General features: G+C 44.6%; 4 protein-coding genes and 1 long non-coding RNA gene across 19 annotated transcripts; 4 read left to right on the forward strand and 1 right to left on the reverse strand.

The window, feature by feature from the left end:
- The first annotated feature begins 2,244 nt into the window (after positions 1 to 2,244).
- pawr (PRKC, apoptosis, WT1, regulator) lies at positions 2,245 to 46,296 on the forward strand. 6 transcript variants are annotated; one of them, XM_054800700.1, is made up of 9 exons: positions 2,245 to 2,370; positions 2,546 to 3,001; positions 33,972 to 34,100; positions 37,629 to 37,663; positions 39,386 to 39,485; positions 40,733 to 40,837; positions 40,975 to 41,057; positions 42,811 to 42,893; positions 44,531 to 46,275. In XM_054800700.1, exons 2-8 carry the CDS (start codon positions 2,648 to 2,650, stop codon positions 42,845 to 42,847), a joined length of 843 nt encoding a protein of 280 aa, XP_054656675.1. In that variant the 5' UTR covers positions 2,245 to 2,370; positions 2,546 to 2,647; the 3' UTR covers positions 42,848 to 42,893; positions 44,531 to 46,275. The 6 variants fall into 6 exon arrangements, with proteins under 6 accessions (XP_054656675.1, XP_054656674.1, XP_054656679.1 ...); XM_054800699.1 differs by having other exon boundaries at positions 42,811 to 46,287; XM_054800702.1 differs by having other exon boundaries at positions 2,299 to 2,356; positions 42,811 to 46,288.
- A 9,017-nt stretch (positions 46,297 to 55,313) lies between these two features.
- syt1a (synaptotagmin Ia) lies at positions 55,314 to 208,260 on the forward strand. 6 transcript variants are annotated; one of them, XM_054800775.1, is made up of 11 exons: positions 55,314 to 55,545; positions 98,050 to 98,102; positions 121,246 to 121,323; positions 171,314 to 171,508; positions 185,095 to 185,267; positions 186,915 to 187,031; positions 192,778 to 192,945; positions 194,274 to 194,441; positions 195,356 to 195,473; positions 204,155 to 204,288; positions 205,959 to 208,260. In XM_054800775.1, exons 4-11 carry the CDS (start codon positions 171,325 to 171,327, stop codon positions 206,163 to 206,165), a joined length of 1,269 nt encoding a protein of 422 aa, XP_054656750.1. In that variant the 5' UTR covers positions 55,314 to 55,545; positions 98,050 to 98,102; positions 121,246 to 121,323; positions 171,314 to 171,324; the 3' UTR covers positions 206,166 to 208,260. The 6 variants fall into 6 exon arrangements, with proteins under 6 accessions (XP_054656750.1, XP_054656749.1, XP_054656744.1 ...); XM_054800769.1 differs by having other exon boundaries at positions 55,318 to 55,545; positions 186,906 to 187,031; XM_054800771.1 differs by lacking the exon at positions 55,314 to 55,545 and adding an exon at positions 66,535 to 66,553 and having other exon boundaries at positions 186,906 to 187,031.
- LOC129195065 (uncharacterized) lies at positions 198,138 to 204,173 on the reverse strand. 2 transcript variants are annotated; one of them, XR_008573851.1, is made up of 5 exons: positions 204,133 to 204,173; positions 202,972 to 203,827; positions 202,548 to 202,770; positions 200,621 to 200,982; positions 198,138 to 198,540 (listed from the first exon to the last, which is right to left on the reverse strand). It is a non-coding gene; the product is annotated as an uncharacterized LOC129195065 (long non-coding RNA). The 2 variants fall into 2 exon arrangements; XR_008573850.1 differs by lacking the exon at positions 198,138 to 198,540 and having other exon boundaries at positions 200,336 to 200,982.
- Positions 208,261 to 208,987: 727 nt separating the features above from the next.
- On the forward strand, positions 208,988 to 224,671 carry LOC129195064 (NADH-cytochrome b5 reductase 3). Of its 4 annotated transcripts, none has more exons than XM_054800777.1 (9): positions 208,988 to 209,142; positions 209,418 to 209,543; positions 209,640 to 209,712; positions 209,787 to 209,893; positions 209,957 to 210,086; positions 223,603 to 223,686; positions 223,771 to 223,856; positions 223,947 to 224,046; positions 224,124 to 224,671. In XM_054800777.1, exons 1-9 carry the CDS (start codon positions 209,122 to 209,124, stop codon positions 224,294 to 224,296), a joined length of 900 nt encoding a protein of 299 aa, XP_054656752.1. In that variant the 5' UTR covers positions 208,988 to 209,121; the 3' UTR covers positions 224,297 to 224,671. The 4 variants fall into 4 exon arrangements, with proteins under 4 accessions (XP_054656752.1, XP_054656753.1, XP_054656751.1 ...); XM_054800778.1 differs by having other exon boundaries at positions 209,792 to 209,893; XM_054800776.1 differs by having other exon boundaries at positions 209,006 to 209,163.
- A 59,654-nt stretch (positions 224,672 to 284,325) lies between these two features.
- Positions 284,326 to 285,607, forward strand: LOC129168481 (uncharacterized). The gene is made up of 2 exons (XM_054753800.1): positions 284,326 to 285,393; positions 285,468 to 285,607. The coding sequence occupies exons 1-2, from the start codon at positions 284,326 to 284,328 to the stop codon at positions 285,585 to 285,587; spliced, it is 1,188 nt and encodes a 395-aa protein (XP_054609775.1). The 3' UTR covers positions 285,588 to 285,607.
- The last annotated feature ends 2,751 nt before the right edge of the window (positions 285,608 to 288,358 follow it).

Raw genomic sequence — 288,358 nt, forward strand, 5'->3', positions numbered from 1 at the left:
CAGCTTTGTAGCGATACAAGAAGCACACTTCTTAGAGATAAAATGACGTCGCCATAGCAGACATTAAAGTACGATAAGCGAGCTTTTTCGAGTGGATTTGGGCTATTTTGGGTGTGCTCTGTCCTGTGAGAGCTTTCTAATTTGTCCTTTGTCGCCCTACTGTGGTGATGTTTTGAATTTGTTCAGCTATATTTAATGGTCACAAGGGGGCAGCATACGCTATGGCTTTAGATTCAAATCGGGCTCAATTTGACCTAAATGGGAGATAAATGAGGGCCGCACGGTGGTCTAGTGGTTAGCACTTGGACAATACAGGAACAGCCTGGAGATGGGAAGACCTGGGTTGGATTCTCCCCTGAGCATTTCTGTGTGGAGTTTGCATGTTCTCCCCGTGTGTGTGTGGGTTTTCTCCGGGTACTCCGGCTTCCTCACACATTCCAAAAACATGCAGGTGAGGTTAATTGGCGACTCTAAATTGTCCATAGGTATGAATGTGAGTGTGAATGGTTGTTTGTCTATATGTGCCCTGCCATTGGCTGGCGACCAGTCCAGGGTGTACCCCGCCTGTCGCCCGAAGTCAGCTGGGATAGGCTCCAGCATGCCCCCGCGACCCTAATGAGGATGAAGCGGTATGGAAAATGGATGGGATGGATGGGAGATAAATGACAGAATAATCAGTTTTGGTGTAGCCTAGTGCTGTTTTAGTAACATAACATAACATAAGTATTTTCAGTCCAGTAGCTCTCTTGTTCTTGTTGATGTTTGATTCCAGTGTGAACAATTTGCTTAGCATACATTTTCAGAAATAATGTATATAATATTGATGTGCATGATGAATGAGTCGGAGTGCTACCATGAGAGTGTATTCGTGTTAAAGAGACTCCCAATAGAGGCTGCAAATGTCCGCTTATTTCATCACAATTCTCACACAAAGACGGCTGTTCTACAGCTAACAGGTTAGCTTAGTAGGCTTGCATTCCCACCGGGAAACAAGTTAGTGGTGGAACGCTGAGTGGAATTTCTTTCAAGTGAAGTGTTTGGATTAGCCAGGGAGGAAATGCCCACAGATGACCCTTAACCCCCCCTTGTTTTTCTTCCTTAACAGCAGAGAGAAATATGCAAAACATGCGAGTGAGTACAAAGATGTAGCTTTATTTTTAGGGAGCAGGGAGAGGCGCCTCACTCGCTAAAGTCGCCCATTATCCGGAATACGGGGGCTGAGATTATGGAGGAATGTTTGCCTGCCGGGTTTAATGGAGCATAACGCCGTCTTGTAGGACACTTCATTAGGTACACTTGCACCATCTAAAGCAGGGCGTTTTCCAGCGAGTGAAGCATGAAAGGATGCAACTTTGCCACGTTCCTATTTGGTAAAGATATGCTAGGAAGTGATACATTACATATTTCCACGCATCTCAGCTTTGTCATACAGCAACAAAGCACATTATTCATCTCATCTTCACTCTTTGGTCCCCCCCCCCCATTTTTGTTGTTCCTATTTTCCAAATATTTCAGCTTTCTTTATTAATCTCTGTACATTTTATTTTTGTAATCTGGTGACTTTATCCTGATAGTATTTTAACTTTATTCCATTAACATTATGACTTTTTACCCAACCTCATTTTACAACTATGACAACTTTATTTTGTTTTCTGTCTTTCTTTCATAATATTAACGACTGTTAAAGAAACGACGCATTTTCTAAAACATATTTCAACTCTATGCTACTAAAACGACATTACTTTTCCTCATATTAACGATGAGTTTCTGCTGCTAAAAGTGTGACTTTATTTCTCATTACAATGGGACTCATTTCTCTTAATATTTGGACTTTTTTGTTTTTTTTCTGCCACTTTTTTAAACTTTCTTGTAATTGTGACTTTATTCCCATAATATTTTGACTTTATTCTTATCACATTAAACCTTTTCCCTCAATCCAACTTTCACAAAAAGTGTTGTTTTGTTTGTTTTTCATAATATTTATAACTTTCTCATTAGATTCAAACTTTTTCCTCTTAATATTTTGACTTTATTCTTGTAAAATTGCTACTTGTCTTTCCATTTTTGCTGTTTTTTTTTTTGCTAAATTCTATTTGTAGAACTTTGGACGGCCCTGGCATTTATAAAAAGTAAAGTCTAAACTGAAAAAGAACATTTGCATCAAAACATTCTTTGTGCGTTTATATAAATGTCCTAAATACAACGAGAGTTCCACTCGGAAGTCTTCGGCTATTTCCGTGCTCCCCCACGGCTCGGGAAGGGCGGGCTGCGCTGAGCGCGGAGGCGAGACGCCATTCAAGCCAGCAGACGTCGCGCACACCTGGTGGGAACCTCCGCGACCTTTCAGCGAATAAAAGTAAGCTTTTACAGGTGAGTCCAGATCGCGTCCCGCACTAGAAGCCACTCTTTTGTTCACTTTGAGTAGTTTTCGCTGCACAAAAGTTGACTTGGGCTCACTTTTTGATGAGTTTACGCCACAAACCACACGAGCGGCGGAGGAGCCATTCGTGATTTCTTTTTCATTTGACTTCCTTCTTCCTGTCAGCTGCCGGCGTGAGGAATGTGGCGTGATTAAGAAGGAGTGAAAGTGTTGAAAGTTGGACTAGTTGACCACCTTGGCACCAGCTAGCTAGGCCAGTGTAGCTTCATGGCAACCGGCGGCTTCAAGTCGAACGCCACCACGGACTTCCTGGAGGAGTGGAAGGCCAAGAGGGAGAAAATGAGAGCCAAGATGTTGGGTGACATCGCCGCCGCCAGCAACAGCAGCCTGCCGGCGGAGGAGCCGCAGCACCCGGCGGCCAATCTGAAGAAGGCTTCGCCTCAGACTGACGGCAGCGCCGCGGCGTGCCCGGACAGCCCGGACATGCCGGACAGAACGTCTCCCTGCAAGGAGAAGAAAAGCTGCGGTCCGAGCGCCAGGAAGGGCAAAGGTCAGATCGAGAAGAGGAAGCTGAGGGAGAAGAGGAGGTCCACAGGTGTTGTCAGCATGCCGTCCAATGAGGTGAGTCCTTCGTCTTACAATATGTGACGTCACGCTGCCGTTTGCCTGGTTTGATGTACGCTTTACTCTCCATTTTGCTGCACGTGGTGCAGGCTTAGCCCCCAAAATCTAGTCTTCCATCAGTCATGTGACAGGAAACGGTGTCTTCAATGACCCTGTGCTACCTCCTGCTAACTTGCATCCAAAATGACACAACATTGACCTTCCGACACACGTTAGCATGCCAGACAAGGACGTAAACAGAAGAATGTGTTGCTTGCCTGACGTTGGCTTTATGGGGGCAGCACGTAAAACTCATGAATATGCAAATGAGGGCGGTCACGGTGAGGACAACACCAGTGGACGGGGGAAGGTGGGAAGCACAGACGTTTAACTACACTTTTTCACGTCGCTCGTGCTTCCTACCGTAATGTCTCGTATAGCTGCGCCTATGAATAATAGCATACAGAGCATAGATGTTGATCTTGTTTGCTTAACTAGTGTTGTTCGGCGATAGCTAATAGTCGGCTACCGTAATGCCTGATGTAGATGCTCCCCTGCTTTAATGAATTTATGTTGTCATGTCAAACGCAAATAGTTACCGTAATGTCTGGTATAGATGCTCCAGTGGATAATGAATGAGTGATGATTATGATGATAGGTAATAGAAGACTACCGTAATGCCTGGTATAGATGCTCCTGTGGACAATGAATAAGTGATGATGATGATAATGATAGGTAATAGAAGACTACCGTAATGCCTGGTATAGATGCTCCTGTGGACAATGAATAAGTGATGATGATGATGATGATGATGATGATAATGATAGGTAATAGAAGACTACCGTAATGCCTGGTATAGATGCTCCTGTGGACAATGAATAAGTGATGATGATGATGATGATAATGATAGGTAATAGAAGACTACCGTAATGCCTGGTATAGATGCTCCTGTGGACAATGAGTGATGATGATGATGGGTGGGGTGTGTGTGTTTGTGTAAAAGGTGATGGTGAAGACGTGTAAAGCGTGACGAGGGAATTCCCACAGGAGGCAGGAAGTCGGATCAGGAAAGGCCTCCTTTGGGAATGTCTCGGTGCATGTGAGGAAGTCACCTGACCAGGTGAAAGCGGTCACCAGGAATCACATGACAGCATGAAGGAGCATGAATAACATTCATCTTTTAGTCTTATGAGTCATTTCCACTAAAAGTCATGTATGTTTTCATGTTTGAGTGCGGCGTGTGTGGTGGTCCAGGTCACCACTTGAAAAGTAAACAGAGAAAGAGGATCAGGATGAATGGTGGGTGGATGGAAGGAAGCGACCAGAACTGGTCGGACCCGGTTTTCCATGTCAGGTAAACATGAAAGCAGCTTGACTACTTCCTGTTCCCACTGCACCACATGACACACCTGTAGGCTTTGTTGTCTGATGAGCGTATTAATGACATCATGGATTGGGGGTGTGGTGTGTGATGGAAGAAGGTGTGGCCTTGTGAGCGGGGTCTAATCAGGCGTTTCGTTTCAGTCTGCCATCAAAAGAATGCATCTCCACATTTCACCTTTTCTACTTTTAGCTAATGCCAGCTAATGTTTCTATCTTCCCCAAAATATAGCTTGCAGGAAAAAAAACACAATCAGAGTAAACGTTTTAGCAAAAAAGAGGGGAAATGAAGGGTTTGATGATGCATGCGTTCTACTGGATAGTCCTGATTAGCATGTAGCTTTACTTTTCTTAGTTAAGGTAAGCGGTGGGTGTCCCGAAAAAATTCCGACATGTTTTGCACTTATCCATGTTTGGAGGCACATGCCTGCTTTGGGATAGGCCTGATTAGCATGATTTGCATCACAGCATATTGAAAGTAATGCTAGCAGCTAATCTGTGAAAGGAAGCGGTAGCACATTGTACACCATGCTAAGGAAGTTAGCATTTCCTCTTCCTGTGCTGCCACATGTCATACACGCTGGTGTAGGCTGCCCCCTCCTGGATGGGAGTGTGGAATAGGACTCAAGGTTTAGTTTTTAGCCAAGAAAGGTGTTTTGTTTCTGTAAAGGTGAAGTGTGTGGCTGACATGAAGAGAAGAACTATTGGGAGAATTCCTTTGAAAAGACGCTTTGTGCTTTGAGCTGTCATCTTGGATGCGGCCTCGTTGCTTGTCATCAGTTCCTGGCTGGCGGCTGTGAGGGAACCCAATCAGGCTGAGTTTGTCTGAATGGATGAACACCAACAGAACCATTCTGTCTGCACGGACGCTGCTTTCACGCACTGCCTCCGTATGCGTTATGTCACCATGCAGCTCTTTTTCATCCCTACACGGCACCGACCGCCCTTCAAATTCATCGCCGTTGCTCCCATTTGCACCCAAATACCCCCCCCCCCCCCCACCACCCACCGTGGCTGCATTTGCACATCAGAGACTCCACTTCATCTTCTTTAACACACACTCCATCCATCCTGCACAACGTCCTCTCTTCCGCAAGGAACTCCTAAAAACTCACATCCTCCATACCAGCCTCTCAGCAGTCATACACACTCACTAATCTCATTTTTGTTATTATTAGTAGTATTAGTAGTAGTAGTACAGTAATCCCTCACCACGTCACACTTCAAATGTTATGGCTTTACTTGGTCAGTCATACTGTTTTGTGGTTGAATATGGCCTATTATTATAGTCCCAAAATATTTGACATTCTTTTGCTGAAATGAAGCAATTTCAAGCAAAAAATGAAGCATCTAAATGAAGTCAAACAGGAATATAAGTCACTCAGAAGCCGTTGTGGTGTTATGTAGTATTGTACACTGGTCACTAGGTGTCAGTAATGTTACTGTAATGTTCAGTGAGACACACAAGCACCAGACTTGATGGCTTTTATTGCAGCTAGACATGAGAGACAAGAAAAACAAGAAATAGAATAAGAATAAATAAACAAATAAATATGGAAGAGATCACGTGCAGTGCAATAATACATCATAATAATTATACAGCATACTCTAATCTTAAAAAGCATATTTAGAAGGTGGTAAAGGTGGTTCTCTTATGTCTACGATACACTAAGTCCCCAACTAACGAACACAATTGGTTCCAGACAACCGTTCTTATGTCGAATCGTTCTTAAGTAGGGTAAAAGGTAGTATTACCAATGATATAGGTACTACATGTACGTGTATACATATACAGTATATGTGTATGTATGTAAATACATACTGTACAAATGTATAGGATAATTAATGAAAAAAAACAATAATAAAAGTGATATAATAATCCGTAATGATAAATGTTATTTACCTTTGAAGAGGAGTGGTCCAGCATACGTCGTTGTGGAGGAGGAGGAGGAGTTATTGAAAAAGGACAAATGGTGGTGGTGGTTAGACTCTTCTAAAAGAGGTAGTGTTCTGTGGGTGGTGTAGAATTAAGCAGGCCGATTAACTCTTCATCAACTTTAATCACACGCTCTGTCTGGGTTGTATCATAAAGCTACAACTTAGCTTTCTCTGTCCAGCGTCTAACTCTTCCTCTGTTGGTGCCATTAGCAGTGTCACAGTGCCCTCTACTGGTCAAGCATGTACAGTAGCAGTAGAAATACTGATTCCTAAGCACTACAAGGCAAAATAAAATAGTCGGCTTGTGTTCGTATCCGTGAATGTTCCCTAGTCGGATGTTCGTAAGTCGGGGACCTAGTGTATTGGGTGATATGAGTGTAAATGTGACTATAGGGGTGTTGCTTCATCACCTTTGCCCTCCATGTAAACCACATGATTAATGAATGTCTTCCTTGGACGACAAACATTTGTCTAAATGTGTGCTTAGTTCATGTATTTTTCCAATGTTTGTCGTTTTAAGATGTACTCTATTACCAGGTCCGCACCTGCTCAGGTCTAATGTTGTTTGGTGGATGTTGCGACAAATGTGCTGACGGCTGGAATTGGATGTTTTTATGGGACATGTGAGGCTGCTAGTAAGGACATGTGAGTCAATGTTTATCAGGTGTAGATGGAGGTCAAAGGTGAGCCACTGGGACCTTTTGACCCACCTTTTCTCCTCTATGGGTGTTCACCTTGTGCCTGAGGCGCCCAAGATTCACAGCTGATGACAGATTCTTTTCTGCTTTCATTCCATGTGACTTGCTGATGAATATGTAGCTTTTTCTCTTGGAATGAAAAGAAAAGCTACAGTATCTCCTCAGCACATCAGTCATCTGTGTGGATCTCATGAGTAAACATGAGCGCATGCTCCTCTCCTTCCCCGTCTGGGAGGTCAAAGGCAGACCTGTCCAAGCAGGATGAATGGGCCGATGCCAGCCACTCCGTCTGTCCTCGCAGGCTGGATTTATCTCTGCACCGTCGACTCCAAAGGTCACGCAGTCAAGTGCAAACACAGGCCTCGGCCACTGTTACTGTCTGCCCACAGTCTTCCACACGGCCTCTCCCTCTAAGTTTTCACTCTAATGAGGGAAAGGCTTCTTGAGACGTCATCTGTACTTCTGTGAAGAAGGTGTCAGATGTTTCGCTCCTCATCCGAAGAGCTTCGTCAGCGAACTAACAAGTGCTGCTAGCCTAGGCCTTAAATACAGTGAGAGTGGGCGGAATTGGTGTGCCAATGCTGCCCTCCTATTGGCTCCTTACACTAAGACTGGGCGGAGTTGTGGTATAATCCTCTCCTTCCATTAGCACCTCCGATCAAAGGGAAGTGTCGCTCCCTGTAGTTTTCACTCTAATTTTGTTTTCTGGTGCAAGAACGATTTGAAAGTAGTTTAAGGCTTGTTTTCTGTTGCAATAACGGTTAGAAATGAGCTCAAGTGGATATGCAGTGGATGTAGAATATTAAAAAGCCTGCATACTGGATTCCAGTCAGGAAGCAGGCTTGGTGGTGTTTTAAGTTCTCTAGGGGCTTCAGACTTCATTTAGTGTGACTCACGGTCTGCTTTTGGTGCGGACAATGGCGTGTGTACACAGTGGACGCGGCTGGAATGCCAGACGGTCTCCAAGAGCTGACCACTCGGTATTGTTTGATAAGGTACACTGGCCACACCCCCTCCTGGTGCCGCTTAGGACAACTGTGGTGATGGTGAAGTATGCTACCATGCCATCCATCATGCCGTCTTGGAAAGAGACACACCATTTGTACTAAAGATCTCCCACAGACACGCTTCCTGCAGCTGTCCCGATACTTATGCATGGCTGTCCACCGGGATCCATGCTCAAAAAAAGTAGGTCATAAAGTTACAGCAAGCGCTTCAAGAAATGTCACAGAAAAAACCCACATTGTCATCATCTTGCCATGCACAATTAACAAAACATTTCTCATGAATTTCATTGGTTTTAAAAAAAAATAAAAAAATAAAATCAAAAAACGATAAAATAAAAATATACATGAAAATGATAAAGCAATAATTAAAATAATAAAAAATAAATAATAATAAAATAACCAAATCAAATGAAATCCTAATAAAATAAAATAAATGACAATGAAAATAATGAAATAATAATGATAAATGTAAGAGTGTTATTGTGGGTCAGTAAGGTGTGTCACATGATGAGGACTCCCAAACACAGTGCGGGCGTGCTGATGACTCTCCGTGTAGAAGTCAAACTGTCGTTCACAATCACGCACGGCGAAAGAAAGGGAGGCGGCCCATTAGGATAGCTCTGACAGCAGCGATTGGATGGAGTAGCAGGAAGTGTTTATCTTCCTGACGGGAATGTGAGGAAGCAGCAGTGGATTAGATTTTACACCTGCACAGGATTCTCATACGGATTATTTCACCCCCCCGCTGATTGAGTGTTGGCTTGGGAGCGAGACGGCTTCCATTAATCTGCGTCCGGCCTTCCTCATTTGCATGCAAAGCCTCCCCCTCCTCAGCAATGCTTCAAAAAAACAGATAAAAAGCTTTTCGCCTGGAAAAATGAGGAGGGCGTCGTCAGCCTCCCGCGCTTAGATGGGATGTGACAGGCGTGGCCGGCGAGCAGGAGGACACTGCCGTTCACTTTGTCAAACTGAGTGTTGCGAATAAAGTTTTAGGTGCGAGTCAAAGCTAACATGGCACAATAAAGTGGAGATCCAGCAAGTGGCTTTCACACAGAACCCAGCCACATGGAATGCTGCCCTTTCTAGTTCTTCATCAGGGGTGTGTCACGTGCAGTTCTCTGATGAAACACCAGGGGCGCTGTTGTCTATTTAGCTCCCTAGATTACTCCCTTCCACCAGCAAACAATGGCAATTAAAGAGAGGATGGGTGTGTTATTGCTGTTAGCTGGAACTCTCAACACTCACTTTTATTGCGAATGTTGATCTGAAATGTACACCCTCTCAACGAGCTCTAGGCAATGATGTAAGACAAGCTGACCAATCACAGCCTTTACAGTCCGTGTTGCTGTGACGCAAGCTTACATTTTGATGGAGCTGCATGTCATGCTATGCTGGAGGGTTTGGGGGGGGAGGAGCCAGCCAGAATAGCTTGAGCCAGCTTAGTGTAGCGTGATCCGGCGTAGCGTCAACTAGTCTAGTGTGACGTAACGTGATGTGGCGTAGCGTCAACTAGTCTAGTGTGACCCGGCGTAGAGTCAACTAGTCTAGTGTGATGTGACGTGATGTGGCGTAGCGTCAACTAGTCTAGTGTGACCCGGCGTAGAGTCAACTAGTCTAGTGTGACGTGACGTGATGTGGCGTAGCGTACGCTGGCGCCTGAAGGCAGAATCAAAAAGCAGGCTTTATGGTTTGGAGGGTGAGGAGCAAGCCGGCGTAGCGTGAGCTAAATAAAACATATTTGAGGTTTTGTGTATTTGCCCACACACTTAGGCTAATGGTACTGTGCTGTGGTCCTGTAATGGGATTGCTTCTTCATGATAATCCACACATCTCATAATAGAAATACCTGTAAATGCAAACAGTCCAAATAATGCAAAAGTCAAAAGGCAGGGCACACCGACTGCGTTCAGGCTTCTGTTGCCTTGCTATTTGGAAGATTGCTGGCAGAGATGAGACACTAGTAGTCTTGAGTCTAGTAGTCTGTGGAGTAGTCTACTCCACACTTCAAGTTTGTCTTCTTAGTCTCACTTGTTTTCGTCTGCGCTGCCGCCTGATTGCACATTTTGTGTCTGGGTGCCCTTTGTCTTCATTCCTTTGTCCTCCTGCACGGCCTGATGGGTGCTTGGGCGTCTTCCAAGGATGTCCTCTGCTCCAAAACCAAACTCCAAACTCTAAATCTAAGCCCTCATGCTGAACGTGGACGTCGTCTCCAGGGGAGAATTTTGGCTGTGCCGTTTTTCCGAGCGTCTGGAATGAGCCTTATTTTAGGAAAACAATGCTGATGACTGCTTCTCTGAACCTATCCTCGGGCTCATCACTTTTTTGATTCTTATTTTTCCTATAAATATAAAATATATGTCAAAATTGTGTCCTGTCTCGCATCATTCTCTTCAGCAATAATGGGCATATTTCACACATAGTGGCACAGTGGTGATTCATCTTGATGAATTCATTTGAAACTTTCTTCTCTCACTTCTTTTTGATGTCACAAGCAAGACAGAGCCGCCTGTTAGTGCTTTTAGATTGGGGGGGGCAGGACCTGCTGCTGGTTGAGAGGAGTGATACCTGCCTTCATGTTGGTCTCCAATAAGACCAGGAAAGGTTGCTACATTTGTCGCTCGAGGCTTGTTTGAAAAGCACAATGTAGACGGGTCTGAATATTTGCTGGCAACACTCATCCCTCCTGCTCCATCTTCTTATTCCCTGGCAGACCAGGTGCACATGACAAGCATTCACTGACTCCCCCGTTATAATGTGGCCAACAGCTAGCGACAAATCTATATGTGGCCGTCCAAATTTCAATTCATTAAAAATGGCTGTAAATATAAATACCCAAATCATTCAAATATAGAATAATATATATATATCTCAAAATAAATACAATGATTGAAATATAACTAATAAAACAAATATGTATAAAATGTAGGGGAAACACTGCTCTGCACAGCTACAGACCTCCACCAAGGCAGTTAGCAGCTCTTGCATATGCCTGAATGTTGAGACAAGTTTATTTCTAGAGCACTGTTCCTACACAAGGTCATTCAACGTGCTCTGCAGAAAAGAAGGGTAATAAAATCATTCCATAAAACATCAAATCTTTCTAAAAGTCCTTCCATAAAACAAACAAACAAAAAGTGAAGCGTGCACATGAAATAGTTTGAGTTGTGAAATGCATAGTTGAATAGAAGTGTTTTCAGCCTGGATTTGAACATTGCCAAAGCTGAGGATTGTCGCACATGTTGAGAATGAAACTGAATGCAGTCTCGCTGTGTTTAGTCCTGACTCTGGGCACCCGCAGTCTGATGACCCGGCGTCAGATGTACTTTGGCCATCTACAACCTGAAAAGACACACGCAGAGCTGTTTTAAAGTCTATTCTCTGAGCGACAGGAAGCCAATGAGGAGACCTGAATACTGGACTAATATGCTCATATTGTCTGCCTCTAGTCAGGACTCGAGCAGCAGCATTCTTGATGTAGTTATGGAGGATGAGGAAGATTTTGCTACGAATTGATGGAATATTTCACAGCGACATGTTCTTGTTTTGCTTGCTAATCCTTGCCAAGGAGGCTTTAAGGAGCCTTCTCTAATCCAACATGCCCTCATCTTCTAGGGAAGAGGAAGGCAGCATCTAACCATCCACTTCCTGTCTGCTGTTTGTGTGTAAACATGAGCATGTAGCAGAGCACTGAGTCAGCAGGCCAGGGATCCTGCTAACTGACTGTGTGTGCATGTGTGAACATTCACAGCCGTCAGGGTTAATCCAGGGGTAGCTGGATGGTGTCATTTCCTTCATGTTTTGTGTGGTGGGGAAGTTGTGTCCCAGCAGAACAATAGGTCACATTCTCCAGCGGCCTCGTCCCCAATCTTGTAAAACATGTTTGATGCTCGCATGTGTCAAGCAATAACGTTCCATTGGAGGCGGCGGTGTAAATGTGTTTTTACGACACTATAAAGTCCGCAGTTTAGCGCGGCTAAGAAAAAGTGGTCAGCATGGGATCTGCATGCCTGGCATTGTAGGGAGATTTATTCCTGCTTGCCCTGCAGGAAGCACGCTGCAGCTTTGATGACTTGTAAGCTAACCACACGCATGCTGGAGCAATAAACCTTGCAGTTATTTGGAAATGGCTTCAAGCTTACTTGGCTTACTTTCTTTCCTTCTGGAGTCCACAGGGAAGGAAGAACACCGGCTTCATTCTTAGTGGTCAAGCGTACGTGTATGCAGTGTTTCCCGCAGGACTGCGGCCTATTTGTGTTTCGACGTAATGGGGTCATTGTGTCGTTTGCATAATTAGACATGATGCGGCTCAGTTTTATGGATGCTGCAGGAGACGAAACGTGAGTAAGAACGTGAAAAGCACAAGAAATATGTTTGCAACTTGCATCTGTTTAATGTCACAAACAAGACGGAGCCGCCTGTGAGTGCTGGGAGATGAGGGAGGGGCCCACAGCAGGACACGCTGCTCATTGAGACGAGCAATTTGTGCTTTTACGTCCCACAATTTGAACACGTTTATGTCTTTGTTTCATTGATAATGTTCTTGGTCAAGCATTAACATTTTGCACTTTTGTTCGGCAGTCCTTGAACACACCACAGTTATGTGCATAACGTTCTAGCTTCATAAATCCACCAAATAGAAGAGAAACTATCATATTCTTGAACGTGAACATGCGCATCCAAACTACAGTTTTACTATCATGTCAGTACCTTTTTAAAAGCCCCCCTCCCCATTAGTCTCTTCACTAGATTTGTTGCTAGTCACCTTTTCTGGGAGAAAAAAAGGGATCTTGAGGGGTCTGATTACAGTGATCCCTCATTTATGGCAGTTAATTGATTCCAGACCCGACCGTGATCAGTCAATTTCAACCAAGTAGGATTCCTTATTTATAAATGGAATATTTTGGAAGTTAGAGCAGAATAAACCTGCTTACCACCTTGTAAATACACTTAGAGCTCTCTAGACATAACAGCCCTATAGTCACCTCTACACTCCTATTACCCAATATAGTAGACATAATTAGAGAAAATAAGAAATAAAAGAACTAAATAAGACTGTGTTGCTATAAATGTGTTCTGGTGCAAGGGGAGCTGTGTGGGGGGGTCGGACAGTAAGTGGCATTGGGGGTTCAGAGTTGAGTTTTACCTTGGCGTGGGTTACGTGTTGGGGATTTTTGTGTTGTTGTGAGGTAATTCAAAGATGCAATAAAATCCGCCCATCAAGTCTGGTGCTTGTGTGTCTCAGCCAACATTACAGTAACATTACTGACACCTAGTGACCAGTGTACAATACTACATATCACAACATCCTCAATGCCTTATACTTGTATTTCTATTTTACTTCAAATATTTCCTTCAGGATAAAAAATTACGCAACATTTGCTTCTATATGCATTTTTTGGACTAATAATGATTAGTAATGTGCGGCATTCAACCATGAAACACAATGATTCAGGAATTTATATATTTTTGAAAAGCTGTGATAGTGAATCCATGATATTTGAAGTGCAAGGTGGTGATGGATTAGTGTACTTACTAGTGTCTTCTTATTCTCTGGCAGTATGAGGGGAACAGTCCCATTAGCATGTGCATGTGACCCATAGAAAACAGGTAGTGCTAAATCTATTTGTGGAGCCAGCCAGTAACCAGCCAGTAACCAGCCACAAATCAGCCACCAACCAGCCAGTAACCAGCCACCAACCAGCCAGTAACCAGCCAGTAACCGGACACCAACCAGCCAGTAACCAGCCAGCGCCTTTTGACAGCGTCAGTCTTCATTGATTGCGTTGTTGTGGATGATGGAACACACACAGAAAAAAGGCTGTACTTGTATTCAATTAGGCTGCAACGAGGCTAATTACGTTGTTTGAAATCGCAGAAGACTTAGGCGGCTCATCGCTCGCTTTAACCAGCAGTTTAATTCCCGGGCACCAAATCAAAGCACTTATTTGAAATTTGGGCTAATGTGAGTTAATTGTTTGTTAGCACTCGAGTAACACACACACACACACACACACACACACACACACACACACACACACACACACACACACACACAGGAAATGAAATGAAGCAGCTGAAGAGGAGCAGGAAGGACACAGCAGCCATGAATGGTGTCACCTGGTATCTGCTGGACACCCCCATGGAAAGGAAGGTTCATTGTGTTGTATTGGAAGGGAATCTGGTGTCTGTGGCAGGAAGTACTTGTAAGCACGCAAACCCCCCCACTTTTGGAAACAAGCCACCTCGTTAGTGTGCTGAAAGACAGGAACATTAGAAAGTACCGCCATCGCAAATTTATCAGAAGTTACACCAAGCGTGGTTCGTACGAACGCACCTTCAAAAGTGTCTGGGGGGGTAGGGGGTTTGGGTGGGGTGGGGTTTAGCATGGATATGGATGGCACAGCTCCGCCTCCATTTCCTATTTCTTCACGTTGTCGCCTTCCATAGAGACATAAGAGACATAATAGTGTCACGTACTGCTGGTGGGTCAGTACCAGCACCAGCACTAGCACCAAAGCACAAACAAAGGGCGACTGCTAGCGGCTCCCACGCTTTTCTTCTTGTTTTTGGATACAGGAAGAAGAAGCGGATGGACGTGCATTGCGTCATGACGTTTTCTGTGCGTCAAGTTGTAGTTAGTTTTTTTGTCACATGACTCATGTAAGCAGCTGATTACGAATGTTTCAGAAAGCGCAATATTGACCTTAACCCAATATTGACTGCATGTAAACATAGTGTATGAGTCGTGGTTGATCATGTCTCCTCTGCAGGCCCCACAGGCGCCATCACCACGTCTTATTAGCAAGTAGGACACGCCCCCCACCCCCTCACTGCTCCTGCAGGAAGGAATGTGGTGAAAGGCGCCAAAATAAACCCACTGATTGTCCTACTGCCGGGATCATTGGAATTCCTCTCATATTGGAATAAGGATTACCTTTCCACCCTCCCTGAAAAACCTCACTCTGCTGTGCTTCTTATTCTACCGCCTTATATGGAGCACCTACATCACAATCCCAATATTAGAAACACTTCTCATCTCTCCATCATGCCAGGCTAGGAAACTACAACACATGAACATGCAGCTTTTATAGCACAAAACTACAGCAGCAGCAATAGCAGGCAGGACGTCCTATACCGTATCTCCTTGTGGCAATCTAATCCAGTAAATATAATGAATATACACACTCCTGATCCAAATCCTAAGAGCAGTTGAAAACTTGCTAGAATGATCATGTTGCACATTTGGATCTTAATGAGGTTTTAAGTAGAGCTACAATATGCAAAAACAAGAAGGGGGGGTGAGACAAAAAGCACTTTGAAAAAGTCATTTATTGAAAACAACAATTGAATTGAAATAGGCTGTTTATCAGCTGATCAAAAGTTTAAGACCATCGTTCAAAAATAACCAAAAAGTCTCCAAACTACAACCAAAAATGTTGTCAGTAGGACTCGGTAATGAGGAGCTCCACCGTTCTTGTTCATCACTTCCAAGATGGCTTTGGGCATGCTTGATGCCAGTGCTTCCAGGAGGCTAGTGGGAACATTGCTCCAAGTGGTGAAGATGGCTTCACCAAGGGCATCAACTGTCTGGAACTGATTTATTGTCATCAGAGAATAAAACTTTGTTCCACCTTTCAATGTCCCATGTTTGATGCTCCCTGGCAAAGTCTAAACGGGCACTTTTGTGGCCTTGAAGGAGACGAGGTCTTTGAATTCCTTTTTTGTTTTTTAAAGCCTTTTCCCTCCGTTGGCGTCTGATGGTTATTGCGCTGCAGTCGGCACCAGTTTTGTTGTTGTTGTTGTTTAAATGACAAGTTCCAAATGTTTTTTGTCTCACTCCCCCTTCTTGTTTTTGCATATTGTAGCTCTACTTAAAACCTCATTACGATCCAAATGTGCAACATGCTAATAACAGCCATTTTTCAACTGGTCTTAAGATTTTGATCAGGAGTGTATCTTCTTCAATCTCGTAAATGTGTAAATATAATCGAATAAATATGTTCTTGTGTAAATATCATGTTGGTAGCAGGAGGAAGAAGGTATTTGCAGATTCTCGAGAAGAGAAGGTAAGCAGCTGAACAGGTTGTGTTGATTGGATGTGCACGTTCGGAGCGTCTGAATGGCGTATGTTCCAGGCAGGTACACCTTGCCAGGAGCGCAGCTATGAAACATTCCAGACCTTTCCGCCCACGTCCACACCCGCCGTTTCCACACAGTTTAGTGTGTGGTTGTGTGTTTGATGAAAGGAGGGCGTGCAAGGGTGTGATGTATTTGATGAAAAGGATATCTCTTTGTCCCACAGCAATTCATCCCATAATGGAGAGTAAGCCCAAGCTAACAATACAAGAGAAGAGGACTATTTCTTTTCAATCAGGCCTAATCCCTTTTACTCCATTTGATTTCTGAGAGGCTGGCAAGATGCTGGCTCGGAAATAATTGAATGAGGTCCTGCCGGGAACGCCAGTGCTATTTGTTTAGCTCCTCCAAGACATTATCTTCTTCATTAGGCTGAGATGAATTCCACTCTCTCTTTAAAAGAAGTAAACAATCTTTGCCGTTCTTCACTAATGACGGGACCACGGCCTCCAGCCAAGCACACAAATGCCCGAGTGCTCTGGCATCTTTGATGGCACCACACTTTTTTTTTATTGTGTGTGCTCTTTGATGAACAACGAAGGAGATTAGCTTCCCATCTGGCGTCCATGTTCACCGCAGCCATCCTTTAAATGGACGCCAGGCCTTTCCTGTATGGAAGTCTGCATTTAAAGACAAGTAGTGTTGTTGTTGAACTGCGATGGAGGAAATCGATGCTCTTGGATAGCCTTCATCAGGGCTCTTCAACTGGTGGTTTGCGGGCCAAATGTGACATGTGACATCAGATCCACCCCTGACCTCAAAACAACTCACCTTTTTGCCTTCCTGTTGTCTCAGGCCACGTCCACACTAACAAAAACAAAGTAGAAAAGCACTCGGACAGCGCAGACCTCCGCCAAGCACCATAGTTCCCCCCCATATTGTCATTTACAGCATAAATATTAGTCCTACATTTATCTTATCTACATATGTAGATTGTTCATGTTAGCATCCTAACACTTAGCATAATAGTGGTGTCTACCTATGAAAATGGCAAAAAAATGTACGATGCTAATGTTGGCATCCTAGCAATGCTAACTTGCTAACATTAGTATACTAACATGTAGCATGATAGTGCTAAGTGTTTATATATGTGTCTAGCTATGAAAATGGAAAAAAATGTACTATGCTAATGTTGGCATCCTAGCAATGCTAACATTAGAATGCTAACATGTAGCATAATAGTGCTAAGTGTTTATATATGTGTCTGACTATGAAAATGGTAAAAAAAAAAAAATGCTACTATGCTAATGTTAGCATGCTAAAAATACTAGCGTGCTAACACCCAACATGATAGCACAATGTACCAGGAAGGCTAAATGTCTCGAATGAGTAGAGAATTTCGACTTTGGAACGGTCTGAATGGGTTGAGAAATGGGGAAGTATGCCACAACTCCTTTTAGATCAAAGGCATTTTGCGTTTCGGAAGAAAAAAATCGGATAAGATATGCCGTTATTAGTCCCACAAGGGGAAATGTTGGAATTTTTGCGCTGTGGCTAATAGCATGAATGAGCCGATGTTGGAAAGGCTTGAATCGGTAGAGGAACGTGGCAGTAGTAGCAGGTAATTACAGTCAAACCTGTAAGCGGCCACCTGTATAGAACGGCCACCTGCCTATAACAGCCACTGAAAAATCCTCCCCAGCAAATTTACATGTTATACACCCTGTGTATAACAGTCACCTGACCAACGCGGCCAGCGGCCACCCATTTTGTCTCCCTTGGTCAATATCTGACCGCATATAGCGGCCAAATTACCAACTCAAGTAGAAGCTTCATGCACAAAAAAGTTTGGTTTTTCAATCAATGAAGGCGTCGTGTGTAGACTTTAATTACTGAGTCCTAGCTCAGTCACAATCATTCACAAGATCCACACAAACTGTCAGTTGTTCCTCATAAAAAAGCCGTCTTCTTTTGAGCTTGCTATTTCCTGGTCAAACATGTAACTTTAAGAGCATTTGCACCAAAACATTACCGCAAAGTATGCTGGGAACAGGACGTGCTCCCAGCGACGCTACAATAAAAAAAAACATACACTAGCATGCATGCGGCAGCGGGAGCAAAACTGAGTTGGGTTGTACTTAATTGACGTATTTTAGAATGTACTCACGTTATTTTTCATCAATCCTCATCCACAAATCCATCAAAGTCCTCATCTTCTGTATGCGACACAAACAAAGCCGTCTTCTTTTCCGTTCGCTACTAGTCTGTTAACTTGTCAGTGTTATTCAGCTCCGAAGCAAAGAAGGAAACTTCTCCTGTTGCTTCTGCCAACTTTATTTATTGAACGCGGCCACCAGACAGCAGCTCAGAACACACACACATCTCTCAGCATCGTCTCTCCTTCCTGCTTGCCCACAAGGCAAAGGTTAAACAAGCCCCACTACATAGCTGTCCAGCCAATGCCTGTAAGAAATGACACCGTTTATTTCCTGGTGTGCACTGGTCAATACTGTAATGCCGCTTGTTGTGGGGAAGGAGAGACTCACGTCGCCGATGCACTTTAATGGCTTTATTAACAGCGGAGAACACTGCAGGACTTTACATCCACGCCAACATAAACACACTTCCCAACTCTCTCCAAACTCACAGCTAGCACTGAGCCTAGCTCTCCTGCTCGGGACGCCCACCGTCACTTCCCGTCACTTCCTGATGAACTAAAGCTGTAATGACACTCTGCCGTATAAAAAGTAAAATATAAAAACAAGCGTAAGACATTACAAGCACAGCTTTGTTCTGTGGGTGGTGGATATATTCTATCAGTTATTATTAAGCCTCTAGCTTCCTTTTAGTAAGTAAAAACCTTGGCTATGATTGCACTACATTGTCATGTAGACTTACAAAGTACACTTGGAAGAACAAGAGGTGAATAAATGTATTGCAACTGATGTGAAACTGATGAGGGGTAGGATTAAATAAGCTTTGCTTCTTCCTACTCCTTTTTGGACATGCAAAATTGTGAATTGTACTATGTGATGTGCTACTGTTTGACTCATATGCATGTTCAGGATGAATTAAAACCATGAACCATGATAATAACAAGCCTAGTAGTGCTGTACAACTTTTATCCGCAGTCCGCAGTGCCCTCTACTGGTCAACATTATTATTATTATTATTTTCCCCTTTTTTTTTTTCTTTTTTTTTCCTCTACTGGTCAACATTCAAACTGGACGCCAGCCTGTCTATAGAGGCCACTTGTCTATAGCGGCCACTTTTGCAGACTCCCTCTAGTGGCCGCTATAGACAAGTTTGACTGTAGTTATAATTAGTGTTAGGGGTGAACATTTTGGAAACATTTTGGATCACCCCCAAAATTTAATCAGTTCTTTGATATCCCATTTCTGACAATTCCTGAAAATTTCATCCAACTCCGTTCTGACTTTTGAAGTTATTTTGAGCCTCAGCGGGGAGCTGAGTCCCAAAGGAGACTGTACTTCCTGAGAAGACTGAGGAAATTTGGCATGTCCACCACAATCCTGAGTTGCTTCTACAGATGCACTATGGAAAGTGTCCTTACCGCCTCCATCACTGTTTGGTACGGTAACTGTACAACACGTGATAGGAAGGCACTCCAGCGGGTGATCAAGACCTCACAGAACATTGTTGGGGCAGCCCTCCCCTCACTGCAAGACATTTATAAATCTAGAGTCCTACGCAGAACACACAACCTCATCAAGGACAGCACACATCCACAACACTCATTATTCACACTCCTACCGTCAGGCAGACGCTACAGGAGTTTGAAGTCCAGGACCACAAGGCTGGCAAACAGCTTTTACCCACAGGCCATCAGGCTTCTCAACGAAGCACTCACACACGCCGCACGCAACACACGCACACACTCATAGCACTTTATTTATTTATTTGTTTATTTATTTGTATTAATGTCTCTTCTGTTGTTGTTGCTTAATTTATTGGTATTTACAGTATGTTTCTTATGTTCTTATTCTTTCTTATTCAGCTCACCAGAGTATAACTGCCTGTTTTACAATGCATATGACAATAAAACTCTTGAATCTTGAATATTTCACATCAAACAAAGTACATGATTTCCAAGCATTTTTCATCACAGGAAAGGAGAAAAGACGCTTTGTATTGGTGTCACCCAATATTGTTTTTTATTGCTTTCGGACCATCTTTACATATTGCATGATGTCAGTCAAAGATTCCAAACCAAAATGCCGTCTGCTGGGTTGAATACTTGTGATATTCTGCTGTATTTACCAGCTTGGATTTCACCAACTGCTTCTAAAATATCCATTTGAATGGTCCCTGACATGATATGTTCTATATTGTTTGTGATTATGTTTCACGTTATTCCATATTTGAAGGTGAACGGTAAATTTGATGGCGGCATGCCGCCATGACGAGCTAGCTCTCACAGCTCAGCCTCATTTCTAGCAGTGAGACCGTCAGGGTGCTATCACTCAGGCCAACAATCATGGCGGTGTACGGGACGGAGGATGTTGATTATAGTCAAGGTTTGAGACATGTATCAATAGTTTTTGAGGAGAAAAACATTTTGGAGATGAAATGGAGAACTTTTAGATCATGGACTAAAGCCTTAAGACATGGAGATGAAGATTGGTCACCTTCAAAACACAGAATGATGGTAAGTGTAAATTACTCTGGAGTTACACACCGTTTAATTATTCTTTTAAATCGGCTTCTCAACGTGTGGAAAGGCTTTTTATTTCTTGAATATTTCATCGCTATTGTAGCCACCACCAGAGATACTTAGATATCCCTCCTGTCAAAATGTGATGACGCCATATAAATTTTATCATTAAAAATAATCGACAGAAACTGTCAAAATATGATTGACTTGACACATCTGATGACATCATTTTGGAGGGGCGTGGTGAGAGGGTGGGGGAAAGGGAAGAGGCGTGACTTTGTTATTTACAATAGAATGTGGCTATTATTCTAGAGATTCAAGAGAGTTTTATTGTCATGTGCACAGTAAAACAGCAGTTATACTATGCAATGAAAATCTTATTCTGTTCATTCTCCCAAGAAAAGAAAGAAAACACAAGAAAGAATAAGAACATAAGAAACATAAATACCAATAAATTAAGCAACAACAACAGAAGAGATATTAATACAGATAATACAAATAAATAAATAAATAAAATGCTATGAGTGTGTGCGTGTGTTGCGTGCGCCGTGTGTGAGTGCTTCGTTGAGAAGCCTGATGGCCTGTGGGTAAAAGCTGTTTGCCAGCCTTGTGGTCCTGGACTTCAAACTCCTGTAGCGTCTGCCTGACGGTAGGAGTGTGAATAATGAGTGTTGTGGATGTGTGCTGTCCTTGATGAGGTTGTGTGTTCTTCGTAGGACTCTAGTTTTATAAATGTCTTCCAGTGAGGGGAGGGCTGCCCCAACAATGTTCTGTGAGGTCTTGATCACCCGCTGCAGTGCCTTCCTATCACGTGTTGTACAGTTACCGTACCAAACAGTGATGGAGGCGGTAAGGACACTTTCCATAGTGCATCTGTAGAAGCAACTCAGGATTGTGGTGGACATGCCAAATTTCCTCAGTCTTCTCAGGAAGTACAGTCTCCTTTGGGACTTCTTCAGAATTTGTTGGGTGTTGTGAGACCAGGTGAGGTCCTCGCTGATGTGTGTGCCAAGGAACTTGAAGGTTTTCACCCTCTCCACCTCAGTCTCATCAATAAACAGGGGTCTATGCGGCTCCTTTTCCCTTGTTCTTGGGTCAATGATCATCTCTTTAGTCTTATCTGTATTGAGAAGGAGATTGTTATCACGACACCAAGCTATGAGGTCCGCCACCTCTCTTCTGTATGATGTTTCAACACCACCAGTGATCAGGCCGATGACTGTAGTGTCATCCGCAAATTTAATGATGCTGGTGTTGTTCTGGGAGGCCACGCAATCGTAGGTGAAGAGCGTGTAGAGGAGCGGACTCAGCACACACCCCTGGGGTGTCCCAGTGCTTACAATTCTTGAGCTGGATGTGCGATTGTGGACTCTGACTGACTGGGGCCTGCCTGTTAGAAAGTTAAACACCCAGTTACAGAGGGAGGGTGACAGGCCAAGTGTGAGGAGCCTATTTGTGAGTTTGTGGGGGCTGACTGTGTTAAAGGCAGAGCTATAGTCTATAAATAGCATTGTGACATGTGTCCTGGCCCTGTAGGTGAGAAAGGGCTGTGTGGATGGCAGTGTTGACTGCATCATCCGTGGACCGATTTCCTGTAATACTTGGTGGTGGTAACAGTCTCTATGTATGTGCTAATGTAGCCAGTAACAGCAGAAGCATATTCATCCAAATCAACAGTACAATCTTCCCTCCCCGCTGCAGTTTTAAACACATCCCAGTTTGTGCAGCCAAAGCAGTCCTGAAGTACTTGATCAGTTTCTTCATTCCACACTTTAACTGCTGTACTTACAGGGGGAGCTTGTTTAAGAAGTTGTCTGTATGTTGGATAAAGGAATATGGAGATGTGGTCGGCCTTTCCAAAGTGGGGTCTTGGAACAGCCTTCAAAGCACCTTTCATGTTGCTGTAGACTTGGTCCAGGATGTTATTTTCCCTTGTGGGAAAGCTCACATGCTGGTAATATTTGGGGAGAACAGTCCTGAGGTTACAGTGGTTGAAATCGCCAGATATAATGAATACAGCGTCTGGGTGTTTGGTCTCGTGTTTATCAATGATGTCATGCAGGAGGCCTAGTGCGTTAGCGGTGTTAGCTCGTGGTGGGGTGTAAACAGCAGTTAAATACACAGCGCTAAACTCACGAGGTAAATAAAAAGGTCTGCATTTCACCATCAGCAGCTCAATGTCCTGCGAGCAGTGCTTTTCCATCGTCTGTACGTCTGTGCACCACCGTTTGTTTACGTAAACACAGACGCCGCCACCTCTGTGTTTACCAGACGCTAAAGTCCGATCTCCCCGGTAAGCAGCAAGTGTTTCCAACTGGATCGCCGAGTCCGGTATATCCTCCGTCAGCCAGGTTTCTGTGAAGGTGAGGACACAGCATTCCCTGATCTCACGTTGAGCTGTAATCCTTGCTCTTAGTTCGTCCATCTTGTTTTCAAGAGAGCGGACGTTGGCTAGCAGCAGGCGGTGGTAGCGGTGGCCTAGTCGTTCTAGCTTTTAGCCTAGCATGCAGGCCGGCCCGCTTGCCTCGTTTCCGCCTTGGATGCTTTGCTCGCCGGGTATTCAGCTCACCAGGCCAGCAGGCTGCTGCGTTCTCCCGGCACAGAAGAAAGGCAAAGTCTGAGCGGCTAAATGAAAGTTCATGGTGAACCCTGCCGATGTTCAAGAGTGTCTCTCTGTTGTAATGTACTGCGTGAGTGTGTTGAATGTCCCAAATGAACAATAAAATAGCAAAAAATAGAAAAAAACGGGAGAGTGTCACAGAGACGTCTGCCACGTAGGGCGCCATTGACTTCGACTTTATTGATTACCACACATGATTAGTGAATACACGGTTTGTGATTACAATACATGTGTAGTGATTACAATACATGTTTCATATTAAATCAAAAAAACTAAAAATCTTTTTTTTTCTTCAAAAATGAAGCATGTAAAGCATGTAATACATTTAGCAACTGATCAACATCAACTAGATCTCCATTCTTCAGTTTACACACCGCTACATCGACTACATAGGTATACAAGACGTGCATAAAACTAGAGTTGAGACTACCCACAGAAATTTCCCGATAATGCCTTGTAATGTTGCTTCAAAACCATCGCTGTTTAAGTCTGACCCGAGATACACCAGATTCTCCCAGTTGTCTAAAGGACCCTTATCCCTCACAATGGCCATCACTCTTTCAAAACACTCCAAGTCTTTTGTATCGACATCCCCGCTTGTCAGATATAACGATGCATCATTGATCCGATTAGCAATTGCATGTTTTAAAAGAAAACTGTCAACTGGTTTAGGGGATGTTTAAAATAATAATTTCCCATTTTAATGAATTAAGGATTCCAGAAACCGAAGAAACGCTCCAGCATATCTTCCCTATCCATGTCATCTTCTATGTAGGCGCGCCTGATCTCTGCAACTTTCTCCAGAATGTTTTCTTCAGGCTTCAGATCGTAAAGAAAAGCCTCCACTGCTCCTTCCAGTCTAGCATCCAGTATGTCTAACCCAAGTAATTCCAGTGTATACTTGAGAGCTGGAAGAAATTCCCATGTCAGTTTAAAGTTAGTGTTGAAATATCCAGGTTCTGGAGGATAGAGACAGGGATGGTGACGTTGAGAAGGGTGATCGACTTCACAGCCGTAACAGTCTTTTTTTATCTGCTTCTACACCACCACTTGTATGGCGCTAGCCACACACGCCTTTACAGTGTCTAGAAATCCGCCACTCACCGCTATCGGAGACTGAGGCGCGGGTGAGTCTGGAGGCGTCAGGACCACGTTGTGTGCTCCTATGGTGTAGACTGGAGCAGGCGCTGGCTCTTCCCCGCTGTCATAATCCCCCCAGTATGGGCAGTAGGATGGAGGTCCGCATGGTAGCTCGCCATGGCTCTGTCCATTGTCGAGGGATTGGGAAAACAACCGACTGTATACATCGGTGAGCCTTCTGCCACCTCTCGTTCAGTCACCTTGTGTGGAGAACCGGGGCTGGCTATGGGTCCTCCAGTGACCCAACCAGGGTTGAGTGCTATGTCCCCCTTCACCACGCACGAGTAGGGATCGGTCTGGTACTCTTGCGCTTCACATGTCGTGACAAGGGTCGAAACATTCTCCTGATAGCCATGGAAAAGTGGCCTATACATCTCAGCATGTCCTGAAGATGTCTGAGAAATGTTTGACAGCCAGTTGAGAAGCTCTTCATCCCGGATTTCATAGCTGCTGCAGCTGGTGCTGCTGCTGCTGACGTTGTTTCCAGCAAGAGAGACCAGAGCGTTGTCTGAGGAAAAATCAGCCATGATGAAGTAAAGTACTTTCTCTATTCCCACTTCTTCTGTATTTATATTTTAAAACTAGTGGGTGTGTCTGGTAGGCGGGTCTGAGAGGCGTGTCTTGTAGATGGAGGGCCTAGTGGGAGGCGGGTCTGGTAGGAGGGTTCTGGTGGAAGGGGTCTGAGAGGCGGGACTGGGAGGTCTTTGTAGACGGCGGAGACCCGCATTCGTGATAGAATTACGCAGAATCAGTCTCTAATTCAGAAAAATACCCTCTCCCGGCCAGTCCATCAACCTCCAGTTCTCTGTCAAAAACGGGGTTCAGATTTATCAGCCTTTTAACAGTAGTCATCCTCTGTCTTCCAACAGCGCCTTCAGCTCGAGTGGTTAACCTCTTCTCCAGCAGGTCATGCCTCCGCTTCACACTATCTTGAGTGAAAAACAAACTCATTTCTTTCAAGAGATCACCCAGCTTTGGGAAGTCTTCCACCTTGAACGCCAGGTGAATTGGGAAATTCCGCTCTTTCTCCATAACAGTTCTTGGTCTGACACTATTAGCATCAGAGGAGCCATATCTCACCAGCAGCCAGATGTGTTATCTCGAACAATTGACGAAAAAAGATCCCTCCCCTTCACGCAGTAGCGAATCCGTTCTCACCGCTACACTTGGCGGCATTCTTGTAAGTCCTACTTCCACTTCATCGTGCACATGCTTCATGTAATCGATGAAATCTTGAATGGAGCTCTTCAGTTTTTCAAATTCAGTAGAATAAATTCTTAGCTGCGTAACCTCTGGTTCCATATATTCATGACTGTATAGATCCACAAAGGGAACTACTCCCATACCTCTAAACTCACTAACCACCAGGCATCCCCCGTCAAGATGCAGACTCTTTTTCCTGAACACCGCCATTTTTTTTTCTCCAGCAGTCCCTCATAGTCTGACTCAAACACTCCTCGTTATATAAGACATCTCATATATTTCCACACCCCCTCACCACCTTAACCATGCCCATCAACCCCCCTCTAGAATAATAGCCACATTCTAATGTAAATAACAAAGTCACGCCTCTTCCCTTTCCCCCACCCCCTCACCACGCCCCTCCAAAATGTCATCAGATGTGTCAAGTCATCAATCATATTTTGACAGTTGGTTTCTGTCGATTATTTTTTATGATTAAATTTATATGACGCCATCACATTTTGACAGGAGGGATATCTAAGTATCTCTACTACCACCCCTGCCTCCCACAGTAAACAATCCTCCATCCATTTTCTATGCTGCTTGTCCTCTCTAGGGTCACGGGGGTATGCTGGAGCCTATCCCAGCTGACTTTGGGCAAAGGATGGCACATTAAACCCATGGCTGTGAAAAGATGTCAATGTAACAAGTATAATGCTTTGCAGCCTTGTCGCTATCATGTAATAGTGTTTAGAAGACGTTATGCAAACGAGACATGACTTACTCTGTTCTGTGGTAACTTTGACATCGTTCTTTTTTTTCCTGTGTACCGGTGGAATAGCATCTTTGTTCAAAATGTGTTTATAGCGTACTTCAAGCCAAATGTTTCTTGTCAGGGTGGGCCTTCATAACAGTCATCAGTGACATCCATCCATCCATCCATTTTCTATACCGCTTCTTCCTCATCAGGGTCGCGGGGGCATGCTGGAGCCTATCCCAGCTGACTTCGGGCGACAGGCGGGGTACACCCTGGACTGGTTGCCAGCCAATAGTACAATAGCACATATAGACAACAACCATTCACGCTCACATTCATACCTATGGACAATTTAGAGTCGTCAATTAACCTCACCTTTTGGAATGTGGGAGGAAAACCCACATGCACACGGGGAGGACATGCAAACTCCACACAGAAATGCCCAGGGGAGAATCGAACCCAGATCTTCCCGATCTCCAAGCTGTTCCTGTGTTGGCCAACATGCTAACCACTAGACCACCGTGCGGCCCGTCAGTGACATGATCACTGCAAAGAACAGAATTCAAGGTGGGCGTCCATCTGTCTCTCGGTCTCTGCACTTGCTTTGTCCATTGTCTAAAAGCTTCCTGTTACACTATCACTGGGGGACTATGAACATCCAGCAGCAACACAACATTTTTGGCATGACTACTATTTGGATGAAAAATATACTGGACCGAGTCCACCATCTACCTCAACAAGGGTTTGTTTATTGTGCTTTAGCTGAGAGGGGTCACCCCGATGACGTCGCTACCGGAAATGAGGCTGAGCTGTGAGAGCTAGTTCATCACGGCGGGCGCCATCAACTATAAATTTACCGTTCACTTTCAAAAATGGAAGAATGTGGAACATAATTCCAAACAACGTATAACATATTGAAGCAAAGTTGATGAATCATGTCAGGGAGCCTTTAAAGATCGGCATTTACAGTGCATTTTCTCTCGTGTTTGCTCTGTGCTGTCATCTTTTTTTTTTTTTTTTTACCCCCTGTCCTGTCCAGCCTTTAAAGCAGATAGAATTGTAGATCTAAATGCCGTCAAGTGCTCAACAGGTTTACTCTGCCAGGGAGAAGTGTGATATACACTTCCCCTGTTATACAGAATTTATTTGACTTTGATGCTTGTTATTGATGTTATTTGATGCTTGTTAATGTGGGGAAGTACGTATGTACTGTGAGTGTGCATATGTACGTGTGTACAGGTATCTCTGTAAGTGAGGAAGACTTCATATATATAAAGGTGCAAGAATGTGTGGGTGTGTAATTGTCACTGAGAATGCATGAAAGGAAAGGGGCCACCTTCCACCTCCCAGAGAGCCCCGCCCCTAATAGCCAGGCCGAGCCCCCGCCGCCAGAAGGCCACCAGGCCCACAGGGGCGCCAAGGACAGGGCACCGGCGGGCCGGAGGACTGGCAACCCCTGAGACCAGCGAGAGATCACACCCCACAAAGGCAGACGAGTAACGGGGGCCACAAACTGACAGGCCCAGAGACACCCCCACAACCGGAAAGAAGCCCGCCCACGCCGGAAGCGCCACCCCCGACAAGCCCGCAGACAGACCGGGGGAGGCGAGGACACAGACAGCAGCCCAGCAGAGCACAAAGCGCAACGGCGACAAACGCCCAAGCGCCCGGCAGAGGACAACCCCCCCCAGTGGACCCAGCCCCAGGGCACCCGCCACCCAGGCCCACAGTACCCGCAAGCATGACCAAGCCCCAACCCACCAGCCGGCCCGGCGCCCCAGCAGCCGCCGCAGCGCAGCAACCACAAGCCCCCGCGGCGGCACACGGGCCACCCGCAGCACCACGCACCCCCCACACCGAGCCCAAACCGCACATCCGCGACCCCCACCTCCGCGTCCCCAGTCACCTGGGGGACAGCCACAGGTGCCGGAGGACAACAAACAGCTCCCACCTGTCACACATACACCACACACATAAATCGGTAAAATAAAATAAAATAATAGCGCCCCCACCAGGGGGAGAGGCCGGCCCCCACACCCCACACCGGACGACCCCACACGGCATCCGAGCAGGAGGGCCCAGGGCAGACCCCGTCCCACCGCCAGAGGCAAAAGAGGCGAGGGAGAGCCAGCGCCACCAGCCGCACACGGGGCCCCCCCCCAGCAGCAGTAGGCGCCCGGCACCCGCAGGATGCAGCACCCCGCCCACCCACCACCCCGGAGGTCAACCTACGCTGCCCCCTGGACGGCCCCCCCGCCCCCGCCCCATCACCCGACCCGGACCCCTCCCCACCCACCAGCCCCCCCAGGCAGGCAGCCCAGCAAAGAAGACCCGGGACACCAAGCCCGCCCCCGCCCGCCCCCGAGGTACCAGGGCCACCCAGTGACCAGGACCACACCCCATGCCAGATGAATGAGACCCCCAGGGGCAGAGACAGACGCCCTCACCCCTCCGAGAGTCAGGTCAGGGAATTAATTATCGGTGCCCATATAGACTGAAATTCTGACATTTGTTCCTTAGATTCAGCAGACATTCTCTCCATAGCTATATGATCTAACAAAAGATTTTTGTAAAGAGCTATGTTCAGTTTCTTCCTTGATTTCCAATTGATGAGAATGGTTTTCTTGGCGATGCTTAATGCAGTGATGAGAAGCTGTGTTTGATTTGTTTCTACATCAATTGTGGAGAGATCGCCCAGCAGGCATAGTAAAGGAGAGGTAGGAATGGAGAACCCAAGTGCCAAAGATAGGTACTCACACACTCCGCGCCAAAAATTGTTAATGGGAGCACAGGTCCACATGGAGTGTAAGTAGTCATCTATTCTATGGTCTGAGCAGTGTGTACAGATGTTAGAGTCAGTTAAGCCCATTCTAAACATTCTATGTCCTGTGTAGTGTACTCTATGAAGGATTTTAAACTGAATCAGATGTAGGTTGGGATTATTGATTAACCGGGAAGCATTAAGACATATTTGCTTCCAGAATTCAGGGTCACAGCTTGTAGATAAATCTGAGCTCCATTTGGAGATTGGTACTCCGATTGTGTTGTCATTTTTTGAAAGTAGAACATATCATTTAGATAATGTTTTAGGGGCAGATATTTTTAAAAATTGGTCAATAGTGGAATTACTTTCCCATGATATAGTCCTGAAACTTGCTTTAATTATAGATTTAATTTGTATGTATTCAAGAAATTTGTTATGATTTATTCCATACTGTGTAACAAGGTCGTTAAATGAGATAAAGTTGTTTCCTATAATTATATTTTTCATACAATTTATTCCTTTTTCGTGCCATGTTGGGAAATGTAATGGTTTCTTTTTAAGCAAGATGTCAGGATTATTCCAGACGGGAGTGTATTGGCAAGGAGTGAGCGAGAATTTTGTTATTTTTAGAAATTCCCACCAAGCTGTCAGAGTGGTGCTTATATTTATACTTTCAAAACAATTATTTTTCCGGGAGGATTTGGCTAATGGACAGGTTACAAATTGGGATTTCATGGCTAAGTGATTGTTCTATGTCTAGCCATAAATAATCCAATGGGTTAGGTTTGATCCATTTTAAGATATACTGTAACCTGTTTGCAAGGAAGTAGTTGGGGAAGTTTGGGAGTTCTAAGCTCCCATATTCTTTAGATTTTTGTAACGTTTTGAGACTTATTCGTGCTGGCTTATTTTTCCAAAGAAATTTATTTATATATGAATCTAATGACTTGAACCAAATTATAGATGGTTTGGTGGGGATCATGGAAAATAGATAATTAACCTTTGGTAAAATCATCATTTTCACGGTGGATACTCTGCCTGTAAGTGAGATGGGCAAGGTTCTCCAACGTGCAAGATCATCCTCTATTGACTTCTTATAGTGGAGTATAATTCAAGCGGATCAGGTCTGACAGGTTGGAGGAAATGTTAATACCCAAATACTTAATGTTCCCTGAACACAGTGGTATAGAGGGGGTGCTCTGGAAACCAGAGCACCCACTCTGTGCTGTCATCTTAACGCTGGCCCGTGTCTTTGATCCGTGTAGCGTTCACATTGGAGCTGGGAGCGCAGTGCACCAGATTGCAAACACCAAATGTTGGCATCTCTGGCAAAGCTAGATGTGAAAAGAAGCAGGTGAAGCTATTATTACCACAAGAAGACACCTTGATTCCAAACTAGTGTAGATGTAGCGAGTCGGTAGAAATTGCGTGTGAATTCTGAAATGTAGAAAGAATGGTGAAATATCCTAGAAAGGTCCATGCTTGTCAGCACGCACACAAAAGGCCAGGACTGCATTCAAATTGCATGAAAGAAGTGGAACACGAGACAAAGTTGGACTTGAGAGAGCGGCGGGATATTTGCCACTTTTATCGTCTTGTTCAACTCCTTCCTCGCCCACCATGATGCTGAGAGGTTGCGTGAAAAAGCCTGAGGGTAAATAAGCACTTGTGTGCCACCTGGTGCGGAAAACATGGTGACAGGAAGGAAGGAGTGCACATGACGGTGAAAAGAAGATTAGAGGTTAGACAAAACACACTTTCCAGGAAATCTTCCATCCTGGGACGTGGAGGGATGAGGGAATGTGCTAGCAGGCTTCAGGGGTCCATCCTGGTCTGTGGTTGACACGCAGATGTTAAAACCATCTTGACCATGGAGGAGCCAAGGCTGACCACTGTAGCCACTGCTGCTGCAAGGAGACTGGATGAAGCTGTGGCCAAGACAAGCCCGCTGCCATGAGAACCTTCAGCTATACAAGTGTTGCGTAACACAAAAGCTGCAACAGATTATTGAAAGCGGATGTGGTTCTTACTTGATAAGAGCGCTGGTGGGAAGTCTTCAAATAGTTCTTGCTTTGGGACTCTTGCGTGTTGGTTCTGGGACACCTCCCCCTGGATGAGCTCAACAACAACATGACCTGCAGAAGAATCCAACTTAAAAGATGCCCTTATGCCCCCCTTATGCCAGCGTGACTTTTAATGCTCTTCTACACAACACCATCATCCAGCCATCATCCTCCCTACAACACCCGTGTGCAAACTCTTCCACAGAGTGCGTCATACTGAATAATCAAAGGATGGGGGGGACACTGATATTTTTATGGATTTCAACATTTTGTAGAAAGGCCAAAAAAAGCTTTACCTGTATATTTAAAGACAAAGCTTAGTGTTGTCATTCGTATCAACATTCCATCTTCTCTTTACATTTTGCCTTTTTGTACAATTTTTCTTTTTTTGGGGTTTAATTGTATTTGTACAATGTGCCACAGGCCACAAATGGCCCACGAGCCGCACTTTTGACACGCCTGCCCTTGAATCTGTTTAGGAAAACCCTTCAGCAGGTTTCGCTACACATCGTAAAATAAAGCTCTGCCAACTGTCCATCAGTCAGCTGCAGATGGAGGGGTTGTGAGAGCGATGGTGGGCTGACCTAGCGTGGCGTTACTGTTGAAATGTGAGTGTGAGGTTAGCGCTGTAGCATCAGATAGCTATACTGGTGTTGCTAACGTTTGTGTCCTCCTGTCCAACTATGTCTGTGATGTGTGGCCTCTTTTACGTTGGACCAGTGCAGCATTGTATACGTAGGCCTGTCACGATGATCAATAAATTGATGAATCAAACAATAACAAAAAACAGCTCGATAATGAGCTTGCCTGGGTAAATGGACATGTGCGCGTACGCGTGTGTGTAACCGTGCGTGTCATCTGCTCGTCTCTCTGTGCCACACAGGCTTGATGACAAGAGGCTTCACTGTGCATGTCTCTGTGCATGTTGCTTCTACAGTGGAATGAACGGAGCATGCAGGTGCCTCGGGCAGCGGAGCCTTTGTCCCAACAGTCAACACTCACTGAGGTGTTTGGTCTGCAAAGTAAATGTAAACAAAACGGTGCAAAATGTCGCACGCTCAGTGTCACTCGGGACATTGCAAAAGAAATGCAACCATTCAATACAGTTATATGGTATACATTTTAAACACCGAACATACTGGCAGTCTTTGTCAAGCTAACAGGTACACTACACCTGAGTACCCTCTAGTGGTTCAAATGTGAATTACACCTCATGACAATAATGAAGAAAATGGTCTCAAAATGTTGCAGGTAATATTGATTATCGACAATAACTTGTAGCAGTTAATTATCCACCACCAGCAAAATTGGTTATCGTGACAGGGCTAGTTATAAATGTCAAACATGGATACGCACGGACAAACACAGCTCATTAGCTTTAAAGCTACAGACACACAAAACAGCTCGGATGTCTAGTCTGGATGTTTTCTATGGGTTTTCTCTCTTACCGCCATTATTTGTAGTTCTGTGCTTTTATTTTGTTCTGCCTGTTTTCTCTTGGGACTGAATGCTTCACCTTGACTCTGGTTTGATCACTGCTTCTCTAATAGTGGGGCGGGGGGGTTGGCAGACTGAGGACTTTTAGTTTTACTGCAGACCTGCCAACATGTATGAATTTGTGGTACTCTGCATGCAGTTTGACTCTTGAATGCGCTTGCCATTTTGTTTCATTTCGCTGGTTTCAGTTTTGAGTTCAGTCTGCACAGTACATATAAATAAATAGATATTAGCAGTTTCTCAATAGTATTTCAAATCGGGGGGCGTGAAAACATCTGTCCCCCAGTGGGGTATGACAGAAAATAATTGAGAACCACTGGCTCAGAAGGAGCTGGGGGGCACACCCGTGCATGCTTTGTAATGAGGGTTTATTTAGTTGCTATGGTGATACGGTATGTGTGTTTGATGCGTTGCATTGCATCTCTGTCAGCTGTTTCCTGTTTGCTGGTGTTTTTCCACGTCCTTGCTGCAATAAAGTCCAGTTAAAGGGCCTACTCAAACTACATTCCAGCATCAAGACCAGGTTTTGGACTGTTGTGGGAGCTCTGAGACTTTGTTGAAAACCACTCGAGTGAGGCTGTGACACTTGGTCCTTTTGTAAACAGGAAGCGCTTTTTAGCTCTAAAGTCGAGGATCATTAGGAAAAAAGACTTCTTGTGTAACTTCATACACAGAAGCAGCACTCAATCATCCTGCTAGCAAAAAGCACAGGGATGACATCATTAGCAAAAACATCCCTTATATGGTTCCACTTCTTTCCCATTTGGGTTGACTTTATGGAAGCTGAGTGGTTAGTGGCTGTGCAAACAGCTCTGGTATCTCTGCTGCAGAAAGCATGGAGGAGGTTGAAGTTTCAGAGGCTGTGAGAGAGAAGGAGCAGGCGTCCTCCCTGAGGACCATTGATGAAGCCTTTGGCAGGAAAGCCCTTGCAAAATGAGCATCCTTTATGCAGAACCAAACCACAATCCACATTGGTACCTTTCAAGGGACGTCCAGGTGGTCAGAATGTCCTTCCAAAAGGTATCTCCTCAGGGTCTTAGAAGCATTGCAGATGTCCATCTATATCGTTGCTCCGTACAATCATCTCCAGGCTGTTTAGGTGCACCAGCCACCCACTTCCTGTTTGCGTTGCATCATCATCATCATCATCATCATCATCATCATCATCTCTCCTCTTTTATCTCCTGCCAGAGCCTGGATGAACTGGATGATGATGATGGCAGGGAGAAGGACGGGCGGGAGGAGGAGGAGCAGCTGGTCCTGGCCAACACCTTCCAGAATGAGGCCATGACGGCTGATCCGGCTACAGGCCTCGTCACGGTAGGACGGGACGGGACCACTAGATGAGGTCCACAACGCTCTAAAGCAGCTTGTAGCAGGAATTATACCAAAGCCAAGTAGTAGTAGTAGTAGTAGTAGTAGTAGTAGTAGTAGTAGTAGTAGTAGTAGTAGTAGTAGTACTTTATTAATCCCACAGCAGGGAAATTCACCTGTTACAGCAGCAAGCAAGATACACAAAGAATGCATAGTGACATAGTGAATACAAAATGGTTCAGGTGTTGTAGAGTAAGGGATGGGTTACAAGTTTGGAATCACGATGGAAGCTGCTTATTATGAAATCAATAAGATGGTACTGATGACGATGAAGCCTGCACTCCAAAGGGGTTTTGCTCTGCGTCTGTCCAAGCGCCTCATCAAGACCAGGCGTTTTTATCAAGTCTTTAGATTTCACACTTTGTTTGGTGGTCCTTGAATGCACCATAGTTCTGTGCTGTGGGACTCATTAGTTTGTTTGGCTATGTTAGCATTATAGCATTAGCATTAGAAGTATTATAGTATTATTATAAGAAGTAATATAAGATGGAATGACAGCTAGCCTGGCGACCAGGCTAAAGGCTGCACCGTGACTCCCATTTGCATTGATTAGCGGTGAGCAGCTATACATTTTATTCTGGAAATGCGTTACACTCGTTTAATCGCAGCCATTTTTCAAACGAAAGTCCCTTCGGTAGCGGCCGTTTTAGATGATTTGGACTGATCTTTCAAGACACACAGAACATTGTGTTGTATGGTATATAAACATGGAACCTACCAAAAGAAAGATTACACTCCCCTCTTTCATCAGAAAAAATAGGTTGTTTCTACCTTTTTGCATTCTTTAGTAATGAGCAGTAGAACATAGGTAAGTTTCAGGGAAATATCAGTTCCTGACTAAAAAAGGGAGAAAAGAAGCTTTTAGTGAAAAGATTTGCCTCTTGCGCAAAAAAACGCCAAAGATCTTTGGGCTCGGCATTGGGGTTTATAAACGCGTCTAAATACAGTATGTCTTTGGTACTGAATGAGGTAGTAAGTGGGTGAGGCATATTTAGGGATCAAACCTGGGTTGTGTCCAGATAGACGGGGAACGTTCTGCAACCGAATCTAATCTAATAACAACAGTCACTTTTATTGCAAATGTTGATCCAAAACAAGAGGAGCTAGCAGGAGAGTTTCGGGGGTGTTGCCATTTGCTGGTGGCCCTGGAATGGCACAATAGATCTACTGTGTGGTCTTCTATTCTTTTCTTTTATTGGGGTGCTGTATTAGACACGTACAACATCAGTGAAAAGTGAGTCTAAAACTTGAAAGAAATTCCAAAGCTGCATGCTGCGTGCACGAGTACAGCCGTATAAATATTGCTGTGGTAAGCCGTGCTTTCATGCCATGTGTTCTGCAAAGGACCGTGCTGTACCTTTCAAAAGCAAGCTCCAAAAGGCGCTGCCTTCAAAGTCTTTCTGCTTTATTGAGGAGCCATGATGCTCCTCTCCCTCCAGTCTGCCGCTCGGCCGTCCATCTTGTCCTACTAGAGACCGCTGTCCTTGGTCCGACTCCACAAGAGGCCTAACACGGAGCTCCTCTCAGTACAGTACTACTGTAGCTTACTGAATGCGTGTACTCTGTCCGTCCATGCGTGGACTCGCGGCGTGGAGAAGGACGGCAGGTGGGTCGTGATGGATGGTGCTCGTGCAGGCATCTGGTCTTGGTTATCGTCTTGCTGTCCTCTGGTATGCGGCTCAGTACGTTTCACGGAACATTCCAGGGGATCATCTTCTTTTCATGTGGCGCCAGCCCACCTTCTGTTTGATGGCCTGGTAGCAGCTAAAGGTGTCAGATGGTTCCCTGGGTCCCTGTTGGGCTGATGGGGTGGGAGTGGACCCTTATTGACGTAGAACATGGCAGCAGTGAGGACTAAAGAACGCGAGCACACCTCATCCATCACTGGAGGCCATAAAAGGTGGAGTGTGTGATATCTGCAGCGCTGGGAAGCTAAACCACGTCGGCAGCACATCACCAAGTCATCGGCGGTGCTTTAAGACCTATTGCTGATATTTGTCTGAGTTTTTACATGGAGGCGGAGCTTATTGGAGCTGTCAGTGCCAGCATGACGGATAAAGTGTGCACTGATGAGGTCCTGCTAGTCTCGTTGCTGCTCAGCGTTTCATTCTTTCTGAAAATGAGCTGACCCCGTGACCTTGCCTCATATTGTTGTTTGCACTCTCAGTTCAACCTCAAAAGAATCAATGTAGCACACTCCCTCGTGTCAGGAGCTTATACTGGATATACAGTAGAGCTGCTCTGCACAATATCACTATCACTATCAATATATATTGAAATGAAAGCAGCATCCAATCTAAACAGCTGTGATATCAAACTCAGTGGTTTTCCTGTATGGCCTTAAAACAGCCCAGTGTTCTTGTCATATACACAATCTTTGACTAGCAAAGTCAGAATTCTGGGTTGTTGATGGTTCACTGGTACATACATACATACTGTATACACATACAGTACTTCTCTATACATAAGTACTCCTATTTACATATACATTCATATTTCTATATACTGTACATACATACACACTTCTACATACATAGTACAGTAGACGCCCCTACAACGTAAATAATCCGTTCGGAGAAGCTTTATGTTATAGTGTTTCTATGTTATACGAAGCGTAAAATACATGTAAATAGCCCAGTCCGTTCCAAGATCTTCCCAAACTCACCCCTTTTGCACTTCAAAATATTAAAAGTCCACCAAATATGGTGGGAAACTATAAGAAAACATTAGCATAAACATAGTAGAGTAACATTCCAATATAAAATAAGGTAATAAATAAGATTACTGTAAATGAATAAAACTGAAAAACAAAAACAATCCTACCGTTCACGAGATGTCTTGATCAGGAGCGCAAGTGGAGGCAGGAAGGAGGAGGAGGACGAGCCTTAAAGAGTCTAAGAGTCAGCTGGTCTCACAAACGCACACGCACTACACGATAATGCTGTGTGCAAAATTTTAATTTGTAACTTAACTTAATTGTTTAAGTTAGTTTCAGGGGGACTACGAAGACGAAGGAGGTTGAAGGGAGAAGCCTGTCTATCACACACAAACACAGAAGCGCTGGTTACGTCAGCCAATGAGATGGGAGCGTAGATGCGAGCGTCTTTCTTATGGTGGAGTCATGAACACTGACCTTAACTGAGGCAAGTGAGGCCTGCAGTTCTTTGGATGTTTTTGTGGGGTCTTTTGTGACCTCTCGGATGGGTCATGGCTGCACTCTTGGGGTCATTTTGGTTGGTCGACCACTCCTGGGAAGGTTCACTACTGTTCCATTTGTGGATAATGGCTCTCACTGTGGTTGGCTGGAGTCCCAAAGCTTTAGAAATGGCTTTATGATAGATCTCAATTCATCTCAGTTAAGTTATGTTTTAACAGGGGGCCAATCACTTTTTCACACAGGGCCATGCGTGCGTGTGCATGTGCATGCAGCATTCAGGCTAACATCAGATTGTGTGTTTTATTTTGTCGTTCCAGGACACCCCAAGGCCAGGAAGTGGGCGCCCCAAGAGGTGAGACATCTGCAGTTGATTTCCTTCTTTTCCTGCATTTGTGGTGGGAGGAGCTTGTGATGGCATCTTTGAACAGGACTCGACTGGGTGCCATCCTGACCCCGCTCGCTGGCTTCTGCCCTCCTCGGTATCGCTGGCAGGGAGCGCCCCGAGCAATCTGTGCACTTGGAAAGGTTGGGGTCGGGAATCGTGATAGCTTTGGCATTTGATAAGATGTTTTTCTTCCTCCATGCTGGCATCTCCTGCTCACTAAGCTAAACGTCATCCAACGTGTCAGTCTGCTTAGCAGGCTTGGAAATGGACTGGATGGTTAGCAACTCAACTCTACAGTTCCACATAAACTTTCAGACCAGATGCTTTTTATGCACACATGGACGTCTCACTCAGACCACTTTTTGTGTGTCTGCAGGATGCTTCAATCACACGCTTTGTTCTCTCTTGGTGTGTCTCACACTTATTTCACTCAGAAGTTCCAAGTATGCCTCTGGAAATACAGCCTTCACTCACAACACCGTGCGTCACCTTTCGTGGACTCGCTGTTTTGTGGAAATATTTTTTACAGCGTATGAACATGTATTGTGTTCTGCATCCAGATTGGCTAAGGGACTGTAGACCGTTGTCAGTCGTTGTCAGTTGTCAGTCCTCCGTGCCTTCCTGTGTAGCACAGAATGCGTTGGGTTGACATAAATGTCACATGACGACAGGAGCAACATGCTTTAACAAGGATACAACAGCGCTACGGTACAACCAAACGGTGTGGGGACGAGGCACGGTCAGATGAGTGAAATACTCACGAGTCACAAACGTGTATAAGGTGTATGGTGAGGTGTTTTTACAACCTTAAAACATTTAGAACCATTGCAAACAAAGTTGGCTACTTGGTGGATTTGATTTATTGTGGGCTATTTTGGGAACCTATCCCCCGCCATACACGAGGGAATACTCTATACACATTTTTTGGAAAAAAATAAATGTTTTGGTGAAAGTGTACAACTATTTTTCTTGAAAAATAGTTTTGTGAACTGTATAACAATTTTTTTTTCAAATATATACACATTTTTTGGGACAAAAATATTACGAGATTCCTTCTTTCCTCCTTAAAATATCCAACTTGTTTTCTTGAAAAATTATTTCCCAGAAATACAACTTATTTTCTGAATGTACAACTTTATCACCAAAAATATATTTTTTTTTCTGAAAGAATGTGCAACTTTTGCTTTTCAAAAGTATAATTGTTCCTCTCAAACGTCCAACTTATTTTACTCAAATACACAACTTTATTCTTTTTTTCTGAAGAATATAAAGTCCTCAATTAAAAAAAAATAATCGGAGAAACCAGCCTGAATTTGACTCAGTATTTTTTCCTGGTACTTTTTTCCTGAAAAATGAGCTCAATGTTGAATGTTATGATTTGTTTGTGGCGGGATAACTGATATCATCTTCAATGAATATTTGTACATCCAAGCAGCCGCAGCAACGGGAAATCGGCTTCAATTTGTGCTCTTGCTCCACAAACGATGACGCATGCGCTGCCATTACGGCACCCACCTGAGGAGTCCTTGTGTGTAAATATCTTTTTGCGTGAAAGGGTTGCTGCTTATAGTTCTTTTCAGTGTGTGAGGTTAGTGTTTCATTCATGCTTGCTGTCAACGGACCCACTTTCAAGCAGCAGGTGTACTCATGCTGTGTGTGTGTGCGTGTGCGTGTGCGTGTGTGGTGCAGCGAGGAGGAACTGGGCGCTAACAGTCGGCATCACCACAACCGCCACATCCGGGACGTGGCGCCAGGGAGTCTGGAGAAGAGGTTGGAAGAGCTGGAGAAGGTAGAGCAAGTTTTCCATCCACACCTGAAAAAACACCTTGATAGCATCCATCCATCCCCCCCCTTCTTCCCTGTTTGTGTCACCCTGGGGAAGAAGGTATGCATGCTTTCTCCATGTTCCACTTCTCATAAAGAACTGTTAATGCAGACATTTGAATGTGAATACAAATCATGAGTTTTGTCTAGTCAGCAACTACATGTGCTTTCTTCAGTCGTCTAAACATAAAACCATCATCATCATACGGCAGATATAGACAAACACATTTTATTTATTTTCTTATTCTTCATTTTTTTTTCATCTCATTTTGTGTTAAAAAATCAAGATATTTGAGAACATTGGAATGTTTTTATCAGAGCTTTTCTTATGAAAATCCTTATGCGGCCCAGCCACACCCAGACTCCAGCGACCCCCCAGGTCAATTGAGTTTGAGACCCCTGCTGTAGGGTGAGTCCAGCCACCCTACGGAGGAAACTCCTTTCAGCCATTGTCTCTGTTCTTTTGGTCATGACCCAAAGCTCATGCCCATAGGTGAGGGTGGGAACTTAGATGGGGGGGTAAACTGAAAGGTTTGCCTTCCAGCTCAGCTCTCTCTTCACTGCGACGGTCCGATACAGCCACCGCATTACTGCAGACGCTGCGCTGTCGACCTCCCACTGCAACCTTCCCTCACTCGTGAACAAGACCCCCCCGGATACTTGAGCTCCTCCACCTGGGGCAGGACCTCATTCCCACCCCACACTTTTCCCACTGAGAACCATGGCCTGGGATTTGGAGGTGCTGAGTCTCGTCCCAGAAGCTTCACACTCAGCTCAAACCCCCCCAGTAAAAGCTGGAGGTCACAGCCCCATGAGGCCATCAGGACCACGTCGTCTGCAAATTGCAGAGACCAGATCCTAAGGCCCCCGAACTGGACCCGCTGGACACCTTGGCTGCGCCTAGACACTGAACAGAAAGTGGCTCCTGATCATAAAGTGGAAGAAATACATGTTAGCACTTTGATACATGAAAGAACGTCTACGCTACGCTAGCTCATAGAAAACACCAAGAGCTGATTTTGAAATATGCCAATAAATAAACTTCAAAATGGACATGTTGGACACCCCTCACACCCCTTTTCATCATCATCATCATTCACAGAGGTCTTTTTCTTTCAAGCATTGGTTGCCCTGGAAACAGAAGCTCCTCGGGAGGAAGATGTCCTTGTTTCAAGCATGAAAATAAAAATAAAGGGTTTTTTTGTCCCCCAGGAGTTGTCGAGAGAGCGCCAGGAGACAGCCAGGCTGCTGAAGGCCCACCAGGACAAAGACCACCTCATCGACAAGCTCAAGGAGGAGATCCACCTTCTCAACAGGGTGAGTCGGGCTCCTCCTCACACAAGCAAGCACCTCGGTCGTGCCTCACGGACATGCAGGGAAGAAGCAATGACAGGTTTGATCATGTTTAATACTGGAAATGGAGGAAACGGCTAAAGGAGCGCGTGTGCTTGCAGGACCTGGACGACATCGAAGATGAGAACGAGCAACTGAAACAAGAAAACAAAACTCTGCTCAAAGTGGTGGGGCAGCTGACCAGGTAGAACCTTCCACGCCGCCTCGCTGGACCCACGTGCGTGTGTGCGTGTGCTCGGCACCTTAAGGGGCGTTGGGGGAGGGTTAGGATGGAATGTAAATATTTTGTACATAAGAAGCGTGAATGAAAATGGAGTTGAAGACGTTGACATGAATAATAATCAATGTGCTGATCAATTGTCCATGCTCTTATGTACTCCATGTACTGTATGTCCATGGCTCTGCAGGGGACTTTGAAGGCATCACAAGGTTGCTTCGTTCGAGGCTTTTGCTTTAGCTTTTAGACGGCAGCACGCGTACAAAAGAGGGCTGATGTGTTTTGTCGCATTGAATAAAACTTTTCATGATCTCCCTTCAGTTGCCTCGTTGGTCCTTCAAGCTCACCCCCTCTATCACTCATGCCAAGGGGCACACAAGCTGCCACCTGACACCTCATCACTTTTGTATTTAGTAAAGTAAAAATAGTGAAATAACGAAATAAGTTACTCATATTTCATGTCAGCTTCGTTAAAAAAACAAAAAACATTTTCAATATCAACTCCTATCATTTTTCCCATTTTTAAAAACATTCCAATTTTCTTCTCGATCGTCTTTCTGTAACATTGCGACCTTATTCCCATTTTATACCCTTTCCACCAACTCATTGGATTTTTGTTGAACATTCAAACTCCTTCCAAGCATTTACAGGCAAGTGGCTTTCTTGCAATTCCCCCGGACAGCTAAGTAGAATACACGCGACCGTGTTCGCAAAACAAGATCTAGAAATTCAACAAATTGTCAAAATAGACCGAAAATAAAGCCGTTGCCCTCGTTGGCTTCATGCTAAATGAAAGGAATCAGACAGCAGCGCACGTGGCTCCAAAGTCAGGCTTTTCTTCTTAGTGAAGTGAGAAACAATTACGTAGCAGCGGAATGGCACTTCCTGCATACGTCTCTTCAAAATAAAACAATTTAGCGGCCGTAAATGACCACTTGTACAAAACACAGCTATGTAAATGCAACAATTACAAATGCAGCATAAAGTGGGAATATGAAATAAAAAAGAGAAAAATGTTAGCAGCTAAAATAATTATATAAAATAATAACATTACATTATTCTCTTAATATTTTGTTTTTGTCAAATTACTGCTGATTTTTGCATTTCTGCTGTCCCCCCCCAAACATTTCAGCTTTCTTCTTCAATAATCTTAGTAAATGTTCTTTTCTTAATATTATGTCTTTATCCAATAATATTTAGATTTTTTTTCCCTAAGCTAATGTTCCAAAACTTTATTCTGTTTTGTTTGTCATACTTTTGAAAAATATTTCCACTTTATGCGGCTAAAATGTCATTATTTTATTGTATAATATTCCAAAAGGAAAACGTTTTCTTGTTCATTTTTTTCTTGTAATTTTTTGGTGTTATTCTTGTGAAATGACTGCAGATTTGACCATTTTTGCTGTAGTTTTTTTTTTAGTCCTCGTTAAATGCTGTTTTTAGAACGTGTCAGGGGCCAGTGAAAGCAGGGCTGAGGTAGCGGAGGTTGATAGCATCTATCTAGGGAAACGTGATGTCGGCCATGTTTTTATGTTTTAAGCTGCAGCCTTGAACGCAGCATGACAGCAAAGTGAAAGATGGCCGACATCGCCCGGAAGGGTCTTGAGATCCTAAGGAGATGCGTGGAACGATAGGCGGCCCTTATCTTGTAGCTGAAGAAGGTCGGCCATATTTCACCGAGGCGTTTTCTGTCCGTTTGGCCAATCTCTGGCATCTGCAGGTCGCTGGGAGCAGGCGGGAGTCCAGATGACAGATAAGGACGGAAGCAAGGAATACTTGTGGAATCTTCATCTCCGACATGAGGTGGGATGCCGTGGGAGATGATTGGCCAAGAAATGGAGCTTCTGTCAAAATGTTCCTGTTATAATCCACACTTCATCAGCCACTGGACACGCGCGCGCGCACAGAGCTTCTAAGCAGCAGCATGACAGACTGGAGTGTCTCGTTCCTCCGCTGGGAATTGAGTCATGGGCTGCTTGTCTTCCCCCGGTAGCCATGGCAACGGCATAGCTGTGTCTCCCGATCGATGCTTTGTCACACACTTTGCCTCCTGATGCTAAAAGTTGTGACGGGGGCCAAAATGGCTGTGTTTTGGCACCCCCACCCCAACCTAGTGGTCGGGAGCCTAAAGGGCGGGGCTAGATGCGACTTAGTCCTGTGTGTGTCAATCAGCCACACCCTTCAAGCAAGCGAGACTCTGAGATGCACTTGCAGCTGTTCACCAGAGGGGGCGGTAGACTGCCGTTCTGGGGACACAGTTATTTTGATTTAGTATACATGGCTGCAAGGGGGGCAGGGAGCCTTTTTTTCAAACTGATACCATCCATCCATCCATCCATTTTCTATACCGCTTCATCCTCATTAGGGTCACGGGGGCATGCTGGAGCCTATCCCAGCTGACTTCGGGCGAGAGGCGGGGTACACCCTGGACTGGTGTCCAGCCAATGGCAGGGCACATATAGACAAACACTCACATTCATACCTATGGACCATTTAGAGTCCCAATGAAGCTAACATGCATGTTTTTGGAATGTGGGAGGAAACCGGAGTACCCAGAAAACCCACACACACACGGGGAGAACATGCAAACTCCACACAGAAATGCCCAAGGGAGAATCCAACCCAGGTCTTCCCATCTCCAGGCTGTTCCTGTATTGGCCAACATGCTAACCACTAGACCACCGTGTGGCCTCAAACTGACACCAATAACACATAATTTTTTTATTTCTACCTTATTTATGTAGATGGAAGTGTAGTTAGTGCACACGTGGAGGTAAGAAGGACTGGAACAAGTTAGTACCTGTTGATGTGTCCTAATGAAATATGACATTACTACTAGCACATCACTGCTATCAGGAGAACCAGAGTATAGAGGGGGAGGAGCCACCTGCTGTGGCCCAGCAAGGTGCACTGGATTCAGGCACACGCTCCGAGCGGCCTGTGTGACGCCACGGAGGTCTCTGGCAAACCTTTTGCACTTTTCAAACGGCGTTTCAGGAGGCCTGAGGGGAAGTTAGGACAGGCCGTTAACGTCCCAGGCAGGGGAAGGAAGGAGCGCCTTCACGGATGATGTGGGAGTAAAAAACCATGAGAAGCAAAATAAATATGTTTAGGAATACAAATATGTGTTTTTATGTGGCAAACAAGACTGAACCACCTGTGAGTGCTTTTAGATGGGGGGGGGGGGTCACAGGAGGATGCACTGCTCATTGAAAAGAGCAATACGTGCGTTCGATAGTGGCAGCACTGATCCTTCCTGCTACATCGTCGTATTCTCTGGCAGAGCAGGCGTGTTAAGAAGCAGACGGTCCCGTCACAATGTGTTTAGGAGCGACGGCCAACTGGTAGCACCAAATTGTGGCCACTCAAAGATGGTCTATTTGATGGAATCTCCTGCAGAAAGAGAACCCATGGACACGACTGCTGTCATTCTCGTGCAGGATGAAGACCACTGATGGAACGCGTGTGTCAGTCCTTCTGCTTCCAAAGTGAGAATGTGGTGGATGACTCACAGCGTCCATGAAGGTCACTCTGCGTTGCCATGGCAGCGGCGTCCGGTCTCCCTGACACGACGCATTGTCAGGGAACACCTCCTTCCTCCTCCTCCTCCTCATCCGCCGTGCCAAGTCGGCATCTCCTTGGGATGCCAACATGGAAGATAGTATTCACCTTGTCCAGACGGCATGTGCTCGTCGACCATCTGTCATCTGCTCTTACGCTCAAACGCAGCTGTCAATCACGTGCAATGCCCGCCTTCCTGTGGCCTTCAAGGCAAACAAGCTTGTTGGATTGTCATCCTTGCGGTGTCATCTTTACTCACCAATCATCTCCATCTTCTCACTTTGTTCCACCAAGATCATCTTGACTGTGAAACGCTTCTACTGCTGGGGGGGGAGGGGGATCAGGGGGATGGAGACTTTCATCCCTTTCAACCACATCACGACAGCCTGAGGCTTTGCAGTGCATGCTGGGAAATGCATGTCGTCATAGCAGCACACAAACATACATCCTTCTAGTTTACTCACACTACCGCTTCACCCGCCATCATACCTTGGAAGCCCATTATTGGTAGCATTATGATGATTGTTATTATAAACCAGGGGGGTCCAAATGTTTTTCCAGCGAGAGCCACATTGTGAAAATGAAGGGATACAACTTACCACTGATGTTTTGTAACCAACATGTTTCATGATGCTAGCAATAGCTTTCAAGATGCTAATATGTTTCAATATGCTAACATGTTTCAAGATCCTAACAACATGTATCAAGATGCTAGCAATATGTTTCAATATGCTAACAATATATTTCAGCATGCTAAGAATATGTTTCAAGATGCTAACAACATGTTTCAAGATGCTAACAATATATTTCAGCATGCTAAGAATATGTTTCAAGATACTAACAACATGTTTCAAGATGCTAACAATATATTTCAGCATGCTAAGAATATGTTTCAAGATGCTAACAACATGTTTCAAGATGCTAACAATATATTTTAGCATGCTAAGAATATGTTTCAAGATACTAACATGTTTCAAGATGCTAACAATATATTTCAGCATGCTAACAATATGTTTCAAGATGCTAACAACATGTTTCAAGATGCTAACAATATATTTCAGCATGCTAAGAATATGTTTCAAGATGCTAACAACATGTTTCAAGATGCTAACAATATATTTCAGCATGCTAAGAATATGTTTCAAGATGCTAACAATATATTTCAGAATGCTAAGGATATGTTTCAAGATGCTAACAACATGTTTCAAGATGATCAACTTCACTCTTTGCTATTTTCCCCCATTTTTGCTGTTTTTTTTTTCAAATGTTCCAACTATTGTGGCAACTAATGTTACAACTTTGTTGTAGATTTTCTTTTGGTAATTATGCTTTTATTCCCATACTTTGACTTTATTCTTGTAACATTCTAACTTGTTCCATTCCAAAAATGACAACTTTATTTGTTTTGTTTGCCTCTCATAATATAACTTTTTATAAATCTCTTATTTCAATTGTTTTTCTCTTGATATTTTGATTCTATTGCTGATTGTTCCTTTTTTGCTGTTGTTGTTTTTTAGTTTAATTGTTAAATTATAAGTTAATGTGTGGTGGGCCACACCCCTGTTATAAAGCGATAGGCCCCGCCCATCCGGGATGTAAATAGTGATTATAATGCCAACCCTGTAACGTTGGCTTTGCAAAATGTAGCATAGCAAAGGTTTCACAGGTTAAAAGGTTCCATCATGTTTGTTTACATCACATTTGGTCTTTAAACGTTACGTTACATCGCCAACTAGTGGCCTGTCATCCAACTACATGCTACATTGTTGCTGTCCAATGAAAAGACTATCTCGTTTCTTTGTCAAATAAAAAACTGTGGATGTCAGACAGCCTTCTACTCATGCTGCAGTTTGCATATCAGGCCACTAGTTGGCGATGTAACTTTGTTACCACTACAGTCCCTCCATCCCAGCCTATCCCAGCTGACTTTGGGCGACAGGCGGGGTACACCCTGGACTGGTCGCCAGCCAATCGCAGGGCACATATAGACAAATATAGTCACCAATTAACCTCACCTGCATGTTTTTGGAATGTGGGAGGAAGCCGGAGTGCCCGGAGAAAACCCACACGCACACGGGGAGAACATGCAAACTCCACACAGAAATGCCCAGGGGAGAATCGAACCCAGGCTGTTCCTGTATTGGCCAACGTGCTAACCACTAGACCACCGTGTGGCCAAGTTGCAACATGACGACTCGAAACAACACGGTCACATGACTTGTGGAGCCATCTTGGGGCCAAATTTGCGTTTGTGTTCGCCTTTTCTTTACAGTATTCTTGTTTATTCTCCAAAAATGCTGGGTTGTTGTGCATTTGGGTGCACAAATAGACATTGTATTTGTATTGTATTTGTATTGTATTGTACTTTATTTATCCCACAGCAGGGAAATTCACTTTGTACAGCAGCAAGCAAGATACGCAAGTAAAGAATACATAGTGTCTACAACATGGTTCAGGTGGTGCAGGTGTTGTAGAGCCTGACAGCGGTCGGTATGAAGGACCTGCGGAACCTCTCCTTCTTACACCGTGGGTGTAACAGTCTGCTGCTGAAGGAGCTGCTAAGGGAACCCACAGTGTCATGTAGCGGGTGAGAGGTGTTGTCCATGATGGATGTCAGCTTAGCCAACATCCTTCTCTCCCCCACTTCCTCCACGGAGTCCAGAGGACCTTCCAGGACAGAGCTCGCTCTCCTGATCAGTCTATTGATCCTGCTCCTGTCCCTGTCCGTGCTGCCCCCTCTCCAGCAGCCCACAGCATAGAAGATGGCTGAGGCCACCACAGAGTCATAAAAGGTCCGTAAAAGAGTCCTGCACACACCAAAGGACCTCAGTCTCCTCAGCAGGTGGAGGCAACTCTGGCTCTTCTTGTAGAGGGCGTGGGTGTTGACGGACCAGTCCAGTTTGTTGGTAAGGTGAACACCCAGGAATTTGTAGCTGTCTACCAACTCTATGTCCGCTCCCTAGATGTTCACCAGTGTGAAGTGAGATGTGAGATGACAACCAACGATGGCTGTGTCATCGGAGAACCTCTGGATGTGACACTGTGTGGAGTTGTGTGTGAAGTCCGAGGTGTAGAGGGTGAAGAGGAAAGGGGAGAGCACCGTACCCTGAGGGGCACCTGTGCTGCAGAGTACCATGTCAGACACACAGTGACGGAGCCTCACATACTGTGGTCTGTTGGTGAGGTAGTCTATAACCCATGCAGTCAGGTGTTGGTCTACTCCCACACTCTCCATCTTCACTCTGAGTAGTGACGGCTGGATGGTGTTGAAGGCACTGGAGAAGTCAAAAAACATGACCCTCACAGCGCTCCCGCTGTCCTCCAGGTGTAGCAGTGATCTGTGCAGCAGGTAGATTACTGCGTCGTCCACTCCGATCCGAGGCCGGTAAGCAAACTGCAGGGGTCCAGCTGAGTGCCCACCAGGGGTCGCAGGTGCTGCAGGATAATCCTCTCCATGGTCTTCATCAGGTGAGAGGTCAAGGCAACAGGCCTGAAGTGGTTAGGCTCCTTGGGACGCGGTGTCTTTGGTATCGGGACCACACAGGAGGTCTTCCACAGGGCCGGGACTTTCTCCAGGCTCAGACTGAGATTGAACAAGTGCCTTAACACTCCACAGAGCTGGTCAGCACAGTCCTTGAGGATTCTAGGGCTGATGCCGTCCGGTCCCGGGGCCTTCCTTGCCTTGATCTTCTTCAGCTGACTTCTCACCTGATCATCAGTTATGGAGAGGGGGGTAGAGGATGGCTGTGATGCGGATGTGGGGGTGAAGAGTGGTGAGTTGGTAGGGGAGGGAGGGGGGGCAGATTCAAATCTGTTGAAAAACAGATTGAGTTCATCTGCCCAGATCTTGTCCCCACTGGCTTGGTCTCTCCCCACTCCTTTGCTATGGCCTGTGATGGTCTGCAGGCCTCTCCAGACTTCCCTGGCATTATTCTCCTCCAGCCGCTTCTCCAGTTTCCTCCTGTAGCAGTCCTTCCCCTTCCTGATCTTATGCCGGAGTTCCCTCTGGACTCTGCACAGCTCCTCCTTGTCCCCCGAGTTGAAGACCCTCTTCTTCTTGTTTAGCAGGGCCTTAATCTCAGAGGTCACCCAGGGTTTGTTGTTGGGAAAACACCGCACCAACTTGGAGGGCACAGTGTTCTCCACACAGAAGTTTATATAGACTGTGATGCAGTGCGTCATGCTGTCAACGTCACTGCCATGGGGACTACAGAGCGCTTCCCAGTCTGTTGTCTGGAAGCAGTCTCTGAGCCTAGCACTGCTCTCCTCAGACCACTGCTTCACAGGCCTCTTCACAGGGGGTTGTCTATTCACTACTGGAGTGTAGTCTGTGACGAAATGGACGAGGTTGTGATCAGAACGACCCAGCGGGGGGAGGGGGGATGAGGTGTATGCATCCTTGATGTTTGCATACAGGAGGTCCAAAGTTTTATAGTCTCTAGTGTGGCATTTGACATACTGGGTGAAGGTGGGAAGAGCAGAGGACAGGGAAGCATGATTGAAGTCACCGGAGATGAGGAGGAGGGATTGGGGGTGCTGGTTCTGAAGTTGAGAGACGATGGTGTGGATCTGCTCTATAGCTGCAGCAGCGACCGCTGAAGGAGGGAGGTACACAGTCATAGCAATAACATGTGAAAACTCCTTCGGAAGGTAGTATGGCCGCATGCTAACCGCTAACAGTTCCACGTCTCTGGTGCACAGTTGCTCCTTCACACAGATGTGTCCCGGCACCATCTATCATTCACAAACACAGCGATTCCCCCTCCCTTCTTCTTACCGCTCTCCGTTGCCTTCCTGTCCGCTCGTACCAGCTGGAATCCGTCCAGTGCGACATGTGAATCCGGAGAAAGTTCACTCAGCCACGTCTCCGTGAAGCACATGAGGCTGCATTCCCGGTACTCCCTCTGCAGTCGGGTCAGTGCCGTTAGCTCTTCCATCTTGTTGGGGAGGGATCTTACGTTCCCCATGATGACAGACGGTAGACATGGCTTGTACCGTCTTTTCCGGTTCTTGCACTTCACTCCCGACCTGCATCCTCTTCTGCTCCTCCGCAGCTCCTTGGGGATCTCCGGCCTCTCCACGCAGAGAGGGGGTGTGTGGCACAGGGCTAACAGCTGATCCCGGGTGTAAACAATTGAGCCTTGGTTGAATGGGGAGCCGTGGCTGAAGAGGTTTCCCACAGTTGAACTGAAAAGTTCAAAGAGCATCAAGGCGCAGACTAGAAAAGTAACAATATGAACCTCCATAGCTGCATACTCGACCAAATGCGACCAAAAGAAAAAGTAAGAAGAAGACTAAAATACTATAAAAACACTAAGAGGTGGAAGAAAAGTACAGAACTGCTGTAACCGGCAGCCACTCACACGGCGCCATTTTGGGAAAAAGACATGACAAGGGTTTCAAGCTTTACAGATTCCCTTCAGATGTCAACAGACGGACAATTTGGGAAAATAAAATCAACTGTTTGGGCTGGAAGCAGAACTCGTCTTCAAAGCTGTGTGAGGTAGGCTCTGTATATGTTAACATGTTTAATGTCACAATGTTTTAAAAACTTGACAGAGCCACCTGGGGCGATGTTACTAAGTTTAAGGCATCTCTTGATGAGCTTGGCACGTTTTGGAGCGAGCGTGTTTACCTAAATGTTGTGTTCTACTTCATTGTTTTGATATAAGAAAGTAGCCTAAACCTAAAATATACTATAAAAATAAGGCTGTCATGGATGCTTAGAGTTAAGAATGATTCTGGAGTAAATCACCTCTGGTTGCAAATAAAGTCATCCATGATCTCCAGCAAACCTATAAAAGTGCATTCATTTTGAAATCTGTTGGCATTGAATGTATCGTGAAATTCTGCTTTTATTCCATTTACAGTTGAAACCAAATGTTGAAGTTCATGCAATTGTTCCATATTCAACAGAATTCATATTGTTTTAATGTAGACTGCATTTGCTAATTTAATAAGCAGTTGGCAAAGCATTCATGCATGATGTCCATAACAGTTCAACAATGTTTTCATTCATGCAGTCAAGTCAGTCAAATGATACCATATTAGCGGCCACTAGAGGGAGTCTGCAAAAGTGGCCGCTACAGACAGGTGACCTCTATAGACAGGTTGGCATCCAGTTTGAATGTTAACCAGTAGAGGAAAAAAAGGGGGAAAAAAATAATAATGTTGACCAGTAGAGGGCACTGCGGACTGCGGATAAAAGTTGTACAGAACTATTAGGCTTGTTATTATCATGGTTCATGGTTCATGGTTTTAATTCATCCTGAACATGCATATGAGTCAAACAGTAGCACATCACATAGTACAATTCACAGTTTTGCATGTCCAAAAAGGAGTAGGAAGAAGCAAAGCTTATTTAATCCTACCCCTCATCAGTTTCACATCAGTTGCAATACATTTATTCACCTCTTGTTCTTCCAAGTGTACTTTGTAGGTCTACATGACAATGTAGTGCAATCATAGCCAAGGTTTTTACTTACTAAAAGGAAGCTAGAGGCTTAATAATAACTGATAGAATATATCCACCACCCACAGAACAAAGCTGTGCTAGTAATGTCTTACGCTTTTTTAAATATTTTACTTTTTATACGGCAGAGTGTCATTACAGCTTTAGTTCATCAGGAAGTGACGGGAAGTGACGGTGGGCGTCCCGAGCAGGAGAGCTAGGCTCAGTGCTAGCTGTGAGTTTGGAGAGAGTTGGGAAGTGTGTTTATGTTGGCGTGGATGTAAAGTCCTGCAGTGTTCTCCGCTGTTAATAAAGCCATTAAAGTGCATCGGCGACGTGAGTCTCTCCTTCCCCACAACAAGCGGCATTACAGTATTGACCAGTGCACACCAGGAAATAAACGGTGTCATTTCTTACAGGCATTGGCTGGACAGCTATGTAGTGGGGCTTGTTTAACCTTTGCCTTGTGGGCAAGCAGGAAGGAGAGACGATGCTGAGAGATGTGTGTGTGTTCTGAGCTGCTGTCTGGTGGCCGCGTTCAAGAAATAAAGTTGGCAGAAGCAACAGGAGAAGTTTCCTTCTTTGCTTCGGAGCTGAATAACACTGACAAGTTAACAGACTAGTAGCGAACGGAAAAGAAGACGGCTTTGTTTGTGTCGAATACAGAAGATGAGGACTTTGATGGATTTGTGGATGAGGATTGATGAAAAATAACGTGAGTACATTCTAAAATACTTCAATTAAGTACAACCAAACTCAGTTTTGCTCCCGCTGCCGCATGCATGCTAGCGTATGTTCTTTTTTTATTGTAGCGTCGCTGGGAGCACGTCCTGTTCCCAGCATACTTTGCGGTAATGTTTTGGTGCAAATGCTCTTAAAGTTACATGTTTGACCAGGAAATAGCAAGCTCAAAAGAAGACGGCTTTTTTATGTGGAACAACTGACGGTTTGTGTGGATCTTGTGAATGATTGTGACTGAGCTAGGACTCAGTAATTAAAGTCTACACACGACGCCTTCATTGATGAAAAAACTAAACTTTTTCGTGCATGAAGCTTCTACTTGAGTTGGTAATTTGGCCGCTATATGCGGTCAGATATTGACCAAGGGAGACAAAACGGGTGGCCGCTGGCCGCGTTGGTCAGGTGACTGCTATACACAGGGTCTATAACATGTAAATTTGCTGCGGGGCATTTTTCAGTGGCTGCTATAGGCAGGTGGCCATTCTATAAAGGTGGCCACTAAGACAGGTTTGACTGTAATTATAAAACAGGCATTTTGCATGCATCTCTTTGTGCAATTTACATGCCTTGTCGTACTGTGCACGCAAGCCAAGCGCTTGAATTGGCCCCAACATGGAGGCGTAATCTCAGTTGTCGTAACTCTCTACATGAGGGGTGTCAAACTGGTGCCATGGAGGGCCGAGACACTGCAGGTTTTCTTTCCAGCCAGTCACTAAAGCAGGTGATTTTAATGATCAACACCTTCAGTTTGAGGGAAGGAGCTCATCAATTAAATCACCTGCTGAAGAAACTGCTTGGAGAGAAAACCTGCAGCGTCTCGGCCCTCCAGGGCACCAGTTTGACACGTGTGGTCTATATGAAGGGACTCTACTTACCACCAACACCGTCCAAAACCATTCAACCTTGCTGCCTCTTGACTGCCCTCTGTGGCCAATCAGCATCATTACACCACTAAACGTGATGACCAAAAAGCAGCTGTGCTAATGACTGCATTTGCGTTACGACAGAAGTGTAATGAAGCATCTGCTGGTTAACGCTTGTGCTGTGACGTCAGGTGGCTTTATTCCGCCTTGTTGCGAGTCACTGATTGCAGACTGATAGCACATCTTTCGCCATTCAAAGTATTCAAATAACTGATTGACTTTTCCTTTATTCACGTCACAGCAAACATTAGGCACACCTGCATGGCTGGCTTCTCATGTTGCAGGCCCCGCCTCCACGCCAACGTGTGCTTCCTTGCTGCACAGCCCTAGCATAGCATGTTGCGGCGCTCGCCTGCAGCTGCAGAGTGCATCATGTGACACATCTGACTAAAAATAAATCCTGGCTCCGACGCATCATGGGGCTGATAGGTGCACACACCACACACACGCAGACACACGACATGAGCAGTGAGGCCATGCCGTTGGCGTGGCACCCACAAAAAGATAGCATGATTGGGCCTTCAGATGGCACCGTGGTGCTTGCTCGTACGGGTCGCCCCTTGCTAATTAACTAAGACTAAGATGTTGGCATGTCAGCAATCACTAAAACACACTTTTCTGCCAGTCTGGGGGACAACAAAGTTGGACCAATCAGAAGCAAGAAGGAAGCCACTGTTGGAAAAGGCACAGTCAAAACAAATACAAAACAAAATCCAATCAGTATGATGCATAATGAAATGTATTTCTTGATGCATATTTCATCATGGAGTAAATGACAAGAACCATGCTAACCCTAACGTAACCTAACCTAACCTAACCTAACCTAACCCTCTTCATGAATATTTCATCATGGAGTACACGACAAACAAAGGTATGAATTTAGCAGCAAAGGTGCTTGAAGCTCAGCCATCTTGTCAGATAACAATCAATAGCGTGCTTGCGCCGCCAGTAGAAGAAGAAGAATCCCTACGTGTTTCACAAAGAATTGCCTGCAGCTTGAAAAGATCCACGTGTGATATCTTGTCGCCTTTCCGGGCTCAACAAACATCCTGTAATGTCCCCCCCTCCCCCGAGCATGGATTCTATGGTACGTTCCACGCCATCGTCATACATCATATCACCACTTCAAGGCTGCCCGCTCTCACTAGAGGGGGCCGTGGCGTGATGGTGGCCATCTTGTTCTTACAGGTGATCTGGCGTGGAAGGTGGGACCATACCAGGAAGTGAGTGACACGCTTGTTTTTTTTTCTTTGGCAAAAAGAGCATCCATGCTGTGCCAGATGAGTAAACATTAGCATCCAGACAGGAAGGCATGGCTTGGTGAAAAGGATGCAACACACAACGCACCCCCACGTGTGGCGCTGTGAACACACACACACAGATGGAAGCACGCCGAACCGCCCAAAGTAATCACAGAAGACGTACCCACCGCTTGCAGTTCACGAAAGACGCGCTTTTATTGACAGCTCCTCCACACGGAAAGTTGTGTGTTGCAGTGAAATGCGTCCGTGCGGAAACGGCAGTTAGGCTGAACTAATGTTCTGCACCACACAGCCGCATTTGTCAAAATTGTCCCCCAGCCGTGGGGGTGGCCACCCCGTAGCTCTGCCACTGCTACCCACTCTTCTTCTACATTCTAAAAATGACAGCTCACAAAAGACGTACAAACGGTAAGTGGGCGGGGCTTAACTGCGTTATTTGAATGGTAGCACGTCAAAATAAAAGAACAATGAGTTTGCACTGCTAGCACCTGGAATGTGTCCACTTCATCCACAAGTTGAAGGTAAGCCTGCTAGCTGATTTCATTGTTATAAAATGTGGCAAAGCACTGCGCTAACAAGCTAGCTAGCATGTTTTGCTTTGTTGTTACTTGATGCTAATTGTCACTTAGATTTGATGCAGAGAGATTTAGAAGCGTGGCCTGGAGGCACAGGACGCTGCTTTAGCAGAAATGAAGTCTGATCACATTGCTAGAAGTGAAAAAATGTCGTGTTGCTATAAATAGGCTATTGATTATCGGACTCTGGCTGGAGAGCAGCGTGACCTTTCAAAGGGCTCGATGGAACACCGCAGGTCGCTCCAGTGCGGGAGCCACCGCTGGGAAACATGGGAACGGCGCTAACAGGAGCACATCTTCTGGGAAGTGTTCGTTTGACAACATGCTGATGGTTTCCTGTTGTTGTGCTGCTATGAGCTGCGGCTGCATCTCCAGCCCAGTTGGAGGTCACCATGGCAGCGTCCATCACGCTAATGAACGTGTGACCTTGCAGGCGTGACTTGTGACAGGCGCCACCAACATCACGGACAAGTCCAGTTCTTCCAAGCAGGCGTGTGCACGTGTGATTCCCAAAGGAGATGGTGGAGGTCATGTTGTTGTGGAGGTGGCACTCAGCCAGCGGGTGGGGGCTTGTTAATGTTTTGACTCAGGTGATGCAACATCTCCGTCATTGTTCACCATCGCAGCCAATCACGGACAAGGACTGCCTGATGCAGGACGCTGGAGGGATTCCGAGGAACTGTGGCGTGACGACGCCGGCGGAGTGTCTGCCGTCTTGCTGGTTTGAAGGGGAGGCGGACTAGCGCCATCGGCTGTGCTCCCTCAAGACTGGCTGTGCGGCGCACTGACAGAGTCATCATCCAAGCGCCGCCTCTACGTTTCCCTCGCTCTCTATTTCTCTCTCTCTCTCTCTGGCGTGGAGCTTTGCTGCTGCTCCAACTCCAGATGCCTCCGCCTCCCCGCCAGGACCAGCAGATCGGCAACTGAAGGTGAGGTTGCCAGGTAAGAGCACTCCTTTTCCTAACTGTTCCATTCCTGCTTCACAAAGTGCGTGCCTGTGACGCGTGTGTTGTAGCTAGGAGACGCAGTCAGGATGAGAGGATGCTGTGATTGATGTTCTGGTGCTTTGTTTTACGCCGCTCTGTGCTAAAAAGCGTTTGTGGCTGCACGTGAGCCTCTGGAGGTGAGGGGCGGAGCGTGGCTGGTGGCCGTCGGCGGTCCGCATGTCATCGGTTGTGAGGGGAAACCACGGTGTTGGTGCGTGGGCGGACAGAGTGACAAGGGGAGGGAGGATGGCAGGCTGCTTTCATCTCATGGAAGCTCATCGCCGCGTTTGTCCATCAGATGAGCTCCAGTCTTCTTTTTATTCTTCTGGGATGCTTGGAACAAACAAGACAAGCAATGGGCTGTAATGCCATCTGTGACTTTGCTCCTCATAAACTCTTTTTAGATGTTGAATCAGTCATGTGAACTCTCAGACTTCCTGGAACTCCTTCCCGCTCCCAGCTGAGGGTGTCAAGCCGTTGTTAAAGGGACGCATGCTCCTATCACCTGGGGATGATCTGACTTCTCAGCAGGAAGCAGAGAGGAGGTGATGGGGAGGTTGGAGGGGGAGGGCAGGTGCAGCGGTTTAGCAGCAGGAATACATTAAGCAGGAAGCTCCCTGGTGTCCAAACGTTACCAGGTGACGGAGAGAGAGAGAGCCATCAGCCAATGACCTCGCGGCTCATTTCCCAAGGCAGAGCTTATGTTTACATTCTCTGCGGGGGCTCTTGCTGATTCTCCATTTCATAAGCAGGCAGGCGGAGGCCGTTGACGCGCTGATGGATAATGCTCCTGGCTGGAAATGGCTCTTTGAAACACCTTGAGGGTGCTTTCATGTGCTTGGCTTTCAAGGCATCCTCAAGCACTCATCAGTCAGGGTTGCTGCATGTCCGCTTTATTTGCGTGTAAACCAGCAAAGCAGCTCAAGTTCACATGGAAATCATCTCATTAAAGGCAAGCGGGAAGGTGATAATGCTAACCTTTTGACCGGCAAACTTGTGAACTTTCCAAGAAAGACAAAAGCCGTCAAGATGAAAAGGCACCTGCAAGCACTTATTTGCATGCACATGCTTCTTTACCCTCACCTTTGGATGCTCTTGTGGCTGGAAACGTTTGTCCAGCGTGTCCCTTTGTATGATGGCGGCTTGTGTGGCAGTCTTGGTTGCGGCCTTCCTGTGAGGAGGAGTAGCGTGCTTCCCCTTCCTGTTAGCTCCCTATCAGCAGAATAGCCCTGCAGTGGGAACACTGGAGGCAGGATGCTTTACAAGATCAACACGCTGAGTAGCAGAATGCAAGTGCAGGTGATTCTTCAGTGATAAGAAGAACATTTGCCTTTGGTACACTTGAGAGCTGAGAAAATGGAATGAATGCAGATGACCTTGGAAGAATTAGGAGTGACAAAAATAACTAAAAGAAATCTTGTTATAAATAATTAGATGTGACAAGATTTCTTGTTCAGAAAAAAACTCGGGCTGTCGAAAGATTGACAGTTTTCAAAAGAATCGATCATGAAGAATCACCATTTGCAGCTGTGGTGAAATGTTACCCTATTTCATAAAGACAAAGGTAAATGACAGGCACTGACAATTCTATTTATTATTTATTTCTACTTGTTTGGATGAAGAGTGACAATTCAATCAGGCTAAAAGGTAGCACTCATGTCTAAAGTAACACTCATTTCTTTAATAGGAGCACAATCAGACTTTACCGTGTTATTGTGAGCCATGAGAGACTGCCTTCAAAGTCACCACCTGACTTACAGGAAGTTGAATTCACATGTTTTGAGTGTAGATGGATTTTCGAGTTGTAATTTCCGTAGTAAGCCTTACGCTGGCGAGTGATAAGAGTATCCACTTCCTGCTTTCATTTGTTTTTAGGCTTATTTAGGCCACACATCCACGTATAATAAAGATGTTCTTGTGATGTTCGGAGTGTCTGTGAATGCATCTTGCGGTCGTCCAGTGACATTGAGGAAGTGTCGTTCCGATGCTGAAGGCACTCGAGACGTGTCTGTGAGTTGGATATGCACATATGCTGTTGATGTGTTCGGGTCAGAATCAAGTTATTGACAGGCGGCAGACGCTGTGGAGACGCTACTGTGCCTGCTTGCCGATGCGCATGCGTGTTAATTATGTTAATTATGTGTGTTAATTGTCTTAATGTGTTAATTATGCCAAACATTGGAATGTAATTCATGGAATAAATGACTTACTGCCGTTAAGGTGCTGTTTTTGCTAGCCCTAAAAAAAGTGTCTCATGATAATCAATAAATATATAAATAAAACATATATTAAGTCATTTGATCCCGGACGTTTTTCAAAAGACAACCCCTTCACTAGCGGGCATTATTTTCCACCATTTGGGCCGATCACACAGAATATTGTCTTGTACGGTTTTATCAAGATGGAACCTACCAAAGGAAACACCAGACTTGCGTCTTTCATCAGAAACAAAATGTTTGTTTCTGCCTTTTTCCATTCTTTAGTAGTCAGCAGTAGAACATAGGTGAGTTTCAGGTAAATATCAGCTCCTGACTAAAAAAGGAAGAAAAGCAGCTTTTTGTGAAAAGATACATTTCATATTTTTTGCTTTTGTGACAGCTGAAATATCTAAACAACTGTACCACAACATAAACAACACAAACACACAGTTTTCACATTTGAAAATGAACTCTGTGTGTGCGCGCGCGTGTGTGTCCATGTGTTAAAATTTCCCTACAATGCGTAACCCTCTGCACACTACACTCCTCCACGCTCTTCCACTTCCTCCTCTTGTCATGCCTGTTTCCTCCTCCCGTGAGCTTCGCCGAGCTCTTATCAAGCACACTTCTGCCACCTGGTGGTCGTTTGTATGGCATTCAAATTGCTCTGAAGCCTCGTCCATTAGGTGGGAAGTTGCATCATCGCCTCCTTTAGCCTCTCGCGCAACAAAACGTAAAAGACGTATAAATACATTGTTGGGATCGGGCGTTTGGGTTGATGATATTGAATGAGTTAATCATCAATTCATAAATGAAAAGAAATCTCAAACACAGTTTTCCCATCTGGCCTCCATGGCAACAGCCAACTCTCGCTGAGACGTTTGATGGACAATGGAAATCCAAACGCAATAGTGCAAAATGGACGCTTCAATCAAAGATCGTTTGTCAAGTCCTATTTTTATTGTACTTATTGTTGTTGTGAGCTCATGTGAAAATCTCTTGCATTATCTTGTCTCCTATAACTAAGCAGAACTTTCTTCCCACTGTTGTTATTCACACGTCACCCTACACCCTGAAACCACCGCACACGCTTGTGCCACCTCCATCCTTGATTTGATGGACTTGCAGACAAATCACCTGCGTGGTGCACTGAAACAAAGCTGATATGAATCACGTTTTGATTACAATGGTGCGGCAGGATGCGCATCCTAACGCTGCCGTCACGTTATCTTTTATACACTCATAAGAACAACCCTTGGCTCCTTAGCTTGTTGGTCCAATGGTTGATTGACAGCCCATGTTGTGCATGCAGAGATTTCCCTCCTATAATGTGACGACTTATGGCTTTATTGCCAAGAAATAGTGATTATTTATAAAGTGCAGGAATGCATGAAATGAATAATATGTGGTGTAGGCGTCTGGTGAAGATGTGCAAGAGTGATTTTTACGGCTTAACTTCCTCTCTGAGAGCTGTCATTCTGAAATCTCCCTTAAGAGGAAATTGCTTTTGGCTCGCCTGCGTTTCTTTAATATCCTGATTCATACTTGGAGCTGCTAAAGAGTCAGCGTCCGCACGTTCTCCCGCAGGAGCTTTGTGGGCCACTTATTAGAGATGAACGTGTGTGTGTAGCCCTGCCCCCACCTTCCTGGAGGAGCGTCCCTAGCGGCCAATAAAAGAGATTAATTATTAGTGACGTGCATGATGCATGATGGAAGAGCTAGTTCTCTTCCTGTGCTTACCTGAGACCTGCATGGGCACGTCCCATCATGCACCTGCTGGTCTCCAGGGCCATGCCACCAATGGTCCAATCAACCACTGCTCTTCCCGGCCATGTTTTTCTCCTTCACCCAGTGTTCCTGGCTAACGCTGACTTTCGCTGAATGGAGCGCCATCCGTGGCTTTGATGAGAGCGCACAAAGACTGCCGCCGTCGTCCGTACAATTAAATTGATCGCACTGAAGACGAAAGCATCAATTTGAACAAAGTGAGAGAGGACGGAGCCTTTTCTCTTGCCACAAAAAGCTCCTTTCCTGTTGACGCCTGCAAGTCTCGTAAATATCAGAGTGAAAGGTTTCCTTTTTGTTAGTCATGAAGTCACATGACCCCTGGTGTCACGCTACCATGAACGATCATCTGTGACCTCACCAGGTGGAGGACGCGTCACCAATAGAGATGCTGGAAATGGTCTTTTCTACCAACCGATAGTATCTCAGGTCACATCTTTTGTGATGAATGAACACATGATGCTGTTAAATGATTCATTCATGATATAGTGTTGGTTTTCCTCGTCTCTCGCCTCCTAACAGGCAGCAAGAGGGTTCCCTTGCGCATCACTTTCAGCACCTTGGTGCGTTTGTTCCACAGAACAACGGCATGAACGGAGTGAGCCCTTTAGTCAGTCATTGGTGGGTGGAGCCGGGGCCGCTAGCATACACACAGAGTGCACAAGAGCCTACCGTAGTAGAAACTCAATTAGTAGATTGCAATATGTTGTCCTAGATTCTTTTTCATTGTCCTTTTCTGAAAAGTAATGTCTCGTTCTCGTAGACCCAATCATAATCATCATAATAAATCAAATGACGAATACACCCTGTGCAAAATAAGACAAATACAGTCGTACTTCACAACCTCCTTCTATTGTAGTTTTTCCCAAATTAATTCATTATGAACTAATCACTGTGTCATGGTTGACAATTATGAGTCCAAAAATATGCAGATTTTTTGCCAAAGTTACTGGTAAGCATTTTGAAGCATAAAAATGGCCAAATACAAATAGAGTGCAAGCCATGAAGACCACCATTCCACTTGTGAATGTAGTATTCTACGTCGGTCACTTGGTGTCGGTCATTGAGACGAGCATCAGACTTGATTGCAGGAACAACAGGCTTTTATTGCAGGTTTAAATTATATCCCAACAACCACAATCATGTACACTAGGTCCCCAACTTACGAACATCCGACTAGCGAACACTCGCGGATACGAACACAAGCCGACTGGTCTGTATTTGATTTTATTTTGCCTTGTAGTCGCTCAATCAGTATTTCTACTGCTACTGTACATGCTTGACCAGTAGAGGGCACTGTGACACTGCTAATGGGACCAGCAGAGGAAGAGTTAGACTGGGGAGATACAGTGTAAAGCTAAATGGAAAGATAAATAATACAACCCGGACAGAGCGTGTGATTAAAGTTTATGAAGAGTTAATAGGCCTGCTTAATTCTACACCACCCACAGAACACTACCTCTTTTAGAAGAGTCTAACCACCACCACCATTTGTCCTTTTTCCAATAACTCCTCCTCCTCCTCCTCCTTCTCCTCCACAACGACGTATGCTCGACCACTCCTCTTCAAAGGTAAATAACATTTATCATTACGTATTATTATATCACTTTTATTATTGTTTTTTTCATTCATTATCCTGGTTTAATATTACTACTGCATCCAAACTCATATTTACATACATACACATATACTGTATATGTATACACGTACATGTAGTACCTATATCATTGCTAATATTACCTTTTACCCTACTTAAGAACAATTCGACATAAGAACGGTCGTCTGGAACCAATTGTGTTCGTTAGTTGGGGACTTAGTGTAACATTATAATCGGCATCCTAATAGTAGCATAACAAGCTAAAACTCCACTTTGGACCCCGACATCATTTCCTGTCTGCCACTGATCATGCTTCCCTCCAAGGTAAACCGTCTTAAAAGGCTTATTTTCTCAGATTATATATCCTGTATTAGCTAATAGGAGTGTCAAGGCAACTACATGGCTGCTATTTAATGTCTAGATGGTTCTAATAATGTGAAAAAGGTATTTTAACATGTTTTAAATAACATGTTTTCTATGGCATAACTACGAAAATGTTTTATTTATAAATAAGGAATCCTCCCTAGAATTCACTTATCGCCGTTGGGTCCGTGCAGCACTTTGGGCCAGCATGAAGGGTTTAAATGTGCTTTATAAATAACCTTGACCTTGACCTATAAGAAGAAAGTAAAGTGTGAAGTATGAAACTCTGGACTAATCTGGATTAATGGCTTTTTTGAAGCTGTGGTGGTGGGCTGCATGCCGCCGCTGCTGCGTCTACAATTATTTAAAAAATGAGAACATTTTGTGACTTATTTATTTAACTTATTTATTGAAGTTATTTCAACACCCAGCAGAACATGAACTGAGAACATCGCAAGACCTCCTTTTGTTACCTGAACTATTTCGTGGAATAGTACTCTGCGAATAGTACAAAAGTACTAAATGTTGTACTATCTGACAAAACCCAAATTGAATTTGATGCTCGTTTTAGAATACAAGGCAAGTGAATTGTTCAATAATATATTTTGTTCAAAATAGCACATTTGGCAAAAGAACTACTGAAATATTTTTGTTCTAGAAATCTGTCCTGTTTAAACGGTATAAATCCAGAGGCCAGGGTGATGATAGCACACGTGTGTCCAATTTGCAGCACTGTTGGAACTACTTTGACAAAAAGAAAGGAGAGGTGAGCTATTTGTGTTTTATGTGACTGCCAACATTTAAGTTGCACTTTGTTCACAAAGCACATGTCCACTCAGTGTGCTTATTTGTCATTAAATACAGGCGTGATGTTTGAATAGAACGCTTCACATAAAACTACTAAGCCGTGAAGCAAATATTCTTTGGTGAACTACTCAGCATCAGCTGGTCAGCTCCATGTTGGAGGCCCCTTTGATAGCATCACTGTCTAAAGCTGGACACACTCGTGTTTTCAAGGCAAGCCACAAGTATTAGAATGCTAGCAGCAGAGCAAGATTGTTAAGTGACACTTTAAAAAAGTAAGTTGGGATGATGATGATGACTGTAATAGCCGCTTGGAGCTGCTGCCAGTCAGACGACGTGTGTGAACACAAACGCCAGAAAGTGGAATGAGATTGAAAGGTGAGCGATCACACACATTGGCTGGATAGGCTGGATAGGTTTAGCATGTGACACGCTGGCGTCAGTTGACTGCACATTTTACAGGCTATTGTTCATTCTCCCGATAATAAGAATCACAAGATGTGTTGCGTATGTGCTCACATGTAAGCAAGTGCCAGCAAGGCAGACTTGATGATATTTTTCATTGTTTTCAACCTCATCGTAGTCAATATGTGTGTAAGTAATAATCTATACTGTATATGTGTCTATGTAGCATACATATCCATTCATACAACATATTACTTAACACTTTTTCAAGTAAAAAAACGACTCATGTTTAAGGTGTGGTGGCTTTTATTTTGTAGTGGCGCACCGCCACGATCAATTACATGTAGCACAAACCGTGCGTAATCCAATCAGTGAAACGATAAAGTGGGTTTATTCAGCATGTGACATATGAGATTAGACGCATTCAAGGAAAATGCCTTATCCCCCCCCCCCGCGGCATAACCATCGCTTTCATTGCAACTTCCATATTTACCATCCAAAGGCCAAACGTGGACATACTGAGCTAGCAAGCTTTGCTTTGTGGACCACGTCATCACTTGGACTCCTATGTAGCTGCGAAGCCATATGTGATTTCTCTAGCAGTAATCTCTACTCGCTAACTTCATCCTGACGAGTGCAAAAGGAAACATGTATTCCTGCGCTTCCCCTACAAGTCTGCTGCCCGCCACTGAAACTTGCCTCTGATGTGAACATCCTTTTTGTTTGTCGCCATGGCAACCAAGTCTCCCGCCGGGCTATAGGTTGTCATGCCAGCCGCCTGTCCCCCCCACCCCCCCCTTTTTTTCCTTGTCCTCGCCTGTTAGCGTAGTCTTGTAGGTGGGACGTGCCAGCCTCGCTGCATCGCATTCTGCAGGAATTTCAGTGGCGTCGCCTCCATTTCTTCCTCAGTTATTGGCTGGTTCCCAGCCTCCATGGAGGAGGAGTGCGCAACGGAAGCTCCATGCTGAGCTCGCTCTCGCAGCCCAGATTCTTTCTTTTAAGGCCGGGAAGGGGCAGCCAGAGGCCTTTCCTGCAAAACATGTCCACCCAGTTAGACACAAAAACACTCATTAGCACGGCGCCCAGGGATAATAGCTAGGCATCTGCTTAAATTTGATATAAAGCATCTTGCACTGGGCGGCAGACACCGTCCACTTGGATTATTCACACCACTGGAATCTTTACTGCAAAGCCTCAGGATAAACTTAGCATCCTTATTTACTCTTCTAGCCTGATGATAATCACTCTTCTCTCCTCCGCTTTGATGAGTGCAGGTGAAATTTCCCATTCCTTATCTCCTGAATGAACTCATTACCTTCACATGCTGCTCGCACTTGCAAGGAGTAGATGGGCCTTGAATGTATAATGAGCCGCTGCCCCGCCCCGCCCCGCGTGATGGATCCTGTTCTGGACATGAGCCACGACCTTAAGGAGAAAAAGGGCGAGCCAAAAGAGGAAGTGTCATGTGATTGCATCATGGTAGCGAAAGATTTAGTTCAGCATTCATTAGAGATGCACGTTAATTGGACGGATATGAGGGAATTATGACGTCATGCCGATACATCCCATAGCATTAAAAATGGCTCCGGTATCCGATAATTTAAAAAAATGCTCCAATGAGGTGAGATTACCCGTACTCTGTGGGTGAGCAAATCAAGCACTCCTTTTTTCTCCTGCGTGTGACGTTAACGGCCTGCTGTAACCTCCCCCGAACTCACTTGTGAACAAACATTCACTTTCAGAGGAAGGATGTTGTACCAAATGCTCCGCAGCGAGGGGAAAAAAAACATCGAGCACACAAAAAACCTGAAACGCCAGCGCCGCAAGTGCAACAGGTTTGCCAGAGACTTCCATGGTGTCACACCGGCCGCTCGGACTATGTGCCCGGATACAGTGCACCTTGCTGGGCCACGCCAGGTGGCTCCTCCCCCTCTATACTGTGGTTCTCCTGGTAGTAGTGATGTGGTGGTAGTCATGTCATCATAGTTCATTAGGACACATCAACAAATCCTCATTTGTTCCAGTCCTTCTTGCCTCCGCCTGTGCACAAACTACACTCCCATCTACATTTGAAAAACGTTAGGTTATCAGTACCGTATCTGTCTTGAGAAGCATAAAGTTATCGGGATGGGTTTGAAAAAAAAGCTATTGTGCAACTCCATTCTCTATTATAAGTTCTGCAGTGATGCCCAATCAAACCAGGCCTCCCTGTCAATCACGTGTGTCCCTGCAAGCTAACGGTAATTGCGTATGCAAATGACCAGAGATGATAAGTTAGCATGGTGCTGCAGGCTGTGCTGATTGTGAGATAATGAGGTTTTTCCTCACATTGCCGTCTTAATGAAGAGGCAGCCACTTACAAACATGGATCGCTAAGCAAAGTCTCGGAGGCGGACAACCATTATTGACAAGTATTCCAATTAAATGTCAAATCACAGGAGGTATTTATTTTTTTTGGCTGACACCCAAGAACTCAATAGCGGGCGTCATTATTCTGCATGATTACAGGAAGAGGAACTTTGTGTTCTCCTCTTTAAATTGCTGGCATTTATTGTTTTATTTTAATGTTTTTATTTGGTCCTTGTGGCTTATGAGAGGCTCACAAACAAGTCACTAACTGCAGAGTGTAAACAAGTCCTTCAGCTAAGTGGTTTCATATAGGGTGTAAAAAATGTACACGATATACTGTCTGCACACAGCAAAGTGACAGTGGCCTTGTCAGGTTACAGTCATGCAGCCATGAAAGTCACATTTATGTTTTTCTTCCTTTATGGATACTGACATGCCATAAAATCCTTGTTTTTCCTTTCCCTGGAGAAGATAATAGTCCGCTCGTGGCACAAGGCGCCACAGTTCCTGGGGAAAGGTGTTAAAGCAGCTCAGGAGGACCGTGAAGGGCAACTTCAATGTCAGAGCATCACGCCGTGCACACACAAACATCCTCGCCAGCGTCCACTCACAGATTATGAGAAGCTTCAATCGATATCTCCGGAGCCATCCTCTCGCTCTGGCTGACCAACCCTGCTAAGAGCACCCGCGGGGGCTTGAGTCCCAGACATCCCCTCCCCGCTGAATGCATGTGCTTGTTTTTCATCAGTAGAATAACTGCTTTTATGGAAGCATAAACGAGAGCTGCTGTCCTTATCACGAGCAAGCAGGGGACTGTTAGCCACAGTATGTAGATTTAGGAATGGCTGGATGCAGTGATCCTGCACAGCCACCAGATACTGCTGCAAGCTGCCCTGGGGGAGGGGGGATCTGATTATATGATATGTTTGCTGGCACGCTACGCTAAACAAGCAACAGTTAAAGCAAACATCAACTAAGTGTTAGTCTGCTGCCCTGTGCACGCAAAGAAAACTGGAATCTCCCAGAGTCCTTTGCGACAACTAGCTTAGAAACTTACAAGTAGCATTTATTCCATGGCGTCAAACAACACGGAAAGACCAGACTGCTACTGCGTACGCCATAGTCACTGGAGGAGGTCAAAAGAAAAGCTACAACATACTGAAGGTCCTCTAATCACCAGGTGGACAACTTACCTGTAGATGTTACAAGGTCAACAAGTACAAGGCATTAGCAGGTTAATCAGTCTCCGATTCGGCTTAAATCGAGCTGGAAAAGATAAGTGATTCCTGCCACCCCCGACTGACAATCTATATCTCTCATAAAGTAGACGCTGGACTGGGAACGCCCGAGGCTGTGGTGGACTCTTGGTGTGCTGGCTGCTTTCACCTCAACTCACCTGCACGTCTTGTCAAGGTCCTGTGGCAGGGAACAGAAGCTTGCATTAGACTTTCTGTCTTCTCTATGTGAGTATATTTAGTTTGGACTGACTTGTTATTGAGGCCAGACCTTGGAAAGGAAGTTATGCTCGCTGGATGAGATATGGAAACGACACACGGCTGCTTGTTTCGACATGCCATATTTCCATTCAAGCAATGTGCCCAATGGCTGAATCGCTGATTGACCTGACGTGTCTGGGCTGTGTCAGTAAATGATGTTGTCTGGGCATACAGTAAACACAGCCACTGAGTCATGACTCCATCTCAGGCGTTGGAGGTCACTGCCTAGCAAGCGCTTGTTTACTCTGCCTTGTCGTCCTCCTGCTGCACCCTTTATCTTTCTCCTTTTGGAGGGACAGTTCTTCCTCCACTGTCATGAGGAGTGACACCAGTCTCAGAGAGAGAGAGAGAGAGGGAGAGACAGAGAGAGAGGTGAGCTGAAGAGGCCAAGCGTTAGTTGACCTTCAGCTGGAGTCTTTGGGGCGTGTTCCAGTGCAGTTAGCTTTGGTGTGTCCTCACCCACCAACAAATGTCATCATTATTCTGGGTCATTTACATTTTACACACATTCTCCTGCTCTGCCATTTTAAATAACACTCTGGCTCAATGGGCCACTGGTTCCACTAATTGGACCCAGCAAGAGACAAGAGACAGTCTTTTCAAATGTAGTATTGATATCCAGGCCAAAAATAAGTAGAGCTCCATTTGTGGGTGAAGCTGTGAGTCTTTGAAGGTGGTGCATGGCTTCCTCACTTCTGATGATGTTGACCTCGGGTGGAGGCTGACTGGTCCCCACCTATTGTTTGTGTCGATGGAGGCTGACTGGTCCCCACCTATTGTTTGTGTAGATGGAGGCTGACTGGTCCCCACCTATTGTTTGTGTCGATGGAGGCTGACTGGTCCCCACCTATTGTTTGTGTCGATGGAGGCTGACTGGTCCCCACCTATTGTTTGTGTAGATGGAGGCTGACTGGTCCCCACCTATTGTTTGTGTCGATGGAGGCTGACTGGTCCCCACCTATTGTTTGTGTAGATGGAGGCTGACTGGTCCCCACCTATTGTTTGTGTAGATGGAGGCTGACTGGTCCCCACCTATTGTTTGTGTCGATGGAGGCTGACTGGTCCCCACCTATTGTTTGTGTCGATGGAGGCTGACTGGTCCCCACCTATTGTTTGTGTAGATAACTGGTCCTGGTAATCTGCAGAGATTATACAGTAATGTGGAATTTGGACTAGGGTTGGTCATCGTTTGAATTTGAACTTCTCCATGGATTATTTTTTTCACTATGATTTTTACAGATCTATTTTAACAGGAATACATGTTCACGAAAGATGTTGAAAAGATGATGAAAAAACATTTGCACATATCCTGTTTACGTGTTAGTGATGCTGCAGGCACTTTAACATGCACTAACCTGGGTGAAACATGCACTAACCTGGGTGAAACATGCACTAACCTTTGTGCAACATGCACTAACCTGGGTGAAACATGCACTAACCTTTGTGCAACATGCACTAACCTGGGTGAAACGTGCACTAACCTTTGTGCAACATGCACTAACCTGGGTGAAACGTGCACTAACCTTTGTGCAACATGCACTAACCTGGATGAAACATGCACTAACCTTTGTGCAACATGCACTAACCTGGATGAAACATGCACTAACCTTTGTGCTACATGCACTAACCTTTGTGCAACATGCACTAACCTGGGTGAAACATGCACTAACCTTTGTGCAACATGCACTAACCTGGGTGAAACATGCACTAACCTTTGTGCAACATGCACTAACCTGGGTGAAACATGCACTAACCTTTGTGCAACATGCACTACATCTCAACAAGAAGCTTGTAGAAATGAATATTAACACGTTTGCAACTGTTTGAAGATGGCGGCCTTGTAGACAAAGAAGGGCGGTGCTTCGATCCAGTTGCACCAAAACTGACAGTTTTTTCAAATCAGAACTGCGCCTGAGATCATTCATGATCTTTGAAAGGGCCGTGTCCTACTGTGGTTCACCCCAAATCCAGACTGAAACTTCCCTAACATATGACCATTATTTTTAAATCAAGCATTTCGTTCTTTCACACCCCCCCCTCTAAACAGAGGAGGGGAGTGCTGCTTATGCAATGTCCTAACAACTGTCCCCCATTGTCTCTGTTTTGCCACCAGGCAGGTGAATGACATATTGTCATGCAGGATGTTTGTTAGTGACCACCCCCAGGGGACACTCCCACCAGAGACATACATACTGTAGGAAGACTCCACACACTGAGGAACTGAAGAAACCTTTTGGATTAAAGGAGAAACATCTTCAACAAACAAGAAGTTGCCTCCATCCAACGTTGGTCCTCACCTACTGAACACAGCTCGCACGTCTTGTGTGAGAGCAAGGAGGAAGAGCTTGTGCATCTGTTTAGATTTTCAGGGATGCTGGGAGTTTGATGGGCATCCAAAATGGCAGCTCTACGGGATCTGGATTAGTGACACGTGGAAACAGATAGTTGCTACAAAAAGAGACCTCGAGGGCTCATTTTATCTCACGCATACAGTCGGCTGACTGAGAACAAAAGGCGCTCAGACACAATGATGAGTCAATTATAGAAACAATAATAATGTAGTCATCAATTCTAAATTGCAGAATAAAGGAAGGCAGCCGGTGTCATCCTCAATGAAAAAGGTTTAAATGCGCTCAAACCCGCATCGGAGGCCGACGCTCAAACCCCATGACCCCATAAAAATGTCAACATTTGCATTTTCTTCTCTAACATGCACACAAACACGCACACACTGGCTGGATTTTGTATATGTGCGTTTGAAGTGTGCTCCTCCTGAGAGAGATGGCCTTCCCGCTTGTCTTTGTGGAGTCAGCATCAGCATGCAGGAAGGACTGCTGCTGGAGTCCTAGCTTGATTTCAAGCCTAAAATGTATGTGAATGAACACACCATTAACACACCAACGACGTCTCATAGGTGGATTAATAAGAGTTAGGCTTTTAAACGCGGTATTTCCATGACAACTCTGATGCAAAATAAAAGCACTCGCTGAGAGTGGAGTAGACAATTGCATGCCATGAAATAGCTTCACACCGGTCAGGCAACAGTAAAAAAAAACAAATAAAAGCGTCTCGTCTGTGTTAAATTCGGCGTAAAATGATTTTCCTCCTCAAGAGTGTCCGCTCAGGTCACTGGGGGCCGTTGTGGAAATATTCATTAGACCTGAATATGAAATCAAAGTGTGTCACTGGTAACACACGGCATGTCTTAACACATCATGCTGCTTAACATCAGTGCTCATGAGTCAACCGCAACATGTGCATCAATTAGCACTGCATCCTCATGACGTGTAGGACGGCCAAAGTGGTCTATTTGATGCAAAGGACAGCCGCTGGGAATGGGAATCGAAGCCCTGTCTCAAGTGTTTGTTGACCAATCATCTGCCAATCAAGCCGTGGCACATTTGGTCAAGCTATCTGATGACAGTGTCAATGATGAATCAACGACAAAGGCATCCTAAAGCAGTCTTTCCCAGAGGACTGCAATGTATTTGTGGCAGTGAGTTCATCATTTGCCATGAGGCATATGCTTTATGCAGGAGACTGGCAGCAAAAAACATGAGCAGCTAAATAAATAAGTGGAGAAATACGAACGTCTCTTCTTTCAGTCTGCAGAGTGCTTTTAGGTGGAGGAGGGGCCCACAGCCGGACCCGCTGTTCGTTGAGAAGAGCAGTACTTTCACCTCAGTCTGTAAAAGTGTTCAATGAGAGAAGAAAAGTTGCTAGATGTCTTGTTTCCTTACCTTTGGGGTATCTAGATGTGTGTGACTACTCGCTATATATAGTATAGCGCATTGGGAAAGAGTACCACATGTTTCCTAGCATTGCGGTGTATAGATAGGGGTGTCATTTTGCTGTTTGTTCATGCATAGGGGTGTATTTTGATGTTCGCGTGGTGCAGTAGTTAAGGGGGGTGTTCAGGTTAGTCACCTGCAGTTCATTTTTGCTCAGAAATGAGCAAAGCTGATAGCTGCAAATGAAGAGTACTTCCTTAAGCAAGTCCAACTTTGCATCTGACTGCCATCATTTCCGGAGTATAAGCCGCTACCTTTTTCTCACGCTTTGGACCCTGCGGCTTGTACAGTCATGCGGCTTATTTATGGACAAAAGAACTGCAGTTTCCATGATACTTAGAGTGCAGCTTCAGCAAGTAGAAGTGGACGCTAATATCACGTTTTGAAGTCTTATGCAGCGATCTCTGACACATCTTAAGTTTGATCAAGTGTAGAATTACTACGGCTTCTGTTTGGATACTCAGATCGCCAACCGTCCACTATCACCAACGGGTTTGCAAAGGCTGGACTACTGCGTGATAAAGACGCACGCACTGTTCTGTACTGCTTAACTAGCCGTATTACACGCAATGTTCTGTTTATTTAATCACAACTTTAAAAAATAGTCCTGTGTAACATCTTTCTGTGTACTAAATATCTCATGTTACAACTTAGAGACGGGTGTGGGCTATTTATGCACAAATCGTTTTTTCTCCTTAAATTTAGTGGGTTTGGCTTACATTCCGGTGCACTTTTCTCTAAAGTCTAGAAATTGCAGTACCTCGTGTGCGACTTAAGCTCACCACAACGGCAACAAAGTTGCAATGTTGGCTATACCAATCCCTCCTGCTACGTCATCTTATTCTTTGGTAGCTGAGGAGTGTCAAGGATGGAGTTCTGATGCATATCGCCACCTACTGTAGGTAGGAGGTATAAAAACACTACGTTCACTGACATCCATCCATCCATCCATTCATTTTCTATACTGCTTCTCCGCTTTAGGGTCGCGGGGGTATGCTGGAGCCTATCCCAGCTAACTTCGGGCGACAGGTGGGGTACACCCTGGACTTAGGGTCCAGCCAATGGCAGGGCACATATAGACAAACAACCATTCACACTCACATTCATACCTATGGACAATTTAGAGTCTCCAATTAACGTTCACTGACAGTCCCATCATAATGTGTGAAATGTGTGTCGAAGGTGATAAGGTGCTTGGAAACACTGTGATGGAGAAGAGTGGATGTTGTGTTTACTTGATAACCTGTTTAGTAGGATCCAACATGTTTATGAAGAACAGCAGATAATCGATTATGGATGTCGGGACAGGATAGCTAATGACTGTACAGGACTAAATTTGATTTGCTAGCTGCCATGCTCCGCCGCGTCCCAGATGACAGGCAAAAAAAATGCAAGACGGAACGTTGGTGGGTGGCGGGTGATGAATGACTCGGTGGAGGGTTTGATTGGCTTTTTATCTGCTCACGGGACTGCTAGGGATGAACGGAGATTGATGGGCCGTGGAGAGCTGAGACGGTGTTGTCTGCTCCGACGCTTGGCTGCGGTGGAGTGTGCCCCTGAGCGCTAAAGACGCCCGCCCTCCTCCAAAACCCCCGATCCCGTTGACATGCCGTGGACACCTATTTACTTACCTCGCCCAGAAGACGCTATGTCTTTGAATATATCCTTAGATAATTCCACTTGGCTGACTTGGAGTAGAAATGATGCGATAAGGCCCAAATGGATCCGTGACAGTATTGATTGCCTCTATTTAGCAGCACCAGGTACAAGTGTTATCTTTGCTGCACTCAGACTTTAGCATAGATTTTCTTTAACATTCAAGGTCACTTCAAGGCACACCCCAGGTAAAGATGGAGAGAGTGTGGGCCTGGCATGCCTTTGTTAGCATGGATATTTTGCTTGCCAATGAGCAGGAATATCTCTTTTGTTTGGGTTTTTCTAGTCGACACGCCTGCTTTTCCGTCAGATCAGTTACCTTCACTGATCAGCCCAAATGGGTCCAGCCTTGCATCTGCTAAATGTATCACGTCATACAAAGTCATGTTTGGCCCATTGACGTTAACCAAACATTATTTACCAAGCAGTGCTCTGCCGCGTGTGCGTGCGTCTGTGTGTGTGTGTGTGTGTGTGTGTGTGTGTGTGTGTGTGTGTTTGTGCAGACTGTCTGCATCCATTCCCCTCACTTAGCGCTAATGCCGTGTATTGAACAACAAGCAGGCGAGCTCCAAACAGAAGCCAGGGCCAAATAAGCATGCCTAATATAGCTCGCATCTCCAAAATGGGCATCAGTGCATCGTGGATATCTGAAAGTGTGGCGCTAATGGGCCTTGATGGGAGTCTTGTGCAGACCGCCTCCTAGATTTAGGGCATGGGAAGAGAAAGGCTCATGTTCTGATTAAAATGGATATGGACTGATACCGCCAGCAAAGCCAAACACACGGACGAACACCAGGAGGGAATATTAACTTCTTGACAATGAACAGGCAGTATTAATCGAGCAGATTTAAGTAGACTACAGTGGATTGTGTTTACTGTATGGTCTCCAAAAGACAACAGCATCTTACTCAGTTTTGCCGTGCTTTTCAAATGTTAATTGGCGTGTCGATTTGCTGCCAATCTTGGTGTCCTATAGGCCGAGCCGCAATAGAATAAGTCAATATAATATTAATTACGCAGCATGCAGTCCACAAACTCTTGGATAACAAGTCTATTAATAATTGAAAAGGGCACCGACGTCAATGCAAACATAAGGCGGTTGCGTGAATGAGGTGTAGTGATGGTGAGCATATTATGGGATGGAGCTGCTGGAGGCAGGAAGCTGTTCTTTAGCTTTTTCCGTCATGAGGTGGCACAGAGCTGTGCCTCCTCACTCACCTTTTTGGCTCCAAAATGAGCAGCTTGAAAGGTCAAAGCATCCTCCGCTGCCCGCTGTGCTCTTTGCCCTTTCCACTCGCCAAGATCCCCTGTTGACCATAAGTCACATCCTCCAAACCTCCACCTCGCCATTCTGCTTTTCAACTGCAGTGTGTTTTGCAATTCAGTAGATATGCTAAGCTAATGCTAACAATGGTACATTCACCCGATACTGTAGCGCCACCTGCTGCACTGGAGATACTGTACATATGTAGGTTTTATTTCGGAGAGAAGGTTTGGCTTAGTGACTTTTAGGCTTCATGTTTCTGCTCCTCTGCTGCATAATTATTCACGCAAGTGGCACACAGCGAGTTATTTATACCGTGCAGCATGTTGCCCAACTGCTACCACGCTCCTGATTGGCGCAACCGCTTTTCTAGGTCAGATACGGCATTGCATGCACGCACACACGCACACACACACACACGCACACACACGCGCACACACACACACACAAATGTTCTCTCTGTCCTCACCCACACAGCCAAATGCCTCCGTTGGGAAAGGTGATGTGGCTTTTCCACATGGCCACCCCTCATCCTCGCCAATCTGACTATGAACATGACTCCCAACAAAGATGGCAGCATCTTCGTCCTCGCAGACACTTTGCTTGCTTGTATTGTTTCAATAGATTTGAAGCGATGGATTCATGCCGCATGCTGAGCACCACACCCACCCCATCCATCCCAGCTTTGTGTTAATGGCTGCCGCTTGGGAAAATGTATAGCTTATAAATGTGCTTCAGCCAGCTGTTGTGTGCTGCTCGGCAGCCTCTGGGGTGGCCAGTCAGGTGGGTGCACATCTGGCGGCTGCAAAGAGGCCGACCAGAGTTCTTGCTTGGCTCGCTCTGACTTCTGCCAACGCGCTCTGGTCATCTCGCCACTTCATGCTAACTCCATCGTGACCTAAATTTCACTCTGACACGCTGGCCCGGCTGCCATATTTGTCACGGCATCGATCACCTCCACGCCAGCGACTATGCCTCATTGGTCATCGCTTCAACCTTCCTCGGCAGCCGCTTTATCGCTGCCATCAATTGCACGTCAGTGCCGCTCCAAAGAGACAGCATCTTTGCACATCTGTGTTTCTGTTTTTGTCCTCCTCATACAAATGCCCTTCATTCATGATTGAAAATGTAAAAGACAGATTACATCATATCAACAAAATCAAATAAGTAGGATGAAAGAGCGGTCCAGCCTGAGGCCCTGAGCTAAACATATTCACATTCCAATGCACAAGCCAAGTGGAAGAAAATCAAGTTAAGTGCAACCTACTCATTCATGTAGACGCATACAGCAGATGAAAACACAGTTAGCAAAGTTACTGATGGCTGAGGAACCTTACTCCATAGTGTGTTGTGGTTAAATATCGTATCAAAGTGTCTACTAGCGATGGAAATCTCAATTCCTTTTACTGACTCCACTTCTTATTTTGGCAACATTCAAATTCCCAAACAGCAGCCTCTGAAGGATTATGTCGCATCCAGCCGAGCGCCCTAATGCTGCTCAATTTAATGACCCAGTGAAAATAATGACAACTAGTATATTTTCATCACTTTCTAAAAAAAACAAAAACAAACGCAGGACGGCCAGGACAGGACATGAATACAGGACATATCCAGAGAAAACAGGACATTTGGACACCCTAACTAAAGTAAATTGGATACTTGATTGAACTGGAATCACCTGCCACAGAGTGCACTAACACAGAGTGAAGGTTTTGGTTTCATCACTTGGAGAGTGTTGTAGGTTTTGGTTTCATCACTTGGATAGTGAAGGTTTTGGTTTCATCACTTGGATAGTGTTGTAGGTTTTGGTTTCATCACTTGGATAGTGAAGGTTTTGGTTTCATCACTTGGATAGTGAAGGTTTTGGTTTCATCACTTGGATAGTGAAGGTTTTGGTTTCATCACTTGGATAGTGTTGTAGGTTTTGGTTTCATCACTTGGATAGTGAAGGTTTTGGTTTCATCACTTGGATAGTGTTGTAGGTTTTGGTTTCATCACTTGGATAGTGAAGGTTTTGGTTTCATCACTTGGATAGTGTTGTAGGTTTTGGTTTCATCACTTGGATAGTGTTGTAGGTTTTGGTTTCATCACTTGGATAGTGAAGGTTTTGGTTTCATCACTTGGATAGTGAAGGTTTTGGTTTCATCACTTGGAGGGTAAAGGTTTTGGTTTCATCACTTGGAGAATGAAGGTTTTGGTTTCATAACTTGGATAGTGAAGGTTTTGGTTTCATCACTTGGAGAGTGTTGTAGGTTTTGGTTTCATCACTTGGAGAATGAAGGTTTTGGTTTCATCACTTGGATAGTGAAGGTTTTGGTTTCATCACTTGGATAGTGTTGTAGGTTTTGGTTTCATCACTTGGATAGTGAAGGTTTTGGTTTCATCACTTGGATAGTGAAGGTTTTGGTTTCATCACTTGGATAGTGAAGGTTTTGGTTTCATCACTTGGATAGTGTTGTAGGTTTTGGTTTCATCACTTGGATAGTGAAGGTTTTGGTTTCATCACTTGGATAGTGTTGTAGGTTTTGGTTTCATCACTTGGATAGTGAAGGTTTTGGTTTCATCACTTGGATAGTGTTGTAGGTTTTGGTTTCATCACTTGGATAGTGTTGTAGGTTTTGGTTTCATCACTTGGATAGTGAAGGTTTTGGTTTCATCACTTGGATAGTGAAGGTTTTGGTTTCATCACTTGGAGGGTAAAGGTTTTGGTTTCATCACTTGGAGAATGAAGGTTTTGGTTTCATAACTTGGATAGTGAAGGTTTTGGTTTCATCACTTGGAGAGTGTTGTAGGTTTTGGTTTCATCACTTGGAGAATGAAGGTTTTGGTTTCATCACTTGGATAGTGAAGGTTTTGGTTTCATCACTTGGATAGTGTTGTAGGTTTTGGTTTCATCACTTGGATAGTGAAGGTTTTGGTTTCATCACTTGGATAGTGAAGGTTTTGGTTTCATCACTTGGATAGTGAAGGTTTTGGTTTCATCACTTGGATAGTGAAGGTTTTGGTTTCATAACTTGGATAGTGAAGGTTTTGGTTTCATCACTTGGATAGTGAAGGTTTTGGTTTCATAACTTGGATAGTGAAGGTTTTGGTTTCATCACTTGGAGAGTGTTGTAGGTTTTGGTTTCATCACTTGGATAGTGTTGTAGGTTTTGGTTTCATCACTTGGATAGTGAAGGTTTTGGTTTCATCACTTGGAGGGTAAAGGTTTTGGTTTCATCACTTGGAGAATGAAGGTTTTGGTTTCATAACTTGGATAGTGAAGGTTTTGGTTTCATCACTTGGAGAGTGTTGTAGGTTTTGGTTTCATCACTTGGATAGTGAAGGTTTTGGTTTCATCACTTGGATAGTTAAGGTTTTGGTTTCATCACTTGGAGAATGAAGGTTTTGGTTTCATCACTTGGATAGTGAAGGTTTTGGTTTCATCACTTGGATAGTGTTGTAGGTTTTGGTTTCATCACTTGGATAGTGAAGGTTTTGGTTTCATCACTTGGAGGGTAAAGGTTTTGGTTTCATCACTTGGAGAATGAAGGTTTTGGTTTCATAACTTGGATAGTGAAGGTTTTGGTTTCATCACTTGGAGGGTAAAGGTTTTGGTTTCATCACTTGGAGAATGAAGGTTTTGGTTTCATCACTTGGATAGTGAAGGTTTTGGTTTCATCACTTGGATAGTGTTGAAGGTTTTGGTTTCATCACTTGGATAGTGAAGGTTTTGGTTTCATCACTTGGATAGTGTTGTAGGTTTTGGTTTCATCACTTGGATAGTGAAGGTTTTGGTTTCATCACTTGGATAGTGAATGTTTTGGTTTCATCACTTGGAGAATGAAGGTTTTGGTTTCATCACTTAGAGAGTGAAGGTTTTGATTTCATCACTTGGATAGTGTTGAAGGTTTTGGTTTCATCACTTGGATAGTGTTGTAGGTTTTGGTTTCATCACTTGGATAGTTAAGGTTTTGGTTTCATCACTTGGAGAATGAAGGTTTTGGTTTCATCACTTGGATAGTGAAGGTTTTGGTTTCATCACTTGGATAGTGAAGGTTTTGGTTTCATCACTTGGATAGTGAAGGTTTTGGTTTCATCACTTGGAGGGTAAAGGTTTTGGTTTCATCACTTGGAGAATGAAGGTTTTGGTTTCATAACTTGGATAGTGAAGGTTTTGGTTTCATCACTTGGAGAGTGTTGTAGGTTTTGGTTTCATCACTTGGATAGTGAAGGTTTTGGTTTCATCACTTGGATAGTTAAGGTTTTGGTTTCATCACTTGGAGAATGAAGGTTTTGGTTTCATCACTTGGATAGTGAAGGTTTTGGTTTCATCACTTGGATAGTGTTGTAGGTTTTGGTTTCATCACTTGGATAGTGAAGGTTTTGGTTTCATCACTTGGATAGTGAAGGTTTTGGTTTCATCACTTGGAGGGTAAAGGTTTTGGTTTCATCACTTGGAGAATGAAGGTTTTGGTTTCATCACTTGGAGAGTGTTGTAGGTTTTGGTTTCATCACTTGGAGAATGAAGGTTTTGGTTTCATCACTTGGATAGTGAAGGTTTTGGTTTCATCACTTGGATAGTGTTGTAGGTTTTGGTTTCATCACTTGGATAGTGAAGGTTTTGGTTTCATCACTTGGATAGTGAAGGTTTTGGTTTCATCACTTGGATAGTGAAGGTTTTGGTTTCATCACTTGGATAGTGAAGGTTTTGGTTTCATAACTTGGATAGTGAAGGTTTTGGTTTCATCACTTGGAGAGTGTTGTAGGTTTTGGTTTCATCACTTGGATAGTGTTGTAGGTTTTGGTTTCATCACTTGGATAGTGAAGGTTTTGGTTTCATCACTTGGATAGTGTTGTAGGTTTTGGTTTCATCACTTGGATAGTGAAGGTTTTGGTTTCATCACTTGGAGAGTGTTGTAGGTTTTGGTTTCATCACTTGGATAGTGAAGGTTTTGGTTTCATCACTTGGAGAATGAAGGTTTTGGTTTCATCACTTGGATAGTGAAGGTTTTGGTTTCATCACTTGGATAGTGTTGTAGGTTTTGGTTTCATCACTTGGATAGTGAAGGTTTTGGTTTCATCACTTGGATAGTGAAGGTTTTGGTTTCATCACTTGGAGGGTAAAGGTTTTGGTTTCATCACTTGGAGAATGAAGGTTTTGGTTTCATAACTTGGATAGTGAAGGTTTTGGTTTCATCACTTGGAGGGTAAAGGTTTTGGTTTCATCACTTGGAGAATGAAGGTTTTGGTTTCATCACTTGGATAGTGAAGGTTTTGGTTTCATCACTTGGATAGTGTTGTAGGTTTTGGTTTCATCACTTGGATAGTGAAGGTTTTGGTTTCATCACTTGGATAGTGAAGGTTTTGGTTTCATCACTTGGATAGTGTTGTAGGTTTTGGTTTCATCACTTGGATAGTGAAGGTTTTGGTTTCATCACTTGGATAGTGAAGGTTTTGGTTTCATAACTTGGATAGTGAAGGTTTTGGTTTCATCACTTGGAGAGTGTTGTAGGTTTTGGTTTCATCACTTGGATAGTGAAGGTTTTGGTTTCATCACTTGGAGAATGAAGGTTTTGGTTTCATCACTTAGAGAGTGAAGGTTTTGGTTTCATCACTTGGATAGTGTTGTAGGTTTTGGTTTCATCACTTGGATAGTGAAGGTTTTGGTTTCATCACTTGGATAGTGTTGTAGGTTTTGGTTTCATCACTTGGATAGTGAAGGTTTTGGTTTCATCACTTGGATAGTGTTGTAGGTTTTGGTTTCATCACATGGATAGTGAAGGTTTTGGTTTCATCACTTGGATAGTGAAGGTTTTGGTTTCATCACTTGGATAGTGTTGTAGGTTTTGGTTTCATCACTTGGATAGTGAAGGTTTTGGTTTCATCACTTGGATAGTGAATGTTTTGGTTTCATCACTTGGAGAATGAAGGTTTTGGTTTCATCACTTAGAGAGTGAAGGTTTTGATTTCATCACTTGGATAGTGTTGAAGGTTTTGGTTTCATCACTTGGATAGTGAATGTTTTGGTTTCATCACTTGGAGAATGAAGGTTTTGGTTTCATCACTTAGAGAGTGAAGGTTTTGATTTCATCACTTGGATAGTGTTGAAGGTTTTGGTTTCATCACTTGGATAGTGTTGTAGGTTTTGGTTTCATCACTTGGATAGTTAAGGTTTTGGTTTCATCACTTGGAGAATGAAGGTTTTGGTTTCATCACTTGGATAGTGAAGGTTTTGGTTTCATCACTTGGATAGTGAAGGTTTTGGTTTCATCACTTGGATAGTGAAGGTTTTGGTTTCATCACTTGGATAGTGAAGGTTTTGGTTTCATCACTTGGAGGGTAAAGGTTTTGGTTTCATCACTTGGAGAATGAAGGTTTTGGTTTCATAACTTGGATAGTGAAGGTTTTGGTTTCATCACTTGGAGAGTGTTGTAGGTTTTGGTTTCATCACTTGGATAGTGAAGGTTTTGGTTTCATCACTTGGATAGTTAAGGTTTTGGTTTCATCACTTGGAGAATGAAGGTTTTGGTTTCATCACTTGGATAGTGAAGGTTTTGGTTTCATCACTTGGATAGTGTTGTAGGTTTTGGTTTCATCACTTGGATAGTGAAGGTTTTGGTTTCATCACTTGGATAGTGAAGGTTTTGGTTTCATCACTTGGAGGGTAAAGGTTTTGGTTTCATCACTTGGAGAATGAAGGTTTTGGTTTCATAACTTGGATAGTGAAGGTTTTGGTTTCATCACTTGGAGAGTGTTGTAGGTTTTGGTTTCATCACTTGGAGAATGAAGGTTTTGGTTTCATCACTTGGATAGTGAAGGTTTTGGTTTCATCACTTGGATAGTGTTGTAGGTTTTGGTTTCATCACTTGGATAGTGAAGGTTTTGGTTTCATCACTTGGATAGTGAAGGTTTTGGTTTCATCACTTGGATAGTGAAGGTTTTGGTTTCATCACTTGGATAGTGAAGGTTTTGGTTTCATAACTTGGATAGTGAAGGTTTTGGTTTCATCACTTGGAGAGTGTTGTAGGTTTTGGTTTCATCACTTGGATAGTGTTGTAGGTTTTGGTTTCATCACTTGGATAGTGAAGGTTTTGGTTTCATCACTTGGATAGTGAAGGTTTTGGTTTCATCACTTGGAGGGTAAAGGTTTTGGTTTCATCACTTGGAGAATGAAGGTTTTGGTTTCATAACTTGGATAGTGAAGGTTTTGGTTTCATCACTTGGAGAGTGTTGTAGGTTTTGGTTTCATCACTTGGATAGTGAAGGTTTTGGTTTCATCACTTGGAGAATGAAGGTTTTGGTTTCATCACTTGGATAGTGAAGGTTTTGGTTTCATCACTTGGATAGTGTTGTAGGTTTTGGTTTCATCACTTGGATAGTGAAGGTTTTGGTTTCATCACTTGGAGGGTAAAGGTTTTGGTTTCATCACTTGGAGAATGAAGGTTTTGGTTTCATAACTTGGATAGTGAAGGTTTTGGTTTCATCACTTGGAGGGTAAAGGTTTTGGTTTCATCACTTGGAGAATGAAGGTTTTGGTTTCATCACTTGGATAGTGAAGGTTTTGGTTTCATCACTTGGATAGTGTTGTAGGTTTTGGTTTCATCACTTGGATAGTGAAGGTTTTGGTTTCATCACTTGGATAGTGAAGGTTTTGGTTTCATCACTTGGATAGTGTTGTAGGTTTTGGTTTCATCACTTGGATAGTGAAGGTTTTGGTTTCATCACTTGGATAGTGAAGGTTTTGGTTTCATCACTTGGATAGTGAAGGTTTTGGTTTCATCACTTGGATAGTGAAGGTTTTGGTTTCATAACTTGGATAGTGAAGGTTTTGGTTTCATCACTTGGAGAGTGTTGTAGGTTTTGGTTTCATCACTTGGATAGTGAAGGTTTTGGTTTCATCACTTGGAGAATGAAGGTTTTGGTTTCATCACTTAGAGAGTGAAGGTTTTGGTTTCATCACTTGGATAGTGTTGTAGGTTTTGGTTTCATCACTTAGAGAGTGAAGGTTTTGGTTTCATCACTTGGATAGTGAAGGTTTTGGTTTCATCACTTGGATAGTGTTGTAGGTTTTGGTTTCATCACTTGGATAGTGAAGGTTTTGGTTTCATCACTTGGATAGTGAAGGTTTTGGTTTCATCACTTGGATAGTGAAGGTTTTGGTTTCATCACTTGGAGAGTGAAGGTTTTGGTTTCATCACTTGGATAGTGTTGTAGGTTTTGGTTTCATCACTTGGATAGTGAAGGTTTTGGTTTCATCACTTGGATAGTGAAGGTTTTGGTTTCATCACTTGACATTTGCAACCTTCTGTCAACATGGCGTGCCTTGGCAGCACGGGCCAAAGGGGAGGTCCTGGTCGGCCTTGTCTTAAATTGGGTTCAAAGTGTCGAGCAGCCACACGAGAGAAGATTGAAGAAGTTTTGATTGCCACATACATCTCCCATGACTCTTTTTCCATCCTCCCTGCCTCACCTCATCACTTCCGTGGCACAATTTTTAATAGCATGTTACTGGAGCTCCAGAAAAAAAGTCAAAAGCAATTTTTCTAACAGCGGGCATGATAAATGCTGTTGTAGGGTGAATGGATATGCTGGAGTGCGTTGACAGTCTAAGTCCTGTGCCTACTTACTCTGTGCTTTTCTGTCCTGCAAGGTCTCCAAAATAAACTGATGAATATGAATGTCTTTTGGGTACAGTGCAAACTGCTCCTTCCTCCCTCAACCCTCCAATTTTCACATGCAAATATCCCGGGCGGTGGGTGGACAGTGCGTGCAGCCAATTCGCGGAGCATAAATTACATTTGCATGTGATTTGAGGGGAACGGGAGCCCGTTGGGTGCAGGAATTACAAACCAGGAGAGGCCGGACTGATTGCTCTCCTCTCCAGGACACTTATTGCTCGTCCTCAGCACAAGATCCACTCATCACGACCTTCAAGTGATACAGCCGGCATCCGCCTTGGGCAATGTTGGCATCAAGACATGGTGCTTTAGACTCATCTCCTATGGTCCTTTTTACCCCACAACTCTTTAGCTTGTTTTGTAGGTTCTTTTTTGCCTTTTTTATCAGATTATTTTTTCAATAAGCACCTTTTCAAACACTTGCAAGTGGTACAGAGTCCATTGCGTAGATCTTTGAAGCTTCGTCTTTGTTCATCATGAAGCAGAGTGAAGATTAGTAATGCACTGTGCTGCACTGATGCATACCTGGCTCACTTTGTGCAACACGATTGTGTCACATGACGCACAAAAGGCCCTTTTATGTAACACTCATTCCTCCATGCAGCATGACCCCCCCAGCACAGCACAAGCTCTGCTCTCTGCCCCTGATGACTGCTCACCTGGTCCGAATGGACCTCTAAGCCATGCCAAGCCATGCTTCCTCTCCATGGACGCAGTGAATCAAGTTGAGTTCCAGTTAAACAAGGAATTTGAGTATCCTGAAATCAAAGGACGACGTGACGCTCGTTATGCGCTAAACGGCGATTCAGTGTCCCCCTCTTGGCATCCAAACACATCCCGAGCATGACAATCACACAAACAGTTGAAGAGTAATCACATGAAATGGATCTGTGGCTGTTTCTGCCTCTTTGCTCGTCCCCTGTGGTGTTCCTCAACAGCTGCTCAGCGACTTCCAGCACATATAGACGCCATTAAACACTTCATTCACGTACTCGTGCTGGAACCGGGCCAGAACACACAGCAGAGACAGTCAGAAGAATAAAAACACTTTTTACTTGATGTACACAGTGGAACTGTCTTCATCATTAATCTTTTTCCAAACGAAAACCACAACTCAGTGTTTCATGTGAGAAATAATGCGAATCCAATTCAGCCAAAAATATCAACACAAAACACATTTTATTGAGAATAATTATAGTTTTACAATGCAGGGTACATGTGACAAAAGAAATGCATCATGGAAGATTTAACGTGACTTTTACCTTTACTGAAGTGAAGACAGTGATAAGTGGCGAAAGAGAGGGGATGGAACGCTGTTTCACTCTAGTCCGTTACAAAAGTGCCTTTAACGAGGGGACCGTCAGAGCTATGTATACTTGTTCACTTCAACTTTATTGTGAACTTCAGCAGCAGGTGGTACCTCTAACATTGTTCACGTGGAAGTTCCTATTCTAACAGATGCTACCTTGCTACTTTGCTAGCACTTCCTTCTTGAATTCAATAGTGTTTCTCACCTTTTAGAAAAATGTATAGTCTGGCACCTGCAACATTTTTGCAGTTGTACACAATAAAAAAACAGCACAGACTGTCTGAAACACACAGAAATACGCAGTACACTTGAACGCCTCATCAGCACAAGGCACACAGTGCTTATAAGGAGGAAGAAAGGAGACAGAAACAGAGTTGTTCATTGTTCAACCACGCACATAATAAAGTTGATTAAATGATTCTCTGGCCGGAATCTGCCTATAGTGTCCCGCCTCCAAAATAACCACTATCTATTCTTCACAGAGACTGAGTCACCAACACGTGGATGCTTTGTTTGGGCTCTCGATCCCACAGACTAGTTTGTTAGACGCACTGTTTGACCGTATGGTAACCAAGCCAGTGAACCAAAACCAAGGCAGATTTTTGGCAGGCATTTTTGTTGAAAACCGGGGTGTACAAAAATGGCGGTAACTGTGGAAAAAAAAATAGAATGAAAACTCCAAAAGAAGACATGAAAGTGAGTTGGAAAAGTTGTATTGATCAGCAGGTGAATTGATTGGAAGCTTGACAGGGTTTGCACTTCTGGGTGCTGATTTCATATTTTCATATTCCAAACACTGTGATGTGTGGAGGAACACAATGGCACATACTGTAAGTACTGAAAATAGAAGAATCTTCTCATGTCTTATTTGAATGGTGAACAAGCTGTGCCAGTGAATCGGGCACATCTGCCTCATCAATGAGCTGGGCCTGGTCAGCAGCCCCGTGCCAGGCTAACTAGCGGCTAATGAACAGGAGCGAGGCGGTAGGTAGGCAGAGAAGCAAGCCATGGTGATGATACTCCACTTTGACTGATCAGGTATTACTTGAGTAACTCACCCGGACAGACAGGCACGGACCTTTTCCATGCGTCACGGCACCATCACAGAGACTTCAGTGACTTTGATTGGCACCCATTAACCTCCAGCTCCGGCAGCTTCCTGCTTTATCCATTCACTGCTCTTTTCTCGTCAAAGGCAAGTTTCAAAAAGATCCCGAGGCCTGACATCTCGGCTGGAGCTGTCACGGACGTCGGTCCGGTTTTGTCGGCTTTGACGAGACCGCGGCGCCGACTCTTTAATGAGGCACTAAAGGTCATCCAAATGTTGAGCTGTGGAATAACAAATGTGTGAGTGTGTGACGTGGGAGAAAATTCCACCTGCCTTTTTATTGTAACTTTGAAATCCATGGCTCGAGTTTTTATGCAGAGCATGATTACAGTTTAAGCATCTCCTAGAATTCCTTTCTGAGGCAGGCGTTCCTAAATAAGGTTTCCCTTCTCGTGTAATTCAATTCTTGTGTACTTTGCAGCCAAATGTGTGTCCCAGTCAGGCCATGTGCTCGTCACACAAACTGGATTAGTGGAGTCTAATGACCAGGCAGCGAGCTTCTTCTGACGTACAAGTGGACCTTTCCTTTCTTTCATCTATTTCTACTCTGGCTGTGGGCCTACAATAGCAAGCGTGCATCTTATTTCATCGTATTCTTTTGTCTTTGCTCCGAGTTCATTCATGGATTCGGGAAATGTTACTCAGACCAACAAGAATATTCTCATTCATCCATGTCATCGTATTCTCAGGGCATTGAATGGATGGCAACTGGGCCTTGTCTTAGGTTACCACAAAAAAAATGCGTTACTACACTGTGCCCGATGAGTAAATATTAGCATCCAGACGGGAGGGGATGACTGGGTGAAAAGGATGTAATGCACAAGTCACACCTACGTGTGGTGCTGTAAAGACGGAACCACGTGACACACCAAAACACAGAAGAAGAAAGAACACATGTGCATAAGTCTGTCGTCTCCCGCTTGCCAAGGCTTGTCTAGACTTACAACAAAGTAGAATTACTTCTGGGAGTCATTTTGGAGAATAAGACAAGAAAATATCAGGAGAATGTTGACTGCTGTGTGTCATGACACTGGTAAAATATTCAGATATTATGTCGGCTTGTCGTCTTAGCTGACTTCTGGCCAAATGACAGCGAGGGGTCGATGACACCGCCCTTTTCAGATTTTCCCCCTCTGGAAGCCGTTTAAAAAAAATACCATTTCAGGTCACCCAGAAATACTTTACCCTTTTGACATGAAAACCTTTGCGTGTGAATAGCCCCCTAAGCAGACTTCGTCAGTTCATGCTCAGTGACTAGGTAGAACATCTCTATTTGGACTAGATAGGACAGCTCTAGTCTAGAGGGGTGTGTACAGAATCCAAAAGTATTTCTCTTGTAAAGGTAGAGGCCCACCCAGACAAGGACAACTTCACTCTTTTGTAGTGCAAAAGGACAGTGTTTCCAATAGAATGGAGGGAGGGGGGCCTCTGGCAGCCAAGGACAGTGGTTTGGGTGGATCGACCTAGTTAGCATTGAGATGGGAGGATGGTCAAGGTGGCCGTCTTGTGTTATTTGTTAGAGCCCAAATGATCAAATCTTTTGGGAAGGGAAAGGACAGCATTATATGTACGTGGGGGGAGGTGGTGTTGCAGACCACCCCCCTACACGTTCAGAGATGGTTTCTCTGTTCAGAATATGTACGGTCTTGGTTATGGTTTAATTTTATTGGAACATGCATGTAAGTTCCAATGGAATACATCTCATGAATCATCCTTTCACAGTGCCACATGTCCAAAAGGAGTAGGAAGAAGCAGAGCTTATTTAATCCTACCCCCCATCCGTTCCACATCTTGTGCAGTACGTTTTATTCCCTTCTTGTATTTCATATGTGATTTTTTTAGTACATAGGGTAATTATAAGGTAATGTAACAATATGATGATGTAATTGTTAAGATATTTTCACAATTAATATAATAATCAGTATAATAAATAATAAATACAGACAAGCGTAACAAAACAAGTTCTTCTGCCTTGTATTTAGCAAACATCAACTGCTTGTAATGTTTTTTGAATTTGCTCATCTCGGTACATTGTTTGAGTTCCTTGCTCAGTCTGTTAATCCATAATTGAATTAATTGCAAATTAATTGCATACTGAGATGCTCTGGGTTATTAGTGTCGTTCTCGCATATACTGTAAGTGTTTTAAGTTTCGTTTTTCCCTAAGATTATATTTCTCCTCTCTTGTGGAGAAGTATTGTGTGACATTTTTGGGTAGCAGGTTATTGTTAGCTTTCTGCATTATTTTAGCGGTTTGAATTTGAATATTTGTGATTTTAAAACTAAGGATTTGTATCTTCTCTATAGGCAGCTTTAGGAATGATCCCCACTGATCTTTTTTGCAGTACATTTAGCGAGTGAAGATGCTTTTATAGCCATATCTCCACGTCGTAGTTAGACGTGGTCATACCAGAGTAAAGAGAGAGCAGGGACTTTTGATCAAGAACACATTTTGCTTTATTCTGTATGGAAGTACTTCTCACCACCTTATGTTGTATATTTTTGATGTGAGATTTCCAGCTCATTTTTTCATCTTTTATGATCCCCAGACATTTATTTTCGTTCACCCTTTCAATGTCCACTTCGTCGGCTTTGGAAATGTTGCTTGCTGTTTATTTCTACACCTGACATTTAAAGGCGTATTTTAAGTCAGTTCATCTCTCGTACACAGACCAATTAGGCCACCTTAATTAGTCTGACACGTGGCATGAACAAAGTGCAATGAAAGCAAACAAGAGTGAATGTTAAGTCCCTAAATGGAGGCGCTGTTGCCTGACAACGCAAGAAGAAGAACATGCAGCAAGTGTAGGTGGGAGTTCAAAGAGCACATTTTATTATGAAGTGCATCTTTCTTGCCTCAAACACCCTTTTTCAAATTAAAAGCATCTTTGACGGCTGCTCGGCCAAAAGTGGGTCACCCCTCCCCGGCAAGGAGGTGACGGGCACGCCACACGTGGTCACGCTTGTCCCCTCCAATAAGCAAGCGGGGATTCAGCTTATGCAAAATGCTTTTACCTTTCCACTGCGTCAAGAGGCAGCCAGCCGCCAGGCCTATTTTTTGCTCCAAACAAGATGATCCAAGGGCAAGGGCTTGCCACCAGTGTGTCAGCATCATCACCATCATCATCTGATTGGACGGCCGCATCTAAGGAAGGGCCTTTCATATTCCCCAAATCCTTTTACCTTAACATTTATTTCTTATTGAGCGCTGGCTGCATCAAATAAACCACACAAATAGATGGTATAGGTATGGCGGAAAGGTGAGGGGCCCATCACTTCCATAGCAAACCTTCACAGTGAATACGAATGTACATGACGTGTTCCTGCTTCTTCTTGGGTCTGGGCAAGTGTACCGAAACAGCGTATCGTATCATAATAACACCTAATGCCTAAATGAATGAATGTACTGTGTACACCCCCACCCCCACACCCTAACATGAATGAATGAATGTACTGTGAATGTACTGGCAGCTGCAGGTAGAGAATGTGCAAAGAGCAGCAAGGAGGGAAAGTGCATGCAAGTGTAAACAAGGCTCATGTGTGACTCCTTTTCTTCTTGTCATGTAAATTGGCGACATGGAAGTGGTGAGTGAGGCCTCAGCCGCCTTCTTGCCCTTCTTTACCTCTTTTTAGCACCTGTGTGCTGTTCACTTGTTCACTTGTTTCCTTGGCGGTGCTGTGATGTGGAGGTCATGTGACGTGAATAAGGCGATGAAGTGACGTTTCAGCAGAGGCTGCCTGTGTTTTTTTTCAATGTGATTAGAATGCTTGGAATGCTGTTGGGAATACCGTAAGAGTATTTAGAGTACGGTAAGAGTATTTGGAGTACCGTAAGAGTATTTAGAATGCAGTTAGAATACTTTTCAAATGCCTTTCAATATTTTTCCACATCAAATCCACCTTGAGAGTTTTTAACATGCTAAAAACATCTTTCCATCGTCATCTCTCCAAACGTCTTTCCAGACTTTGTAGAATGCACGTTTAATATCCAAGAATAAACCTCAAATAACTAAGGCCCCTGTCCACACGGGAACATTTTTGGGATGTATTTTTTGGCGGGTTGAAAAAAAGCGGTGTCCATTCTGTGCCAGATTAGTATATAGTCGCATCCGGACGGGAACGCGTCACCGAGTGAAAACGATGTAATACACAAGGCACACCTACTTGTGGTGCTGGGAACAGGCACGCAGACAGAACCACGTGATACTCCAAACCACAGAAGAAGAAAGAACTCGTGCATAAGTCTCTCGTCTGCCGCTTACGAGAATCGGAACTGCTTCTGCGAGTCATTATTCAGATATCATGTTGGCAGTCATCAAAGCTCACTTCCGGTCATGTGACATCGACGAGGCGGCGGTGGGTCGGTGATGTCATCGCTCTCATATTGCCTGTCTACACGGCAACGACAAGCCGCCGTTCTCAGATTTTCCCACTCTGGAGACCGTTAAAAATACAGTTTCGGGGCACCCAGAACGCCGTTCCTGTGTGGATAGCCCCTAAGTATCTATTGGTGCCTCACGTGGGTGCTAAATGAATGCAGTCATCCACCTGCAACATGTTCTTGAAGGAGACATTGTGCAAGCAACATCTCCATCCGCAACACTTCCTCATTATCCACCAATCACAGCAAGGCGCTGCAAATGTGAACATGGTGCTGTCAGCCTTGATGAATCGATTATTTCAACATACTGCAAGCATTATATCCCGCTCTCTTCCTGTTGTGAGTGTGTAACACACACACACACACACACACACACACACACACACACACACAAGGCACATTATTGTCAGCTAATGATAGCGATTTGACAAAGTTTAGCTGCTGCCGTTAGCTATCATTGACTGTCTCTCTGTGACTGCCATGGTGTGCGTGTGCACACGCTACGGACATGTATGTGAATACCAGGTAGCTGTGAGTGACCAGTCGTCTTATTCGGGCCAGATGACAACTTATGCCTCTGAACCTGTAACTGTAAAAAAATAGAAAGTTTTTCTTGTATAGTCTGTTCTTTTAAAGCATCATTACGAATGATACCCAACCCTGCTTTGTCTTTTTGTCTATGTTGCTAAGACGCAAAGGAAAGCCAAAAGCAAAGCTCCTCTATTGATGGTATCAAACATGAAAGAACCATCAAAGTCTTCTACTTCATTTACTGGTGGACCAACGTAAGCGAAGGCTGTGTCCACACCTGCTTCTGCTATTTCTGTCCCGTATTTCCTTTTCATTTGCATGCGTGGTGTGTTCATGGTGACATTCCGTGCACAAAACAGCCCAAAGTGTTTTTTTTACTGCTTAATGTCACACAGTTTAGTGCAATGACAACGGCGGCATAATTAGTTTCTCTCCCTCTTTCCTCCCCCCTTGCGAGCATTTCCAGCCCGACAATCACGTCGTGTTTTCATGTCAGGAGAGACGAGCGTTGAGTGGCAGCCTCGCCTCGACTGCGGTACAAGCACAAAGTAAAACAATGCCAACAAAATATTGAATTATTCTCGCAGGCCACAACAAGCGGAATTATTCATGTTAATACCCCAAAGACGGGACGGCGGGATACTAAGAAGGATGAAGGACGTGCTATTGTCAGCACGCCAGCACAATGACCTACTTTGCTTTCATTTAACATCTGCTTTGTTTGCGAGAGCTTCAAGTTGGACATTAGGAGCCTACCTGGTATCTCAATAACCTTCATTTTGCACACCATCCGTGCTTTCATCGCATTTTTCTCCTGGTAATTGGCCTTTTTTGGCCAAGAAACCAAAATGATAACCTGCATGATATTGACGGTTCTTATGTAATGCCTTTGGAATTCTATGTTTTGTTGACTACAAAGGTGGTACACATTTAAAGAGAGGGACAGGAAGTATAGCATGTGGAGTATGTCTTCTCGTGTATACAGTATAAAGCTATACTATTTGGGAGCACTTGGCCTTCCCATCTACAAAAGGTAACTTAGGGGTGTCAGACTCGTGCCATGGAGGGCTGAGACGCTGCAGGTTTTCTCTCCAGCTGGTCACTAAAGCAGGTGATTTTAAGGATCAACACCTCCTTCAGTTTGAGGGAAGGAGCTCATCAATGAAATCGCCTGCTGGAGAAAGCGGTTGACATCTCAGCCCTCCATTGACGCACATCATCTAACTAATACGACAAGTTGTTCATGTTGTTCCTGTCTTAGTTTTACACAATACTTCATAAATAAGATACATTAGATTGCTATAATGTAAGAACCCTCCCTTTCCATCAGAGATTTGTGGGAACACCAGTCGGTCCGTGGGTGAAAGAAGGTTGGGTACCACTGTGATAGACCACCCACTGACATTTTCATCCAGTCTGGTTTTGTAAAGGAAAACTGGACTGGACACGACTCGGCATGTATTAGTCATCAAAGAGCTTTAGCTCATCACCGTTTCGTTTTTGTTTTGAAAAAAAAAGAAAGAATTTCGTCATCGTTGAGGAAAACAACAGCCGTGCTTCCTTTATTTTGAAGGCCTGACTTTACCAGCTACAGCAGGGGTGTCAAACTCAACCGCACAGGCGACCATAACTCAAAGCCTACTTTAGATTGTGGGCCGAATGGGACATGAAACTTTGTATCTTTCCTGAAATGTTGAACACTTGTATATTTGTGCACATTGAAAGTTTTAAAAGCTTTTAAGCAACATAAATGGTGAATGAAACCGCAGTAGTTAGTATGGTGAAATTTGGAGAAAGTGTCTGATTAGCGCTGACCAAGAGATAAGTAGGCAGCCTACACGCACACCTTTTATCCCGGTGCCCTGCGTGCAGTGCCGGGATTGGAGCGTACAACATAATGCATCCCTGTGCTTGCGTTTGCAGGTTGGGACAAAATGTGGATTTATGTGGACATACATTTGTTTAAAACTTCACTCGTGTGGATGGACATTTGTTTTTTACAACGAAAGAAATGTGCATTCTGTTTTGTGTCTATTCGTTCCTGCTTGAAATGTCTACTTTCTGATATCTGCGGTTGTACGACTATGGTTTAAATAAATGGTGTGGTTTAAATCAAATGATTGCTGATCAACCCCCTCCTCCTCATTCTCTCAATGTCCAGACAACAGCTACACTCTTTAAATCAACACAGACACATCGCCAAGGGTGACATGTGTGACCTGGAAGAGTTTGTAGCTGTGGAATGGGCAGATTATGCCTTTCCCAGCATGCTTTGCTGTAGTAAAAATGATGACTTTTCACTGTCTAATGCATTTTAAGGTGTTATTTTGTACGGACAGGCTGTAACTGTTAAAGTGCTGCTCTTTGTCGTCGTGTACCGTTAGTTATTTTGAATTTTGGTGTGAATCTGGCACCCTTATTAAGAGTGGTGGTGAATTTGGTGCTATGTAAAATATTGTTTCCACTTTGAAAATGAAAATGCCAGAGGAGTAGTTTACTGTACATATGGGAGGGATCGCATAATTACACAGATCACTGTAAGCGCCTTGTTTGAAAAGGTCCACGAGTCGGGCCAACCCCATGCTATGTTCCACAGGCCGGATATGGCCCCCAGGCCTGAGTTTGACACGTGTGGGCTCCAGGATGTGTTACGCTGATGTTGCCAAATGGACCACAAAATAGAGGAAACTAGCGTGTGTAAAGTAGTGTTTGTTTGAATTCCAAAGCATCCTTATTAAGCGCTTTTGTAACACTTGTGATAGGTAAACAGGTGTGGCAAGTGTTGCCTATATAAAACATACATCCAGTAGTTAGATGTATGACATTGTATAGTTAAAAGGTCATTGACGCAATTTATCAACTTTGCTTAAATATGTTCTATATTGTTTATAATTATGTTCTACATTGTTCGTTTTATGAAAGCAAACGGTAAATGTGCAAAAATGACATTGGTTGTTTGTGGCGGGAGCCATGACAAACATTTGTTGCAGAAAAGGGGCGTTTTTCAAGTGGCGTCAGCGCGGTGGAGCCTCGCAAGTAACCAAAGGAGACAGAGGATGTTTACGGTGATTATAGTGAACATTTGATGTGTTGGTCGTTTTTGAGGAGGAAGAAACTTACAGAATAGGGAATTCATTTTTAAGCCGTATTTATTGGAACCACCGTCAATGAAACTAGCATGTCTGATGCTATTCATAACACAGAATGGTAAGTGTAGATGACCCTGGAGTTGCTTATCCTTCAATAAATTGGCTTCTTAATGAGCGTAAAGGACTCTTTAGAGCCTTTTTTTTGTATATTTGGTCACCACCCCGCCCCCACATGTTTTATAACATGCTTGTCGCTATGGTGGCATAGTGTGTGGAAGACAATATGTAAATAAGATATGACTTACTCTGTTGACGTTCTTTTCCTTTTGTCCTGTGTAGCGTAGCATCAGGACTAGCATCGTAGCATCCAAAATAGCGTACTTCCAAGCCAAATACTTTTTCTAAAGGTGTTCCTTCATAGCAGTCTTCAGTCAAATGAACATTGCAAAGAACACAACGCGAGGTGATGCGTCCATTTGTCTCTGGTCCTCTGCGCTCGCTTCGTCCATTGTCTTAAACTTTCGTCTTCTGGAAAAGAGAACAAACTTGCAGTGTCAACACAACGTTTTGGCATGACTACTATTTTGATGACAAATATACAGAATGAACAAGCGTTCGTTTACTCTGCTTCTGTTGAGAGGGTCGACTGCGCTGACGTCACTTGGGAAACGCAGCTTTTCTGCGACTGGCGTTCATCATGGCTCCCGCCATGTACTATAAATGTCATTTTTGCAAATGTAGTGTTGGCTTTCATGAAATGAACAACATAGAATAGAATTCCAAACAATATAGAACAGCAAAGTTGATGAGTCGTGTCAGTGACCCCAGTGAAGGTCATGCTTATCCTGGCAGCCATCACTCCACGTCCACATGTCCCAAGCATGCCTGTGGAATGTTTGCTGTGGAAACAGAGTAGGTTGGTTAGCATTGTACGCCGGCTTCATTACATCCAGCAAACAATGCCAGTGCCCTTGTGCAAAGGTTTCTGGCGTGCCCGGTCCTTGCTGGCACACTCTTTGAGGCGCATTCAAGTGGGCTTCCTCTCCAGCTGTTGTGAAGGCTGCCAGTCTGCTTGGAAGCCAGCAAGAAAGTGAAAAAGACAGAACAATAGCCAGCACTCCATCCAGCTTGCAGACTCATTGCAGGATGACAGGAGGTGATGTGCAGAATGATGAAAGCTCCTCCTTCACTCCCTGGTGTAATATCTCCATGCCGGATATTGTCCCGCTGTTAAACATTGTTCCTGTAGCACTGCTCCCCTCAGCTCCCTCATCAACACATGCTCTAATCTCAAAGCTCAACATTGTGAGTCTGTCATCACGACCACGCTCCTCTTGTCTCCTAATGTGGTGTGACTAAAGCGGACGCGACTTATTTTGTCGCATTCCCCAAATTGCCGTTTTCTTTTTTGTTGGTGGAGAATGTACTTGTGGTGACCAAAAAGGAGTAAGACCACCACGCACCCAACGTACAACCTGTAAGTCAAACGTGTGTACTACACACCACATCTGAGGCTTCGCTTCATTCGTATCGCCAACGCGCGTACAAATACTTGAACGGGCGTTGGCCGCACTGATTACGTATGTGTGGTGCACGACACACATATGGGGTCCGCAACGTACGAAAAAATGGACATTTTGCCCAAAGTGACACCAGCAAAACGTACAAAAGACACACGTTGGCCATGCAGATGACGTACGAAGACGTATGAAGACGTTTGTCTTGCGACCTGAAAAAAAATGAAATGCCCGTAGAGTTTGTTTGACATGACGGCTCCAAAATCAGCAATCACCTGCACACCGTTTCTTGCGTTTGTTGCACGCAGAGCAGCCGTAGAAGCTCTACGAGCGCTTGTGACCTAGGCTTTAGGAGTCGTCCATACCCAAAGTCCGTGCTCCACCTTAGCAGGACATCAGGGTCAATGCTTCCTACTTTGTGGGAACAGTTGAAAAGAAGCACACGTCTGACTCAGACGCAGCCGTGCCAGACCGATGGCGGGATGAAGCCTTCCTGATAATAAAGTGCAAGCTCACACCAGCAGGACAGATCTTTGTGCTGGATATTAGTGCCAAGGCAGGATGGCGTCTGTGATGCTGTTGGATACCACATGACTGACACCTGGATGGAGGTGGAGATGACTGGTGTGATTTGTTTTTTTCTGTATTGGATGTCATGAGCTTGTGCAGGTGTACCTAATGAAGTGCCCTTCTGATTAAGCTTGCTGCAGCTCTGTTCTTGACCTCATTCATTTGAAAACAAACGCAGATGTTTGCTCCCTCTTCACCTGCTCTAATTGGTGTCCATGTCTAGCACCGAGGCCAAGCGGTGCACTTGATATCCTTTCAATGGTTTGAAGGTTATTGCCATTGCTATTAATGGTTTGAACGTGACTGCTATTGAAGCGCCTTCCTGGTGCTTCTCAAAGCCCTCCTGCCGTCTGCTGCTAAATATCAGCCTCTAATTGGAGGCCCCTGACCCCATGGTGGCAACTTTTGGAGCCATTTGGCCAGGAAAAATGCCGTGTGGTGTTTGAGTCAATGCTCTATAGCGGAGGCCTCAAACTCCACTAACCTGGGGGCCTCTGCAGGAAGAGTCCGGGTGAGGCCAAAAAAGCACAACTGATCCAAACTTTATTAATAACGTTTGCTAAAGTGATGTGTTTACACAGTTGCTTCTTATTCCCCATATACTTACCTGTTAGATGTTCTACTGGCATTTTTGTGTTTGCACCGTGACTGTAGTTCGTGTTCAGATCACTGCAAGACCAGTCTTAATACACTCCTCATCCAAATGTCGAAAAATGTCAAGAATGAACATTTTCTACTGTTGGATCTTAAGGAGGTTCTCAGCGGAGATTCAAAATGCAAAAAAAAGAAATGGGACACAAAAAAGCAATTTATTGCAAAGACGTATTAAAGAGTAATAGGCTGTTAATCAGCTGATCAGAAGTTTAAGACCTCAGCTAAAAAAAACCTGAAATAGAAAATAAAATGTTGCAGTCGCTGCACAGTTTTAGTTAATGAGGTGAAAAATGGCTTTGGGTGTGCTTGATGCCAGGGTTTCCAGGAGGCTGGTGGGAATGTTGCTCCAGGTGCTGAAGATGGCTTCACTGTCTGGACCTCATGTCCATTGGTGTAAATCCATCCCCAAATGTTCTCCGCTGGATCTAGATGAGGGGAACACACAGGATGGTCCAAAAGAGTGAACTTATTCCTCTGGAAGAAGTCCTTTGTCAAGTGTTGAAAAAGCCAGTCATTACCACACAGACGAGGGCCTCCAGTCATGCAACATCTCCACATAGCCGGCTGCCGTTGGACGCCCCCGCACAACGTGAAGCTCCATTGTTCCATTGAAGGATCATGATGGTGGAAAACATCTCAGGTGGGATCTCCTTGTCATGCCAGTAACGTTGGAAGCCATCAAGAGCTTCAAGGGAGAATCAAACTTTCTTCCACCTTTCAATGTCCCATGTTTGGTGCTCTCCTGCTAATTCACCAATGAACACCCAATGAAAATGTTTTTTTTTCATTTTCTGATGGTTATGGGACTGCACTCCACCACCAGTCACAGCCTTCATTTGGGCAGAGGATGGTCCCGTGTCTTGACGGACAGCCAATGGGATCCTCCGGCTCAGGGTCAGTGATATTTTTTTGGGTCTACTGCTTGACTTTTTTGTTCCCTAACTCTCACCATCTTGAATGACTGTCTTACTGCATCCAACCTCAATGCAATGGCGTGCTGCGAGAGAGAGGCCTTGCTTATGCAGCTCAACAATCAAAGAGAGAAAGCTTCTTTGCCTTGGCCGTCAAGAGACACTAAATCACGTTCAATCCACATTTTAGCCAACATTTTGCTTTTTAAAGGCTGTGCTCTTCAGCTTTTGATTTCACTTGAGTGCTTCTTTTTCGTCTCACTCCCATTTCTTCCTTTTGCATTTTCAAGCTCTACTTAAAACCTCCTTAAAGGAAAAGTGACCTTTTTTTGGAATGTTGCCCATCTTCCACAATCCTTATGTGAGACATGAACACACATGTGTTTCTCTTTTCTGTGTGTTCTAAAGATAGAAAAACAGATCAAATGAGGCAGCTAACAATGCACGTGACGGGACACACCTATTCTGCCTCCAAAAAGCACCAACAGGGCTCCATTTCCATCATGTGAGCTGCATATGAACCACATTGTTATTATTATTGTTATGAACATTGTTACATCCAAGAACTACATTACTGGCGTAGTGACACCTCACCACACCACAGCGGCTAGCTACTAGCTGGCTAGTTACTAGCTTCACCACACACTCGCTCGCCTCAGGCCACCAGCCAAAGGTAACGCTACATATCAGAGCTGGCGCCACTGCTGCTGTGGTTTTGTTTTTGACGCTAGGTGTAGCGTTCCTTTCTATGTTGCTATGTGAAATCAATGCACCCAGGAAGGAAGTTCCCAAAATACTACAAGTATGACATGTTATCATGAATGTACCTGTTACTACATGCTCACAGCACGGATAGAAAACCACTAAACCTTTTTGGAGGTGTTTTCATAGGGGGAATAGGTGCGTCCCATTACGTGCGTTCATTAGCTGCCTCTTTTTACCTGTTTTTCTATCTTTAGAAGGAACAGGAGAGAAAGACGTGTGTTCATGTCTTACATCAGGATTGTGGATGATGGGCAAAATAAAAAAAAGTGCACTTTTCCTTTAATGCTTCTGTGCAATAAATTGCTTTTTTCTCTGACTCCCATTTCTTCTTTTTGCATTTTGAAGCTCTACTTAGAATGTGCATAATGTACATTCTTGCCATTTTTCAGCTGCTGTTAACATTTGGATGAGGAGTCTGTTTATTGTGGGACTGTTGGCCACACAATACTGTATATCCAATGAAAATAAAACACCAGTGGCTGGTGGCCCCGGGCCGCACGGTGGCCTAGTGGTTAGCATGTTGGTCACACAGCCAGGAGATCTGCAAGATCTGGGTTGGAATCTCCGTGGGTTTTCTCCGGGTACTCCGGCTTCCTTCCACATTGCTAAAACATGCATGGTCGGTTCATTGGAGACTCTACATTGTCCATAGGTATGAATGGGAGTGTTTGTCTGTATGTGCCTGCCATTGGCTGGCGCCTCTTGCCCAAACAGTCAGCTGGAATAGGTTCCAGCATATGCCCATAACCCTAGTGAGGATCACACAGCATAGAAAATGAGTGAACACCACACTTTGACGCCAAGCAGGGACCCACAAAACACGTCTGCCTGTGCTGCCTTGGTTGAGAGTAGTGCTCTGTAGGAAGCCAGGGAAGCCTCACAGGTCAAAGGCCAAGCTAATAGAGAGTAAGTGTGATTATTTCACAGAATTTGTGCTCAAAGCAGACTTAAGTGTTGAGTATTTGGCCCAATGTTAATGAAGAAGCCATAACACTTGGGGGGCAGATTGGCCCTGGCCATCTTGTGTGTTGTGAGAAGAAGCAAGTAGTTTGTTCTCCCTCATAGTGCTCATTACATCAACAGAATGAACAGTGTTAATTAGTCAGAAGGTCTGCCTTGGAGCTCAACAAGCAGTATTTCAAACACCACTTCATCATCTGGGCTGGTGGTTTACAAGCTGGCCGTCCTTGCGTCTTGACGTGGTTGATCACTCGTAGGAACAGTTCAACCAACGCTGACACGTCTTCTTCTCTTTCAGCAAACGCCACATTGAAGGCAGGCCCGGAAAGGAAGCCCTCAGCGCATCACACGGTAAGTGTCTGATGGAATCAGTGAGAGCCTTTTCAGCAGGCCGTACCGTCCCAAGTCCAATTTCAAAGCCTTTAAATGTGTCCTAATTATATTTGGACAAAACGCCAGCGATGCTCTGTTGGCGTGCACACAAGATCCATCCGATGTGTAAATCCCACACACAAACAAGGGAGTCGGCCTTTGGGTTCGCAGGACGTGCAGACGTTGTGCGTGACGTGAAACGTAATATTCACCACAATATTCAGTCTCCATACACCGCTTACATTCTTTTCTAATCACTTCTCTTCTTGTGCATTGATGGATTTTTAAAGCCTTTCATTGATTGGTGTTTTGGTGTCGTCCTGGGCTGATACCACATTGTTTGATTCCATGTCTTCGATACTGATACTGATACTGATACTTCTGACAAATACCGACCATCTAACAACATGAATGTGTATTTTTCATCAGAAATTACAATTCTTTCTTTTTATTACACAAAGAAACCGAAATACTTTCATTGCTACCATGAAGGGACAAAGATGTCTTCTTCAAAAGTCTTAATAATAATGTTTTCATATCTTTTCATCAACTTCAGTCGTGCTCATAAACATTCAAATGCTGATATCAATCTGGTGTTTGTTATGACAGCTGAAGTTCATGCAAAGATTTCTGTAGAAAATGAGAGTAACGTGATTTGTGCTTGAAATAGTATTGCAGTAGTATAGCAAGTAGTTTAGTAGTATAGCAAGTACTTTAGTACTATAGTATCTGTACTGACATGAATACGTTCTTGAAATATCGCAAGTAGTTTAGAAGTATAGTAAGTAGTTTAGTAGTACACCAAGTAGTTTAGTAGTATATTATCTACATCAGGGGTCACCAACGTGGTGCCCGTGGGCACCAGGTAGCCCCCCACGACCACATGAGGTGCCCACAAGCCTGCTTTTCATTCAGGTGTTCAGTTAATAACAGACTAAGAACGACTAATGACTAAGAACACTAGAAAGAAAAGTATTGTGAAGCATAAAATGTGGGTTGTGGATACCAGCATGTTGTCAATGTTTTGGTAAAACAAGCACATTTGATCTGTTTGGGTTGAAATAAGCTATGGAAATCATTTCTACAAAAATGAGTAGCTCGTGGCCATTTTCATTTTCTAAAAGTAGCTTTCGCAAGAAAACACGTTGGTGACCCCTGGTCTACTGTATATTGACATGAATACTGTATGTGCTTGAAAGATCCCAAGTAATGTAGTAGCATAGCGAGTAGTTTAGAAGTCTAGTATGTGTATGGACATGGAGATGTGGTGCTGTTGTGCTGGTCCACTCCAGCATGGAGTCACGTGTCTTCTGGTCAGTGGTCACGTGACATGTCTGGATCAGATGCTACACCAGATAGTCCTGCAGCACAAAAGCCTGTGTGTAGTAAGTTGCCCTAGAGGATGTTTAGAGTTGGTATCAATACTTTCTGAGAGGAATAGCTGCACGTGTGAGTGTGGATACGTGGATACCACAGACTCAGTACTCCCATCACTGTTTTGGTGGTGTTGCTGCAAAGGTCGGACAAATGACTACATATCGCCTTTTTGATGAGACGCGGCGCTTTTCAGCCACATTTCCGTCACACTCACAGCCATCAGCCGTGATTGATGCGGTGTTCACTCGCCAGCCTTCGCCGGGCATACCTGCTTGCAGTACACGCCTCCGCCGCCTTCCATGAGGGTGCATATTAATCACCCTTAGCGTTGTGTCATTGAGCCCACACAGTCTTTACACTTGTCTCATCTTTGAATGTCTGAGAGCCAAACAAACAGGAAGCAGTGACGAGGATGTAATGTAGTTTAGCATCATAGCGTCACGGATGCATGAACCTGGTAGACCTCACTCCCTGATGCCATAAATAATATCAAAATAAGAGTCATTCAATAACAATTTAATGTGCATTATTTCCAGGCTTTTGTGGGCCACATAAAGTGATATGGTGGGTCGAATCTGGCCCCCCGGGCCTTGAGTTTTACACCTGTGCCTTAACATTTGCATCACAAAACCCTTCCCCCTCTCAATCACTCGGCGCTATTTCCTCTCGGTCGGTATGACTGCACGCTACTGCTTATCCATTGTTGTGTGTGTGTTCCACAGTGTTTACATGCGCGGATGAAGACCGCTGCCACGCAAGAGAGTGAAAGTGACAGCTACACTAGAGTCTGACTGTGTGGCCAACTAGAGCGATATTGTCAAATAAGACAAAATATTGTGCAGACTTGTTATTATCTGGACTGCAACAAGAAGAATGTGTGTGAATGTATATATATATATATATATATATATATATATATATATATATATATATATATATATATATATATATATATATACACAGTATATATACTGTATATATACACAGTATATATACAGTATATATATATATATATATACTGTATAAAGTGTACTGTGTACTGTATATATATATACAGTATATATACAGTATATACTGTATAAAGTGTACTGTGTACTGTATATGTATATACAGTATATATATATATATGTATATATATATATATGTATATATATACTGTATATATCCCACCTTTTCCTGTCACGAACATTAGACTACTTTGGCGTCTTTCAGCATACTGGATTTTGTAGCGCACACTTCAGCAAGACGTTCCTACACGCCCAAACTGAGGAAAGAAACATGTTGTGAAGAGATCTGCTCTTCCAGGTAAGAACTAACTGTACTCATTTGGAAAGCAGTCCAAATAAGATGGAAAAAAGTGAATATAGGTATGGTCTAGGTGTAGGTATGGTCATGGTAAAGCTAATGCTAATGGTTTAATTCATCTTGAACATGCACACAAATTACACTGGAGCTCATCACATAGTACAATTCACAATTTTACATGTCCAAAAAGGAGTAGGAAGAAGCAAAGCTTATTTAATCCTACCCCTCATCTGTTTCACATCAGTTGCACTATAGATATAGTTTGAGGACACTGGACAAACTGCTCTCCATCATGGACAAGCCCTCCCACCCACTCCATCGGACAATAGAGGGGCAGCGGAGCTCATTCTCCGACAGACTCCTCCAGTTCCGTTCCCACAGTCAACGCTACAGGACTTCATTTATTCCACACACCATCCAGCTCTACAATGCCTCACCTGTCTGTACAAGATAATTCACCACATTATTGCAATGTACTGTCTGCCCTCCTTGTTTAAAGTGTACATTTACTTGTATTTACCATTTTTCTACACACTATTTGTAAATATGCAAATCTTGTCCATCTTCTTTTTGTTTATCTCTTATTCTTTTTATTCTATTAGATTTTGTATTCATATTGCATTGCATTTTATTTAAGAGACTTTGTCTGGGTTTTTTTGCAATTGAGCTCCTGTAATCAAACAATGTCCCTTGCGGGTCAATAAAGTCTGTCCACGTCTCGTCTACTCACAGCTTCAGCACTTCTGTGTCCCTCCTCTTTCTCTCTGCCCGTTCTGACTCCATCCGACCAAGTTGGGCATCCGTGAATTCCTCTTCATATTTGTGCTGTAAGGATTGTGGCCATCACTTGTTTTGTAGTCAGACGTGTTTACTTCCACTATCGCAGCAGTAAACACTGTGAATCAGGTGATGTAATGTGTCCAACAGTTGACAGCTGGCGGTAGCGCGCAGTGATACAGATGGAGAGGAAATAGCGCCGAGCGATTGAGAGGGGGAACGGTATTGTGATGCAAATGTTTTACTCTTTTGAGAAGCAGAATGCTGTGACCCCACCAACGGAACTACTTTCTTAAACACAAAAAAACCCACCACGCCTCGGCTCACGGGACGACGTGGGGGAAAAGTCACCGTTGATGTACTACGCTGCTGATGGGGATGTCATCCAACTTCATGTCAAAAAGATCCAACTATCTGGATGAGTTGACAGCTCAGGCTTTTAGCTGGTTGACATTTAGCTGATTTAGCGGGGATCTGTGGACACGGGTTGGACTCCACGCAGGATGCAGCATTTCATGCTAACACAAGCTTGCAAAGAACTCTTCCCTGCTGTCCGATGTGCTTCATTGGCTGTGAGACAAAGAGCACTGCAGCCTTTCCAGCATTGAATGATTAATTGGCACCATCAAGTCTCATCCAGGATGCAGGAGCCCACACTGGATCCACTTTGTGAGGTGCATGTGAAAGATGTAAACATCGCCATGAAGTCAAACGGGGCTTTTATGAAAACTGGAGCGAGAAGTGGGTCTGTCACGTGGATCATTCGCCGCCACGTCTCCGTCTCCTTTTCAGCCAGCGCACGCGGCGCTCCTTGTGTCCCTTTTTAATCTCGCCACTCTGGTATTTCATTTCCTGTCTGCTTGGATAAATCAGTGCCAGCTCGCCGCTCAATGGCGACGTGCAAAATCTCATGTCACTCACGTCCTTTACATTCATAAAGTCACATGGTGGCACCAGCCAGTGTCTTTTCTTCTCCTCCTCCTTCTCCTCTTTAATGATGTTTATTGAACACACACGAGCATAAACCTGGCAGTTGGTCAGGAAAAGTTGGCTTCTTTTTAGACACACCGCTCTTTTGGCTCGGCTCACTAAAAAGAGCCGGATCTTTCCTTGTTTGTGTTTTTTTCTAATGTAAAAATAAAATTCCATCAAATGTTTATTGTTTGTAGGACTTGGTTGATATGCTGAATGTGTAACAGACTGCAACTAAACACTATTTTTCAAACACCCACCCATCTTAGTGGGACAATCTGATAGTAGTGTAGTAGTGTTTCTTGATCATTTATGTATTTCTTATTGTGTGTCTTATTTGTCAATTTCAACAAAACTAAAAGCATCTGCATTGATTGGCATTCACAAACACAAACTTTTCTTTCCTCACCTTTCCAGCTTGCTTGTGTGTGCGGGACCCCACCGTCCCCCCTCTGCAACCACAAAACAACACAAACAACAATGGCTCCTTCGCTTCAAAGAGTCGGCTTTAACAAGCGTTTAGTTTGTTCACTGCTGCATACGACACTAATACGTACGTGTGCCCACTTTCCCATGACAGCTCCTCCTCAGATACTACTTGTATACTATATGGCCTTTCATTTTCTTTCCAGCATATTTCCAACTCCTTCAATGCATGAAAAAGTGTTTGAATTGGACATCCATCCATCCATCCATCCATCCATCCATCCATCCATCCATCCATCCATCCATCCATCCATCCATCTTCTTTTGCTTATTCGAGGTGGGATCAGGGGGGCAGCAGCCTAAGTAGGAAAGCCCAGACTTCCCTCTACCCAGCGACTTCATCCAGCTCCTCCTGGCAGATCCTGAGGCCTTCCCAGGCTAGTTGAGAGACATAGTCTGTCCTGGGTCTTCCCCGAGGCTTCCTACCTGAACACCTCCCCAGGGTGCTGTTTGGGAGGGATGTGACCAGATGCCGGGGCCACCTCATCTGGCTCCTCTCAATGCGGAGGAGCAGCGCTTCTGCTCCAAGTTTCTCCTGGATGACAGTGCTTCTCACGCTTATCTCTAAGGGAGAGATGAATAGGACATGAGCAACCAAAATAAAAGCTGAATGACAGGAGAATGTCTATTGTAATATTTACTGTACACCACCGGTCATAAACACTCCGATTTCTCTGGAGGAAAAAGCTGCATTTTCAAGTGTTAAAGGGACATGAAGTTCGGAGATCTGTGACGAGGAAGGTAGTTGCGCTGAGTTTCTGGGGCCATTTAAGTAAAGACTTTGGTTTATCGAAACAATCTGCGTTCAAAAGAGTCATACATTCGCATCACAAAAATGCCTCCTCAGAAAAATCAGACCTGACAAATGGCCCAGCGTTATTTTTGTCTCCCGCCGCATCCCTGGCCAATGTCGCCTGTCCATTCTTGTGTATGTGGTGAACACTGGTTTTTCTGAGGAGGCATTTCTGTGATGCGAATGTATGACTCTTTTGAACGCAGATTGTTTTGGGAAGCCAAACTCTTTGCTTAAACGACCCAGCAAATAAGCAGAGCTGCGTTCCTCGTCACAGAACACCGACCAGCACCGGACTCACAGGACCGATTGTCACTGTTGCTGTACTAGACTGCTGATGGGGATGTCATACAACTACACGTCAAAACCCCAAACTATCCCTTTAAGATGGTCTGTCTGGCTTCCCTTTTTCTTGACATTTTTGTAGCAGCAAATGATTTTCTCCAGTACAATGCTGTCAGCTGATGAGCAGTTGACTAGGGTATCGTGCCACAGTGTGTTTGTATGCAGACAGAGGAGGTAGTAAGTCCTCCTGCAGGAATGAGTTGCACCAACTGCCAAGGTTTGATCGACCTCCATTTCTGCACAACAGCTTTAAATCATTGCCCCATTTTGTGCTCCCTGAAACAGCATCTTTCTGAAATCCACATTATTTTTCACTTTTGGCTAACCCTACCTTTTGTTTAACCTGTGGCACTTCACCACTTACCTTTGTACCATTTCAAGCTATTCATTGGACTTGAACCGCTGGACTTTCGATCAATAACTGCATAAATTGGGCTGTTGAAAGACTTTGAAGACAGAAGTGAATTTAAAAATGATTTCTAAACACAAACACTTGCTGTGTCTTCAAGCCAACTGGAGGCCTCTGCGCTTTTGCTCTTCAGTAAGCATCAAGGCATGACAAGGCGTGACCTCAGGACTCGCTGAAGAGAAGGCGGCCTGTTGTCCTCAGGGACGCCGCTTCTCCCACAAGGCCCCCGCGTTCCCTGACTCCTCGCTGTCTGATCTGTCGTTATTGAGCCAAAGTGTCTTGGACACATTGCGGTCATCCTGAGCTGGAGGAGATATGACAAACACAAAAGGTCGACCCTGTTTGCTTCTGCCTCACGAGACCGCCAGGCTCGGTGGTGCACAGGGACTGCTTGATACTGGATTGGTATGCTTTGTCCTTAGAGTGGCACCTTCTATGCTTCCATATAAACACATGCATGGAAGTCCAGTAACTTAGAGACAGAAATGGTCTCTTTTTCTGCTTGCAGCTCTGCTGCTTTCAGAAGCAGCATCATCACACGTCTATGTTTGACATGAACTCACCATCAAAGCATCTTCACAATCCATGCTTCCTAAGATCAGCTTCTGGTGACTCATTGGATGCGTGTGCCCGCTAGCGCCTCAGGGCCCTGTCAGAACCAAGCTTGTTTTCTGGTGTTGCACCACGGGGAGGCCAACATATCTGAGTCCGATGTGGGCGCTGGTGGGCGGGCGCAGGTTTAATCGCTGCACAGGGAGCCCGCTTTCACTACCTGCCAGCAAGCAGGCGCACTTGAAAGGAGTCGCTTTGTCTTTTGTCGTTTGTGGAGAGGCTGCTGTTGCATTCTTTTTACACGCTGCCAGCGATGTCAAGGCACTTTGGCCACAACAGTGAAGGAAAAAGTCAACTAACAGTTAGAAGGGGTGACTATCAGAGCGGCGTTAAGCTGCCATGCTTGTGTCTCTTCCACAATGGTGGCGGCGTCCTGAGCCAGAGCGCCCTGATGCTTGTTTAACTAGCGTTTGCTGAAAAAATAGAACACGGGGAGCGTAATTCGAGGTGTTTGTTTGTCATGTTGAAACCTTCTGCCTTTGCCGCCTCGTCACAGCCACCTCCTTTTGTTTCTTTCCAGCCCGACGAGCTAAACCTCAGCGTACAATCGGGTGCTTAAGCTTCCACTGTGGCGGGATGATGTTGGTGATTAACTGCAGTTACTTGTTGCGAAAAATCTGTGTTAGCGTCACACTATCCGGGTTGCTATGGCAACTAAAAGTGTGCGGTTATTTCTGCAAAGTGCGTCAGGTTTCTCACACCTCTGAGAATAAACTCACAAGCTGCGTCAGCAGACAAATAAGATGAGCAACGCTGCAGCAGACTGCTTGATTCCTTTGCATCATTAGCTAGCATCACGTGGTGTTGCTCCTGATGGATGAAAACTACTTCATGTTGACTTTTGTCTTTTTTTTCTGAACGTGAAACCTGCCGTGGCTTTTTGGGTGCTGGCAAAGTGATGGCGTATGAACCCTGGAAAGAGACACTTGAGCAGCTTTGATCTCAGGCCTAAGAGCTTCTCTGATGCCAACAACGAGGCCTCATTTGTGAAGCTTGAAGCCAGCATGCTGACTTTTCCACTGATGCTCTCCGTCTCCTGTCCTCTGTGTGACCATCAGGGCTTGGTGACGTTGAAGAGAAATGTCCTTTCAGGGCCGTGAATGATATCTGCACCCTAACCCTTCTTGGCAGGACCCTTTTCCTGCTCATAATACACCCTCGCAAAAAAACACACAGGTGCATCTGGCTCTTCGGATGCTGTTGCCAGGGGGCCGGCCCCCCTCCCCCTCGCTGGCCTAGTTTGGCTCGCCTGCAATTTTGTGAACTTTAAAGATCTTTTCCCTGGGCTTGACGCTAGCGCACATCATGTTTGTTGTCTCACTTGCTTCTGGACCTGAGCGGCGCGGGCGGTTCACGTACTTTATGATCCTGATGGATGTGGACATGTGCCACCGTGGCACGCCGCCATTTGAGAGCAGACTCTATCTTGACGGAGGGCTGGCTGATTCCCATCTCAGCCTCTTGTCATTTTCCCACAACGCTTTATCCGAGTCCTGCAGGCGCCACTCGCAGCTACCTGCTGTGATTCTTATTCATGGACGGGTCTGAAGCCTCAAGCCGGGATGGTTGAGGCGGGATCGGGAAAGGACACGTGCTGCACTTGAAATGCATTTCAGTTAGCACGCCTCCATCTTATGTAACATGTATTTGTTGCTCGCAGGCACGTGCTAGCCACAAGGGGAAACGAGCAAATATCCTCAGCAGTGGCCCCTGAAAAAAAGACTAGATTTGATTTGATGAAACAACATAATTTCTACATTGGCTTATCTGCCTATTCATCTGACACCACGGCTATGGCTGGCCTCCTCGACTTTCTGTGCTTCTTCCATTAAGAGTACTCCATCCACTTTCTGTATCGCTTGATCTCACCAGGTATGCTGGAGCCTATCCCAGCTGTCTTTGGGTGAGAGATGGGGTACACTGTGGACTGGTACAGCGATGCAGTATCATTGTTATTAAATGCTGGCTTCAGGTTAGATGGCTGTAGGCCTCTCACATTAATTGATAAATCACTTAATTGAACGATGGAAGAAAAAAAAGACTTTGATGGTTTTTGTCTGCCTCGATAAAGTGACATGTTCATGCATTGTGTTTGTATTCCTCGTCTCTCTTTCAGGCTGGATGACAAGAAGGTTCACCCTACAGTTGTCCGTGCATGTTGGTGCTACAGTGGAACGGAGAGAGTGAACCCTCCAGTCGTCTCCTCCCCCACATGTGGCGAGGCTACCTTGTGAAGTAGCAAGTTAGCTTTTGAGCCAGCACACGCTAACATGAAAGACGGCACAGAAGCGATAGTTTCTAAGGCGAATGCCACTGCCCCAGTGTGGAAATATTTTGGTTTTAAACAGAATGAACAATGTGAGCGCATGAATACCGACACAGACAGTTTCTCAACTGGGAAAAATAACTACAGTCAGCACTTACTGAGGCTTTTGGTGGACAAAGTCAATATAAACAAAACAGTGCAAAATGGTGTTGCTCGCTACATTGCAAAAACATACATACAGGCAACTTCTGCATCAAGCTAATGTCCCACAGGGGTACACCATACACTACACTTGAATACCATCTAGTCTTTCAAATTCAAATCAATGAACAAATGGTCTCCAAAATGTTGTCGATCAAATTGATTATCGATGATAATTTGTAGCACAATTATCGGCCAGCAAAATTTGTTATCGTGGCAGGCCAAAAAAATCAATGTCATTAGTTTTATAGTTGAAATAAATGAACCATAAATAGCATATATCAATCTGGTATGCTAAAGAATAGATGTGCATATTTCTAGTCGCTACAAAATGAATACTGCAAAAAGTTAAATAGATTTCACTTAGGCTCTGTCCACACGGGAAAGTTCTTGGGATTTTATTTTGGCTGGTTGAAAAAAAGTCACATCCACACCTGCGGGATTAGTAAATAGTTGCATCCAGACGGGAACGGATAACTGAGTGAAAAGGATGTAATACACAAGGCACACCTACGTGTGGCGCTGTGAACACACACGTGGACGACACCACAAGACACACCAAACCATAGAAGAAGAACGAACGCATGAGCACAAGTCGGCCGTCCTTCGCTTTCCAAGGTTCATCTAGACGTTCGACCAAGTGGAACACTTACACGAGCATCATTTTGGGAGTACAAGCCAAGAAAATACCGTGGGAAACAGTCAGATGCTATTATGTCGGATTGTCTCAAAGCTCACTTCTGATCACGTGACGGCCAAAGCAGCGTTTTGCGTGTTGCTCGTCCATACGGAAACGACAAGTCGGCATTTTCAGATTTTCTAAAAATACCATTTCAGGGCCCTCAGAATGCTGTCTCGGTGTGGGTGAGAGGCTGAAACCTCAAAATACTCATTTTTTCACGTGAGAAACACATTTATTTACCAATCCTGTTTAGATTTGATGTGATAAAAGCAAAAAGTAAATGTTCCTATTTTATAGTTTGAACGTCCTGCCAGTGAAGACGCTTGACAGGACAACAGGGCTGTACATGTTCATGGCCGTAATCTTGTTTGCTCAGGGTGACTACTGTGCTTGAGGACGGCAAAGTTCCACCTTGGAGGTGTTTGTGATGGCTGTGCTGATAAGGTAGCGAATGTTAGCATTAGCGGTTAGCTGATGATGTGACGTATCTGGACCTTTGCTTTCTGCGTGATTGGAGAAAAGGCTGGTGTGATTGGCAGGTTAAACTCTTCAAGGTCAGCCTGCTCTTCTTTCCGTATAGATTACTGTGGTAATATCTCTCCTGTTGAGTGTCACCACACCCCCCCGCTCGGCTGCCTTTCCAGTGAGATGCTAAGATTGTGTCCCTGCCTCTCTCCATGCCTTTTACGTAAGCTGAGCAAAGGTTGTTGAGCATGGAGATGCTACACCGGCAGTCATATCTGTAATTCTGACATTTAGCGATAGCACCAAGAGGGGGGTCCTGGCGGAAGAATCATTGCGTGCACATCAGAATCATTCAAGGGGTCCGACATCATGCACAGATTTCGTGGCCCTGGTGTGTTTTGGTGGAAAATGATTGGAGGTGATGAGCAGAAGGATTGGAGGATAAAACACAGCAGGAAGAGGAGAAGTAGTACAGATGGCTGCTAAAAGGCAAATATTCCCCTGCTCATTGTTTGTTTGTGACACTCGCATATTTAGCAGCGCATTTTCAATGACCATGAATGCTTCATTCCCGCCCACGCTCCATGAGATTCACAAGTGTGAGAGGCTCACAGACCCTCCATTCCTCACTATTTGCTCACTCACCTGTTTTTTTACGTCTAAGATCAGACTCTCAAGGCATTGAATCAATGGTAACTGGACTGTTCAGGCTGTCCGTCATCCGAGCAGGCTTCATTAGTTCATGTTAGTTCTTTAGAGTAGGGAGACGCCTGTCCATCGGCCACCTATCAATATCGGAAGATTTTTGTGGAGAAGCACGTGATCGGCATACGCCAAGAAATGCCTTTCAGTGTCGATCACGAAAGCTGATCACCTCTGGTTAGCCTGCAGCCATCCCTGTGGGGGTCGTGTCCTGAGTCCGACTTCCTTCACACTGCGCAGGCGTGCCAAAGCCAAAACAAACATGTCTGCTATGTGCGTGACAGTCAGAATGCTAAGCAAATTACCCGAAAAATAATTGAAGCCATCACCAGGTTCACCGTGCTCTCTCACTTGGAGCCCACCTAAGCACCACCTGGAAGTCCTGCTCGGGTACACCAAAGCACTCTTACACCCAGAGTCTCCTTAAAGAAGGCGTTTCACCAGTCACGTATGTTCTCTTGAAAACGTAGGTCAGATCCGTCCGTTCTTGTCTAAAGGAAGGTGACGTTCTGCTTCAGCCAGCAGCAGGGTGAAGCCAGGAATTCTGGGCCCCATGGAAAACAGATCATGTCGGGATCATGTTTTTTGGGCCTGGCAGTCAGGCGACCTTGGAATTTGTCCAAACTTTTACCCCTCATACAGCACCCTGAGCCAATAGCACTCATCCTAAATACATAAATAAATAAATAAATAAATACATTGAAAAATGTACCATTAATCCATGTCAGTGGTCACCAACCTTTTTGAGCCTTTTGTTGTGTTTTTATCATTTTTGCTGTTTTTTACATTTTATTTTGTTTCTGCAGTGATGCAATGACAAATGAGCCACGGGCCACAGATGGCTCCTGAGCCGCACTTTGTTCCCCCCTACACCTCTACTTTGGTGGCTCTTGGTCCGCCAACCACAAGCATTTGTGTTGTTGGCTCAGTGTAGCGGACGAGCGATGCAGATTGAGGTCAATGCGCTACAACAGTCAGCCCTTAATGAGCAGCGGCGTCGTGGCTCAAAGACTTTTTTGGAGGTGCATGTCTATGGAGTTATATTTGTGCCCTAACATTGAGCTAGCAAAGGCAGGCTTTGAGTCCCATTAACGTGCAATAATTACTGCTGTGGGTGCAAACACATGGCTGCAGGCTGTCACTCCTCCCTTTCTCTTTTTGCTAGCGCGGGGGGGTGAGTCTGTGAATGAGGCGAGCCTGTGTAATCGTGTGCTAGTGTACCTCCGGCTGGGTTTGGGGGACTGGACTCCTTGCTGGGGCTCGCGGGTTTCTGCCTGGATAGCGGCGAGGCGTACGGGCGTGTTCAGTGGACAAAATGTGTGCCTGTTGGTCGCTCGCTGGGAGGTGAGGCCACTGATACCATCATACTTTTTTTCCCAAAATGTTCTCACGATCGACGGGCAAAGTCCCAAAGATCGACTAGTAGCTCATGATCGAGGGGTTGGCCACCCCTGGTCTGCGTGATCGGTATCGGCCAATGGTCTCATGGATGATCAGTGTTGGAACCGACAGCATAAAACCCTGTTTGGAGCATCCCAACTTTAGAGGATAAATACTTGGGATCCTACACCACCCCTCAGACTAGCACGGTCCTATCTAGTCAGACTAGTCTGAACTGATGACGCCTGCTCAATGAGAGACACAACATCTTCTAGGACAACCTGAACAGCCCAGTTACGATCCATTCAATGCCCTGATTATCCAATGACTGTAAGGACTCACAGCACCCACCATAGACTAGCATGTGGAAAATGGGACTGGTTGCTTAATAGAAATGATATTCATTCTGACCTGGAGTGATTTTTATAAAGGTCCATTGCCTCACCCTTCCACACGGTTTCATTTTGTGTGATCCTGCTGTTAAGCCAGTATCCATCCATCACTTTCTTAGATCACTTTGTAGACATAGAGTACCTGACATGGAAGATGGAGTCTTGTAGAGTTTGTAGACATAGAGTACCTGACATGGAAGATGGAGTCTTGTAGAGTTTGTAGACATAGAGTACCTGACATGGAAGATGTCCATCCCAGCTGCAGTGCTTTGTTCAGGCAAAGTTAACTGCTTATCTACTGAGGCGTTGTGTGCCATCCCAGCCTATTTAAGTTAAAGACTATGTTGTTTAGTTGGCGTGCAGCTCCAGCCCTCGGTGGCCAGCGGATGAAGCCAGCGTGCCGAGCAGGGACCCGGAGAGAAGTCCAATTTTTCCCTCTTATTGGTGGTGATGTATCCAAAGTGGCACAGCGCAGTGCAGCGTGCAGGCAGGAGGGCCCAAGCAAAGAGAAGATGAAATGCTGAGCGTGTGCATGTTTGGAGTTCGCTTTCCAAGCTGGGCTAAAGCAAGGCAACGCACCACAGGCGGAGTCTCTGCACTTCTCCTCTGGATGCACACATGATGGAGGGCCTGTCAAGGTGACCTCAGACAAATGACGCAACTTTTCCTTTGGGAGTTCCTCCCCTGCTGACCCCTTCCCGGCTGAGATGTTTTAATTAGTGCTGTGCGGGGCAGCCTCATGCTGCCAGGCGGATAGCAGCATAGCCGCCAGGTTCTGTCGAGGGTGTCCTGCACCAGATGTCCATGGCCTCTTCGTGCTCCACCGGGTTCCTATGGATGCATGTCTGAGTGTCTACCAGCAATTCCTCCCAAAGTTGATCCCCGCTGCTTGTCGTTGCTTCAATAGGTGCTATAAAAAAGGAAATAGACTTGAAACCAAAATGGAAACCCAGGAGTGTCTGGGATTTTAACATCTGAAGTACAATAGTAGCATCAATCATCCTTCCCACTTCCAGCAAACACATGGACCCCCCCCCCCCCCCCTCCCCAGCCACCGCACACACACTCCCCCCTCCTGAACACACAGTCTATTGCTTGAAAGAGTCAATTGTGTGTAATGAGCAATTGTGCTGTGGTGTTGTGTTTTTATCTGGTGTGCACACGTTTGCAAGCACACTGCTCCCATCAGCACACACTCACTCAGCGGGATTTGCTGCTTCCAGCAATCACCTTGCCGAGTATCTACAGCGAAGGTGGACCTCCGGGGGACCCAAACGCTGCCACTGCGAGACAACAAAATGCAATAGAACGCAGAGGTTGTCAGCACATTTGGATGGACAGGGAAGCATGTTTTTATGTTGGATATGTAGTGGATGTTGCCCTATCTGTGGGTCTGTGGGGGTGTACAATATGGCACAGGTCCAAACAGGAGGTCTATGGTCTACTAGATGCCTCCTGTTGGGAGTTTTCAGACTTTGCTTGAACTTTTTAATGGAGTTGGAGTTTATGACAAGCATTCATCATCATGATGAAACTCTCTTCATCTTGGAAGTTTTGTGTAGTCGTTTAGTGACTGGAAAGCAACACTGGTGTGTGCAATTACTGCCTTCTAAATGCCCACTAGGCCCCACACTGTAAAACACTACAGCCCGTTTTACTAACGGTGTTTCAAATCAATCATTCTTGTTAATTCAGGGAGCTCTGACAAGTTTTGGATTTGTTTGCACATTTTGTGAAGTGAAACTTAAGTTTATGTGCAGTGTTGTGTTCATGATGCCTTCACTCAACTACAGTGGGGAAGTTACCATTCCAAACATGACTTTCCTTTGTGGATGGCTAATATGAAGCACTACCTGATAACACCCTGTCAACTGATGTTGGACCAAGAGTTCTAAGGGACATTTGGTGGCCGTTTTTTTGTCCTTTTCCTCCCCCACCCTGCACGCTCTGGTTGTTGGTCGCTGATTGTGATGATTGTTTGCAATAGTAAGACCTAGCATGCACTGTGTGCTTGCAGTATTACTGCTGATGGCCTTAACCAAGGTGTATAAATCCAGCCAAACATACCGTATATTATACTGTATACACTGTGCTTTAAAGGGCAGCGTGTGGTACAGTACGCAACATTAGTTTGATTAGCATAATATAGTGCAGTTACAGTCAGCTAACATCACAAAGGCCCAGTGGAACTCTCCACAATGTAAAAACGGACAACTTTGGTAGGAAGCTGAGCCGCTCCTCCTCTAACCTCACATGCAAGCCAAACATCTGCGTGATATCAGAGCTGTTGGCAAGTTTGCTGACCCCAGCAGGTGTGTGTGCGTGTGCATGTGTGTGTGCATGTGCATGTGTTTGAGCTTGTGTACGCTGTCTGCCATGCCGGGTGTTGCTGAAAAGGAGCACCTGTGCCCACTGAAAAGAGTTCTCTGAATAGTTCCATATTTGAACAGCCACTTATCCAGCAGCGAGCCTGTCAGGGATTGGCGGCTGCTTCCTGTCGGAGGGGGCCAGCGAGGAAGCGGGAGGTGGGGAGGCGGCGAGGGAGGAAGTGATGGGAGAGCAGAGGGAGGCAGCAATTAAAGGAGCAAATACTGTACACAGAAGCAACCACAAGCTCGACCCTTAAGTGTTGCTAATTGTTCCCACTAATACTAAACACGCACGCATGTACACTACACACAATATCTATCTGTCTGTCTGTCTATCTATCTATCTATCTATCTATCTATCTATCTATGTATCTATCTATCTATCTATCTATCTATCTATCTATCTGTCTGTCTGTCTGTCTGTCTGTCTGTCTGTCTGTCTGTCTAGCATGTACACTACATGATTACAGGCTGTCATTCTGGATATTATTACACTCTCATTCCAATCCCGTATCAATAATGTCACCCGCTCTGCTTACTCTTGCTGACTCCGCCCACTGCCTCCATCCTTGTTCTAGCTGCAACTGGTCCATCACATCACCCTCATCCTGCAGCAATAAAGAAAAGACTGCAAACTCCTACTCCTCCTTGAAGGCCCTCCACAACCTCAACCCCTCCTTATTTGTCACAGAACCCCCTCTTCCTCTGCCCACATCGGCACCATGGGGAGCAGAGATTTCTTTTGCTCTGCTGTCGAAGTCTGGAACCACCTGACATCCTAAATGTTGGCTCCCTTCATCTTCACATCAAATCCAGACTCCAAGCTGATCTGATCAAGTTTGCATCGTCACAACTTTATTTTAGGGGTGCACAACTAGTATGAAGGAATTATGAGATCATACATCATAAATGCGATAACCAATCATTAAAAACACCCTCCAATGAAACGAGATTACCCGTGCTGTGCGGGTGAGCAAATCGAGCACTCCTTTTTTCTCCTGCCTGTGACATTAACTGCCTATCGTAACTTCCCCTGAGCTCACTTGTAAACAAGCATTCACCTTTCAAGGAAGACATTTCGTGGGCTAGTTGCACCAAATGCTCCAGGATGAAGGGGAAAAAAACATAGAGCACAAAAAACCTTTTCAGCCACCTGAAATGCCAGCGCCGCTGCGTTTGAAAAGTACAAAAGGTTTGCCAGAGACCTCCGTGGCATCACACAGGCCGCTCGGAGCGTGTGCCCGAATACAGTGCACCTTGCTGGGCCCCCCTCTATACTGTGGTTCTGCTGATAGTAGTGATGTGGTAGTAGTGATGTCATCATATTTCATTAGATAGGTAGGTAGGTATGTAGTAGGGTGCAACAATACACAAAATTAACGGTTTGGTTCAGTTCGATATGTTTGTGTTACAGTTCTATATATTTTCCATACAAAAAATAAATTACCTTCCCTTTTTTCATTTGAATTTTATTGAAATTTCCAACATTTTTCACATTTTTCCAAATTTTTCCTAATATTCAGCATGGTATGAATGCCAGTGGCTCAGTGGCTACAATGCAACGTAAGCCAGAGTAGTCGATCACAGATCACTGATACACTGAGTGCCGTCAGAAGTTGATCAAATAAATACGAAACTGCGTGATGTTCAAGATTCAAGATTCAAGAGTTTTATTGTCATGTGCACAGTAAAACAGGCAGTTATACTATGCAATGAAATTCTTATTCTGTTCATTCTCCCAAGAAAAGAAAGAAAACACAAGAAAGAATAAGAACATAAGAAACATAAATACCAATAAATTAAGCAACAACAACAGAAGAGATATTAATACAGATAAATAATACAAATAAATAAATAAATAAAATGCTATGAGTGTGTGCGTGTGTTGCGTGCGGCGTGTGTGAGTGCTTCGTTGAGAAGCCTGATGGCCTGTGGGTAAAAGCTGTTTGCCAGCCTTGTGGTCCTGGACTTCAAACTCCTGTAGCGTCTGCCTGACGGTAGGAGTGTGAATAATGAGTGTTGTGGATGTGTGCTGTCCTTGATGAGGTTGTGTGTTCTGCGTAGTCTATATGTATAAATGTCTTGCAGTGAGGGGAGGGCTGCCCCAACAATGTTCTGTGAGGTCTTGATCACCCGCTGGAGTGCCTTCCTATCACGTGTTGTACAGTTACCGTACCAAACAGTGATGGAGGCGGTAAGGACACTTTCGATAGTGCATCTGTAGAAGCAACTCAGGATTGTGGTGGACATGCCAAATTTCCTCAGTCTTCTCAGGAAGTACAGTCTCCTTTGGGACTTCTTCAGAATTTGTTGGGTGTTGTGAGACCAGGTGAGGTCCTCGCTGATGTGTGTGCCAAGGAACTTGAAGGTTTTCACCCTCTCCACCTCAGTCTCATCAATAAACAGGGGACTATGCGGCTCCTTTTCCCTTGTTCTTGGGTCGATGATCATCTCTTTAGTCTTATCTGTATTGAGAAGGAGATTGTTATCACGACACCAAGCTATGAGGTCCGCCACCTCTCTTCTGGATGATGTTTCAACACCACCAGTGATCAGTCCGATGACTGTAGTGTCATCCGCAAATTTAATGATGCTGGTGTTGTTCTGGGAGGCCACGCAATCGTAGGTGAAGAGCGTGTAGAGGAGCGGACTCAGCACACACCCCTGTGGGGTCCCAGTGCTCACAATTCTTGAGCTGGATGTGCGATTGTGGACTCTGACTGACTGGGGCCTGCCTGTTAGAAAGTTAAACACCCAGTTACAGAGGGAGGGTGACAGGCCAAGTGTGAGGAGCTTATTTGTGAGTTTGTGGGGGCTGACTGTGTTAAAAGCAGAGCTATAGTCTGTAAATAGCATTCTGACATATGTGTCCTGGCCCTGTAGGTGAGAAAGGGCTGTGTGGATGGCAGTGTTGACTGCATCATCCGTGGACCGGTTCTGGCGATATGCAAACTGTAGAGGGTCCACAGTTGCTGCCGGGATGCTCTTTTTGATGTGGGTCATGACTATTCTTTCAAAGCACTTCATAACAATAGGAGTGAGTGCTATAGGGCGATAGTCATTCAAGCAGGTCACGTTGCTCTTCTTGGGTACGGGCACTATGGTGGTGGACTTAAAGCAGGTCGGTACAGATGCTTGTGCAAGCGACAGGTTAAATATGTCAGCAAGCACATCAGCTAGCTCTGATGAGCAAACCTGAAGTGCACGTCCTGAGATGTTGTCTGGGCCTGCTGCTTTTCGTGGGTTTGTTTTGTTTAGAACCCTGCGCACATCAGCTGATGTCACCATGAGAGGTGAGTCCTGTGTGCTCCCCAGGTTCAGCCACCCTCTCTGCTCATCAGGAGTTTGGGTGTCAAAGCGGGCATAGAACTCATTCAGCTCATCTGGAAGTGTGGTATGGCTGGACGTGGCTACGCTACTCCGCTGGCGATAATCTGTGATGTGCTGGAGCCCCGCCCACATGCGCCGAGGGTCTGAGGTGGAATAGTAGCCCTCCAGCTTCTGTCTGTACTGTCTTTTGGCCTCTCGTATGGACCTCCTCAGGTCATATCTGGCCTTTTTGTAGTCCTCAGCGGTGCCCATGACAAATGCAGACGAACGAGCACGTAGCTTAGCCCTTACATCACAGTTCATCCACTGTTTTTGATTAGGGGTTTCGATACAGGGGTCACGGTTGGGTACGCATGTGTAACGCTTCCATACAGATCCACGTATTCTTTCACCTCTAGTCGATACTGTAGGTCGGCAGGCAGGTCGATACTTTATTTATCTCCAAGAGAAGCTCACAGCAGCTCTGCAAAAGTGTCCTGATCAACATAATCACTTCAAAATAAAACAAACACATTAAAATAGGAGAGTTAAGAAAAATAAGAAAATAGAATGATAAATAAATAAATAAATGTGTAACAGATCACTTCAATTTCAATAATACATAATAAATAATAATAATACATGATAAGGTAATAAGTCCAGTCCTGTGTGTGTTTTTATGGCTCCCCCTCTGTTGTGGTGAAAAGCCGCATGGCATGGGGCAGGAATGATCTGTTCATTCATCGGTGGAGCAGGACAGTGATAGTAATCTGCCACTGAAACCTCTTCTGTGGGGAGATGATGCTGTGTGTTGGATGATGCTGGTTGTCCATGATGGAAAGGAGCCTCCTTGATGTCCTTTGCTCTGCCACAGATGCCAGGCTGTCCAGCTCAGTGCCTTCCTCACCAGTTTGTCCACGCGTGTGGCGTCCTTCTTCTTGAAGGCAGCTCCCCCAGCACACAACTGCATACAGGGGGGCACTAGCTACCACAGTCGGTAGAAGCTTCTTGCATACTTTGAAGGAGGCCTTCTGAGGAAGTACAGAAGGCTCTGCCCTTTCCCGCACAGAGCATCCATGTTGGCAGTTTATCATGGAGATGCACTCACAGGTGTCTGTAGGTGTGAACCACCTCCACACGGGCACCTTTTATGGTTCAACGGGTAAAGTTAGTCAAATCCCAATTTCTTACCTCCAGGTGTGCACATACTACACTTCCATCTACATAAAAAATAAAGAAAGTTATTGTATAGGGGTTTGAAAAAAAAGATATTGTGCATGCCTACTTTATTTACCAAGCAGATCCGCTCAGTGGTTGTGCTCATTGTCTTAATGCTATGTTGTGGTCATTTGCTATTAAATACAGCCAGTTACTGGATAAAATATTGAAGCAAATATTTGGTGATCTACTCAGCATCATGTGGTGATCTACTGCTAGCTCACATCGGCTCTAAAGCCTCACATCTTTCTTGGTCTTTCATTCAAAGTGTCCAGGTTGTCCAGGCTTTCAAATGCTGCTGACATTTAGAAAATGGAGCTTTGTGTTGGTCTGGCTCCTTACTCGGGCACCTTTATCTCACTCTGTGCTATTTGCTACTTCTCCAACATGTCAAGGTTGGAAGATGACAGCTTTCTTTGTGTTCACCTCTTTGGAAAGTTCTACTTGGATTGTGTACATTATGATTACGTATGCGACATGTGTTCTACATGGCTGATGCTTGTCGTGTGTTTACGCTTGGTTTTGCTAGCACTCTACCACTGAGTAATGAATGACAATGATGAGCGTATGTTCTCCAGCAACATGTCAGGTCCTGCCATGAAATAAACACAACACATGCTACATTCTATTTTATACATCTCATCTTGCAGCCAGCTTCAATGTGAGAGAAGTTGCAGTTTCTGGGCCGCAGGTGCGACACGGAATGGCCTCAGCAGGATTTGGGTTGCGGCTACAGCAGACTTTTCTGCCATAAACCCCAATAAACTCACCGTGCCCACTCCTCTTCCTCAGCCCATTTGGGTCCAAGCAGAAGCCTGCTGAGGGACAATGAGGCCCTGGTCGCATCACCTGTCCAGCACACACACACACACCCATCCAGCAAATGAAGCAAAAGCGTCCAATGTCCAGGCTAGCTGTTAATCATTACCACCATCTCCATGTTTGCTTTGTCTCTGCACTCCTTTATGCCGTCCACAGCGTTGTGTGTCAGACTCATGCGCTTTATTTACTCTGACACGCGTCTGCACGCCACACATCACGACGTGCGCGCACCCACGTATGCAAACAATGCTCTTTTCCTCTCAGCCGAATCGCACTTTCCATCTACCTGACAGATTCTATTACGGCAAACGGAAGCGGGTGCCATTTTCCGACGGATAATCCGCCCAGCTACAGAATACTCAAATAACGCTGAGGTATTTCCTTGTGCGTGGTCGGCACCGTGACATTCCAGATAGGAACACAGTTTTATTTTTGTTATCTATTTTGTTTTTGTTATAGTTTTGCTGACGACGATGCTCTATGACTCTTCATCAACCCTCTGACCACAATGTTAGGCACACCTATTAGCTCAACACTACACTATGGGCTTGTCCTTTGCAATCATGCTTTTTATAGGGCTCTCACAAGATCTCTCACAAGATCTCTCACAAGATCTCTCACAAGATCTCTCACAAGATCTCTCACAAGATCTCTCACAAGATCTCATGTCACAAGATCCCCTGTCACAAGACCTCCTGCCACAAGATCTCTTGTCACAAGATCTCTTGTCACAAGATCTTGCAAGATTAAAATGTGACATGATTTCTCATTCACAAAAAAACTGTGTGGTGGGCACTAGGCCTAGGATGATGATGAATGAATGAATGGATGAAGGAGTGAATGACACCATGAATGAAAATGAAGTGGCTAACCAATATATTGCCATGTGCACGCGTGTCTGTTTTCCTCCAAACAGGTGGGAGGCTTCACTCTGTGCATTAATTTCAGCCCCTTGGCACGTTTGTTCTATAGAACAACGGTATGAATGAAGTGAGCCCTTTTGTCAGTCATACAGTCTCTTTGTCCCGGTGGGTGGAGGCGGGCCTGCTAGCATACACACAGTGCAGAAGAGTGTAACGTAGTAGAAATAATATTAGTAGATTGCAATCTATTGGCATATTGTTATAGTTTTTTGTATTTTTTTTGTAAATGTGCAGTCGTTCCATGCTACACTGTGGTTCAGACAGCGCTCCTTCACTCTATGGTGTTTTTTCTTACTGTAAATGAATGAATAAATGCTAACTGTTGTGGGGTACGGCCTATTATTAGTGAAACATCCAGTATGCAAATACAAGCACATTGTACGTATTATTGGCCCATGGTCAATCATACAAACGGCTACATGAAGTCAAATGCAAATGTAAGGCATTTGGAAGACGTTATATGTTGTGTAATATCTGTCATGTGTGCGCATTCTAGAGGCGGGGCCTTTTTTCATTTATTGACTTATGGTGCTCGCGTATGGAAGCAATTAACCGTGATAAGTGAGGGACGGCTGTAATGACAAAATCTCGTCTCGTTGTCATACACCCGGTGTCGTGTATGAGTGACACGTGACACCCCCAATGATTTATTATAACATACAGTAGATGTTGAAAAGTTGATGCAAATGAGTCTTTTTGTGCACTTTGAGTCCAAATGGGACATTTTAGAAGCCGTGTGTAGGCAGTGAGTTACAGCCCATAATTACCACCTGCAGGCTGCTAGCGTGCTCCTTTAGGCTCCTGCAGGTGACACACATGCCCCTCCCTGGATGAGCCACATATGGCCGGGCAGGGGTGGGATGCTTTGAGGGGACGCCCATACTCTGTGGTGGGATGCGGAGGAAGATGGAGACCATACAGCATCATATTCCTTCAATGTTTGTTTGTCTGAAGGCCCCTCCTCTCTCCTACCCCCCCACGCACACACACTGATTGTTGTTTTGGTGGAGCAGAGTGTGTGAGTGGGTGGAGAAAATGTCAGAAAATAGTGAGCGCAGGGATGGAGGGGATATGTGCACTTTGTCTGACAGCAGAGGAAGAGAGTGAGCGATGGAGGGGGGGTGCAGGGGGCTGTGGTGGGCTTGAGTAGGTGGGCGGGAATAGAGGAGCGAGTGTCACGGACTGAGAGAGAGAGAGAGCCAGCCGCTTGCTCGCTGGAAGCTGAAGTGTGCCATCGGGAGTGTTTCTTTAGCCGTGGTGGTGGTGGTGCTTTCTTTCGGAGGGTTTTTATTTGCTTGCTTTTTCGTCACCGCACAGACGCAGATTCAGCACCCCCAACTTGACGCCCTTCCTGGGACTGTGACCTGCGCTCTCAGGAAGACAGCCTGCTGCCTGGTAGGACACGTACCTGACACACACACACACACACACACGTGATGTCGTGATTCTTAGAAAATACAAACATTGGTGAACGGGGTGGGGGCGCGGTCGCCAGCCAGCTCATGCATGGTGACAGGTGTCAGATTGCCAGTGACAGGATTACTGAAAGGGAGAACATCCCAAGATGAGTTTTTTGGGGGTGTCAGGGCATAAGCTCACTCACCTTTATTTCAATGAGCATGAAGACATCACAGCAGATCATAGCAAATCAATATCATGAGTCTTTTTGATGAAGAAGCTGACGTGTGGCCAATAAGTGGCACATGTTCTTATTTGATGGTTTTTTTCATGTGATGTTGCTGCTAATTGAAGATGCTAATGCTCATTGTTATTCTTCTTATTATTTTTCAATGGCTGTGATTGGTGACACACAGTGAGGCACAGGAAGACATCTCTATTTATCTCCATTTACACTTCCATCACAACTTCCTGGTGGGGGCCAGATGCTGCATGTTTCCATGCTCTCGCTTCAAAAGAGCTTCAAATTTCCACCGTGTACGTGAGAGTGCACGAGCCGGCCTCGGCAGCTGGCATTAAAAAAAAACGTCATTTAGGGAATTTGTGCTGCTGTGGTTGGATTCCCTTCTTCTCCTGCAAGGTCCACTGGGTCTTTATGTGTATCATCATCATCACCACCTTGCTAGCGCTGATGACCTTGGCACAACCTTGGCGTGTGGGAGGCCTTTGGGTGTCTCCTCTGGGTGCTAACAGGAAGCTGACACTTTAGGACACAGGTGTCAAACTCAAGACCCGGGGGCCCGATTCGGCCCGCCAAAGCCTGGAAATAATGCAGGCCAAAAAGACAAGCATTTTATGTTATTATTTTTACAAATATGTAAATTATATTTGTAACGCTTTTAATAGAGTAATGCTCTATTTTTAATTAGATTTTATTTATTATTTTTAAGATTATTATTGACATTTATATATATATATATGTTGAATATGTTTCCTGATAATAAGTGGGTGATGTATTAGTAACAAAATGATGCCACATCATTTGATAGAAATGAAAATGATCACCCTATAGAGGGGGGAAATCAAAGACCCCCCAAAAACGAAAGTGAAAAAATGATGCATCAGACTGGTCCATTTAGCTAAAATGTCATTGTAGCAACTCAAAATGATTCTCAGTAGTTTGTGTGGCCCCCACGTGCTTGTACGCATGCCTGACAACGTGGGGGCATGCTCCTAATGAGACTACGGATGGTGTCCTGGGGGATCTCCTCCCAGATCTGGACCAGGGCATCCATGAGCTCCTGGACAGTCTGAGGAGCAACCTGGCGGCGCCGGATGGACCTAAACATAATGTCCCAGAGGTGTTCTATTGGGTTTAGGTCAGGTGAACGTGGGGGCCAGTCAATGGTATCAATTCCTTCATCCTCCAGGAACTACCTGCATACACTAGCCACATGAGGTCGGGCATTGTCGTGAACCAGGAGGAACCCAGGTCCCACTGCACCAGCGTAGGTTCTGACAATGGGTCCAAGGATTTCATCCCAACACCTAATAGCAGTCAGGGTGCCGTTATCTAACCTGTAGAGGTCTGTGCGTCCTTCCAGGGATATGCCTCCCCAGACCATCACTGACCCACCACCAAACCGGTCATGCTGAATGATGTTGCAGGCAGCATAACGTTCTCCACGGCATCTCCAGACCCTTTCACGTCTGTCGCATGTGCTCAGGTTGAACTTGTTCTCATCAGTGAAGAGGACAGGGCACCAGTGGTGTAGTTGCCAATTCTGGTGGTCTATGGCAAATGCCAATGGAGCTCTACGGTGCTGGGCAGTGAGCACAGGGCCCACTACAGAACGTCGGGCCCTCAGGCCACCCTCATGGAGCCTGTTTCTGATTGTTTGGTCAGAAACATTCACACCAGTGGCCTGCTGGAGGTCATTTTGTAGGGCTCTGGCAGTGCTCATCCTGTTCCTCCTTGCACAAAGGAGCAGATACTGATCAAGCTGAGGGTTGAAGGACCTTCTACGGCCCTGTCCAGCTCTCCTGGAGTAACTACCTGTCTCCTGGAATCTCCTCCATGCGTCCAGGTACCGCAGTGATGCCCTGGTCCAGATCTGGAAGGAGATCCCCCAGGACACCATCCGTGGTCTCATTAGGAGCATGCCCCCACGTTGTCAGAAATTTTGTTTTAAATGAAAAAGACATCTAATCTTTCTCGCTAAATATATTTGCTTTCAGTTTAGATGGAAAAGGTTTTCATTTTCTGTTGTCAAATCCGATTTAAACTGTTCATTATAGTATGAATCTAATCATGAATGATTATTCTGTTTATTGTCATTGACATGATACTTGTGTAGTCCCATGTGCTGTTGGCACTTGGGCTTGTTTCAGTGTTGTTGGTCAACAATGGAGAGTAAAAGTGAGAATAATGAAATATGCCGTATGATTCCGCATGAGAATATGTGAATATGCTTTGACAGTTCCAGGCGGCGCTCAGAGGGTAACCACAGCTGCCATGTGGCTCAGGGTTTGACGCCCGTGCTTTAGGACTTAACTTGATGGATGTGCTTCTTTTTTAGCTTCAGCTTTGCTGTAGATGCTTTAGTGTGTGTTGCTTTGTGACCACAACCTTCCATCCGTGCACATTCCCGCCCCAAGCTCTGCTCCTCCCGCTCCACTGGTCTCACTTTGCTGTCGACGTGACTCAGTGCCCTCCTGCACTCTGATTGGCTGGCCTCTCTCCTCAAGTGGGGGTAGGGGGAGCTGGGTGTCAGGGCTCAGCCGTTACATTCAGCCCGACATCCCAGCCTGTCAGCTGGAATCAACCACCTCATATTACAGAGCCTGACCACCATGGAGATGGTCAATAGTGCCCAACCCCCCGTCCTGCGGCACAAAGTCCAAATAGAGCACCTTGGTCCTCCACAGCAGGACCAGCCTGTTTGCTCAGGGCCTGCTGAGCTGGATCAGCACCATGGACAGTTCCCGGCATCCTTGATGGAGCGTCTATGCTGCTCCATGGTGTAAATGCCATATTTGACTATTTACTAGGCCCTGTCATCAATGACTACACACACGGCGTCCACATGTCACCATCAGGCTGTTGAAGGAAGTCATGTGCTTATGTTTATACTGTCTGAATGCTTATTCGTCTTCACATATCAGCAGCTCTCTTTACATGCAAACTACAGTCCCGGTGTTTGCTCTCACGCACACGCACACGCACACGCACACGCACACGCACACGCACACGCACACATAGAGAAATATGTAAACATGGTCTCAGCATGACATTGATTGTACACAACATCAGCAAACACACACCACGTGCAGCCCCCGCAGCCTGACACAAACAATAACGTCTTGCCCTGCGGCCTCACTTTTCACCTGCAGACAGCCAAACCCCCCCACGCTCCCCCGTACAACATGTCGCCTAATTGAGGCAGCTAATAACCATTGGGGGTCATTTGGATATGTAAGCATTAGCATAATTGAGGGGATGTGGGGAGGATAGGTGTTTTCCACTGATGCCTCTTTGGCACCCCCGGAACACTCGCCAACTGTCAGCTACTGTCCAGGGTGTGGTTGTTGTCCTCAACATCAGGTGTCCTCCATCTTTGTTGTTGTGCTTTAGGATTTACTGATTAGTGTTGTCCATTTTTTGTGTGGTCCAAAAGTTGTGAAGGGTACCAAATGAAGTGGTCTCGGCCACATTTGGGCACCCTTCTGTTGGTTGGAGGGCACCTAAACGAAAAACGGGTTAAACGGTGCAGTGCATTGATTGGTGAACATCCATCCATTCATCTTGTCTTCACTGGGCTTGTAGGGGTATGCTGGAGCCTATCCCAGCTGGCTTGGGGCGAGAGGTGGGGTACACCCTGGACTGGTGGCCAGCCAATGGCAGGGCACGTATCAACAAGCAAGCATTCATATGAACAACTTAGAGTCTCTGATTAACCTAACATGCATGGTTTTGGAATGTGGGGGGGGGAAACCCGCCCATGCACGGGGAGAACATGCAAACTCCACACGGAGATGCCCAATGGAGACTCCAACCCACATCTTCCCGATGTCCTGTCTGTGTGGCCAACATGCTGACCACGAGGCCACGGTGCAACGTGATTGGTGGACAGACTAACGTTGCATGGATTATGTTCTTATTTTGTTCCTATTTCCATGGGTCAGTGCCTCCTTCCTCTCAGTGTTGCTTAGCTGCAATTAAAAGATCCGTCATGCCAGGAGGCTATCTCGCAGAGGTTATCTTCAGATCGGGCTTTTTTTTCTTCCTCCAAACTTCGTCCTGTGACGCTCCTCACCGGGAGCAGCGCGCGGCAAATGGAGGCTAATCGCTGATCTCGGGCATCGATTCGGGAGCACATTATCCACCGCCCCGTCGCCGAGGAACAGATCCCATTACAGATGTGTCCCACGCTGGGTTTGTACGCTCAGAAAGGTTGCGTGCAAAATAGAGATGAATACGAGCACCAGTGCAAGTTTAGGAAGCAATCAGCGCCTTTTATGCACGGCAGCCACAAGGAATAATTCCCCATGGTTTGGTTTTTACCCCCCCCCCCGCTCTCATGTCTCTGCCTGATTTGCACCGCTTGTGCGTGTGCACGTAGCATGATGATGTGGGGAAGGTGTGTGCATGTGTGCGGTGTTGCGACGTGTTAGATGGCTGTGAATAACTGCAGCACATTGGTGCATTATTCATCCGTTGTCACCTTCCCTCCCCGTCACAAGTCGTGACTGCAATTTGGGGGTGTTGCAAGTGGGGGTGGGGGTCCTCACTAAAAGTTTGAATGAACCAAATCAAGCGTTCCTAGCTCCAATCTCCTCCCCGTGAGTGACATGATTCCAGAATAATACACGTTGGTGATATTGTAAATGCTGTAAATCAGCTCGTCTTCATTCCCACGCTGCAAAAACATGAGTGTACATAACCTCTGCCGCCATTAACCCCCACCCGGAGCCCCCTCCACGGAAGCAAATTACCCAGGATGCACCTGGGAGAGACTGCGGATTACGGCGGCTCGAGTCTGACATTCACTTAATATACTTTGCTAATGGACTGTCAGTGTGTGTGTGCGTGCGTGTGTGTGTGTGTGTGTGTGTGTGTGTGTGTGCACCCCCGTGGGTGAAGTGTCTGGGACGGAGGTCACCTGACCCGCCGCATGTGTGCTGATTTGCATGCAGGTTGACGATGCAGGGTGGATATGACAGAAGAGGAAGTACGTGTCTGTGCTTTTATCAACAAAATGATTTCATGCTTTCAATCAGCAAGAACGCAAGTTGGCATCAAGAGAACCAGCCTGCTGTTTTCCAAGCGTGTTTCTTGGGAGACAATGGAGGAAAAGAGTTCCAGCGTGCAGACGCACACATTGTTTTCCTGTGCTTCCTTACTCATAAAGATCATCAAGCCCCTTTCTGGGGTGACGTATTTCCTAGCAAGCAATTAAAAGAGAGAAAAGAGCTGACGTGTTGACTGTTTTGTTCATCCAGCAGGTTGCGTAGAATCATTGAAGATGGTGCATGACCAGTGAGGAAGGAGGGGGATTCGGAGGCATACTTTTGTCTGCTTTTAAAGAAGAAGAGAAGAGAAAGAAGAAGAACTGGATCAGCGCTGGTGTCCGACCTCAGGTGTTCTCTCCTGGGCCCGCCTGTCAGTCACTTTGGGGCCGCCCCACACTCCACTAAGCTTGAGCGACGTGCCGCTAGCCACGCGCTAACCTTTGTGCATGGTGTGTTTGTGTGTTTGCACGCACACTGCACATTTATCTGCTCCTCTCTCTCCTACCAGCCGCTCAAGGACTCTCCTTGGCAGGTGATTTGGAACTGTATTGATCAGGGTATTGATCCTCTTCAACAGCATGTAGAATGCACCCTATCATGTCCCAGCACACGCCATTAAGCACTCATCTTTTTTATGTCGCTTTGTACCAAACCACTTTTTAAGTGGGACCTACGTGTTACCACACACACGGGCTGCGCAATTTCTGGGAAATGTGTTGGCCATGGCCAGCATGTCGAGGAAGTAGGATATCAGAGGGGTGGCAAAGTGTGTCGTACTTATGGAGCAAGTGATTCAGATACCCACGTGCTTGCCGTAGCTTTTAGTTGGTGAGTGCGGCGTTTGACTCGTGCGTGCTAGGTGCGCTTCTTGTAAGGCTGTGTTACGTTTCACTCGCAGGGGGCGTATGTGTGTGGGCATCGTGCGAGGCTCATGAAGCCTGCTCACTTCCATTGCAAGATGGGCGTACCGGCTTCCTACGGCACCTACGGCTGTCGTGACCGGGAGAACCGGAGTGTACAGCTGGAGGAGTCACTGCCTTGCCCAGGCAAAGTAGACAATGTACTTTTAAAGTTGTTGTCCTCCTCTGCCTTGCCCTTGCGACCTGGTTGCGTGCAAGCTTTTCCTGCACGCACGCGCAAAATCACCAATTTTCTTCCTACTGGCTTTGCATGCTGTCTGCAGGTTTGAAAATCCGTGCAGTCCACGTGCATCTCTTGCGATTTTCCCCATTTTTGCACGTAGCCAGCACATACGTCGGGATGTGAGGCCCGCCTAAGGGGCGGGGCTAGTCAGCATGTCTTGTGGAAGGAAAGCAGATGTGATGGAGAAGCAGCCGGAAGAAAAGGACTGAGCGAGACACGGACTTCTTCAGAAGTTTCAGTAATCAGATTAGCTTTGCAGGATGAGCTTGCAGATGGCCGTCGTCGCCTCACTGGCCATCTTCCCTTCATCGCCCTCGTCTTGCAGGATGGCCACAAAGTCACTGGGAGCTTGTGGAAAATAGCCTTCATCCGTCTTCCATCTTCTCATTCAGGCCACAATCTGGTCTCCGCTGGAAGACTTGAGGTGTTCTCACCCAAGAAGGCTTAGCAGAGGGATTGTACGTCCATATTAGAAGTAAATGATTACGAAGCTGAATCAGATTCATCACAGTTTTCAAATTAATTCATCGTGATTAATCACCATTTGCAAGTACAGTCAAATCTGTCTATAGCGGCCACTGAAGGGAAATGGCAAAAGTGGCCGCCATAGACAGGGGGCCGCTATAGACAGGTTGGTGGCCATTTTGAATTTGTGCGCACACATATTAGCATGTATTCACAAAAAGACTGGAGCGAAACCAAGAGACATAGGGGAAAAGGCTCTGTTGACACATAAACAGGTAGGTAAATCTAGGTAACAGCTCCGGTGAAGAAACTAGTAATATCAATAACAACAATGAACCAGCGCCGCACATTCGACGGCGCTGGCCTTTTATCCGCCACAAATGTTAATTGACCGCAGCTGCGCGGCCACCAGCCATGAAGCGGCTGCCTCTTCCTCCCCGGAGAAGGCACAGCCTGCCAATGAGAGCGCAGGACAGGGGACGCTCGCTCCTGTCCTGCAGAGCGTCACAAATTTCCATCTTTGATTTTTTTTTAAACACGATTTTAAAAGCAAGAAATAAAAAATTTTAGTGAAGGAGCCCGAGGATATATGTACAAGATACGCGTGAAGCAGTCATGAATGGGTGTGTGCGTGAACAATTGAGTGCGGAGGAGGTGCGAAGATCGTCGTAAACTAACAATACCATCACTCCTTTCTTATTGAATGGGCTTCTAATCTCTAATTAGTCAGCAATTAAGTGATATTTTATGTTTTATTCAGGTATTTTGGCTATTTTAGAATCTATTCACGGCATTGCAAAGTGGGAAGATTACTGTTTTGGCCGTCATTGAATCTTTTCACAGCGGCATTACAAAATAAGAAGACGGCTTTTTTATGTCCAACTACGACTCAGTAATTAAAGTCTACACACGACGGCTTCAGTGATTAAAAAACCAAGCTTCTACTTGAGTTGGTAATTTGGCCGCTATATGCGGTCAGATATTGACCAAGGGAGCCAAAATGGGTGGCCGCTGGCCGCGTTGGACAGGTGACTGCTATACACAGGGTCTATAACATGTACATTTGCTGCGGGGGATTTTTCAGTGGCTGCTCTAGGCAGGTGGCCGTTCTATACAGGTGGCCGCTAAGACAGGTTTGACTGTATGTCTGAAGTATGGCCATTTTGACTTCATTGAAAGAAAGATAAAAGGCAGGAGAGGATTGTCATACAGAATATTTGTATGAAGAGCTCCAAATGAAGTGAAAATGGAAATGAAGCTCAAAGATAGCACACGCGTGTGAAAGCCTATTCACCTTTGAATCACACTTTAACCGTGTTGTGGGCAAACAGGGGTTGCATTCAATGAATTCACATGTTTTGAGTTTATTTTCTGGGTTTTGCGAGCATACTTAAATGCTTTCTGTTTGTTTCGACCACACATATACAGTACGCATAATGAAATGAATGCATCTTGCGGTATTCGAGTGACCGTGAGGAAGTCATTTTGGACTTGAGACGTGTTTCGTGAGTTGGCCATACATACATACAGGTACATACATCTATGATTCTGGAATCGCACTGCTGTTGATGTGTTCAGGGCAGGATCGAGTTAAAAAAAGCGTCAGTCTGTGTGGAGCTACACTGTGCCGCCATCTGTCGTCATAACAGAGAGGCGTGGCTTGCCATGATGCGTATGCATCAATTAAACGTAAGTCATGAAGTAAGTGAGTGAAGGCGCTATTTATGACATCATCCCAAAGTGAGGATAAGATATTTCAAAATAACAGACAAACATGGGACTCCGTCCTTCCGGAAGCAGCAGCTGTTCCCGCCTGAAGAATCCCAAATGTTGCAGCGTGCGGTGACTCGGTGTGGTGCAACACAAACACTGATCAGTGGTCACGTCCACGACGACTTGGCGCGCTGCGAGCGAGCAGCCTGATGTTCCACAAGAACAATACCGCCAAATGTGGTGTCACGTCCATGTTTTTTGTTGAAGGCGGCAGAGTTTTCACACTAATTCCCAATGTTCCAGGACGTGTGAGGAGACGGCTTACCGCCGTGCGCCTTCCTCGGTTTCCATGACAACCATGATCCTTGCATGATAATGGTATCCTGCCCTGGCTGTGAAAACACAGGGAAGAATTAGGGCTTGGAAGTGAGGAATGTGAGTCCTAATGAGGTGTGTACCGTGTGTACTACTTGTACTGCGTACAGTATGCCATTACACTGTACATTCAGACTTTTCTGTCTGCTTTCCGGAAAGGCCACTCATACGATACCTTTTTATATGGCGCACCAAATGATGAATGAGCATGCAAACGCTTGTCTGCATTTCTTTTTTTTTCATTGCTTTTTTTACTTTGTTAAAGAGAGCGGAGGCCAGCCTGCACATTCATCTCCGGCCAGAGCGTGACAACTATAGATCTGCTCTGCTTTGCAAAGACAAATAACCTCATTACCACACACAAGCATTCCAAATAGGATCATGGCGGAGCCTCGGGGGTGGACGGCAGACCATCAAAAAGAAGGTTTTACCAAGAAAACAAGCAATGCAGCTCATCAGGGGATGATCTAGCAGCACGGAAGACTAAATGGCGCTGTCACTTCGTGTACAAGTCAATATAGTGGCTCCTCTTCTTCTGCTATTACACCGCTGAATGGCTGCTAGGACACGCTGCTTTCACCTTAATGCTCTTCTTTTTTTACAAACACTGACAAATTTGCCTGCGGGCCACAAGCATGCGTGTGCAGGCAGGAACACGGTCTTCCCCCCGGTGGCAAATTAGCGTCAGCCAGGACGGGATGCTCACCATTCTCCTCAACTATGTACATCTAGTCCTGCAGCGGCTCGCCTTACGAGGTCCTTCATGATCGGTGCCAGATGAAGCCTCCATCAAGAGGTCAGACCCCGAAGGTCACAGATGTTGCATCCCTCATTGATTGGGTGGAGGACACAATGAGGCGTCCCATCACAAGCCATGCAGGCTGATTCCCAATGGCCACGACGTAATAAGCCAATCATACTGTCAATCATTTTTAACCCTGGGTGCTTTGAGTAATAGCACCCGGTAGGGGGGGAAGAGCCGGCCGGTCCAGGGGTCAGCAGGCACATGCGACTCTTCATCCTCCTTGTTGTGGCTCCCTTCACAACGCACCGATATTTTTTTAACACCCCAGTAAGGAAAATGCACATTTTTGAAAAGTGTTCAGAATGTCCCACTTTTTGGAAGACCGTGAATGCATCCCGGATGAGTTCTGACTGGTGATTGGATGAGCACGAGGAAGGGCGGGGGAGCCGATGTTTGACCATGGATACATCTCCACACGAAAGAAACATCTCAGAAGAAGTTTTTCATTGTGCATTCAGATTTCTTTGTCTTCTCCGCCAACGACGCTGGCAGACCGATACGCTTGATATGTGACCACAAAAACACAAAACCTTCAAGGATGATGTTTGATGGGATTCACACTGCTTTTCTGTTGTGGACAAAATGGCACTTTTGATAGTAAAGGTTGCCGACCCCCGGGCTGGTGCATTAGACAATATAGGCCAATGCTAAGGGTGCCGTGGCTTTCAGGGGGTGCCGTAAAGCTGAGGGGAAAAAAAATCACCTTTTTATTACCTTGAACATTGAAATGTAAAGCAATCAAACCAATGAATATTACTAGAAATGATAATACCAGGATATAAATGGATGGATGATAACACCAAGTAGTGGAGGGCCGGGGGGGTCCAGCATGTCTTTTTGTCCAAATGCAGGAAGGTTTGTTTGTCACTATATAAAGGGTGGAGTCTATCCTCATGGACACGTCTGAGTAACTTGTCCAATCTCTCATCTTGACTTTTGTCCCTCCAGGGAGCTGCACTGCCGCCCCCCCCATCCCCCCCCACCCATGTGTTTATGCGGCCTGTCAACATGTGACAGGAGGAAGCAGAAAGCGAGCTGTTACTTCCCCCTTCTTTCTTCTTCTTCACAGATCAGTCAGTCAAGTGTTTACACTCAGCTCAAGGTCAAACTACGGCGGCCTCACACTCACACACACACGCGCACGCACGCATACACACGCATACACGCACACACAAGCACTGGTTTGCATGAAATAGCAATTTAGGACATTTTGGAGGAAGCAGCAGACATCTTTTCCAATTAGAGCCAAATGAAAGGAGATGAAGGGTGCATTAAAGTGTGATGCAAGTGACCCAACACCGTGCTCCGACACTCACAGGTGCCTCTGTTTCCTTTCAAAATACAAGACATTTTAGCCATATTTTAGGTCCGTCCTACTGTGTCTCTGCATCACTGGTTGTCATGGTTACAGTGACAATCAACCATTATTGTGAAAATTACATGTTGGCTGGTCCGCACCTTAACAAGGCAAGGAGGGCCAAGAAGTGCACTTGAGAAAAGTGATGTTCACCGTAATACTGTCTCTGTCGTGGCTAAAGGGAGACAAAACGCTTGTCATTTTCCCCCTAACAGCCTCATTCCTTGAAATGTCAGCAGTGTTTCACTCTCGTGGCTTTTAAAGGATAAAGCTCAATGTGAGCTTTCAGGATCAAATGCTTTTTGTTTTTCTCTTTACTTCAGCATATGAGTACTCAGTGGAGGTGTCACGAGACACACGAGATCGGGTCCATAAAAACGAGACCAGACAAGATCTGAACATTCATTTGAATAAAAGTACATTGAAAAAATATGATTGGAGGAACAAACTGTATTTACCCAGGGCACAAAACAATGTCGGTGCGTTTTGAAACGTTGATTGTCCCACAAATTGAAGCTCAAAGATATTTTTTACAGCTTTCAGACGTGCATTGCATGGAATTGCGGAGGCAGCACTCACTTCCGCACGCCTGCTGGGGATTCTTCACCTTCATTGATGGCTTGCATTTAATTAGCCAATAAATGCAGTGAGTGTGAATAGAAGCACTCGGTGATTAACGGTGCTGACGTCTACTGTACGTGGGTTGATCTGACAAACCTTCAGTAAAGTTGATGAAGTGTAGAATTACAACAGCTTCTACTTGGACATCAACAAGTAGCAAGCAGACGTTTTAACTCTGATGGAAAAAACATCCACACGCCACTCACTGACACTGGGAATACCAAGGTAGGTTGGCTTGCAGGGTTTAAAGTGTGCATAAATGACTTCATGCACGCTTGCACACTGCCACTTCCATATTGTACTGTATTATCATTCATACTTCACAGGCTGCTCTGTTCTCACCATGCAGCTTTTTTCCAGACCACAAATCTACTCACGTCTTAATCAACACCCCAGTGGCTTAGAAGTGTACTGTGTCACGCTGAGATATTTCCAACATTACTTTTGCTACACAAGAGGGGCCACAAGTGAGCATTTTTGTCTTTGATGTGATGAGTCACCATTCGGCATCATTTGCTGCCGTCTTCCCAACGATAAGAAATCTAAGTGCTATAATGGGTTGTGCCGCCACTGATTCCTGCTGCCTATAAATCATCTGTTTATCTCAGTGATGCCGAGTCTTCCTGCAGAGTCTGCCCTGACCGGTAGTGGTGATTAATTGTGTTTGTGTTGTCCTGCTTCTATGCCAAGATAGTTAGCATTAGCATGGCTCTGTCTGAGCTAGCAAATATCCCAACATGCTCGCTGATGCAGCATTCTAATTGGCCTAATGATGGTGCAGGAGAGGGTCCCACTCCAGCAACAATGCGGCCTGATTGTATGGTCCTCAGAATCAGATGTGAGCCTGGCCCTCGTCTGTGTTCCCCGGAAAGCAAATCAGCAGCATAGAGCGTCTAATTTGCTGTTATGACAGTGCAAGCAGGAAGGGTAAAAACCCTGCTGATGCTGCTCTAAGCATGAAATGAAAAGCGTTTATGTCGCATGCAAGAGGTGATCCATCTCTATAATCACAGCCAGTACATGCTCAAGGTCCTGCCGGACGCACTTTCTTGTATTCCATTTGGGATCATCGCACTTGTTTCCTTCCTATTTGCCATTGAAACTGTCCGACACGCTTGAGTCATTAGGAGGCGGGTCACGATTACCAACTTAATGCCTGAAGGTCGCAACCTGAGCACAGCTCTGAAGCATTGAGCCAAGCTCTGGAATGGTTGGATTTCAGCTTCTGTTCATGCACTCAGGTCTCCTTGCCTCAGGCCCGGGAGTAGACAGTGGCAGTGCTGCGGGGTTGCGTCCACATTATGGATGCTAATGCAATGTTTGTATGCCGGGCTCGGCTCTCAGCACGTCTCATCCAAGGTCGCAGGGCTCCTCATTGGACCCATGTTGGCAGCATTTAAGTGGTTGATGGGAAAGTTTGGAAAAACTGCCGTTCGAGCTGAGGATTTGGATACCCGTCAGGTCCCCCGGCCTCTTTCCTTCTTGTCTGTGCTCAAATGGCAAACTGTTTGAGCCATAACTGTCTTTTCATGAGGAGAAAATGCATCCCATCTGATGTAAATGACCATGAAATAAACATTACAATAAGACATTAGGACAGTGGTTCTTAACCTGGGTTCGATCGAACATTAGGGGTTCGGTGAGTCGGTCCCAGGGGTCCCACGGAGGTTAAGACACACCGGACCCATCGTGTCAATTCGTAATGACACGCCCCGCTTAGCCATCACTGGCTGCAGATAATCACATGACATTGCTTGCCTTGGCCAATCAGTGCAGCGAAGACTTTAGCGTGCTCATGGTGCGTTTCATTTGTACTTGGAAGTCGGAATTTCCGAGTTCCTAGCGGGAACACCCGACTGAAACGCCCCCCGAAGTTGAAATGTTCAACTTGGAATTCAAAGCATCCACACCACCTCTGAGTTAGCAATCAATGATGGCTGCCTCGTGTGTAAACGGTAAATAATCCATAAATAATTTATCAAAAATATTGCTATAGTGTGAAGTTTTTCTGACTTGGCATCTGGAACGCTTTTAACTCAGAGATCACGTCACTCTCACTCTGACTTCCCAGTTCAACGTGTGACTGATGTGGTAGCACGTCGTGTGATTTCCTGCTTAATATTTGAATCCATACTAACTATGTGGCGTAAAAAAAGAAAGTGGTGGGACGAATATGTACATGGTTCATGGTTCATGGTTTTAATCCTGAACATGCATATGAGTCAGACAGTAGCACATCACATAGTACAATTCACAATTTTGCATGTCCAAAAAGGAGTAGGAAGAAGCAAAGCTTATTTAATCCTACCCCTCATCAGTTTCACATCAGCTGCAATACATTTATTCACCTCTTGTTCTTCCAAGTGTACTTTGTAGGTCTACATGACAATGTAGTGCAATCATAGCCAAGGTTTTTACTTACTAAAAGGAAGCTAGAGGCTTAATAATAACTGATAGAATGATTGAAGAAGTGTTTGATTGATAATGAGTGAGTACAGACCATGTACTCTCCACAATGAAGAGTTAGTAGTCAGTATAGTAGTGGTTAGATATACTGTAGTATTGTATGTACACAGTGGTTCAGGTCTCTTCTTCTTTGTATTTTGTGAACATCAACTGCTTGTACTTTTTCTTCAAATGGCTCATTGTTGTGCATTGTTTGAGTTCCTCACTCAATCCATTCCACAACTTGATTCCACATCCAGAAATGCTGAAAGTGTTCAGTGTTGTCCGTGCATTGAAGTGTTTTAGGTTCCATTTTCCTCTCAGATCATATTTCTCCTCTCTTTTTGATAAGAATTGTTTTACATTTTTCGGTAGAAGGTTATTGTTTGCTTTATGCATAATTTTAGCCGTCTGAAGGTTTACTAGATCCGCAAATTTTAAATAATTGTGATTTTATAAATAAAAAGTTTGTGTGTTCTCTGTAAGCAGCATTATGGATGATCCTGAGTGACCTTTTTGTAGCACAGTTAGTGGCTGAAGTGCACTTTTGTAGTTATTACCCATAACTCCACACAATAAGTTAGATATGCTGATATCAGTGAGCAGTAGAGCGTATGTACTGTAGTGCTTTTTGGTGAAGGACAAATTTAGCTTTATTCAGTATTGAGGTGTTTCTTGCCACTTTATGTTTTACATTTTTAATGTGAGATTTCCAGTTCATCTTCTCATCTATTATAACCCCGAGAAATGTATTTTTGTTCGCCCTGTCAATGTCTACACCATCAATTTGTATTTGCTGGTACGTTTCCTTTTTACACTTACCAAATAGCATTACTTTAGTTTTACTGAGGTTCAGGGATAGTCTGTTTTTATCAAACCATCTTTTTAGTAGAGTTAGTTCATCTGTGATTTGTTGTACTGGCTCTGGTGTGCTGTCTCCAGAACATAATGCGATTGTATCGTCTGCTAATAAATACTAGCTTTAGGTCTCTTGGGACTTTACAGATGTCCTTTATATAGAGATTGAATAGTTTTGGTCCTAGAATTGACCCCTGGGGAACGCCGCATGATATGTTTAACTCCTCGGACGTATGTTCTCCTAGCTTCACATATTGCCTCCTGTCAGCTAAGTAGCTTTTAACCCAGTTCAAGACTAACCCTCTGATTCCATACCTTTCTAGTTTAGTGATTAGAATATCATGATTCATTGTGTCAGAGGCTTTTGTTAAATCCATAAATACTGCAGCCGTGCACTTTCTATGATCTATAGCGTTGGTGATTTCCTCTGTAATTTCTATCAGTGCCATGGAAGTTGAAATGTTGCTTCTGTATCCGTATTGACTCTCCGTGAGTAACTCATTTTTGTTTATAAAATTGTCCAACCTGTTATTAAATACTTTTTCAATGATTTTGGAAAATTGTGGCAGTAAGGACACTGGTCGGTAATTTATGAATTGATGTTTGTTTCCATTTTTAAAGATTGGAACTACTTTAGCTATTTCATTTTATTTGGGAATTGACCTGTCTGGAATGATAGGTTGCTAAGGTACGTTAGCGGTTGTACAATCTCATTTATAACCCTTTTCATCCTTTCCATTTCTATTGCGTTGCAATCGGTTGATGTTTTCGCTTTGAATTTATTGACAATATCTATGATTTCCTTTTGTGTGACGTTAGTGAGGAACATGGAATTGGGATTCTTGTCTATGATCTCATTTCTTTTCTCTACTAGGGGTCATTTGGGATCTTTGGGCCTCATTCACGAAACGTTCTTACGCACAAACGCGTTCTTAAAGCCTTCTAAAGATTTTTGGCATTCATGAAACGTGTTCTTAACTCCCAGTTCTTAGATCTAAGAACAAATTCTACAAACGCTCAGGAGGACTCTTACGCACAAGCAAAGCTTGCACTTTCAATGCACAATCGCCCTCATGATGGATTTTGCAACCTGATCCCAAAAAATGTAGTGCAAATAAAATATCCCAACAATGATTTATCATCAAAACAACTCAAATATACTCCATGGATAAATATATATTCAAATCCCAATTCATCAAACAAAAAGTAGCTGGCTGGACGTGCGCTGCGCAGAGAGAGAATGTAAAGGGACCATTAGATTTATTTGCTGAAAGCCACCAATATTTGATGTCCCGCTTCAGACTTCAGGCTTCCCTCTCTGTTCTTGCAGGTGTGCAGGATCATCAGAATAACATCGCAATGAAACGTGGTGTGTCTATTGCGCATGTAGCACCCCCAGATAACGACATGCGCCCCCAGCCACGTCTTGAGCCAGAGCACGGGGCTGCTGTATTAATTAGGCAGCGTCTAATCAAATGTAACCACAGAAAAAATACATTGTCACACACAAACTATGTATTTTGACTTTATTTTTCCATCATGATTGTGTAAATATTTTCTAGAGTTTCCGAAATGGTTTGGTTTCTGATTGATGGCCCGCCTCCCGTTTCCTCCAGATCCCTCCGGTGCAGTCCAATCTTTTTTTTTTTAAGTCTATTTTAAGTCAAAACACTTCTTTTTAACCTCTGCGGTGGTGCGTTTCTCCGTGGAAACGGCATTTATGTTTCCTGCAATGGTGCTCCATGCCGACTCTTTCTGGATGGCCTGATGACCGGTGGATACACGTGAAAATAAGGTGGTGTTGTGTTCGCTCACTCCTTGTAAAAGCACCTCTATTTCTGTAGAATTGAACGTTTATCTTTCGTTTGTTGTCCAGCTGCTCCTCAGTCTTGCCCTTGCGCGTTGCCATCTCCGCCTCCAGCTGCCTGTTGCGCACGGCACATTTTTTACCTTATATGGGAAATAATAGGCGGTGACCTATGCAAATTAGGCCTCACCTGCACGGGCATCGCAGTTGGCATTCATCAACCTAAGAACACCGGTGCGAACGATTATCCTTACTTAAGAACGTGTCCTGAATGTGGCGCAGTTTCCAACCCCCGCCTTCTTAAGTACACTTCTTAAGAAGACTTTTAAGAAGATGTTCGTGAATGAGGCCCATTGTTTCCAAATCCAGTCCAATATTTACAAAGTAATTGTTGAACCTTTCAACTACCTGATTCATATTATCATATTTATCATTTCCATCTATAAGATAAAGAGAGTAGTCTTTCTTAGCACCGTTCCGTATAATACTCTTTAGAATGCCCCATGTTGCTCTAGTGATGTTTTTATTCTTGTTTAATAATTGACTATAATATTCTTTCCTACACACTCTCAGGATGTTTGCTAACTCTTTTTTGTATGTTTTATATATGTTTCCTGCTTCTTTAGTGTTTTGAATGATAAATCTCCTATATCGTGTATTTTTCTTCTTACAGGCGTTTAGTAGTCCCTTGGTCATCCATGGCTGATTTCTCTTCCTTTGCTTATTAAATACTTCTCTCAGTGGACAATGTCTGTTATAGCACTTCATATAAACATTAAGAAAGTTTTTGTACGCCTCGTTCACATCATTCTCACTATATACGCACTCCCATCTTTGTTTTTCCAAATCTTTCCTAAAAGCACTGATACTTTCCTCTGGATGTGATCTTCTGACTGTCCTGATATCGTCCTTCTTTCTCTTTTTATAGTTTTCATTGTAAATCGTAAACACCGGAAGATGGTCAGTAATATCATTAACAGTCCACTTGTCATGTTGTTGTCGATATCATTGGTAAATATGTTATCAATTCATGTTGCGCTGTGATCTGTAATTCTGCTTGGCCTGGTGATTTTTGGATAAAGACTTAAACTGTTCATTGTATCTATAAAGTTATCTATTCTGTTTGGTTATTTGAATTTAGAAGGTCAATATTGAAATCTCCACATAAAAAGATTATTTTTTGGCTAATGTCTGTGAATGTTGCTTTGATCCAATCCTCTAATATTTCAATGCTAGACTTAGGTGTTCTGTATATACAACTTATTAGTACATTTTTACTTTTCTCTTTACTGATTTCAATAGTTATGCATTCTAGAATGTTATCAAAAGCAATTGACATGTTCTTTACTACTTTATAATTCAGATTTTTATCCACATACACAGCCACTATTCCTCCACTTTTGTTGTTCCTATTGACGCAGTTCATGTCATAACAAACATATGCCTATGAACAAACATACACCTATAAACAAATATATACCTATAAACAAACACATACCTATAAACAAACATATACCTATAAACAAACATATACCTATAAACATGGGCACACTGGTGGGCACTCAGCTGGACCCCCTGCAGTTTGCTTACCGGCCTCGGATCGGAGTGGATGACGCAGTGATCTACCTGCTGCACCTGGAGGACAGCGGGAGCGCTGTGAGGGTCATGTTTTTTGACTTCTCCAGTGCCTTTAACACCATCCAGCCGTCACTGCTCAGAGTGAAGATGGAGAGTGTGGGAGTAGACCAACACCTGACTGCATGGGTTATAGACTACCTCACCAACAGACCACAGTATGTGAGGCTCCGTCACTGTGTGTACTCTGCAGCACAGGTGCCCCTCAGGGTACGGTGCTCTCCCCTTTCCTCTTCACCCTCTACACCTCGGACTTCACACACAACTCCACACAGTGTCACATCCAGAAGTTCTCCGATGACACAGCCATTGTTGGTTGTGTTTCAGAGGGGAATGATCTGGAATACAGGACGGTCATCAGGGACTTTGTCAGCTGGAGTGAGCTTAACCAGCTGCAACTCAACACCAGCAAGACAAAGGAGATGATCATTAACTTCCAGAGGAAAACATCTCACTTCACACCGGTGAACATCCAGGGAGCGGACATAGAGTTGGTAGACAGCTACAAATTCCTGGGTGTTCACCTTGAAAACTGGAACTGGACTGGTCCGTCAACACCCACGCCCTCTACAAGAAGGGCCAGAGTCGCCTCCACCTGCTGAGGAGACTGAGGTCCTTTGGTGTGTGCAGGACTCTTTTACGGACCTTTTATGACTCTGTGGTGGCCTCAGCCATCTTCTATGCTGTGGGCTGCTGGAGAGGGGGCAGCACAGACAGGGACAGGAGCAGGATCAATAGGCTGATCAGGAGAGCGAGCTCTGTCCTGGACGGTCCTCTGGACTCCGTGGAGGAAGTGGGGGAGAGAAGGATGTTGGCTAAGCTGACATCCATCATGGACAACACCTCTCACCCGCTACATGACACTGTGGGTTCCCTTAGCAGCTCCTTCAGCAGCAGACTGTTACACCCACGGTGTAAGAAGGAGAGGTTCCGCAGGTCCTTCATACCGACCGCTGTCAGGCTCTACAACACCTGCACCACCTGAAACATGTTGTAGTGCTTTACTTTACTGTTCTCTTTACTTGTCTTGCTTGCTTGCTGCTGTAACAAGTAAATTTCCCCACTGTGGGATCAATAAAGTACATACAATACAATACAAGACAATATGCCTTTAAACAAACATATACCTATAAACAAACACATGCCTATAAACAAACACATGCCTATAAACAAACATATTTCTATAAACAAACTCATACCTATAAACAAACATATGCCTATAAACAAACACATACTTATAAACAAACACATACCTATAAACACACATATGCCTATAAACAAACATATACCTATAAACAAACACATACCTATAAACAAACATATACCTATAAAGAAACATATGCCTATAAACAAACATATACCTATAAACAAACATATGCCTATAAACAAACATATACTGTACCTCTAAACAAACATATGCCTATAAACAAACATATACCTATAAACAAACATATGCCTATCAACAAACATATGCCTATGAACAAATATATACCTATAAACAAACATATACCTATAAACAAACATATGCCTATAAACAAACATATACCTGTAACAAACATATGCCTATAAACAAACATCCATCCATCCATCTTCTACCGCTTATCCGAGATCGGGTCGCGGGGGCAACAGCCTAAGCAGGGAGGCCCAGATTTTCCTCTCCCCGGCCACTTCGTCCAGCTCCTCCCGGCGGATCCCGAGGCGTTCCCAGGCCAGTTGGGAAACATAGTCTCTCCAACGTGTCCTGGGTCTTCCCTGAGGCCTTTTACCGGTCGGACTTGCCCTAAACACCTCCCCAGGGAGGCGTCCGGGAGGCATCCTGACCAGATGCCCAAGCCACCTCATCTGGCTCCTCTCAATGCGGAGGAGCAGCGGTTCTACTCCGAGTCTCTCCCGGATGACAGTGCTTCTCACCCTATCTCTAAGGTAGAGCCCAGCCACCCTACGGAGAAAACTCATTTTGGCCGCTTGTACCCGTGATCTTGTCCTTTCGGTCATTACCCAAAGCTCATGACCATAGGTGAGGGTAGGAACGTAGATCGACCAGTAAATTGAGAGCTTTGCCTTTTGGCTTAGCTCTCTCTTCACCACAACAGACCGATGTAGAGTCTGCATCACTGCTGACGCCGCACCAATTCGCTTATCGATCTCGCGTTCCATCCTTCCCTCACTCGTGAATAAGACCCCAAGGTACCTAAACTCCTCCACTTGGGGCAGGATCTCATCCCCGACTTGGAGATGGCATTCCACCCTTTTCCGGGCGAGAACCATGGACTCAGACTTGGAGGTGCTGATTCTCATCCCGGCCGCTTCGCACTCGGCTGCGAACCGATCCAGTGAAAGTTGAAGTTCACGGCTTGATGAAGCCAGCAGGACCACATCATCTGCAAAAAGCAGAGACTCAATCCTGCAGCCACCAAACCGGAACCCCTCAACGCCCTGGCTGCGCCTAGAAATTCTGTCCATAAAAATAATGAACAGAATTGGTGACAAAGGGCAGCCCTGGCGGAGTCCAACCTTCACTGGAAACGGGTCCGACTTACTGCCGGCAATGCGAACCAAACTCTGACACCGGTCATACAGGGAACGAACAGCTTGAATTAGCTGGTCCGATACCCCATACTCCCGGAGTACTCCCCACAAAATTCCTCGAGGAACACGGTCGAATGCCTTCTCCAAGTCCACAAAACACATGTAGACTGGTTGGGCAAACTCCCATGGACCCTCAAGGACCCTGCTGAGAGTGTAGAGCTGGTCCACAGTTCCACGACCAGGACGAAAACCACACTGCTCCTCCTGAATCCGAGATTCAACTATCCGGCGGATCCTCCTCTGCAGAACCCCTGAATAGACCTTACCAGGGAGGCTGAGGAGTGTGATTCCACGATAGTTGGAACACACCCTCCGGTCCCCCTTCTTAAAAATGGGAACCACCACCCCGGTCTGCCAATCCAGAGGCACTGCCCCCGATGTCCACGCGATGCTGCAGAGTCGTGTCAACCAAGACATGCCTACAGCATCCATGGCCTTAAGGAACTCCGGGCGGATCTCATCCACCCCCTGGGCCCTGCCACCGAGGAGCTTTTTGACAACCTCGGCAACCTCAGCCCCAGAGATAGGAGAGCCCACCGTGGAGTCCCCAGGCTCTGCTTCCTCATAGGAAGACGTGTCAGTGGGATTGAGGAGGCCTTCGAAGTATTCTTTCCACCAATCCACAACATCCCGAGTTGAGGTCAGCAGCACACCATCCCCAACATACACGGTGTTGACTGTGCACTGCTTCCCCCTCCTGAGACGCCGAATGGTGGTCCAGAATCTCTTTGAAGCCGTCCGGAAGTCGTTCTCCATGGTTTCTCCGAACTCCTCCCATGTCCAAGTTTTTGCCTCAGCAACTGCCAGAGCCGCAGACCGCTTGGCCTGCCGATACCTGTCAGCTGCTTCCGGAGTCCAATGAGCCAAAAAGGCCCGATAGGACTCCTTCTTCATCTTGACGGCATCCCTCACCACTGGTGTCCACCAACGGGTTCTGGGATTACCGCCACGACAGGCACCAACCACCTTACGGCCACAGCTCCGATCAGCTGCCTCGACAATAGAGGCACGGAACATGGCCCATTCAGACTCAATGTCTGCCACCTCCCTCGGAACATGGTCGAAGCTCTCCCGGAGGTGGGAGTTGAAACTCCTTCTGACAGGGGACTCTGCCAGTCGTTCCCAGCAGACCCTCACAATACGTTTGGGCCTGCCAGGTCTGACCGGCATCCTCCCCCACCATCGGAGCCAACTTACCACCAGGTGGTGATCAGTTTATACCTATTAACAAACATATGCCTATAAACAAACATATACCTATCAACAAACATATGCCTGTAAAAAAACATATACCTATAAACAAACATACCTATAAACAAACATATGCCTATAAACAAACATATGCCTATAAACAAACATATACCTATAACAAACATATACCTATAAACAAACATATACCTGTAACAAACATATACCTATAAACAAACATATACCTATAAACAAACATATACCTATTACAAACATATGCCTATAAACAAACATATACCTGTAACAAACATATACCTATAAACAAACATATGCCTATAAACAAACATATGCCTATAAACAAACATATACCTGTAACAAACATATACCTATAAACAAACATACCTATAAACAAACATATACCTGTAACAAACATATACCTATAAACAAACATATACCTATAAACAAACATATCTATAAACAAACATATACCTATAACAAACATATACCTATAAACAAACATATACCTATAAACAAACATATATCTATAAACAAACATACCTATAAACAAACATATGCCTATAAACAAACATATACCTGTAACAAACATATACCTATTGTTAGGAACGGAGTGAGCCGCAGGAGGGGATTCCAAGACGCGTGAGTCGACGTGAGGGTTGGAAATGGTTTATTCCAAGCCAAAAAAGGGATAACAAAGGCAGCAAAATACAAACAAGGATGCGGCAACAAAAGGTGACCCGAGTGCAGACGGGAAAAAGGCAGAATAACTAAGGGAGCTACCAAAAGGGGTAGAGCTGGAACAAAAGGCGCTGCTGAGTGGTCAAGCAGGATAGTTCTACACAATGCTTACGCTGCTGAATAATCCAAGCAGGAAAAAGGAACTAGCAAAGGTCACTAGCACAGAGGCAAATAGCATCAGAAGGTAGCAGGGAGCGCCTGGGTCGAGGATTGTGAATCAACGATCTGGCAACGGTGTCTGGAGATCTGTGTCTTAAGACTGGTCTCGTTAATTATCTCCAGGTGTTGCCAATCCGCTCCTCATGATGGTGTGGCGAGTGCACTGCGAACATGAGCACAGGAGAGGGCAGCAGCGCAGCACACAACACACCACACCTATAAACAAACATATACCTATAAACAAACACATACCTATAAACAAACATATACCTATAAACAAACATATGCCTATAAACAAACACATACCTATAAACAAACATATATCTATAAACAAACATATACCTATAAACAAACATATGCCTATAAACAAACATATATCTATAAACAAACATATACCTATAACAAACATATTATACCTCTAAACAAACATACCTATAAACAAACATATGCCTATAAACAAACATATATCTATAAACAAACATATACCTATAACAAACATATACCAATAAACAAACATACCTATAACAAACATATACCTATAAACAAACATACCTATAACAAACATATACCTATAACAAACATATACCTATAAACAAACATACCTATAAACAAACATATGCCTATAAACAAACATATACCTATAACAAACATATAACTATAAACAAACATATACCTGTAACAATCATATACCTATAACAAACATATACCTATAAACAAACATACCTATAAACAAACATATGCCTATAAACAAACATACCTATAACAAACATATAACTATAAACCAACATATACCTGTAACAATCATATACCTATAACAAACATATACCTATAAACAAACATACCTATAAACAAACATAATCCTATAAACAAACATATACCTATAACAAACATATACCTATAAACAAACATACCTATAACAAACATATATCTATAAACAAACATATACCTATAACAAACATATACCTATAAACAAACATATACCTATAAACAAACATACCTATAACAAACATATACCTATAACAAACATATACCTATAAACAAACATACCTATAAACAAACATATGCCTATAAACAAACATATACCTATAACAAACATATACCTATAAACAAACATATACCTGTAACAATCATATACCTATAACAAACATATACCTGTAACAAACATATACCTATAAACAAACATACCTATAAACAAACATATGCCTATAAACAAACATATACCTATAACAAACATATAACTATAAACAAACATATACCTGTAACAATCATATACCTATAACAAACATATACCTATAAACAAACATACCTATAAACAAACATATGCCTATAAACAAACATACCTATAACAAACATATAACTATAAACCAACATATACCTGTAACAATCATATACCTATAACAAACATATACCTATAAACAAACATACCTATAAACAAACATATGCCTATAAACAAACATATACCTATAACAAACATATACCTATAAACAAACATACCTATAACAAACATATATCTATAAACAAACATATACCTATAACATATACCTATAAACAAACATATACCTATAAACAAACATACCTATAACAAACATATACCTATAACAAACATATACCTATAAACAAACATACCTATAAACAAACATATGCCTATAAACAAACATATACCTATAACAAACATATACCTATAAACAAACATACCTATAACAAACATATATCTATAAACAAACATATACCTATAACAAACATATACCTATAAACAAACATATACCTATAAACAAACATACCTATAACAAACATATACCTATAACAAACATATACCTATAAACAAACATACCTATAAACAAACATATGCCTATAAACAAACATATACCTATAAACAAACATATATCTATAAACAAACATATACCTATAACAAACATATACCAATAAACAAACATACCTATAACAAACATATACCTATAAACAAACATACCTATAACAAACATATATCTATAAACAAACATATACCTATAACAAACATATACCTATAAACAAACATATACCTATAAACAAACATACCTATAAACAAACATATACCTATAAACAAACATATACCTGTAACAAACATATACCTATAAACAAACATATACCTATAAACAAACATACCTATAACAAACATATACCTATAAACAAACATATACCTATAAACAAACATATACCTGTAACAAACACATACCTATAAACAAACATATTCCTATGTCTTGAATTTGAAAAAAAATTATATTTTATTTTTCACTAAATAAGTGTTCGGTGAGTGGGCATATGAAATTGATGGGGTTCGGTACCTCCAACAAGGTTAAGAACCACTGCATTAGGACAAAACAACTACTAAAAATAGTTTGCATTCGTGTGTTTTTCTTTTGCGTATATGATCCTGAGAGAAGCATTCCATTACACTGCTCAGAAAGCATTGATATCTGCTCTTTGTGTTCCCCTGAGGATTCCCTCATTGTAATAGCTTATCCTGCTCGGTGCCCATCAGCTTTTCCACCAGAAAACAAGTCGTTGCCGTGGACGGTACAAGACACCTAAGCAGGAAACAGTTGGCTTCCTAATTGCTCTCTTGGGTTTCCATTCAACGCGTTATATGTCATCACATTCAGCCTCAGAACCTGTCCATGGCGGATCCCTGGTGGTAGGGACACTTCTCATCAACAAATCTGCACTGTTGGATCTTCAGCAGAGCTTCAAAATGCAAAAAGAAGAAATGGGAGTGAGACAAAAAATGTTTCGATTAAATAATTGATTGCAAGCAAGCTTTGTGAAGTGCAGCGGTGTCCTGCTCAAAAACCAAAGAACTCATAGTGGACTTCAGGAAAAAGGCAGGCCAGCAAATCCCCATCTGCATTCATGATCAGGTAGTGGAGCGAGTTGACTCCTTTCGCTTTTTAGGCACCACCATCTATCAGACCCTGTCATGGAACCTTAACACCAGTCTCATCATTTCAAAAGCTCACCAAAGATTACACTTTCTCCGACAGCTGAGGAAATTTGGGTCAGTCAAACAGGCACGATCCATTTCTACCGCGCCACAATAGAAAGCGTGCTCACCTTCTCCATCCTGGTCTGGTATGGCAACACCAACACCAGTTGAGTTTTACTGACTCATGGGTATCTGATGAAGGCTCGACATTTCTTGACTCACAGGTTGACAAGTGAAGTTTCACTGACTCACAGGTGCTCAACAAAGGCTCGAGTTTCACTGATTGACGTGTGCAACGGGGGTTTTGTGCAAGAGCTTTGTGATGAGTACCTCCAGTGAATTAATTACTTGATTCACGTTGTACATGTATGAGATTCTGCTGGAGCACACTTCATGACGAGTAACACGAGTGAACGTAGCACCTGACTGACTTCAGTGAGTGAGTCATGAGAAGGATGGAAGCATGGAGTCAGTAAAAGGAATTGAGTTTTCCCGTGACTAATATCTATCACTTGATGTAAAAGTGTTGTAAACTGCTTCAGCAGGCGACAAGAGAGTCGTGACGATGTTTAAGTCACGGCGATCTGTCTACGTGTTGTTGGTGCTGCAACTGAATGAGCGAGCGTCTCATTCTGTTTCTTCACGGAGGTTCTTTACAGACAAAGTGGAAAAAGAAGAAATGGAATCCACACAGCTCAGTTACTCTCACACAGCCATCATGGGGTCCACTCCCTCAGAATTAAGATTAGCCGAGATTGGACACGCTTGCCGTTTTGGGTCCAGGCCCGATGGGCTCTGACGTGGCGGGCGGCCCACGTCACAGGAACTTATCTTCACAAAGCTTTTTGTAGACGAGATGCGGGTGTAGCTTCTTGGTGGGCAGAAATAGAAATAAATGCAAGAGTTGCATAAGCGGAGATGTCAGAAAGTAGAAAAAGTGACACGTGAAGGCACGAGGCATCAGATCTTTCATGTCAAGTAATAAATATTCAATATTCCAGACAACAAAAAGCATTTCCCCACCTTCCTATCCGTTTTAAACGTCATGTCTTTGAACTCTTGGCAGGAAAAAAACAATTGAAGGAGGTCCGAAGCGATGTACAGCAAATGACAAAAGGAAATGGAGCAGTCCTAATGAAAAATAAGCATGAGACTCACCTGTAGGGAGCCCCTCTGAGCCTTTCCAGGCTTTTTGGCCAATTTCCACTTTGGTGCCTGACATCCGTCCCTTTTATCTCGCCATCATGGCTCCACTGTATTATTCAGCAGCAATTTCCGCCCAATTTCACGGCCTGCTTCAATGTGGCAGTCTTGATGCGACAGGAATGTTCGCATACGTGATGCTGAAAACACCAAGACATGCAGATAAGATGTGTTCAACAGCATCCAAGATGGGAGCATGAGCGTCATCGTCCAGCATCTTCAGTGATGGATTCCAGGTGTGAACCGAAACTATGGATGTCTCATCATATCATGGTGCACCATGCTCCACTCAGCAACAAAGCCTGCTAGCTCAGTATGTCAGCGCCTCTGGAATTATTTCCTTGTAAATATGCAATTTGCAATGACTCCCTCACCATGTCACAATTATTCAGAAATGAAAGAATGAATAAATGATGGCTGTTTGGTGGTAGACTATGGCCTATTATGGGTCTAAACGTACATAAATACAGGTGATATGTAGTATTGTGGTCACTAGGGGGCAGAAATGATACAAAACATTAGCTTACATGACATTACCTTAACACTGGTTGAAGTCAGCCATTGCATGTCCCACATCACAGAGTGAAAAAAAGTTCTTCACCCATCCCGTGTGGAAGTGGTAAGGTTTTGGCTTCTTAAGTTTAGAAGAAATAAATTCAAGGCTAACTGGTTAACTCACCAGCTGGCTGTCTCCAGTCCTCGCAGCATAAGAGTTGCAACGTGATGTAAATGTTCATGTGGTCAATGTTCATGTCTACACGGCTCTAATAATTAGGGGTGCATGATAATTATTGCGACAATCTTTTTGCCAGCAGCCCAGACTCTCACGTTCTTTAAGAGACGGACTGTCAAGCAGTTGCTAAGAAAAGCAGGTGAAAGAAAAAGGATAAAAATACAGTATAGTAGTCTATCTGTGCAGCGTGGACAAAGTTAGATGGCTCATTAAGAACTGTCCAATAAAGCAGGACATGGAACTGTATGAATAATGTCCGGTATTTCCAAAGGTCATATTAATTTACATCCAATTTTATGTAGTTATTTACATTTTTTCCAGTGTTTTTCCAATCATTACACCTGAGAGTTTGGGTGGTTTGGGGACCCCTGCCTTCCAGCATGCTTGGGGATATGATGTGCTCTTGTACACACTTGAAAAAAAATGCGCTTTTATACAAATTTATTTTAGAACGTGCACTGTATCAAATTGTATGGAATCATTGTGTTTGTAAAATATATGGGTTATGAATCATATCTTAACCCGTGTATCGAGATGCGTATGGAATGGTCTACCACACCTGCCACACCTACATCGGTTTATCCATCCCAACCCAAGTGTCTATTGCTATTGCTATTGGCATTGGTTTGGTTTGGTTTAGTTTATTTGAACATGAAGGTTCCAATGGAATACATCTCATGAATCATCCTTTCACAGTTCCACATGTCCAAAAGGAGTAGGAAGAAGCAAAGCTTATTTAATCCTACCCCCCATCCATTCTACATCTAGTACAGTACATGTTGTTCACTTCCTGCATTCCATGTCATGTTTCCTGTGGTAATCAGAATAATAATACATAAGAGATAACAGTAAGACCAAAAAAAAGTATATATATAAATATACTGTATCTGTATATACATATATATACATATTTATATATATAAAATAAATATGAATAAAGAAACAAAACCTTTTTTTTCCTTAAAGAAAAACAAAAATATAAATAAATAAATAAAAATAAATAAATATAAATAAATAAATAAATAAAAATAGCAAACCTGACAGAACATCATTGTGATGATGAAGACTCTTCTTCCTTGTATTTAGCAAACACCAACTGCTTGTATTGTTTATGAATGTGCTCATCTCTGTACTTTGTTGGACTTCCTTACTCAATCCCTTCCATAGTTTCATTCCACACACGGAAATGCTGTGGCTTTTCAGCCTAGTTCTGGCATATCAATGTTTTAGGTTTAACTTTCCTCTAAGATCATATTTCTCCTCTCTGATTGAGAAATACTGTATGAGGTTTTTGGGTAACGAGTTGTTATTAACTTTATACATTATTCTAGCGGTTTGAAAGAATACTAAATCTGCAAACTTTAATATCTGTGATATTAAAAATAAAGGTGTGTATGTTGTCTATACTTGGTATTATGAATGATCATCACTAATATGTGATATTAAAAATAAAGGTGTGTATGTTGTCTATACTTGGTATTATGAATGATCATCACTAATATGTGATATTAAAAATAAAGGTGTGTATGTTGTCTATACTTGGCATTATGAATGAATACATTATGAGTACAGTGAGTGAGTGAAGATTGCTTTTGTAATTATTTCTCCATATCTCCACACAATACATTAAATATGCTAATACTAAGGAACAGTACAGAGTGTGGAGGGATTTTTGGTCAAGAACATATTTTGCTTTATTCAATATAGAGATATTTCTCGCCACCTTTTGCTGTATATTTTTAATATGAGATTTCCAACTCTTTTTTTCATCTATTATAACCCCCAGGAATTTATATTCTTCCACTTTTTCAATATCCACTCCATTAATTTGTATTTGGTCGTACGTGTCCTTTCTACTATTTCCAAATAGCATTATTTTAGTTTTACTTAAGTTCAGGGATAATCTGTTCCTGTCAAACCATGACTTTAATATGACCTTTTCATCCTTGACCTTTTTAATGAGTTCTTGTGTGCTTTCACCAGAACAGAAAGTGGTGGTATCATCCGCAAATAAGACCAATTTTAAGTCCTTTGTTACTTTACAAATGTCGTTAATATACAAATTGAACAGTTTTGGTCCCAGTATGGACCCCTGGGGTACTCCACACGTGGTATTTAAACTCCCAGATGTGTATTCTCCTAGCTTTACAAATTGTTTCCTCTTTGCTCGGTAGCTTTTAACCCAATTTAAGATTGAACCTCTAATTCCGTACTTTTCTAATTTTGAAATTAAGATATTGTGATGAATTGTATGGAAAGCTTTTGTCAGATCCATGAATACAGCAGCTTCACATCTTCTGTTGTCCATAGCAGTAGTGATTTCCTCCGTGATTTCCATCAGTGCCATAGAAGTTGAAATGTTGGCTCTGTAACCATATTGACTGCTAGCCAATAATTCATTCTTATTAATAAATTTGTCCAACCTATTATTAAATAACTTCTCCACAATTTTAGAGAATTGTGGTAACAAGGAAACTGGCCGATAATTTGTAAATTGGTGTTTGTCTCCTTTTTTTTAAAATTGGAACCACCTTGGCTGTTTTCATTTTGCTTGGAAATATTCCAGTCTGAAATGATAAGTTACTAATATATGTTAACGGGTCTGCGATCTCATTGATGACCCTTTTAATTGTTTCCATTTCGATTCCATGACAATCAGTTGATGTTTTAGCCTTAAAATGGTTAACAATGTCAGTGATCTCCTTTTTGGTTACAGCAGTGAGAAACATAGAATTAAGATTCCTATCAATGATATCATTCCCTTCATCAATTGGGTCTTGTTTTGGAATTTCTTCTTCCAGTTTTGGTCCAATATTTACAAAGTAATGGTTGAACATGTCAAGTACCTCATTCATGTCATTCCTGTTGGTGTTTCCAACCATGAAATAGTGGGGGTGGTCTGCTTTCTTAAAGTTGTTCTTTATAATACTATTTAAGATGCCCCAAGTTGCTCTCATCTTATTTTTGTTCTTATCAAGTACATGACTATAATATTCCCTCTTACACACTCTCAAGATAGTTGTTAGCTTATTTTTGTAAGTCTTATACTTTTGTTGTGCTTCTTTAGTCTGTTGAATGATGAATGTCCTGTATGACGTCTTCTTCTTCTTACAGGCGTTTTTTAGTCCTTTTGTCATCCATGGCTGCTGGTTTTTCTTTTGCTTCTTGGGCTTTTCTTGCCAGGGACAGTTCTTATGGTAGAGCTCCATATAAGTACCAAGGAAGCTGTCATATGCTTCATCCACATCTGTTGCACTGTAGACCCTCTCCCAACTTTGTTCTTCTAGATCTTTCCTGAAGGCACGGATGCTGTCCTCTGTACGCAATCTTTGAAAAGTCTTTTTTGCCTCCACCTGTTTTTTCTTATAATGTTCATTGTAGATTGTAAACACTGGAAGATGATCACTGATGTCACTAATTAGCAGGCCACTGATGGTGTTGTTATCCAAGTCATTGGTGAATATATTATGGATGGGGGGGGCACAGTGCTCTGGTATTCTACTCGGTCTGATGATTTTAGGATATAAACTCAAACTATACATTGTATCTGTGAAGTCATCTATTTCCTTGTACTTGTGTGGGTTCAAAAGGTCAATATTGAAGTCTCCACATATGAAAATAGTTTTTTGACCTCCTATATGTCTGTAAACGTTGTCTTAATCCAATCCTCAAACATTCCAGTCTTTGACTTTGGAGTTCTGTACACACAACTTATTAACACATTTTTGCTTTTTTCTTTACAGATTTCCATTGTTATACATTCTAAAATGTTATCAATGACAAATGACATATTCTTTACCATTTTGTAGTTCAAATGTTTGTCCACGTATACGGCCACACCTCCTCCATTTGCATTGTTCCTGTTTGCACTCATCATTTCATATCCTTCCAGCTCGAAGTCCATTTCTTTGTTAGCATTAATCCAAGCTTCTGAGATTGCTTTTACTTTGAAAGGTTCTTTGAATTAATTCAAATATTGTTTGATGTTAGTAAAGTTTGCGTTCAAGCTTCTGCTGTTTATATGTATGATGGATAACTCGTCGTTGTTGATGAAGATGTTGTTGTATTGCTCCTCCGTATAATAACGGCAGTCGTTTGTAATGTGAGAGAAAACATTTGAGTCGGGATCAACGTCTTTTTCATATCAATTGTTTGTGGTCTGTAAAGTGAAAAGTGTCCTATTGTAGATCTTCTTGTAGCATATTAAAGCTGTTCTCTTCCATGTTGGGAGACCTCAATATCTTTCTAGGTCCTTGATGTCTTTGACAGCAAGAACTCTGGCCTCTGGTCCTCCATTTGCTTTATGAAGATTTTGCAGTTTGCACTCCATGTTCCTTGAATCTTTCCTTGCTTCCTCAGATCACGTGCTTTCTTCGCAATCTCAGCGTTGCGCTTGGTCAGGTGGTCATTCATGTAGACATTTGTTCCTTTCAGCTTCTTTCCCTGTTTCAGCAGAGCAACCTTGTGTTTCCTATTAGTGAATTTGACGATGATGACGGGTGTAGTAGGTTCCTACCATACAGTGGGATGCAAGTATCAATAGATTGGATGTCTACATCCACCTTCTTCGACTGCAAAAAATCAACAACTTGTCGGCTAGCATGATAGCTTCCCTTTAACGGCTGCCAGCTCCACTGACTGTCTGTTTTGGTGAGTTTAGTCCACTCGCAGGTCCGAATTGAGGCAGAAGTGTCAGCGCTCACTTGCAGAGTTGTAATCACAAGTTGTGATCACGAACTGTATTCACCAAAAGTCGCAGAAGGTTTAAAACTCCGGTAATAGCGGACGGAGCTTTTCCGTGAGCGTCCTTTCCATACAACAGGAAGTGCCGCCTTGTTGGCATTGGTAATGAAGTGCTGGACCATACGGGTGTGTGGGCTGTCAGTACGAAAGCGTAAATGTCATGTTTGTGCAGCATAATGTGAAAGATGCTAATGCAGAATATGAGAGATCATCTGACAATACCTGTTTATTTCAATGTCAGCAGGACAATGCTATCCATCAGCCTGACAATAGTCTCAGTCACACTCGTCCTCAGTGGAGTATGATTTCAAAAGTGTTAAATGATAATGTCAGCAAGATGGCATGTGACAGCTCAGTCAAGTCCAAAGAAAAGAGCATGCTTTTTTTCCATCTCGCTTGATAGTCGGAGGCTATTCTCACAGAGCTTTTAATGTCACAGTGCACCACGCACCTCCGCAAAACAAAGTGAGACAGCACGACTTTGAAATGACTTTGAGCTCAAGAGGAAGAGAAAAACACGGCGTCTTTGTATGCCTCATGTTTACACCGCACCCCATTGTGCCACCATCATTTAATCACGGCGCTTATTTGCTGAAGGTATTTGTCGCCTTGCAGTCCCTCTATGACACCAGCCTCAGATTAGCAGCCTTCCAACGTGCTTGTTGTTCATTAGCATCTCAAGAGATGCTCTGACACACGTCTTAACATATTGGAATTGACAGCAACTTCATAAGGACTCTCGGGATACTTGGCTTGGCCCTAAATCTTCATTACCAAAATATTCTGCACCATTTATGCAACGCCAAGGACAAGAAATCCCACTACTCATGCTTCTTCTCCAGTGTTGGATTTTAAAGGAAAAGTGCTCTTTTCTATGTTGCCCATCATCCACAATCCTTATGTGAGACATGAACACACGTCTTTCTCTTTTCTGTGCCTTCTAAAGATATAAAAACAGATCAAAAGATGCTCCTATTCTGCCTATAAAGCCTTCTGAAAAAACCTCCAAAAAGCACCAACAAGGCTCCATTTCCATCATGTGAGCTGCATATGAACCACATTGTTATTATTGTTATGAACATTGTTACACCCAAGAACTACGTTACTGGCGTAGTGACACCTCGCCACTAGCTACTAGCCAGCTCGCTACTAGCTTCACACACTCGCTCGCAACGCCTCAGCCCAGTAGCCAAAGGTAACGCTACATATTGGAGCTGCACCACTGCTGCTGTGGTTTTGTTTTTGACGCTAGGTGTAGCGTTCCTTTCTATGTTGCTATGTGAAATCAATGCACCCAGGAAGGAAGTTCCCAAAATACTACAAGTATGACATGTTATCATGAATGTACCTGTTACTACACGCTCACAGCACGGATAGAAAACCACTAAACATTGTAGGAGCTTTTTGGACCTGTTTTCATAGTGGCCTCTCTAGGCTGAATAGGTGTGTCCCATTACGTGCATTATTAGCTGCCTCTTTTTACCTGTTTTCATATCTTTAGAAGGCACAGAAAAGAGAAAGACATACTGTATGTGTTCATATCTCACATAAGGATTGTGGATGATGGTCAACATTCCAAAAAAAAGTGCAGTTTTCCGTTAGGAATGGCTTGTTTTTTTTATCTTATATTCTTCTAGCTGCTAATTGCTTCTCATCATTCACTAAAGAGACGCTCCAAAGACCTGAGTCGTTTGCAAACTTCACATCTCTATGAGTGAGCAGGAGAGTGGTAAAACAGTAGCAGCTGTTATAATACACAGCACATGTATTTATTGGATGTATGTGTTTACTTGAAACAGGGACAGTGTGTATTGATGTATAAAAGATTCGTAAATATGTCAGATTCTAGCCAAAGGCTCATTTCCAGCTGTTGTCCCTGCACAGGTTGACCTTAAACACAATATAACACAGTTAAAACACGCATTAAAGACACTTGTTGGATTGTACAAATAAAAATAACTACAGTATGTGCGCACCACCCTCCCAACACACACAGCTAGTTGAAATGACTGAGGCATGGTCCAGAATAAAGTACATGAGTTGTTACCTTGGGAGTGGTACACCTGGCCATTGTCATCATCACACACCTGATTGGACATAAGACACTCCTTCACAAGGCAGCAAAGCTGGAGGAATCTCGTCAGGTACGCGTACCCCCAGGGGTATGCCAGTTATAAAAGGTAAAAATGAAAAACAATTACAGGCTAAAACACTCACAATTACGAGTGCGCCTGAATGCCTCACAGCGCAAGGAGAAAGGAGAAACAGCAGGAAGTTGGTCATTGCACTGTGTACATCATATTAACAAATAAGTACGTTTGGTGATTATTTTGTACATTAAACATGTTTCATCCTGAAGATTTCATTTCTATTGGTGTTCCGGTCCCCAAAACCAGCTGTCATTGTGAGTGGGGAGTCCCTCTAAAATGAGGCTTTATCGTTGCTTGTATGTTTGATTGCGAGACATTCCTCTTCAATTCGGTATGGCATGAATAAGAATGATTCATTGAAACCATAGCCATCGTGAGTGGACAACAACATTGGTGCTCCAAGTCAGAAGGATGCCAACATCAGACTGGAATAAAAGATAAGCAGGATGATGACTTATCTATTTCGAAAAGATATGTAGGATGATGACATGTATTTCTAAAATATACGTAGGATGATGACTTATCTCTTTATAAAATATATGTAGGATGATTAGTTATGTATTTATGAATTATGTAAGATGATGACTTATGTGTTTATAAAAGATATGTAAGATGATGACTTATCTATTTATAAAAGATATGTAAGATGATGACTTGTCAAACTTGATCCAAATGTGACCATGCAAAATACACATTTGTGATGCTTACTCTAAAAATAAACAATGAATTATGTTCACTGTTCCAAGTTAATTGAGATCAAAAGGTTTATGTTTTCAAGTGTGTGTGTGTGTGTGTGTGTGGGGGGGGGGGGGGGGGGGCACATGTCTTCAGGTCAAATGAAGGGGTGGGCCATTGTAAAAGGTTTGGGAACCGCTGTCTTCAGGTAACTGGCAGAGTGTTCCAAAGGTCACTGCTTGTGAAGGGCAGAAGATTTTGTCCAAAAGTAGTTTTTGTCGGTGGTACATTGCACTCAGCTGTGGATATGGCCCTCATGGCATGGGATCGTGAGGATAGGTTGGATCGTGATGACCTACCTTTGATGTACTCATTGAGTGAAGGAGGAGCCATCAAAGATGGCGCCCTCCGTGGCAGACGTCTCTGTGACACTCTCCCGTTTTTTTCTATTTTTTGCAATTTTATTGTTCATTTTGGACATTCAACACACTCACGCAGTACATTACAACAGAGAGACACTCTTGAACATCGGCAGGGTTCACCATGAACTTTCATTTAGCCTCTCAGACTTTGCCTTTCTTCTGCGCCGGGAGAACGCAGCAGCCTGCGGGCCTGTTGAGCTGAATACCCGGCGAGCAAAGCATCCGAGGCGTAAACGAGGCAAGCGAGCCGGCCTGCATGCTAGGCTAAAAGCTAGAGCGACTAGGCCACCGCTACCAAGCCTGCTGCTAGCCAACGTCCGCTCCCTCGAAAACAAGATGGACAAACTAAGAGCAAGGATTACAGCTCAACATGAGATCAGGGAATGCTGTGTCCTCACCTTCACAGAAACCTGGCTGACGGAGGATATACCGGACTTCCAGTTGGAAACATTTGCTGCTTACCGGGGAGATCGGACTTTAGCGTCTGGTAAACACAGAGGTGGCGGCGTCTGTGTTTACGTAAACAAACGGTGGTGCACAGACGTACAGACGATGGAAAAGCACTGCTCGCAGGACATTGAGCTGCTGATGGTGAAATGCAGACCTTTTTATTTGCCTCGTGAGTTTAGCGCTGTGTATTTAACTGCTGTTTACATCCCACCACGAGCTAACACCGCTAACGCACTAGGCCTCCTGCATGACATCATTGATAAACACGAGACCAAACACCCAGACGCTGTATTCATTATATCTGGCGATTTCAACCACTGTAACCTCAGGACTGTCCTCCCCAAATATTACCAGCATGTGAGCTTTCCCACAAGGGAAAATAACATCCTGGACCAAGTCTACAGCAACATGAAAGGTGCTTTGAAGGCTGTTCCAAGACCCCACTTTGGAAAGGCCGACCACATCTCTATATTCCTTTATCCAACATACAGACAACTTCTTAAACAAGCTCCCCCTGTAAGTACAGCAGTTAAAGTGTGGAATGAAGAAACTGATCAAGTACTTCAGGACTGCTTTGGCTGCACAAACTGGGATGTGTTTAAAACTGCAGCGGGGAGGGAAGATTGTACTGTTGATTTGGATGAATATGCTTCTGCTGTTACTGGCTACATTAGCACATGTATAGAGACTGTTACCACCACCAAGTATTACAGAAAATACCCTAACCAAAAACAGTGGATGAACTGTGATGTAAGGGCTAAGCTACGTTCTCGTTCGTCTGCATTTGTCATGGGCACCGCTGATGACTACAAAAAGGCCAGATATGACCTGAGGAGGTCCATACGAGAGGCCAAAAGACAGTACAGACAGAAGCTGGAGGGCTACTATTCCACCTCAGACCCTCGGCGCATGTGGGCGGGGCTCCAGCACATCACAGACTATCGACAGCAGAGTAGCGTAGCCACGTCCAGCCAAACCACACTTCCTGATGAGCTGAATGAGTTCTATGCCCGCTTTGACACCCAAAGTCCTGATGAGCAGAGAGGGTGGCTGAACCTGGGGAGCACACAGGACTCACCTCTCATGGTGACATCAGCTGATGTGCGCAGGGTTCTAAACAAAACAAACCCACGAAAAGCAGCAGGCCCAGACAACATCTCAGGACGTGCACTTCGGGTTTGCTCATCAGAGCTAGCTGATGTGCTTGCTGACATATTTAACCTGTCGCTTGCACAAGCATCTGTACCGACCTGCTTTAAGTCCACCACCATAGTGCCCGTACCCAAGAAGAGCAACGTGACCTGCTTGAATGACTATCGCCTTATAGCACTCACTCCTACTGTTATGAAGTGCTTTGAAAGAATAGTCATGACCCACATCAAAAAGAGCATCCCGGCGGCAACTGTGGACCCTCTACAGTTTGCATATCGCCAGAACCGGTCCACGGATGATGCAGTCAACACTGCCATCCACACAGCCCTTTCTCACCTACAGGGCCAGGACACATACGTCAGAATGCTATTTATAGACTATAGCTCTGCTTTTAATACAGTCAGCCCCCACAAACTCACAAATAAGCTCCTCACACTTGGCCTGTCTCCCTCCCTCTGTAACTGGGTGTTTAACTTTCTCACGGGCAGACCCCAGTCAGTCAGAGTCCACAACCGCACATCCAGCTCAAGAATTGTGAGCACTGGGACCCCACAGGGGTGTGTGCTGAGTCCGCTCCTCTACACGCTCTTCACCTACGATTGCGTGGCCTCCCAGAACAACACCAGCATCATTAAATTTGCGGATGACACTACAGTCATCGGACTGATCACTGGTGGTGTTGAAACATCATACAGAAGAGAGGTGGCGGACCTCATAGCTTGGTGTCGTGATAACAATCTCCTTCTCAATACAGATAAGACTAAAGAGATGATCATCGACCCAAGAACAAGGGAAAAGGAGCCACATAGACCCCTGTTTATTGGTGAGACTGAGGTGGAGAGGGTGAAAACCTTCAAGTTCCTTGGCACACACATCAGCGAGGACCTCACCTGGTCTCACAACACCCAACAAATTCTGAAGAAGTCCCAAAGGAGACTGTACTTCCTGAGAAGACTGAGGAAATTTGGCATGTCCACCACAATCCTGAGTTGCTTCTACAGATGCACTATCGAAAGTGTCCTTACCGCCTCCATCACTGTTTGGTACGGTAACTGTACAACACGTGATAGGAAGGCACTCCAGCGGGTGATCAAGACCTCACAGAACATTGTTGGGGCAGCCCTCCCCTCACTGCAAGACATTTATACATATAGAGTCCTACGCAGAACACACAACCTCATCAAGGACAGCACACATCCACAACACTCATTATTCACACTCCTACCGTCAGGCAGACGCTACAGGAGTTTGAAGTCCAGGACCACAAGGCTGGCAAACAGCTTTTACCCACAGGCCATCAGGCTTCTCAATGAAGCACTCAGACACGCCACACGCAACACACACTCATAGCACTTTATTTATTTATTTATTTATTTGTATTATTTACTTGTATTAATGTCTCTTCTGTTGTTGTTGCTTAATTTATTGGTATTTATGTATATGTGTTTATGTTTCTTATGTTCTTATTCTTTCTTGTGTTTTTCTTTCTTTTCTTGGGAGAATGAACAGAATAAGATTTTCATTGCATGGTATAACTGCTGTTTTACCATGCACATGACAATAAAACTCTCTTGAATCTTGAATCGACCCAAGAACAAGGGAAAAGGAGTCGCATAGACCCCTGTTTATTGATGAGACTGAGGTGGAGAGGGTGAAAACCTTCAAGTTCCTTGGCACACACATCAGTGAGGACCTCACCTGGTCTCACAACACCCAACAAATTATGAAGAAGTCCCAAAGGAGACTGTACTTCCTGAGAAGACTGAGGAAATTTGGCATGTCCACCACAATCCTGAGTTGCTTCTACAGATGCACTATGGAAAGTGTCCTTACCGCCTCCATCACTGTTTGGTACGGTAACTGTACAACACGTGATAGGAAGGCACTCCAGCGGGTGATCAAGACCTCACAGAACATTGTTGGGGCAGCCCTCCCCTCACTGCAAGACATTTATAAATCTAGAGTCCTACGCAGAACACACAACCTCATCAAGGACAGCACACATCCACAACACTCATTATTCACACTCCTACCGTCAGGCAGACGCTACAGGAGTTTGAAGTCCAGAACCACAAGGCTGGCAAACAGCTTTTACCCACAGGCCATCAGGCTTCTCAACGAAGCACTCGCACACGCCGCACGCAACACACGCACACACTCATAGCACTTTATTTATTTATTTGTATTATTCATTTGTATTAATGTCTCTTCTGTTTTTGTTGCTTAATTTATTGGTATTTATGTTTATGTGTTTATGTTTCTTATGTTCTTATTCTTTCTTGTGTTTTCTTTCTTTTCTTGGGAGAATGAACAGAATAAGATTTTCATTGCATAGTAGAACTGCTGTTTTACTATGCACATGACAATAAAACTCTCTTGAATCTTGAATCTTGAATGAAGGCATTTGGAACTGAAACAATCATTTTGAAATTTCACAAGATTTTGAAAGTAGTTTGTAGACTTTAAGATTAAAATGTCATTAGATGCTGAAAAAGCATTTGACAGAGTAAACTGGAAATTTCTCTTTGCAAAACTACAAAAATTTGGCTTTGGAGATTCATTTAGAACATGGATTAAAATACTATATAACACCCCGAAGGCCTCTGTTCGGACCAACAATCACATCTCTCCAGAATTTACTTTACAAAGAGGTACTAGGCAAGGGTGTCCACTCTCTCCCTCACTATTTGCTATCTCTATAGAACCTCACTATTTGCTATCTTTATTGAACCTCTTGCAGCAGCGGCAATTCGACAACATATAAATATTAAAGGGATCCACACCACAAATGTTCATCATAAGATAAGCCTTTATGCTGATGATGTATTGCTCTTCCTGGATAATTCACATTCTTCACTTCACCAATCTATCTCACTCATTAACAATTATAGCACCTTCTCAGATTACTCCATTAACTGGTCTAAATCCACAGTACTGCCCATTAACTTTGGTTTCCAGAGCACCCCCTCTATACCACTGTGTTCAGGGAACATTAAGTATTTGGGTATTAACATTTCCTCCAACCTGTCAGACCTGATCCGCTTGAATTATACTCCACTATTGAAGTCAATAGAGGATGATCTTGCACGTTGGAGACCCTTGCCCATCTCACTTACAGGCAGAGTATCCACCGTGAAAATGATGATTTTACCAAAGGTTAATTATCTGCTTTCCATGATCCCCACCAAACCATCTATAATTTGGTTCAAGTCATTAGATTCATATGTAAATAAATTTCTTTGGAAAAATAAGCCAGGACGAATAAGTCTGAAAACGTTACAAAAATCTAAAGAATATGGGGGCTTAGAACTCCCAAACTTCTCCAACTACTTCCTTGCAAACAGGTTACAGTATATCTTAAAATGGATCAAACCTAACCCATTGGACTATTTATGGCTAGACATAGAACAATCACTTAGCCATGAAATCCCAATTTGTAACCTGCCCTTCATTAGCCAAATCCTCCGGAAAAATAATTGTTTTAAAAGTATAAATATAAGCACCACTCTGACAGCTTGGTGGGAATTTCTAAAAATAACAAAATTCTCGCTCACTCCTTGCCAATACACTCCCGTCTGGAATAATCCTGACATCTTGCTTAAAAAGAAACCATTAAATTTCCCAACATGGCACAAAAAAGGAATAAGTTGTATGAAAAATATAATTATAGGAAACAACTTTATCTCATTTAACGACCTTGTTACACAGTATGGAATAAATCATAACAAATTTCTTGAATACATACAAATTAAATCTATAATTAAAGCAAGTTTCAGGACTATATCATGGGAAAGTAATTCCACTATTGACCAATTTTTAAAAACATCTGCCCCTAAAACATTATCTAAATTATATGTTCTACTTTCAAAAAATGACAACACAATCGGAGTACCAATCTCCAAATGGAGCTCAGATTTATCTTCAAGCTGTGACCCTGAATTCTGGAAGCAAATATGTCTCAATGCTTCCCAGTTAATCAATAATCCCAACCTACAGCTGATTCAGTTTAAAATCCTTCATAGAGTACACTACACAGGACATAGAATGTTTAGAATGGGCTTAACTGACTCTAACATCTGTACACACTGCTCAGACCATAGAATAGATGACTACTTACACTCCATGTGGACCTGTGCTCCCATTAACAATTTTTGGCACCGAGTGTGTGAGGACCTATCTTTGGCACTTGGGTTCTCCATTCCTACCTCCCCTTTACTATGCCTGCTGGGCGATCTCTCCACAATTGATGTAGAAACAACCAAAACACAGCTTCTCATCACCGCATTAAGCATCTCCAAGAAAACCATTCTCATCAATTGGAAATCAAGGAAGAAAGTGAACATAGCTCTTTACAAAAATCTTTTGTTAGATCATATAGCTATGGAGAGAATGTCTGCTGAATCTAAGGAACAAATGTCAGAATTTCAGTCCGGCGCCTGTGGCTGTCCCCCGGGTGAATGGGGGCGCGGAGGTGGGGGTCGCGGATGTGCGGTTTGGGCTCGGGGTGGGGGGGATCCCTTTCTTTCTCCCTTCAGGGACGGGGCCGCTGTGGCTTGGTGGGCGGGGGGTGTGGGGGCCGCGGGCGGGTGGCCGTGTGGGTGTGCGTGGGGGCGAGTGGCATGGTGTTCTTCTGCGTGGCGCTGGTCGGGATCGGCGGGGGGATGCTTGCTCCGGGGTGGGGCGGTCGGGGGTGGCTTCGGCCGGGGGCTTGGAAGTGGGGCTGGCGGGAGGCTGGCTGGCGGTCCCTTCTACCTGCTGGTGTCTGGCTGGTCTCTGCTTCCTGGCCGGCGGTTGTCTCCCTCCCTCCGGGGTTTCTCCCTTGGCGTGTTGGTGGATGGACGGGGGGTGGAGTGGTGGCCGGTCTGCGGCGTGGCGGGGAGCGGGGAGGGCGGGGGCATCTGCTTGGGTGCCGGGCGGGGGGTGGCTCCTCTCATGGGCCCTGTCGTGCGGTGCTTGCTTCTCTGTCCCTCCCTGGCGCCTCTGGCTTGCGTGCTTGCTGGGTTTGGCCGTGCTCCGCTCTATGTGGGGTCCGGTGCTCTTGTGGTCGTCGTAGTGTTACTCCCTTGCCAGCCGTGGTGGTATGCGAGGGGCGCGTGGGCGCGGTTCCCGCTGTCCTGGTGGCGGTCGGATCTGCCTTGGGGCGTGTGGCTGGTCCGTGGTGTTTGGCGGTTTGGGGGTGGCGCTGTGGACACTACCTCCGGTGGGGCTCCGGTGTTGGGGGGCGCTGGGGGTATCGCCTCTGGGGGGTTGGGTGGGCCGGACTGGGCATCCTGGCGGGCCGGGTAGGGCCTGTGGTGTGTTCTGCGGCCTGTGGCTCGCCCCAGCCTGGGCTGTGGTGGGTGGCTGGTCGATCATGTGTCCTTGGTCCCCCCCTGCTCGGTGGGGGGCGTTGGGGTATGGGGCCCCCGTCCTTCCTGTGCCACTGCACCACCTCACATACATATACGACTTTGGGGGTGGCCTACGGTCGGGCGTGGTTGGGGAGGGGAGCTGCCTTGCGGGGCTCCTTTGCCCCTGCCGTGCCACTGACCTGATGCCCCCCAATTTTAATCACAGAGTAGACACTCAGAGTTTGGGGGGGCTGGTCAGGTGAGGGACCCTCCGAACGGCAGCTGTCCCCCGATTTTAATTGCATCATTAGCTATCATCCACATACACACCTATCATATACAGTACATGCACACAGATACACCCCCCAGGGACACAGAGACCAGCTCTTCATAGCTGTCCTCTTTTATTTTATTTTATTTATTTATTATTTTTAAAAATTGCATTATAGACACAATCACACCTTATCACATACACGGATGGGGCGGGCTGGATTGGGGTGCCTCGTGCCTGTGCCGCGGCGCCTGCCCTCCAGGGTCGGCGGTGTGGCCGGGGGCCTGGCCTTCGCGGTGGCTCACCCAGGGTGGCCTGGCTTGTGGGATGCCTTTGTCTGGTTCACCTGCCTTTCCCTGGGTTGGTTCCCTGGGCCCCTCTGGGGCCTGTTGATGCCGGGGCTTGCGCCGGTGGGGGGCGGCTTGCGGTGCTTCCCCTGGACTGACACGTGCTGCGGGCGCCTCTGCGCTCTTGGGGCGGGTTCGGCGGTCTCCGGGGGGCGGTGCCGGTGCTGCGGGTGGCCTGTGTGCCGCCGCGGGGGCTTGTGGTTGCTGCGCTGCGGCGGCTGCTGGGGCGCCGGGCCGGCTGGTGGGTTGGGGCTTGGTCATGCTTGCGGGTACTGTGGGCCTGGGTGGTGGGGTGGAGGTGGGGGGGGCGTGTGCCCTGGGGCCGAGCCCGCTGGGGGCGGTTGTGCTCTGCCAGGCGCTTGGCCGTTTGTCGCCGTTGCGCTTTGTGCTCTGCTAGGTTGCTGTCTGTGTCCTCGCCTCCCCCGGTCTGTCTGCGGGCTTGTCGGGGGTGGGGCTCCGGTGCGGGGGTGGTGCGCTGTTGGCTCTGGTGGCATGTGGCTGGTCTGGCTTCTGGTGGTTGGTGGGGTCCGTCGGCTGGTCTGCTGCTGGTCTCGCCTTCTCGGCTCTGGTGCATGGCTTCCCTGCGGCTTGGGGTGCGGTGCTCCCGCTCCCTCTTCAGGGTTTGCTGGCCCGCGGGTGTCGGTTGGCGCTGTGTGGTGGTTCACCTGGCTGCTCGCCCATTTTCCCGCCCGCTTGCTCAGTTTCCCGCTTTCCTCCTCACTGGCTCCTCTGTCTGCCTTGCTGGTGGCGTCCTACCGTTGGGATAGTGTGGCCTGGTGTCTTCCTGCTCCCCGGCGGTCCGTGCTCTCCGTGCCTGGGTTCTGGATTGTATGTCTGGGACCCCAGGGTCCACGGCTCCGCTGCTCCTTGGGTTACCAACAGGGGATAGGGTGAGGCTTCCGGGTGTCGGGCAGTCGACCACTGTGTGTGCGCACGCGTGCGTGTGTGTGTGTGTGTGTGTGCACGTGCGTGCGTGCGTGTGCGTGTCTGTGCACACTTGGGTGCGTAGGAGTGTGTATGTGTGTGCGTGTGCGTACTTTTATTTATTTATTTATTTGAGTTATTTATTTTGGGGGGGGGCATACAGGGGTTTGCTCCGTGGGGTCGGGTGCTGGGTGATACATCTCTGCTGCCCGTGCATGAGGGCCTCCTGCATCCCTGGGCGGGGCGGCCTTGTATCGGGGGTCGGGCAGGGGTTGGCCCGGGGCGGGCCGGCCTCCGCTCCCTGGGGGTGGGGGTGGCGGTGGGGGGGACTGGCGCTTCCGGCGTGGGCGGGCTTCTTTCCGGTTGTGGGGGCGTCTCTGGGCCTGCCGGTTTGTGGCCCCCGGTACTTGTCTGCCTTTGTGGGGTGTGATCTCTTGCTGGTCTCGGGGGTTGGCTGTCCTCCGGCCCGCCGGCGCCCTGTCTTTGGCTGGGATTACCTCTCTTCGGCCCCTTGCTGGTCTTCCCGGGGGGGAGGGCTCTCTGGGCTGTCTCTTGGGGCACTGATCTTTGTCAAATAAATTCTGTATAACAGGGGAAGTGTATATCACACTTCTCCCTGGCAGAGTAAATCTGTTGAGCACTTGAGGGCATTTAGATCTACAATTCTATCTGCCTTAAAGGCTGGACAGGAGAGGGGAAAAAAAAACAAAAAAGACTAAAATGTCATGTGGCAACATTTGAAATAGTCATTAATCACCCCTTATTGGAAAACTTTTGTTTTACTCCCAACACTGTCTTAGATGATCGTAGACACAGTACTCCTTGCGTCTTTACAAACTGCAACACTTCTGACACCCGTAGCCGAGCTCCTTGGGGTCAGCACAGCAAGGCATAACGAGGTGGGCGTCGTGCGATTGAAGGAGATGAAATCAGGTGGCAGTGGGAGCTCAGTGGAATGAAATCTGTCGGCCGGTTGTTGTTCCTCCACTGAAAGGCAAACATGAAAGGGTAGAAAGAAATGAGTGGGGGAAAGGTTGACACGAGAGTACCGCAGAGATTTGTCACATTGCATCACGTCCCCTCCTGCTGGCAGGCTTCCCAGCTCAGCCACATCTGTTCCCAAGTCAACTGAAGGTTCAAAAGTGCCAAAGCCTGAAATGCCAGTGCAATTCTAACCAATGTTGAATGAAAATTCCTGCATTATTCCTGGATATTTCAAGTGCAAAATTCTGACTGCATTCCAAGCGCCGTCCAAATATCAGGGCCCATTCTTGTGGCTGAAAACTTTCAAGGGGGATTCGAGGTGGAAAAATATCGAACGGCATTGAAAATGTATTCTAACTGCACGCTGACTGCACTCTAAATATTCTTATGCTATTCCAAACATTCTAATGGCGCTGGAAAAAAAACACAGCCAGCTGCCACTGAAACGTGACTATGAAGTTAACTCCACCAGTGGCCGCTGGTGTGGACGGTGCAGAGGTGCTGACATGAAACATCACTCACCATTGATGCGTTGACAATTCACATCACGTCATGCTGCCAAGGAAAAAAGGAGCCAAGCGGCATGGACAGCACAGAAGTGCTGATGCTGCGCCTTCCGACCAGACTTTGGGCAGCAATCAAATGGCACTTTTATCGCGTTCCAAGTGTTTTCTAAAAATTCTGACTGCATTTTAACGGTATTTTTAATATTCCTACGGTGTTCCAACTACATTGGAGTCAAATACGCAGGCATGATTTGAGATGGATTTTTAGAACTTTTTCATTCTGGTTGGTTCTGCTTGATTGGTTGTGAGTGTGACGGGGGTTTTCCCTCCACTTGTTGTCCTCCCTGTCGCTGGTTGCCGGGCAACTCTCAGCATGACCCTGGAGGCGGGTGGAGGTTGAGCAAACAGCGTCTTGTTGCTCCCGTGACTCATCTAGTTAACCTAGGTGACCTGGCCTCCTTGCGTCAAACTCATCCCAGCAGACATGAGCCTCCTTGAGGCGCTGCTATGTTGGCCCATGCCCTTGGCCCACCTCCTCAGCAGAGCACGCCACCACCAGGTCCCTGCTTGGGTCAGCGTCCCAGAGCGCATGTGTCAACATGTGATGGAGAGAGTCTGTGCTGCTCCTCTTTAATATCTCTTCATTGATTTGGGTACACGTCACTCAGTGACCCATTTTCCAGGGGGTCCTTGTGGTGCTTCTCATAGAAATAGACTTGAACGTCCCCCCCACAACAATCCAGAGGGAGTGAGTGTGTGCGGGAACAAGAGGAGGTGATAAGACTCGCGCTTTCTTAGCTTTGTGCTGTGATTGAAAATGTGAGCAAATCTTTGAGCTGTGCCTTAATGGAGCTGTCCTGGCCTGGCAGCAAAGCGGGGTTAATACCTTTTTCCACTTCCATTACCCCCACAGATTGGCTTCAGGTGAGTGAAGAGGCTGCACTGGACAAGAGGGAAGTGGCCTCCACGGTCGCCTCGGGCTCCACTTATTTGCCCCTTCCTCCCTGCTGCAGGCACCTCACCTGACAAGCACTGATGTGTGTTATTATATTCATAAAGACCCCACTGCCCCCCATGTGGGACATGTCATGACATCAGCGACAGGGACAGAAGTGGCAGCCGCTAATTATGCTGATGGTTGACTAACCATGACCCCTACCGTTATGGTAGTGTAGCCCCGCCTCCAAAGTGCATGGTGTGATGAGGGTAGTGACATTTGGCTCTGTGTACATGTACATGATATTACTGTATACGTACATGATATTATATGTGCAGGGCTTTGTATGATTGCCTATGAAACGTCAGCACATGAGAGCACCGCACAATGTGGATTTTATTCTGAGAGGCAGATTGAGTCTTCACGCATGGCTAGTTTTCTACCCTAAGGACCTGGCACGCCCGTTAACTACGTTTACACGCACGAGGCCTGTACGCTGGCTGAAGGTCCATGTTTAATAAGCCAATGTCATTAACATACAATAATACTTGTTATTGCTGTCGCTGTGGAAACAAAGGCACGCTGGCCTAACTAGGACAGTGGAGGCAATCTAAATTGAATTTAGCAGATAATCTCCACACGTATGAGGTTTATTGTAATAAAATGAATGTCGCCACTCCATTTGGCGCCAAACAAGTGTCCTCCTGCTGATTACGTTTCTTTATCAGGCTCTGTAAGAAGTGTCTTCCTGAGGACGAGTCCCAAGCCTGCACATCTAATCAAAGCTGCCAGAGATTTCAGATGATCAGGGCTGTCTGTCACAGCTACGTGCTCGCAGGCAGTAAAACTTGATTAGCGTTTCATTGCTGCAGTGAGAATTTAAGGCTCTGCTTCTACATTCACATAAAAGACGTCCGTCGTTGTGTTTGCCGACATTTTTAGGTCTTGCCGGGTTTCGCATCCGGTTGTTGTCGGCTCCGCCTCAAAGAGCTGGGGGGCAAATAAGCGTATTCCTAACTAGAAGTCATGTCAAATCAGAACAAAAATACCGCATAGAGGCGGCGTTCTCGCATGTGACAACTGTTCAAATGTGTATTTCTGGAAATGCTATTACTAAGATAGTAGTAAGATACTAAGATAACGGGAAAGAAGTTTGGGAAACAGCCAGAAAAATTGCCAAGAAGCCACCTTTCTCTGTATTTGCTAACCCTGTCGCCCTGCTGGAGTGCTGAGTATGAACACGATCCAGTTTACAGTGGGCAAGAGCAAGCTCAATTTATACCCAAATCCAAGTTAAAACATTGTTGGAAGTGGAAAACGTGCAATGCAGAAATATTTGCCACGTGTAAGAATGTCCAGCAATACTCCGTGGAGAAGTGAAATTGATGTGAAACTTGGCTATGGAGCTCAGACCCAGCCAAACCATGAAGGACACGTCCAAGAACGTCTTCATGCACACTGATTGACATCCATCCATCCACTCTCGATGCTGCTTCATCCTGCAAGTAGACACCTTTTCATCATGTCTGACGCTGAGATAAGCTTTCACTGCTTTTCCATCGTCGTGTTTTCAACTATTTGACCTTGTCATGCATCACAACGTGCACACTCACACCAGTGGAGCAAATCATTTCAACCACGCTTTCATATCCAAAATACTGAGTGTGTATGTGGCTGTGTAAGCATGATGCGTTTTGTACACATCCGTTTCCAATTGGAAGGGATTCCGAGGTACCACAGAAATAGGGGAGATTTGTGATTTGTGTCAGAGGTGACTCATTTTATACGTTGATGATGTTAAACTGCTGCTTTCTCTCAGGCGGACATGCCATAAACTTACATAGTTAGTAGACCATTGATGATTCTAATTGGGCCATTTACTGGCTCATCAAGGATATCTTCATCCATGCATGAGATTGCATGATGATATCATCCATGCATGAGATTGCCATGAGGATATCATCATCCATGCATGAGATTCCCATGAGGATATCATCCATGCTTGCCAGTGATGGATGGTGGTGTGTGGACGTGTTGTTGTTTTTGGGCGTGTATGGAGGATGGAGGAAGGATGTTAGAGTGAGGTGAACTGTGAGGGAAGTGACCCAGATAGAGAAGGGAAGCAATGGGGGGGGCATTATATATCTGCGTGGTTGGGGACCTGCTGGTCCATCTGTCTGCTCTGTAATTGGATGGACGTGTTCTTCATATGATGTTGCTACTTTGTGAAAGCATTAGTCATCTCTTTTTGTAGATATAGTGTTGCATTGACATGCCCTGGCCTCTCCCCTCGTGGGGTTCCAAAGTGGGGGACATTGAATGTGACTCTCCACTGGAGTGGAATGATGCGCCGCTGTGACTAGCAGAGAAAAGCCATTTTCATTTTGTGTGTGTTCCCTCTCCCTGAAAGCCAAAGGACAGATATAATAACACCACATAGACGTGATTATGCTGGCAAAAAGGTCATAACTGTTTTCCATGATGATGAAGTGCGGTGAAGTGGATGTCCCGCAGTGAGGAGAAGGTGTCATGTGGTGCTTGAATGGTAGCGCAGTCATGAAGGTATGAATGTAGCGTGAGAGCACGGCTAATACACGTCATTTGCTGTTTACATTCACCTGCTTTGTGTGTGTCTGCTGAAAGGAGTGCAGTGGGAAGCAGTGTAATATACAGTAGAAGACATCTACTGTATGTTTGGGATGTAAACACACCTGTAGTGTCCTTTTGGGCCCACCGGGAAACACTCAGTTCACTTCAATCCAAAAATGAGATTTATTGCTGTGTCATATGAGACTAAGAAATCATCTCCGCTCTGGGATGCTAATCTGGAGTTTAAGTAACGAGCGAGCAGTTTTGTTCTTTAAACACTTAGAGGATGTTTGTCCAGGCTTAGCTAGCAGCTGTTTGCATGCCCGCGGCGGTGGAGCAAAGCTTGATGCACATCTGTCCCAAGAAAGACAACCTGATGTCTCTTGTCTCTTTTCATCGTCCAGCGTCCGGCAGGATGAACGAGAGTCGAAGGGAAGCGCTCGCAGCGGCGCCCCCCGCGCCCACCGCCTCCTCCTCCTCCTCCTCGGGCGGTGCCGCCAACACCACCAACATGGCCGGCGGCCCTGGCACGGGCCAGAAGGACGAGGCCTTTTCCAAGCTGAAGGACAAGTTCATGAACGAGCTTAACAAGATCCCACGTGAGTGTACCAGCACACACAAACAAACATCAACAAATATTAACAATCACCATTTCCTCACAAAGCACAAGATAGCTCCACTCTTTCGATGGTTTGGAATATACACCACTTACTGGGCTTGTGAAGGTTAAGCCCATGCCACCGGATATCTGCTTTGACAAGTGAGAGATGCGGTTGCATGGGTCTCAGCCTCGTGGATGGATAAGAAGCAGCCATAAATCCTTAGATGAACGGAGACTTGCACCAAGTATCACAAGACTAGCAACTGCTTGACAGCCCGTCTCTTAAACAACGCAAGAGCCTGCCGGAAGGATTCTCAGGCATGCTCCTTAACTTAGCATGACCGAAGACCAGACTGGATGTAAATAGCATTAGCAGCGCTAGCATTAGCAGTATGCTAGCTAGTCACCAGGAAAGATTTCCAACACATCAGCGAACCAGATGTCCATTAAAAACACAGTGTCATTGATGTTGTTTATGATGTGTTGTGTAAAAGTAAGACAGGAACAGCATCAAAAGAAAAGCACTAAATGAATACAGAGCCACCATCCACCAGTACCAGCCTGGACTTTGGTTTTCAGAGAACAAATATGCACGTTAGCACTCAATGAGGTCATCACATCTTACCTTTATGCATTCCCACATAGTAGCAGCATTAGGGAGCAAACAGGAGGTGAAAGAATAAGGCTAAAAATACAGTATAGTAGTCTATCTGTGCAGCGTGGGACAAAGTTAGATGGTGCGTTCAAGGACTGTCCAACAAAGTGGGACAAGTCACCTTTTGCATTAAACATACAAAAAATGTGGGCTTTCTAACTGTATGTTAATTTTTTGAATAAAATAATGGCCCATATTTCCAAAATTGATATCCACGTGCATCAAATTGGATTATTAATAATTATTAATTATTTTATTTAAGTGTTTTGTTTTCTGGTCTCATCAAATGATCTTAGAAAACGTAGCCATTACGCACGCAGCCACACGCCATTCACGCCACACCTGCTGGTGGCGCTGTGAGCACGGAGATGCTACATGCACATGTTGCAGAATTAACTACATGAGCGTGTCATCATGCAGCAGGTAGCGCTGCCCTAACGTTGCTAAATATAGCAGCAGCAGCCAGTCACTCTTCACCACAGGGAGACACGCTCCTGTGGAATACTCGCCCTATTTTACACACACACACACACACACACACACACACACACACACACACACACACACACCCGTCACCCATATTTAATAGAGCGGAGAAATTCCTCCTTCCAAAGGAGGCTTATCCGCCTCAGCCGAGTGCATATTTACCTAAATAAAACTGACATGAAGATAAGTGCAGCAGCTTGAGTTGCAGAGGTCAGAGGTGGTGCATGCACAATATAAGACATACTGCATGTGCATCCACTATAATCAACACTGTCTTTGGATTGCGCTAATGAGGTGTCCGTCAGCGTATCATGATTTTCTCACCTCGTCCCCTCCGTCAAGAGGATGCTTCCCCCGGTGACGGATGCTCGAAGGCTTGTTTACCTCTCAGACTAGTGGTACTGTCTGGAAAGAGCTGTGGAGCTCATTTGGCAGCAGTAATGTGGGTCAGGCTTGCTTGTTTGCTTGTGTGAAGCAACTATGGTGCGTTCAAGGACACTAGGAGACAAAACATTATACATAAGCAAGACTAGGGGTGTCGCGAGACACTCAGTTCACAAGATGAGACGATACTCTAGATTGGGTCTCTGAGAATGAGACGAAACCAGATTTTAACATGACTTCTAAGAAAAGTACAATGAAAAAATAAAAAAATATGCCAATACTTTGCAATCTACTAATATCATTTCTGCTACGTTACACTCTTCTACACTCACTCCACCCACTGAGACAAAGAGACTGTATGAGGGCTCACTCTTCATGCTGTTGTTTCATGGAACAAACGTGCCAAGGTGCTGCAAGCAATGCACAGACTGAACCTCTTCCTGCCTGTTTGGAGGAAAACAGACGCACATGCACATGGCAATATATTGATTATCCTCTTCATTTTCATTTATTGTGTGATTCATTCATTCATTTATCATCATCCCAGGCCCATTGCCCACGACACGTTTTTTTTTACAAACGGGAAATCTTGTCATCTTTTAATCTCGCAAGATCTTTACAGCCCTACTAATCACACTGAAATGAAAATGAACTCCATTATTTTGCCAGCCTCGATATATTGCCATGTGCATGCTTGGCAAACAGGCAGGAAGAGAGTTCACTCTGTGCACTGGTTTCAACATCTTGGCGCGTTTGTTCCATAGAACAACAGCATTAACGTAGTGAGCCTGTTTGTCACTCATACAGTCGCTTTGTCTCAGTGGGTGGAGGCAGGGCAGCTAGCATACACACACATTATGTTAACATGCAGTCACTATTTGGGTTATGGTCAATATTCAGGTTTCTGCAACATTTGGAATAACCCGTTTACATGCGTGACCACACGGACAGTGTCATGATGCAACGTGCGTCATTTCCGGTCCTTCTTCTTCCTGTATCCAAAAACAATAAGAACAGCGTGGGGGCCGGTAGCAGTCGCCTTTGTTTGCGCTTTGGTGCAGTACGTGACACTATTAGGTCTCCCTTTCTTCATGAATGGAAGGCAACAACGTGAAGAAGTAGGAAATGGAGGCGGAGCTGTGCCATCCATATCCATGCTACCCCTTTCCAGAGCCCCCCCCCAGCCACTTTTGAAGATGCGTTTGTACAAACCCTGCTTGGCGTAACTTGTCGCTCCCCTTCTGATACTTTCTAATGTTCCTGTCTTTCAGCACACTAACGAGGTGGCTTGTTTCCAAAAGTGGGGGGGTTGCGTGCTTACAAGTACTTCCTGCTACTGACACCAGATTCCCTTCCAATACAACACAATGAACCTTCCTTTCCATGGGGGTGTCCCGATAGGCGTATACATGACCCAATATTCAGGTTAGGAAAGGAGTAACACAGGGCTAATATTCAAAAGGGTGATTGGTGTTTACATGGCCATCCGTGTGCGGCCGGGTTATTGCTAATATTTGGGTTATTTGACTGCATGTAACGTACCGGTAGTAGAAATGACATCAGTACATTACAATGTATTGTCATATTTTTTTTACATTTTTTCATTGTACTACTTTTCTTCAAAGTCATGTTAAAAAGTCATGTTGTCTTGTTCTCATAGACCCAAAGTGGCGCATCATCCTGCCTGCTGAACTGACTATGTAGTGTATACATCCTCTGCTGCCTGCCACGGTGTTTGTGGCAAGCGGCACGGGGAAGAGGGCTCTGGTGGTCATAACAAGACATAATCCAAGGTTAATTGACCAACAGGGTGCTGCCATAGTGGATTAATGAATGTTACGCTCTATCAACAAGTCAAGGAAGATGAAACTGTGAGGCAGCGCATCATTCTCTGCACACACAGCTCGAAATAAATAATGCTCCCTACTTGTTTGCAATGTCAGATTAGGATTATGCACATTCCTGATTTCGTCTTTTTTTACAAAAGGTAAAACTGAGGTTATGATCAAGTAAACATGGAAACATGACAAAGGTTTACTGCTGTGCAACATTTCCATGTTGGCTTTTTTCATGTGGAACCTTTTTAGCAAGGCTCCGTTTTGCAAGTGGTGTCACAGTGGCGGAACAAGAGATAAGCGGCGCCAGTCGAAGGGCCCAACACGTGCTGTTTTTTTCACTCTTCTGCACTATTCCTCTCCGTCTCTCTCTCTCTCTCTCTCTCTCTCTCTCTCTCTCTCTCGAAAAGCCACTCACCCAATGTAGTTAATTAGGGGATGCTTTTATTGCTTTCTGGGACTCGTCAGCTTTTAATTAAGGGACACAGACGTGCTTTTCACTGGGCAATGCGTCCTCCACGATGAAGATAAGGACTGGATTTCCAACGTGACCACCTGAATGGCAATCCATCGTGCACTCTTGTAGTACATTTAGCATGTGACATCGCGTTACTCTGTGTTTTTTTCATTTAGAGGGTGTAACAAGTAGCCAGACAAAAATAACATCTTCCATTAGCATGACTATGCACAGAATGTGATAACCAGTAGAACACTGCTTTTCACGGGCTCATCCCCCTCCAAGCCTTGACACTGATGTTCTCCTATTTCAGATCAACATTTGCAATAAAAGTAACTGTTGGAATTATTCGATTGGATTTAGCTCCAGAACCCTCCCCTTCTCTCTTCAATTGCCATTGTTTACTCACAATGGAAGCTATCAAGCTAAACCACAGGTTTGGCCCACCACATCGTTTATCTGGACTGCCAATGCCTGAAAATAATCAAATAAAAGACACTTTTTGGATTTTAGTTTATTATTTTTTGTATTTAAAAAACATTTTTATATATTGTCATTTTAGTATTATTATTAATTTTATGTATTTGTATTTTTGATTTATATTTTAAATTTTTAAGTAAAAAATAAAATGTTTAAAAAATACAAAAATAGAGGGTCTTTCTTGCTGAATGTATTTGTTTTGTCAATTTGGAGTTGGAGTTTCTTACTGTATGATTTGTTGTCAAACCCCATTTCAAATTAATCCTACATTAGTTGCCCCATTAGTCGTCCCTTGCGATATTGTGGTTCAACTAGCACTCCAAAACTGTATCGCGGTTTTTACAAAAATAATTCATTCATAAATAACGGCTGTTTCGTGGTTGACTGCGCCTATCATTACTTCCAAAACATAGAAAGACAAGTTGTAGAAGATGTAAAACTGGTGGGGTTTTACTCGTACGTGTGTGCTGCATTGTCACCGAGTTAGAAATGATTATACACTTACGCGCAATCACCTTTTCTGCAGAGACATTTTCATAGAAATCAGTTAGAAAAATGTTTTGGACAAGAAGTAGTACTTTGTACATATAGTACTGTATTGAATGTACATTGAACCTAACCCTAATAGTACATATAGTACTGTATTGAATGTACACAGAAACCTAACCCTAATAGTACTGTAATGCCCCTGGTGGTGGGGAAGGAGAGACTCAAGTCGCCGATGCACTTCAATCGCTTTATTCACAGCGGAGAACTTTGTAACAGTTCAGCCGTCTGTGGGTCTTTGTGTTCCCGAAATGGCCTGACCCGGTGCCCCCATGACATGCTGTCAGCACCGCCTCCCTGAGAGCTACAGGCACCACCACCTGCCACCTCTCTTCCCCAGTGGCTGGCTCCTTCCAAGCAGCACTGCATGCGCAGCACTGCAAACTTGCTCCACAGGCCCTTTGTGCCAACCGACAGTCCCATCGCGCTCTCCCAAGGTGGCCTCCTGCCACTTTGGACCCACTGTCGCACAGGTTTGAGGTCGGCGTCCTCTTTCTGCTTGAGCGCCCACTCTGCAGCATCCACTGCCTCCAGCGTGGCGCATGACGGCCCACCAGCTGTCTCATCACCGCACAGCTCCTTTTCTCTGGCGTCGTGCCAGTCGCAGTAGCTGCAGCCGTCCACAGCACACGGCCGCCAGGAAAGGCCGTCAGCGTTAGCATGCTGAGCCCCTGCTCTATGGATCACACTGAAGTGGAAGGATTGCAGCTCCTCTAACCATCGCGCCACCTGGCCTTTTGGTTCTCGGAAGGTCATCAACCACTGGAGTGCTGCATGATCAGTTCTGATGGTGAAGGGCACGCCACAGAGGTAGTACTTAAAGTGGCGTGCAGCCAGCACCACAGCCAACAGCTCACGCCTGGTCACGCAGTAGCGCCGCTCACTTTTATTGAATGTTCGGCTGAAGTAGGCTACCACCTGTTCACCTTCTGGCCCCACCTGCGATAACACCGCCCCCATGCCGACATTGCTAGCGTCCGTGTCCAGCACAAAGGGCAAAGCTGGGTCTGGAGCGGTGAGGACAGGAGCGTTCGTGAGGGCCCTCTTGAGGTTGGAAAACACCTCCTGACAGTCTGGCGTCCATGCGAAGGCCTGGCCGTTCTGGAGGAGGCGAAACAAGGGCGCACCGATGCAGGAAAATCCCTTCACGAACCTCCGGTAATAGGAAGCTAGGCCCAAGAAACTCTTGAGCTGCTTTTGGTCTCTCGGGGCCGGCCAGTCTCTGATGGCGTTGACCTTCTCCTCCAGTGTGCTGATACCACTCGCATCCACCTTGTGGCCCAGGAATGCCACCTCTCGCCGCATAAAATGGCAGTTCTCAGGATGCAGCTTCAGTCCAGCCGCCGCAATCCTCCCCAACACTAGCCTCAGGGAATCTAGTGCGGCCTGGAAGGGCCTCCCATGGACGAGGACATCGTCCAGGTACACTAAACACTGCTGCCTGGGAATATTTGCAAGCACAGTGTCCATCAGCCGCTCAAAAGTCCCTGGTGCATTGCAAAGTCCGAAACTCATAACCTTGGTGCAGAACGCGGTCTTTGGTCTTGACTCAGGGGGGAGGGGGACCTGCCAGTACCCAATGCGCAGGTCGAGCGATGAGAACCACACAGACCCCAACACCAGGTCCAATGTCTCATCAACTCGAGGAAGCGGGTAACAGTCCTTCCTCGTGACCTTATTCAACGGTCTGTAGTCCACACAGAACCGCGGCCGAGAGCTGTTCTACCTGGGGACCATCACAGCATCAGAGGGCTCGATGATCCCCGCCTCAAGCATTACCTGGATCTCTTTATCAGCCGCCTCCTGCCGGACCATGGGCAGGCGACGAGGCCGCACCTTCACTGGACGTGCGTCCCCAGTGTCGATATGGTGTTCAACAAGGTGCGTGAAGCCCACCTCATTTTCACTGAAGGCGAAAATGTCTTTAAAGTCCCACAGCACTCGCCACAACTGCTCTTGCTGACCAGCATCTAGGCGAGTGCAGTTCTTTTCCTAGATGGATCGGATTGGCTCCATCCGGTCCTCCACAGTAGGCAGGCTGGGTGACACTGCCCCCCACTTTGGACCAAGCCTCTCAGGGCGAGCAAACTCTACCTGTCTACTCGCCGGCTGCTGTGGTGTCGCCCCCTGCTGGGGACAGGCCCTCTTCAGGCGAGCAGACTCTGCCCATGTGGACAACGGCTGCTCTGGTGTCGCCCCCCTCTGGGGACGGAACCTCTTCAGGCGAGTGTTCAGGCGGCTGCTCTGGTAACGATGACACCGCCCACCTGTGCGGATCAGATGGGGTCTCACTGTGCACCGCGATGTCTGCAACCACGGTGTCAATGGACGCTGCTGCAGTCCGTTGAGTGGGGCTGATAAGCTTCACACGCTGACCCCCTGGCAGGATAATCACTGCAGCTCCCAGGTCCACCACACAACTTGTAGCCTTCAGGAAGTCCCGGCCTAATATGCATGGGTCGCTCACATCTGCCACTCAGGCCACAAAGGACTTAGAGAGACCCCTTAGGACAAACTTGAACTTCCCTTTTCCTTTCATCTGGGCTGTCTCCCCGGTCACTGTTCTCAGCCTTGTCAAGGTTGGCTCTATAACGGTTCCCACTGGAACGACGTCAGACCTTACTATCGTGGCCGAAGAACCAGTATCCACCAGGGCCGTGCAAGCAACATCTCCAATCTGCACACAGACATGACAGGGGTCTCCCACCTCCGTCCAGCCCACAGCCACAACAGCTGTATCGTCGGTGTGCTGGTCCCTCCACGCAACCCCTGCGTCTGCAGGCGGAAGTTCCCGTTTGACCACTGAAAGGGCCCGTGCCATCCGGGCTACACGGGCCCCTTCCTGTTTCCCCACGCGTCTTTCAACTTGGGGCAGCGGCGCAGCAGGTGACCTGGTTGACCACACCCCCAGCTGGTCACGGGGCGCGTGCGTCGGTCACCCCCTTCCTCACGCTGGGCTGAACGGGCCATTACTGCACAGACCAGTTCCTCCACCCACGGCGGCCTTTTCTCCATCACTTCTGCCACCATCGCAGCTGAAACAGGGTGGGACGGCGTCTGCAGCGCCCCCTTGGCTGCAATCTCCCTCTCCATGGCGAGCGCGAGGGCCTCATCCAGGGTGGTGGGGTGGGCGAGCTGGACATGTAGGCGCAGCTCGTCTGGTCTCAGTACTTGGACGAACTGGTCACGAATCAGCTCGCTCTGGATTGAGCCTGGCATCCCTGCATATGCGCGCCGACCCAGGGCTTCGATGTCATGGGCGAGGCAACGAAGCTGCTCACCTGGCTGACGCTCACGGTGCTTGAATTCACAGCGTGTGGTGTCTTTAATATCACACACCCCAAAACGCCTGTGCAGTGCGCCCACTAGCGTGCAGTAATTAAGCCTCTCTTCCGGGCCCAGCAGCAATAAGCAGGACGCAGCGTCATCTGTCAACGATAATGCCAGCAGCACCGCCTTCAACCTCGCAGTCCAGCCCGCTGAATCAGCCACAAGCTCAAACTGTGCCTTATAGGCTTCCCAGCTCCCTTTACCGGAGAATTTCAGTGCTTTCATAAGGTCCCACATGTGCTGATGGGCGCTGCCATGTTTGTTCCTCTCCGCGTCGTGCCGCAGCTCCATCATGGCCGCGCTCTCATTTTGGCGCGAAACGCCGGAGTCATGGCATCCGTGCTCCGCGAACTTTGTCTCATGCATGCTTATTACACACTCGCTGGCTTCCTCCTTCACCGACAGTCGAGCGCCGAACTCACCAGGCATTTCAATCACGCACTGGTCAGCTCCCTCCTTCACCTTCGGTCGAGCGCCGAACTCACTGGGCATGCTCCCCCCACAACAGCGGTCGTGCAGCGGGGTTGAAACCGAAACTTCTGACACCAATGTAATGCTACTGGTTGTGGGGAAGGAGAGACTCACGTCGCCGATGCACTTCAATCGCTTTATTCACAGCGGAGAACTTTGTAACAGTTCACATTCACACAAGGGCTGCTGTAGGCCACAACCCACGCCAACATCCACAACACTTCCAACTTTCTCAACACTCTCCCAGCACTCAGACCTCTCGCTCTCTTGCTCGTGATGTCTCACTGGCACTTTCCAAGCCCCGCCCCTTAAAGGCCCAGGCACACAAGTCACAGATATTACAGTACATATAGTACTGTATTGAATGTACACAGAAACCTAACCCTAATAGTACATATAGTACTGTATTGAATGTACACAGAAACCTAACACTAATAGTACATATAGTACTGTATTGAATGTACACAGAAACCTAACCCTAATAGTACATATAGTACTGTATTGAATGTACACAGAAACCTAACACTAAGAGTACATATAGTACTGTATCGAATGTACACAGAAACCTAACCCTAATAGTACATACATATAGTACTGTATTGAATGTACACAGACACCTAACCCTAATAGTACATATAGTACTGTATTGAATGTACACAGAAACCTAACACTAATAGTACATATAAGTACTGTATTGAATGTACACAGAAACCTAACCCTAATAGTACATAAAGTACTGTATTGAATGTACACAGAAACCTAACACTAATAGTACATATAGTACTGTATTGAATGTACACAGAAACCCAACACTAAGAGTACATATAGTACTGTATTGAATGTACACAGAAACCTAACACTAAGAGTACATAAAGTACTGTATTGAATGTACACAGAAACCTAACACTAAGAGTACATATAGTACTGTATTGAATGTACACAGAAACCTAACACTAAGAGTACATATAAGTACTGTATTGAATGTACACAGAAACCTAACACTAATAGTACATATAGTACTGTATTGAATGTACACAGAAACCTAATCTTAATAGTACATATAGTACTGTATTGTATGTACACAGAAACCTAACCCTAATAGTACATACAGTATAGTACTGTATTGAATGTACACACAAACCTAACACTAAGAGTACATATAGTACTGTCTTGAATGTACACAGAAACCTAACCCTAATAGTACATACAGTATAGTACTGTATTGAATGTACACACAAACCTAACACTAAGAGTACATATAGTACTGTCTTGAATGTACACAGAAACCTAACCCTAATAGTACATAAAGTACTGTATTGAATGTACACAGAAACCTAACACTAATAGTACATATAGTACTGTATTGAATGTACACAGAAACCTAACACTAAGAGTACATATAGTACTGTATCGAATGTACACAGAAACCTAACCCTAATAGTACATATAGTACTGTATTGAATGTACACAGAAACCTAACCCTAATAGTACATATAGTACTGTATTGAATGTACACAGAAACCTAACCCTAATAGTACATAAAGTACTGTATTGAATGTACACAGAAACCTAACACTAATAGTACATATAGTACTGTATTGAATGTACACAGAAACCCAACACTAAGAGTACATATAGTACTGTATTGAATGTACACAGAAACCTAACCCTAATAGTACATATAGTACTGTATTGAATGTACACAGAAACCTAACACTAATAGTACATATAGTACTGTATTGAATGTACACAGAAACCTAACACTAAGAGTACATATAGTACTGTATTGAATGTACACAGAAACCTAACACTAAGAGTACATATAGTACTGTATTGAATGTACACAGAAACCTAACACTAAGAGTACATATAAGTACTGTATTGAATGTACACAGAAACCTAACACTAAGAGTACATATAGTACTGTATTGAATGTACACAGAAACCTAACACTAAGAGTACATATAATACTGTATTGAATGTACACAGAAACCTAACACTAAGAGTACATATAAGTACTGTATTGAATGTACACAGAAACCTAACACTAATAGTACATATAGTACTGTATTGAATGTACACAGAAACCTAATCTTAATAGTACATATAGTACTGTATTGAATGTACACAGAAACCTAACACTAAGAGTACATATAGTACTGTATTGAATGTACAGTGTTCATTCACTGTTCAACTTTTGCAGATTCACTGTTTAGTTTTGTTTTATTACACCGAATGAATGCTTTTACAGGCCGAGCCTGGCCCTTTAGGAAGAATTGCATTGTGGGAAGTTGAGTTTCTCTCTCTTCCCTTTCTCGTCTGTCTGCACCGCCCATTGTTCGTGCGTCCTGATTGGCTGTTGACCAATTGGCTGTCTCCTTCGTGCTGCCCTGCTGTGTCTCCTGTGTCATCGCTAGCTTGCTTGCTTGCTAGCTTGTAAATGAATCTTCGGTTCGAAGGAGGAGGACTGCAGCAATATGTCTTAACAAGGATACAAAAACGCTACACTACAGGTGCCAGGACGAAAAGGCACAGTCGCATGAGTGAAATACGCGTGAGAGACTTAATAATTTCTTGTGTCTGACCTGCAGGTTGATCATTAAATTTCAAGTGTATGTTTGACATTCTTTGTGTGTTTTAAACAAGCGAGAAATGTTAGAAAATGTATGTATGAAGGGTATGGTGGGGGCTTTTACAGCCGCAAAACATAGAGTCAGACCTGTGTTAGCGGCCACCTGTATATAACGGCCACCTGCCTATAGCGGCCGCTGAAAAACCCCCCGCAGCAAATGTACATGTTGTAGACCCTGTGTATAACAGTCACTTGTCTAACGCGGCCACCCATTTTGTCTCCCTTGGTCAATATCTGACCGCATATAGCGGCCAAATTTCCAACTCAAGTAGAAGCTTCATGCACGAAAAAGTTTAGTTTTTCAATCAGTGAAGCCGTCGTGTGTAGACTTTAATTACTGAGTCCTAGCTCAGTCACAATCATTCACAAGATCCACACAAACTGTCAGTTGTTCCACATAAAAAACCCGTCTTCTTTTGAGCTTGCTATTTCCTGGTCAAACATGTAACTTTAAGAGCATTTGCACCAAAACATTACCGCAAAGTAGGCTGGGAACAGGACGTGCTCCCAGCAACGCTACAATAAAAAAAAACATACGCTAGCATGCATGCGGCAGCGTGAGCAAAACTGAATTTGGTTGTACTTAATTGAAGTATTTTAGAATGTACTCACGTTATTTTTCATCAATCCTCATCCACAAATCCATCAAAGTCCTCATCTTCTGTATTCGACACAAACAAAGCCGTCTTCTTTTCCGTTCGCTACTAGTCTGTTAACTTGTCAGTGTTATTCAGCTCCGAAGCAAAGAAGGAAACTTCTCCTGTTGCTTCTGCCAACTTTATTTCTTGAACGCGGCCACCAGAGAGCAGCTCAGAACACACACACATCTCTCAACATCGTCTCTCCTTCCTGCTTGCCCACAAGCCAAAGGTTAAACAAGCCCCACTACATAGCTGTCCAGCCAATGCCTGTAAGAAATGACACCGTTTATTTCCTGGTGTGCACTGGTCAATACTGTAATGCCGCTTGTTGTGGGGAAGGAGAGACTCACGTCGCCGATGCACTTTAATGGCTTTATTAACAGCGGAGAACACTGCAGGACTTTACATCCACGCCAACATAAACACACTTCCCAACTCTCTCCAAACTCACAGCTAGCACTGAGCCTAGCTCTCCTGCTCGGGACGCCCACCGTCACTTCCCGTCACTTCCTGATGAACTAAAGCTGTAATGACACTCTGCCGTATAAAAAGTAAAATATTAAAAACAAGCGTAAGACATTACTAGCACAGCTTTGTTCTGTGGGTCGTGGATAATAACAAGCCTAGTAGTGCTGTACAACTTTTATCCGCAGTCCCACAGTGCCCTCTACTGGTCAACATTATTATTATTATTATTTCCCCCCTTTTTTTTCCCTCTACTGGTCAACATTCAAACTGGACGCCAACCTGTCTATAAAGGCCACCTGCCTATAGCGGCCACTTTTGCAGACTCCCTCTAGTGGCCGCTATAGACAAGTTTGACTGTACATTCATTGTCAATAATGAAGTTGGCTACTTTGTGAATTTCACTTATTGCGGGCTATTTTGAGAACCTAACACAGAAACCTAACCCTAATGGTACATATATGGTATATCTACACAGAACCTTTCATACACTATTGTTATAGACATTTGCTAGAAGTATTGTCATTTGTTTACAACAGCTATGTACTGTACATGTAGTACTGTATGTCCATGCAAAGCAATTCCAATGAAAAACACTTCCATTCCTGCCGTTGGTTCCCGGTGGCCCCCGAGGCGAGGCCAAAGCCATCGGTGCATCCTGCAGTGATTTAGAAGCATCATCTATCGTCTTTCCTTGGAGGAGAGAACTCATTGATTTGTGTCAAGCAGGCATTTGCAAACAAAGCAAAAAGCAACTCTACTTTTCAAAAGAGACTTTGAGCACAGGACGAGGATTGTATTTCTCAATAAAGAGATAGTGGGAGGTGTGCAAAGTGTTTAGGTGGCCACCTTTGCATGGAGCCCCCACAGTTTACAGAGGCAGCATTATGCTGCGCTTATATGACTTGTGCATGAGTGATTTGCATTTAATAAGCAGCATTAATCACACAGCTGCTCAGGAGGAAGCCCTAATCTCATTAGCCAAATTCAGCCGTGACAGCCGGATGTGCGGCTGCTTAACAAACCGCACAGCTGCTTTCACATGCTTGACGTTATTTTCCAACACTTTCTGTTGAGCAGGATGCAAAAACAAGTGGGAGGACAGAAATTGTTCATGAAATATGCCAACATCTGTTCCTGCCACTAAGTTGGCCGGGGTGACACCTCATAGGAAGCTCATGCCCCAATGTGCCCGTCCACAGTGCCGTCATGGGCCATCGTGTCTATCGCCTTTGTGGCCATCATCCTCGTGCTGGCCTGCTGCTTCTGCATTTGCAAAAAGTGGATCTTCAAGAAGAAGAACAAAAAGAAGGGCAAAGACAAAGGCAAAAACGCCATCAACATGAAGGACGTGAAGGATGGCACCAAAACCGAGGTAACCGTTCTATTCTAACATGAGAACGCTCTTGTATCTTCAAAGTGTTCCTTAGAGCAACTTTTGTCCTCCATTTCTCCACTTGATTGAACTGAAGAGATGATTTCTGTCATGTTTGTCTAATGAGGACCTGCTTACTTGTTGAGGCAATGAAGTGGTGTGCACCCCGAGAAATGACAGAAAAAATGTCATCTTTAAGTTTGCCTTCTGCGGTGTTCTTGCTGCAGAATGAAGGCCATGAGGTTACATGGGGTTCCTACTGTAGGTTGCATGAAGGAATGAAGCTGGAAGGTGGTCATTTCTCGCGGTGTTCTCCAGACTCTGGTGTGTTTTCTCCTGTGTGTGGTTGTTTTAATGTGTGTTTCTTCCTTCTATGTCCTCCTTATCTGTGTTGTGTCTGATGACTGTTCGGGATGGTCACTGGCGGTAGGTTCCCGATTTGCTGTTGGATCTTCTTAAGCCTGCTGCTCTGATGTTTCTTTCGATAGCCTCTTGACAACAACTTAACTCCCATTCAGCCAAATATATGTAACTATGCATACACTACATGTACTGTATATATGTGCGTACCAGCTGCATATGCACATATATACAAGGATGATAAGCACCGGGTGCGCCTTGACGAGACTGAGCAACACTGATTTGTGCCAAGCAGCGTCTCCCACCAGGAAATGTAAGTTGAAAATGGCGGAGAAGAAAAAGGGGGGCCAAACAAACCAGGCTTACCAATCATCTATCTAAAATCAGGGATTTTAGGTGCTTCAATGTTTTCCGCCTCTATCCATGTGCCGATTAGGGTTTTGGCGACAGAAGCGGGACGCCCATCAGCCACCAATCAGTGTCGTCCAGCCTTTTGCTTTCACTTGAGCAGACTGACCAATTCAAAAGAAGTAACTAGACCAACCCTTTTAGCCACACCCATTTGCTGGCATGACGCTTTGATCTAGCATTAACATAAGGGGGCGGGACTCTTGATGATGGTAATAATGGTTGTGAGGGGAGGTGGGTGGGGGTGTTTGAAGGACAGAGAATGCAGTGCATGAAAGAAAGAAAGACTCTTGGACGCCAACCTTTGATGCTGAAGGAATGACCTTGAAAGCAAGCGCATGTTTTAGCAAACTATCCCCCCCACCCCCCACCCTCACCACCATCACCACCATCACCTGCTAACCAAAGGGCAACGTCACCCCACCCCTACCCCCAGTGGATGTAAGACTTGACACCAAAGGAACTGTGATACTGTGATCTTTTTCCAGAAGCTTCTCTATTCTCCTCCTTTCTCTCTCTCTCTCTCTCTCTCTCTCTCTCTCTCTCTCTCTCTGTGGTCTTCTGCTTGCCCATTGCTGTCATCTGTGGTGCCATCTTTTGATCTTTCCTCCTTTGAGACAGAAGCATCCAGAGAGTCATATGAGGGGACCGGGCCCTTGGCTTTAGTGCATCTCAGAGCATGTTCTGATGTTAACTGCTATGGTGTTTTAGTGCTTGCTTCCCCCGTTTGCCCCCCCCCCAACCCACCCTTAAACACCATAAAACAAGTGGCAGCTCTTACAGGAGTAGGTCCCCCGGCAGGACCCGGGCGGGGACGCCGGCGCCGGCGACAGTCGGGCGACATTGACTCTTGGTGGGTGTCTCCTCCAGGCCTTGAAGGATGAGGAGGACGCTGAGACAGGCCTGACTGAAATGGAGAAAGAGGCGGAGCCCAAGGAGGACCAGAAACTGGGCAAATTACAGTACTCGCTGGATTACAATTTCACAGAGAACACGGTGAGTGTCTGTTTGTTCTGCGTGAAAGTATGCTGACGCTCCGCTACTGTTAGCTCACAGGAATTCCCTCTGAGCCCGCCGGCTTCCGGTCCGCCTTGGACTTTTGTTTGTTTCTGCCTGATTGAAAACAAATCCCCCGCAGATCTCCATCTGCTTTATTTGGTTCCAATGGCTGACTTTTAAAAAGACACAATGAAGGAAGAACATCAGCTCGCTCTCGCCAGATGTTGTGTGACAGATAAAAGATACACCGGGTGAACACGCCGGGACCAGCGGACTCCCCGTCATGAGCACAACCTACAGGAAGGGGATTATCTGCCACATGTACGGGTGGTCCTCTGTTGACGGCGCTTGGTGGTTACCAACATGCTCCCAGAAATGAAACATTTTAGACTTGCTGAAGAACTTAGAAGAATAGACGACGTGCGGCTCACGTGCCGATGCGCTACTCTCTTAACGACCTTCACTAAGGAGAAGGTCATATTGGAACATCTACATCAAAGTGGTTTTCAGCGTGGGCCACATGGCAGCTGTGGTTACCCTCAGAGGGCCAAACCATGTTCATATTGTGGCATATTTCATTATTATTAGCATTTTTACTTTCTATTCTTTACCAACAAACACATCAAGAGAAAATTGGACCACACAACAAAAAATAACAATCATCATTATATTAACAATAAATAATCATTCATCATTATTATATTCATTATTCATTCATACATCATTCTAAACAATCATTTGACAACCAAAAAATAACTTTTCTGTCAAAATTGTCAACAAGTAGATTTAGCAAGAAAGATTACGTATCTTTTTCATTTAAAATTGCTTTTTTCTTCATATAATACAAATATATTTCAATAAAAATTAAATATCTTAAAAATATTTTACCATAATGTTACAAATAATAAATAAAATACAATATTACTATATAAAAAAAAGGTTTGTAATAAAATTTAAATATACATTTTTATAACTAATATTAGAATAGTAAAATCAAATCAGTGTCTTTTTGGTGTGCATTATTTCCAGGCTTTTGCCGGCCACATAAAATGATATAGCGGGCTGTTGACACGTGTGGTCTACATGATGGACGTTGGATGTGCTCCATTAACAGTCTCTTTATTGCAAAAACAAAACAAGCTTCTTTCAGTGGCATCCATGCCAAAACAACATCAGCAAATTCAACTGTCCTCTCTGCACACACACGCGCACACACACGTGCAGTCAAGACTCGTTCACGTTATGCTTCAGCTGTCAGAAAGAAGATGTGTGTACCGTGTAGTCCTCTTGGTGGTCATGCACAACACTTTTGATCTCATTTACGATCATTTCTTATCATTTAACCATATATTTATTTGTATATATACTGTGTATGTATATAAATTCATGAGTCATTTTAGTTTTGTGGCTGCACATGTGCCTAATATTCACCTCATCTCCACAAGCCACTTCCTGTAAACCTGGGCTGAACACACTTTTTCAGCATTCAAGTTACAAGTTGACATGATTGTACCTCTTACTATAAAACATATAAAAGTACCACATAAATACTACTGATTAGTATCCCACATTCACACTTTCAAAGTTTACAGGTCACCAAAATAGATGATATCATTCAATAATTCAATATGGCAATATACAGTCGATTATGATAGGGGAGTAATAACGATTGGATTTGTATCACGATTCGTCGTTGCCAATATGATTCAAGGACCATATTGATTTCGATCCGAAACTATTCAGTAACTTTAACTCAATTCAGTAACTTTTGAACCAAAAATTCAAGCAGGGTGATGTATAAAGACCTGGATACAGGACAGTGCGGGTGAAGCTGTGTTTTGTAAGGGAATCGGGTATAAATGATTAATAATGCTGGCATACTTAAGAATAAATGATCTAAGAGTAAAAATGAATAGAAAATTGGGATGAAGAGAGGCTGGTATAGCTTGCCATGAGGAATTATTGACTTTAAATAGTGCAATCCAAACCTGCACTTCGCACCCCAAGGTGAGGGGAATTGTGCAAATGAATGTGGTATGGTATCTTCTGGTGGTGAAACTTTCTCACCTGTACGGCCAATGGAAAGCAGGGGCCTTTTGAGCTGATAATCCTGATCAGAGCAACCATTTGCCGCTGAGAGGATGGGCCCTTTGTCTTGATGACACACTTAACTGAGACACTGAACAGGATACCGCGGTGTGGTGGGTTTATGATACTGCAGTAACTTTTGATAATGATGACAGCCAACAGATACTTTGCATGTGAAGTGATGGCAGATGGCGTGCGGCAGTGTAAGGAAATGTGGTCATGCAAAAGAAGAATACATACGAAACGCCCGTGTAAATGTGTGACAAAAGGTCAAACAAAACAAAACGTTTTTTTGACCGTTTTCCTCTCTTCTCATTCCTCCCCGGCACAGGCGAGTGCACGCCATTCAATGCTTCCACGTACGGAAGCATATGTTTTGACCTGGACACGTCGCGCTGGATGATGATGTCCGTAAACTACCATCCACAGGCGTACAAAATGTCCTTACTTTGCATATTGTCCTCATAAATGTCACTTAAAAGGAGTTGCAAATCAGGACAGATGAGTTAAATGTGAAGACTGATGGAAGTGAATCAACTGAACAAAACACGAAAAAGCGAACCAACTGTACTTCACAGGTCCACGACGACTCCCACAACCACCACATACCTGGAGACCATGACATCACAGGATAAGTAGGGTTATAAATTGATGCGTGGATATAATGAACGAATCGTCACACCCAGATGGATGGATGGAATCTCGAAAGTGAAGTTTGTGATGTGGGTGACACGTGTGATCCACCCACAGTACCTTCATGATGGACCGATAGCTCACGATGGCCATAAAGGCCCCCCTGCTGCAAACAAAGACAGACATGATGTGAAGGCGTGGTGGAAGATGGCGTGTTATGGTAGCATACAGGACGTGAACAACTGGAGTGTTCCTGCTCTCCTGTAGATGGCCTTTGAGACTGTGGTTGTGGAATGATCCCACTCACACTCAGAGACATGATTAGTGTTCAGTCAAGGGTTCTCTTTGGAGGTCTGATGACAAATGAAAGAGGATTTCATGTGGATGATATCACTTTTTGCAGTGTTGAGGCGGTGGCAGGCCCCCCTGTGCTCGTACTGCTAATAAGCCACATGCTCAGTGGAGCTAAAGTGTAATGAAGGGACGACAGCTTCCACGCCGTGACAATGACCGCGGACAAGCTTTGGCCGCACACCAAGAGCAGGCAGCTGTTTATCAGGCTCGGTGACAGGCTCGCTCCAGAAGCCTCCTGGAAATGCTTCTTTTTAATCCTCAGCCTGATGGACGCACTTGATTGCTTCCACAAGTTTCTTGCAGGCTCCTTGAGTGCATCCAGAGAAGAGCAGATAAACACAAATAGAGGCACCCGAGGGGTTGGTGGCAACCTAATGAGGTTCTGCAAACAGTGCTGAGGCAAAAGAAGCACAAAGAGTCTACTTGGCACTGCCACATAAACACTGTCATGTGACTCTGTGGGAAACCACCACCACAAGAGGGGCAGCACATCAGCCTCAACGTCAGGAGATCCATGTTGGAACATCTCTGTGTGGAGTTTGCATGTTCTTCCCGTGCTCGGGTGGCTTTTCTTCAGGTACTCGGGTATTCTGAAAATGGCACCTTGCTAACGTAAACGGAACCGGACCAAATAACTTCGTAGATATCAGCACCATATTGATACTTCCGATACCTCTGAAATCAATACTTTGATACTTTGGATACGTCAGTCATTTGTCTGATGAGTTTGTCTGTTGAAAGGATGACCCGTCGTAGTTTTCATCTTCATAATTCATCATTTATGTGAATGCTTTTATTATTTTACTTTTGTCTTTTAGAGCTTGAAAAAGCAAGAAGAAAAATGGGAGTGAGAGAAACAAGAAGCGTTCAAGTGAAATAGGCTGTTCATCACAAGTTTACGAGCACAGCCTTAAAAAGGCAAAATGTTGCTAACAATGTGGACGGAATGTGACGTAGTGTCAGGTGTTCACACTGTCATCATCTCTTGATGGCAAAGGCAAAAAACGCGGTGGGATTGTTGAGCTGCATAAGCAAGGCCTCTCTCTCTCTCGCAGCGCACCATTGCTGCCGAGGTTGGACGCAGTAAGATGGTCACTTCAAACTTCTGAAGAACATCCTGAGGCTCATGGAACAAAAAGGTCAAGTGGTAGACCCAAAAAAACCATTGGCTGTCCGTCAAGACACGGGACCGTCCTCGGACCAAATGAAGGTTGTTACTGGCGCCGGGTGCGGTCCGATGACCATCTTCGAAGGCCTGGCCTCCTTCGAGGTTTGGAATTAGCAAGAGAGCACCAAACATGGACATTGAAAGGTGGAAGAAAGTTTGATTCTCCCTTGAAGCTGAAGCATGACAAGGAGATCCCACCTGAGATGTTTTCCACCATCATGATCCTTCAATGGAACAATGGAGCTTCACGTTGTGCGGGGGCGTCCAACGGCAGCCGGCTATGTGGAGATGTTGCATGACTGGAGGCCCTCGTCTGTGTGGTAATGACTGGCTTTTTCAACACTTGACAAAGGACTTCTTCCAGAGGAATAAGTTCACTCTTTTGGACCATCCTGTGTGTTCCCCTCATCTAGATCCAGTGGAGAACATTTGGGGATGGATTTACACCAATGGACATGAGGTCCAGACAGTGAAGCCATCTTCAGCACCTGGAGCAACATTCCCACCAGCCTCCTGGAAGCCCTGGCATCAAGCACACCCAAAGCCATTTTTCACCAAGAATGGCACAGCTACTCATTACGCACTCATTTTTAGACATTTTATAACAGGTTTATGTATATTATATTTCTATTTTAAGGAGTTTTCTGGATTTTTTTAGCTACGGTCTTAAACTTTTGATCAGCTGATGAACAGCCTATTTCACTTGAATGCTGCTTTGCAATAAATTGCTTTTTTGTCTCCCATTTCTTCTGTCTCTACTTAGAACCTCCTTAAGATCCACCAGTAGAAAGCGTACATTGTTGCTGAGGTTATGGTGAGGAGTGTGTGTATGTAAAGCATGGCTAACCAAGTGCCATGTACCTGCAGCCATGATGTGTGCAGGTTGAGTGAGTGTGGTGTAGTGGACCAGAGACGAGAACAAACAGCGCATGTCCAGATGTGCAAACACAGTCACATGTGGGAGGTGTGATAGCTGATGTTTATTCAGCTCATTTCCACCCGCAAGGCAGATAAGCAGTGGAGTTGTGGCTTTGCTGCTTTTGGATCCCAGGAAGGAAAATCAGCCTTTTCTGCAATGACAGACTAATTAAAGGCTAATTTCCCCAAGTCAAAAAGTTGCAAGGCCTTCAAAGCTCCAACACTGATTTTCCTTCACGTCGGGACTTGTTTTGCTTGCTCCTGTCGGTGGTCATTGTTTTATTTTCCTGACTACCTCAGAAAGCAGAAGCCATAGAATTCCTTGGCTGAGCTTTCCAAGATGGCTGCCTGATGGGACGTTCATTGACAGACCAGCTGAGCGGGGGTGATGACTGGCAGGTCAATCGTGCTCCGTGTTTACCAGTCATCGGCCTCCACACGCTACCACCTTTTTTGGCCGCAGATGACATCAGCTACTAATGGCGGCGTCACGTGCCAGAAACATGACATCCTCCGTGCTTGAAGGTTCTCTGACTAGGTGAGCGCTGCGGAATGATAGGACTTGTGTCTTTCATCGCCCAGCTCATCGTGGGGATCATCCAGGCGGCAGAGCTGCCCGCCATGGACATGGGCGGCACGTCCGACCCTTACGTTAAGGTCTACCTGCTGCCTGACAAGAAGAAGAAGTTTGAGACCAAGGTCCACAGGAAGACCCTCAACCCCGTCTTCAACGAGCAGTTCACCTTCAAGGTAAGCTTATCTTAGCTCCTCACTTGAACTTTTCACTGGAGATCTCCTGTTTCCCACTGCCAGTCTGATTTGCATGCGGCCGCCAGTCCTGACAAGGTGTGGAGACAGCAGCCAGCTGGCGTATTAACGAGCTCCTGACAAAACACACACACACATGGTGATTGGGATTAACACCAGCAGATGCCTCACCTCGGCCGTAACCAATGCACACGCATTGCAAAGTTTGCTTGGGAGAGCACAGGTGCTAGCAGGATGTCACATGATCTTCTAAATCTGCTTTTTCATTTCAAACATCAACCACTAACAGTAGAGATGCTCCATATTGGCTTTGTTACCATCTTCATTATCGATACTGGTATCAGCCGATACTGATATTGGCAGCAGCTTTTCCAGCTAATGTGGTGTGATGAACACACAATGTACCGTGATGTGGAACACTGTAAAATAATACCACAACATGCAGTACAAGTTGTAGAAACACCAGCATATTTATTTGATCCATTTTGCTGACTATAGAACGTGTCCTCCTGATATTAAGAGCAACGACACACATTTCTGTTGTTGCTGCTTAATTTATTGGTATTTATGTTTCTTCTGTTCTTATTCATTTTCTTGTGTTTTCTTTCTTTTTTGGGAGAATGAACAGAACAAGAATTTCATTGCATAGCAGAACCACCAGTTTTACTGTGCATATGACAATAAAACTCTTGAATCTTGAATTTCTATGTGGCGCAAAGATCAGTATGAGAGCAAAGTGTGAAACTGTGTACTGATACTGTACAATCATTGATCGTTTGTGTGATATTGCATTAAAAGTATGAATTACATCAAGGGTCACCAACGTGGTGCCCGCGGGCACCAGGTAGCCCCCCCATGACAACTTGAGGTGCCCGCAAGCCTGCTTTTCATTCAGGTTTTTGTTGTTCATTCTGAAATACAAAAAGTGAGTTGTGGACACCAGCATTTTGTTCATGTTCTGGTAAAACAAGCATATTTGTTTTGTTTGGGTTTGAAATAAGCTCTGAAAAGAAATGTTACAAAAATGAGGCGCTCGTGGCCATTTTCATTTTGTACAAGTAGCTTTCAAGCTCTCAAACGTTGGTGACCCCTGAATTACATAAATCAATCAATCACTGGACTTTTCATATTCACAAAAGAAAACTTCAGACTGCGGACGTACTGAGCTAGCAAGCTTTGCTGCTCTGTGGAGCAACGCCCAAAAGTAATATCAGCACGTGATCCAGTATCATTTCTATGCCAATATCGGTTGGTAACATCGGCTAACCATTTCAAAGGTAAATGCTGTGTGCACATGTGGATGTTCTCAGGTTCCCTACGTGGAGCTGGGCGGGAAGACCCTGGTGATGACGGTGTACGACTTTGACCGCTTCTCCAAGCATGACGCCATCGGTGACATCAAGGTGCCCATGAACAAGGTGGACTTCAGCCACATAACGGAAGAGTGGCGAGACCTGCAGAGCGCCGAGAAGGAGGAGGTGAGGCGTTGTTGTCCATGTCATCCATCTGTGCTGTGCTTAATTGCACGTCCACGCCGCCCCCTCCATTGATACCAGCGTGACTTTGCAGGCGACACTTCAGGAGATTCCATTTTCACAGTAAATGTCACAGGATAGCATGTTCCCATGGGAACCCCATTTTAGCATCATGCTGTTGGGATTTAAAGGTTAATGACAGCGGCGTGGAGTAAATGGATGCGCTTTTAACTTGAAGGCCATCGCTACACTCACCGCACTCGCCACGCTCGCCATGCTCACCACCCTAACACACACTCGTCATGCTCATAACGCACACAACGCTCACCACGCTAACCCTAACACTAACCCGAACCCACGCTCGCCACGCTTGCCTCATCCGCCTCCATCGAAAGTGTTTCCGCTCGCGGAGGAAAAAAGCCGCGTATGTTTGCTGAAGTCTTGATTTCTCTGTGAATGATGCATACGTCAATTATGAGAAATTTGTTTCCTGTTATGATGCAGAATTCCAAGTTTGAATGAAGCACAAGTCAATTTATTTCAATTAGCAGCTAGCTAATGATCACATTGAATCCTCAGTGGGAGCAGTTGAGGTTTATAGTATGTTAGCAAGACTTTTCCACCACCGTGACAAAGGCTAATGCGCCACAAGCAGGAATTGAAATGTTTGCACTTTATCTTTACTGCTGCATTACTGAACGCTCATACGGTCCGTGTGCATTCTTTAGTGTGCGGCATGAATGTGATTTACTCCTAGCAGGTCTTTTATTACCAACTTTCAGGTCACATCCCATTAAAAGCATATACACATCAGCAGCATCTGAATTGCTCCACTGAACAAGTTCTAATGCGCCTTTGGAGGATTTGCCAGCTATTTATTACACAGCAACTATCATCAGAGCTATTCTCTCTCGCAGCAAGAGAAGCTGGGTGACATCTGCTTCTCCCTGCGCTATGTTCCCACCGCCGGAAAGCTGACCGTTGTGGTCCTGGAGGCTAAAAACCTGAAGAAGATGGATGTGGGCGGCCTGTCAGGTGAGGAGGATTTATGCTTGTGTCTTTGATGCCAGTAGCTTGCACTTGCCCGACTGGCGGCATTATTAGCACACAACACAGTCTTAATCACACACAAGCACAACACACACCAAATTGCACTGAGAAGTGGATGAACTCGTGGGCAGGGGTGTAATGATGATGCTGTCAAGGAGGAGGACATGCCACTGATCAGCGTCTATTGTTTAGCAGACAGACAAACAGACATACATACATACAGTACTACCTCACATAACGTAAACCTCCTTTTACGTAAATTCCACTGAACGTAGAGAATTTATGTAAAGTATTTGCATCGTATTACGTAAGACATTCCATATAACGTAAAGCGTTAAAGTCTGTGCAAGTTCAGAAATTCAGTTTGAATAGCTCGCGCGACAGAGAGGGGAAACATTTTCCATGACTAACAGAGTACACTTGGTGACGCCTTCTGACACTTCACGCTCTCATTGGCTGATTATTGGGGCACCGCCTCCGCTCTCATCTCATTGGCTGACTTATCCAGCACGTCCTTGACTTTGTGTGAGAGACAAGCTTTTCCCTTCCTCATCGTAGTCGCCCTTAAACTAGTTTGCACGCATTGAAATCTCTTCTTAATGTTTTTACTTTTCTTTGTGTTAAAATTACCGTAATCTTGGGCCCTAAACCAAGTGGAAGTGATAAGAAAACAAGTTGTCGATAGAAACCAAGCAGGAAATGATCCAGAAATTCTGACGCTTCACGCTCTCATTGGCTGATTATGGAGGCACCGCCTACGCTCTCATCTCATTGGCTGACTTATCCAGCACGTCCGTGAGTTTGTGTGAGAGACAGGCTGCTCCCTTCCTCATCGTAGTCGCCCTTAAACTAGTTGACTGTTTTTGTTTTTCAGTATTATTCATTTACAGTAATCTTATTTATTACCCTATTTTATATTGGAATGTTACTCTACTATGTTTATGCTAACGTTTTCTTATATTTTCCCACCATATTTGGTGGACTTTGAATATTTTGAAGAACCAAAGGGGTGAGTTTGGGAAGATCTTGGAACGGATTAGGCTATTTACATGTATTTTACGCTTCGTATAACATAAAAACCATATAACATAAAGGTTCTCGGAACAGATTATTTACGTTGTAGGGGCGTCTACTGTATTAGCATTAAGCATTAGCATCATCACTAATAACGCCTCTATTTGCCTGTCTGCTCCAAATAACCCTCAGCGTGTTGCATGCTTTCAAACACTTTTGGGCTTGTCCAGAAGTCCAGAAGGTAGTGCAGACCAAAGAAAAGACCACAATCGTGCGTCCTCCAACTTTTTGAGGTGGAATAGTTGTTAAAAGTTGCGCTCACACCACCATTCTCCTCCTAACACCTCTGGGTGCCGGGTAATGACCCTCAGCTGGGGAGGGTACTCAAGCACCCAGTCGCTGCTAATGACACAGCACCAGCCCCCCCTCCTTTTCCTTCCTGATCTTCTGGGCCATTGATGCAGGGAATCATGTCAGGCTTTCTTATTTTTCCAGACTTGTGAATGTGTTTCCAGTGTTCTGCATGATGTGGAAGTGCAATGTTCCACGGGATCTGTACAAGTTCTCACAACGTCCAGAAGTCCATATATGACATCTGGCCAGGTGGTGACTGCTGCTCAGTACCACTGGTCACGCCAGAAAGTATTTTTTGTAAGAATTGTTTATCTAAATCAGAGTAGGAACTTTTTTTTTTTATGGAAGAGCTAAAGACCTACCTGACGGTTGCTGCTGCTTGCCACATCACAGACAGATGACAGTTCTCTAATATTCATCCAGTTCTGTCCACTATCTAATTCTTCTTTACTCTTTGCTGGGGCTGTCACAGGATTCAAACGTGATGATATTTCTCATTTAGAGAAAAGCTGTGTCGCAGGAAGAGGTCAGCCAGAAGCCAATCAGACAGTGATCTCCGGTATCATGGCTACTGTGAATGACAATACTCGTAATATGGATGTGGCGGTGCGACCGGCAGGATTGGAAGCACACTTGTACATGAGTACATACACTATAAACCTTGCAATCCTACCTGCGCTCCGTGTTCACAGCGTCACTCACTTGTGACGTTGTGACTGCTTTTTCCGTGGGAGTTGAAGAGCTGCCATGGCGTTAATGTCCAAGCAGAAGCTGTACTAATTCTACATTTCATCAAACTTACTTAAGATTTGGCAGATGTAAACACCATGGATGCATATGACATGAAAATATGTGATAGTAGCGTCTAACTCACACCTATTTCCTGCTTCCTCACTCAAAGCATCATTGGAAGTGTAGTTGTTTTAGCGTAAACATAAAAGTCATCGAGGGTAATCTATTTGACATGTGTCTTTTCTACATGCAGTAAGTCCACATCACCATCAATGATAAACGTAATAGCAACTGCAACTCCATCGTAATATCAACTTTTACCATTTGTACTTTTTCTTTTAGTTCATGGAAAAAAGTTAAAAAGCATCATGTTTAGGTCATACATGCAAACTTATAAACATTTCAAAATGTACCTGCATCATGACACCCCTAATATATATAAACATAGAATTATTATTATATATTATCATAGCATTCATTTGGTCTCAAATAATGTTGACAATAATATAAGAAACATTTCAAAATCCACTTGCATTGTTTTGTGACTTGTGGTTTGTCCACTCATATTTTTTTATTGTACTTGTTTTAAAAGTAATATAATAAAATCTCATTTGGTCTCATTCTGGTAGACCAGTCTCGTGTATGGTGTGGTCTCGTTTTGGTAGACTTGTGTATGGTGTGGTCTCGTTCTGGTAGGCTCGTGTATGGTGTGGTCTCGTTCTGGTAGACTCGTGTATGATGTGGTCTCGTTCTGGTAGACTCGTATATGGTTTGGTCTCGTTCTGGTAGACTCGTGCATGGTGTGGTGTCCTGCTCTTTGTTAGTAACCATGAGCGCCGGTTGAGGGGGGCGTGTGTCTTTGGAGCTCTGAGACATGGCAAGGGGTCAACCCACGACCTCTGACCAATCGCAAGAGTAGGAGTGGTCAAGGATGAGGCTGTGGAATTCGAGCCTGTTGGTCAGGAGGAGAAGAATGCAGATTTACCTTAAGTCACTATTTCAGGCATATGATGATGTTGTATAAAGTTGAACATTTATGGGATGCATATCTACATTGAACATTTATGGGATGCATATCTACATATCTACTGATGTGGATTCATGTAATGATGGAGGGCGGGGCCTAAGGAAGGGGACCACCCTCTATCAAGGTGAGGCAGCTTCTTTTTCTCAGGCAAAATGAAAAACAAGAAAACACACTTGACTGCCTCTGAAAAGTCAAACATTGGAACATTGAACGTGTTTTGGAAATTTCATTTTCATTTCATTTCAAAAGGAAAATGTTTTACTACACTAGTTGTCCAATAAATGTGCAGCCAAAAGCACACTTTTACTTCCTTAAATATCCATTTTTATGAAGCTTCATTGAATCCAGCTCGTCATTGTACATAGTGATGTTGTGCGTACGTCACTGTTAGGTAAATATGCTGATGATTATTCCACGTGATTTGAGTTCTAACATTAGTATTTCTGCTAAGCCACATTCATGTCACACTGACGTGTACAAAAGCAGCCCTCCACGTGCTTCACCTGATTCAAATAGTTTTGGGTGTCTAGGCATGCGAGTCTGCCCTTCATTGTCTCTGTCCCTCACAGGAGGACATCAGCCCTCCCCTGGCATAAGTGCATATTTCCGATGAAATAACATTTTAGCATTTTCCCTAGAAGCCGTCTGTTCAGGTTGTGCTGATCGGTCTCCTTGCATGCAAGTTTTATTCAATTGAACTTCCAGTTATTCTCAAACAACTTGTCTTGTCTCGCATCTGTCTTGGAGCCGGCAGCAGGTTTTCTTTCGACGCTGCTAGCATGAAAGAACCTACGCTGTCATGCGAGGCCGTGGGACACGGCGAATGCTTTAGGATCCCAAATGCAGACAAGTGAGGCGAAAAATACAAAAAGGAACGGTACTGATGTGACGTGGAACACGCACTTCTCTGCTTTGACATACAACCTATTTTCTAGGAGGCGTTGAAGGACGAGTTTGACGTGGGTAGTGTGTTCTTGTGGATTCCTGGAAAAAATAAGGATATCGTCAAGATATACAAAAAAAAAAACAGGTTAATCATATCGCTTACAACGCGATTAATAAGATTTTGAAACACCGCTGGGTCGTTAGTAAGACCGAAAGGCATGACGAGGTACTCAAAGTGCCCCAGTGGAGTATTAAACGCGGTCTTCCACTCGTCTCCATCCTTAATGCGCACCAAGTGATAGGCGTTACGGAGATCGAGCTTAGAGAAAATCCGTGCCGAATGGAGATCGGAAAAGGCAGAGTCCATGAGGGGGAGTGAATAACCGTTACGCACTGTAATACCATTCAGACCCCGGTAGTCGATGCGTAAGGATTTGTCTTTCTTGGCCACAAAAAAGAATCCGGCTCCAAGCGGAGAAGACGAAGGTCGGATGAGACCAGAAGCTAGTGAAGCAGAGATATAGTCTTTGAGAGCTTTTTGCTCTGGCCCAGAAATATTATAGAGCCTAGCGCTAGGTAATGTGGCGTTGGCTAGTAATTCTATAGAACAATCATATGGTCTATGAGGTGGGAGTGTCTGGGCGCGGTCCTTACTGAATACTTGTTTCAAATAAGGGTATTCCTCTGGAACATTGGTGAGATCTATCTCTTCTACAGGAAGGGCGCTATCGGGCACGTCAAAAATGGCTGACCTCAGACAATTTGCGTACTCCAATTAACGATATTCATTTTAGTCCAATCTACGGCAGGATTGTGGAGCTTAAGCCATGGTAATCCTAATACTAGCGGTGCTGCTTGGGATGGCATGATATAGAATTTAATATTCTCAGAGTGATTACCCGCTAAATGAAGAGAAAGATTCAAGATTCAAGAGAGTTTTACTGGGGTTCAGTCTGATGTGTGACTGCTGCTAAGAAGCGCTTATCTAAAGAAAAAACCTCTTTAGGAGAGGGTAGCTTAATAGTTTTGATATCATGTCTCTTAACAAAGGAGGTGTCCAAAAAGCAGTCATCTGCGCCGGAGTCAACTAGCGCGGTTACCGGCACATTTCTGCCCCCACCTGTAATAATCCCCTTGACCTGAAGTCGTTTCAAAGACTCCTCCTTGTATGTGTCAATTATTTCCTCGGAGTACTCAGTCCCCAGCTGACAACAGGAGGATCGATACTGAGTATTGATGATTGTGCCGGTGTTGATCCTGGGGTCGATCCTTGGCGGCGAACTGGACGGACGGGGCACTGGAGAAGCCGATGTCCTGGGTCACTGCAATATAGGCACAGGTCCAGGCGTCGACGACGGGCTCTCTCCTCGGCGTCTAGTCATCGTCCTCCAATCTGCATCGGCACCTCCGTAGTAGCAGTTTCGTCGTCTCAGTTGAAGGGATGAGAAATCCTCTGCTCCGTCGTTGGACTACCAACTAATGCTGAGGGAAGGAAAAAGGAGACATGTCCAGAGAGCGCTCTCAACCTCTGGGTACCCACGGTGGGCTTTTAACAAATGTCAAAAGAAGAGTATGGAAAGAAACCCAAAAGCCCACAGAAGCAAAAAGGAGAGGAGTGGTAGTCCCTTATGTAGCTGGGGTCTCTGAAAAACTCCAGAGGATCTTATGGCAACACAAAATTCCTACCTATTTCAAACCAGTAAATACCCTGAGACAAAAATTAGTTTATTAGACAAGGCTCCAAACCAAAAACAGAGCAATGTGGTCTATTCCATCCACTGTAAAGATGAGGAATGCAAAGAGCACTACATTGGGGAAACCAAGCAAATGCTCCAAAAAAGGCTTTATCAACATCGCAGGGACAATTCTAGTGGTCCTCAATCAGCAGTACATCTACACATCACTCTTTTGAGGACAGCGAGGTAAAGATTGTGGCCAAAGAAAACAGATGGTTTGAAAGAGGAGTAAAGGAAGCTATTTTTGTCAAACAACAGAACCCATCATTGAATCGGAATGGTGGTTTGAGGTTTAATTTGGACCCTGTGTTCAGCAGGTTACTGAGACCAAAACCCACAGCTCTTAGTCTTGCTAATGAGGTGAAGGCAGGGCCGAGCTAGAACAATAGATGCTAACGAGCCAGTATCAGAGTCGTTCATACCCAACTACAGGGAGCTACACTTCCCTTTGATCTGAGGTGCTAATGGCAGGATAGGATTATACCACTACTCCGCCCAGGCTTAGTGTAAGGAACCAATAGGAGGAGGGTGTTGGCACACCAATTCCGCCCACTCTTACTGTATTTAAGGCCTAAGCTACCAGCACTTGTTAGTTCGCTGACAAAGCTCTTCGGATGAGGAGTGAAACGTCTGACACCTTCTTCACAGAAGTACAGATGACGTCTCAAGAAGCCTTTCCCTCGTTGGATGCGATATCGGCATTCTACCATAGTATCCCTCCTCTGCATAGTCCCTGACTATCTCCTTTACTCGGTTATCTAAACAAATCGCTAAGTTTATCAAGTCGTCAAGGGATGTAGTGTTGTCTTTGGCTATTAATTCATCCTTAATGCGGGCGCTGAGTGCTTTCTGGAAAATACCACGGAGCACGGTATCCGGATAGCCACTTTCTGCAGCGAGTACACGAAAGTCAATGGAGAAATCAGATACAGATCGTTCTTTGCTTTAAATCCAACATCCGATTGGCGGCTTCTAAACCCCGGATAGGGTGATGAAAAACTTTTATCTCCTCTGAAAATAGTGGTAACGATGTGCGAATGGCGGGCACAGATGTGCTTATGGCCAGGGCCCAAGTGGCGGCTCTACCCACGAGCAAATTATGAAGCTACCTTAGACTGATCAGAGGAGTAAGATGTAGGTTGTTGGTCGAAAACTAATGAGCATTGATGTAAAAACTGGTTACAGGAATCTGAGTCACCAGAGAAGCGAAGAGGATGAGGGATATTAGGTTCACGAGGTTGATGAGCAGCAGGTGTGCTTGCAGCTGTGGCATTAGCGGAGTCACTCACTCGGAGCAGTGGAGGTACCGACCTGTGGTGGAGGAATCGGAGCGGAGTGTCCTAGTCGTTGATTTAGTGCTTCCATATTAGCGGAGAGAACTGAAATGGCTTCCATGATCCCCTGGAATGATTTCTCATGGCTTCCAACCATGTGTCCTTGGTGTGCCAGGGCTTTTCCGGAATTGGTCCATGTCTGCGGGATCCATGTCTGTCCAGATTGTTCTGTCATGCGAGGCCGTGGGACACGGCGAATGCTTTAGGATCCCAAATGCAGACAAGTGAGGTGAAAAATACAAAAAGGAAAATTTAATATACAAAAAGAGTCCAAGAAGCAAACACAAGTACAAACAAGGAAAATCCAGTAATGGTAAGAATCAACAACAAAAAACACTAACAGCAAAAGGCTGTTAGGACAAAACTAGCAAGAACAAAAATTCACTGAAGGCAAACCTTACCGGAGTAGATCACAAATACTAAGCAGGCAGGTGAAAGTAAGCAGGGAGCCAGAGAGCAGGGTAAGGAGCAGGAAGCAGGTAGTCTAGGAGTCATCTGGCAACTGGTGTGTTGCCGCTGCCTGGCTTAAGAGTCCTCAGTGATTACTGATGAAGATTGATCACAGGTGTGCTCAGCCGGCTCCACCCTCGCCTGCTGAGGTGCACTGTGAACATAAGGCAGATAGGCGGCAGCAGAGCGACAAGCAAACGTGACATACGCGGTGCTAAATAGCCCATCATCCTTAAATGGAGCTCTTATCCTTCCTGCTGGTACACTATGGGACTCACAATGTGTGTTGCTGGCCACACACTCGCATGTGTGTGCGTGCGTGTGTAAAAGGGAGCTGACGCACTGTGGAAAATCTAAAATGACGAGGGGGGGTCTATATTTAATTTAGCAAGCGACTCCTTTCATGTGTGTGAATGTAACACAATGAGCTCAAGTCGGACGAGGTGCGGCGCTACTGCAATCACAGGCATGGCCATCCATCCATAAAATGGAAGAGATAACAGCCGCCTGGGACGAGGCGCTAAAACGGGCCGGATGTGAGCTCCGTAATGTTATCCCGACTCCTCTCCTTGGCTGAGATAAAAGGCCATGTGGGAGGCAGCGATGTGGCATCGCAGGTCTTTTTCTTCTTCTGCGTCCATTCAGCCGTGTCTCTGCTCCGTATGAGAGGTCACATGACGTTTTTTACCACGTGGAAATGAAAGCTTTTACACCAGAAGTGGTTACTTTACGGATGCACTGGAGCTCCAAATCAGCAGGGGGCGACATCAGCAGCAGTCTTCCAATGATGCACAACACAAACACGGCCTGCAATAATAAGAATAATCCTCATGAGGTCATAAATCATGCAGAATTTGCTATCTAGTCGGCGTTGTTGACCCAGCAGAGCGTGTGTCTTGGCACCAACTCCTTCCAATCGACTGGCGGCAGCCCACTAATGAGATTTATGTTGTGTGTTTGCTCTGACAGCGCTCTCTGTGTTTCACATCTTATGTGACATTTCAAGCAGGAGGTGTCTGCGGTGCGGGTCACATGATATGTACTGGTGCTGGAACACGCTGACGACTACTTAGGATGGCGTTGAGTACTGAGCACAGTTGCACTCATCTTACCCACGTCGGTTCTTCTCCATAGATCCATACGTGAAGATCCATCTGATGCAGAACGGCAAGAGGCTGAAGAAGAAGAAGACCACTATCAAGAAAAACACACTCAACCCCTACTACAACGAGTCCTTCAGCTTTGAGGTCCCCTTCGAACAAATCCAGGTCATTTTTTCTTGCTTTTTCTTTTCATCTGACCAAGGAAAGATGGCACACATGTACATGATGATGATGATGATTATTATTATTATCATTATTATTATTATTAGTCTGGCATACAACACAACACTCAACAGATCCATCTGCAAAAAAATTCACATTTTAAAAACAGAAACGAAGTGTTTAAAAAAGTGTTGCCGGATGTGAAGAAGAGCGCCCCCCTCAGGTGGAGAAGGGTAATTAGTTGAAGATTGTAAGTGAAGATCGACTGATATCGGAATGAATCTGTTACCTTGCTTTATGCTTTATGCTTCTGTGTCGAGGTGCCAGCGTACACTACGCCGGCTCGCTCTTCCCACTCCCCGTAGCGTGATGCGCACCTCCAAAACAATCCAACCTGGCAACACCTTTTTACCGTAAAAGACTGTGATTGGTCAGTTTGTACTTCACCTTCTCCTCAACATTTGCAATAAAAGTTATGCATTCTCTTGTGATAAAGTATGCTAATCATAATCAGTAATAATCATAATTAACCAGTATAATAATAATAATAATTAAGCAGGATAGTAAAAATAATAATAAAGCAGTATAATAATAATAATAATAATAATAATAATAATAATAATAAAGCTGTCACGATAGGCTGTAAGCCAAGTGTTGGAACCCAAAATGCAGACTGGACAAGCGCTGGGTGAAAAAGTATACGATTTATTACCGTAGGTAATAAAGGTACAAAAATACAACTAAGAAGCTCAGGGGTAAGGCCAAAAAGTCCAACAAAAAACACTGCAAGGCAGGAAAAAAAAACACACGTGATAAATAAGGAAGCTGCAGCAAAAACGGCATACAGAGCACGAAAATACACGATCCTAGGAATCACAATGGTAACAAGGCAAATAGTAATAAAGACCAGTTGGGAGCCAGGGAAGGAAGGTGCAGGAAGAAGGGTTGGCAAAGGAATAACTGGCAGCTGGTTGTGGTCTGGCAGCAGCTGATAAAGGTCCAGGTAATTGGTCACAGGTGATTCGCAAGAGTAATTAGTGTATGGTATGCACTGCAACAGAAAACAGACAGGCGGCAGCAAAGCGACAACACTGAACATGACAAAAGCAGTATAATAATAATAATTAAGCAGTATAATAATAATAATAATAATAATAAAGCAGTATAATAATAATTAAGCAGTATAGTAATAATAATAATAGTAAAGCGGTTTAATAATAATAATTAAGCAGTATAGTAATAATAATAATAGTAAAGTGGTATAATAATAATAATTAAGCAGGATAGTAATAATAATAATAGTAAAGCGGTATAATAATAATAATTAAGCAGTATAGTAATAATAATAATAGTAAAGCGGTATAATAATAATAATTAAGCAGGATAGTAAGAATAATATTAGTAAAGCGGTATAATAATAACTAAGCAGTATAGTAATAATACGGTTGCTCACAGAGGTGACTGCAGAAAACCGCACCCCCAGTGTTTCGGTAGAGAATTGCACGCCACACGCACAAAAGTATCAAGATGGTAAGAGCGCTCGTCCTGCGTTTGCAATACCATTTTGTTCCTCCAGAGGTCCCAGGAGTCGGTGTCGTAGAAAAGACCAGCCAGGAAGTGACCGTTTTCTGGCTTCTCACAACTTCCCGTGCCACGCTGTTCCTTGTTTGCAGAAGGTGCAAGTGGTGATCACGGTTCTGGACTACGACAAGATCGGCAAAAACGACGCCATCGGCAAAGTCTTCGTGGGGCTGAACAGCTCAGGCACGGAGCTACGCCACTGGTCGGATATGCTGGCCAACCCGCGGAGACCCATCGCCCAGTGGCACGTGCTCAAGCCCGAGGAGGAGGTGGACGCTCAGCTGTCCACCAAGAAATAGGCAGGCCCCGCCCCCTCCACGCTCCTGCCTTGTAGTACTCTTTAGCCAGTCTGTGTAAATACCTCAGTGATACATACCTGTACCTGTACGTGTTGGCCCCGCCATCTTTTTCTATCAGGGTCTCTCTTTGGCTTTTTCCTGTTTGCCCTCACCCCACCCCCACCCGCTCCTTCTTTGAAGCAATATGAGGTGTATAGCTAGCGCATGACTGAAAGAAGGTGTACATATACTATGTATGATTTCTAGTTGCTGTGTTTCTATGTTGTTTCCTAATATCTGGATGTTTTTAATGAGATGTTCTATTTTACATGACGTAGAGGAAAGCCAACATGACGTCACATCTAACCTACCTACCGTGACCCTGATGGTGATAAAGGACGAAGCTAGCAGACCATTAACTGCGTGGGTTCTCTCCAAGCACACCTACCCTATGATGATTTTGTGTGTGCATCTTCTCTTTGAACAATCTTTGCTACGACCCGCCTGCCTTCAATCATGGAGGAAAAAAAAGAAAGTCTTCCCGGCTAATTGAAACACTGCCACGTGCTGCCCGCACAGCGCCGCCATGTTTTTACTGCCAGTTTTACACCAACGTGGCCGCTGATGTGCACGCTTTCTCGTTCAAATTCTTCTTCTTCTTCTTCTTCTTCTGCGTTGTAGTTGTTGTCGTTGTTGGCCGCGGGGGGGCGCCGCAGTGTCTTTCCACACCACACACGCCCACATCAAGTGTTTTTCCACGCGTGCCTCAGCTCTCTGTGGTGGGACGATGTCTGGATGTGAAAAGGCACTGAAGCGAAGGAGCCAAGGAGTTAATTGGCGCCAGGAAGCGAACCGAGCGTACAAGTTAATGGTCTGCCCTCCCCATCAGGTCATTTAGTGCGCGTCCAATTAGGGAATCCACCAAATCTGCCAGGAAGCTTTGCTAGCTTGAGGAGGACTTTGTAAATGTTTTCAATGTTCTTGTGAAGTTGCTATAACGAACACGCTACTTGTCATTCCATAGGCGTCTCTGCCGACTGCTTGGTGTATCACTGTGATGCCGTGCGTGCGTAGACATGTAGACTACTTTGTTACGTAGTGATGTTGTAGCCGTTCACGCAATTTTACCCCCCGGAGAGCGAGAGCACAGTGCAATACGTGTGTGTGTGTGTGTGTGCGTGTGTGTGTGTGTGTGTGTGTGTGTGTGTGTGTGTGTGTGTGTGCGTGCGTGCGTGCGTGCGTGCGTGCGTGCGTGCGTGTGTGTGTTCGGGCCATCTTCTCCACCGCAAGAAAAAATTGAGGCGTAGATTCCGGAGGGGCGACGAAGCAGCACACGTTGATTCCAGTTTGTTTTTCTTCTTGCACACTGGTTCCAGTTTCAGGGAGTCCAAAACCCTTCAAATGCAGTGTACATATTTCCATAATCTATATGTAGAGTCAATATAAAGTATACTGTACGTGTCATCCATTTGACATTCCAATGTTGAATGTACAGTACGGACTGTGTGTGTTGCTGTTCTTACTTTGCAAGTGATGTACTACTTTGCATTTTGATTTTGTAAAGAAGAAAAGAGTATTGCTTTCTATTTTTCAACTTCCTTTCTATCCTTTGGAGCGCAGCTGCGTTCTCTTGATGGAGAGCAGCAAAGTGTGAGAGACAATTGGTTGAAATATTCCAAATGTGCACAAATCAGGGGATCCAGGGACGGGCTGGCAGTGCAGAACTTCTTGTGGTGGGGGAGGGGGGGACACGACAAAATAAAAGCCATTGAACTGCACAGCAACACAAAGCTCCTCTGGTGATGATTCCCTACCAAAGTATGCACAAACATTCCCCTTCCGCATCCAAATTCTTGTCCAAAGCAAAGCTGTGTGAAGCATAGGAAGATCCTCGTTGCCTTGGTGTTCTTGAATATTTGCTCTGTAATTTCCTTACTCTTTTCTCCCGCCATGATCGCTTCAAACCTTTTTTTCATTTCATTCTTTGTTTTTTTTACGTCACGTTTTCCAGTTGCGTTACACTTTGTGTTGTGATTCACGTTGTGGAGTTTTCTGACTGTTGTTCTATAACTTCATATACACAAATGATCAATAAAAAGGTTTTATTTCCTGTTGATACGGAATCTCAACATGTCTTCTTGTCACTCTGCAGCTGATGATGTCACCACACCACACATGTTCCCAAACAATCAACATATACCCACACCCACCGGCTGGGCTTCATTGTGGTAGTGGGGGGGGGGGCGTCTTCTAGTCTAGTGTGTATAATATACTGTATATAGATCCAAAATGCATATATGCATATATATACAGTAGCTCTCACATACATAACATTTCTAGCATTTTACAAAATAATATATTTTATATAATACATTATTTATACTTAATTTATGTACGTATATTTAAAAACCTTAATACTCTGGATTAGGCTAATAAAATTGGTCACTACTGCCGCCTGGCGGACACCAAATCGAATACACCAAGAGTCAACGGAGCACTTTATGCATGTAATATTTTTCTTTGACATGTTTTTCATTTGATTACGTTGTCATTTTTCAAGAGTGCCTTTGACGTGAAATTCCTAGCTCTGACAGGAAGAATTAGAGAAGGTAGGACTGACGCGTCAAGGGCGGAAGTGACGTTCTACCGTGACTTACCAAAATACAGATTTCTACTGGTCAGCAAAACAGGAGTTTATATTTAATCCTGTTTTTTACATCATAAAAACAGACGTAAATTGTATTTTATGAAATAAAGCATACATTAACACAGAGTCAAATGAAAAAGGTGTTTATTAACAAAATACACGCTTGTTTGATGCTGGGATTTTATTTTAAAAGACTCCAAGCGGAAACGCGCTGCAGCACCAACGCTAGCTTGGCGCGTTGATACTGTTGACAGCTGTAAAGTCCAGAGCTGCAGACGAGTACAAAGAATCATCAAACGTCATAGTTAATTTCGTCCAAACTTGCTGAAGATGCTGTCTTACATCGTCGGTGTGAGTAACTCTCTAAGAAAAGTATGTTAAGTGTACTGTTGTCTGTGTGTACGTTGCTAACGTTAGCAGCTTGTGCAGCGTAGCATGTGAAGAAGTATCTGGAAGATGTCCAAGCTTCCCTGCAGGGAAATGTGACTCATTTGTCCCTCTTAGCTGCAACAACATGAGCCTACTTTGCTGCTAAATGTGTCTGCTAAGCCGAGACGAAGTTCCAGACACACCCCGGATGCTAATGCTCATGCTAGCTGTTGACCTTTGAACGCATTTTGTTGCAGTTGATCAGGAGCGGCTTTGATGGAATCATAAACCTCATCTTCAGGCTTCTCTTCTCCAAAAGGAGGCCCGCTATCACCTTGGAGGACCCCAACATCAAGTATGCACTGCGGCTCATTGATAAGCAGGTGAGGCGTTCACTGACACGCCTTCTTCTGGCAGTCTTTGCAAGTGGTGCGTTCAGGTACTGTAATCTTCCAGTGTCGTGTTGTTCATACTTCAAGATTGTCAGCCATGATACCAGGAAGTTCCGCTTTGCCCTGCCGTCCACTGAACACGTCCTGGGTCTCCCCGTGGGTCAGTATGGAGATGTTTAACAACAGAGTGAGTGAGAGAGAGAATAAACTCACTACAGCTTTTAATATTCCCAGGACAGCACATCTATTTGTCGGCCAAGATTGACGGTAAACTGGTGGTGCGACCTTACACACCCGTGTCCAGCGATGACGACAAGGGCTACGTGGACTTGGTCATCAAGGTAGCACACGCATGAGTGGCTTTAAAGCAGCGCTGCTTTTCTCATTTGCTCATTTTGGGACAGGTTTACTTCAAAGGGGTCCATCCCAAATTCCCAGAAGGCGGGAAGATGAGTCAGCACCTGGAGAGCCTCAGGATCAAGGACACCATTGACTTCAGAGGACCCAGCGGCCTTCTGGTGTACAAGGGCAGAGGTGAGTGCTTAAGCGGAATACGGTCATCCACCGCAATATCGCTCCCTCATGACATCACATCTTTTCAGAAAGGAAGGGTGGCTGTTTGGTGGTAGACAATGTGTCTACAAAGAGCATATGGAAGTACAAGTGGTATGTAGTATTGTGGCCACTATGGGGCAGTAACGATACAAAACATTGATGGGACATTAACTTACACTAGTGGCCCCCCCAACCTTCGTCATTTGGTACAGGGCCGCACAGAAAGAAAAAATAATTTCCATTATTTCATTTTTTTTAATGTTTTATTTTGAAAAGTGGCTGGATTCTCTGTTACATCCGTGTCACTTGACGCATGTCCATTGTGGGTGTGCTAACTTTCTCATGCCGCACAGATAGACTACTACTGTATTTTTAGCATTTTTCTTTCACCTCATATTTGGTGTCAAATGCTGATACCATGTGGGAATGCATAAAGGTAAGTTTGGATGACTTATTGAGTGCTAATGTGCACATTTGTCTCAAGTGAATTCATGCTACCACACTGCCTTTTACCACACATGTCAAACAGCCATGTCATCATCTCTCTTGGCTAGAACTTTAACTGGTGGATGGTGGGTCGCCATTCATTTTGTGCTTTTAATTTGATGTTATTCATGTCTTAATTTTACACAATACATCATAAATAAGATAAATTAGATCGCTATGATGTACGAACACCGCCCACCCCCCGGTCCGCGGGAGATTTGTGGGAACACAAGCCGGTTTGTGGGTCAAAAAAGGTTGGGGACCACTGGTTTACACGACATTACCTTAACACTGCATGAAGTTGCGTGGCATGTCCCGCAGCATAGACTGAAAAAACGTTCTCCTCCCATTCCATGTGGAAGCTTTTGGCTTAAGTTTTGAAGAAATAAATTTAAGGCTAACTGGTTAGCTTGCTAGATCACTAGCTTGCAGCTGTCTCGAGTTACATAAGAGTTGCACAACATGATGTAAACAACAGTAGGCGTTTTGTGTCACATCTACATGGCTCTGATAATGATAAAAAACATACTTAGAAAGTCCTAAACAGGTTTTCTATGCTCTATATCTTCTATGAAGATATTCCACTTATTAACATTGAATCCTGTATCGCAGGAATTCATTTATGGCAGTCTGGAAGCAATGGACTTTTAAATGACACTGCCATTCTACTCCTGTAGGGGGCAGTAATGTGCTGTGTATAACGTTTTATTTAAAGGAAGTCTGCAGCTGTGCCACTTGTCTTTGCTTTTTGTCCCAACTTAGCTTTTAATGGTAGTTCTTACAGTATATTTAAAAAAAAAAAAAAAAAAAAAAACCTCTTCCCTCTCCCACCCCCCCATCTGCCCTGGTAGGGTGGGTGGTCTGTCGGGTCCTCTACCAGAGGCCTGGGAGCTTGAGGGTCCTGCGCAGTGTCTTAGCTGTTCCTAGGACTGCGCTCTTCTGGACGGAGATGTCTGATGTTTCTCCAGGTATCTGCTGGAGCCACTTCTCCAGTGTGGGGGACACGGCCCCCAGTGCTCCTATGACCACGGGCACCACTGATGCGTTCACCTTCCAGGCTCTCTCCAGCTCTTCCTTGAGCCCTTGGTATTTCTCTAGTTTCTGGTGTTCCTTTTTCCTGATACTGCCGTCATTGGGGATAGCTACATCCATCACAATGGCTGTCCTCTGCTGCTCATCCATGATCATCATGTCCATCTTATCGGTCTGTATTGGGAAGTCCCACAGGATCTTAGCCCTCCCATTTTCCACCACCTTGGAAGGTGTTTCCCATTGAGATCTAGGGGTGTCCAGTCCATCTTCTGCACAGATGCTTCTGTACTCTATAACAGCTACTTGGTTATGGCGTTCCATGTATTCTTTTCCTGCCAGTATCTTACACCCTGCTATTAGGTGCTGGACTGTTTCAGGGGCCTCTTTGCAAAGCCTGCACCTGGGATCCTGCCTGGTGTGGTTGATCTGGGCCTCTATTGCTCTGGTGCTCAAGGTCTGCTCCTGTGCTGCAATGATTAGCGCCTCTGTGCTGTCCTTCAGTCCAGCCCTCTCTCGCTATTGGTAGGACTTGTTCATATCCGCCACTTCAGCTATCTGTTGGTGGTTCATCCCATGCAGGGGTTTTTCCTCCATGATGGTTCCTCCAACTTCTTCTTTTCCAGTTTCCACTGCCTGAGTCATTCACTAAGTGCTTCATCTCTTGAGGCCATCTTCCTGATGTAATCGTGGAGCTTGGATGTTTCGTCTTGGATAGTGGTCCTGTTGCTCACTAATCCTCGGCAACCCTCTTTGCGCTTAGCGTATAACCTCTGGATACTGGATTTGGGGCGCAACCCTCCGTGCATAGTGAGTAGCTTGTGTGTTTTAACATCTGTGGTTTGAACTTCCTCCTTTTGACCAGCTTATTATCTCAGCAGGGTATGTGATCACTGGCAGAGACAGAGCATCTCCTTGGTATATGCCACATTTGATGGAGATTTGCGCAATTGGCTCGAAGTTGGCCTCAAGGGTGTTCTGCCACAGCCTCATTGAGTTTGCAAGGAAGGCTCTTAGAGTGGTGTTGACCTTGTACAGCTTCAGGCATTCCAGGATCCAGGATGTGTGCGGCATTGAGTCATAGGCTTTCTGGTCATATATCCAGGCAGTGCACAGGTTTGTCTGGTTTTGCAGTCTCGGGTGGCAGTTCTGTCAACCAGTAGTTGGTGTTTGGCTCCGCTGGTGTCTTTACCAATGCCTTTCTGTGTTTCGGTCATGTAATAATCCACTTATCTTAGCTGCTATGATGCCAGACAGGAGCTTCCATGTTGTGGAGAGGCAGGTTATTGGCCGATAGTTGGATGGGAATGGTCCCTTCTGGGGGTCTTTCAGAATCAGGACTTTTCGCCCCTCGGTCAGCCATTTAGGGTGGGTCCCATCGCTCAGCAGTTGGTTCATTTGTGCTGCTAGGTGCTCATGGAGTGAAGTTAGCTTCTTTAACCGATAGGTGTGAATCATGTCTGGGCCAGGTGCTGTCCAGTTCTTCATGCCTGAGATTCTTTGTTGGATGTCTTCTACTGTGATGGTTACTGGACCTTGGTCAAGGAGGGTGCTGTGGTCTGCTCTTAGATTTTTTTTAACCACTGTGCTTCACTGTGATGTGATGCTGCCCTCTCCCATATGCCTTTCCAGTCTTGTTCAGTCTCCAGCCTTGGTGGGTTAGTTCTTGTGGTATTACCCTGCCACTGGGAGTACACTTTAGCTGGCTCAGTGGAGAACAGCGGGTTTATTTTCCTGGCTTCTATTTCTCTTGTCTATCTCCTCAGTCTTGCAGCCAAGGCTTGGAGTCTTTGTTCGGCAGTTCCCAGAGACACATGTATGGGCATCTGACTGTACCTCTTGGGTACCCCTTTTCTGGTCGCACCTTTCTGGAGTTCTGACAATTGGCTTACTTCCATCCGTGTTGTCTTGATTTTGGCTTCCAACCTTCTCCGCCATGGTGGCTCCTTCTTCACCTTCATGTTATCGCTATGCTTGCCAAGCATCTCCAGGATCACTGTTGCTGTACTGTATATCAGCTCAATGGTTTCAGTGATTGTCGCAGTAGGAATCGTTCTTATTGCTGCATTCACATCAGCTAGGAGACTTCCTGGTGGTACTTCACTCATTCTCGCTAGTCTGTGTCGGGGTTGACAGGCTCTTATCTTAGCCATGATCTTATCTCTCAGGTCATTTACTCTCTCATATAGAAAATACAGTTGAGGTCAGAAGTTTACATACAGTTGACCCAAAAATATTCAACTCTAATTTTACCTTCTAATTTCAAAGAATTGAATCCAACTGCTCATGGTAATAATTGGGCACAGTGTCACCTTCATTTTATCAATGATCTTTCATATATTAAAAGCAAAGGATAAATTTGTTAGCCCATTTAATGGAAAATGTCAAAATAATGATGGGTCAAAGGTTTACATACACTGAATAAATTGGTTCAATTCCAGTCGTAGATGGTAAGATAATGTTATGTAATCATTGGTAATGGTCCACTGCCACCAAGTGACAACCTCATTGATGACTTATTACATAATGATATTTACATAACCATGCCATAGCCCTCCTGAATGTAGAAAAGGCCTCTCCCCAGTGCTAGGTGGCCACCATGACAATTCTGCAGCATGGGGAAGTCGAAGGAACTTAGCCAAGACCTCAGAAGGCGTATAGTGGAGTTGCACAAGGATGGATTGTCACTTGGAGCAATTTCCAGGCAATTAGATGTGCCACAACCCACCACTCAAACCATTGTTGCAAAGTACAAGAAGCTTGAGACAACAGCTACCCTGCCAGGGAGTGGTAGGAAGAAGAAATTGACGCCAAGAGAGGAGCGAAACATTGTCAGAAAGGTGCAGAAGAGTCCCACAACCACCAAGAGGGAGCTCTGTCATGATTTGAAGGCAGTTGGCAAAGATGTGTCTGTTAAACGAGTTCTGCACAAGAATGGTCTCCATGGGTTCCAAGCCAGAAAAAGCCTTTACTCACAGAAAGGCATCGCAAAGCCCGTCTGAAGTTTGCAAGAGAACATGTGAACAAGGAGACTACATTCTGGAAGTGAGTTCTTTGGTCCGACGAGACCAAAATGGAACTGTTTGGCCACAACAAAAACAGGTGAAGCCTTCAATCCGAAGAACACGACACCGACTGTGAATCATCGTGGCGGCAACATCATGTTGTGGGGTTGCTTTGCTTCGTCTGGCACTGGTACACTCCAGAAGATAAGGCATCATGAAAAAGGAGCATTACATTGAGATTCTACAGAACAACGTCAAGACGTCAGCCCAGAAATTGAATCTGAAGCGGAACTGGATCTTTCAACAGGATAACGATCCTAAACACACAGCCAAAATTGTGACCAAATGGTTCGAAGACAAGAAAATCAAGGTTCTGGACTGGCCTTCACAAAGCCCTGACCTTAATCCTATAGAAAATCTCTGGTCTGAGCTAAAGAAAAAAACGTGTCCGTAGACGCAAACCATCAAATTTGACTCAGCTGTACACTTTCTGCCAAGAGGAATGGCCAAAGAGTCCAGAAAGCTACTGCAGGAAGCTTATAGACGGTTATCCCAAGCGACTGATGGCAGTTATCAAGGCAAAAGGTGGTTCAACCAAGTATTAAATCATGTTGGAGGAGGTGTATGAAAACATTTGAGCCGCTGAACTTCAGAAAAATGTCAAACTGTGTTATATAATTCTTGAATAAAGAAACTGTCTTCAATAAATCAATCAAGAAAATGAAGTAGAAATCTGAAATATATTGTCATAAGAAAACTATATTTGAGGGATAAGTGTAACCTGTTAAAAATTGTGATTAAATGTTTTTTTCCAAGGTGTATGTAAAGTTCTGATCTCAACTGTGTGTGTGTGTATGTATGTATATGTATGTATATATATATATATATGTATGTATATATATATATATATATATATATATATACTGTGTGTATATACAGTAGTACCTCGCATAACATAAACCTCCTTTTACATAAATTCAACTGAACATAAAGAATTTATGTAAAGTTTTTGCTTCGAATTACAGAAGAAATTCCATATAACATAAAGCATCTGTGTAGGCTCTCAGTCGTACAGGAGTTGTCCAACGAGGAAAAGGCTTCTTGAGACGTCCTCTGTACTTCTGTGAAGAAGGTGTCGGACGTTTCGCTCCTCATCCGAAGAGCTTCGTCAGCGAACTAATAAGTGCTGGTAGCTTAGGCCTTAAATACAGTAAGAGTGGGCGGAATTGGTGTGCCAACACCCTCCTCCTATTGGTTCCTTACACTAAGCCTGGGCGGAGTAGTGGTATAATCCTAGCCTGCTATTAACACCTCAGATAAAAGGGAAGTGTCGCTCCCTGAATTGGGTATGGACGACTCTGATACTGGCACGTTAGCATCTATTGTTCCGGCTCGGCCCTGGCTTCACCTCATTTGCAAGACTAAGAGCTGTGGCTTTTGGTGTCAGTAACCTGCTGAACACAGGGTCCAAATTAAACCTCAAACCACCATTCCGATTCAATGATGGGTTCTGTTGTTTGACAAAAATAGCTTCCTTTACTCCTCTTTCAAACCATCTGTTTTCTTTGGCCAAAATCTTTACCTCGCTGTCCTCAAAAGAGTGATTGGTAGCTTTAAGGTATAGATGTACTGCTGATTGAGGACCACTAGAATTGTCCCTGCGATATTGATAAAGCCTTTTTTGGAACATTTGCTTAGTTTCCCCAATGTAGTGCTCTTTGCATTCCTCATCTTAACAGTGGATGGAATAGACCACATTGCTCTGTTTTTGGTTTGGAGCCTTGTCTTTAGGATGCACTAGTTTTTGTCTCAGGGTATTTACTGGTTTGAAATAGGTAGGAATTTTGTGTAGCCATAAGATCCTCTGGAGTTTTTCGGAGACCCCAGCTACATAAGGGACTACGAATCCTCTCCTTTTTGCTTCTGTGGGCTTTTGGGTTTCTTTCCCTACTCTCTTCTTTTGACATTTGTTAAAAGTCCACCGCAGGTACCCACAGGTTGAGAGCGCACTCTGGACATGTTGTCTCCTTTTTCCTTCCCTCAGCACTAGTAGGTATTTGTTCCGCTCTATGTTGGAGGGTCCTAATAACCCCTAGTTCATGTTGTAGTGGATGGTTTGATTCAAAAAGCAGGTATTGGTCATTGTGTGTGGCCTTTCTAAAGACCTCTGTAAGTAGCTGTCTGTCCTCTCCTATAATTACCTTGCAGTCTAAGAAGGCTAGTTGGTTCTCTTTAGTGTCCTCGTGAGTAAATTTGATATTGGTGTCCACCGCATTGATGTGATCTGTGAAAGATTGAATTCCTTGTTTTTTGATTATGACCAAGGTGTCATCCACGTATCTAAACCAGTGCCTTGGTCTTGTCCCTGAGAAGGATGTGAGAGCCTGTTTCTCCATCTCTTCCATGTACAGATTCGCCACTATGGGTGAGACTGGTGAGCCCACAGCACAACCATGAATTTGTCTGTAAAATTTCCCTCTAAACTGAAAATATGTAGTCTTAAGGCAAATTTCAAATAATTGGCAGATGTGGTCAGCACTAAGTTTTGTTCTCCGATGCAGAGTTGAGTCCTCGAGCAGTCTCTTCCTCACCACCGAGACTGCTGCTGAGGTGGGGACAGATGTGAAAAGTGAAGTCCCATCATAAGACACCAATGTTTCCTCTGGCTCCAATCTGAGGTCTTTGATACTCTCCACAAACCCTTTTGTGTTCTCTATATGATGATCAGTGTTGATAAGACCTTTTTTAAATATTTAGCTACATTGTACGTGGTAGAGTCAATGCTACAGACAATGGGTCTAAGGGGAAACCCTTCCTTGTGAATTTTTGGAAGGCCATAGATACATGGTGTAACCTCCCCAGGGTATAACCTATGATACATCTGTCTGTCAATTAGTTCTTCCTTCTCTAACTTTTGGAGACAGTCTATGATTTCTTTCTTATACCTACTGGATGGGTCCCTTTTTTAAGTTGATCATATGTGTTGGCATCACTAATTAGACTTTTTATTTTTTCGTCATAGTCCAATGTGTTGAGAACCACTGTGCATCTGCCCTTATCAGCTGGTAAGATGGTGATGCTCTCATCTTTCTGCAGAGCCGCAAATGCGTTCCTCTCACCTACCGTGATATTGGACGGTGGTGGTTTAGCACTACTGAGAAGGGCCGATATTCTCAGACGAAGTTCCCCTGCCTCTGTTCTAGAAAGGTTATTGTTCCTGATGGCCGATTCAGCTGCTGTGATATAGTCTACTGTGGGTATCATTTTAGGAGTCACTGAGAAGTTGAGACCCTTGGTTAATACTGCCTTCTCTGTCTCCGAGAGGCTTCTGTCTGACAGATTTTTGATCCAATTTTCTTTCGTATTGGTCTGATTCCCCCCCTCCTTAGTGTTTACGACAAGCTTATTAGACAAGGCTCCAAACCTAAAACAGAGCAATGTGGTCTATTCCATCCACTGTAAAGATGAGGAATGCAAAGAGCACTACATTGGGGAAACCAAGCAAATGCTCCACAAAAGGCTTTATCAACATCGCAGGGACAATTCTAGTGGTCCTCAATCAGCAGTACATCTACACCCTAAAGCTACCAATCACTCTTTTGAGGACAGTGAGGTAAAGATTTTGGCCAAAGAAAACAGATGGTTTAAAAGAGGAGTAAAGGAAGCTATTTTTGTCAAACAGAACCCATCATTGAATCGGAATGGTGGTTTGAGGTTTAATATGGACCCTGTGTTCAGCAGGTTACTGACACCAAAACCCACAGCTCTTACTCTTGCAAATGAGGTGAAGCCAGGGCCGAGCCAGAACAATAGACGCTAACGAGCCAGTATCAGAGTCGTTCATACCCAATTCAGGGAGCGACACTTCCCTTTTATCGGAGGTGTTAATAGCAGGATAGGATTATACCACTACTCCGCCCAGGCTTAGTGTAAGGAACCAATAGGAGGAGGGTGTTGGCACACCAATTCCGCCCACTCTTACTGTATTTAAGGCCTGGGCTACCAGCACTTGTTAGCTCGCTGATGAAGCTCTTTGGATGAGGAGCGAAACGTCCGACACCTTCTTCACAGAAGTACAGATGACGTCTCAAGAAGCCTTTTCCTCCATATAACATAAAGTCAAGTCAGTGCAGGTCTTTTATTTTTTTTTTCAATCAACTTTATTAATGCCTCAAGTCGGTGCAAGTTCAGACTAACAATTGGTGACACCTTCTGACGCATCACGCTCTCATGGGCTGATTTTCGGGGCACCGCCTACGCTCTCATCTCATTGGCTGAGTTATACAGCACGTACGTGAGTTTGTGTGAGAGAAAGGCTTCTCCCTTCAACCTCCTTCCTCTTCGTAGTCCCCCTGAAACTAACTAACTAACAATTAAGTTAAGTTACAAATTAAAATTTTGCACACAGCATTATCGTGTAGTGCGTGTGCGTTTGTCTGTGAGACCAGCTGAATCTTAGACTCTTTAAGGCTAGTCGTCCTCCTCCTTCCTGCCTCCACTTGCGCTCCTGATCAAGACATCTCGTGAACGGTAGGATTGTTTTTGTTTTTCAGTTTTATTCATTTACAGTAATCTTATTTATTACCTTATTTCATATTGGAATTTTACTGTACTATGTTTATGCTAATGTTTTCTTATAGTTTCCCACCATATTTGGTGGACTTTGAATATTTTGAAGTGCAAAAGGGGTGAGTTTGGGAAGATCTTGGAACGGATTAGGCTATTTACATGTATTTTACGCTTTGTATAGCATAAAAACCCTATAACATAAAGGTTCTCGGAATGGATTGTTTACGTTGTAGGGGTGTCTACTGTATGTGCATATATGTATATTCAGTCAAACCTGTCTTAGCGGCCACCTTTTATAGAAGGGCCACCTGCCTATAGCAGCCACACAAACTGTCAGTTGTTCCACATAAAAAAGCTCCCGCTGCCGCATGCATGCTAGCGTATTTTTTTTTATTGTAGCGTCGCTGGGAGCACGTCCTGTTCCCAGCATACTTTGCGGTAATGTTTTGGTGCAAACGCTCTTAAAGTTACATGTTTGACCAAGAAATAGCAAGCTCAAAAGAAGACGGCTTTTTTATGTGGAACAACTGACAGTTTGTGTATATCTTGTGAATGATTGTGACTGAGCTAGGACTCAGTATTTAAAGTCTACACACGACGGCTTCATTGATTGAAAAAACAAACTTTTTCGTGCATGAAGCTTCAACTTGAGTCGGTAATTTGGCCGCTATATGCGGCCAGATATTGACCAAGGGAGACAAAATGGATGGCCGCTGGCCGCGTTGGACAGGTGACTGCTATACACAGGGTCTATAACACGTACATTTGCTGCAGGGGATTTTTCAGTGGCTGCTATAGGCAGGTGGCCGTTCTATAAAGGTGGCCGCTAAGACAGGTTTGACTATATATACACATGTGTGTGTGTGTGTGTGTGTGTATGTATGTATATATATGTGTGTGTGTATATATATATATATATATATATATATATATATATATATATACATACATACATACAGTATGTCACAAAAGTGAGTACACCCCTCACATTTCTGCAAATATTTTATTATATCTTTTCATGGGACAACACTGAAGAAATGAAACTTGGCTACAGTGTAGTAAAGTAGTCAGTGTACAGCTTGTATAACAGTGTAAATTTACTGTCCCCTTCAAAATAACTCAATGCACAGACCTTAATGTCTAAACTGCAGGCAACAAAAGTGAATACACCCCAAGTGAAAATGTCCAAATTGGGCCAAAAGTGTCAATATTTTGTGTGGCCACCATTATTTTCCAGCACTGCCTTAACCCTCTTGGGCATGGAGTTCATCAGAGCTTCACAGGTTGCCACTGGAATCCTCTTCCACTCCTCCATGACGACATCACGGAGCTGGTGGATGTTAGAGACCTTGTGCTCCTTCACCTTCAGTTTGAGGATGCCCCACAGATGCTCAATAGGATTTAGGTCCGGAGACATTCTTGGCCAGTCCATCACATTCACCCTTAACTTCTTTAGCAAAGCAGTGGTTGTCTTGGAGGTGTGTTTGGGGTCGTTGTCATGTTGGAATACTTCCCTGCGGCCCAGTTTCCGCTCTGCTTCAGGATGTCACAGTACATGTTGGCATTCATGGTTCCCTCAATGAACTGTAGCTCCCCAGTGCCGGCAGCACTCATGCAGCCCCAGACCATGACACTCCCACCACCATGTTTGACTGTAGGTAAAACACACTCGTCTTTGTACTCCTCACCTGGTTTCCGCCACACACGCTTGACACCATCTGAACCAAATAAGTTTATCTTGGTCTCATCAGACTACAGGACATGGTTCCAGTAATCCATGTCTTTAGTCTGCTTATCTCCAGCAAACTGTTTGCGGGCTTTCTTATGCATCATCTTTAGAAGAGGCTTCTTTCTGGGATGACAGCCATGCAGACCAATTTGATGCAGAGTGCGACGTATGGTCTGAGCACTGACAGGTTGACCACCCATTCCTTCAACCTCTGCAGCAATGCTGGCAGCACTCAGGCCTCTATTTTCCAAAGACAACCTCTGGATATGACGCAGGGCACGTACACTCAACTTCTTTGGTCGACCATGGCGAGGCCTGTTCTGAGTGGAACCTGTGATGTTAAACCACTGTATGGTCTTGGCCACCGTGCTGCTGCTCAGTTTCAGAGTGTTGGCAATCTTCTTATAGCCTAAGCCATCTTCGTGTACGCAACAATTCTTTTTTTCAGATCCTCAGAGAGTTCTTTGCCATGAGGTGCCATGTTAAACTTCCAGTGACCAGTATGAGAGAGTGTGAGAGTGATAAAACCAAATTTAACACACCTGCTCCCCATTCACACCTGAGACCTTGTAACACTAATGGGTCACATGACACTGGGGAAAGAAAATGGCTAATTGGGCCCAATTTGGACATTTTCACTTAGGGGTGTATTCACTTTTGTTGCCTGCAGTTTAGACATTAAGGTCTGTGTATTGAGTTATTTTGAGGGGACAGTAAATTTACACTGTTATACAAGCTGTACACTGACTACTTTACTACATTGTAGCAAAGTTTCATTTCTTCAGTGGTGTCCCATGAAAAGATATAATAAAATATTTGCAGAAATGTGAGGGGTGTACTCCACTTTTGTGACATCCTGTACATACATACAGACCCTTTCCAAAAAATTTGAATGTCATGGAAAAGTTGTTTAATTTCCATAATTCCATTTAAAAAGTTAAACTTTCATAGATTATAGATTCAGGGCCCACAATTTAAACGATTTCAAGTGTTTATTTGTTTATTTTTACGTAATTTGGGCTTTCAGCTCATAAAACCCACGAAAACAGGAATTCAAAAAATTTGATTACTGTGAAGAAATCACCATTTACTTCTCTGTTTTTGCAGGAAAAAAAAGAAAGAAATTAGGATCACATCAAATCAATCAAAATATGGTACTTTCAAAACGATATGTCAATCTTCAATACTTGGTTGGGAATCCCTTTGCCTTAATCACTGCCTCGATGCCACATGGCATTGAAGCAATCAGCCTGTGGCATTGCCTGGGAGTTATGGAAGCCCAGATTTCCTTGATGCTTGCTGTCAGCTCTTCTTTGTTGTTGGGTCTGGTGCCCCTCATTTTCCTCTTGAGAATACCCCATAGATTCTCAATGGGGTTTAGGTCCGGTGTGATGGCATGGGCATCAAACCAGGTTTTGGTGCTTCTGGCGGTATGGGCAGAGGCCAGGTACTGCTGGAAGATGAAATCTGCATCTCCATACAGATCCTCAGCAGAAGGAATCATGAAGTCCTCTAAAACATTCTGGTAGACTGTTGCGGTGACCTTGGATTTAAGAAAGCAGAGTTTACCAACACCTGCACCGGACATTGCACCCCAAATCATGACGGACTGTGGATATTCCACACCGGACCTCAGGCAGCTTGGGTTCTGTTCCTCACCCGTCTTCCTCCAAACCCTTGGACCTTGATTCCCAAATGAAAGGCACACTTTACTTTCATGGGAAAAGAGGACCTTGGACCACTGGCCAACAGTCCAGTCCTTCTTCTCCTTGGCCCAGTGGAGACGCTTCCTACGTTGGCTCAGGTTCAGAAGTGGCTTGACCCGAGGAACCCGACAGTTGTAGCCCATCTCCCGGATGCGTCTGAATGTGGTGGTTTTTGAAGCTGTGACTCCCGCCTCATTCCACTCTTTCTGGATCTCTGCCAGATTCTTGAATCTTCCCTGTTTGATAATCCGCTGAAGCCCACGGTCATCTCTTTTGCTGGTGCATCTTCTCCTGCCACATGTTGCCCTTCCTCTAGACTTTCCATTGATATGCTTGGACACAGCACTCTGTGAACAACCAGCCTCCTTAGCTATGAACTTTTGTGGCTTACCCATCCTATGGAGGGTATCAATGATGGTCTTCTGGCCAGTTGTCATGTCTGCAGTCTTCCCCATATTGAACCCAACTGAGACAATTGAACCAAACTGAAGCAATTTAATGACACCTGGGGAAGCCTGTGCAGGTGATTTGAGTTTAGTCGATGATTAGTGTGTGACACTCAGTTTAAAACATTCATGCCCTGCAAAATTTGGGCTGATTTCTTCACAGTATTCAAATTTTTTGAATTCCTGTTTTTGTGGGTTTAATGAGCTGGAAGCCCAAATTATGTAAAAATAAACAAATAAATACTTGAAATCGTTTAAATTGTGGGCCCTGAATCTATAATCTATGAAAGTTTAACCTTTTGAATGGAATTATGCAATAGACCCAAACTACCTTCATGGTGGACGGAATGGGAACCTCTGATTTACTTCATCCACTTTTGAAAAATACTGCCCTCTTGTGGGGGTTCAGTGCAATAAGAATGTATTTTATTTATTGTGCATAATCCTGCTAAAAATGTCAAAAACCCACCTAGTTGTAGTCATGATGATAATAATATTAAATGGTATATTTGTGTTTTTGTGCAGGTGTTTTTGCCATCCAGGCAGACAAGAAGAGTCCAGCTGTCACAAAGACAAGCAAACATGTTGGAATGATCGCTGGCGGCACCGGTAACGTCCAACGTTACTCCTTGTAGCTAAAAAGCTCATGAAAGTCATAAATGTGTAGATTGTACTGTCTTGACATGACGTCAGGGATCACACCCATGCTGCAGCTCATCACGGCCGTCATGAAGGACCCTCAGGACCAGACGGTTTGCCACCTGCTGTTTGCCAACCAGGTGACTGTGAAACACACACCCCCATCACCACCACCACCACCACCATCATCATCATCACCACCACCATCATGTGACTTCCTGTCCTGACAGACGGAGAAGGACATCCTGATGAGATCTGAGTTGGAGGAGATTCAAGTCAACAACCCGGAGCGCTTCAAGCTGTGGTTCACTGTGGACCGAGCACCTTCCAGTACCTTCCTTTTATCATCTACTGCTTGTGTATATCTTTTTCAGGAACGATGTCTTAATGATGAATTGTGTGTGTAGAGTGGGAGTATAGCGAGGGCTTCATCAGCGAGGACATGGTGCGGGAACATCTGCCTCCGCCCGCCGACGACGTAGTCATCCTGATGTGCGGCCCCCCTCCCATGATCCAGTTCGCCTGCAACCCCAACCTGGACAAGGTGGGACACGCAGCCGAGCGCAGGTTCACCTTCTAGACGGATTTAGTTTGTGCGTTTATACCACGCGGTTTTATCGCTACTGCCACCCGGTGGTCACACGTGGACCATTCTGAGCTCACTTGACTGTCACAAAGATCAAGGTGCCTTCAATTATTTAGTTATTTTGCATCTTTATCACCAACAATCTTGTTCATGACTAAATAATCAAGACAGCACTTTATTTGATGCAAAATAGACCACTTGCCATCAAGAAAAGAGGATTCCATATGCCTTGGGCAAAGAAATGTTAAAAACAGCAACATGCATCATTGTTGAATTGTATGCAGCAAAACAACTTTCCTTGTTGTGCTTCCACACTGTCATGTTAACATGCTAAACCTAAAGCAGTAAAATCAAACAACACACTTGTCATCACGTGTCCTTTGTCCCATCAATGCGTGGCAGCCTCCCCCAAATCTCCCAAAGAACTCCTGAACTCCTGTGCTCAAGTTGAGACATCATAGATGGATGCATCCCACAACCCTAGTGAGGACAAGTGGCATCGAAGATGGCTGGAAGGAACAAATAAACACCAATCATCATCAATGCATATTGAAACAGTGTTCCCTCGTTTATGGCGGGGGAAAGGTTCCCAAAATAGTCCGCAATAAGTGAAATCTGCAAAGTAACCAACTTGATTTGTTTCCGAGATTATATTATGATTATGATTATATATATTTTGTTTTACGACTGTAAAAGCCCTCACCATACACTTTTCACAGACAGGCATTAACATTTTACCACATTCTCTTTTGTTTAAACACTAAAGTTAACATTTCGTTAATGATAATACAAAAAATGATTACGTATTTCACTCCTCTGACCGTGCCCCATCCTGGCTCTATTCCATCCATCCATTTTCTATACCGCTTCTCCTCATTAGGACTTCGGGCGAGAGGCGGGGTACACCCTGGACTGGTGGCCAGCCAATGGCAGGGCACATATAGACAAACACACTCACATTCATACCTATGGACAATTTAGAGCAGGGGTCACCAACGTGGTGCCCGCGGGCACCAGGTAGTCCCCACGACCACATAAGGTGCCCGCAAGCCTGCTTTTCATTCAGGTTTTCAGTTAATAATGAAAGAAGAGTAGAAAGAAATGCATTGTGAAATACAACATGTGAGTTGTGGACACCAGCATTTTGTTCATGTTCTCGTAAAACAAGCATATTCACTTTGTTTGGGTTTAAAATAAGCTCTGAAAATAAATGTTACAAAAATGAGTAGCTCTTGGCCATTTTCATTTTGTAAAAGTAGCTCTCACAAGGAAAAACGTTGGTGACCCCTGCTTTAGAGTCGCCAATGAAGCTAACATGCATGTTTTGGAATGTGGGAGGAAACCGGAGTACCCAGAAAACCCACACACACACACGGGGAGAACATGCAAACTCCACACAGAAATGCCCAAGGGAGAATGGAACCCAGGTCTTCCCATCTCCAGACTGTGACTGTGTGGCCAACATGCTAACCTCTAGACCACCGTGCAGCCCCTGGCTCCGTTCCACTCTAGTGTTTTTGTATCCTTGTTAGAACATAATTGCTCCTGCCGTCGTCGTCCCCATTCTACTCCTTGAACCAAAGGTTCATTTAGCCGGTTAGCTGCTGCTTTTATTGTTTATTGGCGATTAGCAATCAGCTAGTTTGCGTGAGGCTATTCAACACAGCAGGAAAAGGAGATTGATTGACAATGGTCTACAGCCAATCAGGACACAGAACACAATGGTCAGGTTCTCCAGTAGCCAATAAGGACTATTGTGGCTCTATATTTAGCTGGCTATTGTAGCGCTAGCGTGGGTTCCTAATATGCTGGTACAGGCCACTGATCTGTATAATATATCTGGATAGCTCATACGTCGCACGCCACAGTGCAAGCCGCTGAAGCCAAAGAGACGCCATCTTACTACTCACATGTCGACTACATTGGCACAGCGTACATAGTGTACAAAGCAGATGAAGAGGCTAACAGAACATCTATATTTGACATTAAAAAGCGGGGAGATTCTCCCATTCCTTCAAGTAACGCAACCTTCGTCCCTTAAAAACCATTTGATACGTTATTCTCTATCTTTTGGCTATATTAAATGTACTTTTTCCCTTCCAATTCTCATTGCCTTTGGGACAAAATTGTACTGTGCACCCTGGCTCAGCACTCCCCTATAGCAATGATAGTTTTACTCCTCTAGAAAGAGATTTTCATTTGAACTGCATATCCCATCCATTTTTTCCACTAAAATCCATGGTCATGATCCTTTACTTTTTATTCTTACTTTCATACAATTCACTATGCTCTCGTCTGTACAAAATATGAATCATCAAAGAGACAAGTTTGAAAATCATTTCACATTTTGATGATTTTTTTGTTTGTGTTTTGAAATAGAAATAAGCTCTTTTCTGATATAGAAATATATTTGAACAAAAACCACAGGAATAATATGTGATAACCATAATATGTAATAACCATAAACACACACACACAAAAGTACAACACTGAAACAAAACCATATGCTTTGGGTAAGACAATACGTTGTTTGCAATCTCAAGCATAAAAAAGACACAAACACAACAAAAAAGTAGGTACATTTCCTCTTAGCTATTATAGAGCTATATAAACTTATCAATTCTGGACATAGATTTAATCAGAGGAATTTTACACGATCGAAAATATCTGAGGGATCGACAGTGCAAAACCCTTAAATGATCAATCATAAATCTACATTTCAATCATACTTACAGGTGAAATGTTCGTCCACAGCCTTTGAACTGGCGATTTGTACAGTTAATAGCTGCACATGCAGGCATCTTACGTCGAAATGTGTGTCCAATCCGAATTAATAAAAGTTCACCACGAATGCAAAAGCTTGTCCGAGAAGTGTTTCTTGTGAGTGGCAATATGGCGGCCGTGTGGCTTCACAAGTCATCGCCAATGAGCTATCCAGATACATAATACAGATCAGTGGTACAGGCACGTAAACACGTACTGAGACAAGTGGAGCCGCACAGGTCTTCAACGTAGGTATACAACACCCTCGACTGGTAGCGGTAGTAAATACAACACACACACACACACACACACACACAAGAGAGCAGCCATAGATGGCTCTAATACACCACAAGGACGCACAACACAATGCATGTTCATACACTGCTAAAAAAAATATGCAAAATTGCACTTTAAAAATCCACAAAACATCAAATCCACGAAAGGTGGGCCGCAATGTAGCAAGGGAAGACTATATTTTTACAGGATGAATAGAATTATTACTACATGTTAAGATGAAGTATGTGTCATAGTAGTGCATGGAGTATAATAGGGGGTTTAGCTAATTTGGTCTAAAAATAAATGACTTGTTTTTACAACTATCCTGCATTTTATCTTGAGAAGGAATGTTGTACCAGTCTCAACCAGAAGAGGGAGCAACCTAAACGACGCATAGATACCAGAAAGCTCCAACCCGACATACTGTATATTCCTAAAAGCCTTCAGCCATTTTAACCATGTTGCCATGGAAACGGAATGCATTCAAACTGGTGTAGTAGAATAAAACATCTGTACAAGATTAAAACGATTGGACTACAAGCGATGTGTCTCTATGTAGAATGACCATTCACTAGAATAGGTGGGGAAAGAAATATGTCAACAGAGTAATTTTACTTTCAGTGTTGATTTGAAATATACAGAGTAAAGTTGAATTTCATAGTATGACATGTTTTGCAATATGTGTGCATTCTTTAAGTTTCTGTCATTATTACAATGGATATGTTTTGGGAAATACTGTTAAATGTCAGAGGAAAAAAAGAGGATGTTTTACTTGTAATAGGATTGTAATGGGAAAGTTTAGACTTAGCACAAGTTGCAGGGGGAATGTTTGGTGTGGGGAACACGGTGCCGGAAGACAGTCGGGGCTAGTTCACTGATCTGTATTATATATCTGGATCACTGAACTCTATACTACTGAAAGGGGCGTCCCTGCTGACCGCATGAAGCCATTGGTCGGCCATCTTGCTTCACCCACAAAAGCATACACATACATGTATCTTCATTCACTACATTTATTATGTTTCGGTATAAAAATGAACAAAAATTCCATTAAAGAGTAAATGTACTAGACCCAAATCTCAAAATTTCCCTCGAGTTTAAGTTTTTTTCCTACCTCTATAGTGTGAAATTACAATGCATAACAAGCCAATTTCAGTGTTCACAAGGTATTGTTATGATAAGGATCTACGTAGTATCAAAGTTAAATGCAACGCATACCTTTAGAAGATGATCAGGAAAGGCAAATATTGTTGGAACTGCATTTTGTCGTAATCTAACAATCTGACCGGTCCTGTCCAAGTTCTCCTCGGTGAAATGACTTGAACAGAGTTGCGATCTGGCCGCAGGAATCCACCTGTCTCTCCGCATATTTACTACCCATTGCTTTAGAAGTTGAACAATGCAGTGTGGAAATCTAAAGGAGAATAAGGGCTCATTTACAACTACTTAGATGAAAAGATGCTTGCAGATTTAAAGTATCTCTTTTTTTAAACTATCTTTTATTATTTATAAGCATTTACCTACCTGTGAAATGTAATAGGCTACCATATTATTCCTGTGGTTTTTGTTCAAATATATTTCTATATCAGAAAAGAGCTTATTTCTATTTCAAAACACAAACAAAAAAATCATCAAAATGTGAAATGATTTTCAAACTTGTCTCTTTGATGATTCATATTTTGTACAGACGAGAGCATAGTGAATTGTATGAAAGTAAGAATAAAAAGTAAAGGATCATGACCATGGATTTTAGTGGAAAAAAGGGATGGGATATGCAGTTCAAATGAAAATCTCTTTCTAGAGGAGTAAAACTATCATTGCTATAGGGGAGTGCTGAGCCAGGGTGCACAGTAGAATTTTGTCCCAAAGGCAATGAGAATTGGAAGGGAAAAAGTACATTTAATATAGCCAAAAGATAGAGAATAACGTATCAAATGGTTTTTAAGGGACCAAGGTTGAATCTCCCTGCTTTTTAATGTCAAATATACAGACCCTTTTCAAAAAATTAGAATGTCATGGAAAAGTTGTTTAATTTCCATAATTCCATTCAAAAAGTTAAACTTTCATAGATTATAGATTCAGGGCCCACAATTTAAACGATTTCAAGTGTTTATTTGTTTATTTTTACGTAATTTGGGCTTCCAGCTCATAAAACCCACAAAAACAGGAATTCAAAAGATTCAAAATTCAAGATTCAAGAGAGTTTATTGTCATGTGCATAGTAAAACAGCAGTTATACCATCCAATGAAAATCTTATTCTGTTCATTCTCCCAAGAAAAGAAAGAAAACACAAGAAAGAATAAGAACATAAGAAACTTAAATACCAATAAATTAAGCAACAACAACAGAAGAGACATTAATACAAATAAATAATACAAATAAATAAATAAATAATGTGCTATGAGTGTGTGCGTGTGTTGCGTGCGGCGTGTGTGAGTGCTTCGTTGAGAAGCCTGATGGCCTGTGGGTAAAAGCTGTTTGCCAGCCTTGTGGTCCTGGACTTCAAACTCCTGTAGCGTCTGCCTGACGGTAGGAGTGTGAATAATGAGTGTTGTGGATGTGTGCTGTTCTTGATGAGGTTGTGTGTTCTGCGTAGGACTCTAGTTTTATAAATGTCTTGCAGTGAGGGGAGGGCTGCCCCAACAATGTTCTGTGAGGTCTTGATCACCCGCTGGAGTGCCTTCCTATCACGTGTTGTACAGTTACCGTACCAAACAGTGATGGAGACGGTAAGGACACTTTCCATAGTGCATCTGTAGAAGCAACTCAGGATTGTGGTGGACATGCCTCAGTCTTCTCAGGAAGTACAGTCTCCTTTGGGACTTCTTCATAATTTGTTGGGTGTTGTGAGACCAGGTGAGGTCCTCGCTGATGCGTGTGCCAAGGAACTTGAAGGTTTTCACCCTCTCCACCTCAGTCTCATCAATAAACAGGGGTCTATGCGGCTCCTTTTCCCTTGTTCTTGGGTCGATGATCATCTCTTTAGTCTTATCTGTATTGAGAAGGAGATTGTTATCACGACACCAAGCTATGAGGTCTGCCACCTCTCTTCTGTATGATGTATGATGTATGATGTGATCAGTCCGATGACTGTAGTGTCATCCGCAAATTTAATGATGCTGGTGTTGTTCTGGGAGGCCACGCAATCGTAGGTGAAGAGCGTGTAGAGGAGCGGACTCAGCACACACCCCTGTGGGGTCCCAGTGCTCACAATTCTTGAGCTGGATGTGCGATTGTGGACTCTGACTGACTGGGCCCTGCCTGTTAGAAAGGTAAACACCCAGTTACAGAGGGAGGGTGACAGGCCAAGTGTGAGGAGCTTATTTGTGAGTTTGTGGGGGCTGACTGTATTAAAAGCAGAGCTATAGTCTATAAATAGCATTCTGACATATGTGTCCTGACACTGTAGGTGAGAAAGGGCTGTGTGGATGGCAGTGTTGACTGCATCATCCGTGGACCGGTTCTGGCGATATGCAAACTGTAGAGGGTCCACAGTTGCCGGGATGCTCTTTTTGATGTGGGTCATGACTATCCTTTTAAAGCACTTCATGACAATAGGAGTGAGTGCTATAGGGCGATAGTCACTCAAGCAGGTCACGTTGCTCTTCTTGGGTACGGGCACTATGGTGGTGGACTTAAAGCAGGTCGGTACAGATGCTTGTGCAAGCGACAGGTTAAATATGTCAGCAAGCACATCAGCTAGCTCTGATGAGCAAACCCGAAGTGCACGTCCTGAGATGTTGTCTGGGCCTGCTGCTTTTCGTGGGTTTGTTTTGTTTAGAACCCTGCGCACATCAGCTGATGTCACCATGAGAGGTGAGTCCTGTGTGCTCCCTAGGTTCAGCCACCCTCTCTGCTCATCAGGACTTTGGGTGTCAAAGCGGGCATAGAACTCATTCAGCTCATCAGGAAGTGTGGTTTGGCTGGACGTGGCTACGCTACTCTGCTGTCGATAGTCTGTGATGTGCTGGAGCCCCGCCCACATGCGCCGAGGGTCTGAGGTGGAATAGTAGCCCTCCAGCTTCTGTCTGTACTGTCTTTTGGCCTCTCGTATGGACCTCCTCAGGTCATATCTGGCCTTTTTGTAGTCATCAGCGGTGCCCATGACAAATGCAATCGAACGAGCACGTAGCTTAGCCCTTACATCACAGTTCATCCACTGTTTTTGGTTAGGGTATTTTCTGTAATACTTGGTGGTGGTAACAGTCTCTATACATGTGCTAATGTAGCCAGTAACAGCTGAAGCATATTCATCCAAATCAACAGTACAATCTTCCCTCCCCGCTGCAGTTTTAAACACATCCCAGTTTGTGCAGCCAAAGCAGTCCTGAAGTACTTGATCAGTTTCTTCATTCCACACTTTAACTGCTGTACTTACAGGGGGAGCTTGTTTAAGAAGTTGTCTGTATGTTGGATAAAGGAATATAGAGATGTGGTCAGCCTTTCCAAAGTGGGGTCTTGGAACAGCCTTCAAAGCACCTTTCATGTTGCTGTAGACTTGGTCCAGGATGTTATTTTCCCTTGTGGGAAAGCTCACATGCTGGTAATATTTGGGGAGGACAGTCCTGAGGTTACAGTGGTTGAAATCGCCAGATATAATGAATACAGCGTCTGGGTGTTTGGTCACGTGTTTATCAATGATGTCATGCAGGAGGCCTAGTGCGTTAGCGGTGTTAGCTCGTGGTGGGATGTAAACAGCAGTTAAATACACAGCGCTAAACTCACGAGGTAAATAAAAAGGTCTGCATTTCACCATCAGCAGCTCAATGTCCTGCGAGCAGTGCTTTTCCATCGTCTGTACGTCTGTGCACCACCGTTTGTTTACGTAAACACAGACGCCGCCACCTCTGTGTTTACCAGACGCTAAAGTCCGATCTCCCCGGTAAGCAGCAAATGTTTCCAACTGGATCGCCGAGTCCGGTATATCCTCCGTCAGCCAGGTTTCTGTGAAGGTGAGGACACAGCATTCCCTGATCTCATGTTGAGCTGTAATCCTTGCTCTTAGTTCGTCCATCTTGTTTTCGAGGGAGCGGACGTTGGCTAGCAGCAGGCTTGGTAGCGGTGGCCTAGTCGCTCTAGCTTTTAGCCTAGCATGCAGGCCGGCCCGCTTGCCTCGTTTACGCCTCGGATGCTTTGCTCGCCGGGTATTCAGCTCACCAGGCCCGCAGGCTGTTGCGTTCTCCCGGCGCAGAAGAAAGGCAAAGTCTGGGAGGCTAAATGAAAGTTCATGGTGAACCCTGCCGATGTTCAAGAGTGTCTCTCTGTTGTAATGTACTGCGTGAGTGTGTTGAATGTCCAAAATGAACAATAAAATAGCAATAAATAGAAAAAAATGGGAGAGCGACACAGAGACGTCTGCCACGGAGGGCGCCATCTTTGATTTGAACTTGCAACAACATTCAAAATCTTGTTGCGAATCTGAGATTATTTGGATATTAATTGAGTGATACCGTTTGCGATTGAGGTAGGGAAATGGATGAATGAATTGGGATTTGAATATATATATATATATATATATATATATATATATATATATATATATATATATAATCCATGGAGTAGGGGAGACTGGGGACAGTTGCAACAAGCCTTATTTGTCTAATCAGTAACATGCTAGAGTGATGACACTCATACTGCACATGCTCAGTTAGACCCTCTACTCGCCAAGAAGAAAGCGGCCATATTGCGCATCTGGTCCAGCTTCTATCAAGACAAAGTTGTTTTGGAGGTATGAAAGTAGCTGTATTTTTGTCATACTATCCTAATATTTTGTATGAATTACTCCAAACCTACCTGGTTTGAATCACTGTTTTGTTGACTGTTCACCAACATTGCTTACATTTATCAATGTCACTGTGGCTAGTTGGCACATGGTGTTTTGGTAGGCTACCAGCACTTATTAGTTCGCTGACGAAGCTCTTCGGATGAGGAGCGAAACGTCCGACACCTTCTTCACAGAAGTACAGATGACGTCTCTGGAAGCCTTTCCCTCACTAAGATCCATCCATCCATCCATTTTCTATACCGCTTCATCCTCATTAGGGTCGCGGGGGCATGCTGGAGCCTATCCCAGCTGACTTCGGGCGACAGGCGGGGTACACCCTGGACTGGTCGCCAGCCAATCGCAGGGCACATATAGACAAACAATCATTCACACTCACATTCATACCTATGGGCAATTTAGAGTCTCCAATTAACCTCACCTGCATGTTTTTGGGAATGTGGGAGGAAGCCGGAGTGCCCGGAGAAAACCCACGCGCACACGGGGAGAACATGCAAACTCCACACAGAAATGCCCAGGGGAGAATCGAACCCAGGTCTTCCCGATCTCCAGGCTGTTCCTGTATTGGCCAACGTGCTAACCACTAGACCACCGTGTGGCCCCCTCACTAAGATATGACTGATAATTATATTTCTTGTTAATTTATGTACAGTTCCAACATTTCCCTCCTGTTTATCACACATATATCTGACATCACTATTTGGGCTCTCTTTTTACCTTTAACTTAAAAGATCATCATTCAGTAAATGTATTTCTATAATTATTATATAATTTATGTGATTATTCAGACGGACGCGATGGGTTTGTCACAAGAACTTACTTCATCTGGATACAGACCTGATAACAATAGGTCAGTACCTTAATTGGAAGTGTCATCACGATCATCATCAGCCGTGGTTGCCAGTAGGGGGTACAATTCACTTACTTTAGAAGACATGGGCGCTAAAGCTGCGTCCACTGTCCAGGAAATAGCAATCTTACAAACAGGCACACAACAACATCCACAAAACATGCACAAGACAAGGGCAACCGAAAGTGAGATTAGGACTGCCACCATGTAGGGGGTCCACTGGCCACACAGTCTCCTGAACCAGTCACTCCATGAGCTGGTGTCCACACCAGAGTGCTCCTTCATCCTGGTGTTTAATGCCTTTAACCCAGAAATTGCGCACGTCAGCGTACCTGCTGAATCAGTGCTGTTGGGGATGTACTGTAGGTGCAGCACTGTTCACCAAACATGGAGCATACTCCCTGTTGATGTGCTAGCAACCCATCCAGCGCAATGCGGTTCTGGAAGGCCATGAGTGACGTGGATGTCAGTTGTTCTCTCACTGCCTCGAACGCTGCTTTGGTGTAGTTCCCAAGTCTTTGCAACTTATAGTGAATGTAGTTGATCCTGTCTACATTTTTATTTGTCGTAATCCAAGGAAGTATAGATTCCAATCCATTAACAATCTGATTAGCCAATTTATACTCATCAGGTACCCCCCTTAACACTCCAATAGCATCAATGTAGGTGGGATTGTCTAGTTGCATCCACTCTGGGACGGTACGTTTTGTCAGGAAATAATTTGGAATTGTTATAGGCTAACTAATAATCCGTGGTGTAGGTACTGTCTTTGATGTGCTTCACTTTGGCCTATCTGTCCGTGGGGTTACACTAGTGGCAACTGTGTCTGTATTTTTGAGGTTATTAGTCTGACCTTAGGAGCTCCCGCCTCTAGTAGGATTGGTGTCTTGTAATTTCTTCACTAACCATCAGGTATTTACAGACTCCATATGTCTGCACCCACCTTGATGTCAGCACTTTGCTCACCTTTCCTGTTGGGGTTTTCTGCAGAAAGGAACTTTTTTTTTTTTTTTTACCGTGTTAAATGTATTTTTCAGCTAATTTTAGGTCTATTTTTGTTGTCAACAATACTTAGTTGGGACCTTCCCACTTGGGTGAATGCCAGTGCATCTTTTTGATGCTTTTGATGTGGACCCAATCTGGTTGAACTAACGGGGTTTCCTGCTCGGAGACAGAAGAATCCGCAGCAGGTTGACATATATTATTTTGTCCTTCCAGTTAGCATCTCATATAATCGGCGAGATTAGAGTCATCGTTAGTTTCCCATTGGCTTTTGAAGTACAGTAGTTTATATGGTCTTCCAAATAATAATGGTGTTAATCCGTTTGAAGCAGTTATATTGATGTTGAATTTTAACAAGATCAAGTTATTGTGTCCATGGTCTCCCTGGTTCCTCCATACACTTTTTGAGTCTATTTTTTTTTGTGTCGTTCATTCGTTCCACTCGTCCTGCACTTTGAGGGTGGTAAGCACAATGATTTTTTAGGTTGATATTGAACATTGTTCCTATTTTCTGTATTATCTGGTTTGCAAAATGGGAGCCATTGTCACTATAAATCACATTACATAGTGCTTTTGCCACCGTCAAGTCGTCTGGATTTTTTATTTTATTTTTTTCTCTGGGAATAGTTCTATCCATTTAGAAAATGTATCTATTATGACAAGGCAGTACTGCTTTCCTTCACATTGGTTTAATTCAATATAATCCATGTGGATTACTTGGAATGGATATTGTGGTTTTGGAAATTGGCCACGCTGAAGTCGTAAATTGCCTTGGGCATTATGTCTAGCACAGGTCAAACATGCTCAAAACATTTTTTATTTTTTTATTTTTATAAGAATTGATAGTGTTACACATCCCTCCTGTTTAGACATAAGACATGAGTAACACCATGGCTCAAAATAGCCGCCCATTTGTATTTATTTTTGGTAGAATTGGTTTGTTCTCTACGGAGAAATAAACATTGTTTCGTAACGTTGCTTTGTTCCTAAGCCAATGGTCAATTTCCTGTTTCGAACTTTGCTGTTGCATGTCAGCCAAAGTGTCATAGCTCAAAGGATTGTCAGTCTTATCAACATGATGTAATGCTTTTGCTGCTGCAGGTTTTTCTGTCTTATCTGCAAGGGAATTTCCTAATGAGATGGGATCAGGTTTATCAGTGTGTGCTGCATATTTACAAACTGCAAGTTTTGTGGGAAGTTGCATTGCATCTAATAAGTCATTTAGTAGTGCAGCATGTGTTACTGGTTTTCCTGTTGGTGTCACCATGCCTCTATTTTTACAATATTGGGCAAAGGTGTGCACAGTTGAGTAAGCATATTGGCTGTCAGTGTAAATTGTAACTGATTGTCCTTTCATTAATTGACACTTAATTTATTTATAATTCATTTACAATTTTCTGTCAAGGCTACTAGTTCAGCAGTTTGTGCAAAATATGATGATGTAATACATCTCTCTAATGTCACGTGAGGTTGGGACAATAATGTCGGCATACACAAGTGTTGTGCCGGTGACAAAAATGTCCTGTTTGTTTGTAGCAACAATGTGGAGACAGCATGAGGTACCTTCAGTAGTAATAACAATAACAATACAATGGAAGCACTTGCTTCCACAGCCATGGATGCAGCAATAACTGCTCTTACACAATGTGGCATTGCACATGCTACTGCGTCTAATTTAGACGAGTAATATGCAATTGGTTTCTTTTTGTCTCCATGTTCTTGCAACAACACTGACGTCATGTAATGTTCTTTGCAGTCTACAGTTTGAATGAATGGCTTCTTACAATCAGGTATAGCTAGAGTAGTACAGTGGTATACCTCTTGCACCTTGGAAGTAAATTTGACCATCTTGGCTTAAGAATGCATCTATTTTTTCCCATTCTGTCTTTTCCTTTTATCACTTTCTCAGCATGTTGCGCATGGGTAATGTAATCAGCCATACTTGCAGTCGGCATGTTTATGAAACGTTTATCCACCCAATTCTTAATTCCTGCACTTGAATTGGAATGCAAGACATTTTTTAATTGTTGTTGATAAGGTCCGGTAGGATCCTCATCCTTCATAAGACCACTGTTTTGTTTGAACACATTAATCATGCGCACTCTGTAGTCGTCAAAGGCTTCTCTGTCTGAGGTGGCAAGCACACACACACAAACACGTCAGCATCTTCATATTCATCTTCATCTTCGTATTCTCCCACATTGCAACAACAGCAAACAACAGCAAAGTGGCCAAAGTGGCCTGCGTGCATGTGGCTGCTTCCTGCGTGCATGTGGCTGCTTCCTGCCATTCCCCTGTGTGCGCGGATGTTAGGCAATGTACATCTCCTATATTAATAAACAGATATAAGAGAAGGGAGTACCCACCTTTAGTCAAAATATGATGTCACATTAATTTAATCGATAAAAATATTAGCTGGAAACTAACTGTCAAAATGTGATTGATGACATGTATATAGCCGGTGATGTCATTTTGGAGGGCGTGGTGAGGAGGTGGGGGGAAAAGGAAGGGGTGTGACTTTGTTATTTACTTTAGAATGTGTGGGCGTGGTGAGGGGTGTGAAAATGTGTGAGATGTCTTATATAACGAGGAGTGTTTGAGTCAGACTAAGAGTGACTGCTGGAAAATAAAAAATGGCGGTGTTCAGGAAAAAGAGTCTGCATCTTGACGGGCGATGCCTGGTGGTTAGTGAGTTTAGAGGCATGGGAGTAGTTCCCTTTGTGGATCTATACAGTTATGAATATATGGAACCAGAGGTTACGCAGCTAAGAATTTAGGCTACTGAATTTGAAAAACTGAAGAGCTTCATTCAAGATTTTATCGATTACATGAAGCATGTGCACGATGAAATGGAAGTAGGGTGCGCGTGGGAGCGGGCGGCATGGTGTCCATCTGCGTGGTGCTTCCCGGGATCGGCGAGGGGATGCTTGCTCCGGGGTGGGGCAGTCGGGGGGTGGCTTTGGCCAGGGGCTTGGGGGTGGGGCTGGCAGGGGGCTGGCTGGTCCCTGCTTCCGGGCCGGCGGTTGTCTCCCTCCCTCCGGGGTTTCTCCCTTGGCGTGTTGGTGGATGGGCGGGGGGTGGGGCGGTGGCAGGTCTGCGGCGTGGCGGGGGGCGGGGCGGGCGGGGGCATCTGCTTGGGCGCCGGGCGGGGGGCCGCTCCTCTCGTAGGCCCGGTCGTGCAGTGCTTGCTTCTCTGTCCCTCCCTGGCGCCTCTGGCCTGCATGCTTCGTGGGTGTGGCCGTGCTCCGCTCTATGTGGGGTCCGGTGCTCTTGTGGTCGTCGTGGTGTTGTTCCCTTGCCGGCCGTGGTGGTATGCGGGGGGCGCGTGGGCGCGGTTCCCGCTGTCCTGGTGGCGGTCGGATCTGCCTTGGGGCGTGTGGTTGGTCTGTGGTGTTTGGGGGTGGCGCTGTGGACGCTACCTCCGGTGGGGCTCCGGTGTTGGGGGGCGCTGGGGGTATCGCCTCTGGGGGCTTGGGTGGGCCGGACTGGGCATCCTGGCGGGCCGGGTAGGGCCTGTGGTATGTCCTGCGGCCTGTGGCTCGCCCGAGCCTGGGCTGTGGTGGGCGGCCGGTCGGTCATGTGTCCTTGGTCCCCCCCCTGCTCGGTTTGGGCGGCGTTGGGGTGTGGGGCCCCCGTCCTTCCTGTGCCACTGCACCACCTTACATATATATAGGACCTTGGGGGGTGGCCTACGGTCGGGCGTGATTGGGGAGGGGAGCTGCCTTGCGGGGCTCCTTTGCTCCTGCCGTGCCACTGACCTGTTGCCCCCCAATTTTAATCGCAGAGTAGACACTTAGGGTTTGTGGGGGGCTGGTCAGGTGAGGGGCCCTCCGAGCGGCAGCTGTCCCCCGATTTTAATTGCATCATTAGCTATCATCCACATACACCCTATATACATGCACACAGATACACCCCTCAGGGACACAGAGGCCAGCTTTTCGTAGCTGTCCTCTTTTATTTTATTTTATTTATTTATTATTTTTTTAATTGCATTATAGACACAATCACACCTTATCACATACACGGGTGGGGCGGGCTGGATTGGGGTGCCTCGTGCACCTCGGCACCTGCCCGCCAGGGTCGGCGGTGTGGTCAGGGGCCTGGCCGTCGCGGTGGTTCGCCCGGGGCGGCCTGGCCTGTGGGGTGCCCTTGTCTGGTTCACCTGCCCTTCCCTGGGGTGGCCCTCTGGGGCCTGTTGATGCCATGGCTCGCGCCGGGGGGGCGGCTTGCGGTGCTTCCCCTGGACTGACACGTGCTGCGAGCGCCTCTGCGCTCTTGGGGCGGGTTCAGCGGTCTCCGGGGGGCGGTGCCAGCACTGCGGGTGGCCCGTGTGCCGCGGCGGTGGCTGGTGGTTGCTGCGCTGTGGCGGCTGCTGGGGCGCCGGGCCAGCTGGTGGGTTGGGGCTTGGTCATGCTTGCGGGTACTGTGGGCGTGGGTGGCGGGGTGGGGGTGGGTGGGGCGTGTGCCCTGGGGCTGGGCCCGCTGGGGGGGGGTTGTGCTCTGCCGGGCGCTTGGGCGTTTGTCGCCGTTGCGCTTTGTGCTCTGCCGGGCCGCTGTCTGTGTCCTCGCCTCCCCCGGTCTGTCTGTGGACTTGTCGGGGGTGGGGCTCCGGTACGCGGGTGGTGCGCTGTCGGCTCTGGTGGCATGTGGCTGGTCTGGCTTCTGGTGGTTTGTGGGGGCCGTCGGCTGGTCTGCTGCTGGTCTCGCCTTCTCGGCTCTGGTGCTTGGCCTCCCTGCGACTTGGGGTGTGGTGCTCCCGCTCCCTCTTCGGGGTTTGCTGGCCCGCGGGTGTCGGTTGGCGCTGTGTGGTGGTTCGCCTGGCTGCTCGCCTGTTTTCCCGCCTGCCTGCTCAGTTTCCCGCTTTCCTCCTTGCTGGCTCCCCAGTCTGCCTTGCTGGCGGCGTTCTACCGTTGGGAGGGTGTGGCCTGGTGTCTTCCTGCTCCCCAGCGGTCCGCGCTCTCCGGGTCTGGGTTCTGGATCGTATGTCGTATCCGTCTGCCTTTGTGGGGTGTGATCTCTCGCTGGTCTCAGGGGTTGGCAGTCCTCCGGCCCGCCGGCGCCCTGTCCTTGGCTGGGATTACCTCTCTTCGGCCCCTTGCTGGTCTTCCCGGGGGGGGGGGGGGGGGGGGGGGGGGGGGGGGGGCTCTCTGGGCTGGCTCTTGGGGCACTGATCTTTGTGCTGCCTGCCCCTGTGGGCCTGGTGGCCTTCTGGCGGCCGGGGCCCGGCCTGGCTATTTGGAGCGGGGCTCTCTGGGAGGTGGAAGGCGGCCCCTTTCCTTTCATGCATTCTCAGTGACAATTACACGCCCACACATTCTTGCACCTTTATATATATGAAGTCTTCCTCACATACAGAGATACCTGTACATATGCACACTCACAGTACATACGTACTTCCCCACATTACTCACTGAGTTAAGCAGGGTGTTATTATGTTGTTGGTTTTATTACAGCAACGGTGATATCAGCGGTATGACTATAGTTTTTTTTATTTGTTTGTTTGGTTTTTTTTACAATGATGTGCATTACAGTAATTTTCATTCTGTTCACTATCATGGATAATCATTTCATTACTACAATTATGTGTGACTGTTTCAATGCCTCCTCCCTGAGCTACCACCTTATCGTGGTGGAGGAGTTTGCGTGTCCCGATGATCCTAGGAGCTAAGTTGTCAGGGGTTTCTATGCCCCTGGTAGGGTCACCCACGACAAACAGGTCCTAGGTGAGGGACCAGACAAAGAGTAGCTCAATAGACCTCTATGATGACAAAAAACATTGGACCACGTTTTCCCTTGCCCGGACGCGGGTCACCGGGGCCCCATCTGGAGCCAGGCCTGGAGGAGGGGCACGATGGCGAGCGTCTGGTGGCCGGGCCTACGCCCATGGGGCCCGGCCGGGCACAGCCCGAAGAGACAACATGGGTTCCCCCTCCCATGAGTGGTGAGCTCATTGGAGTCGGGGGTCGTCGGTGCAGAGTGAGCTGGGTGACAGCCGAAGCCGGGGACCTTGGCAGTCCAATCCTCAGCTACAGAAACTAGCTCTAGGGACATGGAATGTCACCTCTCTGGTAGGGAAAGAGCCTGAGCTGGTGCATGAGGTTGAGAAGTTCCGGCTAGATATAGTCGGACTCACCTCAACGCACAGCAAGGGCTCTGGAACCAGTCCTCTTGAGAGGGGTTGGACCTTGTTCCACTCTGGCGTTGCCAGCAGTGAGAGGCGACGGGCAGGGGTGGCAATTCTTGTTGCGCCCCGGCTTGTGGCCGGCATGTTGGAGTTTAACCCGGTGAACGAGAGGGTAGTTTCCCTCCGCCTTCGAGTGGGGGGACGGGTCCTGACTGTTGTTTGTGCTTATGCGCCAAACAGCAGTTCAGAATACCCACCTTTTTTGGAGTCTCTAGAGGAAGTACTGGAGAGTGCTCCCTCGGGCGATTCCCTTGTTCTGCTGGGGGACTTCAATGCTCATGTTGGCAGCGACAGTGAGACCTGGAGAGGCGTGATTGGGAGGAACGGCCCCCCTGATCTGAACCCGAGCGGTGCTTTGTTATTGGACTTCTGTGCTCGTCACAGATTGTCGATAACAAACACAATGTTCAAGCATAAGGGTGTCCACATGTGCACTTGGCACCAGGACACCCTAGGCCACACTTCCATGATTGACTTTGTGGTCCTATCATCGGACTTGCGGCCATATGTTTTGGACACTCGGGGGAAGAGAGGGGCGGAGCTGTCAACTGATCACCACCTGGTGGTAAGTTGGCTCCGATGGTGGGGGAGGATGCCGGTCAGACCTGGCAGGCCCAAACGTATTGTGAGGGTCTGCTGGGAACGACTGGCAGAGTCCCCTGTCAGAAGGAGTTTCAACTCCCACCTTTGATTGAGTCCCAGTGGTGAGGGATGCCGTCAAGATGAAGAAGGAGTCCTATCGGGCCTTTTTGGCTCATGGGACTCCGGAAGCAGCTGACAGGTATCGGCAGGCCAAGCGGTCTGCGGCTCTGGCAGTCGCTGAGGCAAAAACTCGGACATGGGAGGAGTTCGGAGAAGCCATGGAGAACGACTTCCGGACGGCTTCGAAGAGATTCTGGACCACCATCCGGCGTCTCAGGAGAGGGAAGCAGTGCACAGTCAACAACGTGTATGGTGGGGATGGTGTGCTGCTGACCTCAACTCGGGATGTTGTGGATCGGTGGAAAGAATACTTCGAAGACCTCCTCAATCCCACCGACACGTCTTCCTATGAGGAAGCAGAGCCTGGGGACTCCACGGTGGGCTCTCCTATCTCTGGGGCCGAGGTTGCTGAGGTTGTCAAAAAGCTCCTCGGTGGCAGGGCCCCGGGGGTGGATGAGATCCGCCCGGAGTTCCTTAAGGCCATGGATGCTGTAGGCATGTCTTGGTTGACACGACTCTGCAGCATCGCGTGGACATCGGGGGCAGTGCCTCTGGATTGGCAGACCGGGGTGGTGGTTCCCCTTTTTAAGAAGGGGGACCGGAGGGTGTGTTCCAACTATCGTGGAATCACACTCCTCAGCCTCCCTGGTAAGGTCTATTCAGGGGTTCTGCAGAGGAGGATCCGCCGGATAGTTGAATCTCGGATTCAGGAGGAGCAGTGTGGTTTTCGTCCTGGTCGTGGAACTGTGGACTAGCTCTACACTCTCAGCAGGGTCCTTGAGGGTGCATGGGAGTTTGCCCAACCAGTCTACGTGTGTTTTGTGGACTTGGAGAAGGCATTCGACCGTGTTCCTCGAGGAATTTTGTGGGGAGTACTCCGGGAGTATGGGGTATCGGACCAGCTAATTCAAGCTGTTCGTTCCCTGTATGACCGGTGTCAGAGTTTGGTTCGCATTGCCGGCAGTAAGTCGGACCCGTTTCCAGTGAAGGTTGGACTCCGCCAGGGCTGCCCTTTGTCACCAATTCTGTTCATTATTTTTATGGACAGAATTTCTAGGCGCAGCCAGGGCATTGAGGGGTTCCGGTTTGGTGGTTGCAGGATTGAGTCTCTGCTTTTTGCGGATGATGTGGTCCTGCTGGCTTCATCAAGCCGTGAACTTCAACTTTCACTGGATCGGTTCGCAGCCGAGTGCGAAGCAGCCGGGATGAGAATCAGCACCTCCAAGCCCGAGTCCATGGTTCTCGCCCGGAAAAGGGTGGAATGCCATCTCCAGGTCGGGGATGAGATCCTGCCCCAAGTGGAGGAGTTTAGGTACCTCGGGGTCTTATTCACGAGTGAGGGAAGGATGGAACGCGAGATCGATAAGCGAATTGGTGCGGCGTCTGCAGTGATGCAGACTCTACATCGGTCTGTAGTGGTGAAGAGAGAGCTAAGCCAAAAGGCAAAGCTCTCAATTTACTGGTCGATCTACGTTCCTACCCTCATCTATGGTCATGAGCTTTGGGTAATGACCGAAAGGACAAGATCGCGGGTACAAGCGGCCGAAATGAGTTTTCTCCGTAGGGTGGCTGGGCTCTCCCTTAGAGATAGGGTGAGAAGCACTGTCATCCGGGAGAGACTCGGAGTAGAACCGCTGCTCCTCCGCATTGAGAGGAGCCAGATGAGGTGGCTTGGGCATCTGGTCAGGATGCCTCCCGGACGCCTCCCTGGGGAGGTGTTCAGGGCAAGTACGACCGGTAAAAGGCCTCGGGGAAGACCCAGGACACGTTGGAGAGACTATGTTTCCCAACTGGCCTGGGAACGCCTCGGGATCCGCCGGGAGGAGCTGGACAAAGTGGCCGGGGAGAGGAAAATCTGGGCCTCCCTGCTTAGGCTGTTGCCCCCGCAACCCGATCTCGGATAAGCGGTAGAAGATGGATGGATGGATGGATGTTTCAATGCAGTATTATCATTGTGATCACTATCATAGTTCATCATTTCATGACTGCTATTATGTGTGACTGTTTCAATGCAATATTGTCATTGTGATCACTGTCATAGTTCATCATTTCATGACTGCTATTATGTGTGACTGTTTCAATGCAGTATTATCATTGTGATCACTATCATAGTTCATCATTTCATGACTACTATTATGTGTGATTGTCATTGACAGCTTTGTCATTGTGGTTGTTGATGTTGTTTTGTCCTTATGTCCTTGTTCGTCTTTGTGGTTGTCACGGACATTTATTTGCTGATGTTGTCCTGCATGTTTCTGTTGTTCTATCACAATTGTTGTTGCTGCTGTTGTCCTTGTCTCTTGTCTCTCTTTTTTTTTTTTTGTTGTCCCCCTCTTGTCCCCCCCCTGTTTCCTTTTCTCTTCTTCTCTGTCCCCTCCTGCTCCGGTCCGGTCGCTCCAAATTTGCTTTATAACAAGCATCAAAGTCAAATAAATTCTGTATAACAGGGGAAGTGTATATCACACTTCTCCCTGGCAGAGTAAATCTGTTGAGCACTTGACGGCATTTAGATCTACAATTCTATCTGCTTTTAAGGCTGGACAGGACATGGGAAAAAAAAATAAAAATTAAAAAAAAATTAAAAAAAAAAAAATAAATAAAAAATAAAATCTAAATACAGAAGAAGTGGGAACAGAGAAAGTACTTTACTTCATCATGGCTGATTTTTCCTCAGACAACGCTGCAACCTCTCTTGCTGGAAACTACAGTATGTCAGCACCAGCACCAGCTATGAAATTCGGGATGAAGAGCTTCTCGACTGGCTGTCAAACATTTCTCAGACATCTTCAGGACACGCTGAGATGTATGAGCCACTTTTGCATGGCTATCAGGAGGATGATTCGACCCTTCTCGGTGGCTGTGAAGCACAAGACTACCAGACCGGTCCCTACGCCTGCACAGTGAAGGCGGACATTGCGCTCACCCACGGTCGTATCAGTGGAGGATCCATTGCCACCCCTGGCTCTCCACACATGCTGACTGAACAAAGGAGAGCAGAAGGCTCATCGATGCATACAGTCGGTTGTTTTTCCCAATCTCTCGACAATGGACAGAGCCATGGCGAGCTACCATGCGGACCTCCATCCGACTGTCCATACTGGGGGGATTATGCCAGCGGCGGTGAGCCAACGCCTGCCCCAGTCTTCACCATAGGAACACACGACGCACTCCTGACGCCTCCAGACTCACCCGCGCCTCAGTCTCCGATAGCAGTGAGTGGGGGATTTCTAGACACTGTAAAGGCGTGTGTGGCTAGCGCCATACAAGTGGTGGTGTAGAAGCAGATTAAAAAAAGACTGTTACGGCTGTGAAGTCGATCACCCTTCTCAACGTCAGCATCCCTTTCTCTATCCCCCAGAACCTGGATATTTCAACACTAACTTTAAACTGTTAACAGAGAATCTGTTGACATGGGAATTTCTTCCAGCTCTCAAGTATACACTGGAATTACTTGGGTTAGACATACTGGATGCTAGAGTGGAAGGAGCAGCGGAGGCTTTTCTTTACGATCTGAAGCCTGAAGAAAACATTCTGGAGAAAGTTGGAGAGATCAGGCGCGCCTGCATAGAAGGCGACAGCGATAGGGAAGATCTGCTGGAGCGTTTCCTCAGTTTTTGGAATCCTTAATTCATCAAAATGGGAAATTATTATTTTAAACCATCCCCTAAACCAGTTGACAGTTTTCTTTTAAAACATGCAATTGCTAATCGGATCAATGATGTATCGACATATCTGCCAGGCGGGGATGTCGATACAGAAGACTTGGAGCGTTTTGAAAGAGTGATGGCCATTGTGAGGGATAAGGGTCCTTTAGTCCACTGGCAGAATCTGGTGTATCTTGGGTCAAACAGCGGTGGTTTTGAAGAAACATTACGGGGCATTATCGGGAATATTTCTATGGGTAGTCTCAACTCTAGTCTTATGCATGTCTTGTATAACTATGTAGTCGATGTAGCGGTGTGTAAACTGAAGAATGGAGATAAAGTTGATGTTGATCACTTACTAAATGTATTAAATGCTTCAATTTTTGAAAAAAAAACTGATTTTTTGTTTTTTGTTGTTTTAGTATAAAACATGTACTGTAATCACTAAACATGTATTGTAATCACTAACCGTGTAATCACTAATCATGTCTGGTAATCAATAAAGTCGAAGTCAAAACATTGTTGGATGATCTTTTCTGTTCACTAGTAGACATGACTTCAAAGAAGACAGAACGCATGCTGAAGAGTATATATTATGACCCGGCAAGAGCTGGATCTTATGGTGGGGTTGAAAGACTTCAAATGGCTGTAAAAGAGCAGACGGGAAAAAAAAAATTAGTGGGGATGAAGTGCGAGACTGGTTGTCAGCTCAGGATACATATACCTTACACAAAACGGCACGGAAAACTTATGCTAGAAATCGTGTTTTTGTTCCTCGTCCTTTGTATCAATTTCAAGCCGATCTTTGTGATATGAGTGCTCTGTCTAAAGACAATGATCGGTTTAAATTCCTGCTTACAGCAATAGACATATTTTCCAAGAAAACTTATACACGACCATTGAAAAACAAGACAGCCTTTGAAGTTGCAAAGGCTTTTGCTTCAATTTTAGACAAGAGTGGTGTTCCGGTTAAAATTCAAACGGATTCAGGGAAAGAATTTTTTAATCGAATCTTTGAAAAACTAATGAAGAAATACAACATTCAACACTTTGCAACAGGAAGTGAACTGAAAGCATCAGTGGTGGAAAGATTTCATCGTACGTTGAAGGGAAAAATGTGGCGCTACTTCACCGCAAAAAACACTCGTAGGTATATAGACGTAATTCAGGATTTACTCGATAGCTATAACAACAGTTATCATACCGCTATAAAAATGAAACCTGCTGAGGTAACCCCTAGCAAGACCTCGCAAGTGTTTGAAAATTTATATGGGACACTATCTCTGACCGCTAAGCCTCTGGTATTTAAATTCAAAGAAGGAGACATTGTACAGATTTCATAATACCGTGGAGTATTTGATAAAATGTATGAACAGTCATTCACCGATGAATATTTTATAGTGAACGAACGTATCCCCAGAGTCCCTCCTGTTTATAAATTAAGGGTTTTTTTAAATTAAATTAATTAAAAAATTAAATTAAGTGAAATTCTGAATGGAACATTCTATGAACCCGAACTGCAGAAAGTGATAATTGGCTCTGACTCTTTTCCGCGTAGAAGAAATTTTAGACCGGAAAATTAAAAATGGTCAGAGGATGATTTTAGTCCGCTGGCAGGGATGGCCTCGTCAGTTTGACTCTTGGCTGCCTGCTAAAGAGGTTGTTGCGCTCAGGAAGAAGAGAAACAAGAAAGACCAGGAAACAGCATAATGGCAGGGCAAGACTCTTTCTACGTGACACTACCGTCGATGCCTGTTATGACATTTTCCCAGAAAATACCAGCTCAAATTATACGATAACGTTGTCACAACCTATAGAACTACAAGGCGCATATGAGGTCGCTTTAGCTGAGATTAGGTATTGTCATACATGGAATAATATACGTGGGGGAGATAATGGTTTTGGAATATTAGATCATTCAAACACAGCGAAACCTCCAGTCTATCTGAAAATTCCTAGAGGACATTATGAGAGTGTTGATCTAATAGTGGGGGAGATGAATGATTTATTTGAGTCAGTAGACATTGATCTAATTTTACTTTACGATTCTATAAACAAAAAAATTTCTATATCAGGGAGCGCTAAATATTCTATCAAGTTCGAAGAGCCTACATACTGGGTTTTGATCCCAATGAATCGATTAAAACAGAAGGAAAACCCGGGAGTAAATATCCTTGTGATATTACCGGTGATCAATACAATTTTTTCATCTATACCAATATTGTGGAAGGACAACATGTCGGAGACTATGTTGTTCCCCTTCTAAGAATTGTTTAAAAAGAAGGATCTTACGGTGATCTGGTCACTTTCTCCTACAACCGGTTACACTACGTTCCTGTCAATAAACAGTGCATACAGGATATCCAGATTGAATTAAAAACAGATTTAAATACCCTGATTCGGTTCACATTCGGGAAGACGACGTGCAAACTGCACTTTAGACCGAAATCAAAGATCTTGATCTGAACTCAATAGAATATCGCAGAATGAATTTGCAAAGATTTGTGGATTATTATGTGAATCAGGCTGGAGGCGGATCACTCAACGGATTTGTTGGTGCGCCGTTCTTTACGGCAGGGGATTTGGTTCCATGCTGAGTAGGGCGTTCAGATTCGTCTTGCCCCTTCTTAAACGTGGAGCTAATATTGCCAAGCCGCATTTGAAATCTGCTGTGAGAGGAATAGCATCTGATGTTGTTGGCGCTGTAACCAGTCATACAGTATAGGCAATCGTGCACGTCAACGTGACGAAACTCAGGAAGGATTAGGACTACTACGAATAGCACGTGGAAGAGGAAAAAGAGCTCTAGCAGCGTTATCACGTGGTATACCCAAAAAGAAACGTAGAACCTCATCAAAAAGACACCGGAAAGTTAAAAGTCAGCAGGGCAGAGGGGATATATTTTAACCATGTCTCTCACACATCACCTCTCGTCTGAGTGCACAAAATCAGAGTTCGACCTCTTTGCCCCTCCAATGACACAGCTGTCTATAGATCAGACCAATTATGTAGAGATCCATCCTTTGAACTCTATTGCTGATCAAGAAGTGTTGGATTTCCTGATACCTGGAAGCGGGAGTTTCTATCTAGATCTAAACTCAACACTACTCTATTTACGGCCTCAAGATTACAAATGCCGATGGGACTAATCTCGGAAACGCTGATAGCTGTGGAATAATACAGTACCCTCTAAATACTATATTTTCACAGGTAGATGTCAGCCTGAATGATGTTCTCATTAGCTCTTCATCAGCAACACATCCTTACAGATCTATTATTGAAACCCTCCTCAACTTTTCACGACAAACATTGGAGAGTCAGTTTTCGGCAGGTCTGTGGTACAAAGATGTTGGCGATGATTTAGATTCAATTGACACGGCACCCGGTGCCCCCAACAAAGGTCTTGTCAAGCGTACAAGCTTCGCTCGTGGTTCACGACCATTCGAGTTAATTGGTCCCCTGCACTGTGACATTTTTTTTTCCGAAAGACTCTTGCTAAACAATTTGGATGTGCGATTGAAACTTGTAAAGGCTAAAAGTGCTTTTACATTGAGGTCCGCTGCAGCTGACGAGTTCAATTTAAACATTCTGAGCGCTAGCATTTTTGTAAAAAAGGTGGAAGTCTCGCCGGATGTCATGCTAGGACATTTAGCCGCTTTAATGAAATCCAACGCAATTTACCCGGTAAGTCGTGTTGTTGTTAAAAATTTTAGCATTCCAGCACAGTCGCGTGTATGTTCACAGGACAACTTGTGTCTGGGTAGACTTCCAAAATATATAGTCGTTGGAATTGTCAACCACAGGGCATTTTTCGGAGCAAGGGATCTAAGCCCATTTAAGTTCCAACATGCAAATCTTGAATACCTCTCTCTCAGTGTAAATTCACGTTTTATCCCGGCAAAACCTTACCAGCCCAATTTTAATATGCATCAGAGTGTTCATGAATTTTACAATCTTTTTCTGGGAAGAAAACAGACACATGAGAGACGCTCCACTCTGCATTGATCGTGAAAACTTTGAAAACGGTTACTCACTGTTTCTGTTCAATCTGTCAAGAGACGATGAAATGGACGCTGAAGCTCTCTCTCCTGTTGTACATGGAACATGCCGTTTGGATTTAAGATTCAGAGTGGCGTTACCGAGAACTATGACGATGATTCTGTACCCTGTTATGACAGTGTCAAAGAAATAAACTCGAAGCCTCAGGTTCTGATCGACTACTAAAACTGGAGAAATGAACCACCATCAAATAGATTCCATCCTGAGACCGATCTTGGGCGACTCGTTTGGAGGGGTTTGGCCTAGTGATTTACTGCCAACTAAGATTGATAAACGACCGTGCTATCTCGTCATTAACACTCATGACCAAACCCGTGAGGGTGAACACTGGGTGGGGATGATTATTGAAGCTGAACAAGACAAATCATGCTTCTTCGACAGCTATGGCCACGAACCGGATTTTATATTCTATCCTGAAAGCTTTATGACTTTCCTCACGAGAAATTCTCATGAAATACACTACAACAAACTCCAAGTACAAGATGACAACTCTTCAACTTGTGGCGCCCACGTTATATTTTTCCTCTGTCAACGCTTTAAAGGACTCTATTTTCAAGAAGTAATGAGGCTGTATTCTGATAATTTAAAAAAGAATGATGGTCTTGTCACCAAGTTTGTCAAGAAAAATGTTAAATGTATTTCACATGTGAAGGCCACTAAAATCTGGAATCAGAAAGCATGCTAAAACTATTTAATGAGTGTTATATTTGTTCTGAATAAATACTCTTACTCCAATGTATCATTTATACAATTTATTGAATAAATTGTATAAATGATACATTGGAGTAAGTATGTATAAATCTTTATTTGTAAAAAATATAAAAAATAAACAGTCTGCATGAATTCATTTGTACCGAGTGAAATTTAGCCAGTTGGAGGGGATCGGTGTAGACAACCGCCATTCAGACGCTGTAGGTGAATACAGTTGATTAACGAGATTGATGATGTCGCCCCTGATTTTTTCCCCCCACGTTTTCTCTTACTCCGTCGTATCTGAGGATGGGGTTCACTCGTGGTTTTGGAGGGTTTCATCCGTAATTGCTCACATGCGTGAGCATTCATAACAGTTGTGATTGGAATATTTAATTCAGAAATTGTTTTTAAAAATATAGCCCAGCCGCAAGGTACAGTCTGTGCATGGAACCGACGGTTTGTTAGAGTTTTCATTAAATCGAAAATATGAGAACCTTTAATGAGGTTGTTCTCCACAATTATCTCGCCTGAACGGTTCCATCTTAGAAGGTCCGAATTACGAAGCTTCTCCAGAATATATGATGCATTTTTCCGATTGCGTGATCCTATGTTGTCTAAAATCGCTTTTTCAACGTTGTCAGGACGTTCTTCCTCTTCAACCTTAACATAGCCATCCGCATCTTCAGTTGCTTTCTCTGTGGATGTAGTTGGTAGTTTCAAAAGTATTTCACGACTCAGACTCTCCTCCTTTCTGAGTAAGGCCAGATATTTTTCAAGTAGATCGTTATAATGTAGTGACTTGGTATATGCGGGTCCGGGTTGTTTTAACAAACGTTCCATTTTTTTCTTCCAAAACATGCTGAGCTTTATCGCTGATGTTTTCTGCAGATGTCTTCTTCTGTGTTAAAGTCTCTAGTTGATGGGAAGAAATCATGTACATTTTATTAAATGACGCCATGACAGCGGTCTGTGTCTATCTCCCACCAGTCAACAAACTGGTTAGGAGTGGGATTGCTGCTCCTAATAACGCCCCAAGGAAACCACCGGACTGTGTCAACACTTTACGCTTATGTTTTATGCCAGTTTTATGGTAAGCAAAAAGTTTTATGATTTTTTTCTGCTTTTTTAACCTACTGTACTGCTCAGAGGATAGTGGGATGTTCCCCTTCAAAACATTCAATGCCATCTCAGGATGAGATCTTCCGAGGTGTGGCTTAGAAGACCCCGTCTCTCTTTTGGTTTTAGAGTGAGCAGGGCTTTTAAAATGGGAAGGTTTCTTTTAATCCGTTTTGACATGTTTTAAATCACTTTTTATACTGATAGACGACAGGCCACTGACCTGGAAGTATGCCGCTTCTCAGTCGGAAATGTTCTGGACAGTCGGGTCTCAAGTCTACGATTAAATATGAGTAGGGGCTTTAGTCGCATCATTAAAACTCTAAAGAAAATATTCTCTACGCCCGGGGAACATTTGCTGAGCCAGAATTCTAATCTGCAGTTCATCACGAGGGGATTTGAAAAGGACCATATAATTAGTGTTTAAAGTAATAGTTCTGCTATGTTTTCCTTGATGAGACAAGTTTTGAACTAGAAAGATTACAGATAATTTTCGATGAAGTCTATACATTGTAAATGCCTTCATTAATTCATCATGATTGGCCCCAATGTCCATGCAATCAACAACTTATAGATTGTGCTGGTTTGATGGAAAAATATTTTCATCCGTCAAAGAGTCAGGGATTCCTTCAATAAATATAATCTTTACATCTCTAGCCAATTCATCATATATGGGTTGGTAGGATGAATAGCTCCAAATGATTTGATCAGGAACTCTAGATAAAGTATCCTTCATATTTTGGAGTACATGTTTTACAAAAAACGATTTACCACTTACCACTGCCACTTGCCCCGACAAGGAGGGCTGTGCATGGAAGTTTGATATCGCGGATCGAAATACACTTCTTCCATGTTACACATCTGATGTTTCTGTAAACTGACCAGCTAAATAACCGAGAACACTGATTTTATTCACAGACATGAAGATGTAAACACAAACGAAGAAGGATTTATTGATATAGCATATGTGCATATATGGTTTATTACAGATTACATCTTGAATAAAAACACAGAATACATCTTCAAGAAAAAACACAGAATACATGATGAAATAAAATACAAAACAATAATATAATTCCAAAAGAACTGTGTAGAAAAGTCATCAGGTCATACCATCATAAATCTACCCACCCCTTTTCAGAAACTGCTTGTGTTTCATCCTGGGACTAATCGCCAAATGCTAATGTGTTTCCATCTGCAAGGAGTCGTCTTTTATCATAGACAACTGCAAAGTTGATTATGCTTTGTTTATTAGTGAGTTCAAAGGATTTCATATTGCGTGTAATTTTATTGTAATGTACAGAGATTTCACGCCGCTTGTCCGGTTCTCTGAGATATCCCTCTACCAGATCTGTGAAGCTGTCAAAGTTAAATTTTTTTAGTTTTCATAATTTTGTGTAATCCCTTTAGCACACAAAGTCACCTTACCCTGTTGTGTAAGATAGGCATACGATTTGGGACCCGCAGCGCTCCAGTTGCATATGTAGTCTCCGGGATCTAATTGCGATGTCAAATCTCCGAGATAATTATCGAGTGGAGGGTTGTATCGATCAGAGGGGGTGGTTGTGTAAACAATAGAATCAGTGTCACAGTACAGAACACAATGTTGGAGCAAATCTAATTGCTTATAAAGTTCAAGTCGTGCATAAGAAGTTGTGAACGCCGCTAGAAAAATATTTGCGTAGCCTGGGGGTAAGACGCACCTAGAATTAGCGCCACTGAACAAGTGCAATATCATCATTGATGAAGTGAAACTGTGAAATGTCGTACTTGCTAGAAAAGAGAAATTCCAAAAAGCGTTGTGGTGTGCTCACCAGGCTGGTTGATAGCTGGTTTGATCTTTGTGCTGGTTTTCCCCAGAGAGAATTTAGCAATCTGTCTTTTTGCGGGGTTGTAGACAATTTTCTCAGGATCAAGATTCAAGATTCAAGATTCAAGAGAGTTTATTGTCATGTGCATAGTAAAACAGCAGTTATACCATACAATGAAAATCTTATTCTGTTCATTCTCCTAAGAAAAGAAAGAAAACACAAGAAAGAATAAGAACATAAGAAACATAAACACAAACATATATACCAATAAATTAAGAAACAAAAACAGAAGAGACATGAATACAAATAAATAATACAAATAAATAAATATATAAATAATAAAGTGCTATGAGTGTGTACTTGTGTTGCGTGCGGCGTGTGTGAGTGCTTCGTTGAGAAGCCTGATGGCCTGTGGGTAAAAGCTGTTTGCCAGCCTTGTGGTCCTGGACTTCAAACTCCTGTAGCGTCTGCCTGACGGTAGGAGTGTGAATAATGAGTGTTGTGGATGTGTGCTGTCCTTGATGAGGTTGTGTGTTCTTCGTAGGACTCTAGTTTTATAAATGTCTTGCAGTGAGGGGAGGGCTGCCCCAACAATGTTCTGTGAGGTCTTGATCACCCGCTGGAGTGCCTTCCTATCACGTGTTGTACAGTTACCGTACCAAACAGTGATGGAGGCGGTAAGGACACTTTCGATAGTGCATCTGTAGAAGCAACTCAGGATTGTTGTGGACATGCCAAATTTCCTCAGTCTTCTCAGGAAGTACAGTCTCCTTTGGGACTTCTTCAGAATTTGTTGGGTGTTGTGAGACCAGGTGAGGTCCTCGCTGATGTGTGTGCCAAGAAACTTGAAGGTTTTCACCCTCTCCACCTCAGTCTCATCAATAAACAGGGGTCTATGCGGCTCCTTTTCCCTTGTTCTTGGGTCGATGATCATCTCTTTAGTCTTATCTGTATTGAGAAGGAGATTGTTATCACGACACCAAGCTATGAGGTCCGCCACCTCTCTTCTGTATGATGTTATAACACCACCAGTGGTCAGGCCGATGACTGTAGTGTCATCCGCAAATTTAATGATGCTGGTGTTGTTCTGGGAGGCCACGAAATCGTAGGTGAAGAGCGTGTAGAGGAGCGGACTCAGCACACACCCCTGTGGGGTCCCAGTGCTCACAATTCTTGAGCTGGAAGTGCGATTGTGGACTCTGACTAACTGGGGCCTGCCTGTTAGAAAGTTAAACACCCAGTTACAGAGGGAGGGAGACAGGCCAAGTGTGAGGAGCTTATCTGTGAGTTTGTGGGGGCTGACTGTGTTAAATGCAGAGCTATAGTCTATAAATAGCATTCTGACATATGTGTCCTGGCCCTGTAGGTGAGAAAGGGCTGTGTGGATGGCAGTGTTGACTGCATCATCCGTGGACCAGTTCTGGCGGTATGCAAACTGTAGAGGGTCCACAGTTGCCGCCGGGATGCTCTTTTTGATGTGGGTCATGACTATTCTTTCAAAGCACTTCATAATACTCCTGATGAGCAGAGAGGGTGGCTGAACTTGGGGAGCACACAGGACTCACCTCTCACGGTGACATCAGCTGATGTGCACAGGGTTCTAAACAAAACAAACCCACAAAAAGCAGCAGGCCCAGACAACACCTCAGGACGTGCACTTCGGGTTTGCTCATCAGAGCTAGCTGATGTGCTTGCTGACATATTTAACCTGTCGCTTGCACAAGCATCTGTACCGACGTGCTTTAAGTCCACCACCATAGTGCCCGTACCCAAGAAGAGCAACGTGACCTGCTTGAATGACTATCGCCCTATAGCACTCACTCCTTGCTTCTCTTTATAGTCACGGATGTAACCCTGTTTAGTCTGAAGAGTTTCAACTCCGGCAGGGTACCCCGACGCCTCTTGCTTCTGTTTAAGGAAAGTGTAGATATAGTCTTTAAACAGCACATCTGATTTCTCTTCAAAGTTCCATATTTCATCAATTTCAGCCAAAATATACCCCTTTCGCAGTGCCTCAATTACTTCTATCGTTACCCACACCCCTTGCAGGGCCCGTTCTTCGTCATTATGTGTACAGTCAGTAGTTTGATTGTTCATGAGTGCACATAATTGACAGTGTGAAAATTAATTTCCCTTTGTCGTTTCTTATAGGTAGTACAGGGAAAAACAGTTGACGTGGAGGGTAAACTTTAGCATGTATTAATCCAAAGTAATTTTCAACGCTGTCAAAATCCTTTCGAATTATTTTCGGATGCCCTAACGGGTAGTGAAAATGTGCATTTACAAAAGTTGTACAAGGATGTGAAATCAACGCAATTTATACGCTCACCGGGGCTGACATGTCAGAGACGGATAGCTGCCGTACGACCTCCCGATAAGGCTGCTCTGGGATCTAGAGGAATTGGTTCTTTAAACCTCTGTAAGAAAGATTTAACATTTGGATCCGTTTTTTTTTTCTGTACACACCATTCGTGTTCCCACTTGATCACCACAGTTTGGACCTTGTAGTCTTTCTGTAATCGATCCAGCCTTTTCATATTTTCAGAGTACAGCGCGCTAAAACAAGTCTAAAACAATTGGACATCCATGAAAATAACAGCCTAGAAATTCAAAGACAACTTTCTCTCCATATCCATCAACTGAATAACGCCCAAATTTAACTTTGCCGCTGTTGAAAGCATGTCTTATTGAAGTCCCCCGTGAGAAGGCCTCATACTGAAGCCACTGTATAGACGCATGTGAGAAAGCCTTGCTGTTTGTTTTGTAATTGTTAGGACAGGGAATTGCGATTGCATTTGGTTTTAAGAATTTAGTTTGAAAGACATTCAAAGCTGCTGAAGCAATGGTCACACTGTCAAAAGGATCACACTTGGTTGTTTTTACGAATTCATTATGAAAATTGGTTGCACCCTCGGCTAAGATTTCAACATCGTTTTCACAGTAAGATACTAACGCTGCATCATAGTCAAACTCTTGATCTTTGACAGTCTGATACCAGTTAAGGAAATCCTCTCTTTGTTTTGGACTCATTTCGTCGGGTGAATACATCTCGGCCGGTGGGTAGCTTCCTCTGTAGCCATTTTTTGAAAGATCGGTAAATCTGTGCAGGAAGTAACCTTTCTCAAGATGAGTTTTACAGCCCAAGGCTTTTGGAAAATTCTCTAAGTGGGATAGGAATAAATGAGAACGAGTCAATAAATTTAAGTTGAAAGTCATTATCATGGATCAGGATTATTTTACTCCCTTGGGCTATCACAGATGGTGACAAACCTTGAGTCACATAAGCATTCAAGATGATCTGATGATCAAAACCTTTGCCAAAATGGGAAATGAAAGTTGTCTGTTTATGTTTTTTCTGTCGGAAATGGAGAAGAAATTTTAAAGCACATAAATGTCCCTTCCAGACACGGCGCTCACCATCAAGCGACTGAGCCACTACAAGTACCGGAAGATGAGTTTCAGTGGATTGACTGGTTTCAAAATCAAAAAATACAATCTTTTTTTCATTCATTTCTTTTTCAGATTTGATTGGTTTTGTATGCATGTAACAAACATATCTATCTTCACTGCTTTCAACCACAGAGTGATTAGCTGATGTTTGCGCTAACACATTGTTCCGAGATGACATTGTTGTTTTAGGTTGTTTACAAATTGTGCACAGCTTGACAGCACAAGTATGCTCTTTAGGATCTCTGATAGATATGTAGTACACCGTTTTACATCTCATCTTTATTGGTCTGACATTTGCTAGCCATCTTTTTGATGTTAGGATGCCATTTTTTCTCGCGATGACGTTCGGAGCATTGTCTATTTGAACAGATTTGGTTGCAATCAGCACAGTAGGTTTCTTCAATTGGAGACTGTTTACAATCTGTACAACAGATGCTGCAGCTTTTTTCACAGAAATGCTTATATTGACACTGATAACCTGTGTGACAATGTTTACAGAAAAACCTGACACCTAGAAACCCCTTAATATTATTTATTCCGTAAAAATGATTATTGTGTAAAAGAAGATAGTGCGTCATGTCTCGTTGAAATGTAACCAGGTTGTTGTTTTTTTGTCTGTCAGATGTTTGGTAAAAGATAACAATTTTACACGCTAACAGCTCTTCAAATCTGACAACATCATCGAATGCGACCATTGTATCAGCAGTCAGACCTGCTCTGGTGTGGATGTCACAGCGTGCACTTATGGCTTCCACCATCGTCAATTTAGGATTTGCCAGTAATGCTAGCTTTACAGCAAAACATGTTTGATCAGGGTTGGGAATTACAAATAAATGCCGTGCTTTTTTTTTTTACAATCTCGCTCGCAAGACATGATTCAATTCGTCTCTTTCCACCCCCTCGTGGAGCCTTGACAAAATTGACAATTAGCTGTAGCGACCCATCACTGAAAACAGTCATATTACTCTGGACTAATCTGTCTAAAAGTTCCTGTAATTGTGAGACTGTCCCCTCGCCATAACGCATGCTCATTGAGACGTCATCTTGCAAACGATCAGCACGCACATTAACTTGGATAACGTCATTTGGTTGGACATCAGCTCTTTCAATCATGCTTGAAATCCTGTCGCGAAAACCATTTGTGTCATTCAAATAAAATTCACTAAAATTGGGAATTGCTGATGGTGGAGGAAAGTGAAGAAAAAGAGCGAATCTCAACATTATTAAATCTTTCACGGTTTGTGACACGCATGTCATCACTAGTGCTAGCTGCTGGAACATTAACAGCCGCGCTATTTGTGTTGTTTGTTTTTCGACGTAGATTGACACTCATTACTCTGGTTGCTGACGCTCTCTGTCTGTTCACCTCCACCCCCCACCTGATGAGCTCTTTCTAGCATGTTAAGTGCATCACAACATTGACTGTCTGACGGACTCCATGGTCCTGAGTCAGTGTTGTGATGCGATACAGGCGAGGGATATCTGTACATTTCGAGTAAGGAAAGTAGCTCGTCATGTGTTAGAAGAAAAACTTCTGCACCTGTTTCTGGAGAATCTTGTTTAGGCTGAAGTGGACTATTTGGATGAGAAGGGTGATTACCCCCGGGTCTTACACGGTTCATCTCAGAGATCAACTGGAGAAGGTGTTCTCTAATTTCAGGCGAATTGATGTGATATGGTTCAGCCATTTTTCTTTATTTTCTTAGTTGATCAAAAATGAGTCTTCAAATTGCAACCTGCGATGGACTCTTTGAATTTTCAAATCTTTCAATTTCATTACTCTCTCTGATTTAGCGCTTGCATGTCAACATATTCACTTTCAGTATCTGGAAAATAAGGATATCTTTCCTGGTTGTGGACTCCGGCGCCAGACATCTCCTCCGCTCCCGTTTCTTGTCCCACGTCCAACTCATCCGTGTTTTCCACGAATTCGACACTGTGTTCCCCGACCGTTGCGTCCAGCGTTGAGGGGCCGACTGGTACACTTCCTATAACAGAGCAAACCTTGTTATTCATCAGTATTTACACAATACATCCCGATACCAAAGACACCGCGTCCCAAGGAGCCTAACCACTTCAGGCCTGTTGCCTTGACCTCTCACCTGATGAAGACCATGGAGAGGATTATCCTGCAGCACCTGCGACCCCTGGTGGGCACTCAGCTGGACCCCCTGCAGTTTGCTTACCGGCCTCGGATCGGAGTGGACGACGCAGTGATCTACCTGCTGCACAGATCACTGCTACACCTGGAGGACAGCGGGAGCGCTGTGAGGGTCATGTTTTTTGACTTCTCCAGTGCCTTTAACACCATCCAGCCGTCACTACTCAGAGTGAAGATGGAGAGTGTGGGAGTAGACCAACACCTGACTGCATGGGTTATAGACTACCTCACCAACAGACCACAGTATGTGAGGCTCCGTCACTGTGTGTCTGACATGGTACTCTGCAGCACAGGTGCCCCTCAGGGTACGGTGCTCTCCCCTTTCCTCTTCACCCTCTACACCTCGGACTTCACACATAACTCCACACAGTGTCACATCCAGAAGTTCTCCGATGACACAGCCATTGTTGGTTGTGTTTCAGAGGGGAATGATCTGGAATACAGGACATCATCAGGGACTTTGTCAGCTGGAGTGAGCTTAACCAGCTGCAACTCAACACCAGCAAGACAAAGGAGATGATCATTAACTTCCAGAGGAAAACATCCCACTTCACACCGGTGAACATCCAGGGAGCGGACATAGAGTTGGTAGGCAGCTACAAATTCCTGGGTGTTCACCTTACCAACAAACTGGACTGGTCCGTCAACACCCACGCCCTCTACAAGAAGGGCCAGAGTCGCCTCCACCTGCTGAGGAGACTGAGGTCCTTTGGTGTGTGCAGGACTCTTTTACGGACCTTTTATGACTCTGTGGTGGCCTCAGCCATCTTCTATGCTGTGGGCTGCTGGAGAGGGGGCAGCACGGACAGGGACAGGAGCAGGATCAATAGGCTGACCAGGAAAGCGAGCTCTGTCCTGGACGGTCCTCTGGACTCCGTGGAGGAAGTGGGGGAGAGAAGGATGTTGGCTTAGCCGACATCCATTATGGACAACACCTCTCACCCGCTACATGACACTGTGGGTTCCCTTAGCAGCTCCTTCAGCAGCAGACTGTTACACCCACGGTGTAAGAAGGAGAGGTTCCGCAGGTCCTTCATACCGACCGCTGTCAGGCTCTACAACACCTGAACCACCTGAACCATGTTGTAGTCAATATGTATTCTTTACACTGTACTCTTTACTCGCGTATCTTCCTTGCTTGGTGCTGTAACAAGTAAATTTCCCCGCTGTGGGATAAATAAAGTACATACAATACAATACAATACCAGGTAACCAAATCAAACCACTCAAAGCACCAAGTCAAGTCTGTGGCAGCAGCACCACCAGGGATAACAACGAATAAAAGTTTCATACAAAAAATGATGCACGGTTACTTTCTCAATTTTAATCAGCCTGAAACAGCATCAAAATGTACTATTTTGTTGCAAATGTCTGCCTTGTTTGTGGAGGATGTTCTTGTGCAGGCATAGCTATGCTCTTGTTTCTTTGTATAGTAAACTTCTGGCTACATTTTCATGAGACAAATTGCACCGTGCCGTGGCAGCCAAGTACAGTATATCCATTTTGTTTCTCTTCTTTGAACTGCTGCTGTAAAGGAGTGTACTGCTAAGAAGTGCTTACAGACATTGGGCCTCATTCACGAAACGTTCTTACGCACAAATGTGTTCTTAAAGCCTTCTTACGAAGATTTTTGGCATTCACGAAACGTGTTCTTAACTCCCAGTTCTTAGATCTAAGAACAAATTCTACGAACGCTCAGGAGGACTCTTACGCACAAGCAAAGCTTGCACTTTCAATGCGCAATCGCCCTCATGATGGATTTTGCAACCTGATCCCAAAAAATGTAGTGCAAATAAAATATCCCAACAATGATTTATCATCAAAACAACTAAAATATACTCCATGGATAAATATATATTCAAATCCCAATTCATCAAAAAAAAGTAGCTGGCTGGACGTGCGCTGCACAGAGAGAGAATGTAAAGGGACCATTAGATTTATTTGCTGAAAGCCACCAATATTTGATGTCCCGCTTCAGGCTTCAGGCTTCCCTCTCTGTTCTTGCAGGTGTGCAGGATCATCAGAATAACATCGCAATGAAACGTGGTGTGTCTATTGCGCACGTAGCACCCCCAGATAACGACATGCGCTCCCAGCCACGTCTTGAGCCAGAGCACGGGGCTGCTGTATTAATTAGGCAGCGTCTAATCAAATGTAACCACAGAAAAAATACATTGTCACACACAAACTATGTATTTTGACTTTATTTTTCCATCATGATTGTGTAAATATTTTCTAGAGATTCTGAAATGGTTTGGTTTCTGATTGATGGCCCACCTCCCGTTTCCTCCAGATCCCTCCGGTGCAGTCCAATCTTTTTTTGAGTCTATTTTAAGTCAAACCACTTCTTTTTAACCTCTGCGGTGGTGCGTTTCTCCGTGGAAACGGCATTTATGTTTCCTGCAATGGTGCTCCATGCCGACTCTTTCTGGATGGCCTGATGACCGGTGGATACACGTGAAAATAAGGTGGTCTTGTGTTCGCTCACTCCTTGTAAAAGCACCTCTATTTCTGTAGAATTGAACGTTTATCTTTCGTTTGTTGTCCAGCTGCTCCTCGGTCTTGCCCTTGCGCGTTGCCATCTCCGCCTCCAGCTGCCTGTTGCGCACGGCACATTTTTGACCTTATATAGGAAATCATAAGCGGTGACCTATGCAAATTAGGCCTCACATGCACGTGCGTCCCCGTTGGCATTCATCAACCTAAGAACACCGGTGCGAAGATTATCCCTACTTAAGAACGTGTCGTGAATGTGGCGCAGTTTCCAACCCGCGCCTTCTTAAGTACACTTCTTAAGAAGACTTTTAAGAAGATGTTCGTGAATGAGGCCCATTGTATCATGTTAACAAGTCTACAGAAGAAGTCACTTTCAGGGAACAATCAGGCTTTGAGCAGGCATAAATCCTCAGGGATGTTCCTGCATCACAAATACCCACCATGCCTGTATCTGCTGGTGAGTACAAAATTGAAAAAGCAAGGCTCTAATAATTCTGAGGCAAGTTCCACACAGGAGCACGTATTGATTATTTGTGTGTGCTGTGAGATTTGGAAAATTCAATTAAAGGAGTTGTGCAAAGGATTCAGAAATACAGCACCTCCTGTCCGTACGGAGACGTGGTTACGTTCGAAATCAATGCAGTGCTTCACAATATCTTTTCTTAGGAACATAAAAATAAATAACATTTAAACAATTCTGCTTACTACACAAACAAATGACATTTCCTCTGAAGCCTTTAGTTACAGTGAAAATAAATAAAGAGGTCTAGGGTGGTAATGGATTGCACTTTTGATGCTGTAAAACATGAGTGTGACACAATGGAGTACAAGCACTGTACAGTAGATGGGCCACAGTGGTAAAGATTTGTATGTCTGCCGTAATGGGCTGTATTCAAAAGGGTATTCCTTAAGATGTCATAAAAATGATGGGGCCGTGTCGCGGGTCGTGGGCCGCCAGCCCAAGAAGCGCAGAAACCTGGCACATCAATCCTTGGAGGCCTCACTGACACATGCCACCTGCCCTCTGGGAGTTTTATACTTTCTGATTGAACATGCCGTTGCAATTAAAGCAGGGAGTTGTATATCGGCCTGTTTTGGTCCAATATACAGCTAACTTCGATCCACGTGCTGGACTGCAGAGTGTGCAATCTTTTCAGGCGGGATTTCTGATTTACTGAATGACATTGCATTTGATCCAAAGGTGCAAAATACACCCGCCGGCTACAACATTTAGGTACACCTGCACAATCTAACGATATGTATCAAAAATGGGCCTTTGCAGAGGTAATAGCTGTTTATCGTTTTGATTGACACTGTCTGCTGTCATACTGCATAGGTGGGATGGGCACACTGATTGATCAGCTGACTCACGCAACAGAGTGCAGTACTTGGTTGAAACAAAAAGAGTTACGTTCGTTCAGTCTCAACCAATTTGCAGTCTAAAGAAGAATACAGGTGGTCCTCGGGTTATGAATGACTTCCGTTCCTACACCGTCGTAACTTGAAAATGATCTCGTAGGTCACTCACACTGTACACAGAACACTACTTTTATCCCTGTGGTTCTACTTTATTAAATAGCTGCAACATTTTTAAAATGGTTGCCGGTTGAGACCAAAAGAGTGGCCAAAATTGGTGGGTTTTTCTCCTCTCTGAGATGATCATTTTCACTTCCATAGTGATGGATTCCTCTTCGTTGGCGCGCTGCCACTTGGGAGACATAATGACGTGCAGAAAGTTAAGTTAAGCAAATTGTCTTTCCTCTGTGTAGCTGTGCAGGGAAGAATGCATTTCATTTCATTATTTCCGATGGGGAAAATTGCCTTGGTTTTTGAATGAAGAAAACCATCATGTACTCATGGAAAATGTATGGACTTTACAGTTGAGTATTTCGTGTAGGGGAACAAACAATAATATGTATGTATGTATGTATGTACTTTATTTAATCCACAGCGGGGAAATTTACTTGTTACAGCAGCAAGCAAGCAAGACAAGTAAAGAGAACAGTAAAGTAAAGCATCGTGACTACAACATGGTTCAGGTGGTGCAGGTGTTGTAGAGCCTGACAGCGGTCGGTATGAAGGACCTGCGGAACCTCTCCTTCTTACACCGTGGGTGTAACAGTCTGCTGCTGAAGGAGCTGCTAAGGGAACCCACAGTGTCATGTAGCGGGTGAGAGGTGTTGTCCATGATGGATGTCAGCTTAGCCAACATCCTTCTCTCCCCCACTTCCTCCACAGAGTCCAGAGGACCGTCCAGGACAGAGCTCGCTCTCCTGATCAGTCTATTGATCCTGCTCCTGTCCCTGTCCGTGCTGCCCCCTCTCCAGCAGCCCACAGCATAGAACAGGGGTCGGGAACCAATGGCTCGCGAGCCAGCTGTGGCTCTTTTGATGATTGCATCTGGCTCGCAGATAAAACAAAATATTCTCACTTGTTTTAATCCATCCATCGATTTTTCACTGCTCATGTCCTGTTCAGGGCTGCAGTTTGCTGCAGGAGCAATTGTCCATTATTTTAATTGGATGATACTGGCCTACGTTGGCCGTTGCTGGGTAAACAGGTAAACGCCCCCTTTTGAATCAGTCTGCTCGGTCATTAGCTCAAAGCTAACCCTTCGACAAAGAAGATGGCGAAAAGAAAAAAAGATAACGAGTATCGTACATTTCGGGACGAATGGACCGAAGAATTCGCCTTTGTGGAGAGAGCAGGTTCTGCGGTGTGTCTAATTTGCAATGACAAAATTGCATCGATGAAACGGTCGAATGTAAAGCGGCACTTCGACACGCGCCATGCTACCTTTGCATCAAAATACCCTGCGGGAGACAGCAGAAAGAAAGCGTGCCAAGAGCTACTGAGCAGGGTGCAAGCTAGCCAGCAGCAACTCCGCGTATGGACCCGGCAAGGTGACTATAATTCCGCTAGCTTTGCTGGATCTTTAGCAATAGTGAGGAACGGAAAACCATTCACAGATGGCGAGTATGCTAAAACGTTCATGCTGGATGTAGCCAATGAACTTTTTGATGATCTTCCGAACAAAGACATCTACGATCACGTTTAACGGATGAAAGTCTCAACGCTTGCATGAAGCTTAACCTCACCAAGTACCAACCAGACTACAAAGACATCAGCAAATTCATGCAGCACCAGAAGTCGCATTAATGGTGAGTATTATAACAACATTATTTAAAAGAATAAATTCAGAGGCTTATTATACTGACATTTAGTTGAATTCACTTTTAAAATATATTATATGGCTCTCACTGAAATAAATTTCCAAATATTTTGCTTTCATGGCTCTCTTAGTCAAAAAGGTTCCCGACCCCTGGCATAGAAGATGGCTGAGGCCACCACAGAGTCATAGAAGGTCCGTAAGAGAGTCCTGCACACACCAAAGAACCTCAGTCTCCTCAGCAGGTGGAGGCGACTCTGCGGGAGAAATAAAATGTGAGTAAAAAAGCATGAAAAGAAAAACAAGTATGTCTCGCCTCTCTCGCTCCTTTTTGTCTTTTTTTAATGTCACAAACAAGACTGAGACACTGTTGAGCGCTTTTCCAAGGCCTGGGGCCTAAAGCAGCTGTGGCTGCTCGTTGAGAAGAGTGATACGTGTTTTCATGTGAGAGTCTCCAAGAAGACCAGAAAAAGTCACTAGAGTTGTCGCTAGTCTCTTTTTTGAAAGAGGATCTAAACGTGTCTGAATACTCACTAAATACAGCGTTGGCAACACTCATCTCTTCTACGTCTTTTCACTCTCTGGCAGACCGTGTGTGTGGTGAGGTGTCTTAAAGGGACACATCCCCAAACAGCAGTGCAGTGCATCAACAGTGACTTACCCCCCCACTTCATCCTGTGAGTTCTGGTCAGATTTTGGTGACGAGTAACGTAGTTCCAGTTAGTTGATGGGGCCACTTAAGTAAAGAGTTTGACTCCTCTAAATGATATGCGTTCAAAAGAGTAAGACATTTGCATCACAAAAATGCCTCCTCATAATTTTTGTGATGCAAATGTATGACTCTTTTGAACGCATATTGTTTTAAGAAGCCAAACTCTTTACTTAAGTGGCCCCACCAACTAACTGGAACTACATTCCTCATCACCGAAGTTAGATTAGATTAGATTAGATTGTACTTTAATAATCCCACAGCGGGGAAATTCACTTGTTACAGCAGCTAGCGAGATACACAAGTAAAGCCCAGGTCACACCGCCCGAACTTTGCTGTAGTGTCCCTGGAGCGGTGAAAAAAATTCATCACCGCTTGTAACCGTTCACCACCGTTTAACAGAAGTTGGCCTCCGAAAGTTTTGAGCTGCACAAAATATTGTGAGCGGTGAGGAGCGGGCAATTTTCCGCTACGGCAAAGTTCATCACCACTCCAACAACGCCAGTCAAAGTTTGGTGCCGCTAGACGCAAGTTTGTGGATGCTTGGGTCCGCTAGGCCAGCGCGGAAATCTTGAACGCTGGACCACTGCTGCTTCGCCAGCTTTGCCCGGCCTGGCGCACATTGACTGGCCCAAATTTTGTTTTTGTACACACATACGATGTTCACTATACTTCATTTCTTCTACAGATGTTGGAATCACTGTAATATTTGAATGATGTAATACTCTGTTTTGAACTATTTTATTTTTGATTGTATTCATTGTTGATTGTAATGTTTAAATGTTGTTATATGTTATTGTGTGACCAAAACTAAATTCTGTTGTAACTTTTGTTTCAATCAGACTAATAAAATGAATGAATGAATGAATGAATGAATGAATAACAGTGTTAAATATTTCTTGACGCAACCAGTGGGCCACATATATTTACCTGACTCCATAGGTTCATCTTCTTGGAGGCTGCTGCCTTTCCTTCTCCAGGCTTCCTCTTTGTTTGTCCACCTGTCATGATGAACTTCAACTATCGACTTCTATCAAAAATCTATCAGAACTTCTATCAAAGCGATCCGTTCAGCTCCGTAGTCAAAAGCGGTATGCCGTTAAACCAACTTTAAATGCCCGCATGCGCAGAACGCCGCTCTATCAACGATCACGTCACCGCTAAGCCAACGTTCACTACCGTTAAACCAACGCTAAAGCAACGGCGGCTTTAGCGGTGCACCGCGAGGACAACACCCGTGTTTTTGATTTTTTTCCCATTTTGTGCACGGTGACGAGTGTTGTCGAAAATTGGCCCCCTCTTCCTACCGTTCAAGGAACGCTGCAGCAAAGTTCGGGCGGCGTGACCGGGCCTTAAAGAAAACAAAAATAAGATTAAAAAAATAGGTATAAAAGATATAAAAAGTACACTAGGTCCCCAACTTATGAACATCCGACTAGCGAACATTCACGGATACGAACACAAGCAGACTGGTCTATATTTTCATGTATTTTGCCTTATAACTCCATATTTCCACTGCTATATGCTTGACCAGTGATTGACATTTGGTTTGGACTGACAGTGAGCTGAAGGTGTCATGATGACAAGACCAACATCTTTGTGTAACGCTGTGGCTCCCCTGAATCAATGGAAAGTCCAAACGTGTGTGTGTGTTACCTGCTGGAATCATTTGTTCTTCTTCTGGCTCTTTCTGCTTGGTAACGTGCTGAACTGGATGATGTTGAAGTAGATAAATGTTCCAAAGAATTGCAGAAAAACAAAAGTAGACCCCAGGGCAGAAAACAAGTGGGGCATATGAGGTGGCGGGACGAGTGTTCCGCTGGCAATGCTCAAACAGGCCGTGGCTGTGACACAGATGTAGAACTACAACACAAACAAAGAGAGAGTCGTTACATTTAAATGAGTGGAAACCCAGGGTCACACAGCTGGCTGACAAAAAATACAAACAAAAGCATACAGTGCATCTAAAATACAAAACAAGCATTTTAAACTCATCCATTGCTCTCGATCGTCTCTGTGATGATTCTACACTTGGATAGAAGTCCGCCTGTGTTACAATAAAACCACTGGACAAGATTTACAAAGACACATCTGTCTAGCTAAGGCAGAAGTGTCCAAGGTACGGTCTGCGGCTGTTTTTTATTGGCCCGTGGGACATCCTACTGTAACAAAAAAAAAAAAAAAGAGTAAAAATATTAAGAAAAGGGAAAATGATGTTGGGGATATGATATAGAATATTATGGGAATACAGTTGGAATATCATGGGAATAAAATGGTAATATTACAAGATGAAAATTTACAAAGATTATGTAAGTAGAAATTTGAAATATTTAGAAACCTAAAAAAAAAGTGTAAAAAAAATGTACAAAGAGCAAAGTTCATAGTAATAGGCATTTTCACCTCTAAACTAAGCTGAGATGCAGGTTTTTTCTTGAAATATATACACAACTTCTGAGCATATCTACATAGGTTGGTTTACAGCAGTGGTTCTTAACCTTGTTGGAGGTACCGAACCCCACCAGTTTCACATGCCCATTCACCGAACCCTTCTTTCGTGAAAAATAAAATATATTTTTTTCAAATTCAAGACAGGTATATGTTTGTTTACTGGTGGACAAAATGACGGAGACAGGACGCTGACTCCCATCACGGTCCGTGATACGTGTGAATCCATGCTGTACATATTCGTACGACCACTTTCTTTTTTTACGCCACATAGTTAGTATGGATTCAAATATTAAGCAGGAAATCACACGACGTGCTACCACATCAGTCACACGTTGAACTGGGAAGTCAGAGTGAGAGTGACGTGATCTCTGAGTTAAAAGCGTTCCAGATGCCAAGTCAGAAAAACTTCACACTATAGCAATATTTTTGATAAATTATTTATGGATTATTTACCGTTTACACACGAGGCAGCCATCATTGATTGTTAACTCAGAGGTGGTGTGGATGCTTTGAATTTCAAGTTGAACATTTCGACTTCGGGGGGCGTTTCAGTCGGGTGTTCCCGCTAGGAACTCAGAAATTCTGACTTCCAAGTACAAATGGAACGCACCATGAGCACGCTAAAGTCTTCGCTGCACTGATTGACCAAGGCAAGCAATGTCATGTGATTATCTGCAGCCAGTGATGGCTAAGCGGGGCGTGTCATTACGAATTGACACGATGGGTCCGGTGTGTCTTAACCTCCGTGGCGGAGGCTCCACTAAACCCCTGGGACCGACTCACCAAACCCCTAGGGTTCAATCGAACCCAGGTTAAGAACCACTGGTTTACAGGATATCAAAGTGGCCCTTGCATCCTTTCATGTTTTAGTCACTGGTGGAAACATTTTGGACAACCCTAAGCTAAAGTCCCATATAGTAAACAATGCATAAATCTCCAGTCCTGTCAAGAACACACAACCTCATCAAGGACAGCACACATCCACAACACTCATTATTCACACTCCTACCGTCAGGCAGACGCTACAGGAGTTTGAAGTCCAGGACCACAAGGCTGGCAAACAGCTTTTACCCACAGGCCATCAGGCTTCTCAACGAAGCACTCACACACGCCGCACGCAACACACGCACACACTCATAGCACTTTATTTATTTATCGGTATTCATGTGGGGCCGCACGGTGGTCTAGTGGTTAGCATGTTGGCCAACACAGTAACAGTCTGGAGATGGGAAGACCTGGGTTGGATTCTCCCTTGGTCATGTCTGTGTGGAGTTTGCATGTTCTCCCCGTGTGTGTGTGGGTATGAATGTGAGTGTGAATGGTTGTTTGTCTATATGTGCCCTGCGATTGGCTGGCGACCAGTCAGGGTGTACCCCGCCTGTCGCCCGAAGTCATCTGGGATAGGCTCCAGCATGCCCCCACTACCCTAATGAGGAGAAGCGGTATAGAAAATGGATGGATGGGTGGATGAATGGATGGATGGTATTCATGTCTCTTCTGTTATTTAATTTATTGGTGTTAATGTTTCTTATGTTCTTATTCATTTTCTTGTGTTTTTCTTTCTTTCTTTTCTTGGGAGAATGAACAGAACAAGAATTTCATTGCATAGCAGAACCACCTGTTTTACTATGCATATGACAATAAAACTCTTGAATCTTGAATACCAAGCCATTACCTCAAAAGGACTGCCTGGAGAGATCAGAGACAAGACTGTAGTGAGTTTACAAAATATTCTACTGTACTGTAAAAGGTTCCCAATTGACATTTTAATTATTTTATAACAGTAATAATGTATGTGGCCCTAGAGCCTGTTAATGACGCCAAATGTGAGAAAAATTGTTTATATCCCCGGCTTGTTGGTTGAGCGCCACTTGTGGGGTTAACGGTTGATTTGAAGTTCAAGATTTTCATGTCATGAAGTGAAAAACCTCCTTCCTCATGGAAATACCGCCTTTGACCCACCCAGGGCTAGATGACCCTGCCTCATGTATACACCCACCACTTTATAGAACAAAAACTGACAACTATCCCTCAACAAAACTTTATCATTTGGTTTTCTTATAAGAATAAGAATGATTAAAATAATTGTTAATTGTCCATTGAACTGTATTATAAATGTATTTTCTGTATGATTCCAATCGTTTCTTTCTACAGCCTTTCTACAGCCTGTGTAATGTCGTAATGCAAGTGTACATCATTATTCTTGCTGAGGTGCTGCAGTACTCGCCTCATCCTGAAAAAGCAGAGGTGTTTTTTTTTTAAAGCAGCACCACCAGCCAGAGAGCAGCAAGTCAAATGCATGAATGAATGAATCTGACAAGGAGAAGGATTATATAGCCAAGCTCATCAGAAGATGATCATCCACTCCTCAGCCTGCCACCCTCAACACCCAAGCCCCACCAGCCCACTCCTCCCCCCCTCAACACTTCACCACTCTCCCCTCAATCCCCCCTGAGACTCTCACCACTCTTCACCCCCACATCCACATCCCAGCCATCCTCTACCCCCTCTCCATAACTGATGATCAGGTGAGAAGTCAACTAAAGAAGATCAAGGCAAGGAAGGCCCCGGGACCGGACGGCATCAGCCCAACAATCATCAAGGACTGTGCTGACCAGCTCTGTGGAGTTCTCAGGCACTTGTTCAATCTCAGCCTGAGCCTGGAGAAAGTCCCGGCCCTGTGGAAGACCTCCTGTGTGGTCCCAATACCAAAGACACCGCGTCCCAAGGAGCCTAACCACTTCAGGCCTGTTGCCTTGACCTCTCACCTGATGAAGACCATGGAGAGGATTATCCTGAAGAACCTGCGACCCCTGGTGGGCACTCAGCTGGGCCCCCTGCAGTTTGCTTACCGACCTCGGATCGGAGTGGACGCCGCAGTGATCTACCTGCTGCACAGATCACTGCTACACCTGGAGGACAGCAGGAGCGCTGTGAGGGTCATGTTTTTTGACTTCTCCAGTGCCTTCAACACCATCCAGCCGTCACTACTCAGAGTGAAGATGGAGAGTGTGGGAGTAGACCAACACCTGACTGCATGGGTTATAGACTACCTCACCAACAGACCACAGTATGTGAGGCTCCGTCACTGTGTGTCTGACATGGTACTCTGCAGCACAGGTGCCCCTCAGGGTACGGTACTTTCCCCTTTCCTCTTCACCCTCTACACCATCCAGAGGTTCTCCGATGACACAGCCATCATTGGTTGTGTTTCAGAGGGGAATGATCTGGAATACAGGACGGTCATCAGGGACTTTGTCAGCTGGAGTGAGCTTAACCAGCTGCAACTAAACACCAGCAAGACAAAGGAGATCATCATTAACTTCCAGAGGAAAACTTCTCACTTCACACTGGTGAACATCCAGGGAGCGGACATAGAGTTGGTAGACAGCTACAAATTCCTGGGTGTTCACCTTACCAACAAACTGGACTGGTCCGTCAACACCCACGCCCTCTACAAGAAGGGCCAGAGTCGCCTCCACCTGCTGAGGAGACTGAGGTCCTTTGGTGTGTGCAGGACTCTCTTACGGACCTTCTATGACTCTGTGGTGGCCTCAGCCATCTTCTATGCTGTGGGCTGCTGGAGAGGGGGCAGCACGGACAGGGACAGGAGCAGGATCAATAGGCTGATCAGGAGAGCGAGCTCTGTCCTGGACGGTCCTCTGGACTCCGTGGAGGAAGTGGGGGAGAGAAGGATGTTGGCTAAGCTGACATCCATCATGGACAACACCTTTCACCCGCTACATGACACTGTGGGTTCCCTTAGCAGCTCCTTCAGCAGCAGACTGTTACACCCACGGTGTAAGAAGGAGAGGTTCCGCAGGTCCTTCATACCGACCGCTGTCAGGCTCTACAACACCTGCACCACCTGAACCATGTTGTAGTCACTATGTATTCTTTACTTGCGTATCTTGCTTGCTGCTGTAACGAGTGAATTTCCCTGCTGTGGGATAAATAAAGTACAAATACAATACAAATACAATACAATTTACAACAAAGTATCAGGGGTTTTCCTGGAGAAGGGTAGATAGAGTGCATGTATTTCATATACAAATAAAAGGTAGGACCACAAATGTTTCAGTTAATGAAAACTGTAAAAATTGGGCCTAAGAAGTATTACAAAACAATTTGAAAACATGTTTTAACCAAAGTGGGTTATTTATTTTTCTTGTTCTTGTCTTAATGAGCAACCAGATTTAACAAAAAAAAACAACAAATCCGAAGGAATCAGTGCCTCACCACACGTCACTGACTTGGACGAAATCACTGTTTTCAACAAAATTAAAACCCTGAGAGTGAATCTGTCTTGTCTTTTGTAAATTGCCGGTTCACTCAGTTTGTCCATCTTTAGAAGGCTAATGACATTTAATCAGTACACGGCTTCATGCCGCGTACAGAAGAAGAAACAATTCCTAGTGTGAAAATAAGACCTGGCACAGCAGGCTAAAAACTAACAGTTGTAATGTGACTATCATTTATCAAACCAAGCTATAATTTAATTTACCAGCAGTGATGGTGAAAGTGAGATCATTTCTACACCTGTTTCTGCTTTATGACCCACAGATAAATCAGTAAGTACGACAGAGGAAACACCTTGTGCCCGTGCCTGCCCTGCCAGCCCAAACCCATGAAACCCTATCGCCGTCAGTGGCTCTCGCTATTTATGCTGCTTGTGTAAATAAATATATCTAGGCAAACGTGTGTTAATGACACACACTATAAAAAGACACCTTCTCTTAATCTCTGACACCCTACCAATGCCCCTTCTGCTACGAGCCTGGCAAGGCAGCCTCTCCAGACACTTTGGAAATGTCAGGATTAGCTTGCTGCTCTGCTGCCCTCTTCTGTTCTTTCGTTGCAGCTCATCCTCCTCACCTCCTGGGGCCCTAATTGACGCACCTGCAGCTCATCTGGCACCTTTCTTAAACCTCTAGCAGACACCCGTTTGGTGCCAGATTGTTGCCAGACTTGCCAAATCAGGCTCCTCGCTGTAGTGCTCCTCAGCTCCAGTCGTGCTAACCTAGAACTTGCTATTGCTAATCCTGCCATCTCCCTGTCTGTTTATTCACCGGCAGTGTGAGTGTTTTTCTGTTTAGCATCGTACCTGCTTGGTTTTCAGCAGTGTCTTTTTGTTCTTGGACTTTAGCATTTTATTCTTCCCGGTTTTCGGCAGCTTCCTTTGTTATTAGTTACCTCTTTTTCCCCGTGTGCTATCCGGGTGATTTTGTGTTTTGTATTCCATCTTTTGCTATTTATTACTCCTGCTGTTTGTAATAAATAGTCTTTCTACCACATCCTGCTCTCACGTCTTGGGATCCGAGTTCCGGCTTCTGCCGAACCCTAACAGGAAACTTCAATAAGCGATAAATAATTATTGGTTTGGCAGCAGCTTTCATTCCCCAAACAGCACAGCTTAGAGTGGCACATGGGCTTTCTTTATATATACACACACGCATCAGCTTTACATCCTCCTCCCTGTGTTGTAATAGCAAACCTAACACATTGTGTTTCCAATCATTTGGTTACCTAACTTGGAAGAATGGGGTATTTTTGCTTTTGCATTTTACCATTAATCACAGTGCAATCTTTTTAAAATGTGTTTTACAAAGTATGTGCCGTTGCCGAGTGTCTGTGCCGTCTAGTAGTGATCGGCAGAGTAGCCATGTAATACACTTCCATATCAGCAGGTGGAAGCAGGTAGCTAACTGCTTTGTACAGGCAAAAGAATCAATGCATGGATGTCAGATGGCGATGACAGCGGCATTGTGGCGAGCCAAACAGTCATGGACAAGTTTTTCAAAAGGAAAGATGCTAACTCTGAACCGTGGAAAAAAATCAGAGCCAGATCAAGGCCCAAGTATGAGTGGAGGTCACAAGAAAGCAAAGACGCAAAGAAGCTGAAGCAAAATCTCTTGCGCGAGGCAACAGTAACTGTCTTTCATTTGGATTTACTTTCACTGGGGATGCAAGGAAACGACTACGCTGTGCTTGGTGTGTGGTGAAAGACATCCAACAACGCATTATAAAGCCGTTTTTGTGATGTTCTGAGTGTCCCTAAATGCATCTTGCGTTCTTGTAATGAGAATGAGGAAGTGTTGCTCCCAGGATGAACGGACTAGAGACGTGTGTGAGTTGGAGATACATACAGTATTTGGTGTTGGAATTGTACTGTTGTTGATGTCAGAATGAAGTTATAAAAGAGCGTCAGACTCTGTGTGACTGTGTGAGGACGCGCCACCGTGAGAGGCGTGCTTACACAAAAAAATGTAACGTAATTAAGTAAATAAATCAGTTACCGCCGTTAATGCGTTATTTTTGACAGCCATAAATAATATATTTTGAAAAACCATGACAGTGAAGCCACGGAATGTGGTGAGCTACGATTGTATATGAAATGTTCATGGCATTCCATCTCTATTTCTGTCATTGCAACAGTAGGTGACGCTGACCTTCCATCTGGTTATATAACCCAGGTCCATTTTGGGGAGGAAGAACAAAAGTCTGTGGCAGGCTTCCAGTCCAAGCTCTTCTTCTGAACAGTGCTTCAGTGCTGACAGCAGGTAGGTGCTCAAGAAGAGGAAGGCCGGCAAGGGCACGAAAAGGCCGTCCGCCAGAAAGAGAGGCAGTATGCTGGATATGCAGACAGAAAAAACAATGGTCTTTATGCATCATTCATTTAAACCTCACACTTGATAGACAATACACATACTAGGTTTAAAATATTTTGCCCTATGTCATTTGATTCACAAATACGTTGTGAAGGGCAACAGTAAAGTGCAGAGCTTTTATCCCAGAGGTCCCACACCAGCAGTTTGTCCCTGAGATAACGCTGACATTTATATTAAGCTTATCTTAGTTTAACGGAGGGGCATGGACAAGAACAACAGTTGACTCATACTAAATCGCACAACACCCCAACTATCAAAAACCTCTCCATTCACAACAAAACAGCCATTCTTTCGCTCTCTATCCAAACAAAAAAAGACCCATTCAAGAGCTAAACATTTTACAAATGTATAATCATTTCAATAGTCAGGCATTCTGACTATGTTGGGTAATCCCCACGTATCCTTATACTAAACCACACACACACAACAATTAGAGCTGCTTGAAGAATTTAACAACAGCTGGTGAAAGTTAGATGAGGCACCTGAAACACTACTTGTCTTTCCACACAGTCCTCACCTTAACCCACAACCCATGGAGATTTTAAAGACTATTACTATATAAACGAGTATTTGCCATTTGATACAGACATCCAAAGCCTAAAAGAATAAGTGACAGATTTATGTACCAACTGTACCCACTGTGAACCAGATGTTCGTCCTGGACTCATTAAAAGTGGTTGAATTAAGCCATTTTCATGAGTGTTGTTGAAATTCAATCAAGCTTTGTAAAAGTTTAACATTCTTATTTGCAAATAACCCCAAAAAGGACATCTAAATTATTATTCAACAGGATGGGACATCTGTCAATGACCAGCTTTCATTCAAGAGCGTGGTATACAACTCCACACATTGAGTTACCTGAATGTAGAAGCCACAAGGAACCAAATGGCCATTACTGGAAGGTCATTCAGGAACAGACAGACAGTCCTAAAAAAAGATCAACATACAGTGAGTAGGTTATCAACACTGTCAAACACACTGTACTGTCAAGGGGATTTGGGGCTGTGTCAGGTCAGCATCAAGCGTCAACTTGAAGCGTGTGTTTGTAATATTAAACTAATGACACCATATAAGTCAGTTACTGTCCACTCCTCACAAAGCAGTCAGCCTTTGAGTTACCATAGTTGTTTTACTCAGTTGGCCTTTTAGTGTGACGGAACTAGTGTGTACAGTATGCCACAATAAGGGAGGAAAACATTTCACGGCATGGATTCAATTTTGCCACTGCGTTGCAATGTTATATTAATGAGTGGCCGCTCGCATCAGTGTTGACAAGTGATGTTGTATACACTACTGCTCCAAGGGGAGCACTTTCCACCCGTCCCCGATCCCATAATTACAGTCACTGCTCTTTGCCGATCCTGTTACAGCCCAATAATTGATCCGAGCTGCTGCCTTCCACTCTTTCCTAATCCCTGGACATGCATTACTGATTGATTTAGGGGGACAGGTGGGAGATATAACTCAATAGTTAATAAACCAACAAGCTACCCTAATCTAGATTAATAGAGGAGTCCAGATCTAGGAACCAAATCCCCTTCTCTTGAATGTACCCATGGCTTCACCCTCTACTTTAATATAGTGTTCATAAACCACAGGTTACAGTATATGATAAAATATGGCTGACATGAGAACACAGCTCAGGTTTGTGGACATGTTTGAGTGTGATGACAATAAAAAGGCATTTTGCAAACGTGTACAAGATTGGCTAATGCGTCTGTGGAGGCTCTCAGTCGTACAGGAGTTGTCCATCGAGGGAAAGGCTTCTTGAGACGTCATCTGTACTTCTGTGAAGAAGGTGTCGGACGTCCCGCTCCTCATCCGAAGAGCTTCGTCAGCGAATGAAGATTTTTATTTCTGCTGTACTTACAAGGAAATCAAGAGAATGGACTTCTCATGGATGTGATAGGAGAAGAGGTAAAATGCCAGAGATGAGTTCACCTAAAGGGACACAATTTTAAGACAAGAGTAAAGAATCAAGAAAACATTTATTTAGTTGTTTGTTCAGAAAATATATTGAGTAGGGCTGTCAAATGATTAAAGATTTTAATCAAATGAATCAGTTCTCAAACGAATCAATCATTAATTGCCATTTTCAACTATGTATGAAATATTACCTCTTTGTACTGTATTTTAAGAACAAAAAGATAAATGACATTATATATTTGTATGTATAAACAGCTCCAAATGAACTGATACCACACTTCAGAAAATCTAAAACACCAGTCTCTTCAATAGTAGCACAACATTTGAATCACATTCTAACCATGTTATTATGAACCATGACTGGTTGCATTCAGAGACACGACATATTTTTTTTAAGTTGAATGCACTGTTTTGACTGTAGATTGCATTTTCTGAGATTTCTGAGCATACTTAAATGCAGCAAATTGTACTTCAATGTTCGTGAGTGGTAAGAATATCTACTGTTTTTTCTTTGTCTTTCTGTTTATTTAGACTAAACATACACACATAATAAAAGACGTTGTGTGGTGTTTGGAGTGTCCGTGAATACATCTCATGGTTGTCTAGTGACAATGAGGAAGTGTTGCTCCAAGGAGGACTGGAGACGTGTTTGTGAGTTGGAGATACATGTACGGTGTTGGAATTGCACTGCTGTTGATGTGTTCAGATCAGAATAACTTGATGAAAAAGCATCCGACTCTGTGGGGACATTACTGTGCCCTAGTCTGTCATCAAGAGAGGAGTGGTTTGACATGGTAGGCATGTGTTAATTACCGGTAGGCAAAAAAAAAAAAAATGGAATGAATGACATAAATTAGTTACAGCCATTAACGCGCTATTTTTGACAGCTTTAATATTTAGGCTTGTGTTATTCACTTATTAGAACATCTCGGTGACTTATTAGAACATCTCGGTGACCCAAAAGGTAAAAGTACTCAATAATGGTCACATACTGTATAGGGTCTGCTAATCTGTGCCTCTGCAGTTGACTAGCGACCAGTCCAGGGTTTAGCCTGCCTCTCGCCCGAAGTCAGCTAGAATAGGCTCCAGCATATCCCCCGCTACCCGAGTGAGGATAAGTGGCATAGAAAATAAATGGATGGATAAAGTGTGCCTTGGTCACCGCCTCGCCTGACTTCCATGCAGGCAGCGTGGCTTCCGTCCCCACTCAGTGACAGTATAAATATGGCCATGAATAGTTTTCTGTCTGTGTATGTGCCTTGTAATTGACTGGTGATCATTCCTTGTTGCAGTCGCAGTAGTAGTTCGCCTGAAGTCAGCTGGGATAGGCTCCAGTTGCCTGTGACCCTGAACAGGATAGAACATGGATGGATGGATAATGGTGTCTCTATCACTCACCAAGGCCACTTTAAATTGCCAGAAGGTAGGTTTTGTCTGCACTCTGATACAGGATGGTAGAACTGCTAGGCTTCTGCAGGCCAAACTAGGTAACAGCAAAAGATGAAAACACGATAAAAAAGATACGTGTTCAGATGATCCAGATCCAATCCAAGGGAATAGAATGTACAAACATTCTACATTAGCACAACACATTACAATCTGATCTGATGAGATTTCACAAACATATTAAACATCGAAAGACTTTAAATGTGATTTGCCATGTTAAATTCAAAGTGCTGCACACGGTCAGATAACATGACTTGATTTGACACGACAGTTTGTGACCTGGCGTATACATAGCAAAGGTCATTCAGCTCGGCTAAGGTGTGCACAAACTACAGTTTCATCAACATTTTTCTAATAGATATAAAAGATTATCGATATCAAAAAGGAGTGGCTCAAGAAGAAGCACATTAATGTCCTGGTCTGGTGTAGCCAAGTCAGTATGCGGACCTTAATCCCATAGGAAATCTGTGGAGGGAGCTGATACTACCTCAACACCTTCAGGATCTGGAGAGTATCTAGAAAGAGTGGGCCATAAGATGTCACATCTGACCTCTGTGTGTGCCAACAAGGGTCCTTCCACTAAGTACTAAGCCACATTTTGCTTGATGATCAAATACATCTTTCACTTATTCAAATACAAAAATTATTTACACCCTTCAATTTTGTTGTGGCTTTTCCATCTGTTAAAATAAATAAAAGAACAGTCCAAAAACGATGGGCTGTTCATGTCTTGTAAGAGGGTGAACTTACAAATGAGGGAATGAAATACTGTAATAATTTCCTCCACTGTAAGACAAAAAAGTAATTTTCAGAAAAATGTCAGGAGAAACTTTGCTTGATATCAAATCTAAAAAACTCAGCATGTTGATCTACAGTACTATCTTCCTGGATCCTTTTATTTTCGTGCATAGGTCACCGCCTATTATTTCCTATATAAGGTAAAAAATGTGCCGTGCGCAACAGGCAGCTGGAGGCGGAGATGGCAACGCGCAAGGGCAAGACTGAGGAGCAGCTGGACAACAAACGAAAGAAAAACTTCAATTCTACAGAAATAGAGGTGCTTTTACAAGGAGTGAGCGAACACAAGACCACCTTATTTTCACGTGTATCCACCGGTCATCAGGCCATCCAAAAAGAGTCGGCATGGAGCACCATTGCAGGAAACATAAATGCCGTTTCCACGGAGAAACGCACCACCGCAGAGGTTAAAAAGAAGTGTTTTGACTTAAAATCAGAGTAAAAAAAAAAGATTGCACTGCACCGGAGGGATCTGGAGGAAACGGCAGGTGGGCCATCAATCAGTGCAGGCCCCTCACAGGTGGATGACAGAATCATCGGGGAGACATCCATCAGTGGGGTTCCAAACACCCAGGCCCTGCATACGGATGTGGACTTTTCATTTTTCATATCTGATTCCGAAGCTGGTGAGTCACATTTTGCTATTTTAACATTTTAAATGCCTTTCAAATTGATGCTGTCCTGTCTTTGTTACCAAACTTTCGGGCCTTTGTGGTTCTCTGATAATTCCACACTTCAAATTTAGACTTTTAATTTGGTTGTATTTATTTCATTTGATTTCAGAGGACATGGTAGGACAGAAAACACAGGCGATAACAGAAGAACAAATCCCGACTCGGGCCCGAACCCCGACACGAGCCAGGACTCCGACACAAGTGTCTGCTTCCTCTCGTCACCCCAGAATCATCTCTGATGCTGTACTGGACAGTCAACAACAAATAGCACACTCACGTTCTCAAATTGCTACGACACTCCAAACCATTTGGGAATCTCTAGAAAATATTTACACAATCATGATGGAAAAATAAAGTCAAAATACATAGTTTGTGTGTGACAATGTATTTTTTCTGTGGTTACATTTGATTAGACGCTGCCTAATTAATACAGCAGCCCCGTGCTCTGGCTCAAGACGTGGCTGGGGGCGCATGTCGTTATCTGGGGGTGCTCCATGCGCAATAGACACACCACGTTTCATTGCGATGTTATGCAAGATGCAGCAGGCCATTATGATCCTGCACACCTGCAACAACAGAGAATCAATGATTTATCCAGTTGACCAAATAAAACATTTGCAATGGACAATTCCTGGATTAATGAGAGCCTTCACAAACAAAGAATTTGAATGTTTGCCTCTTATTTTTTTGCCATTCCAGAGCATAAATAAACTAAAACCTAATATTAAATACTACAAAACCTACCTTTTCTGGTTTGTAGAGCAGCCTTCCACCTGCAGTGTCCAAACACATCCAGCGTCCCTTGAGTATACCGATGGTGCGCTCCACGCAGGAGCGTGTACGTGTGTGCTTTTGGTTGTACATTTGTTCTTGTGGGGTCTGCGGATTATTCCATTTAAATAGGACTTAATTGGCAGAAAATATTTACATATTGTAATTGTGAAATTCCTTCTTTTTTAATGAATTGGCATTTGAATATACAGTCAAACTTGTCTATAGCGGCCACTAGAGGGAGTCTGCAAAAGTGGCCGCTATAGACAGGTGGCCTCTATAGACAGGTTGGCGTCCAGTTTGAATGTTGACCAGTAGAGGAAAAAAAAGAAAAAAAAAGGGAAAATAATAATAATAATAATAATAATGTTGACCAGTAGAGGGCACTGCGGACTGCAGATAAAAGTTATACAGCACGACTAGGCTTGTTATTATCATGGTTCATGGTTCATGGTTTTAATTCATCCTGAACATGCATGAGTCAAACAGTAGCACATCACATAGTACAATTCACAATTTTGCATGTCCAAAAAGGAGTAGGAAGAAGCAAAGCTTATTTAATCCTACCCCTCATCAGTTTCACATCAGTTGCAATACATTTATTCACCTCTTGTTCTTCCAAGTGTACTTTGTAGGTCTACATGACAATGTAGTGCAATCATAGCCAAGGTTTTTACTTACTAAAAGGAAGCTAGAGGCTTAATAATAACTGATAGAATATATCCACCACCCACAGAACAAAGCTGTGCTAGTAATGTCTTACGCTTGTTTTTAATATTTTACTTTTTATACGGCAGAGTGTCATTACAGCTTTAGTTCATCAGGAAGTGACGGGAAGTGACGGTGGGCGTCCCGAGCAGGAGAGCTAGGCTCAGTGCTAGCTGTGAGTTTGGAGAGAGTTGGGAAGTGTGTTTATGTTGGCGTGGATGTAAAGTCCTGCAGTGTTCTCCGCTGTTAATAAAGCCATTAAAGTGCATCGGCGACGTGAGTCTCTCTTTCCCCACAACAAGCGGCATTACAGTATTGACCAGTGCACACCAGGAAATAAACGGTGTCATTTCTTACAGGCATTGGCTGGACAGCTATGTAGTGGGGCTTGTTTAACCTTTGCCTTGTGGGCAAGCAGGAAGGAGAGACGATGCTGAGAGATGTGTGTGTGTTCTGAGCTGCTGTCTGGTGGCCGCGTTCAATAAATAAAGTTGGCAGAAGCAACAGGAGAAGTTTCCTTCTTTGCTTCGGAGCTGAATAACACTGACAAGTTAACAGACTAGTAGCGAACGGAAAAGAAGACGGCTTTGTTTGTGTCGAATACAGAAGATGAGGACTTTGATGGATTTGTGGATGAGGATTGATGAAAAATAACGTGAGTACATTCTAAAATACTTCAATTAAGTACAACCAAACTCAGTTTTGCTCACGCTGCCGCATGCATGCTAGCGTATGTTTTTTTTTTTTATTGGAGCGTCGCTGGGAGCACATCCTGTTCCTAGCATACTTTGCGGTAATGTTTTGGTGCAAATGCTCTTAAAGTTACATGTTTGACCAGGAAATAGCAAGCTCAAAAGAAGACGGCTTTTTTATGTGGAACAACTGACAGTTTGTGTGGATCTTGTGAATGATTGTGACTGAGCTAGGACTCAGTAATGAAAGTCTACACACGACGGCTTCATTGATTGAAAAACAAAACTTTTTCGTGCATGAAGCTTCTACTTGAGTCGGTAATTTGGCCGCTATATGCGGTCAGATATTGACCAAGGGAGACAAAATGGGTGGCCGCTGGCCGCGTTGGACAGGTGACTGCTATACACAGGGTCTATAACATGTACATTTGCTGCGGGGGATTTTTCAGTGGCTGCTATAGGCAGGTGGCCGTTCTATAAAGGTGGCCGCTAAGACAGGTTTGACTGTATATTTATCGATGTAGTATATTTTAGTTGTTTTGATGATAAATAATTGTTGGGATATTTTATTTGCACTACTGTAACCGATGTGTTAATTCTGTTAATTTAATTTCACCAATAATTCATTTTTCATTTCTCACATATGTATTTGTTGATATAAGCAACTTTTTATGGGCAGTCTTTATTTTATTTGTGTTCTTTTTGTTGTGTGAACTTTGACATTGCTGTGATGTCATTTCCTGCCATTCTGGCGCGCTCCTCTTCAGTCGCCTTCTGGACTGCTGAGGAGAGGTATGTTCGTCTGGTGGCAACAATGTTTTGAGTATGTTAATGTGAATATAAGAGACATTTCATGCCATTGTGTACTTTGTATTATGTACAGCATTTGAAACAACTCACGAAAGTTATTGCTGTTAATTAAGCTAGTTTTGGGGAGTTCGTTTTTCATGTGGTTTTCTTTTTTTAGGAGACGTGTGCATGAAGCTTATTCAGGTTGCTGTACATTTTATATGTTGTGCACAGGTATGTCGGCTCCCTCTTTTTGTATATTTTATTTAAAATGTTTCAGTCGCCTTCTGGACTGCTGAGGAGAGGAGACGTGTGCATGAAGCTTATTCAGGTTGCTGTACATTTTATATGTTGTGCACAGAGAATAAACGCCCCCTCTGGATGGAAAGAGAACTGCAGCTGTCTCCTCATCATTCACCACGTCAAAGAACACAACGCAGAATTCATTTTTAGCCAGTGTCAGTACAGGCCGGCTACAGTGGTGCCGTGACCCGGATCCACGCTGCTTCAGGCTGGTTCATCATTTCTCCTGGAGCTGTGGATCAATGCCAACTTGGTCACCTGAGGTTGCTACTAATTTATTTTAGTGTTTATTTTGTTGATGGATAGAAGTGTTAATTAAGGGAAAACTGTTCCATAGCTGTTTCACATTTTATGCTTTGAAGGTGATTTTGTTATTCCTGAATACGTGTCCCGCAAGAGGTTTACAATGGCAAATATTCATGAGAATATGGTTGCAGACAAAAATTCACCTCACAGTTTTACTTTTGGAAGGGGAAAATCTATTTACAAATCACCTTGTACACCCGCTAGGGGCACATGTGATGTTGGTTCACCAGTTTTTTGCTCCACAAATATACTGGGTCAAGCTGTAGCCAGTCCCAGCCAGGGTGCTACATCTTCAGACTTCCCTGACACATCTGACCCAGCGCTCAGCAGTTTGATAACACATATTGCTCAGCAGGTAGGAGAGACTATAAGACATCAGATGAGGGTTGAGCGTGAAGAGAGAGATGGCACACAAGCTCAGAGCAGTGTAGGCCAGACTTCCAGTGACTCAACTTACCTCAACTTGACCGGTGCAAAGCTAGTACTTCAGTCAGACGTCAAAGAGCCCCCAGTCTTCAGAGGAGATGGGTCTGACAAGAACACAGTCTGTGAATGGGAGGAGCTGATGCAAGTGTACTTCAGGAAACGAGCCATACCCCTGCATGAACAGTACCCAGAAATAATGTCTAAGCTCATGGGCAAGGCTAAAGATGCAGTGAGAATAACTTTGAGAAGCAGTTCGTCAATGAAGCCTCAAGAAAATCCAAAAATCATCTTCGACATCCTCAGACAGCATTTCAGCGAGGTGACTTATTCTTGCATGCCTATGGCTGATTTCTACAGCACAGTCCCAGTGACAGGAGAGGCCCCCGTTGACTACTGGCTTCGACTGAATAAGGCAGTTGATGCAGCAGAGGAGGGACTGAAAAGATTAGGACGACATATAGAGGACCCATGTCAGGAGGCGGCCATGATGTTTGTGAAATACTGTCCAGATCCCACGCTTGCCGCCATTTTCAAATTTAAGGCCCCAGATAAATGGACAGCTAGTGAGGTCCAGGAGCACATTGATCGGCATCATACTGAAATGAAAGAAAAGATTCTCTCCAAATCAAAGCGCCTTAAGCCAATGGTAATACACGTCCAGACTCCAGAACCTGATGATTCAGGGGAAAACTTCCATCCAGGAGAGTCCCCTGTGCAAAGTGAGAGTAGTGCAACACCCAAAGCCCCTTGTAACGATAACTGTCTGAAACAGTTAGTCAGCCTTTTTGAAAATGCACTATCACAGAAGAGCCATGCTGCACACAAACCTGCCCCACATGACCAATTTCTGCACAGATCCTGCAGGGTTTGTCAGGCCACAGGGCATTCAACCCTTGCACACTGCAGGCAGAAGCGCTTATGTCTAGCATGCTTTAAGCCAAATCACATGAAGAGGGACTGTCCCAACCGTCACACTGATAAAGCTCACAGTGTCCCCTTGCCACAAAATGCTGAGATTTTAAACTAGCTGGCCCGCATTTAGCGAGGGGATGTGCGGGTGAAGAAGAAACCCTCAACAGTGGTAATGAAGAACAGTGCTACATAAAAGCATGTGCAGCAGCACCAACTGGCTCCAAAGTAATAGTTCAGAACACACAGAAACTGGGCACTTATGATGAACTGTTTTACACTCCTGTTAGCATGAACAACACATTTCAGGTGCAAGGAATGATTGATTCAGGTTCCATGGCATGCACCCTCAGTGAGCAAGCAGAGTTGAAGATGTTGGGTGAAAATGTTCTCTCGAGACCAATTCCTTTAACTCAGGAGGTTGTGCTCATGGGATGTGGAGGGACTTTAACCAAGCCTAAATGCATGTATGAGGTCCAGATGAAACTGTATGGAGAGACTTGCATTGTACCCGTACTTGTAGTCCCTGGCCAACGTGATGATTTGATTATAGGCACTAACGTCATTAGGTTCCTCATGCATCAGTTGAAAGCGAGCAGTGACTATTGGCGTCTTGTCTCCAGTGGCAGTCTACTTCCGGAGTGTGAACAGTTTCTCGACCTGATGGCAAATTCATCCCGGTGGAGAGGTGGTGAGCTCCCAAGCAGAATTGGTACTGTTAAGCTCCAACAGTCAGTCATCCTGCTGGCACGACAAGAACACTTGATCTGGGGTAAACTGCCAGCTCATGTCCCCATGTCAGCAGGTAGCACGGTAATTGTTGAGCCCACTTCATCCAAGTCCATGCCTCGCAACATCATGGTTGGTCGAATAATCACACCATTGTGGGGTGATAGGTGGATTCCCATGAGAGTTACCAACATGTCAGACAAACCCATTACATTGAGAAGGAACAAAAAGGTGGCTGATGTATTTCCATGTTTGGCTGTGGAGGATTTTGAAGTTTTTCAGGGTACCAGCCAACCTGAGGAAGTCAAACAGCAAAAAAAGCCTGCTGATGCCACGTCTACAGACCTCAAGCAGCGACTACAACAGGTTGGCCTCACGGAAATTAACATTGATGAATGCCATGCTGGCCCCCATTGGAAAGAGAAATTAGTGGAGCTACTTGAAAACTATAATGACATTTTCTCCAAACATGCGCTGGACTGTGGAGAGGCAAAAGGCTTCGTCCACCGCATCCGCCTCACGGATGAAAGACCATTCCGCCTCCCCTACCGGCGAGTTCCACCAGCCCATTACCAGAAGCTGCGTCAGGTTTTGTCTGAAATGGAAGAGCAGGAGATAATCAGAAAAACAGTGAGCGAGTATGCCTCTCCCCTTGTATTAGTGTGGAAAAAGGATGGAAGTTTGAGGCTCTGCACTGATTTTAGGTGGCTCAACGCGCGGACTCTGAAAGACGCACACCCTTTGCCACACCAATCGGACTGTCTGGCAGCGTTAGGTGGAAACACCTACTTCAGCACGATGGACTTGACTTCAGGTTTCTATAATATCCCGATGGCAGAAGAGGATAAGAAATACACAGCCTTCACAACGCCTATGGGACTATATGAGTATAACAGGATGCCGCAGGGATTATGCAACAGTCCTGCCTCATTTATGCGTATGATGATGAGCATTTTTGGAGACATGAATTTCAGTAGTTTGATGTGCTATCTTGACGACTTGCTTGTGTTTGCTGCAACTGAAGAGGAGGCATTGGCGAGGCTAGAGACTGTCTTCCACCGACTGAGACTCAACAACCTCAAACTAAGCCCAAAGAAATGTCATTTAATGAGGTCCTCTGTCAAGTTTTTGGGTCACATAATAGATGGAAGGGGAGTTGCAGTGGACCCAGTAAAAGTCGAGGTCATAACCAAAATGTCAAAAACTCATCTCATGGAGGAGGATGGCTGCACACCGTCAGTGAAGAGGATAAAATCTTTCTTGGGCATGGTCTTTTATTACCAGCACTTTATCCCCAATTGCTCCTCAATTGCCAAACCATTATTTTCCCTCACTGCTGGACAGAAGAAACGAGGCAGCGTAAGAAGGAATTCAAATTGTGGCTCTTACCGGAAGCTCCAACCTTCTGATTGGACAGATGAATGTGATGTGGCCCTGCATAAATTGAAAGAGAGTCTCTTAAATTGTGTTGTCCTCTCACACCCAGATTTCTCACTGCCACTTGTGTTGTCTATTGACGCCTCGCTAGATGGGCTCGGAGCTGTTTTATCACAAGTCCCAGCTGGTGAAGAGAAAGCACGCCCCATCGCTTTTGCGAGTAAGACATTGAGCAGCTCCCAGAAAAAATATCCAGCCCACAGGCTTGAATTTTTAGCCTTGAAGTGGAGTGTGTGCGAGAAGTTTAGTCATTGGTTAAAAGGTCATCCATTCACAGTATGGACTGACAATAACCCTCTCACCTATATCATGACGAAACCCAAGTTGGATGCATGTGAACAGCGATGGGTGTCCCACCTCGCCCCTTACACCTTTGACCTGAGGCACATCCCTGGCAGCAAGAACATAGTGGCTGATGCTCTCAGCAGGGATCCTTTTGCAGAAACAGTCAGTCACAGACTTATCACAGAACAGTACCACCACCTACTTGCTGAAGCTGAGGGCATGACTCAAGATGGCATCCAGGACACATTTCGGCTGAAGGTCCAGTGTCACAAAGTAAAAAGAACAGCTAACGGCGGTGTCAAGTCCCCGACGGACCCTCTACAGTGTCACTGTGATTTCGGCTCTGTTAAAGCTGTTCTGGATGTGCATGACCAGTGGGACACTGCTGTTGAGACTAGAGCTGTGGAGTTGATTCAGTCAGTCCAAGATCTGCTGCCGCCAGGACAAGACACCCTTCCTGTGTTCACACTACAAGAACTCCAGCAAAGTCAGGAGCTCGATCCCACTATTTCAGTCATCATGCCATTCGTCATCCGTGGAAGGCGTCCTTCCAGGCGTGAAAGGGCAAGATTTGATGGGAGAGTTAGGGTGTTAGTCAAACAGTGGGAAAGACTCAGAGTCCAAAATGGTGTTCTCTACCGAGTCACCAAGGATCACATCAGTAGACGAAAGAGACATCAGTATGTTCTACCGGACAGCCTCAAAGAGAAAGCACTACATGGCATCCATGATGTTGCTGGACACCAGGGGCAAGCAAGGACTTTGAGTTTAGCAAGACAGCGTTTCTTTTGGCCTAAGATGGAGTCTGATGTAAAAGAGTATGTCCAGTGCTGTGAAAGGTGCATTCTGGCTAAAACACCTGATCCTTCAGCTCGAGCCCCACTTGAAAGCATCAGGACTTCTTCCCCAATGGAGTTAGTGTGTTTGGACTTCTGGAGTGCAGAGGACAGCAGACAGCACTCAGTGGACGTTCTTGTTATAACGGACCACTTTACCAAGCTTGCCCATGCGTTCCCATGTGTCAATCAGACAGCAAAACAAGTAGCTAAGAAGCTTTGGGATCACGTCTTTTGTGTGTATGGTTTCCCGAGACGTATTCATTCCGATCAAGGGGCAAACTTTGAGAGTGAGCTTATAGCAGAACTGCTAAGATTTGCAGGAGTTTCAAAATCACACACTACAGCCTACCATCCTATGGGGAACGGAGGAACTGAGAGGTTCAACCGCACGCTTGGAAGCATGTTACGGTCGCTTCCTCTCAAACAGAAACACAAGTGGCCTCAGCAAGTACAAACATTAACATTTGCATACAACGCAACAGTTCATGAGACTACAGGATATGCACCATTTCACCTCATGTTTGGGCGAGTCCCAAGGCTTCCCGTGGATGTGATGTTCAAGCAGGTGCTGCAAGATCCTGTTGTTGTCGATCACACAGGCTATGTAAAAACTCTGATGTCGCATCTTCATGAAGCAGCAAGAATCGCACAAACACATGCTGTGAAAGAACAAGACAAGCAAGCGAAAGGCTATAACAGAAAGGTCAAAGGCACTTACCTGAACATAGGTGACAGAGTCCTCATTGCGAACAAAAATGAGAAGGGAAAGAAGAAATTGTCTGACAAATGGAAAGACACTGTGTACACAGTCAAAGACAGGAACCTTCAGACTCACACGTACAAGCTGGAAGACAGTAAAGGTGATATAAAAGTTGTGCACCGTAATTTGGTCTTGGATATTAGCTTTTTGCCTGTGGTGACACTGGGAGAAAGACTGCGTCACACTGAGTCTGAGGATCTGGATTTTTTGAAGGAAGAGGACATGAGAGACAGGACAGGTGATTGGTTGATGAGTACATCAGGGGACGTTCTGA

The sequence above is a fragment of the Dunckerocampus dactyliophorus genome, chromosome 15 (assembly GCF_027744805.1).
Source record: "Dunckerocampus dactyliophorus isolate RoL2022-P2 chromosome 15, RoL_Ddac_1.1, whole genome shotgun sequence".
Taxonomy (NCBI): Eukaryota; Metazoa; Chordata; class Actinopteri; order Syngnathiformes; family Syngnathidae; genus Dunckerocampus; species Dunckerocampus dactyliophorus.

What these genes read in the sequence shown, in the direction of transcription:
- pawr (XM_054800699.1), top strand. Translation starts at nt 2,648, where the DNA reads ATGGCAACCGGCGGCTTCAAGTCGAACGCCACCACGGACTTCCTGGAG. An exon ending in GGAAGTGGGCGCCCCAAGAG is followed by an intron (nt 37,664 to 39,385) that starts GTGAGACATCTG and finishes TGTGTGGTGCAG; the next exon opens with CGAGGAGGAACTGGGCGCTA. An exon ending in AGATCCACCTTCTCAACAGG is followed by an intron (nt 40,838 to 40,974) that starts GTGAGTCGGGCT and finishes GTGTGCTTGCAG; the next exon opens with GACCTGGACGACATCGAAGA.
- syt1a (XM_054800774.1), top strand. Translation starts at nt 171,325, where the DNA reads ATGAACGAGAGTCGAAGGGAAGCGCTCGCAGCGGCGCCCCCCGCGCCC. An exon ending in AGGATGGCACCAAAACCGAG is followed by an intron (nt 185,268 to 186,905) that starts GTAACCGTTCTA and finishes TGTCTCCTCCAG; the next exon opens with GCCTTGAAGGATGAGGAGGA. An exon ending in ACGAGCAGTTCACCTTCAAG is followed by an intron (nt 192,946 to 194,273) that starts GTAAGCTTATCT and finishes GGATGTTCTCAG; the next exon opens with GTTCCCTACGTGGAGCTGGG.
- LOC129195064 (XM_054800776.1), top strand. Translation starts at nt 209,122, where the DNA reads ATGCTGTCTTACATCGTCGGTGTGAGTAACTCTCTAAGAAAA. An exon ending in TGAGTAACTCTCTAAGAAAA is followed by an intron (nt 209,164 to 209,417) that starts GTATGTTAAGTG and finishes ATTTTGTTGCAG; the next exon opens with TTGATCAGGAGCGGCTTTGA. An exon ending in ACGTGGACTTGGTCATCAAG is followed by an intron (nt 209,894 to 209,956) that starts GTAGCACACGCA and finishes ATTTTGGGACAG; the next exon opens with GTTTACTTCAAAGGGGTCCA.
- LOC129168481 (XM_054753800.1), top strand. Translation starts at nt 284,326, where the DNA reads ATGAACAACACATTTCAGGTGCAAGGAATGATTGATTCAGGTTCCATG. An exon ending in AGGAGATAATCAGAAAAACA is followed by an intron (nt 285,394 to 285,467) that starts GTGAGCGAGTAT and finishes CACTGATTTTAG; the next exon opens with GTGGCTCAACGCGCGGACTC.